Source organism: Amia ocellicauda, chromosome 15 (genome assembly GCF_036373705.1).
Source record: "Amia ocellicauda isolate fAmiCal2 chromosome 15, fAmiCal2.hap1, whole genome shotgun sequence".
Classification (NCBI taxonomy): domain Eukaryota; kingdom Metazoa; phylum Chordata; class Actinopteri; order Amiiformes; family Amiidae; genus Amia; species Amia ocellicauda.
In genome coordinates this window covers 23,401,155-23,604,703 of record NC_089864.1, presented here as the reverse complement: position 1 = coordinate 23,604,703, position 203,549 = coordinate 23,401,155, and the positions used below count along the sequence as shown (strand labels likewise).

The following is a 203,549-nucleotide window of genomic DNA, read 5'->3' as shown; positions in this document are numbered from 1 at the left end:
CTACTATCTGTTAAAATTCCACTTTCCATCTCATGCAAAAAGTTACAGTTCCTCCGGCTGGCTTTTATTAAGTGTAGTTTAATTTCCTGTTGGGAAATAGTGCTATTGTAGTGAGATGATCAAACCAGTGATCACATTGCAGAGGAATTGTACAGGGGTATTAAATAGAGAAGTATGAAAATCTTTATATTTTCCTCCAGTCAAATTCTCAGTCCAGTTACAGCTAAACTCCAGATTATAAAATGAAGAACAGACATTACAGGCATGATCTGGCGTGGATGTGAAATAATAAAACAAAAAAATATTTAGCCTTGATTTTCTAGCTGTAGATAACTTTCTAGCTAATTATAACTTAATTGGTTAAATGAAAACTGCGTATTGGAAAGTTACATTGTTTTACCTGTGACTACTAGTTTTCACAGTACATTTCACCGAAAGCTAAATACATTTACAAACAACACCCTGGGAGAAATGTAAATGAATTACATAGAAAGAATCAATGATGTGCAAATGCATTAAACAGGAAAATGATCACCTTGGGCAACTGCTCTTCAACTCAGATAATTCAATAGGTTTTCACTTAAAGAAATGAGAAAGTATAGTTTGTGTAAAACAACTGAAAAAAACCCTGATGCATACTACATTCAAAATTGGTCAGTGAAGTTTTTTTTCTTATGTAATGTCATTTCAAATTGGGTCCCATAAATTGCACTTTAAAAATGTCCCTATGTCAATATACATTTGTTTTATACTACATTTTATAATATACTTTATTTTACATTATACATTATTTTAGTATGAGTTCTAAGAGTTCCTATAGCTTAGGTAGAGAATGGAAAACAGGCCTCTGCACCCAAATGCTTTGATGATTCAAGTTAGGTCGCTTTTATGTGGATTCTCTGACATGAACTACAGAGGTGAAGGGAAATGATGTGCATCAACGTTTTTATTTGGTCTAGTCTATAGTATGAGTGTAGTTAAATTACATTATTTTACTATATATATATATATATATATATATATATATATCCTGTTTCTCAGGGAGTATGTCACTTCTAACTTTTTATTGCGGTTTTATTGTCAAAATAGTCCTTGGTTAAGGTTTATTATGTCAACAAATATAAGAGCGTTAGACCATATGTATTGACCCTGAGGTCTTTTTCAGATTCATGTCAGCTGTTCACAGCTTTGTTCTGCTTTATTGGCAGTCTTTATGAGGAAAACACTTTTTATACAAAACTATTTGTGGGTACAGCTTCACTTGCTACCATTATGTTCTTGACTAATACTGACAGGTCTGTAGTTTCTGAATCAGTTGATTTCTTATTGTGAAACATGGTTGAACTTCAATGTTTTTCCATGGGAATCCAGTTGACAACTGTTCTTGTGTCACTGGCCTCAACTGCAGAAGCCATGAGACTAATCCCGCTGAAAGTTCCTGTGTTTACAATGGAGTACGATAAAACTCGAAAATAAACTGAATTGCGAGCATCAGACAACAAAACAAGACCAAAATGGAAAACGTTCTAACACCCATTTACTGATGAAAGCAGACAACTGTGGGATTGGTTACGAGTCATACATTTAACCTTTGAGCACTTGGCAGTGTTTCACAATTTTCCATTTGCTTGCATCAAAGGCCTCAGTGTTGGATTTCAGTCGATGTATAGATATATAAACAGTTGCACTTGACTATAATGTTTGGGAATCAAAAACTCACCCATTTTGTGTGTCTGTAAAACAAAAAAAGGCCACAATCCAAAGGTATAGACTTGGCATGGAATGATATTCATATTCTATGTTCATAAGAAAATAGAAACCCCATATTTGGAATGAGAACCTATTTATTCTGGAGCCATATGTAGAAGCAACATTTGAGATGCCTGAGGTTTCTTTCATTACTAGGTGGAAATGTGCTTACATATTGTGTGGATTAGAGCAGCAAAGCTGATCTCTGAAATGGCATCCATTACTGGCCCATTCCTTGCACAGTTGTGAAACCTTGGATGTGATAAGCATTACTAGTGAGAATCTTCATTCTTTTAGGATTATTTCAGCTTCTGGGCTGAAGTACAGAATTGAAATGAAAAGTATATGCTATAGAAAAATAAGTTGGAATTAACCATTATTTTGTAGCCAGACAATTTTGAATCAGCCATTGTTAAATAGTTCAGATAAGCCCCTGTGGCCCCTCACAGGAGAATTAAGGAGAATCGCCTGAAATCTGCACTGTCAAGCATCTGTTCACCTTTGCTGTCCTTAATGCAAACAGCAGAACTACAGCATTACAGAGAGGACCAGTGCAGCTCTCACTAGTAACACTGCAGGTTCTAGCCTGCTTTTGAGCCCTCCTTGTCCCTTTAGCACTCGCTTAATTGCATGCCAATTGATTCTGCTCACAGCTGGCTTGTTCGGGTCCCTTTCAAGTCAGTGACCGGGTTTTATTTACTGTATTGAATACATACTTTGAAAAACTGACTACAACTGCCGTGTTTTACGTACCGCGGGCACAGGAACAGGGGAATGCAGTTGCAGTGCTGGTGGCATGGTCAAGACAGGCAGGGGTCGGATATCGGCAGGACAGAGGGCTATCAGTGGAAAGGCAAGGACGTGGTCACGGGCAAGTGTCATGCAATCAGGCAAACAGGCAATCAGGGGAAGAGCAAGGTCATGGTCGGGATGTCAATCAGTAGGTCAAGGAAAAAAGGCTATAACAAGGCACGGGGAGACTGCTCGGAGATGTAGCTAACACTGACAAAACATCACGACTTGTGACAGACAGTAAGGGGTTTATATGGGGACCAGAGGGAAGCAAGGAACCAGGTTTGGGAGTTACATGGCAAATGGGTGATTGAACAAGTGCACATGGTGTTCAGGAATGTTGATTGATAGATTGATTGATTGAATTGATTGAATGGAGCTGGGATGAAGTGACTGGTAAGGAAGGTTGATGGTGACATCTAGTGGGGAAAAGTGGAAGTGCTTGGATTGGGAGAAGAGTGCTGGTCTGTGGCCGTGACATTACCTCTCCCTCCACGATTGGCCATAGCAGATACAGCGGGGATGGCCACGGGGCCAAGGAGCAGGTACAGAGGGATGGGCAGAATGGAAGTCCATGATGAGAGAAGGGTTGAGCACATTGGAGGCCGGAACCCAGGATTGGGGAAAAGTGGAAGTGCTTGGACTGGGAGAAGAACAACAATATCATTGTCACTGGTGAGGAAAAGCTTGTGATGAAATGTGCGGGATCCCACCACAATATACATATATATATTTTATCACCATTACCATCACCTTCAGCCTATATCGATCCACTACTGGATGAAGACCTCCCCAAAATATTTCCATTTGGTTCAATCTACAGCTTCTCTCTCTCTCTCTCTCTCTCTCTCTCTCTCTCTCTATATATATATATATATATATATATATATATATATATATATATATATATATATATATATATATATATATATATATATATAATTTCACATATTTCATGTTTGGCACAGATTCTTCATATACTGTACCTTTGTTTTTACCAGTTAAGAATTCTAAGTCTGATGATTACCTCAAAGTTAAACTTGCATGTAGTGTTAATGTATAAAAATCTGTACCATCATTCCAATGTTGTTGCTAGTCTGTTAATACTGAGATTGGTGCCTCTCTATTCCTGACTATCTGCTGATTTATTAAACCCACCTCTTCTTCCTTTGGCATATCTTCTGCTCAGCCTGTTAGTGCTGTAAGAAACCTCCCAAGATTTTTTTCAAATGTATTTATTTACAATATTTTTTCTGTAAACAAACTTCAGCTTTGCTGACCCTCCAGACTTTACAATCCATACCAAATGCCCCATGAATGAAAATCCGATATGTAGACTATGGGTTTAATATTTTGTAACGGAAGAGCAGACGACTCCAGTTTGACAAGTGTCAAAACCTCTTGGACACTTTTAGTGTTGGAGCTGTCTAGCGGAGTGTGCAAAATACCTGATAAATGCTTGCTCCTTTGGTCAACCTCCAAAGTTGTTGCACTTCAAAGTAAGTCTAGGGTTCTATCTTTCTTTTCAGATATACGTATTGTTCAAAAGGTGCAGTATGTATATGCTGTACCCTTTTGCTTACAGACTGAGAAACTTGAAGGAGAGGGGATCTGAAAGAACCAGTTCCTTGTGACCTTATGTATGTTATGTAATGCTGTGGTTCCATTCCCTGAGGTGATTTATGTTGGGTGCTGCAGAATTAATTTGGACTGTGTCTGCTGGCTGCCTGTTATCATTGTTCTACCTGCTCAGTATTTTCTCAGAGCATCATTAAAGCCAAAAGACCTCTAAATTAATATTTTTTTACATGGGATACTTTTCCACATTCCTCCCCTTTTAGTCTATAATGCCTTCCCAGAAAATGAAACATGCATTTCCTTGTGAACTGCTGTTAGCTGGTATGCAATGAATCTTCTGAGTGCCAGTTACTGACGCCCATCATGATACAGCTCAGAAGCCAGCCAAGACCCGCAGCAATTCAGCTCTGAAGTTTTCATCAGGGAGTGATTAAAACTTAATGCTGCAAAGGTCAGTCCAGTAAACTGTTTAGATTTTTTTATGCAGGATTTTCCTTCACTTGCTTCCTCTTAAAACATTATTGGCCTTTGACATGCTAAAGTACATCCATACAAAACGAATTAATGTGGAATGAATAAGGCCTTCTTCTGTACATCTTTTTAAATGCCTTTTTGATGGTCTAGTAAGATTCTGTTTTTTGTGTTCGTCAGAGCTTTGTGGCTTTATTTAGTCTGGTGAGTAGTTGCAGTTTTGGGCAGTAAAATAAAAATATACCTGCTAACATGTATCCCCACTGAACCTTATTCATTATTTAAGACATAAGAACACAAACTGATCTGTTAACTGTTTTCAGTAGCAGTTAATTTAATGCATTTTCTATTTCTAAATATAGATAAATGAGATTTTAGTGTTACAATACACAGAACCTATGGGGAAATTAACTGATGCTTGGCTTAGACATATGTAAAAAATGTATTGTTTCCTTGATACTTTGCCACTTTTCAAGATTAGTAATATAAGCAATGTTAAAATTGAATATAAAAATGCAGTATTATTCAAAACTAAGCATATGCCTTTAATCATTCAAAATATTTAACTGTTATCCATTACAAAGTAAATACTGGCTTTTGGAGGACTTTGACTCCTACAGCACATGAGTTTTTTAACTTCTAGTTGCAAAGTAAATGATTTCCTGCTTGAGGTTTTATATTTTTAGCTTAATCAATATTTACATTATGTAAAAATAGCTTTTCATTTCCTCAGAGTACCCAGTAAGCATTTGTCAACTACAGTAAAACAAGGGGAACTACCAGTGTAGTGTTCCTCCCAGTTTTGTTGAGTTCACATCAGAACATTTATAAAAGCGTACATGAATAGTTATGTTCACAATTCATTTACAATGATAACAAGTTGTTAGAGTTAATGCTATATTGAAATTTGATTCACGCAAATTTTGTGGGATTCATATTAAAGAATGCATAACCCAAAAGCAAGTTTATGTCCAAAACAAATATTTTCCCACATAATTCCTAGACTTGTGGGTTATTATAAGTATTTTACATCAGGACAAAAGTTGAGTTGACAAGCTACAGTTTGCCTTTACAATATTCCAATTCCAACAATATCCATGTGTTACTGAAAGCAAGGACATGAAAAAAGCTTCAACTTATGGAAAGGCACTGATTTCAATTGATATGCTCAGCTCTCTAGTGTAAGGTTTGTACTTTAGATACTTAAATAAAATAAAATTATGGTTTTATCCTTCTTTACATGTTGTTATAGTGTATATGTAAGAGGAGCATATATGTAAGTGTAGTGTAGATCCCACACAGCTCCACCCAGTAGAGCGATAAACCCCCCATGCCAAAAGACCAGGTCCCTTGATAATGGAGATTTAACACTGTACTGATTTTACAAAAGGGTTACGTCACCTGAAATAAGCTCATGTTCACTATGAGCTCCGTTACATAAGATGTGGGAAAAAAACAGTAATCTGCAGTGATCACTTGATTCAACAAATCAACAAAAACATACTGATTCATGTCTTTGGTTGAGATTCACTGAAGTCACAGTTATTTTTGTCAGAGAAAGCTCCAGTTTCCTGTTAATTATTTATATATTTTCATCAGTTGAAAAAGCAGGTAATTTGTTTGTCTTAGCTTCTGTAAAGAATGAACATCAGTGTTCCCAGTTTATAAGAAGTCCAATAATGGGATCTGCTTTCATTTTAAAAGTATGTCAGTATTCCTGCGTGGCCACATGAAACATCAACCTGTTTCTATTTGCAAAGGAACTGTATCCCTCTCTATCACTGTAAAGAACAGCGCATTATACTTCTGGAACTCCATGGATATATTATCCGGAGATACTTTACTCAGTCTCTCATACCATGGTTTTTTCCTACCTTAAGAGGATTCTAACTTTTACAATTTGTCATTACTTATTTTCTTAACATATAACATTTTTAACCATTGTGATTGTGTAAAAAAGGATACAGCCTTTTCAGGTGACAGTTCTCTTTGAAAAGCACTTAAAGCCATTTCTGAAGTCATGGTTTGATATGTCTCAATGTGTTGTTACAGTGTTTAAGTAAGATACCAACCACTCTTCCAGATTGAGTGTGCATATATGTAACTTTTAAACATGTACAATTTACAACTTACAAATAATGGCGGATGTCAAACTTACACATGTATGCTTATGCTCTCTGTTCGTATGTGTTATGTCATAACTTCCTGGGTAATGGAAAAACCATGGAATCAACAGATTTGTCTTCCTCACTGTAACTATTATCAAGTCAACCATGGTTTAACATTACAGTCTTACTCAAGGGAACTTACTTGATAGTAATTATAGTTTCCATTAACAACATGAAGTGTCACTGTGCCCACGGCTGTGGGAAAAACAGTGAAGATATGTTATTTATTTCTACTTTGCAACAACATAGGAGATGAATCCACAGGGGAGATTGTTTGTATAGTGAAAAAAAGGGGGGGAAGGAACAGCAAGCTGCAGCAATCACTTTGATCAGTGATATATACCGATCAGCCATAACATTATGAGCACTGACAGGTGAAGTGAATAACACTAATCATCTCGTTATCATGGCACCTGTCAGTGGGTGGGATATATTAGGCAGCAAGTGAACATTTTGTCCTCATAGTTGATGTGTTAGAAGCAGGAAAAAAGTGAAAGGATCTGAGCGACTTTGACAAGGGCCAAATTGTGATGGCTAGACGACTGGGTCAGAGCATCTCCAAAACTGCAGCTCTTGTGGGGTGTTCCCGGTCTGCAGTGGTCAGTACCTATCAAAAGTGGTCCAAGGAAGGAAAAGTGGTGAACCGGCGACAGGGTCATGGGCGGCCAAGGCTCATTGATGCACGTGGGGAGCGAAGGCTGGCCCGTGTGGTCCGATCCAACAGACGAGCTACTGCAGCTCAAATTGCTGAAAAAGTGAATGCTGGTTCTGATAGAAAGGTGTCAGAACACGTGAGCATCAGAACTGGACCACGGAGCAATGGAAGAAGGTGGCCTGGTCTGATGAATCACAAATTCAAGGCCTCCAAATTCCCCAGATCTCAATCCAATCGAGCATCTGTGGGATGTGCTGGACAAACAAGTCCGATCTATGGAGGCCCCACCTCGCTACTTAAAGGACTAAAAGGATCTGCTGGTAACGTCTTGGTGCCAGATACCACAGCACACCTTCAGAGGTCTAGTGGAGTCCATGCCAAAACGGGTCAGAGCTGTTTTGTCGGCAAAAGGGGAACCTACACAATATTAGGCAGCTGGTCATAATGTTATGGCTGATCGGTGTACATATATATATATAAAATACATTTATATTTACAAAACCAGCTGCACTTTTAAAATGTGTTAAAATTGGCCACATCTGGTTTATGCTGTAATATAGTAGGAATAAACAGGTGATTTGTTTTCAAAATAATTTTACACTGTTGCAAAGTCTATTATTTTGAAAATGTCTGTAGAAGGATCATATATTTTTCTAATCAAACAGTTATGCATCTTTCCTTAAATGTTTCTGTGTCTTTTTCTCTGTAATTCTGAGCACTGGCAGTTCTGCTTTTCCAAAAATTCAGCTAATGAAAGGGTTTTTGCAAATGCATGGGTCTCCTTCATCCTTGTCCAGAGATAATGAAAAACTGTCGACTGCCCTATTTCTGAAGGACGTGCTCCAACATATACTCTCTGTGGTTTGTCTCTAATTTTAGCACATTTGCAGGTTTGCCTTTTTTCCAAAAGTGGGAAGTTTCACAATCCATCACCAGTGAACTTAAGGGTGGTCCATGAGATTTCGGTGACCAGAACATATGACTCCTGCCTAGCTTCAATTGTGGACTTTTGCGTGTCAAAGAAAATACAGTGAGGGGAAAAAAGTATTTGATCCCCTGCTGATTTTGTACGTTTGCCCACTGACAAAGAAATTATCAGTCTATAATTTTAATCAATCAGCAAGATTTCTGGCTCCCAGGTGTCTTTTATACAGGTAACGAGCTGAGATTAGGAGCACTCTCTTAAAGGGAGTTAGGTGTTAGCTTGTTACCTGTCCACAGAAGCAATCAATCAATCAGATTCCAAACTCTCCACCATGGCCAAGACCAAAGAGCTGTCCAAGGATATCAGGGACAAGATTGTAGACCTACACAAGGCTGGAATGGGCTACAAGACCATCGCCAAGCAGCTTGGTGAGAAGGTGACAACAGTTGGTGCGATTATTCGCAAATGGAAGAAACACAAAATAACTGTCAGTCTCCCTCGGTCTGGGGCTCCATGCAAGATCTCACCTCGTGAAGTTTCAATGATCATGAGAACGGTGAGGAATCAGCCCAGAACTACACGGGAGGATCTTGTTAATGATCTCAAGGCAGCTGGGACCATAGTCACCAAGAAAACAATTGGTAACACACTATGCCGTGAAGGACTGAAATCCTGCAGCGCCCGCAAGGCCCCCCTGCTCAAGAAAGCACATGTACAGGCCCATCTGAAGTTTGCCAATGAACATCTGAATGATTCAGAGGAGAACTGGGTGAAAGTGTTGTGGTCAGATGGGACCAAAATCGAGCTCTTTGGCATCAACTCAACTCGCCATGTTTGGAGGAGGAGGAATGACCCCAAGAACACCATCCCCACCGTCAAACATGGAGGTGGAAACATTATGCTTTGGGGGTGTTTTTCTGCTAAGGGGACAGGACAACTGCACCACATCAAAGGGACGATGGACAGGGCCATGTACCGTCAAATCTTGGGTGAGAACCTCCTTCCCTCAGCCAAGGCATTGAAAATGGGTCGTGGATGGGTATTCCAGCATGACAATGACCCAAAACACACAGCCAAGGCAACAAAGGAGTGGCTCAAGAAGAAGCACATTAAGGTCCTGGAGTGGCCTAGCCAGTCTCCAGACCTTAATCCCATAGAAAATGTGTGGAGGGAGCTGAAGGTTCGAGTTGCCAAACGTCAGCCTCGAAACCTTAATGACTTGGAGAGGATCTGCAAAGAGGAGTGGGACAATATCCCTCCTGAGATGTGTGCAAACCTGGTGGCCAACTCCAAGAAACGTCTGACCTCTGTGATTGCCAACAAGGGTTTTGCCACCAAGTACTAAGTCGAAGGGGTCAAATACTCATTTCCCTCATTAACATGCAAATCAATTTTTAACTTTTTTGAAATGCTGTATTTTCTTTGACACGCAAAAGTCCACAAGGTAGGAGTCATATGTTCTGATCACCGAAATCTCATGGACCACCCTTAAGTTCACTGATACTTTTTCCCTCACTGTATATGAAAATAATAAATTAAGTGATGTTGACTTTTGTCTTCAAAAATTTGCTGATATTAGGAAGGGTAAAGGCGTAAAGAAGAATCACCAAAATGGTACTTGCAGTCTGTGCATATTCCTGTAAATAGTCCTAGACTCACAATGGAAGCAGCTGTAAACAAGAGGAATGGAACATTTTTAAAACAGGACACATTTGAAACATGTGAGAACACTGTTTCCCATTTATTAACTTAGCTGTGGCGGAACACACAGTTTCAGAATGAAGACAAATATTGTTGTCCACGATTTTTCATATTATTGCCCCCCACCCATTCAACATACATTTAATGCAAAATAATGCGATGTGACCATTTTTGCAATTGCAAAATGTTCTGAGCTTTATTTTAAAATACTTATCTAACACAACAACTTTGTTAAATAGCTAAACATTAGGCTATGTACAAATATCTTTCATACAAATATTGTACGGAAATAGCATAATAACAGCAACAATAAGCAGACCTGTCAACTCTCATGCATCTTGTTTCAGACTCTTATTGTTATTGTTTGCAGATATTGTCACAACTTTTTTTTTGTCGTCACAATTTCAAATGATCTAATAAGATTGTGACTATTTTTGATAAAGGTATATTTTGCAATTACAGCTGTAACTGACTGACCACATTTTATTTTTTCAATTTTTTTTTCAATTTTCATTCAATAATAGTTTAGCAATGTGAGCTGCAACTAAAATACCTTAACATTAGCATCCTTGTGGCAACATTTTCCAGTCATAACAGCAAAATACAAAATTAATTAGATCTGTCTAGTTAATGTATACAATCTAGTGAACAATTTACTTTTCCACGTTTCCAAACCACCTGCAACATACAGACTACCAGTCTGCATTTGGAAACATAGCTGTGTGTTTGAGATCCAGTGAATACCAAAATAAATAGCAATAGCTGTCTGTGTGTGTAGCTTAATAATATTACTTTGTTTGTTGCTCCTCTTTACTTTTATGTCATTGCTAGTGTCGCAGAAGGGTGTTTGTCACAGATCTAACCTCTTTTCATATCAAAATACACCAGATTGATGCATTTACAGTAACTGTTACAATTTACAACATTTTCTCACAGGGGAGCATACCACCAGACCCCCCTAGAGAGTGCACGGTCCCCCCACCACAGTTTCCCAAAATCCTGTGGGAAACTCTGGAGAGGGGGTGAGGAAGAGAATGAATTTTATAGAACCTAAAATTTGCAGAAAAACAATTCAGTAGTTTAACAACACCGATTTGTGATTTTGCATGAGGGGTGAGGCGTACTCTCTTAGCTATGGGAATGACTGGATGGTGTCGGGTCCATACTGTCAAGCACCGTCTATGAATAACGGGTCCATGGGTGTGGCTACTTAGGAGTAACAGAGTTGCAGGAAGGTGGTGAGAGGTTCGTTGGGGCTGATGATGGAGTTTAGTTTGAAGTAGTAAATAAATGGATCGTTTTCCTGATTGGTCCGTTTTGCTTAGTTTGAGGTGGAATATTAAGGAGTCTGTGGAGTGAGGAAAATGGACTGGATGGATCATGAATTGAGAGGTGGAGGTGGATGGCTTGGAGTGTTTGGTCTATAGCAGGTGAGTGGTATCAGTTTCTAAGTGTTTTGATATAGTACATGAGTGTGTCGGTCGTGATGGGTAGGCAAGAGTGGGGTTGTTTGTATTTCTTTAAAGAGGAAGTTTATTTGGGAGTGAAAGAATAGATTTTCAGCTAAAATGGAACATTGGTGCTAATAATAATAGTAAGAACAGCTACACACTCTGGCTGAGCAGTGGCAGTCTTTAGGCAGAATTCAGCCTTCTGAAACTACTGTCTAAATACTATTTTTTGTATGTTTCTGTAAAAACAGGAAAAGGGTGACAGCCTGAAATGAAGCCTGTTTTAAATATCCAGCTTCACAAAAGAAATAAATATATTTTTCCCAAATGACAATAAATCTAGTCACACCGTTTAGCAGCAGGCTGCACCTAAGCCCTCTAATTAATGTAATTGTTATAGCATTCCCTTATTGCTACACTAAATCAGTGCTCATCTACTAAAACAAGTCTACTTGTTTTAAATAAGCTAAATAAGCATTATTGTTGAAGAATCAGGCTGGGAGATATGGGACTTATTGGTGATTAAAGAGTCTGGTTTGTGACTGGTGACAACAGATTAGGACATTCTGTATTTATAACAACATTATGAAGCTGTTGAGACTATAAGCCTATACTGTGCCAAAGAAAACATAGGCTTTTTTTATGTGCAATGTATTTGTCCTCAACATTTTATAGTATAATGAGATCTAAAACAATGACATCTGACTTTCTGTTGTAGTTGGAGGTACATTTGTTGTTATGGATCTAGTGAGGTTAAGTTAAAATAAATTGACTCATAATCGCATTCAACTTGCAGATATGGCATTATTACACAGAAAGAAGTGAGAATGAAATGCGGTCTGATCTGCTTATTGTAATTTGGCCTAAGCCGCTGTCACACTTATCATTGCTCTCGTACGAAGGAGCCATAACGTAGGCTGACCCCCCCATCACCTAGCACCCACACAACCCTTTTCCTAACAAACCTTACTCGTGGAAACAGATCACACCACAGAACTTCACAGCCATAACCAAACCAGGGCTCACACGCCTCAATCAAGCTAAATAGACATAGATAAAATGAAGGAATTGAGTTGACAAAATTACATTTCATTGTGAAGTCCACGCATGACGTCTGCCCAACATTTTAAATATGTGTAACACAGGGCTTCACAGAGAATAAAGAACAAATATTTTTGCTAATAAAGTGTATGTGTTTTATGTTTTTCTAAATCTTCACCTTTTAATAAACAGTTCTGGAGTGCAATTCCAATTCAAACAGAGGGGGTTTATGGAAAATCGGTAAGGCTTTTCATTGGGATTGAGAAAATTGCAAATGTATCCCTCAGTAAGTGGCTGTTTGTTTTTCAATAAACCTTTCAAAGCACCACATTAAAAAAGTTAAAATAAAATCAAAATCTTCAGTTTTAGTATTTTTGCACTTGATGAATAAACAGCTATGCAATTCAGGAAGAATATTAATTTTACCATTTAAAAAATGCATAAGTAGGGGGGAAAAAACATTTTTAAAACAAAATATTGTGATCATTTAAATTAGACCCTTGAGCACTCTGTGTTCAAAGACAGATATTGGAGTAAATACATTGAGCTGCTTAGGCTCACATTGTACTATAGTTCAAATTGACTCACTTTTCAGATAACTTCCATCTATTAGAGTTGTCTTCCGAGGTCACTAAGCAGAATGTGTCGTCTCATCCAAATTCAATTCCTTGAATAGGACTATTAAGGACTCTATACTGGGGATGATTAATCAAAATCTCCGCCTCGCTCTAGTGTAGATTTGTCTGCAAGTGGCACAACACCAACAAAATCAGCACTGCCAGAATTCAATCTGTCTCAGTTAGGAAGGAGACGTACTTCACCCTGCACTTAATTGGCATAAACACCAAAGAAGCTCACTCCAGCTAAATCTGTTTGGGTGTCACGCATAATGAAGGTGTTGCTCTGAATCCTCACCAGCACTTCAGTACAGAGCAGCCAGCCTGCTTAGTGTGGATGTAGATTCATGCTTTGGGCAGCTTTTCATCCCACCTTCACACCGGCAGAACAGAACACTTAAGCCCATGTTGAACTGTTGAAATAGTACATTGGTGCCATTGGCCGTATATTGAAGGAAATGATCCAAAGGAATTGTTTGGTTACAAGTTGAAATGCTGTCCGCAAAATCTGATGAGACATTCCCAAAATAGCATGCATACAGAGTGATTAATGTTAAGCATTTATTTTAAAGAGGGTTCATCTCTTGATTAAATGGTCTGCACTTCTAAAAGTCCTCTGACAGGGTAGTGGATGTACTTGACGTTGCAACTCTAATGAAAAGAGATGTCCATCTTGTGGACAAGTAGTAAATCTGTTCACGGCACAATTAACATTATTTTCTGTGTACTGCTTCATCAGGAAGGTCAATGTTGGCCGAACTCTGGGGGCAGCACTGAGATACAGTCATGTTCATCTTATCTTCAAAAGAGCCATTCAGCTGTTAACGTGGAAAGAGTATGGTATGACCCACAATTTGTCTGTTAAACAAAAGTCTGCCCTCTCTTTCTTTTACCCTCCCACCAGATTTGTTCTCTAATTCCTCATCACCTGTGTCTGCCTTTTACATTATTTTTGTTACTTTTTATTTATTTTTCCAAATCTCTTAGAGCACAACTGTTTGATTCATGTCTAAAATGATTAGAAGCTGGCTGTCCTCAACCATCTTTGACTTTCACATCAGAAGATCAGAATAGCTATTGGGGCTGCCACAGAGACCTTTGCCCACATGGTGTCATTTGTTTGGCTCTGTGCGATAGAATAGGCCTCCAGTGTCTGAAGCGAATGTGTACATTTCATTGTTGCTTCCCTTGATGTCACATTCATTCAGAAATTCAAGACATGACAGGCATAATATATGCACATTATTTTTTATTTATTTCCATTCAAGGCTCTTATTTTATATCCATCAATCCCACAGAATGTTTGAATCCAGTCACATTTATTTGAATTGAACAGTTAATTGTCAGTGGGTGTATATTATACAGTCAATGTATATTAAATATGTTTTGTTTTATATATTTTGTACAAAAATTCATTCACAGTGGCCAAAAATATTCTTCATTCTTAACTGCAGTACATTTTGATTGTTTTGCAACTTCTTTAAAACTGAAGGAAAATTCTTAGGTCATCAGGAATAGCTGTTAACTTAGGATTTAGGAGTTTGGACAACACCAAATATATATAACAAATATTCTGCTACAAGCAGATGTAGCAGAAGGCAATTAGTTTATTTTGGCCAAATTTTGACTAAAGGAGCGATGACCTGGACAAGAGGATAAGGCCTTTAGTTGAGAATTATACATTTCTAAAGTCTGAGCATAGAGGAACAATGCACAATGTGTTGACATCATTCCAATGATCATTAAGCAAATGTATTTCAATACCTGCTTAATTTCACTCTAACACTTTATTCATACAGTATGTTACTAAGGCATATGCATTACATTTGTTGCTGGTATTCAATTGGTGTTTAAATTGTCTACCATCACCAATGCACAACAGTGTTTGTTTGGATATTCACTCTGTATCACGTTCTTTGGTTCTACTCAAAGTATCCAGTAGGTGTTGTCTGCAAGAAATATATAGTGCTGGAGATTCCAAGACTGAAAATAACAATGATAAGTGTAATCAAGTTTAGTTTTTTTATGATAGAGAATATACTGCATGTGGTATAAAAGGCAAAATCATCCTTATAAATGAATGAATATGTAATATTAGGTCATTGTCCCTAACAATGATCAGGTACTTCAAATTTGTTAAATTGGTTAATTTGGATTGTTTTAACAAATGGGTATTAGGTTAAAGTTTTATCAAACTGGTGATACACAAAATAGTCAAGCAGGTATTACTTTAAAGCTTCTTTTGCTGTTAATAAAACACTTGTAGATTACATAGGTAATACAGATATCTTATTGATGGCAAATTACAGCTTCAAAGAAAAGTAGACAAGCAAATTGTATAGAGATGATGTGGAACATAAATAAATTGTGTTATACAGATTTGCTTTATAAAGGAAAAGTATATTCTGTGAATTTAACCCCAGTTATCTGAAAAAGAGAGTACTACCCAAAGGGGGATGGGACACTGTACATTACCATGGGGAACTCATTAACAATTTTTCTTACAAAGGTGTCTATAAACCGTTGTGTGCTGTCACTCAGACACACACTTACAGGCACTGACTGTGTGCACACCTCTGACAGTCTGCAGAGCAGAAGACAGCCAGTTGCCAGCACTAATCACCAGAGCACTATATAACGGCCCCTGCTCGAACATCAGATTGCAGAATACCTGGGGGGAAGTGAGAAGGGTGTTCGGAAAGCATTGAGCTAGGAGAGCAAGTGAAAGAGAAAAAGAGTGCAAACCATCAACGGATCACCTGCATACCGAACACTGACTACATATGTCAGAATTCTTACTTCACACATCAAAGCACTGCCTGAGATTAAGCTAAATTCCAAGCAATGTTTTCCATCTTTTCATTTTGTTTCTCTCTGTTTCCATTTATCCAGTTCTTGTCAAATTCCTACTGATTGGCACATTTATTTTCTTGACAAATACGTCTGAGTTCAACACTTGCCAATGTAATGATTTGTATTTTAGGAAAGTGGGCAAACAAATCTCTCTGAATACATGTTTTAACATGAAATGATTCTTAAAAAACTGCCAGATACATTTGTGTCAGTGTGTAATGTTTACCAAAGAGGAAGCACTTTTACATGCTTGTTAAATGTAAGATTAAATGTTTGAGCATGTCTTGGAGTTAAAATTAGTCACTGGTATAGTTCTACGGTGGTTACGCAACTTTCAGAATGGGATCTCCAGCTGTGAAATTAAATTTGTTGGTTTTGTGGATTTCTGAATAATATAAATCTCTTGTGAATGTCACACGGATGTTGTTTAACTGGGCTGAACCATTTACTTCTGAAATACTTGTTTTTTAATCTGTTGATTTACAGGTCTTGTTTGATCCTCTTAAACTGACTGAACATTGAGTGACATGCTTGCATTCTTTTATTGGGGAGATCTTTTGTGATCCTTTCTTTGTAAGGTGCAACATTATGCTCTGTTTGAAGGAGACAAACACTTCTAGTTCAAACTGTGTTGCTGATATGCCCTGGACTCCATCCTTAATTCTTCTCAGTGTCACCTTGTGATCAATCAAACGGGTTCTGGAGCCAGAGACTCCAATCAGTGCCTTTTTCATGTGTGGCTGTGCTAATCAGCTTAGCACACATTGCTCATTAATGACAAAGAGAAAAGTATCTTTCAGTGAATAGCACTATACATCTGTGTAGCTGCTGGGACCCTAGATAGTGCCAACCTCTCCATGGGCTTTTCTCTAACTGGCGGTGAGATTAGTCAGAAAACTGCCTTGAGGACAACCCCATGCAGAACAACTGCAGCCCCAAGTAAACTGACATTTTAAAGAAGAGTTTAAATGTATTAGTTTAGAAACCAAAACAGGGCAGGATGTGAACAATTATATTTACAATTAGGCACATTACTAGCAACGTGATGATGTTGGGGTATAATTGCATTCATGTGCTCCTTCTGCCCGCCAAATTTGTGTGAAGCAGATCCTCCTGTTCTCAGCCCTGAATATAGCTGTATCTGCTTATAACGGGACATTGGTTTGCACTCTATAATATGCTCATTTGGAGTATTTTCCCTGAGGTATGCTTCAAAAACATTCCTGCATGCGAATTAGTACTGAGCAAAGGCACATTTCATCTGTGCTTTATTACAATCAGACATTTTGTACTCAAGTAGAAAGCAAGTACCACACAGCACTCATAACAATATTACACACTGTAAAGCCGGCTACTAAAAATATAAATAAAATAAGAGTGCATGCAGTGTGTAGATGGAGACAGGTAAACATAACCTTAATTATGCATCATCACTGCTCAGTGTATATTTACTCAGTGAGATAAAAACAGCAATGCTGCAGTCATTTAGGAAACTATCCTTAAAGGAAAATTACTATTGTTGCTAAAATTGTTACTGAATTGAATTATTCCCTAAGCAGCCATAGGACAGGCAAACTGATTTCTGTATTATTCATGAAAACAAGACACTGGACACTCTAACATTCTACATTTTCCCAATTAAAAACATGAATTCAATTGCTTGTTTTCTCCACAACATCCTTTTAATGTTTAGAACTTTTTAATTGTTTTGTTTTTTTACTTCACTGTCAAATGCAATTACTTTTTTTTTATGTGTAAATGAAAATATAACTGAAGATGCCAAATTTCTTCCCAAAGCTGATTTTCGAGAAAGCACGTTTGAATTAATACCAGATGGACATGTATTCCATTTAATCTGCCATCATTCTGAGAACTATTAATATTCCCTCAGTGCTGCTCAATTTGGTAATTCACAGTCCTCTTCCAGTCATAAATAACATTGAAAATTGTTATATGTGGTCCATCTGAAGCACACGTGAAATAGCGTGTGTGCTATCAACATTCTAGGTGGCCTTCACAATTCTATGATTGCTCCCAGTACCATTCGAATGTATAGGTTTACAATTATACATGTATTTTGTTTTATAAAGCAAAGTTGATGATTTAATTCCTTTTCATTTGCACGCCATGCCTGTTCGTCCATTTTAACCATAAATGGAGAGTGTAAATACATTACGATATCTGACTGCAGGGCAAGGTCATTCTCTGTTGGCGTAATTACTTTTTATTTACAGTTTTAAAATTGAGGTAGTGATACAAAAAAAGACGGTTCTATGCAAGATGGCATGTGTGTCCAATAAAGACTAAGTAAGTAAAGCTGGAAAATGTTAGTGCGTTTATTGCTGGAGATCTGAATATGATCTCTTTGAATCATAAACACCAGGTAAGCCAGCTATCTCATTTCCAGCAGTGAAGACCTGGCTTAATGATAGGGGTTATAATTATAGCTTTGCAAGCTTGTGCAATTGTTCCAAAGCACTAAGAGAAAACAGATTAGATTTGAAGTAATTAATGTTTCTTGTGAGGATGAAACCTAAACTGATGTCCAGATGAAATTTAAACTTAAACTCGCCTGCCAACAACAATGTCAAATGTGACACTTGATGCCTGCACTTGATTGTGTCTGTGTATCTGTCAGAGACAACTTGTGTCTATCCATTTGCCCTTTTTTTGGATTTGGCAGGTGAGTGTTTTTAATTTAAACCTGGTATCATTGACTATTTGGAAATTGTCTTGAATGGAACTTTCAAAATAACCTTCACCTTTGCTGATCCACTGGTGGAGGTTACCACTTTCTCATGGTGACCTCCTCCAACCAGCAAATACAAACATATTGATGTCTTGCTGCCATTCTCCTAGGGGTCATCCTCTTAGATGCTTTTTCATATGTCTTTGGATCAGGCCTGTATTGCTTTGGACCCATCAGTTATTTACTATTCTGGCTATATGTCCTGCCAATGGGAATTGATGTCCCTTTACTGTTGTGGTGACATTACATTACTCATGTCTGCTCTCTAACTCTTTCTCTTTCCTCCCTTTGTAAATGGGGGCTTACATCCTTCCATGCATCGTGTGTGTGTATTTGTGTGTGTGTGTGTTGCTGGCGCTACAACAGTTTTAATAAACTAAATGAGGGGTTCCTTGTCCCAGGGGGTTTATAGGAAACAGATTATCCTCTAATGGAAAACCATTCAATGAAAAGATGGACAGCAGCTCCTGTCTATAAACAGTACACATTCACCAAGCATCTAATCTGAGGAAGATGATTAGCCGAAGCGTGTAAGGATCACGCTGTTCGCGTTTTCTCTAATAAATTAAGAATGTTTTTGTGACATCGGTCAATGTGGACTGTTTTTAAAAGGAGAGCTGCTGTCCATCTTTTCCTTTAATGTTTTTCCATTAGAGGATCATCTGTTCCACATATATACAGACAGATGACAAATGAAAAACCTGAATAAATTAGTGGAGGAACATATCGAATGCAGATGCCTCCAATCAGTTGTACTGCATGATACAATTAAGCAATTAACATCCTGTCATCCTGTCATGCTCTGTGACCTCGATTTTGGATGGCAAGAGGAAAGGATCTAAGTGACTTTGAAAGAGGGGTCATTATTGGGGCACGAATGGCAGGAGCTTCAGTCACACAAACTGGCTAGTGTTTCAATAGGAACTAAAGTTACATCTGCTTTTAGATCTATGGGAAAGACATCAGTAATTAGGGTTGGAAATTGTGGTCAAAAGCACACATTCGATGACCGTATAATGCTCGTGTATTACCACGACAAACGGAGGAGCAACTCTTTCCCAGGTGCCTGAGAATGTCAATGTAGGACTTGATCAGACTGTCAGCAGGAACAGTCTGTCGAGAACGACACAGAGAGGGATATTAAAGTAGAGCTGCAGTGCATAAACCCCTCATTACAAAGACAAATGCACATCTGAGAGTTCAGTGGTGCAAAAATCATAGGCACTGGTCTACAGAGTGATCTGGTCAGATGAGTCGTCCTTCACCATATTCTCGACTAGTGGGCGAGTGCCTGTGTGGCGACACCAAGAGAACTGTACAGGCCTGACTGCTTGTCCCCTACAGTGAGGGGGTCTGGAGCCTCTGTTATGCTGTGGGGGGTATTTTCCTGGCATGGTTTGGGTCCACTTGTCCCCTTAGAGGGAAGGGTCACTGCAAATCATGACAAAGTTATTCTGAGTGATCACCTTTATCCTATAGTGACACATTTCTATCCTGATGGGAGTGGTCTCTTCCAGGATGACTTTGCCCCATCCACAGGGCACGAGGGTCACTGAATGGTGTGATGAGTATGAAAATTATGTAAATCATATGCTATGGCCTTCGCAGTCACCAGATCGCAACCCAATAGAACACCTATGGGAGATTTTGGACCGACGTGTTAGACAACGCTCTCCACCACCATCATCAAAACCCCAAATGAGGGAATATCTTTTGGAAGAATGGTGTTCATCCCTTGAGTAGAGTCCAGAGACTCGTAGAATCTGTGCCAAGAGCATTGAAGCTGTTCTGGCGGCTCGTGGTGCCCAACACCTTACTGAGACACTTTGTTGTTGGTTTTTCCTTTTAATTTGTCACCTGTCTGTAATATATATATATATATATATATATATATATATATATATATATATATATATATATATGACACTTCAAAGTAAGAATATATACGTAAATAGATAAAGAAAAGTCATGATTGCTTAAGTATTCAACCCCTTTTCTGGGACAAAATTAAGGTGCACTAAATTACCTTAACGAGCCACACAATTAGTTGAATGGCCTCTGTCTTTGTGCTATAATAGTGGTTCTGATGAATTCACAATAAAAACACCTCTCCCTTAGTGGTTCTTAGTGGTAGTGAATTTCGAGCAAAAAGACATAACCATGAAGACCAAGGAGCTTTCAAAGCAAGTCAGGGATAAAGTCATTGAAAAGCACCGGCCAGGAGAAGGGAACAAAAAATATATTAATGTCTCTGAATATCCCTCTTTAGAAGGTGAGGTCCAGCTATAGCGGGTGATGGAGAGAGGGAAATGTTGAAAGAGTGAAGGAAGGGTTGAAATAAAGCAGAGTGGGAGGGAAGCACAACATGCTTCTCATGGGGAGAGCTACAACATGCAGCCAAGGATAGCAATAAATGGAGACAGTACATTGCAGCCTTATGTCCCATCGGGGATGAAGAAGAGTAGAGTAGTAGTAGTAGAGTGGGAGGGGGTTGAAGTCTCCCAGAATGATGGTAGGGGAGGAGAGTAAGTGGAGGGAGGAGAGAAGAAAGCCCAGTTCATCCAGAAAGGTAGTGAATGGACCAGGGGGAGGGTAGAGAACAGAGGAAGAGAATGGGACAGGATTTTACTTTAATTTGAATGCCATCACAAAAGGTAAAGCATTTATCACTAAACACATTTTATATTTATTTGATTTATTTAAAAAATGTGTTCATGACATGTTCCGAAATACAGATTTATGATCACTTCATCATGTTTATGCTTTGGGAATCTATGAAAAGGGCAAAAAATTATAATTGTGGATATGACCCTCTTCTTCTGGGGTCTTTCTGAAGATCATTGTTATAATAACACATTCAACATTCACATTTCATAGGATCTGACTTGGATGAGTGTACAATGCAATAACAATAAAATGCTGTAATAATAATAATAATGATATAAAACATATTGATTAATAAAAGTTGAGCACATCATATAAGCAATAAGTCAAAGTATAATTATGAATAGGAACAGTAATGAGTACAGCAAGATACACAATACTCTGTTTTTTAGTTATTTTATAATGAACACAATTGTTTCTCAAAATCTGTTTCAGGGTAGCTTGGGCAGCAAATAACAGCAACCTTATGTTTCAAGTTATTTTTTATTATAATGATTCAACAACTTTTACTTTTTTAATCCTTTACATCAGGGGTTCTCAATATTTGGTGATGGAGGGCCGATTTCCAGAGGTTGCATAGGATGACGAATATGTCCCAATTCATACCTTTTTATTTCCTATACATCTCAGTTAGGGAACATTTATGAACTTCAATTGTTTTATTATGTGCAATTTGTAACATAACATTTTCAGAAAGTGTAAAAATATAGTAACGGTTCAGAAAAGGGATGGTTGAAGGTTATCTTTGGGGGGCCGCACTTTGGGAACCCCTGCTTTACATTATATTAATAAACACTGAGCTGAAACACAGGGAGACATTTGTAATCTATTCACAAATTACAAGAGACAGGAAGTGATATCTGTATTCTTTGAAATTAGGTTTGCACATAACTTTTATATTTAATGTCAGCATCTCTGCCTCTGCTGTAGCCATAAACATATTGTGCTAGACTGATGATGCTCATTTTTGAAAAACATTGAGAAATAAGTGACTCTAAGGGCAGACAGAGTGACTAGAGGCAAGCAGAAGAGAAAGCCTTTTTAAAGGTTAATTCAATCTGAATCCAAACCACACACACACACGAGAGAATCCAGCAGAAAGCATGGACAGTCATGTAACAATTGCAAAATAAATCAAATATAAAAAACAAATGTTCAGATTATGTCAACTGTTAAACTATTGCTGGAAAGTAATCAAACCAAACAAATATCGTGTTAATGATGCATTGTTAACCTATAAACTAGAGCGTAACACCTGAGGAAGAGCTATCTGTCAGTCTGGTCCCATCAAAGCACCTTTACTGTCAAGTCATGAATCTCAAGGAGCTGAATCATTTAGCTGTTAGATTGGAGTCGTGACTGGACCTTAGAGTGGAGTAATTGATTTCCATTTACTGCCATAAAGAGTCCTTCACATGCTTTTAATCTTAAGGATTGGGATTTTTGGAGTGCAATTCAGTGGCATGTCACATTTATACAGCATACTGCACCACAACCAAGAATCTCAAAATGCTTCCCAATGCCCCAGTTTAGCCAATTATATGAACTTAAAGAGTAGCAACACTGGGAGGGAATAGTGTTTTTTTGCCAGCACACCATACAACAACTAGACCCTTGTGTCTCTATCCTGGTGCTAAGAAACCTCTGTCATGATTTGTTTTTTACTAATTAGGCTTCCTGAACTTTTCAATCCAGCTATTTGCTTGATAAAACCTCTTGTTTCCAGCCGTTTTTCCAACTCTATAAAATGAAGTCGGGAGATTCAGCAGCTAGGTCAACACAGACGTAGGAGGGCTATGAAGGTATATGATACAATATTGTAGTGACGTCTGCGCAGAGCCCAGTGCAAGAGGCTACAACCCACTGTCAGTGTAGCGCAGGGGATTGTGGGTGTGGCCTTGTGCACTTTAAGTGGACAGCACAGACAGGGCAGTGGCAATTGAAACTACTTGTATTGGGGACTTTGATGTACAGACTTGCTGTCCAAAATGCAGGAACCTAACTATTGCATGTAATTGGCAGAGCACTCTTAAGATTGGCTGAGGTTGGAGTCAAAGAGAGTTTCCTTGGTTTGCTGCACAACCGCATTCCCTGTGGTATACTGGGAACCATTAACCATGAAAACTGCATGTTTATGATTGTTTGGCACAGCAATGGGGGCAGGATAGCCTAGGTGAGGGCTTAAATGGGGTTCACCAGCCCGTGAAAGGGAAGTTCTGGAGTAGATTGTTGTTAGCTGATTAAAGCTCTCTCTCTAAAGAAACAGGGCATTCAAGAACTGCAAGAGTGGCACAGTCTCATCATATCAAACACTACAACATACTAGTTGATGAACTGCATTTTTTTCCCTGTGTGAATGTGTAAACAAGGTCACTGTCTCACGGCCTTGTTGTGCTACGGTACTGTGCCATAGTGTTACCCTGATACCCAGAGGAACAGAGTCTGATAAGAACCAGTTTTCTCCAGCAGTTTGGGCTTGGTATATTCAATAAGCCCCCCTTATATTAAACATTACATATGCCTTACATTTCCCCCGGTTTAACCATATATGGGTTTTCCTAACGAGTTGTCAGGCAGAAACCGAACTTGCACTCATCACGGGACAGACATGTGGGTCCTGTATCTTTCTCTCCTGTCTGATCTGCATAAAAGTGCCTATAGTTTGTAACTTCTCTAAGACTGTTCTTGAGATTGCCTCCTGAACCTCTTCCTTGCAGCTGGTTGTAATAAAAACCTTTGATTGGAAATATCTCTCTCTCTCTGGATTTCTGCGACTCTTCACTAGTCTCTTGCTCCAATTTGTTTATTTTCAAGAGCACTCTGGAATCATTGGCCTGTGCCTTTACCTCTCCTTCTAGACCAGTTCTGGTTCTCGGGGGGCATACGTTGTTCTGGCATTTGGGTTGACAATTAATGAAACAAACCATTGATTTGATAAATTGAACCACTTAAGCATTATTGACATGTAAGCAGATGGAGGTCTAATGTGAGATAAAATACTGCAGGACTGTGGCCCTCAAGTTCCAGGCAACAACCTAACAGGCTGGAGTTACTCTCCCCATTGGGATCCCTAGAGAACAGGCCCCAGGGAGGACAAATTGAAACCACCAAGGATGAGAGCTCTGTTTTATGGCTCAATAGCGTGGAAAATTCAAGTTAGATGCACAGTATGGATCTAAACAGATGAGAAGACAAGAGTTTCCCCCCATTTGCAAGCTTCAGCTCCAGTTAGATATCAGGAACACAGTATAGGAAAATAGACTACTCTATTTTTTGTTTGACTTTGGTGTTTAGTTTTAGTTTTACCTGCATTCATTACCTCATTACCTGCAATGTTTGGGTTTGTAATAAGAAATTGTATTGAACATTTTTCATGCAAGCTCACGTCTTCCTTGATCCAGCTGATGATGAAGTGATTACACATGACAGATTGATTGCTTGTATGGATTGAGCTAGCCAGAAACCTCAGAGGTTTGAGAAATTCACCATGGAGGATCAGTTCCTTGAATCTCCATCACACATCACATGTGTGTGAATTGTGAATTTGCATATATTATGATATGCTAAACGAATGTGTTATGGTATCAAGTAGGTCAGAGCTCCTAGCTGTGCACTTGTGTATCAATTAGCTGGCTAGTCAATAGGTAGAGGCAAGGTGAACTTGCAGACCAGTTTATTGAAGAAGACTGTGTTCTAATTCCAAGTTTGATGATTTTCTCAATAATCCTCGTGTGGCACTATTAATAGCCATCAGGGTCACGCTTCCTTCCTTGGCACTTCTCATTACCCAGATAGAAGGTATACAGCCTTTCAATTGACCTGTCTAGAGAAGCTACCAGCAGCTTTGTGATAGAAGAAGTCTGTCATTTCCAAAATGTGCCCACATGATGAGCATGATCTTACTGTTGCCTATTCCTTTAATTAAAAATTTACTCACCTGCTTATATAGGAACTTTGCTTGGTGATCCTTGAGGGCAACACATTTTTCAATTGTTCACTTCTTGGGTCACATTTCTGTATCTGTCCTCCACTTTGTGTCGGACCCCCCAGTTTCATCCCGCATTACATTGGCACCATCACAGCTTTGAGCTATCGCCTTTTCCTTGTGTGATTGCTCTGGAAACACTGCTGGTGTTAAATCAATATTTGAGCAAAATCTGCAGATGAGTCATGGAGCCGACTGAAACCATAAAACTTTTCTACAACTTTACCTCTTCCATCAATGTATCAGTAAACCAGCACTGACTGACACTTTGGTGACAGATCAGTGGTGTTATCAGCCTGTATCACAATAAATTCAATGTTTCTAAGCTGATGTACAATGAACATCCTGGTCAAGTCAAGCAAACTGTCCAGTAGTTAGTTTTGCAGTGCTTCGGTTTCATCATGTCCATGTAGAGCCAGTTCAAAATCATCACAAAAACCCGCACAATCAATCGGTCACTCACTCCTTTCTTGCAAATGCTACAGGGGCAGTAGTGGATTAGTTATTAGTTATTAGTTTGAAAACAAATTCTGTGTTCGACATTACTTTACAATGTAAGATTTGTTGTTTTAGAGAATAGAGGGGAGACATTATAATACATTTATGGGTCAAGTACTGTTGAATAAAGTGTCTGGGTTTAACTGACATCTAATGGAAGTAAGACTGCACAAGAGTGATAAGTCATTTTCTGTATTTTAAGTGAATTCCCACTATTCATATATTCAAAATCTGAAAATAATTAATCATGAAATAAGGATTCATGGCTTCGTTGTTTCCAATGGCTATTTGAATTGGTTGAGTGTCATCTGGACAAGGTGTTCCCAACAAGCTGTGCAGATATTTTCTAATCTGATTAGATAACTGGCTTTTCTTTTATACATTCTTGTCATTTAAAAATTGAATTCATTCTGCACTTCACAACGTACTTGTGGCATTGCTGAATTGTATCCATTTTTTAGTCTTGGAACAGTTAAAACCAGTCGTAACTATATTATGGGTTTATAGTAGAGCAACAAGAGCTACAGGAAAATGGCAAAAAGAATAAAGATAATCGATAGTGTTACGAAACCGCCATCCATCATCTGAAATGGTCAAATTTATAAGGGGTCTAATTTCCCTTGTGGCAGAGAATTAGAGAATGAGAATTAAACATCTGTATTTTCAAGGCACAGGAAATATAGATCCCTGAATATATTTTGTGTCTACGGAAATTATACCACAGATAACAAAACCAATGATTGCTTTTAACGATTGCTGGTTCTGCGACCTTTTTGAAGTTGCACAAAATGTCTTAAGATGCACTTCCTTCTTCCTGTCAGTAATCCCATCCAATCCCATCGGTCACAATTTGTCAATGATTCAATTTGTCAGTTGCCAAATATGGTACCTATAGAAAGTCTACAGCCCCGTGAACTTTTTTCACATTTTGTTGCGTCAGTGCATCAGAGTTCCATGCATTTAAATGAGGATTTAAAGAAGAAAAAAGGAAGAAACATTATAGATACATCATATATACATCACTTATTCAAAGCCCCTCTACCACACACAACACTTTATTAACACACCGCATGAGCTCAAACCCGTCCAAATCCTGCATTCCTCTGTAGAATTGAAAGTCTATTCTGATTTTGGTCGGCACTAGCATTCTAAAAATACGCACAGGATTCTATTTTACAAAACCATTGATCTTGTTCTTTCTGCTTTTTAAAAAGGCAAAATTGGCCTGTCCAAAAATAAGATTGCTCCGCTGAATAATACTTCACTTCATTTGTCTGTATTTAAAAACAAAAATAAAACTGGCTTCAGTAAATGGCAAACTCAGAACCTCAATCAGAGTCTTCATCACCACAAACAGTGGCCTCAGTCTTGCACAGTACAGGAAGCAATGAAAAACCATCTCAGGGAACAGAAAGGACAGTTGTCTGTCACCCCAGGCTTAATAATGGACACAAAAGAGTTAATGGCAATGATGGAATCTGTAGCTCTGCAGCCAAAACATATAGATAGAGATAGGTAGATATTCTATTATAGTATTTCTTCTGTTGAATGAGTTGGCTTACCCTTGTAAATCTCAATGGGTAAATAGCCTTGTTTGATATAATAACAGATAATAATTTAATCTGTAATAAGGCATAATGAATAACTCAACAAATCACTATGAAAATGTATTGTTTTTCAAACTCTTTCCCTTTCCTAAAACCTTTGCAGAATTTACCTGACTCATTTATCAATCAGAAAAGTGTTATCAATACTAATCTTAAGTGTGATTAATGGATAAATGTAAAGTTATTTGGCTGATGTATAACACTCTGGAGTGTCAATGCTAACCTTAACTAGTAGTTGTTTTCTGATTTCATAAGCAGGCAGGGGTTGTTTTATTAAATCCTTTTCAGATGTTCAAAGCCATATTCATCATCCAAAAGAATCACAGTGTTGCCTTTCAGACATGGCCTGTGTCCAGCTTGGAAGGAGGAAAATTATTAGTTAATCATTATGCACATTTTAAATCAAGTACAGAGAATGATACTTTATTGGAAGTACTTCTCTGTCACTTAAAATTGAGTCTGTTATATAGATATACATTTTTATATTATTATTATTGCCCTGACGATTCATATTGTATTAATTGGAATCACCTAATGGAAAATGGGACGAAGAACAGCTAATTCCATTGCGTATTTCAACGATCTGTCTCGGTTGTAAGCAAAATAAACAATGCTTCAATTGTAAATGGAAGGTCATCTTTTTAAGTTTTTTTTTATTATTAGATTTTAAAAAGGAAAACCGTGTGTTGTTTTTTAATATAGGCTATATCTGAAAACTGCCACCCAGGAGAAATTATATTTTATGTCTCAAGAACAAGTAATACATGACAAAAAGGAAAAGCTCTTCAAATCCTATACAATAACTTACAGACGAAATCATAAAGTCACTTGATTATGGTACATTTCCAAACTGATTACCATACACATTGAAAGAGAAAATTATTCATAGATTACAAGAACAACAACAAAACTGTTTGTAGTAATTGTAGTAACTGTCAGTGTATTGGCCATAGTCTACAATATATTCCTGACAGGTGTAAATATCTTGTTTATGTTTTTATAGATGTCTTTATTGTAACATTAAAATAATCAATGTTGTGGCAGTTCATGTTGCCAAAGCCACACAAACAAAAGCAGCCTTGGCTCATAGACAAAAGTAATAGTAATATTTGCCTTGCTGTTTATTTTTTAATTCCCATCTCTTGCAGATGTGGCTTTTGTCTGAACTCCTCAGAAAGATTGAATTACACGACTGCTTTACATATTATTGACAGGTTAAGTGATTTATGGTTAATTAGAAATAAAACAGTACATGCTTTAGCAAAGGTTAACCTGTAGCGGCTGGTAATTAAACTTTACTACTGGTATATACACTGATCAGCCATAACATTATGACCACCTGCCTAATATTGTGTAGGTCCCCCTTTTGCCACCAAAACAGCCCTGACCTGTCGAGGCATGGACTCCACTAGACCTCTGAAGGTGTGCTGTGGTATCTGGCACCAAGACGTTAGCAGCAGATCCTTTAAGTCCTGTAAGTTGCGAGGTGGGGCCTCCATGGATCGGACTTGTTTGTCCAGCACATCCCACAGATGCTCGATTGGATTGAGATCTGGGGAATTTGGAGGCCAAGTCAACTCCTTGGACTCATGATTCATCAGACCAGGCCACCTTCTTCCATTGCTCCGTGGTCCAGTTCTGATGCTCACATGCCCATTGTATGCGCTTTCGGCAGTGGACAGGGGTCAGCATGGGCACCCTGACTGGTCTGCGGCTACGCAGCCCCATACGAACAAACTGCGATGCACTGTGTGTTCTGACACCTTTCTATCAGAACCAGCATTCACTTTTTCAGCAATTTGAGCTACAGTAGCTCGTCTGTTGGATCGGACCACACGGGCCAGCCTTCGCTCCCCACGTGCATCACTGAGCCTTGGCCGCCCATGACCCTGTTGCTGGTTCACCGCTTTTCCTTCCTTGGACCACTTTTGATAGGTACTGACCACTGCAGAGTGGGAACACCCCACAAGAGCTGCAGTTTTGGAGATGCTCTGACCCAGTTGTCTAGTCATCACAATTTGGCCCTTGTCAAAGTCGCTCAGATCCTTACGCTTGCCCATTTTTCCTGCTTCTAACACATCAACTATGAGGACAAAATGTTAACTTGCTGCCTAATATATCCCACCCACTGACAGGTGCCATGATAATGAGATTATCAGTGTTATTTACTTCACCTGTCAGTGGTCATAATGTTATGGCTGATCGGTGTATATATATGTGTCACGGGAGGTGACAAACCATAATTTAATTTATTGTGTTGTGTATTTTAGTTTTTTTTCATCGTGCAAATGCGCCTTATATTGTTTTCCACATTATTTTCTTTGACATGTTTAATTGATTGATTGGTTTGTTTTGAGCACATGCACCTGTACCAGTCGTCTGGCAACCACGATTGGTTAGTGGGGCTCTTTGGGCTTTAATCCCGCACCCCGAGAAGAGGCCCCAGGGTTAAAAGCGGGATAAGAACAGATTGCAGGGAGAGAGCACAGAGCACAGAGTACAGGTAGAGGTGAACAATGAGAGAATCAGGGGGGAAGCAGAGAAGAGGAGGAGGAGGAGGAGAAGCAGCAGCAGCAGCAGTGGCGGCGCTTCCAGATGAGTGAGGACCAGAGAAGAGAGGAGGCAGGGGGTAAGAGGCGGAGGGAAGGGGTGAGACCCAGCTCCCCGCCCTGGGCAGAGCGTGCTGAAGATGAGTGAGCAGCAGGAAGTTGCTGGCCCTGACCACTCCTGGTAGCGGCTGTGAGTGGGAGATGGACATGACCTCGGCTCGAGTGCCTGTGACTGCCGCTCTGGGGCCCGGGATTGGGCAGGGAGGGGCCGGTGTACCCGGTGCCGCCGTACCACTGCCCCTGTTGCCTGGGGTCCGTCACGCTGGGTAGTGGCGCTCCTTGTATGGGCTTCCTCCCCTCCTGGCCAGCATTGGAGAGCACAGCGTAAGAGGGTCGGGGTCAGTTGGTTTTGGGCAGCAGATGAGAAGAGGACATTGAGATGGAAACGAGACACAGGATGGGAATCCTGGTGTGCAGAGGGGAGACAGCCAGAGTGGACGGGGATAAGTGGACGATGGCGCAATCATCGGCGCTTGTTGCGTGGAGGTGTGGCGGAGACATGCATTGAGATAAGTACTGATGTATTGGTCAAATTGAAAGGGGGCTGTATAGGTGACTGTTAAATGACATGATATTGCCAATCCGGAGTCTCGGCCCTGTTGTCAGAGCTAGGAAGCGTCGGGGATGGCTGGAATGTAAAGCCCCGCTCCGGATGCAGGGAGGCGAACTCCTGTCCCCGTGGGGAAGTTGATACTGTGCCTTATGGATCTGTGCAATAGAAGCAAGAGGATTGTGTGGGGACTTGTGGACTTTGTATGCTGCTAGATAACTGTCCTAGGTTTTTATAGATATTGTAGGGACTTGGTTTAATTTGTTTTCTAGTGATTTAGGATAAAGCAGTGTATGTGTGCCTTGATACTGGCTGTTGTCCATGGTGGCCTTCTGGGATGCCTTAGGGGTAGAACCTGCATGGGGGAAAGAATAAGGGGTGACATGAGGCTCTCCCCTCCTAAATAAAAAAAGGGAGTGGCGTAGTCTCAGGAGTTCTATGGAGGTTGCTTTGTGCAGGACTAAATTGGGGGTCCCGCTTGTCCCCTGGGGACCCCCGTCACACATGTATTTGACAATGATATGACATCCACTTAAAGCATGATATGGACTAAAGATGTGTCACAACTGGCTAGAGTGAGCTGGGCTTGAATCCTACTTGTGTCAATAGCTGGGAGTTCACAGAGGGCGGCACACAATTGGCCAAGTCCTGCCAAGGGAGGTGGGTGAGAGCCAGGCATACCACCTCAGTTCTCTGTAGTAAATTGATCTTTGTGGCTTCCCAGGCACCTACAGTTTTGAGGTGTTGGCTGTTCCATCTTCACCACATCCTCCAATTGGTTTGATAGATGTGCCAGTAGGGATTCTCAGCTTCCCATGCGAAGGCCGGTTTTTAAGCTGTGCGGGTTGGAGCTTTGTCTCATCTCTCCTGAGGCAGCACACTGCAGCGAGCTGAGTTCAGTTAGTGGTGATTTCAAGTAGGAGAGAAAAAGAGGGTACACATATTTTGAGATTCTGAAAGAATACCCAGGGGAACAGGGGATACCTCAAAGATAGTCAAGTGAACGCATTATTCAAAGAAGCTTGTGAAGCTCTTTCGCCAGGCATATTTATCAGTTTTCAAAAGCAGTTTAACGTTTGGCAACTTTTTATGCAGAGTTCAGTCCATAACTTACTTGGTTTTCAAAAAGTGACCTTAAAGGTTAAAAACCTCAAAGATAGTCATTATGGTGAATTGGCGAGTTCTTATAGGCATCACATTCACTAAAAGCCACAGGGTTGTTGCATTATCTGTCCAGATTTAATTGACATCAGCAAAATACTTTATGTAAGTGCTACTTGATTGCAGTAAATGCTGAAATTGACTATCTCTGTGCACCATTGTGTTCCAGCACAGTAAATGTTCAGCAGGAGAATTATGCAGATAGTATAATTAGGTAATTGGCAAGATTTTAATTTCAATTACAAGAACGAATTTCAAAGAGGTTTGAATTTCAAATACTTGAATAAAGTGTTTAGATTTCCAAGAATAAGAAAAAATGAAGGTTAAAAGCCAAACCTAATAAATAAAAGATCAGATAAATAAATGAACAGTAGTTTTGCAAGATAATAAATCAGCAGTGAATTGGGGAACAATTATCATAATGGATACCATTAATATAACCTTAACCTTGCTTTATCAGATTTTCTATTTAAAATCATAGAACCCAATAAAATGCTGCTGAGGTCTATGCCTGCTATTTCCTTCAGTTGTTTTGTGTTTGGTTGTTATACTGGAAAGGCTAGAATTTTTTTTTTCTGATTAAGCTGTGGAACAGAGCTCCAACAGTAACCTCCATCAGTTTGAAAGCCTGAAAGGTTTTTGTTTTGGAGGAGCCATCTTCATATTACCTGTGGTTTTTGCTTGTTTCCTTGTTTTGTACTTTCATCAGGAAAGAAAAACCTCTCCCCATACTCCAACAATTTTAGTTTCCATAAATTATTTTGTTGTGAACTCCTAACAACAGTCTCCTTGGTGTCTGAGCTCACAATACAGTGAACTTGTTCACTATATATGAAGAGGTTTTTTTTTGTCTTGCACATTTGAAAACATGAAATATTTTAGGCTATTCTTCTGAGACCAAAAGCATTTACTCTTTCACCTTGTCTTGAGTTTTAAAGGCTCTACATATTTCAAATGTGAAGATCAAATTGCTCTTTTATTGTTTTCTCCTGCTACTTTACCTGGATTGTTGTTGTGCTATAGTTCCTATAGTATTTAGAATCAAATATCTTAGTTTAATAGTTTTTTTCATGTCAGTTTGTAATTGTGACAGTTTGAGCCTCATTTCTTGTTTATAACAGAGCAATTACTGAAGCAGATCAGTCATTTTTCTTCTTGTTTCAGTGAAATCACAGAAACCTGCATGTTCAATTAGAGTAGTAGAACAAAATAAATGTAACATTATGCATTTCTGCTTACAAGGGTACATTGTCCAGAGAAGCTTGTGAAGCTCTTTATCCAGGAATATGAATCATCATTCAAAAGCAGTTTAACGTTTAGTTGTCTAAACTGCAACTTTTTATGCAAAGTTCAGTTCAGAAGTTACTTGGGTTTCATTTCCATCTGTGTTTGTGGTCCCAGTGTGTGAAAGCAAGTGTGAATGGACCCACAGTTCCTGGAGAATGTTATACATTTACTTTACTGGAAGTGATTTCATATTCATTCTTCAGTCGCTACTCAACTAAATTGCAGTAATCAGTTTGATGTAATGGCAATCCCTTTTTGTTTGGTATGGGTTTTTTTTATGACCAACCTTAATTAAATGAAGACCAAACCAGGAGTACAGCCTTTTTGTGGCTATTTACTTAAATAAAGGTATAAGGGAAAACTAAAGCACATGGCTCTGAGATTGGATGGGTCAATAGCTTTGAATCTCTGACTTAATGTTGTACAATCCTTCAAAATTTGATGCTGATCATTATTGAAGAAAAAAATAAATAAAAAAAGTTGGCGTGATTCCTCATTAATTAATATATGAATACCACATGATTACAACATCAATACTTCATCACCAGAATTCTGAAGCGCATCCTAATCCTAAACCTATACATGTGATTAACAGCATAACTCAGATTAACACCACTTTATTTTAATGTGTGACCAGAAAGAGTACTATATATGATTTTTAGTTTTTTAACTTAATTGTTTTTATTTATTTATTTGAACAGACAGTTTCCAGCTAAGACAGTGTTTCTAAAAGATTTTGCAAAGAGAAAATTGAACTTGGCTGGTAGTGACTTTCAAACAACTATTTTGTTTTCATTAGACACATCAGCAGATTATTTTTTTATTATTATTTATTTATTTATTTTTTTACCATGTTTACTTTGGCAATTACTTCAGATAAAGCTCTGGAGCTACACATTCGTGGTTTGAAATTTTAATTTCAATACTGTGAGTAAATGGAAATAAGGTCCACACAAAGTCAAACATTTTCCTACAGTGAATAGGATTCACGCTACCAAAAAAAGGACAATTGAGGTTAGTTATTACAACAAAACATTCTGGGTCCAATGAAACAGCTATAGTCTAACTCTTCTGTCTAGGGTGCAAATAAGGTTCAGTGGTTTTAAATGTCTCTATCAATTAAGACATCATAAGACTCCAGCGATAAAACTACAAAATGTTTAGAAATAAAGGTTCAGAATAGGAACCAGCTCAGAAAATAAACACAAGAACCATACATATTTTATACATTTATTACAATAGTGTAGCGTTTTCGCAAGAAGGCAGAGGCTTTTAACCGCATTCGAACAATCGGTTTATAATGTCTCCACACATGCTACTGTTGGCCGTAGCCTACGCCCCAAAATTAAGAAAGATAACAAACAAAATAGCACAACAAAGTACTACAACTAACGTAGCACAACTAAACCAAGTCCAAGATTACTCTGGCCCTCTCCCGCCAGACAGGGCAACCACCAAGCGTGCACAGCAAGACAACAAATTATGCATGCCCACGATTGCCAGACCCCAGGAGACAGACATGAACTCCCATCACCCCTGTGGTCGGGTCGCTACGATATTATAAAACGACTGTAAAATATATATTGAAATATATTTTGGAATTATAAATCCATTTTAAAATGTAATAATTGTTGAATTTTTTGATTATTTAAATATTTTTCAAACATAAGAAAAAAATTATTTGTGATTTGTTTACTGAAATAAATTCAAATGAGCTTCTGAAACTGAACTCTCAAATAGATTAAATATGATTGTAATACATAAAAAAATCATATTGAATGTTTTTGTGTAAAGTCTGAGGAGCAAGCCATACAGACCCAAATACCCTATAATACGATCATGAGTAGGACGCTGTTGGCAGACAAAGGTGTCAACCCTAGCCTTGACTGAGGACATGTGAAAATAAGTCTCACACCCACATTGAGTAAAGAGTGAGAAACTGACAGTGATTAGAGCAATCAGACCTATTGATTGAATGAATATGAAATCCACTCAAATAATGTAATCTGTAAAGGATTACAAACAGTATAAAACAGTTCTTCATAACGTGAATGAACCCAGTGCAGACTGTGCCACTGGTTCTGCTGTTGGTGTCTTTTTCTAACCCTTCAGACTATTATCTGGTGAAGATTAGATTGAACCTTTTTTTTTTTTTTACAATAGGTTTAAAAAATCTTCTTTTTAAATTCAAAAAGTCAATAAAAGCTGATATATTTTAAATGCTGTAAAAGACATTCAGATATTTTATTCATTTAATGGAATAAAAAAAAACTAAACATTTTTTAGACTGTTCCTAAAATGTAGCATTCAAAGATTAATGGAAAATGTCAGGTATTAAATTGATTATATGTCTATGTTTTGTATATTATTTCTGAATTAGTTGGACATGCTTAACTAAAATGTCTTCTATGTATTTGATTTGTTGGACTTATTAATAACTATTGTTTAGAAAGCATATTTATTCTGCCAGAAACCCAGCCAACTAATACAAAAACACAGATAAACACATTTGTCATTCCTTGTATATGTAAGTGGATGTTTTTAGATAAAATCCTCTTATCCTTGTTTGCCAATTTCACCACCAATGCAGAACTTTGGGTGATTTTGAATGGTGCCAGCAGGAAAGTACCTCAAGTTTTTAAATGAGAACTATAAACTTCTCAAACCAATATTAAACTGAAAAAGAATCCAAAAATTAGTCTGTTTACACCCCCATGGGTTTTAAAAGCTTTCCTGCATCACAATGGGAATTGCACATTTTTGACTGAACAGGAAAACAGATAGCTGCTGGTTCTTCTTGCAGTCTTGTTGTGGTGCAAAAGCCAGTTTTTAAACCCTTGGGAACCTAAGCATTTTGAATAACTTATCATAGTGGCATGTGAAACAGAGTTACTGCAGCTGAACTGGTCTAAATCTTGACACATTTTTGTTCTTCTTAGCTAGGACTATATATTGTATTTCACATACATCTGTACAATATACATTACATCAGGGGTCCACAGCCTTGATCCTCCTGGAGGTTCTCCAGTTCACTTAAAATCAATCGCACTCGTTGTTTGTTTTTGTTTTTTATGTGACAAAACTGGTAAAGGTGAAGTCATTTCTCCTTGCAGTGATTTATCTCTCTTTAAATGCCCAGTGGTTTTGAAGTTTGTTATCTGATCTAAGCTATCATAATTCTTGCAAATGGAGAGAGAGTTGTTCTTAAGCTGCTCTTGTGCATTACAACATTCAGAAGATGCACACGTGTTTTATTGTAAAAACAGGGGTCTACTTTCTATTCGGATGTTTGGATGTTTGGCTGTCCTTAGTGCAGGACTGGTTGAAACCACGACATTAATCTTTTCACACTTGTGGAAAATGCAACAGCTGTGTCATAAGAAATGGATCATGAAAGCACAAGGGGGAATAACCCTGTAAATTCAAATATAATAAGTGCTAGGGATTTTCACCTCCTTAAAAGCCCGTTTGTGTCTGAAAAGCACGAAAAAGTTTGGCTACATTACTGAAGTGGCTGGAAGTCAGAAGTGTGAAATGAAGGGTAATATCCAAAGCCAGACACTGTGATCCTGGTTCAGTCAGGGACAGTCGTGATTTGTAAAGATAATTGAAGTGGAGATTACCAAGATGTAAAGGTCAATATAAAAGGTTTACCTTTCAGTCTGAGGCTTTATTTGAATTGTATCAGTACTGAGCAGCCTGGAACAGGGCACCACTATTTTTCCTCTAATGATGGCCCGCACATTGTTCTCCTAATGCTCTGAAGGGCACATGCTTTAAAGCTGTTTTAAAGCTTTTTATATTGCTATGCAACTACACATTCTCTTGTTTGCAGCTCCATTAGGCTCAACTGAAATGTCAAAAACAGGACCAGTGAGTTCAGTAAGTGGACATTCCTATAAAATGTCTTATCTGGGCCATAGACCATTATTGTTTTCTTTCTTCTTTCTGCCCACATTTTCATTCATCGATCATTGGAGTAGCTTGGTTGACAGCCTGCAGTTCAACCTGCCACGCCAGTCAGTTTATCTCAATTCACCCATGTAATTATGGCATATTATAGTACATTTTTCCATGTTTGAGTTTTCCAGGTTATCAGCTTGTTCAACAAATCAAAATAGCAGAAGCAATGGACCCTTGGTGCCACAGTATCTATTTAAACACATATTACATATACAGCTGGTTTCACAGACCCAACTAAGCTCTACCAAAAATAACATTTGGGTAGTGCTAACCTGTGAAACCAGCACTTAATGCATTTGATTATACTTATTTTTAAATACTGCATATTTATACAAATTTAAAATAATGATGTTGTATTTATATACTGGTCTTAATTTTGCTAGTGTGGCCCTGTGGGAATATTATCCACAGCGCCGTGGCTCAATAAGATTGGATCTAGGAAACACGTGTACATAAACTGTGTGAAAGGAGAGTGAAATGTACAGTGCTCATGCACAAATAAACAGACATACACACTACACAAAACCCACACTCCTCTTTATGCCTGACTTAATGCGCAACACTTCCCTCTCTAAACATGCGACTAGGAAACACAACACAGTAACAGCCAGTCCAAATCCATAACCCGTATTCAAATCAAAGTCCATAAACAAAGTCTGTAACTTTTGGCCAAGGTCATAGGTTTGGTCTGAACATTGGTGGTTACAATTTGTTAGGGGGCAGAGTCGTGGTCTCTTGGGTGGTCCGGGGGCATGCCCCTCCAAGAATACATTTTTGTGGGGACAGCTGTTAAACGGTCACTTCTGGTGGCTTGAAATGAAAACTGGACATGAAAAGGACAATTTGATTGACGTGTTGGCTGTTATACACTAGGGCTGGGCGACATACTGAGTTTTTGCAATAAAGTCAATATTATTTTGAAATATTCTAAAATGCAAAATTCTTGTATCGCTAGTATAGAGGTTTTGTAATTTTTATTATTGTTTTTGTTATAACGTTGGCAAATGAGTGACGTATTTTGGGATTTGAAGTTTTTTTTCTGCTGATTGCACCCCAAAACCAAAGGTCCTCGGTGCAACCAAACACCTACAAATCCAACTCAAAGGGTGAAATTGGGAGTAACGTGTTATTAGAAAGTTCACTGTGCCACCAAACAAACTATCAATTTTGTCACTAGATCTAGCGACTTACGTTTCCCTAGTTACAAAAAAAGTAAAAGCAACAAATTTAGCGACAAATCTAACAACCTTCATAGTTATAGTTCCTACAACCAGACACACAGTCTGTCATCTTATATATTGCTCAGTTAAATGTATATCTACTAATCTTGTATAAAGTTCCCTAAAACAAACGAACAAAAAAAACGTACGTAAACTACTGCAAAAGCATTAAAATAAGTAAACGGAACCGTGCAAACTGCACCTGATACAGATAGGAATGTGTTTATCTTTTTTTTTAATTACAATGTTTCTTGTCCTGTGTTCTCCTGTTGTTAATGTCTTATGGGTATAATCTTGGCACTTTCACTATGTCAGACAAATGAAAAAAAAGAAACAGTAAATATATTAGCAGCGTCATGTTTGTTGAAATTTGTGACTTTCTGCTTTGTGGAGTTCGCAGCACTGGGTGGGAAGAGCAACGAGGGGGTCTTGAGAGAGTTCACTTTTGAGAGAGTTTGTTGAGTGGATAAAATGACTTGACAAAAGATGTTTCAGATTTATCTAAATTACTGGTAGGGACAATTCAACAGTCTCTTGACATTGGTAGGGACATTTTAAGCCCTGGTTTGATTTCCCTTCAGCGCAGCTCAGGTGTGGATGGAATCACAGACACCTTAGCCTCACGACAATCAGCACCTGAGCGCATTCTCACCATGGGGGGGAGGGGAAGACTCAAACAAGTACAATAAGCAATTAAGCAAAAATCCCTACCCACACAGAAACCAATACACCCACATCCCCCCAAAAAGAGCTGCAAGAAAACATGAATACATACATTAAATAAAAATAAAAATAAACAGCTAGTTATTTCTTCATTCGCTGCGACACATACATTGCTCATACATATCTGTTTGTCTAATTTTTGATTTCTAAAATTGATGAGTTTGGCCTTCCTAGTACAATCTTCTAGGAGACCGACTGTGCTTCTTCTAGGCATTGCAGTAATAAGCAGCAAAAGAGGAAAAGACATGTATCATACTACTAGAGATGTGGCAAATAGGACATCAGTCCTTATGTGATTGATTATATGAATGCAATGGTATACAGCACCTTTCAAACATATATGTGCCAAAGGATACACATTTCTATTAGAGAGACAGACAACATAACACTAATAATTATTAGTACAGATAAATCCATTCATATTCAGAAACCATATCATTGAGTACCGGGTCATGGTGAGAGGTTGTAAACCCCTGTGGATCTTGAAGGCAGTGGGAATCCTTGCTTTGAAAAGATTTTCCCGCCAGAGGCTGTGAGTGGGCAGCTAAGAATAGGTTTTGTGCTCATTTATATAATAAAGTGAAATAATCCTCCTCCTCTGTGTTCAGACCGATAGTGATCCGATTATTATTGGGGGTTCATAAAGTTCAACGGCAATGTCCTTGACACTGAAGAAAGTCTACATGCAAGCCAGAATGTTGTGATTCTTTTTTTGTTTTTCCCTCCACACAAGAAAATAATGAATTTTAAAGGAATACCGTGGGAGACAGCATTGAATGCAAGAAAAGTCTGGCAAAGCTCTTTGTGTTCTATCTAAAGAGCTACAAAGAATCCTTAGCGCTGAGTGGGAGTGGGGAACAGAGGGAGATGAAACTAAAGGGTGTTCAAGAGTAAATTTGAACAGACATGGGAAATACATGGGATTTACAGCTGTGTGTTTGTGGGAAACTGAGGATGGTTACACTTATGTGTTCCCCAGTTTTATTGATTCTGAACCCATTATGAATTTGGCATTCTGTTTAACTTCACTCCGGAGAATTCAAATTGTTTGTCTTTCCCAATATAATGTCATCATCTATTTATATAAAGGTTGCGGTTGATAATTAGGCCTTTTGTTCTTGGCTGGAAACATTCAGAATGATAACAGACTCTGCAAACCAGGCCTTTTTTCAATGTAAATATACTGAAGTCCGCATTGGCACGGTAAACACACAAAGGGTTTTTATCACCTGAGTATAAATGCTGATTAAGATTCCATTTTTACAGCTACACCACCAGATGTGTCTTTCGTCTTCACATGATATGGGTTAGCACTTTGATCAGTAAACACATATTAAGTAAACAGAACTATTTTTAAAGACAAATCTAAATGAGGGGGGACAATTAAAAAGTTTATATTATCATAAAGACATATTTTACAGATTATGCACCTGTGTTACACAGTTCTCTTCCACTATAAAGTAGATTTAATATATATGAATCCCCTGCTTTTTCCAGCCCGTGTTGGATGTAATGAGGTCTCAATCTTAATTAGCTGTGAAGGCGAACAGATTACATTATCAAGAAAGAAAAGTGTTGCATAAGCAGTCTATCATTTCCTGTGATTGATTGCTTCAGAATACCAAAGCAGAAACAATGTGTCAGAATGAAACAGTACTCAGCAGTGAAATACAGACCAAGATGTTCAAAGATCTGTGCTCATTAAATTCGCTATCATCTAAATCTCTCTGCTGAGGCACTTCTTCTGTAAACTGTTATTTTAATGAATTGCGTTCCCTCTCCCAGTGTACATGTTTTCTCTGTCAGTTACAAATCAGTTTCAGCCACTGCATTGCTTTTTGAGCTTTATGACTAAGCACTACCATAAGCTTACTTATGATCATAAGTATTAGAAATGCATCCCTTTTTATCCCAATGCTAGTCTTTGATTAATTGTGCAGTGTCTTGTCAAGGTTGAAAGATATGTGTTGTGGAGGTGGAATGAAAAATTACTGCAACTCAAAAGCAAGAAAATAACAACCCAAACAATTACCATAAATTGCCCATGCAATGTAAGGAATATACATTTCTACTGCTCTGAGGTTTTGCTGGGTGAGAATAAGAATGGTACTTATGAAGAGCAGCTCCTCAACCCTGTAGAAATTGAATTTGAAATAGCCAAAACCTCTTGCTGAATATGTATGATCTCTGGAAGATGCTATTATGGAAAGTAATGTGATACAAAGAAATCCCACAGAGAAAAGGACCAAAGACCAGCCTAGAACATTGAATTACTGAGAAACAGTTCTATTAATCTAAAATCTATATTCTAGAACTTTGTAATATTGAAAAGTAGCTAAATACACATATATCCACATAATTGTATGTACAGATACAGATAGCTTTTATAATTATCAAGTGCAAGTTTCAGTTGTGAGTGACACAGGTTTCCTAAGGTAACCCCATTTTGGGATCCTTGCACATGTTAGGGATTTTAAGTAATTTCATTTGATCACAATGGACAGACACTGAAGCTAGTCAGAAGAAGGCTACATTAAAATTCCAAAACCTGTTCAGCATGAAAATAAATAGCAATTACATAAAATAAATAAACCAAATCTGCACCTTCAGTTTTCTAGTGCCACATTCCTCTTTTTTGGTTCCAATATCTGATTTCTTAATTTCTCATTCTCAAAAATCATGCTTGTGCTCTGCAAAATGGGCTCCTAATTCTGAGCTTGACAGGTGTAACTTATTTGAATTAACATCGATTCATGACCAACAAGATTTCCTAATTATGTAGAGATAAAATAATTCAATTATTTATGAAGTAGACTATGAAAATCTAATGACAGGTCAGCTTATCATATTGGAAATACAGGATGTTCTGTGATATAGACAATCAGCTAATAGTTGCCTATGAAGTGACACCATCAATTCTTATTTTATTTTTCTTGTACTATTGATTTTTCCCCAAAGAAACATACAATTATAATTGTAATTAACAATGGCAAGCTATAAAGACATTGTTGTTAACCCTTTCAACTGCATAGTGGGGGAAAAAAACATTTTAAGACATCATGATTTGATATAAAAATACATCATAATTAATGTAAGATATCCATATATTATCCTGAGGTTTCACTAATCATAGTTTTATTTGGAAATGGAAAAAGTGGAGCAAATTTTCTTTGGATGCTTAATGACTTCAAAAGCTGTCCTTTGGTTGTTTTTTTCATCTTAATAAATCTTTAGGGCATATTTTTCCAAGTTCAGAAAATTCCTTCCTTTAAGCCAGACAGTTGCACTGCCTTTTTGGGAGAAGGAGGGGGTAACTGACAGACAGTAATACATACATTATTAATAGTTTTCAACAGCAATTAGTTGTGAAAACCATTTGTCATAATTGTAAGCAGTCTGATAGAATGAAAATGCCAGTATTTATCATCTGTGTTTGCATTGCAACACAAAATGCTGCATCTGGGAAGGAGTTGCATCATAAAATGTCTGAAATGGATAATGACCTTGGTGTCAAGAGCAAGAAAGGGTATACTGTAAATTGCATGATGGGAGCTGGCATATAATATGATACATGTATTTTATTGCAGCCTTCTTCAAAGAGAAACTGATGCTTCTGATTCAATTTTTTGTTGAATATTTCACAGATCTTACTATATATTTAAAATCAGCCTAATAAAATAATTTAACAAGCACAACTGTTTCAAAATATATTGCGTTCACTGGTAAAAAAAGCATGATTAGATGGACCCCTTGGTTCAAACTGACATTTTTACACATCAGTTGGGAGGTCTTACTTTGCAGGAGCCAATGGAAGAATGTAACACTGGCACTATAAACTAAAAACCAATCTATAATTTATGATCTTCTGAAAAAATATTTTCCATCCCTTCATTTCTGTGGTACATCTCCAACACCGGGATATATAGGTTGTGTGGAATTTATTCCTTTATAAAACATAATTTTCTCATAATTTCTTAATTCTTCTTGCACTGTGGATTATACATTTTTGCTCACTTGTTTTATAGGGTTTGACATTAAGATCCTTGTCCTGGGATACTTATAAATGTACTTACATTTAAGTTTGTAATCTCTCCATGGGGAACTGTATTTACGAGATTTAAAGTTGACTCCTCACCACAGAAAAACATCACATGCTGTGACAAGTGTGCCGTGACATCAGCACAAATGCTGCAGAAGAAAACCTTCCTATTTTCAAGAATAATTTTGGAAAAAGGTAATCTCATCCCAAAGCTACTTGTTCTACTGTTCTAAAAACATTTACCTTTGTGTGCCTTAGACACTAAAGTAAAGTTTGTTGTGTTTGTATTTGGGGCTTAGTGTCCAATTATTCTTTCAAGGGACTCACACCTTGTATCTGTAAATTACATAACATTCGTCACTTTCTCCTCTCAGCTTCATGTAACTTTTTCTTCACCTTTCAAGACATTACACTGCTGACACATCTTTTGATGTGGGATGACGTATCCCAATCCACTGTAGCAGAAAGCAATTTCTAACCATAGAGAGAAAGTGAAGGAGGAATAAAGGTTAGTAATCAGGTATTGATTTATTCTGCAGCTTTTCTCAAACCCCTGTGTCGAGACTCAGAGCCAAGTCTCCAATGCCGGTAATCAAAACCTTACAGGGTCTATTTTATAGAGAGCAGTTGTTGCTGATCCAGTTTTTCCCTTCAATAAGATCATGAAAGTCTCTTCACATTAAAGAAAAAGAACATAAAAAGACAACATAAATACAAAAATAAATATAAATACATAAATCTACAAAACTAGAGTTCCCAGTATTACAAGATATGAACAGATGTATTAAATAAAGACATGAAAAAGCTTATTCATGTATCTGTATGAACAGAAAAAAACCAAAATGACAAGTAAAAGTGATTAGCAGTTATGTCTGGGTCCTGAGAGAATTATTTAACATTTTACATTTTTCCCCCTATTTATACAAGGGGGGGTCGGGGCTTGATTGATTTTAATGCGGCTCTTTTTTAATTTTAAAACAAGGCAAATATAGTTGATCTTTTCATTATATCAGCTAATCTTTTTTATGGATCTTTGGTATCTGTAGTTTTAATTCGTGTTTTTTATAAGCCACGGTACTACTGAAGGGATGAGATTTAAAAAAAAAAGGCTTTTGTTTTGAAGGATTGGTCAACCAATACATTGCTCCCTGAAAATGTAAATGATGCTGTTGATAACACTTGGATTCAACGGTAAATCCTGGTAAATGCAGACTCCCAGCCTGTCTGCTAGAGCAAACTGAGTCACCAGTGATGGGAAGACCCACAAGCACTTCAAGGGGGGAGGGTAAACATTATAGAGTCAGTGTTACGAGTTAAAATTATTAAATTAATAACTGCACATTACGGTTATCCATTATTAACAAGCATAATCTGATTACAGTAACTGTCAGTAATTTAGAGATTATTTAAACCATTACTGCGGAAATGACATGCACACAAAAATAAGTATCTACAGCATCTGCTCATAATTGACACTTAAAGATTGTGTGGCTTGCCTTTTACCTCTCCTAGTAGATCCATCAAATCACCTGACTGTACTCTATACAGATACGCTTACATCTCTAGATGGATAATCAAAAAAGTCAGGATGTCTTAGTGGTCTTATGATCTGAGAGGAATGTATCTAATGGAAATATTGGCCCCATTTGCCAACATGTTAAATATAACAGTTAAAAAGACCTATTCCTGTGTGGTTACGAGACTGAGTTTCTTACTTTGGGTTAGCTTAGCTACAGGACAACTGGTAGCAGTATTTCCTGGTGCTATATTTTCCTACTGGTCACTTTAAAACCATTGCTTTCAAAATGTGTCTTGTGAAAACTGTAAGTCACCCTATAATAATAATAATAATAATAATAATAATAATAATAAAACATTACTACTAATAATACTAATAATACAGTCTAAATCTTTCAGCAAATACTTTTAGTAAGAGATTGTGCATTTTAATTCTTTAAATAATCAATGTAAAATGGAAACTGAGAGACAAACCAAAACTTTGAAATAATCTGGGTGCAGTGAGCTAAATATATTTAGTGCATGAAAACCTCGGGAAGCTGGCTTTGCAGAGAGAGAGAAAGAAGAAAAATAAAAACAGCTGATAATCTTCACAGCAAAACATAAAGGGACCAAACAAAATCATGCAATTTGTAGCACTTTAAAACGCAGAGCCTCAAGCAATGCAAGCCATTGCTAAATTTAACTCTACTTATACATTACCAAGGTTGTAAAAATAGTCTTCAACAACACTGCCTAAATATGCACAATATCCACTGCTATCTGGATTTATACTGTACTGTGATGTGCAGGTAGTTATTTTAATGTTTTATATATAAAAGTATAAATGTTAAAAAATATATATATATATATATGTTCATCAAAAGAAAATATGAAATGACAGCAGTAATAAAAACAAGTAACCCAAGCAATCTAAATACATTACTGATTTTCTTTTTTTATTTATACATCCATTTTTATTTAGTATAGCATGCTTCACATTGTACCCACAGAGCACAGATTGAAGCCAAAGAAACAAAATTAAAAAACAAAAAAACAAAAAAAACATTGGGCCCAGAGGAGAGAAGAACTAAATCTCCTATAGATTGTTACATATTCAAATAATTCAAATTCAAAGTAATCTGTTAACGTACATAGACCTTAAAACCCTAATCCATCTTTTTGTGTGTGTGTTCCTTCTCAAATGTGTGCTGCATACAGAATGTCTTTACACAGCTGAAGCAACTGGCTTTATTTTCCTCATATTGCCTGTGCATTCATAACCTAATTAGTTTGACTTCAGCCCTTGTGTATTAAAGGAATTCTTGTGGTTGTTTTTTCTACCTAAAAAGTGTTTAAAAATGATTGATGGTTTTCTGTTTCCTTCCAGGCTGGTCAGTTAAGCAAATATCGCCAGTATAAAGAATGTTTACACATTTTCCTCCCATTCCTCAAAACAGGCTGCTGGTAGTAATGACCTCAGATTCCCTTTTCAAGCCAATTTAATGATATTGTTTCTTCTAACTTTGAGACTAATGTGTTTCAGACACGACTTTGTTGTCAACACATTTATTTGTTCAGTATGTTCTCCATTAATGTCCATTCCCTCACAGAATGCATAAATGGTTTAGAGAAACTTTTTTCCTTGTGCATTTTACATTCATCTTGTTTTATTCTTCTTCCAGCTATTATTTAGACTGTCCAAGGTGTTAGGAGTTATTTCACCCCAAAGAGGTATCCTTACAGCATTGGCCATTCAAATAATTGTCCAGGGGAAGTAAACAGTGGCACTCAACCCTATTCCCAGGGAAAGTCTGTGTAAGGGCCTGGGGTGTGAGGAAGTACTGCTCTGCTCTATAAATTAGTAATTTGCATCCCTATTCCAACTCCCAGAGGACCTGCTTGTACTAGATTGTTATTCCACAAAAACTTCAGTAAATTCAACCTTCTGAAACATTCCAGGGGGCATAAAGACGAACGCCTCCGAATCAAACAGATATTCTTCTCACAGCTTGATGTGATGGTAGGATTTTTAATAGTGCTACCTCAAAGCCTGCCTTCTCAGGGAGCTCTGTATAACTATACCATGCATATGTGTGATGATCCCGAATTTTTTTTTCAAGAGGCAAGAAAAAAAGCACGAGGATGATGGGAAGGCCAATTCAATTTTTATTATCAGTTTTTATTATGTACAGTTGTAGTGAAACTCTGTGGTCACATGTGCTCCTTGACTCTTTGGTAAGCAGAATAGCCTTAAATAATCTGGGTACATTTCAATACATTATTTGCATTGCCTGGGGGGATTCCCATTCATTTCTCTCCTTGAACTTGACTCCCTCGGTACATGTCTATATATTCATTTGCGCTCTCTAGAGCTTTGCAAACCCAAAGCTGTAATGACAATTAAAAATAATTTATAGTAGTGGAATTTAACTAGTCCCACAGGGTCACAGTGCAGGAGGTTTAATACGCTGCATTACCAAAACTGATGGGACAAGCCTTCCTTTCCGTGTTTGGGTAATGCATTTTAACAGCGATCTGTCATTTAGGCCCTCACGCGTTTTTGGAATCGCCAAATGTTGGTCTTCTCAGCCCACTGCTAAATTTCTGACACGGGACAGACAAAGACGAGGCAAATGTTTCCTCTGAAATGTCAAGGCATGCATGCATCCATTCTCACAATATGAGTCTACTGCATAAACAGTAGAGTTATATGCCTGAATATAAGACAAATTAAACCTTCACTGATAACATTGCAGTTTACTAGTTAATCATTATAGTGCTGTGGGGATACAGACCATTTTTATTGATCATCGGCCACCTGTGAACATCTTTGCTCGTGCAACATATGTCTACCTTTTCACTCATGCTTTTTACGCTTTCCTGCACAATTTCCCAAACTCAGTCTTCAGGACACACAGTGGATTTTGGTTAATCTGATCTCTAAACTACAGGTAGTTAAACATAAACTAATAATCTCAAAAATAATCTGCAAAACTTTATACGTTACTTGACATCCACATTAATTAGGAACAGATGTATATATTGCGAGGTTGTGGACCACCCTGAACGGCTAACTACTGGGTAATTTTTAGTGGGAATCTAAAACAATGTCCAAAATCACAAAAATGTCAGTGGAAATCAGTGCTTTAAGGAGAATGGCATTGAAAACATGTAGTTGCCTGCACAGAGTCCTAACCTCAGTCTTCAATCAATGTTTGGTAATACAGTGTACATGTCTTTAAATTTACTGCTCACTTTGTACTAGATTTATGGAAAAAATACACTCACCTAAAGGATTATTAGGAACACCTGTTCAATTTCTCATTAATGCAATTATCTAACCAACCAATCACATGGCAGTTGCTTCAATGCATTTAGGGGTGTGGTCCTGGTCAAGACAATCTCCTGAACTCCAAACTGAATGTCTGAATGGGAAAGAAAGGTGATTTAAGCAATTTTGAGCGTGGCATGGTTGTTGGTGCCAGACGGGCTGGTCTGAGTATTTCACAATCTGCTCAGTTACTGGGATTTTCACGCACAACCATTTCTAGGGTTTACAAAGAATGGTGTGACAAGGGAAAAACATCCAGTATGCGGCAGTCCTGTGGGCGAAAATGCCTTGTTGATGCTAGAGGTCAGAGGATGGGCCGACTGATTCAAGCTGATAGAAGAGCAACTTTGACTGAAATAACCACTCGTTACAACCGAGGTATGCAGCAAAGCATTTGTGAAGCCACAACACGTACAACCTTGAGGCGGATGGGCTACAACAGCAGAAGACCCCACGGGGTACCACTCATCTCCACTACAAATAGGAAAAAGAGGCTACAATTTGCACAAGCTCACCAAAATTGGACAGTTGAAGACTGGAAAAATGTTGCCTGCTCTGATGAGTCTCGATTTCTGTTGAGACATTCAGATGGTAGAGTCAGAATTTGGCGTAAACAGAATGAGAACATGGATCCATCATGCCTTGTTACCACTGTGCAGGCTGGTGGTGGTGGTGTAATGGTGTGGGGGATGTTTTCTTGGCACACTTTAGGCCCCTTATTGCCAATTGGGCATCATTTAAATGCCACGGCCTACCTGAGCATTGTTTCTGACCATGTCCATCCCTTTATGACCACCATGTACCCATCGTCTGACGGCTACTTCCAGCAGGATAATGCACCATGTCACAAAGGTCAAATCATTTTAAATTGGTTTCTTGAACATGACAATGAGTTCACTGTACTAAACTGGCCCCCACAGTCACCAGATCTCAACCCAATAGAGCATCTTTGGGATGTGGTGGAGCTTCGTGCCCTGGAAGTGCATCCCACAAATCTCCATCAACTGCAAGATCCTATCCTATCAATATGGGCCAACATTTCTAAAGAATGCTTTCAGCACCTTGTTGAATCAATGCCACGTAGAATTAAGGCAGTTCTGAAGGCGAAAGGGGGTCAAACACAGTATTAGTATGGTGTTCCTAATAATCCTTTAGGTGAGTGTATAGGCCTGTTCATCTTTGTCCTGTTTTAATTCTCTCAGAAGCTGTTTGTCTTACCTGACATTAGGGGCTACATTCCCATTTTATCTTTAAAACATCCCTCATACAGGGATATCCTTTAAATGTATATATAAAGTTTAAGTCAATTTAAGAAGGTAAAGGTTGGAGATCAGTGATACTGACCTATTTTGTTGCAGGGAAGAACAGGTTAGATCAGATTCCCGCGGCCATAGTCCTGGAGAGATGTAGTGTCTTTCTTCTGTTTTTTTGTTTTCTGACTCATGATACACAGTATCATGTTTTCTGGATACCTCCTTATTGATAACTTGAAGTAACCTAAAAAGCCTGCAGCTCATTGATTCTCAGAGGCCAGGTTTGTAAACCCTTTTCCTAAATACATGTACTTATAGATATAGCAATATCTAAAGACGTATGTATATATGTAGAGACATTTACATCAACATAAATCAGTTTTATTATTATTATTATTATTATTATTATTATTATTATTATTATTATCTCCTAGTCACTATCATAGCTGTGACTACAAGCTTTACTTCTCATATTTTCAGTAAAACTGTCAAATTATGTGCACTTGCAGGACCCTGATGCCACCTCCTGGCTGAAGAATCTGTCCAATTACAAATCAGTTGTAATTTTATGGTAACAACCTTCGGAAAAAAAAATGTCATGAAACAAGAATGGCAATCAGATCCCTTTTTCACATATACAATTATGTCCTAGTTTTTTGCCCAGCTAAAACAATATAATCTGAATATACAGACTGGTGACAAATTAAAGGAAAAACCTGAATAAATCAGTGGAGGAACATAAGGAATGCAGATGCCTCCAAACAGGTGTACTGCATGATATAATTAAGCAATTAACATCCTATCATGCTCTGTGGCATGTATAAAAATGCTGAGCAGGCCCAGTTGACATCGATTTTGGATCAAGATGGCAAGAGGAAAGGATCTAAGTGACTTTGAAAGAGGGGTCATTATTGAGGCACAAATGGCAGGAGCTTCAGTCACACAGATGCTCAACTGGCTCGTGTTCTGGACAAGTGGACGAGTGCCTGTGTGGGACATCAAGAGAGCGGTACAGGCCTGACTGCTGGACCCCTACAGTGAGGGGGTCCGAAGGCTCTGTTATGCTGTGGGGGGCACTTTCCTGGCATGGTTTGGGTCCACTTGTCCCCTTAGAGGGAAGGGTCACTGCAAATCATGACAAAGTTATTCTGAATGATCACCTTTATCCTATGGTTTCACATTTCTATCCTGATGGCAGTGGTCTCTTCCAGGATGACAATGCCCCATCCACAGGGCATGAGGGTCACTGAATGGTGTGATGAGTATGAAAATGATGTGAATCATATGCTATGGCCTTCACAGTCACCAGATCTCAACCCAATTGAACACCTATGCGAGATTTTGGACTGACGTGTTAGACAGCGCTCTCTACCACCATCATCAAAACCCTAAATGAGGGAATATCTTTTGGAAGAATGGTGTTCATCCCTCCAGTAGAGTCCAGAGACTCTAGAATCTGTGCCAAGAGCATTGAAGCTGTTCTGGTCGCTCATGGTGCCCAACAAAAGGCAAAAAGGTATTTTTCACAGGAAAGAAAGGGACCATTTTTTACTTTTTTCTGCCTTTGTAATTAAAAAAAACATCTGATTTGAGATCAATCTAGATCACATGATGATTCATATTAGGTTTAGATCATTTTTGCCTTGACCCTATTATATACCATTCTAGGAATCATCTTCTCAAGTTACTTTATATTTTATTAGCTTTTTCATAAAGGCAAATATATTAACAGTAGACACTAGTCTTGTAATTGTCACTTAAGATATTGTCTTCAAATGCCAATAACATATTAAGGATATTTATCCTTGGCCATTGTTTCACATTTCAGTGGATGGAATCATATACATTTTTAGCACATAAGCATAAACCTTAAGTTAATGTATTTAATGTCATATGTTCATTGCAAAATGTATTCGTTTGATAAAGATCAATATTTAACATAATTCTCAATATTTATTGTTGTCTTGTTTCTAGTGAATAAGTGGTTAAAACTAATATGAGCATGAAGAAAAAGTCTATTTGTCTAAACATCTGTACACAAACCAAAAGCACCTGGCCGTATCTAAGTTTGTACACAATGTTCAAACCTATACCTTCTACCAACACAGTTGCAACAACAAATATTTCTTCTCCGCTTGTAGCCTACATTTTAGCAGGCAGGCAGGCAGGCAGGCAGTGTGCAAGACAGCCGCGGGGTCCTTCCGCCTCGGCGCACATCACGCACGTCACCTGCGCGGCTGTTCACAACTACATTGAAAACCGAGACTGGAGGATGACAGTGAAAAAGAATGAAATTCAGTCGCAGAAAACTCTGCTCTTTTATCATTTTATTTTATTTTATATTTTCTCTTTATGCGGCATATCACGTCTTTTTCAAGGACAATGTGATCTCCCGAGTCCACAGGGTTACGAAAAAGGTCCCCGGTAAGATACCGCTATGATGAGTGCGCTGACTGATTACCTGCAGCGCCTGTGTGTTCAGCAGCCGCGTCTGACGGCATGTTTTCAAAGCAGGCAATTTGACGTGGCTAACACGTCTCTTACAAACGGCCTGTGCAATGCAGTGTTAAAGCCCCCATCCCCAAAAGATCAACCCAGTCTCGCAAGATCTACATAGAGCAACACTTAGTCATTTCTTCTACTTTTAACGTTTCACAGTAAAAGAAAAGCAGTATCAAATATTCGTATTTACCGTACATGTGTGCTATGCAAAATCAAGATTAAGGAGAGAGTATTTTTATTTTTCCCAAATGAAAGTCATTCAGATTGACTGGGGTCAGACATCCAAGCTTGATCTTTGTGCGTGATTGTTTTCTGCTCTTCTACCGATGGAGGAGCATGTTGTTATAGTCGGGCAGTTTAAACCCATCGGTATATCATCAGATTCATTTGCTAACTAACTCTTTAAGTGCTACTCGTATTGCTTCCCTACATTTGCCAATTGTATTTCTGTCTGTTCTCTTTAACTGTCTAAGGGGAGAAACCTTAGAACTCCCTGTTTTGTAAACAGCTTTTTCCAGTGAATGCTGAAAGTATTCACATTTTAATATATGCAATTGGATTTGTTTTTTAAACAGTGCAAAGCCTCTTATTTAGTATTACTAACTTCAAATCCAACTTTCAAGCCTTGTTTCTGAAAATAATATGGTTGAGGCAGAATTGTACATAAAACAATAGTAAATTAATCAGTATATTTAAATAAACTTTAGTGTTTTTATAATGTGGGAGCAGATGTGGGAGGTATCATGTATGGAATCTTTATTTAATGTTTTGTAATGAAGTTTACAAAGAATTAAAAAATAGTGCATTCATTTCCCTAGCTACAAGGTCATCTACCTTTATAAAATATGTATTATTATTATTATTATTATTATATTTATGTATGTATTAGTAGACACCCTTATCCAGGGTGACTTACAAAATATTAGCGCAATACAAAGTGCAAAAATACAGTGCAGTTCAAGGCATAAAACATTAGAAATTCCAATTTACAAATTAGAGTGCAATTCAAACCATAATACATTATACAAATTTCAGTTTACACAAGTGCATACAATATATGAGGTCTTACATCCTGAAATGAGAGCTAGGGCTTTATAGTTTATTCTAAAGTGTGAACTGGCATTGCAAGTACAAAACACAGTGTAGCCAGTGTTTGTCTATAGGAAATGTTTTATAAAGCATTGAATTTTCTCATTTGCCAATTAGAATCATTTGTTACATTTATTACTAAAAAAAAAACCTATTGTTTTATCAACATAGCTTGTCTATGTAAAAAGTTGTTTTGGTCTGGGAAGCAATTTCATTAATTCCTTTTTATTATTATTAATACATTTATTACAAAACCTGATCTTCATAGGAAGCTACGTTTCCCATAGTTGCACTCAGCTATTGAGAAAGAAGCAAGACACCAGGCACCAGGCATCTTTTTCCTTTAATTTAGTTTTGCAAGAATGAATCTGAGGGCACACCCTGATGTAAAAATGAACCATAAGAACTGCCATCTTGACAATATATTTGCAGTGGACTTAATGTTTAACTCTTAAATGTTAAGAGATATTAAAAGATTAAGAATGAACATCATGCATTAACTGTTTTAGCTACATATTTCAACATATAAAGCTGTATTCTTTATTTAGACCTACACATGTCCTTTAAAGCTTGTTTTTGAAATTTTACTGTAATTATTTCATGAATATGAAGCTGAGAGATTTTTATTTTTCTTCTCTGATCTGTTTTTATTTCTTAAGCCAACAGCTTTGATCTTTATATGAAATCTGTGTAAATAAGCACATAAATAAATGTACTTAAACAAGTTATTTTGTTGCTCTTTATTAAATCCTATATTATTCAGAGCAGATTTCTCACATGCATCCTGACAGTGTATTTTTTATATATTGTATAGATTTTATACATATGTAATTGAAAGATTAATATAATTTCATGTTAAATTCTGACATTCCAGAAATCTGAAATAACCACATTTGTTTGGTTTCACATTTACAAGTTGCCACCAAATCCATAAACTATTTGCATGTGGGAACTTTCATGTTTCAAGTTATAGGCTATATTTTTTCTTCTTTATAAGTCACACACTGTTCGGAAAACATTGAACTGCAGTCTTGTGGTTTCTTTTCATTGGAAACAAAAAATAAACAGTACATTGTGTCCTTTTCCCATGAACTTACAGGTTTCATTGTTTTTCTCACAGCATGAACACAGATTATCATATAAATCTTATTAAAACAAAATAATAATGTAGTAAGATACACCGGTTATCTTTATTTTTATGTTTTGAATTGTTTCAGTAGATAAGCTGCCCCCGAGAGCTGAATATGGGAATCATCGTGCTCCATCTGAAGAGGGAGAGGAGTGGAATCCTTGGGAAGAAGATGAGAAAGTAGAATCCATTTCTGCACAACGGCAGCACAAAGCCAACTTCCAAATACTCCAAGAACGGCTATCCAAAAATAGGCCTCCGCAGTACAAAGTGCAGATCTGGGGCAAAGCAGCGATTGGTAAGTACATGTCAAATCTCACTGTGCTGTGCAGAGGCCATTGTTGGGGTGAAATGATAGATATGTGGTTTCTGCCATCAAAAGGTCTACATTTAGTATATGAGTGAATATAACTTCCTTCTTTTGCTCTGCAATACCTGATATCTGACTCATTTTAAATTATACTTTGCTAAATAAATAACTGCTAAAGATATTAAGGACACCATTATTGAAGAGCTTTTTGTTGTTTCCATGCCAACAAAGTTTTGGGTTACATTGTGTGCTCAATTATCTGCATACTTCTCATATTTTTACAGTTATTCTTGTTCTTAAGTGTTCAGTAGTGTGGTTACCTCATAAGGTTTGGCTGTGAACCACTGATAAAATGCAAAAATAGGTTTTAGCAGATTCTCAGAAATACCCTAATTGAAGATCTGTTAAAAGCCAGAGAGGATCCATGCCGAGTTCCACATGTAATGATTATTGAGCAACAACCACCAGCGTGGGTCGAGCCCACAAGTCTAGCAAGAAATTCCAAATAGAATATGTATTTATTGAAATCTAAAAAAATGTATAGTTCCTTTTCATGTAAAGATGAGGGACTGTTATCTAATGTTTAATGTCATCCTCTTGGTTTTGTTGTTGCTGTTTAAGACAAAAAAAATGATTTTACATTGGTTACAAGGTTTCTCCATTGATCCTTATTTAGAAGTTAACCTGGCAGCCTCCTTGGGTGATTTTCAATTGTTTGCATTAATTGATTTAACAATACATTTTCTTACCAGATTATATCTTGTGTTGCATAGCTTAACTTCCAATCTTGGCTGTGTATGCATGTTTTAAACTGAAATCTGCTCGCTCTTTCCATTAAGGGCTTGTGCCATGTCCTAAGTACTGCAATTATAATGTAGCTAATGAATCATGAGATTTGTTAACTATTCAGACCTGTGTTATTTGGAAGCTGAGTTCTACAGGGATGTATTGTTAATAAGTATTTGACCTGGGCTGGCTGCAAATCGTAGAGATTGGCCTAACTGTTATACATCGAATTTAAATGAAATGCTCTGCCAGGGTAATCTAATCTAATTAGATATGTAATTGTATCTCACACTGTAGTTAAATAAAACTAAAATAAAACAATGTATAGAGTGCATGGAGAGAAAAGAGCTCATGTTTGAAAATGATAAATTGCGAATGCAACCCTGGTGATCTGAGATACTACCCAAAGGTTGTGAGGTCATGTGTAAGCCTGTTGGCTCTGGCAAAAAAAGGCGTCCGTCTATGCGCTGTACTAGTTAAAGCAGGTTATTGGCAGCTTTGTTTGAACAATTGTTAATGAGTTGCCCATGATAACATGCAATGTACTATTCTCAACTTGAAAGATAACTAAATATTATCATGATACAGTGAGGGAAAAAAGTATTTGATCCCCTGCTGATTTTGTACGTTTGCCCACTGACAAAGAAATGATCAGTCTATAATTTTAATGGTAGGTGTATTTTAACAGTGAGAGACAGAATAACAACAAAAAAAATCCAGAAAAACGCATTTCAAAAAAGTTATAAATTGATTTGCATGTTAATGAGGGAGATAAGTATTTGACCCCTTTGACCCTTGTTGGCAATCACAGAGGTCAGACATATCTTGTAGTTGGCCACCAGGTTTGCACACATCTCGGGAGGGATTTTGTCCCACTCCTCTTTGCAGATCCTCTCCAAGTCATTAAGGTTTCGAGGCTGACGTTTGGCAACTTGAACCTTCAGCTCCCTCCACAGATTTTCTATGGGATTAAGGTCTGGAGACTGGCTAGGCCACTCCAGGACCTTAATGTGCTTCTTCTTGAGCCACTCCTTTGTTGCCTTGGCTGTGTGTTTTGGGTCAGTGTCATGCTGGAATAAACATCCACGACCCATTTTCAATGCCCTGGCTGATGGAAGGAGGTTCTCACCCAAGATTTGATGGTACATGGCCCCGTCCATCGTCCCTTTGATGCGGTGCAGTTGTCCTGTCCCCTTAGCAGAAAAACACCCCCAAAGCATAATGTTTCCACCTCCATGTTTGACGGTGGGGATGGTGTTCTTGGGGTCATTCCTCCTCCTCCAAACACGGCGAGTTGAGTTGATGCCAAAGAGCTCGATTTTGGTCTCATCTGACCACAACACTTTCACCCAGTTCTCCTCTGAATCATTCAGATGTTGGCAAACTTCAGACGGGCCTGTACATGTGCTTTCTTGAGCAGGGGGGCCTTGCGGGCGCTGCAGGATTTCAGTCCTTCACGGCGTAGTGTGTTACCTATTGTTTTCTTGGTGACTATGGTCCCAGCTGCCTTGAGATCATTAACAAGATCCTCCCGTGCAGTTCTGGGCTGATTCCTCACCGTTCTCATGATCATTGAAACTCCACGAGGTGAGATCTTGCATGAAGCCCCAGACCGAGGGAGACTGACAGTTATTTTGTGTTTCTTCCATTTGTGAATAATCGCACCAACTGTTGTCACCTTCTCACCAAGCTGCTTGGCGATGGTCTTGTAGCCCATTCCAGCCTTGTGTAGGTCTACAATCTTGTCCCTGACATCCTTGGACAGCTCTTTGGTCTTGGCCATGGTGGAGAGTTTGGAATCTGATTGATTGATTGCTTCTGTGGACAGGTGTCTTTTATACAGGTAATGAGTTGAGATTAGGAGCACTCCCTTTAAGAGAGTGCTCCTAATCTCAGCTCGTTACCTGTATAAAAGACACCTGGGAGCCAGAAATCTTGCCGATAGGGGATCAAATACTTATTTCCCTCATTAACATGCAAATCAATTTATAACTTTTTTGAAATGCGTTTTTCTGGATTTTGTTGTTGTTATTCTGTCTCTCACTGTTAAAATACACCTACCATTAAAATTATAGACTGATCATTTCTTTGTCAGTGGGCAAACGTACAAAATCAGCAGGGGATCAAATACTTTTTTCCCCTCACTGTACAAGTGTAATACATAATCATACAATTCTGATTACATATGCAATAGAAAGCTAAGTAAACAATAGACCTAACTTGTTTTGGAGTTGTGTGACAATCTTTTTTTATTATGTATTTTGAGGTTGCATGAGTTTCAACACGGAGAGGAAAACATTTCTGTCTATGTGAAATTTGATCTCTCTAAATTGCAATGCTTGTCTTTATTGGAGTGAGTCGTGGCCTATGTGCAGAAGTAGGGACACCAATGTTGATGTTCCAGGGCATTTTTACTTGCATTTGTGAGTAAAAATAATGTTGTACGAGTGTGAAATGCAATTTGGGCGCACAGTGTGAATACAGTTTTTGAACTCTATTAGGAAATACTACATTGAAATGATTATGATGATAACCATATTTTATACAACAAATTATTACGGTAGTAAATGTGGGAAATGTAGTTTGGTTGTGGATTGTCCCAGTTAACCGAGAAGGCAACGAAAACTACAAGTCCCGTGAATTATGTTTATGACCCAGAGTTGCAGCAGTTAATTTCGCATGATATCCAATCACCTACTACAGCTGGCGTTAGCCATCTTGTCATTAAAATAAATGTTTAGATACAATCGGGGAATAAAATTAACACCCGCCACCTGCCAAATGCGGGTAGATTTAGCCAGTGGCGGATAAATCTGTCCATTTTACCAGCCACTTTGTGTAAGGGAACTCAACTTTGAGTTTCTGATAGAGTATTTGTCAGTATGTTTCAAAATACAAATTAATTTGTTGATGTTGTAGTGTTGGTATGCTAGTTGATTTGGCAAACTGCAATATCATGTATTGTGAAGATATATGGCATCTGGACAGTCTTCAGTCCAGCAATGAAGCAGAAATTAGGTGGTTAAGGATGTGGAAAAATAATGACTTTTAATTACTTTTCATGGTCATAATTGACTGACTTTTTAATTACCTGGATCAAAAGTGTTTCAGAATTATAATATGACAGAAAAGGAAAGAGGAGCAACAAACACATAAATACATACACTGTAACTCGAACGCACAGTTATGTTTCTGAACGCAGAGCAGCAGTCTGAGTGTGGTTTGGACAGGAAAAGTAAATCGTTTAGTCAAGTAGATTGTATAAATTAGCTAGATAGGTCTTATACATTTTGTATTTCGCTGTTGTGACTGGAAAACATTGCCACAAGGACGCTAATGTTAAGGCATTTTCACTGCAGCTCACATTGCTAAACTGGCAATTGAATGAAAATGTATAAAAATTTAAAAGAAAAACATACTGGTTGGTCAGTTACAGCTGTTTGCAAAATATTCCTTTATGAAACAAAATAGTAACAACATTTATAGTTAATTTGAAATAAAAAAGTTGTGATAATGTCGGGAAACAATACAAGAATCTGACACGACATGCGTGAGAGTCGACAGGTCTGCTGTTATGCCATTTCTATACGGCTTATTATTTAAGCAAGTTGTGTTAGATAAGTATTCATCAATTGCATCAATTACAATGTATTAATTTATGGGGAAACGATTTGTGATAGAGACAGGCATGTTTTGCTGCGTAGCGGAGATTCTGCTGAAGAGAAGTGTGCGGTTTGTTTTTGCTGGCGTGCGGTATTGACCAATGAAAAGACGTCACTGTCTGTTATCATCCCTAGAGATTATATATTTTTTACCCAACCACAGACCGTGACTCTATGAATATCTGGCCAATCCAACGAAATCCTTTTAATGATGTGCAGAAATCCACAGAAGGGAGTAGCACTGAAGAGGAAGTGGAGTATGAAGAGCAATAATGTTTCACCATATAACACCCCTGTTAGTGTGTTTATACAGATCCCCATTAGCTGCCATGTTATTGCATATGTGATTGACTGATTTGAAAAAGATGCTCCCGCAATGTCTCTACTAGCAAGTTTTATAATTCAATAGAATGCAGTGTTTTGGTCAAAGACCTTATAACACTTGCAAGTAGAAACTATGTGGGAGCATGTTTTTTCTGTCCAGATCCTTTTCCCTCATACACACCTGTCTAGTCTATACAGGTGTGCAATTAGCTTTTGTTATGGTGATTGATTAATTACCTGAATAAATGCCACGTTTTAACATGTTCAAGACACATTTACGCATCCTCATGCATTCCTGGTGATGTTTGCCTTTGGCTGGTAAAAATACCAAGTGGCTGCTAAGTTTTTTCCTTCTACCAGACCAGTGGCTAGTGGCCAAAAAAGTACATTTTATCCCCCAGATACAATAGTAATAGCGACAGCAGGGCTGCAACAACTAGGCTAATCGATAACGTCTGATATGTCGATTATTAAAATCTACTAAAATCTTAAAATGTAATTCATCATTGATTTGTTGGGTCTACCTGGGACACAGCTACAAAATACAATTAAAAAAAAAACTTGAAAGATGGCGGAGGCTGCAGCTACACCCATGGAAAGTATAGGAGCAGTTTACATTGAATTACATTGAAGACAGTTTGCTGCAACATTTGCAAAGCTGAACTCACATGGAACAAGCATGACACTGATGCATGAGCACCTTAAGAGAGAATACACTGGAGCCATAATGACAGAGAATGAAGACGCTCCTTTGTAGTCCGTCATCCGAAAAGTTGTTTGTGAAGGACGGCACATTGGATCCGTTAAAACCTTTAAAGTACTCAGCCTTTCCCGTTTCTTAAACTGGTGTGTGTCTCCCAAGCTACGCCTGTTTATTTACCTCCTCAACTACATTGTTATTATACATTTTATTTATAACGTGCTCTTATTCTACCCACGTGCTACACTCAAGCAAGAGTCAAAACAGACACGGTAAAGACAGGCGATCCAGCAGTACAGTGCAGTACATACAGACAAAACAAAGTAAGCAAGAAAACAAGCAGCTAGGTTAGCCAATAAAGGGAAGCAAGCAATAAAAAGGCTGAAAAGATTATTTTAAAACTTAAAATGCGAAGAGAGATCCTTAAAAAGTTTTTTCAAAAAGGTGATTTTTAAGACAGTTCTTTAAACTATCCTGTGTAGTGAGGCTTCTCAGAGCCAAATAGTTCCATAAATATTGAATTCTAAATATAAATATATATCATAAATTAAAAAAACAAATGGAAAACGTTTGAGTTTTGTTTTTGAGTTTGCGACGGCTCTGCTGTTGTGCATATATTTACACAGGGATGTGCAGGGAGTGGGTGCGGGGGGTTGGAGTGGCGCGAGCCACTGCACCTTTTCTTTCCCCTGCCCGATTTTTTCCCCCCGAAGTGCCCTATATGCCCTGCCTGCCCTGCCTGCCCCCCCAGACCTCACTTCGCCGGCACTCCCACAACTTTTTTTTGAGTGTGCCCCTAAATTTTGGAATGTGCTCCTAAAGACAAAAGTAAGCACAGAGCCCTGTGTTCCTTATGGCATTGTTGAACTCCTGCACTTTTTTGACTCAGAGGGTTAATTTCCTATTTGTGTAGTTTTCCCAAATGATACAGACCTGGGGGAAACCACGAAAAACACTTACTTTACTTCTACGATGACGATGACACTCAATTTTCTTTGTTTCACACTCCAATTGCCAGCCTTTTTTGTGAACTTCTATACATGACAAGCCTAGGCTAAGGAAGTTCTCTCTTTCTGAATACTAGTATTTGTTTTAATTCAGCATTCAAAATGTAAAGCCACAACATTATGTGTAATGTGCTATCATCTCTTACCTGCTACAGACTTGTCCTCTAATTTTGCTGCCAACCAGCTACCCACCAAGTTCTAATTTTATCTTCAACTTCTTAAGGAGCAATTAATTGAGTTTCCTAACAACTTTGTCCTGCAGGCCTGTATCTCTGGGAGCACATTTTAGAAGGAGCACTCCATCCAGTGGACAGAACGGCACCATGGCGGGAGGGAGAGGTGCAATCTGGGAACATACGCTTCAGGTACTGTTTGACAGTCTTGCTCTGGCCTTTACTTCTGCATAGTGAGCCAGGCTAACCAAATAAGAATGTTCCCCACACTTCCTGCATGGAGTGAATCATCTCCCTGTACAAAACAGACAAAAGCCACTTCTTATGTATAACTTAGAAGGGCATCCAGTGTGGTTTCTAAGAATATTGTTCTTTCTTTTTCTTCCCAAAAATGGTGCATCCTAAAGCCATGATAAATCTTGCTCCATACGCATTTTATTTTGAACATTGCTTTAGGGAAACCTAGAGCTGTGATATTTGCTTGTAGATTCATCCATTGACAAAGGTACACTGTCTGTTATTTATTTCACTTGCTCAACCATGCAGCAACATCTCTTCAGCCTCTTTACATTAGGTTTCCAGGCTGCATTCTGTGGTTTTGTGTTGATTTTGAATTATTGTCTGTTCATCATCCCAGTACAAGCCAGCAGAGCTATAACTGGAAGAGAGGGAGCTTCAGTAATGTTTGTTGTTGTTAAGATTGAGGGATGTGTCGGGCAGTAATGCAGAATTTGCAAGGTGGAAGATTCCCCATTGTGCCTGTGTTTTCTCTGAGAAGACTTACACAAGAAGACAAGTTACTTGAGCCGAGGTCGCGGGTGCGTAGTAACTGCTAGCTGTGATCTTTGTATCATCCCTGTTATGTTAATTCCATTTTGAATATTTGTTATCTAATTCATGCAATCATTTCCAGAGTGCTTCTTCATGATGGCACCATCTCAGATTCACTCCAGTCACACTTAAATATTAGGGGTTAAATATGGGGGGACTGTCACGTTTATAAGACGGCTGTTGGAATGAGAAATGTTGTTGTACAGAGGAACACTTAAGGGAGATGGCCGCTTCCCAACTTGGAGACATTCTGCAGATCCGTGATGTAGGAAAGAAACAAAACAATGTAAAAACATTTGTAAGGGATTAATATCGTATGCAGAGAGCCCATTAATCAGGTGCTACCTGTCCCTAGAAGGAATTAACTGTCCTGGGTCTCATTAGCAAGCAGTGTTACAAAACGAAGGTCCAGACAAGATTGAGCAGAGTTCTAGGATTATAACCTCACTGAATTCCTAGTCAAGGCCAAGATCCCGTACGTGAGAACTACCTTTTCTTAGGGTGTGTAAATTATACGACCTTATTTTGGCAGATATATACAGAAATTCGTATACTTTCCTAAATGAGAAATGTAGGTGAAGGACGTAAGGAGACAGCTTTTGAAGTTCTATGTTTTACGACAGGCCTGTGCTCACCAAAGTACGACAGATAATGCATCCATGCTGGAAGCCCCCCCCAACTGACATATGGGCTGCCATGCCCGTCTCCACAGAGACCAGCACCACATTCCAGTTGAAGATTTCTTTTATGAAACTCAGACATTCAAGGCACTTTATATATTCCATAGACCAGAGCAGCAAACCCAAATACAAACTACATGCTGGAAACAGAAGTGTTACCCTCCTTCTTCCTCAGTTTGATAACAAACAATGAAAGGTGAGTTAAAACTAACTTAATGACACTAAAGTAATTCTTCCTCAGAAACAAAACATGAATAAGTCATGTTTAGTCTTAAAAGAAACAGCATTATCTAAAACAACCATTGGACCATTTATATTTCACATACAATGCAACATTAACATTTGGTAAGAGAATTATTCACACATCCTAATTGATCCTCCACTGACATGGGCATCAGACCAGCCTCCCCTGGAATTCCCAGAAATCTCTGAGTTAACGTTACCGAGAAAGAACACCTGGCTTGTTTGGTATCAACTTTAAGGTCATGCTTTGTGGGAATTGAACATGTAATAGATAGAATGATAGAACTAAAACATGACAATATAGAGAGTTAGACACTATAAGTAACATTTGAACCATTTTCACATTCCTCAAAGCCATCACACCTTCAATACACATTCTGTAACAGTCAAGGGCGAGGAATGGCAAAGACTGCTTCAATTCGAATTTCAGTTTTATTACCCTAAACCTGACCAATCAGATGTATGAAAGGAAAGAGATTAGAATCTCTTTATATAAAATGTATAAAAACAGAAAGCTAAAACTACCAATTTGTAGTGGAGTTGGAACAACCTGGGAGAAGAAACCAAGGAGACGAAATCCAGAAAGACTGAACGGAACCAGAACCAGTACTTCTCCACCAAAAACCTGAAAGCTTTGCAACCTTTCGAAGCAGTCTGCCTGCCTCCCTGTTATCGAACATTCGCATAACTGAATCTCAGTAAACCACACAGGTATATTTCGTGTACTAGTCAAGAATTACATATTATTTTGTCCTTGTTTTATTTTTGGTTTCTGTATTTTTGTTTGTTTTCTCCTTCCACGGAGTGAACCTGTTGGCGCCCCTCAGTAAAACTCCACCTGTGTTGCACTATATCTTGGTATTGGTCTGACTCCTTATACAGCAAATAATAAAAACATATTTTAATTCTATTCATATGTGTAAGGCACCAAATACAAGCTAAAGAAAATACACACATACACGTTGTAAACGTGACAACATAACCAGGAACAGAACTGTAAGTGTGTGTCGACTCTTCAATAACCTGGACACCTCTAAAGTGTAATGAGGGGATTTTTTTTTTTTTTTTTTTTTGGAAGTCATTTCATTTCACTTTCTGAACGCTAATGTACACAGCTACTACATTCATCCTGAAAAGGCTTCAATGTGATGGTTTTAAATGAAGACAGTCATAGGGCAGATTAAAAGAAGGCCTCTGGTCTGTGTTGATCACCTATAAGAATGCGTTTACTGAATTATGAACGGCCCCTGGTAATGCCACTAGAGGACCATTCTGCTTGGAGAGGGATCTCGGACGCGGATGAATAATTGTGTTGAATGTCTCAGTACTGCGCACTATCATGTGTTCATTGATCTGAAGTGTATTGTGCTAGGTGTGTCTCAGCACTGTGCTGTAATCCCTGGAGTGTCCAGACAGTCCTGGAGAGTTGATCAGCCTGTTATTGATGAGGCAATAAAAACAATCACAAGACAGGGTGAGGTGTAAAACTTTTTATTATGTGGTTTCCACCAGCTCTGGGTTTGCCTTTTCTGCAACGTTTCACTGATGCAGGAAGATCTCATTCAGTGTCATCTCCCACAAGGAGCCAAAGAAATATTGGAAGGCCACCTCCAGCTCATCCTCCTCGTCAGATTCTTGCTGGTCCTCGTCATCCTCCTCCATTATAGTAGGGAGGAAAGGCTCGCACTGCTTCCGCCAAGCCTGGCTGTAGGCAGCAGGGGGATACTGGAGACCCTGGCAGTAACGGGTACAGAGGTTGAGCAGGGGAGCAACAATGAGACAGTCACTACCTTTTAAATGATGACAATCTATTTCATCTTTAAATGATAGCTGGTTACATTGTACAGGAGAACCATATGACATTGTCCTTATAATAATCCTAAGCAATGTAATGCGCTCAGTGACTCACAGTGCTGCTGTCGTCCCCATGCTTCTCCAGGGCCCTGCAGCTCATGCTGTCCGCCCAGGTCTCACGGGACGGGCGACATTTCTTAAGCTGGACAGGCTCCTGAATACTGTCCTCAACACTGCTGCTACTGCATCCTGGAATCACAGAGCATTTTCATTTACAAATCATCGTTATTGTTAGTGTCGTACATTACAATAAACAATACAATCTGATTGTGAAATGACAGGTTATTATACCTCTTAAGAATTGTAATATATGTATGGACACATTCATAACTAGAGAAACTTGCTTACCGGTGAAGGAAGGAGAATTTCTCTTACCTGGATTTCTGCCAGTGCAGCCAGAGAAGAGGTTAATGAAGGCCAGTAGGCCTGCTGCCCTGCGCTTCCTCTCCTTCTCTCCTATCATGACCGCATCTTCGCCAAAACCCAGCTGGGTGTTCTTTGCTGGCGGCGGCTTCTCATCCAGAGCTTTCTGGGTGTTTGATTTAAAGTGGGCACTGGTTTTCTGACCCATTGCAGATGTCGATGAACAGAAATTGTTCAATAAAAGTTTGGAAAATAATCAATTCAGTCAATAAATAATTAGTAAGTAATAATTAGTCAGTTTAATCCGTAAATAATTAGGAAGTAAATAATTCAGTACACAGTAAATTCAGTAAATAGTTAAGAACTAAATGATTCAATAAGTAGTAAATTCTATCAGTTAATAATTAGGAATTAAATGATTGAATAAGTAGTAAATAATTAGGAAGTAAATGATTCAATAAATAGTAAATTCTATCAGTAAATTATTAGGAAGTAAATGATTCAATAAATAGTAAATTCTATCAGTTAATAATTAGGAAGTAAATGATTCAATTAGTAGTAAATAATTAGGAAGTAAATGATTCAACAAGTAGTAAATTATATCAGTAAATAATTAGGAAGTAAATGATTCAATAACTAGTAAATTCTATCAGTAAATAATTAGGAAGTAAATTATTCAATAAGTAGTAAATAATTAGGAAGTAAATGATTCTATGAGTAGTAAATAATTAGGAAGTAAATACTTATGTAAATAGTAAATAATTAGTAAGTAAATAATTCAGTAAGTAGTAAATTGCTGTAGTAGTAGTAAGTGCGTAAGTCGATAGCTGATGCCAGTGCAACTGTGGGCTTCTTACAGGCTGCACACAGTGACATCATAACACCTCAGAATTCTATTCTGACATCACAGCACATCATGTAATGTACATACACACATACATTTGAGTTGACTTCTCATATGAAATTTAGTCAATATTATTATGTTTAATTGACCTTTCTCTGTAGGAATAGCAACAATTTATGTGTAACACAGCAGCAATATCTGACATGAACATTTAAACAGCCAAACAATGAAACTAACCAATTATTTTCGAAGCGATCAGGGGGGGAAATAAAATGCATTTTTAAATTGCACACATGCTTTTTTTCCTGTTTCTCTGCCTGCTCTAGAGAACGGTAGTGAAAATTGCAGATTTGCGTTTTGCAAAAATAATGTGCTTGTGCAGGTTATAGCATCAAATCTCGATTTTGCAATTCAGGCATTTTGCACATCGTGCAAGAACATACATTTGAATTAATCGAATCAATTAAATTAATTGCCCAGCCCTAGCACAAACCAACGAGTATTTTGATAATCAATGAATAGGATAAAAAGTTTTATATACAAAATCTAAAGTTTTGCATTTTTCCTCATTTTGTATAATGCTCTCTTTAAAACAACTTGAGATGGCAGTTACTAAACCATTAGAGAATATATGTGCAAAAACTGAAGGGGTTTTATTGTATATCATGCATATAGCAGCAGGTGTTTTTACATTGTTCTCAAACCACAAAGCTTTTTTACTCTTCAGTTTGAAAAGTGCTACATTGTTTTGATAAATTAAAAAAATAAAACATTACATTCAGTTTTTCTAGGCATTTCTACATCAAATAGCTTCAATGGCTATGGAGGTAGATTATTTTTGCAACAACAAATAGTTTGATTTTAATATTACTGCAGCACACACAGGTCTCAGACTGAACACACACACACACACACAGACTCGTTTTTCCTTCACCTTTTATCCCCTCTCCCTACCCTCCTCCCCACCGTGGCACGCTACAGTTCAAACATCAGTTTCTATCAACAAGAGAACAAATCCGATGTTATTTGCCACATGACAAACCTTCGAAGATGGCCCTACATAATTGTCTACAATACTAATCAATGTGCCCAAATAAAAAGTTTACAATTCAAAAAAGAATTGCTTGATTAAGTTTTATTGGTCTCCGAAGCAGTAACATGTTCAAATCATCCCACTTTTGACTTCCTTACAAGGGCATCATTCAGTCAGCACAGTGCACTGCCATCTTCCCTAAGAGAGAGTTTGTTTTAGCCAATCAAATCAATGTTTGTTGTAAAAGCTTTTTGATTGGTTAATCAGCACAAACCTCTAAGGTTATGGTTAAGAATTGTAGAATTGTAGAAAATGTTGTATAGTGCATACAATAGGCATATATACTAAACAAAATATAAATAATAGATAGAACTGCAGAGAGATGTTAAAGGGATACTTGGGTATTTTGGCATCTTAGCCAGATGTGTTACTCACCCAGAGTCATAAGTGCGTTTTAATTCTGTGCATCCAGTTTAGGGCTGTGCTCAAAAAATTGATATGGCAAAATATCGTGACGTACTCCTTGCTGATGCACGCATTGATGCAGATGCTACTGTATCGATACGGCAACAAATGTTTTCCACCAGGCGGCACTGAAAATGTTGGTTGCACCCCTCCTTTAAGGGAAAAGACCCACTACTGGATGTAGAGATGCACCGAATGTTCGGCAACCAAAATTATTCCGCCGAAAATAGCAAGAAAAGCACTTTCGGTGTTCGGCTGAATAAGTGAAAAGACCGAATACATTTTACCGAACAATGATGTTTTTGATGATGCGATCAAATAGCAACCAGCTATTGCTGTAATAGCTGTACCGAATGCACAGTTGTGTTTCTGAACGCAGAGCGGCAGTCTGTGTGGTTTGGACAGGAAAAGTCAATCGTTTAGTCAGGTAGATTTTATAAACTGGCTAGCTAGATAGGTCTTAAGCATTTAGTATTTCGCTGTTGTGACCAGAAAACATTGGCAATTGGCAAACTGGCAATTGAATGAAAATGTATAAAAAATTCAAAAGAAAAACATATTGTTCGGTCAATTACAGCTGTAATTACAAAATATTCCTTTATAAAACAAATATCACAACCTTTATAGTTAATTAGAAATTGTGACAATAAAAAGTCATGATAATGTCGGAACAATAATACAAGACTCTGTTATTATGCCATTTCCATACGTCTTCTAATAATGTATTTTTACATTGATATTTAGTTAACAAAATGGTTGTGTGATAAGTATTCATCAAATTGCATCAATTACAACGTATTAATTTGTGTTGAAATGATCTGCAATAGAGACATGCATTTTTTGCTGCATGGCGGAGATTCTGCTGAAGGGAGACGTGCGGTTTGTTTTGCATTGCGTCTTTCCTGGCGTGCGGTATTGACCAATGGAAAGGACGTCACTGTCTTTAATCATCCCTAGAGATGATATATCTGTTACCCAACCACAGACTCTATGAATATCTGGCCAAGCCTATTAAATCCTTTTAATGATGTGCAGAAACCCATAGAAAGGAGTAGCACTGAAGAGGAAGAGCAGTATGAAGAGAAATAATGTGTCACCATATAACACCCCTTCTCGTGTGTTAGTGTGTTTATACAGATCCCCATTAGCTGCCATGTTATTGTATATGTGATTGATTAATTTGAAAACGATGCTCCCGCGTCTACTAGCAAGTGTTATTATTCAATAGAATGCAGTGTTTTGGTCAAAGACCTTATAACACTTGCAAGTAGAAACTGTGTGGGAGCATGTTTTTTCTGTCCAGATCCTTTTCCCTCATACACACCTGTCTAGTCTATACGGGTGTACAATTAGCTTTTGTTATAGTGATTTGATTAATTACCTGAATAATTGCCACATTTTAACATGTTCACCACACATTTATGCACCCTCATGCATTTTTGGTGATGTTTGCCTGTGGCTGGTAAGTTTTTTCCTTCTACCAGACACAGTGGCTTGTGGCCGAAAAAGTTAATTTTATCCTAATTCCGATCCTAGGTACTTGTCTTACAACTTTTCATAACGAAGAACCGGCCACTTTTCCTGAAGAAGTATTCTAAGTAAGCTTATGTCTAGGACGATTATTCATTTGTTGTGGGTTCATCCACTTTTTGCACTCTTTTCAATGCACTTTTTAATGCACTTTTTAATGCACTTTTTTGTTGCAGGCGTACAGAGTACGTTACATTCTTTCAGCTGTCAGTTATAGGCCTAATATAGGCTATTCAAGAAGGGGGGCTCAAAGATGGCCAAATAAAAATATTTTTACTTTACTAATGTATTTATTTTAAGTTATATTGTGCTTTGTTGGTATAATATCTGCTGGAATGTTCTTTGAAAAGCAAGACAAAATAGTAAAAAGCACATTCAGACAATTTATGCAATGGTGAAAAAATTCACAATTACATAAATCCTAGTTGTGTATGGGATCTAAATTGTAGAAACAGTGTAATCACAATACTTGTTTGTTATTTTACATGTTTTATGCCTCGAATACTCGAGTATTGGATAGATCTCCTCTCACTCTCACTTTTAATATTATCCACCCTGCTTGTCTCTGTCCTATCTTTTCAAATACATGTTGTCTATTTACATTTTTAATACACCTATATCTTGTATAAAACGAAACTGCCTCAAGGTTAATTCATGCAGTTCATGTGGTATCAACCCGGTCTTGTTTTCAGAGGACTTGACCGCTGTAGGTTGTATGTGTGGGGGTCACTAGATAATAGGACTTTTTTCGGCAATTATTATTTCTTCTGATATTTGATACGAGATAAAAACGAAAACTCCAGTTTAAGGTCCTAGGCCAATCGAAAGTACTTACTAATAAAACAATAGCATCCTTTCATTTCATTAAACTATTTACAGGTGCTTTAATGAAGTCTCTAATGGGAGTCCCAGGGAGAAATCCAAGGCCGGGTACTGAGGACTGTGGCGGACATGCCTACCAATTCAGCTGCAGTAACCTCAACCAAAACAACTTTGCTGATTTGGATTATTTTGGAAAATGCATCGGAACACTGAGTGCTACAATTTACAACAGTAAAACCTTTTAACAGTTGTAAAACCACAACACATTAGAAAGCAATTATTACAATAATTCATAAGTTTCAAGTAGTTTTCTTATTGGTGTTCATCTTAAGATACAAATGACTGGGAGGCAGTGCAGGAAATCCAGCACAGCAGGACAGACCCTTTCACCATTTCTCCAAAGTTTTGATCAGTTGATTTGGCAGCACATCAGACAAATCGAAGAAATGCCTGACATTTAACTTCTCTTTCTCCCCATAAAACAAATAAAAGTTCCGTCTCTGCTAGACCTGTTCTTTATAACTTGCACAGAGCACAGTGATATTAGTTGTCATTTGAAAAATAAAGCAAAATTCGGTTAATTTACATAAAGTAGCTGAAATGGTGATGCAGAGTCATAATTCAGACATGACCATTAAACACCGTCAGTTAGCCTTGACTCAAAATAAATCTCAATTTAAATTCAGGACATGGCAACTAAAATCAAGATACAGTTGTAATCGAAAGGATTCACACCTTTCATTAAAAAGTCAGTGATTTTCTTTTATTTTCATAAATATTGTTAATTAAACTATACTTCATGGGTTTGTCAGACCGTTAGTTGGAACTGGATTAAGACTGGGTGTATAAATCATTGACCACCACCATACATTGATTTGTATGGAGTGGCAGTCTGAGGTTTACACAGTTTGTACTCTGTTATATAACATAATTATGTAACCACTTCGATGATGACCCAATAGTGACCAGCTTTTCTTGTGTTTTCATAGAATAAACCCATTTAATGTGCATTTGGAGATGTACGAGGAGCTGACGTTAATATGTCCCAACAAAAGGCTGTTATTAATTTGTTCATCTGAAAGCAAAATGCGCCAGTAATTGGACCCAGAGAAGACAGAAAATACCAGAAATTACGGTTTCTCACTCCTACCGCGGGTTTCATAAAATATGTTGCCTGTTGTTTGTTCTGTATAGAATTTCTATGGAAAAGATCCTATTCAAGTCAGCGACAATACATCATAAGAGATTTATTTGTGGTTGTCTAATTTTAAATACTTTTATTTCACCTGCTCTCTTTGCGCCCGTGCAGACAATTTAAAGAAATACTGTTTATAATGTTAATACAGGGAGAATATTTTTTAAACAATAACACAACAACCTACAAACAAAACAAGCAGTCATGGCCTCATCGACAATTCAGAACACTGAGCGATGCTTTTTCTGCTTCCTCTTCCCTGGCACAGATCTCTCCAGAAGTGTATTTGATTTGTTTGTTTTTTCAAAATAATGAGGCCCAATTACCAGGCCACAAGATCTACAGATTGTTCATAAATCATTTCCATCATGTTTTGGTTTTCCAAACTACTAATGGCACAAAATTCAAAAGAACTGAGCTCTTTCCCTAATCACCCTGGATGATTTAAGTGGCCTGTCAAAGTTTATGTGGAGTTGATGGTACCAGTGTCAGAAACTATAAATACTTAAAACCTTGATTTCAGCCTTCTTTTCTTTGGTGAATATAGGCTGACAGATATATAGGATGGCCAGTATTTGCCTTTTATTCAAAAAACAGTAGGGCTGTTATTCAGACAATATTTGTTGTCATAAATGGCTGCAAATTACTTTTTATTTATATTTCACACAGAAGAAATCAGAGCTTTCATTGTTTACTTCAGTGTACTTTATTGACTGTTTGATTTATCCTCTAAGCAAACAGATTCACTACCTGCCTTTGCTCTTATCAGAGGTGTCTTAAATTCACATCTTATGGCTATAACTACTGAATAAATTATGTTCCCTAATACTAACATTTCTTATTTCTTCCAGAAAGTCATTATGTTAATAATAAAAACAAACTATTAACCTAAATGTACTTGAAAAATAAGCCAAAATATTCAAAATCCTTGTACAGTAGTAAATAAGCTCTTGGGGCACATGCTATTTTAAATTATTTGTGTATTAAGCAAAATTTAAGCCACAGACCTTAAAAGGAATTTGGCCTGTTTGTGTATTCTGTATCAAAAGTATTTATATAATGTTACTGCTGTAAGTATTTTACACAACTCTGCAGAACTGCTGCTCTTTCGCTTAATTTTAGATTCTTCCTCAGAATTTATGCTTCCAAGACACATTGGGCCCAATATAATGATTGTTTGTTCCTTTTAAACATTTGTTTTATGTTTTTCTTTTCTGTCACTTTATTCAAGGGGATGGGGGATTAGTCTGACTGTAATTAAGGAGCATGTGATTCGTTTTATTATTGACTGACTGGATTTGAATAGTTTAGTTTTTCAATTACTGAATAGTGAGCCAATGCTAATTTTTTTTTTATTTTTACAGCTATGCCACATACCTGTGCAAGGCGAGTGCTGCGTTTCGGATTCGCTAACGTTTGGTATTTTAATGATTTTTAAAATGTATTAATTAAATAAATTCATGCAGATAAAGAATCTGTGCCAAGCAGGGTATACTTGTATGCTTATATTTTCCGAAAGGTTTTGTTGTTGTTACATAGGTGTTTGCAGAAATAGAACAACCTGTTCCTTCTCAATAGGAAGACAGCCAGATAAAATGCTGTGACATGCTTCTGAGTCCAGGAGGAATGAACAGATCTCTTCATTGACATTTCAAGCACTAAGGCCAGGGCAGTCGTGCGTGTTAGAGTAGAGGGTTACCTGGTTGCATTAATAAGTTCTTCCTGCCCCACTGCTGTTAAAAGAAAAGAAAAAGAGGCATGGTGGCCTTCCACAAGATGCTCCCGATTAACCCAGGGTTGGAGTTTTCTAGGAACATGACTTGATTACAAACACTTTGATTGTGAGAAGATGGAAATAACTGGGAGGATATTGAAAGACTCAATGGTTTTGGTCACAGGTTTGTTTTATTGTAACGCGTGACCAAGTTACACATGGCCCATGGCAGTTTTTGTATTTATGACACCTGTAGGTGAAATGACATGTTTTGCAGTGAAATGTATTAGTGGGAAAGAAATGGTTAAACATGCCAGCCTGTGCCTCACGAACATTGATCAGAGCTGTGTAGTCAGTATATCTTTATTCTCGTTGTGAGAAAAAAAAAAAACACAATTTAAGGATGTAAAATATTATAGTAATTTATGTTCTGAACTGTTTTAGTGCAGAAAGGAACACATAGTATAGATTATTGTTCCCATACAAAATAACACCTACATAATCAAATCTCCTGGCTATTAAGTAGGAATAGTTGTGTATGTGTTTGAATTTGAAATTAACGAGCTAACCACAGTCTTGTTCCTTTTCCATTTACCTCTCAACCATAAAAGACATTTTGAGCTGAGAAAGTAAAAGCACACAAATGGGAAAGGACTTTGTAAATTGCCCTAATATTGTAACCCTTATTAAATGTCCTGTTCTTTTGATGAAGCAACAATATAATAGGACTGCAGTAATAGAATCCAGGCGGGAGCAATTTCTTCTTACCAGCCTTCGTATTAGATTAGACATCAACTAGATAAGAAAATCTGTTTTTTTTTTTAAGTACATGAATACAACCACAAAATCAGTAGCTGTTTTAATCCCCAAACTATAGTGACTACAAATATTACAATTCAAATTGTTGTAGATGTATTTCATTTTATTTTTGTATACTTTTTCTTCTGTGTGTGTATATATATATATATATGGAGGATAAGTAACAATCTTACAATTGACCAAGATACTGACCTACCCTTGTATGTATATGTGTGTGTGTATATATATATATATATATATATATATATACACACTCACCTAAAGGATTATTAGGAACACCTGTTCAATTTCTCATTAATGCAATTATCTAACCAACCAATCACATGGCAGTTGCTTCAATGCATTTAGGGGTGTGGTCCTGGTCAAGACAATCTCCTGAACTCCAAACTGAATGTCTGAATGGGAAAGAAAAGTGATTTAAGCAATTTTGAGCGTGGCATGGTTGTTGGTGCCAGACGGGCCGCTCTGAGTATTTCATAATCTGCTCGGTTACTGGGATTTTCACGCACAACCATTTCTAGGGTTTACAAAGAATGGTGTGAAAAGGGAAAAACATCCAGTGTGCGGCAGTCCTGTGGGCGAAAATGCCTTGTTGATGCTAGAGGTCAGAGGAGAATGGGCCGACTGATTCAAGCTGATAGAAGAGCAACTTTGACTGAAATAACCACTCGTTACAACCGAGGTATGCAGCAAAGCATTTGTGAAGCCACAACACGTACAACCTTGAGGCGGATGGGCTACAACAGCAGAAGACCCCACCGGGTACCACTCATCTCCACTACAAATAGGAAAAAGAGGCTACAATTTGCACAAGCTCACCAAAATTGGACAGTTGAAGACTGGAAAAATGTTGCCTGGTCTGATGAGTCTCGATTTCTGTTGAGACATTCAGATGGTAGAGTCAGAATTTGGCGTAAACAGAATGAGAACATGGATCCATCATGCCTTGTTACCACTGTGCAGGCTGGTGGTGGTGGTGTAATGGTGTGGGGGATGTTTTCTTGGCACACTTTAGGCCCCTTAGTGCCAATTGGGCATCGTTTAAATGCCACGGCCTACCTGAGCATTGTTTCTGACCATGTCCATCCCTTTATGACCACCATGTACCCATCCCCTGATGGCTACTTCCAGCAGGATAATGCACCATGTCACAAAGGTCGAATCATTTCAAATTGGTTTCTTGAACATGACAATGAGTTCACTGTACTAAACTGGCCCCCACAGTCACCAGATCTCAAGCCAATAGAGCATCTTTGGGATGTGGTGGAACGGGAGCTTCGTGCCCTGGATGTGCATCCCACAAATCTCCATCAACTGCAAGATGCTATCCTATCAATATGGGCCAACATTTCTAAAGAATGCTTTCAGCACCTTGTTGAATCAATGCCACGTAGAATTAAGGCAGTTCTGAAGGCGAAAGGGGGTCAAACACAGTATTAGTATGGTGTTCCTAATAATCCTTTAGGTGAGTGTATATATATATATATATATATACAGTGAGGGAAAAAAAGTATTTGATCCCCTGCTGATTTTGTATGTTTGCCCCCTGACAAAGAAATGATCAGTCTATGATTTTAATGGTAGATGTATTTTAACAGTGAGAGACAGAATAACAACAAAAACATCCACAAAAACGCATTTCAAAAAAGTTATAAATTGATTTGCATGTTAATGAGGGAAATAAGTATTTGATCCCCTATCAATCAGCAAGATTTCTGGCTCCCAGGTGTCTTTTATACAGGTAACGAGCTGAGATTAGGAGCACTCTCTTAAAGGGAGTGCTCCTAATCTCAGCTCGTTACCTGTATAAAAGACACCTGTCCACAGCAATCAATCAATCAGATTCCAAACTCTCCACCATGGCCAAGACCAAAGAGCTGTCCAAGGATATCAGGGACAAGATTGTAGACCTACACAAGGCTGGAATGGGCTACAAGACCATCGCCAAGCAGCTTGGTGAGAAGGTGACAACAGTTGGTGCGATTATTCGCAAATGGAAGAAACACAAAATAACTGTCAGTCTCCCTCGGTCTGGGGCTCCATGCAAGATCTCACCTCGTGGAGTTTCAAGGAAATGCTAAATACCTAGTCCTGAGACACAGCTCGTTTCACCATGCTGTCCCTTCCTACCTCCTGTCTCCTGTCTCTCCCTATATCTCCTCTTGCTGCCCCCCCCTGTTACTCTTCTACAGTTTGAATAGTTCATGTCTTTCCCCCTGGTGTCCAGCTGCCTGGCTCAGTCTTCCTCTCCTGTAGTCCCACAGTGTCAGAAAGATCTGTGATAAGTACTGCACAGGGTCTCAGCCATTTAAATTACACATTTATACCATTCTAATCTTCTCCTCTACTTTTTTCTTCTTCACTATGTGTAAATTATTTTATTTTCATAGTGATGTTGTGTATGTAGATTGTTAAACCATTTTAGACAACGTGGATAAAGGTTTATGCATTTGAGCAATAATAATGTGTGTGTGTACGTGGGGAATGAAGAAACAATGTGAGATATTAGGGTGTGCACCTAATTTGGGGGCAGGCACAGGAGAGGTCTGACTGTTCTCTCTGTTAAAATAAATCCTGTGTTTTAACTTAAAAGTACATAAATAAAATGCAGCAGAGACCTGAAAATACGATCTTCAGAGATGGACAGGAAGACTTCTCCTCTTTACTCGAGTTTGAATTAAGGATTACAACAGTCGAAACATGAGGAATAACATATGCTCCTGTCTGAACCAAGTCATTGTTTGCTGTTCCTCTGTGTCAGACAATACAAATAGGAATATTATTGTCTGCAGATTTAAAAATAGATGTTGTTAAACCAGCACTGAATAATGCAGAGGTATGAAACTAATTTATCAAGGCATATTGTCATGATCTATATTTTTGAAAGCCATTGAGGAGGATATTTTGTATGTTTTTTTTTTGTTAGTTTTTTCCGCTTTTAATAGTTTCCTACTACACTATTTAACTGCTCTGCAACCGACATAATGTTACAACTAGTACTTTGGAGTGTCTGAAAGAGTTTCTTATCATTTCCTATGAAAGTTGCTATTATATTTATAAGGTGGATGCATGTCATGTGTGAATGCAATGTGAAAATGTGTCAAGGCTCTTCACCAATATCAAGTGAAGCATTTACCAGGAATATTGGATATAGGTTGTATAATATTATTGCCACTACAATGCAGATATCTCACTTGCCATTTTCCTCTCCTTGTTAGTTTCTACACAGGTCCTACAGTCGTGCAGGGACACATCCCTCTTGATACAGACAGTGTGGTGCTGGTGCTGAATGGACGAGAAGATCAGAAGAAGCTCTACGCCACCCAGTGGCTGCAGTATGTGCACGTGCTGGTCCAGGCCCGGAGAGTCAGCCGTGTCGGACTTGTGCTGCTGGGGAGCGAGCAGTGCGATAACGACTGGATCAGCCCCTACCTTCGGAGACTCGGAGGCTTCGTTGACGCGCTGTTCTTGGTCTACGACAGCCCCTGGGTCAACGGGAAGGATGTGTACCAGTGGCCCCTTGGTATAGCAACGTGAGCTCTAGTTTGCCATTTCTTGTATCAGTTTTTATGCAGTTCATACAAGTTATTTTATTTCTGGTCCCTGTGTTACTATTAGCTATCTTCTCTGTAGTATATATGTGAGACAGTGATGAGTAAATATAGCAGCGGAATTGGTCCCATTATTACTAAAAAAAAACTGTATGATGTGTTGCTTGGTAAATTCACCTAAATCCAGGTTACCATGGTAATTGTTTGCTGTTGTATAAGGATTAATTAAAGTGTTGTACTCTGACAAGTGAAGATGCTTGTGAATACAGAGAAAAAGGGATATTTGTGACCATTTGTAATTTGGACTTGTATATTGCACTTCAGTGAGAAGCAACTAGGAAACAAATGGGCATGATTGAGTTCATGAAATAAGTTTCTGATTAAATATTCATATTCTGCAAAGGCTTTATAAGTGTTTGACAGTTGGTATTTTGTATACTAGTGGTCTTCAAGATGTTAGTTTTTCCTCTTTATGTTGGAGGATAATATTGCTTTTCTGATCACATCACACATGGTAATATAAACTGCTCCAGCTTTTTAATTTATGAGTCATGAAATGTTTTTTTGTCTTGGATCTTGCAGCTACAGGCAGTTTCCTGTGATGACCCCCAGCACCCAGATGGTGAACTCAGAAAGACCGTACATGTGTAATTTCTTGGGAACTGTATACAAGAACTCCTCAAGAGAAACCCTAATGGCAACACTGAAACAAGAGGGCTTAGAAAAATATTGCATTACCAACGCACGGGAAAAGTATGTTGCTCTGCTGTGATGCTTATGTTTATAGAACAAACCAAACACCTAATTTATTTTTAAAACTGGTTAACTGTGTCTTGTGTGGCAGTTTCTTCAGTAGTGGACCCAACAAACCTCTCTCCTTTTCTCCAGGTGGCTGCCCCAGGAGACCACAGACAGCTTGAAGAAGTACCAGGATGCCCTCCTGCACAGCGACCTCACGCTGTGTCCAGTCGGAGTCAACACGGAGTGCTACAGGATTTACGAGGCCTGCTCCTGCGGCTCCGTCCCGGTCGTGGAAGACGTCATGACCTCCGGTAACTGTGGCAACTCCTCTGCCACCCACAATGCCCCACTGCAGCTTCTGAAGGCCATGGAGGCTCCATTTATCTTCCTGAAAGACTGGAGAGAGCTGCCCAGCATTCTGGAAAGGGAGACAAAAATGACTCTGCTGGAAAAGAGCAAAAGGAGGAAAAAGCTGCTCGAATGGTATGGGAATTTCCGACAGCAGCTGAAGGAGAAGTTTACAGATGTCCTTGAAGAGACTTTCTTTAAAAACAGTTAAAATGAGTTGCTCTATGGGCAGAAACACTAAACTGTAAAAGAAAATGTAATATTAAGAAAAACAGCTGTACCTGGCAGTTTCATTGGTCATTGGTCCTCAGATCAAGGAAGTTCGGCTGTATTTTGAATGTAAAAATCACAGGTTTCTTCAACTTTGATTACATACGTTTATATTGATGGGGTCAAGTTACAGGTCTGAAGGCCAAGCCTGTTTTTTGTTCTGTCGGTTTGCAGAGGGAACAGATTTCACAATGTTGTACTGATGTTTACTCCCCCAATAAACTGTTTTATGTAAATAAGCCAACTCTTTTAAAGGGGCTTTTCTATCTGAGTGTTATTTAGCAGGAAACTGACAATCTCTGTAAATCAACTGAACAAAGTTACTGGCAGAGTTGGAGTCGATTCTTTTGATTCATTTCACATTCCCTCTCACTTCAATCTGTCCGCTCCAATTACAATTCTGTAACAGCTATTTTTCAAATACAATTTCAGATTTCTGAATTGAATTGGAAATGACACCAGCTGTTCCCTAGGTACCATTAAGTCACAGTTAAAGGTCTGATGATATAATTGCCAGCTGTCTGATCTGTTATTACATTTCCCCCAAAATTGTATTTGCTTCAGTGCTTTGAAGCAACTCAACACAGCTAGTTATTAGATCATTAAAATATCCCTCAGCCACTACAAACTCCTATAGTGTAGGGCTGGATTGGTGATCATTGTCGGGGAAAGCTCTTAACTTCACATTTACAATTTAAAAGGTTAATACGAGCTTAAACATAAAGATGTGCCTGCAACACATTCTTTTATTCTTCACATGAAATGTCCTCTCTTTCCAGCAGAGGGAGATAAAGGCTAACTTTCAGTAATAACATTTATTTATTCATTTAGTTTAATGAAATCCCCTTTGAGGTTTGAGGATAAGTGTTGTTGGGGGAATAGTGTTGTTAAAACAGACTTACTTTCAAAAATAAGTTTATGGCACCAAAGGCATCAGGGATCAATCTGTGAATAGGAATAGCTTGTTATTCAAGCATAGATAACTAATATCAAAGTTCACACTCACAGCCAGCTTCTTATCCATCAATTAATTTTCCGTTTCCATCTTCCTCATCTTTAAAGAACTGTAATTCAAATGGTTTTGGGGTCATTGAAACTGATGCAATTAAAAAACAATAAACTTAAGCATTTAACTTATTTGCAATGGTCTGCCAGGCTTCTTCCCTGGCTTCTGCAGACACAGCAGTATGGCTTTATTCAATATAATGCTCTTTGCCTCCTCAGACCCTTCCATAAGAAGTAAATCCTAGTGTTGTCGCACCAGCGAAAGTCCTCTCGTATCCAAACAGGAAGTCGCACTTATCCTCTGAGCAAAGTCTGATTTCAGATAACGAGCTAATTCAATCCCAGATAAGTGAACCTAAAACCCCGGAAATCAGTGAGTGCGTTTGAACTCAAGCCGAGATCAATGAATGTACCTGACTCCGTTAAACCACATACGAAGAACGGACCCCAGATGCTTTGCTTTATGTGGGGAAAATGTAAAAATAAATGGGAAGGGGTCGTAGGCCTTCTTCAAACCTTACCATGCTGGCCGTTGAAAACTGCGCTTGTTATATGTACGAATTGACTTTTTTTATTCAAATAAAATAGTCCTGTGCATAAATACTCCTTACCTACGCTGAAGCAGAAAAGTGTCTGTGGATGTGGCACAGCGTCGAGCCGCAGCACTGAATCCGCTCCAGATGTGCGAGTTGCCACTGAGCCACATCCACAGACACGATAAGAGCTGCTCTCTACAAGTCATTAAACTAACAATCTGCTTAGATTGTACTTTTGAAATTGTGCAATAGAATAGTTGGTTATTGAATAAGCCCTCTGTACAATTCTATACTTAACTTAAACCCCCTACTATTAAAAAGAATGTAAAGGCTCTGATTTAGGAAATTATTCATTTCAGTAAATAATTAAATATAATGAAGGGTTCAATTAAGTAATTGAGAGCTCAGTTAGAACAAAATTCAACTCAGTTAGGCCAGGATTCATATGTACTATTATCTAGCATTATAGTAATCTGTAGTAGTCTATAATATGTTTAACATTCTATTTTAATCAACAGTATTCTTATTTGTAATCTAGCAAATGTAAAACATGTAAACCGTACTGTTCTGCAGTATCATCAATGAGTCTGGTTTTCTCCATAAATCTGAAGTATTCGTTTTGTTAGAAATTGCTTCTATTTTTTATTTCTCAGATCTATAGTTCAATTTCAAAGATTCGGCTGTGTAAATGTCCCAAGTTCAGTGCCCATGCTCGGCAGGAATTAATTGTTCCTAGTTCTAAATATAGTTTGTTGTCCATGAAACAATACATGTGCTATTTGTCAGGGTCATTTGTCATATACTTGAAACAGTAATGCAGCTCCACTCTTCCTGTGGCAGACGTGACCCCCTGATGTTGCTGTTCGGGATACAGAACATATTCCTGTTTCAGGATTTGTGCCAATATGCTGTGGGGCTTCTCTTCTTTGCTTCATTTGGCCAAATTCAGCGTAGCTTGAATATGGGTGATGTGAAAGCATTCTTCTTAGATACACATATATACACATTATAGACATGACACACACGTGTATATATATATATATATATATATATATATAATTAGAATTGATCACAATGATTGACTTCTCAGGTCCTTTTACAGTATAACATGTATGTAAAATATTTCCCACTAGATGGTGCAATAACACCAGTTCTGCAGTTTTTAATTTGGTCAGGGCATTTTTATAGTACAGTGTTGTCCTGTATATTCAGAGATTGGACATTCACTGAGGTTGTATTTCAAAATGATCTCATCATATGACTCATGTGAGATTTACAGGAAAGCAACTCATTGTATTTTTAAATAATCACTTTGGAGCTTAATAGTTTTGAAATTGTTTTGCCAATATATTTTTAAATTGATTAAACTTATTAAAATCATTTTTTATTTATTTAAAATAATTAAAATGAAATAAACCTACATCATACAAAGTTGTTTGTATATTTCTAACAAGACACAACAGTGGATTTGTAGCTTGTGATCAATCTTCCCTAACATTGAATCAACTCTTCTTGCTTCAATGTTCTGTTCCGTTAAGGTTCATATACATCCTATGAACTATTTCATGGGTTGTAATCTCCAGAATAAATCTCTGCTCTGGCCCCATCAACCATTGTGTTGTACAGCCTTCAGATACGGCACACACAATCATGGGACTGTATTCTTTGTGACACTTCATATCCTTAAAGCCAATGTAATTATGCAAGAAGTTTAATTTCCTTTTCATTTGTATATGAATGAAGCATGTTATTGAGACAGATTACTCATTATCTGGGTGCCGTGAGGCTGGTTAGACATTTCAGACCATGAGTGGATAACCTGTAGTCAGTTTCCACATCCTGTCCTAATATTGAAACTACAGCTGCAGCTATGACTAAAAAGAAAGGCAGACGTGTCCAAAGGGTCAAATAGACCAACAACAAAAAAGACACTTTCAACTTCCTCTGGTGGTCGAATAAATCTTATATTCCACAATATTTGGTCTTCAAAGGCTGTTTTATTGCTGCAAATGCTCAGATCTTTCCTTTTAACCAAAATAAGAATGTGGTTGCCATGTAATTTCTTACAAACTCATCCGGGTCACTTATTTAACTTCTGTCAAAGGTTTTAAATGTATGGTGTATTCACTCTCGGCACTGTTGAGAACATAATTGACAGTTGCATAAACCAAGTGTTAAAACTCATTTTGAGACGAAGTTCTTGTTTTTGGCTCTTTTGACAACGATGCTGTAACTCACAACTGTGAGTTCATTTTGAATTACTGGCTAAAGGGTATCAGGTCAAAAGGACACAAAGCAAAGAACCGTGCCAAATAATATGATACACAAAGCAGACTGGGAGAGTTGTTGGGTTAGGCTGAAAAGACTCACACATTCAATGCCCTTGCCTTGCCTATTTTTTCAAAACGTGTAGCATGCAATTATTGAAATTATTTTTGTATTTGTATTTTGTATTTTGCATTGCTTTTGAGGTTCAATGTTGGGACTGATACTGAAGTGTGCATCAACATGCATCGATGAAGAAAGTGTTATTCATAAGCGTTGTCACAGTTAAATAACTGACATTGTGCAATTATTTTACAGACATTGACAGCCTGTATACACCCTAAGCAAACTAATACTAATGTCTGCAGTAAAAACAACATATCACTGCACTTAGTCCATGATATAAAGTTTAGTATTGATGTATAAAGGAGGCAGATACAACTAACACAGCTTTTGAAAGTGTCCTTGCTTGAAACAGGGTTTAACCCAACTAACACAACTCGGGTAAAAGAGATTGCGATTACAGATTATTAAAAATGTGAGGTTTTACCCCGTGGCCTACGTGGTGCACAATGAGTTCACCGTCTTCAGTGCAGACAGGCAGCTCAGTTGGTTGCTTTGCATTGTTTTACAGCTGCATAGATTGCAAAATACCACTTTGCACATGTCAGAGGGGGCAAATGTGCCACCCTGGGAAGTTTAAAATAGACCCTCTTCTTAAACACGGTGCACATTTTAGTGGGATTATGCTGCACGTAACAGTGAAGCACGCAAAAGGCGAAAGTACACTGGTTAGAAAGTAACACATCAGTAGCATCTCTGGCATTCCACTCGACTCCCAGGACGCCTTGCGCTCAGGGGGGTGACTTCTCCCTTTCCCACCCCCTTTCTCCTCGCTACTTTCCCGGGACACCCCCTCCGTGCACATGGAAAACACACCCTGACAAACGCCTGGGACTCGCACGACTGGAAACTCATCCTCCCTTAAATTAAAAAAAAAACCACCCTGCCCGACTCGACTGGTCGGAGTTGTTGTCAATCGTCTCCATATTTCCGCCGCTCGGATCCCACCCATTTCCAGCGGCGGCGGCGGGCGTGTGGGAAGCGCCGCGACTCGGAGCGCAGTGTGGGGAGGACCGGCGCTTTGTGCATTTCGCTACGGACGGCATGGTTTCTTGCCATTGCATGGGCTGAGCGTGTCCAGCGTGGGTCAGGATTTCTCTCCAGAAGGTCACCCATTCCCGAGCCTGTCCCTGCCCTTGCCGAGGTCTGTCTCCAGCCCATTGGACACCGTGGACAGACCGCGGTCCCCCATTCACATCAGCGGCCGCGGCTGGAGCTTCCACAGACATGGGCTCTGACACGACCGGCTTAGTTCTGTGAGAAACGTGCATAACGGGTGTTGTGGTAGGTGATCATAGCTTTGAGCTGCACACTCACTACAGGGGCTCGGACCTGCGGGATGCAGCGGGCAGTGTAGCGAACCGGACCAGAACACGCTTTTGTTGACCCGAGTCGAGATCCAAGTCGTTATTAACAGGAGAGCCACCATGTCAAACCCAGCGAAGTTCAAAAAGGATAAGGAGATCATTGCCGAGTACGAGACCCAAGTGAAAGGTGAGTTTTGTGTTCTTGTTTTAAAGCTGCTTTCAATGTGCATCAGACTAGTAATGCATCCATGCATTTGCAGCTACACTTTTAATTTAGCCGATGCATTGTTTCCACCAGGACAGACGTGCCAGAAATGGGAGATGCTCTCGTCTGTATGTGTCTGAATGTATGACCGCTCTTGTGCTCAGTCCTGCTTATGTATTCTGGTCTTTTTGACACTGTTGAGTGTTTTGATACCTTTTTGACACATTGTCAGCACTAGAGCTATATGAAGTCTGTATGTTACATTGTGTCCATTCCCTGCTCTACTGTGCGTCTCCCAAGTGCATGCAGCCGCCTGTTCTTCAGCTTTAATCCAGAGAGTTTGGCCAGGTTTGTGTATGTGTATATATATATATATATATATATATATATACTGGATCCAGAAGTTGGATATGATCATGTTCCGTTGCGGGTTGATGTGTGTGAACCGTGGCAATAGAGAAGTGTGCCACCATGCCCAGATTCAAGTATTGGCTTTTGGTTTCTGTTAAAGGTCTGTACTGGATACAAAGAAAACCTGGTTTCTAGATGCTGTCTCACATGCATTAACCTGCTAGAGCAACATCCAGTGTGATCGGCCAATTCTTCGTTGTGTACTGCAGATCATTGTAGTGCTGGCCAGGTAACAATGTAACGTTGCACAAACGTTGTGTTACTGGACCTGTTCATACCTCCAAAGCCCACATCATGATGTTTCATGTGGCCGCGTTGAACCTCTGAATGTCTCCCTGCGATTGCTCTGAAGCACAGTGTATTGTACTGTTTATATATATAATATGCTATTGGAATAAGAGTGCTGCGTCCTTATTTCCTTTTGTATATTCCAGAACTAACTATTACATCCTGCTTAATTTATTCATGGCATGCCTGCTGACTATCTCTGTTAATATAGGTTCTATACAACTTGATACTTTTATTTTGTGCAAGCTTGTTTTTTTCAGAATGGTGCTGTACTTTACTAGAGTATCTTTCCCTGAGGGCTTTAGTCAATTTGAAATATGTACTCCAAATAACTCTTGCATGCAGTATAATTAGTAAATCAATAATCGATATGGGACTGATTGAGAAGGGTTGGGAATCGGATGCATATGGACAGATTCATGCACACTAGCTTGAGTCAACGTACGTCAACTCAAGTTCCCTTTCTAACACTACTAGCGATGATAACGCATAAGAACCTGATGAGGTAGCTCACTTACGAAATGCATCCCTTTTGTGTGAAGTGGATTTCAAATAATTCCTGATTTTAAAAAACAAAGCAGTGTTGGTCCAGGGGGGAATTGTGTGCAAACACAATTCCTTAGTTCTTGCAGTCTAAGGCTTTTCCCTATTGACCACAGGTCTCTGCCATCTTCTCTCAACAGTTGTCCGCTCTCAGTCTTTCTCAGCTCCAAGCAAACGGAACAGATTTTTTAATGAGTTGAGGAAAGAGGCAGTGGATGCACTGTGGTAACCATGGGGACGTGGCTGCTGGCCAGAGAGCTGCGCTGTACAGAGCAGTTAGCCAGCTGAAATATCTGCTATTCATCTCTCTGTGGCAAAGCCAGAGCCCGGGCATAGCATGAGAGAGCAGAGATCTATCCCAGTGCCTGCCATGCTTAAAGCATTACCGGCTGATGCATCGGAGGGCCGCCGCTCTCATTTGATAGGAATGCGTGGACACAGCTCTATGATGACTAAGGTCTTTTTTCCTCATTAATAGCTGTGTGATGCACACTCATGTGATTAATTGGAAACAGTGTTATTGTGGTCTGTCATGCAATCCAGCCAGGGATGATAATACAATAATCATCATCATAATCATAACAATATGCTGATGCTAGTAAAATTGCTTCAAGTAGTTTTTGTTTGTTTACAGTAACTGGGGGATTGCACTTGTCTATGAGTTTGTAGGATTCAATAACTAAATAGAAAGTTTCCATAATTATGTTTTAATCACCTAGGAGTTGGTTTCCCCCTCCTACTGAGTGTTCATTGGAAATAATGGAAAAAGGAAAATTGAATATCTTAATGAAGCCAGTAAACTAGTGATTTTCACATTTCAAGTAGCAACAAACAGGGTCTTTAATTAAACTTCCTATTCAGTGTGACATTAGCCCATACAAATACTTTTTTATCTCTTGACTGATATTATTTAGTAGTTTTACAGCATTTCCTCACTTTTGAAAATAAAGCAGAGTATTCCATGGATTAAAAATAGCAACCACAATGTGTGAAATAAACAAGAGGAGTTACTAGTAACCAGTAGTTAATTGCATCAACCCCCCAGGGCATTTTGTGCTGCAATAATTAATCTAATTTTTCGCTCCGATTAAGAAGCAGAGATGTCAAGTTGTTCTTTGATCAGGCTAAAAAACAAACCTATTTAGAGTGGGTAGTGCATTTTGCACTAATTGTATTTCTGTTAAGCGATTTGTGGTTCTATAATATAATATTTATTTTGCCATATGAGGGCTAAACAAATTATTTTAAAAGATGTAGTCTTTGATTGGTTATGCAGTCACTTCATCCAGTCCTGCTGGGCTTCAGGAAAAGCTTCTGATTTCATCTGTGTTGCCTAATCAAAACCTCAGCACCCCTGTGGTATTTTATATATATATATATATATATATATATATATATATATATATATATATATATATACACAGACATGCTCAGATTTGTTCGTACCCTTACAGCTCATTGGAATAATGCTTAATTCCTCCTGAAAAGTGATGAAATTAAAAGCTATTGCATCATGTATACTTGCATGCCTTTGGTATGTCTTAAAATAAAGCAAAGAAGCTGTGAACTGAGATGAATTATTGCTCATTCTACAAAGATATTCTAAAATGGCCTGGACACATTTGTTGGTACCCCTTAGAAAATATTCATTGGATTATAGTGATATTCCAAACAAATTAGTTTATTTTATTAGTATCATGTCTCCAATCTTGTAATCAGTCATTCACCCTATTTAAATGGAGGAAAATAGTCACTGTGCCATTTGGTATCATTGTGTGCACCACACTGAACATGGACCAGAGAATGCAAAGGAGAGAGTTGTCTGAGGAGCTCAGAAAGAAAATAATAGACAAGCATGGTAAAGGTGAAGGCTACAAGACCATCTCCAAGCAGCTTGATGTTCCTTTGACAACAGTTGCAAATATTAAGAAGTTCAAGGCCCATGGAACTGTAGCTTACCTCCCTGTGCGTGGCCGCAAGAGGAAAATCGACCCCAGATTGAACAGAAGGATAGTGCGAACGGCAGAAAAAGAACCAAGGATAATTGCCAAGGTGAAGGTGCATCAGTTTCTGATTGCACCATCCGTCGCTTTTTGAGAGAAAGTAGCCTCCATGGAAGAAGACCCAGGAGGACTCCACTTTTGAAAGAAAAACATAAAAAAGCCACACTGTAATTTGCTAAAATGCATTATTGACAAGCCACAATCCTTCTGGAAGAATGTCCTTTGGACAGATGAGTCAAAACTGGAGTTTTTGGCAAGTCACATCAGCTCTATGTTTGCAGATGAAAGGATCAAGCTTTCAAAGAAAAGAACACCATACCTACAGTGAAACATGCAGGAGGCTCGGTTATGTTTTGGGGCTGCTTTGCTGTGCCTGGCACAGGGTGCCTTGAATCTGTGCAGGGCACAATGACATCTCAAAAGTATCAAGGCATTCTGGAGCGAAACGTACTGCCCAGTGTCAGAAAGCTCTGTCGCAGTCACAGGTCATGGGTCCTCCAACAGGATAATGACCCGAAATACACAGGTAAAAGCACCCAAGAATGGATAAGAACAAAACATCGGGCTGTTCTGAAGTGGCCTTCTATGAGTTCTGATCTGAATCCTATCGAACATCTACAGAAAGAGCTGAAACTTGCAGTCTGGAGAAGACACCCATCAAACCCGAGACACCTGGAGCAGTTTGCTCAGGAATAGTGGGCCAAACTACCTGTTAACAGGTGCAGACGTCTCACAGAGAGCTACAGAAAATGTGTGATTGCAGTGATTGCCTCTAAAGGTTGTGCAACAAAATATTGGGTTGAGGGTCCCATCATTTTTGTCCATGCCATTTTCCTTTGTTTTATTATTTACAATATTATATTGAAAAACAAAATCTAAAGCAAAGTCTGATTTGTATTAAATATGGAATAAACAATGGTGGATGCCAATTACTTTTGTCAGTTTCAAGTTATATCAGAAGAAAATGTGCATTCTTCGTGTTTGGTGTAGGGGTACCAACACATTTGAGCATGTCTGTATATATCAAACATATTCAAAAGGAGATTATTTTCATACCCCATGATTGTTAATGAATTTGACTTCCACTGCAGCCCTTGTGTCAGTACAGGAGAGATGAAATAAACATGCTCGTACTGCAAGCTTTGGACTTAGACTCACAGCTCAAAAGACCTCATGCTTGCAACAGTGGCCATTTGTGCGACAAATTTAGGAAACTCGGACTGATTTCAGCCGAACTTGCACAGGAGCTTGTTTGCTTACACATAATTTCTTAGGAAGTCCCAAAGACAGTTGACCACGGCCGCCAGTGGTTATCTTTCGAGTTAGAAACACTGCCCAAGGTACAAGGGTTTTCAGCGCGTATTGCTGGAACGTATCGAAGACATTTGTCTATCAAAGCTGCCATTGGCCCTTGTACCCGTCACTCAAACAGGACACTTCCACTTGGGGCATAAATAACTCAGATCAGAACCAGCAAACATTTTTTTTGGAGCAGTGAACCTAATTAATAAATCATTCGTTTTTAATTTGCTGTAGCACCCATCTCAAAATTGCTACAGAAACACTTCACGGATTAAAACAATTCAAGATTTTGAATACAAAATATAAAAGTAATCCAAGGATTATATGGATATAAAGCCAATAACAGATGGCTATTTGATAACTGCACCACACTACATATGCAGCACTTGTGACAATGCCTCACAATGTAGCCAATTTGACCTGTCCCAAGCTTATATATTGAGAGTTGTCAATAGACCGTGTTAAAAATGGAGTGGAAAACTTGTGTAACTGCTGTGTTCGGCAGCAGTTCATGTAGTTGTTTGTTCCTTTTTTCCCCTCGTATCTCCAGTTTCTCATGAGTCATGATGTCCAGTCTGACTAGTCCTGAAAGTTACAGCCCAAACGTATCCATGTATTAGGGCAGTGATTTACACTCACCTAAAGGATTATTAGGAACACCTGTTCAATTTCTCATTAATGCAATTATCTAACCAACCAATCACATGGCAGTTGCTTCAATGCATTTAGGGGTGTGGTCCTGGTCAAGACAATCTCCTGAACTCCAAACTGAATGTCTGAATGGGAAAGAAAGGTGATTTAAGCAATTTTGAGCGTGGCATGGTTGATGGTGCCAGACGGGCCGGTCTGAGTATTTCACAATCTGCTCAGTTACTGGGATTTTCACGCACAACCATTTCTAGGGTTTACAAAGAATGGTGTGAAAAGGGAAAAACATCCAGTATGCGGCAGTCCTGTGGGCGAAAATGCCTTGTTGATGCTAGAGGTCAGAGGAGAATGGGCCGACTGATTCAAGCTGATAGAAGAGCAACTTTGACTGAAATAAGCACTCGTTACAACTGAGGTATGCAGCAAAGCATTTGTGAAGCCACAACACGTACAACCTTGAGGCGGATGGGCTACAACAGCAGAAGACCCCACCGGGTACCACTCATCTCCACTACAAATAGGAAAAAGAGGCTACCATTTGCACAAGCTCACCAAAATTGGACAGTTGAAGACTGGAAAAATGTTGCCTGGTCTGATGAGTCTCGATTTCTGTCGAGACATTCAGATGGTAGAGTCAGAATTTGGCGTAAACAGAATGAGAACATGGATCCATCATGCCTTGTTACCACTGTGCAGGCTGCTGGTGGTGGTGTAATGGTGTGGGGGATGTTTTCTTGGCACACTTTAGGCCCCTTAGTGCCAATTGGGCATCGTTTAAATGCCACGGCCTACCTGAGCATTGTTTCTGACCATGTCCATCCCTTTATGACCACCATGTACCCATCCTCTGATGGCTACTTCCAGCAGGATAATGCACCATGTCACAAAGGTCGAATCATTTCAAATTGGTTTCTTGAACATGACAATGAGTTCACTGTACTAAACTGGCCCCCACAGTCACCAGATCTCAACCCAATAGAGCATCTTTGGGATGTGGTGGAACGGGAGCTTCGTGCCCTGGATGTGCATCCCACAAATCTCCATCAACTGCAAGATGCTATCCTATCAATATGGGCCAACATTTCTAAAGAATGCTTTCAGCACCTTGTTGAATCAATGCCACGTAGAATTAAGGCAGTTCTGAAGGCGAAAGGGGGTCAAACACAGTATTAGTATGGTGTTCCTAATAATCCTTTAGGTGAGTGTATAATGGATGAGACTACAAGAAAGGTAGAGCAAAAGAGATGGTTGCTTTATCACTGAGCAGCCCTGTCTCATCAGCTTTTGCTCCTCAGGGTCACTTTCAGAAGAGGTGTGTTAGGGTCTGCTCATAAAACTTACAATCGCTTTTTTGTAGTTGTTGTTCTCAGATGGCCGCTTCCAAAAGCTCTTAGGATACTAGTTAAGATGTATTGTCTAAATTTCACAAAAGTGATTAGAAAATATACCCTTGCTGTGCTCTCTTGCCCTCTCCTCTCTCTCCCTCTTTCCCTCCCCCAATCTCTCTGCTTATTGTTAATTATTACACTGAGACGGGTAACCTGGTAGATATCTGCCTCAAGTTGACATTGTTTGCTGTCCATGTTAAATATCTTTCAACAGACATGCGTTTAAAACAAACAAACAAACAATAAAATGTAAACCCTTAATCATAATGAAACATTTCTTGACTGCTGTTCGATTAAACAAAAGTCAATATTACCTTGTTTTCTCATACATTGACCTGACTAAAGACGTTTGTTCCAAACCGATGAATCATTATCTGTGGAAGTCTTTTAAATTTGACTGTGCAGATCGATAGCAATATTTATGCAGTATAGTATACTATATTGGTGGGGGTTGTGAAAATATAATTTCTGCCATGAAATTAGTCGCACATTCAGCATCTTCAACACAGCTTTAAAACTCTTAAGAAAAGCATGTCATTTACTATTTTTATGCCAACTTGATGAAAAACTAATAGCAATACAGAAAATATCACTTATTTTCTGCAGACATTACTGTAAATACATTAATTAGCAGTGAGTCACAATTACATGCTGAAAAAATCCTTCTAGAGTGTATTTTGTCAGTGCATTATTGTCATCTCCCACCTGGGCACATTAATTAAGCTCTACATTAAAAAGATAAAAATCTATTATGAATGATATGCTCTTAATCAGACTGTACCAGAATAAGAAAATGTATCTCTGGATACTTGTTCTCTTTTTTTGTTGTTTAGGTTGAGTGAATAATATTCTGTTGACCTGTTCAAGATTAGTTGAGGAAGTGCAGTTTTATGTGCACATCTACTCTATAGACTTTAAATAAATGTATGCAGAGGATCTCCTTGCCAATGCTTAATCTGTGATGACTAATATCCCAGGCTATTCACAATTCCCACCAAAGCTAAGCTGATGTTGACCTGCAAATAATAACTATTTGGTTTCCTATGGGGATGTTCACTCTACAAAGACCTTACTTGTGTTTATCAGCAATCAGTATAGCTTCTAAATAATCAGGTTTTCATAATATACATTCACATTGTAACAAATCCACTGCTCGGAGTCTTGGGTTCCTCGGGACATGAGAAATGACAAATGCGGATATAAATAGTAATTATATTAGTGACATAAGGGGTGTTGTTTTGCATAGTTATCTTTTGTATTGCTTTTGCTTGAGTCAATAATATCTTTAACAGTCATATAATACCTGGGAAATGAAGGTGAAAATACAAAATAGCCTGAAACAGTTTTTACTTCTCTATCAAATTTGTTGTCCTTGTTCTTAGGCATATCAAGGTATGTGTGTAATATTGACGTTTGTCAATTTTATGGTTTTGCAGCCGTGTAGTGGAGACTAGTCCGTGAATTCAGACCATATTGGTTTCCGTGGGGCTGTAAGGGTATATTACAGATGTTGTTAAATGGAGTGTAAAGCCATTCTGTATAATGGGAATATGGAAAGAAACAATGCCACCCCCTGTGATCATTATTTTAGCTTTGAAACAAACTACATCAATTTAAGAACCTAGTGATTTGAAAAAAAAACTGTATGATTAGGTGGATGTGATTGTAAGGGAAGGAGCTATTATACTGAGTCATTCCATTCCAGAGAGCTGCGTGGCTGTTCCAAGTAATAATAAAATAGTCTGTCATTTTAGTTGTGATTGACAGTTTCCACTGTGGCCTTGCCAGTGTCAGTTGTTTTTTTAGTTTGTTTGTGTTTTTGTTGCCCCGCACCCCTCCCACCCCTAAGTGCATCCTTTAAACTGAGCCCAAGTGATTCATATGAGATCAATGTCATGTCAAGAAACTGCCTCCTTTAAATTGAATTGAATGATTCTGTTGACTTATTTGATTTTAATAACTTTCCATGTTTTCATATTTCCATGTTTTGGCTGTGAGATGCAAATTGCAAATATAAACAAACAAAAACTGAAGAAGCTGAAACCTAAAAAATGAAGAGGCATTAAACTTCTTAATAACTTTTTCTAAGTTCAAGGCACAATTTGTCCTTTAATAATTGAAAATCAGTGTAGTACAATATTATTATTATATTATTAACTTGCTCTATGCATTCGCTTTTTATTTACTATTTTGTTTTTCTTCCTTCCTTTCTTCCTTTCCTCTTTCCCGTTTGACGAATCTATTAATCCTGTTGACAATTAACAGGAAAAGGAAGTGACTGCCTCTAAGTTTGCCCTAGTTGTTGTATCCATGGTTCCTTTAGTGGATCATAGGATTGATGTAAAAGTAATTGTATTTTTTTATATTTGTTAATCTATTTGTTTGATTTCTTTACAGTTAACTCTTATTTTATTGCCCTTCCTTGCAATTCTGTTGCATCACACAGAATCATAACTACAGCTTACAATAAACTATTTCCTTTTTTGTTTTTAAATGTAATCATGTAAGCCTTCTGTAGGAGCATCATTACCTGCTGACCAATGGAGGAAACTTTGCAGAACAAAGAAAGGACAACATAAGCAGTATTTCTGCTGTTTGACTTCCCTATTAACTGAGATTAGGGTGTGTCACTTTTACTGCCCTTTAGGTCTCTGATGCCTGCCTCTAAAGAACTGTAAATGATAATCTGCTAAACCACCCCATAGCACTGTAAAGTTGTTCTACCAAAATGCTTAATTTAACTGTGTGGCATACGAATGTGAATGAAGCCAGTCTTGCAGCTCCTGTGCAATAGAGAATCTCATAATGTGAACCAAGCAGCTAACTCAGTTTGGTTTTATTTTGTTTAGGTTCCAGAAGCAGACAATGTGCCAATGTGTTACACCAGGGATTCCATTCCCAGCACTTCAGTAATCTTCACAGACATGTGATTGACAAATTGCATTGCTTGAATTGTTGTGCAAAATGTTCAGTGTGTATTTTTAAAAGAGAAGGCTTTAGCTGTGCACCAACAAAAGCCGTTCTTGATTTTTCGCATTTTTGAATGGGATTTTCAGATAAGTATTTCATGATTGCTTTCCGTCATGGAGGTAATTCTGAAGTACTGAAGCACGATTGTGATTGTGCTGGGCAAGCCCATTAGTGAAATATCGACACACTTCCAGTGTAATGTGGTATGAGAAAACTACTAATATGATAGATTCAAAGCATGACACTGCAAATGCAGTACTTAATTAAATTAAAAAATACATTTAAATGTATGCAGTAGCCACTTACAGTGCCAACGTCTTTTCTACAGTGCCTTCTATAGTTTTTCTTCCTTTTATCATATTGGTCAAAGAAAACATTCCAGCCTTATATCTTTAGCGTTTAATCAAACATTTAAATTCAACTTCATGTGTAAATGGAATGATTAAGTCAAAAAGCAGGATTTAAATGTTTGCCACTGTGCTGTTTTGAATGATTTTTGCATTCAGACGGTAAGGTTTGCTATGGAATGGAAAATACTTTGTTTAATTTATAAAATGCTTTGTAAATATTTACAATGTCCTCTTTGTTTAGTAACACCACCTATTTTATCACTTATTACAGTTATGCACTTTACCATGTCCTACCCTCTGATGTATTCTTGGATTATTTCCTATGACAACGAAGTAATACCAGAAAAATATGTTCTCAAGCAGTGTCAGAAGAGGTGTATTCTGTAGATCCCCTGCAGCCTTCTATATCAGCTTTCAGAAGTCTTACCAAAGCAATATTTATCCCAATAGCTATGTAGCATGACCAGTGGACACCCAATCAGAAATAATTACAGGGAATTCCTTAGAATACATATAATAGTTATGGAAAAATAAAAAAAAAATGTAATATACCAAGGTGTATGAACTTTTTCATTTAATCTAATAAAAACAAGTAGCAACAACAGCCTAGTTGTCAATCAGTTGTGTGCGTTTAATTAATTGGTGACTATCAGTTTTGTCATGCTTGTGTGTCAGCATAATATTTGCAAGGATTATGAGAAAACAGCTGTGTGTTTGAATAAGTCCTGTCTGAGGCACGCATTTGATTTCAGGGCTTTATCTCTGAGGTATCGCAACATGCTCAAAGGTTTATGGGATGCCGCCATTACATAATGATTATTTGATGTGTGCAATTTCATGGGGGTTCGCGTGGGATACAGAGCCTGAAATAATTAGGATGTCTGGAAGCACAAGGCTATCATAAACCAAGCTGTTCTACTGAATTTATTGCAATAGTCTTGTGCCAGTGACTGGTCCTTACTTCCAGTTTTGGCACAATTGAGGTTTACACAGCTTGCTTAACACATCATTTAGTCTTTCCAAAAACTGCTTTTGAATTCCATTAAAAGGTTCAACGGTTTTAATTTTTTTTTATCATCGTATAAAGTGAACAGACTTTGCACCTTAACAAGAAAAGGCTGACAAGTGCTTTGTTAACCGTCCAATTTATGTACAGGTCCTTCCCCATTTTTCATGCAGTCACAGATATTCCACCTTTGTTCTCACAATGTGAAAATGAACACTTACAGAGTTAGGCTGGTGTACATTTTGGTGACAACAATGGCTGATTTTAAATCAATACATTTTTTTTTTTTTTTAAGTTGTGAATTTTCAGGCAGCACATCTTTATAAAAGTCTTAAGACTGAAGCCATAGGCCGCCATTTTCATTTGCTAGGCTTGTGGATAGCTGCACGTTGTCAGATAATGTCTCATCAGTGCTTCAGGAATTCTACTACAAATGTCTGTCCGCAGATATGATGTAATCCTTACACATCTCCTGTCATGTCATGTCGAATGTCTTTGCTTCCGTTTACACACTTACCGTCTGCTTCAGTGGCTCATCTGCTTTTGTACTAAGATTCGCTGTGCTCCGAGTGTGTTGGCACCCTTGGTGGTATATTGATGGGGGCTATTGGCCGGGACCATCTGTGGCTATTCTGCAGTTTCTCAGTTTAATAAACTAAGCTGAGTTCAAGCATGGCACCTTCCCTGCTGTGCTTTTCATTTGTCCAACAAAGCCATTATGGAAAGGGGAGGTGGGGGGGGTGCTTTCTTGCACTGATCCTAAAAGCGCACAATGACATTGCAAACTCAAGCCTCATTGTTTTGAGAGGACAGACAAAAAGAGCAGAAGATGCCTTTTGTCTGAAGGTCTAACTAATTATTATAATTATTATAATTAAATGTAATTCCCCCCCCCTCCTCCATATTTTTTTAATAAGTAACATCATGTTAATTGTTTGGCCCTAATAAACATAAACTACCAAGTATCTCTTAATGAATAGTTGACATGCCTTTCCCACCCATTTTAATGTGGCTTCCATTATAAGCTTGATATGAATAAGCTGCAGCGAGATGAAATAGTCAGATATTAGGTACCTAGAGTTAATAAAATTAGGCCCAACTGCTGAACCAGCAATGTTTTTCCCAGCTGACAGTTATTTGTTATCGTATGCCTGGTTCAAGGATCTAGGCCCCTCGAACCAAGTGAGAGTTGGTCACTTGGGATCATTGCTTCTCAAGGTAAGATGGACAGTGAAGCGTAAATAAGTAAGAAAGGCATGGGAATTAATTCGATGAATGAGTGATTCTGGTTCTTTAAATACTCATTGTCACTATTTCACAGTGAAAGCCCATTTCACAGTGGCTTAGCTGACCTGGGTCTGCTCTACCTGGCTTGTGAAACAGTGTCAAATGGGTCGCCGAAGTGATTTCTCACAACCTGAATAAGTGGGTTGGATCAATGATCACAAAAGCAAAGGCTGTGAGGAACCAGCCATGTTTACCTGACCACACTGAGAGCTTCTTTTACTTACAGGTTTTATATGTTGTAGTTAACTAATGGTTTCTATTTTGTTTTGTGTAAGGCTATTCCAAACATAATTTCCTCAATGTACTATTGTAAATCTGCTTTGCAAAAACAATACTTATTCATTTAACAAAGGTTTCCACTCAAAACACATTTTACATTCATTTACCAAGTGTTCTAACCTTGTGTCCCAAGACTGTTTTCAATTAGAGTTTAAATTGTGCTTTATGGGGACACTACACCTTTTAATAGTGATGATGATGATAATAATAATAAAGTATTCATGCAATGTGACCAGACTATTATTAATAATAATTTCACTATTTTAATGATGTAAAATATTCCTGTTTGTTGTCACATCAATGTATTTTGTTTTTCTATGTCATGTTTTTGTTCCAGGCATACATCTTTCCATGCTTTGTGTTGTTTGCAGTTTCTGTATCATTTGTGCGTTAGGTGACCAGGTTTCAGAGCCATAGCTGGGCACTGATATGCATTGATGATTAAATACTTTTCCCTTCAGACAAATGCGTACATTTCCTTTTATTAGCATTATGTTTCTTCCAGACGTACTCTGTCCATTTTCGCTATTCTTTCGATTTCTTCCTTAAGATCTCCATCTCCATTTGTTGTCCAAGGTAGATGTAATTGTTGAATTCAAGAAGGTTTTCATCTCCTTAAAGTCTTACTTTTCACAAAGCTATTGAATATGAGTTTAGTTTTAATCTAAGTTAATTCTGAGTCCAGTTTTCTTGCATCCAAGAACAATTTGAAGCTGCAGGCCTTCACTTGTCATCAGCAAATCATAGTTTTTTCAAGTAAGCTCCATTTATCCTGATTCCTTTGTCCTTCCAGCCCAAAGTCTAGAACACTTCAAGTGTTGCTGTGGAGAGTTTTGGAGAGATTGTCTCGTCGATGTACTCCTTTGCAGATCTTGATCTTTTCAATGTCTTTGTGTAGTCGGATTGTTGATGTGGAATTGTTGTAGAGATATTTAATAAGATGTCTGTGCATTTCCTCTATTTTGGTTTCTTGGAGCACTAATGACAGAAATCGATTGAATCAAATAACTTCCGCTGTGCTTGAGAAAGCAATATTCTCAACAATTGAAATAATTAAAATGTATAGCAGTCCACATGCCATGGCTTCCAAAGATTTGTGAGTTTTCTCCCTTTTTAATGAACAATGTTTTTTTATAATTAAAGAGTGAGGAATTAAACTGTTGACAGATGTAGTTTGGTGCCAAGTAGCTATATGATAGAGTTCCAATGAAGAAAGAGGCTCAAGTCTAATCCAGTTAAACAGTTTACACAATTTTTATTTGAGCACCCTTGTAATTTAACAATGGGATTCACTCTGCCACCTTGGCTTTTTAAATGCTTGATAATGTGTATTCTGTACTATAAACAATCTGTATAGACTCTGAATTGGCTACAGTTTCTTGGAACAGTTCTTGCCCATAAGTCACACAAGTTAATATGGTATCTAGAGTGAACCGGAATGAGGAGAACATGTCTAGCTATTTAAAGTCACAATTGGACTTTCCATGGTGTATCAAACAAATGAGAGATCGCTTAGGATAGTAAGTGACTTAGTCTTTAGTTAATGGAATTAATCTTTATAAAGACTGGTTCCTGGATTTACTGTGTGGTGACAGGGTTGAGTTAAAATACAAATTGACAAATACTCCCCACCTTCCAATAACATTAGCAGGCCAGAGTGTGTACGGAATTGTATACAGCAAGTTGTTTTGGTGATTTCTAGAAGATTGAACCTCAGTTTATGACACAGATCAGTTAAGCGTAATAGCTTTGATTTACTCCCAAATCCACATTACTTGATAGCTTTCAACAGTGAGTACACATATATCCATGCTTATAATAATCTACGAGCTGGGGTTTACTTAAATTTTATCATAGAACTGAGTATGGCCCTCATGCTTGGCAATGGTGCACTGCTAAGTTTTGTAGTAGGGATTCGAACTGTGTTAGACCTGGAGGTTTTGCTCTTTGTATTCATAAAAGTAATGTTGTGATGGTTTCAGTGAATCTCTTCCAGTTGGGGGAAAGTATGGAAATTACACACTGGTTTTATAAAATGTTTTGCTCGACATGTATTTGCTGAGGTACATTGGCCTGCTAAGTGGAAAGATGTATTCTTACTTATCTAATTTGCCAGACCTTTGATGTTCGTAACAGAAATATCATTGGTAATGCTGCCCTGTCTGTCAGCTTCTTCAGTTTGGATTTTCCATCTGATCTGGTCTTTTACTTTTGGTTTCTCGGTGGTCTGGACATCAGCTCTCTTAATTCTTCCAAATTCTCCTCTCAGCAATATGGGACCGAGATAGTAGCAGTTACATGGGTCTTTGCAGCCAAAGAATCCCTGCCTTACCTTGTCATTGTCTTAGTCCGTTGTTGAGGCTGTTTATCTTCTGGCAGAGTATGTCACCCTCTTCTCTGTTATTAGCCTTTTTCTTCTCCATTCTATTGTGTATACCAAGTCTTTGTGGGGGGAGATTGCCTTTATTACAATGGACAGGAATTGAATGTAGTCAGCCTAATTGTATTAACATCAGATTAATAATAGTTTTTATTTTTTTATTTAAACGTCTCAGTTGTTATTTTGAACAGCATTCAGACAGCAAAGCATTTATAAAACTGAGGAATTGTACATGCATGTTTTGCAGCTGTAGCAGGGAGTTCACAATGCCTAGATTGCTTTAGATATCGTTCTGTGATCGAAGGCTCACTGCTCTTTCAGACATTGTTTTTACTATCCAGTGTAGTTCCAGTTTCTTATCTGTATAGCACGTAAAGGAAATAACACTGATAGAAACAATTTAGAAATGGGAAGCTTCTCAGCATTATTATTAATATTTTTCAATGATATGCTGAATAGACTGTTGTTTTTATTTCTGCTGGAACAAGTTGGTTTTCCAGGTGCAGGAAAATCCACTTCACTGTCTGCTCTGGACAGTTTTCTTTCTAAATATCCGGTTCAAACTTATAGAAGCAGGCAAGCAGCATTCACCTTTAGCTATTGTAACAGTATCAGGCATTTTGTGCCTCACAGTATGAGTTATGTTGGTCCATTTTGCATTTTAATGAGGAGGATCTACTTTCTGCCAATTTGAAGTATCCAGTTTGCACCAGCAGTAGTGTATTGTCAATTGCTTAGTTGTACAGCTCCAGGGTGTAATAATGTTCTTGCCTCATTTGTTTCTGTTTTACATCTTTACAGACCGCCAATAAAAGTGTCCTCGCACTGTGCATTTTTATTCAGGACTCAGGCTTGTGTTATCACAGGTCCGTCTGGCTCCGTTCCCCCATTCCGATTCAATTTAGACCTAAATGAGCCTGTTTTGGAAACGATAATTATTTGGCAGAATGGAAGAGGGACAATTACACTCACCTAAAGGATTATTAGGAACACCATACTAATACTGTGTTTGACCCCCTTTCGCCTTCAGAACTGCCTTAATTCTACGTGGCATTGATTCAACAAGGTGCTGAAAGCATTCTTTAGAAATGTTGGCCCATATTGATAGGATAGCATCTTGCAGTTGATGGAGATTTGTGGGATGCACATCCAGGGCACGAAGCTCCCGTTCCACCACATCCCAAAGATGCTCTATTGGGTTGAGATCTGGTGACTGTGGGGGCCAGTTTAGTACAGTGAACTCATTGTCATGTTCAAGAAACCAATTTGAAATGATTCGACCTTTGTGACATGGTGCATTATCCTGCTGGAAGTAGCCATCAGAGGATGGGTACATGGTGGTCATAAAGGGATGGACATGGTCAGAAACAATGCTCAGGTAGGCCGTGGCATTTAAATGATGCCCAATTGGCACTAAGGGGCCTAAAGTGTGCCAAGAAAACATCCCCCACACCATTACACCACCACCACCAGCCTGCACAGTGGTAACAAGGCATGATGGATGCATGGTCTCATTCTGTTTACACCAAATTCTGACTCTACCATCTGAATGTCTCAACAGAAATCGAGACTCATCAGACCAGGCAACATTTTTCCAGTCTTCAACTGTCCAATTTTGGTGAGCTTGTGCAAATTGTATCCTCTTTTTCCTATTTGTAGTGGAGATGAGTGGTACCCGGTGGGGTCTTCTGCTGTTGTAGCCCATCCGCCTCAAGGTTGTACGTGTTGTGGCTTCACAAATGCTTTGCTGCATACCTCGGTTGTAACGAGTGGTTATTTCAGTCAAAGTTGCTCTTCTATAAGCTTGAATCAGTCGGCCCATTCTCCTCTGACCTCTAGCATCAACAAGGCATTTTCGCCCACAGGACTGCCGCATACTGGATGTTTTTCCCTTTTCACACCATTCTTTGTAAACCCTAGAAATGGTTGTGCATGAAAATCCCAGTAACTGAGCAGATTGTGAAATACTCAGACCGGCCCGTCTGGCACCAACAATCATGCCACGCTCAAAATTGCTTAAATCACCTTTCTTTCCCATTCAGACATTCAGTTTGGAGTTCAGGAGATTGTCTTGACCATGACCACATCCCTAAATGCATTGAAGCAACTGCCATGTGATTGGTTGGTTAGATAATTGCATTAATGAGAAATTGAACAGGTGTTCCTAATAATCCTTTAGGTGAGTGTATATTCCACTAACAAGCCGAATCATTTGAGCCTCCATTGAAAGCTTTGAGTATTTTTAAATCGTTGCAAGTTATGGTGACCATTTGAATGGGAATTGTAGAGCACAGGCAACGATGTGCATTCGCTTTACATTCCTTAGAAAACTCTCAGCTGAGTAAGTGACTGTCCTACACAATTTAATTTCTGTACATGGCATGCAACCTCTTTAAAGCCTGGTTTAAAGAACGTATTCTAAGATGCATCTCTTAAGACTGCCTGTGTCTGTATTGTTTGTATTGAGCAAATTGGCACCTTCGAGAGCATCAGGGACCGATATAGCCTGACTTATACTGGCTGTGGGCTTTAACAAAAACTAACGAGAATGTTCCCTAGACACTAACAGGCTTTGCCTTCTCACATGGTCTATTGGTGCCCTGCTCATATTGTGAACAAAAAGGGCTTTCACAGCTGCTTTTATAGAGTCTTTGGTTATTTTCCCAAACAAACAGTTCAACTTCGGCTGTTAATGTAATGTATGCCAGAGAAAAGGTAAATGTGTAGAATTATTGATAAGTGAGAAACCTATTAATGAATCATAGGGCTTATATGAATATATGGGATTTAGACATGTCTTGTCTTTAGACACCCATATCGGTGTTATCCATTATCCATTTTCTTAGACCCCTGTTGTACCTATAAAAGGGATGTGGATATATCTTACACTGACTTACTTGTCACTTTTAACTGTGTGATGGTCTAAGAGATCTGTGGACACACAAACACATCCTATGGGACTGGTGTGGTCATGTTGCATGGCAGTCCTGAAGCGCTACAGCAAAGTATCGTTTGGTGACAGATACAGCACTCATTGAAACCACAGTCCACCACCCTATCTTGAAGGCACTCAATCAATTGTGTATAGTGTACAAAGGTTCTGGTTTCAAATTCGAATATATTGCAAATAAATAGGCCTATATATCTTATTTGTGTACACATTTCCAAATTAATCTCCAAAATGAAAAAGTGATGAATCGAGTAGACCCAAGACTTGGTTGTAGCTTGCCTTTTGTTCTCTCGGTTGACATTTTGACCTTTGCCAAGGCCTATAGCCTTGCATCACCAAATCGATGACAAAGGCCTCATTTTAGAAGGGGGGTCATTTAAAATGTGCACAGGGCTCCACCAAGATGGAGAGCCAATCCTTAAAAGCCCTGGTCAATGACATGTCAGCTGCTGGGTGTTCTCCTCTTTGTCTCCCTTAAATCTCATTGATTATCTTTGGCAGCCAAGGAGCAGCTTGGTATTTTTGCATATAATCTCACAGTGCGTTTGAATACAGTGGACACAACTCAACTTACAAATGTTTTTTCTTCCTAATATGGTCTGCTTTTGTAAAAAAACAAAACAAAAAAAAACCATATATATATATTTGCAAAAGACTTGCTTATCCATACACAATTAAAGGCTTTTGTAGAGAGAGAGATTTTACCGAGAATCAGGCAGCATGAGGGACAGTGATGTTTTCCTCTGAGGCTGTACACACAATCATTCCCCTGAGGATGACATCTGAGACTGCAGTACAGTTACATTCACTGATGAGTGGCGTGCAAAGAAGAAAACTAATTTGTCAGATAGATCTCTGTGCGCCATATCCTTCCATATTGTGCTCCTCCAGTCACACATGGCTGGGGATGGGGTCTTTAAAGCTCTTCATTTTATCTTCAGAGTAGGGCTTTTGTTGTGGCTGCAGCAGCAATAAGGGATGCCATCCGTGATCCATAACCTTATAGCTTCAATCTGGGAAGTTCATCAAGGGAAGTTAGGCCAACTCCTCTATTCTCACCTGTTTTTCTATGACAGCAGTTATTTAAGAATTAGAGCAAATCCCTGCAGCGTACCACAGTGTTTTTAATAATGAGGAGGTTTGCTGTCCTTCTATCTGTTAACACCCATTCGGTGAAAACTGTTCAATGAAGTGCCAGGAATTATCTTATTCATGTTGGAAAGGGAGGCAAAGGACAGAAAGAAAAATACATATACACTGTCAAAGCTCAGTGTGGTATAATATTTAATCGGACTTCCCTTCACATGTCCACTCGAAAATAACCTGGAGGTGTAAATGGAGACGTGCAGAGTCTCCAGCCCCTTGTGGTTCGGTGCCATGGGTGTAGCCTCTGGGAGGCAGCTGTGAGTGTGGATGTCCTGTGGACACTGTAATGAATTATTTACCACTTCTATAGCCGGTTAGGCCATTTGACTGTTTTCTGTATAAACAGCGCTTCGCTCAATTACAATTTGTTCTTCTGTTGGCTGGGTACTAATTTGGACTAATACAAAAACGACGGACTAAAGCTCCTGTGTTTTTGTATTGATATTGCTGCTGCAGAGCATGGCAATCAGCTCTAAATGATCAGTGCACTTTTTACTGTACAGTATAAGTTTAGACAAATCAGGTCCCTATATTTTTAAATGCATATAAGTAGAATAATTTTATATAGCACACATTGATCTGATATATGTTATGAGCTGTGGGGATGGGCGTGGACCTTGTGTTGACCTTTGTCTGACTTTGTTTTTCATGTGACTCAAGTGAAATTTTATACAGAGCATAACATTCAAAGTCCTTTTTAATTTATGTATTATAAATAAAAAGGTGTATTGGTTGTTTTTTGATGAAAAAATACATTCAATATGTAAACCTTTGGCAGAAAAAAACAAAAAGTAATCTTATACATTTCAGTTTGCCGAGGTATTCGCATTCCACAATGCACCATTTAAAAAATAAAAAATCACCACTTTCCAAATTTGCTTCAGTGCGTGTGTGACAAGACGACCCCTGAGCATCTGATAAACTTAGGAAAATGACTAAGACATGGTGGAAAATGACAACAGCTGCTATAATGTGCCTGGTTCAAGTGGAACATATTTGACACGAAGTATCAGTACAACCCCAAACAGAATGCCTGACCTGTGCTGCAAACCAAATCTAATTCCCTGCAGAGAATGTGCTAACAAGACAGGAATAAAAGCCCTAGTTCATACATGGTGGAGTGGGGACAAAACCATTGCCTTGCCTTGCAGCCAACAAATGCAAGTTACCAACATAACGAAGAACAGGAGAGAGAGTGGTGGGTTGTTTCATAACTCCATATATTTATTTTTCCATGTCTACATTGTAAGAAAGCGAGAAACCTAAGATAGTATAACCTTTCTGAGGTCTCTCGTGCTCCCTGCTTATGCAAAGTCAAAAAAACAATACAGTATCCTCAGTCTGAATGTCATCAGATCCTTATCGGGGCTGAGGGGAACATGTGCACTGTCTGTCAGTCTTTTAACAGCGAGCCTTTCCTTTGTTTGAATTCGACTTTATACCTTCAGAGAGGAGGGAATGTGTTCCCACATAGTGGTGCTTCTCCTGCCCTAAAGCTTGCTGTTGGATGAGTTTATATCTACAGCTGGGGGAGGGGTACATGGATATAGTAATGGCAGTTAACAAGGAGAGTGGAGATTGAGGGATGTTAAAAGACCGTTCTTTGTTACATGACCATATCGTTTTAACATGTATCTTGTATATTTGTTATAAATTCTGTGTAAGAATTGGAAGCCAAATATATTTTATTCCCGTCTCATAAAGTGACAGTTCTCTGTACATGCAGTGGCCTTTGCCTTGTCTGTGTGTAGGAGCTGCGCCACCTCTGTCGACCTCCTGTCACACCTAGAATTTGAATGTCTTCCTTTAAACAATAAAGAAACCAAGCCCAGGGCCCTGAGGCCTGCCTGTGCGTGTGAAAGACCAAAGACCTTTACTGTTTGATTCACTGTCTTTTTCAATATTCCTTTAAGCTGGAGGCAGCTGTTGCTCCTACTCATTTCATCCCCTGTAATTTCCCAGCCACGCAGTTATTGACTCTTATGTCTTTTACTGGTGGGAATCCTAAATAGCCTTTGAAAAGAGTGCCACCAGGAGCTAGAAAAACACAAGAAGAGGAAATCTTGGAGCCTGGCCATTGGAGATAACAGGACTGTATATTCTTCAGCTACTCAGCACTTACCACAGTATTAGCTTCCACTGTAATTACTTGCGATCCTTGGGTTTCTTTAGTGCCTCCTCCTTGTCTTAGAGGCCCTTTGCTCGAAATGGAAGCTGATCATGACAAACCACTGTACCCTGAAGGGACAGCCTGTATAGTACCTCATACTCCCATTATTTGGTTTCATAACAGATGCCTTTTGAGAAATCAATACGAGTTGGCGAAGACAAGGGGGATTGGACTGCAGGCGGAGGGGAGGAGGTTCGTCTGGAATGTGTGAAATCTGAGAATAAAGAACCCCCAAGGATGTCATTTATGGATAGAAATCATACAGCAATAGGCAAGAAGACAGCACACTAAAGGTCAAAAGTTCACGGATACAATGCCGGTCCTACATACCACAACTAATGGAGAGGATATTGTATACTGGCTGATTGTGTTGTGTGTGTGGCTTTTTTGGTTTGTTTGGTAATTGTTATATTTAAAACAAAAAGGTATTTTGCAGTCACCAATTCTCTGAGGTATCAAGAAAACCATTACGTTGTATTTCATGCTTGATTTTAATGGAAACCTCAGACTAAGAAAAAGACCAAAACTCACAGTTTATACATCACGTCCTGCCCTAATGTAAACGTGTAATCATTTTGTTCAGTGCTGTTTTTAAGTGGTGCGCCATAAAGATGTTGTCACCCTTTCTTGAATTCTATTTCATTTGGAATTAAACTAGGAAAAGCTATTTCAAAAGCAATATGTTGAGAGTGGCTTTATTAAGGTGGAATGCAGTAAAGTTTACAGGAGTCAAATCATTGCTGATCATGTGGTTCATTCGAAGTGTGAAAACATTTTAGTGTATGGACTGCAAATTCTGAAACCTGAATCATCGTGCACTTTCCAGAAAATACCTACTGCTCTACATGTATTAGGATTAGGAGTGCATTAATCAAACATAGTAAAGAAATGGAGTTACAAATTTTTTTTAAAAATAGTATAATTAAGTCACGATCGCCTCATCAAAAGCACGATCTAATCTCACAAAATTGATTCATAATGAATATTCATTATAGGCTGTCATTTTACTTTTTGTATCTGATAAGGTAAATAAACACCAAACAATCTAGGCCTTAATTATGAGCCACACAAAACCATTTCTTTAATACATTAACATAATTTGCTTCACCTCTATGTGGATAAAGACTTGTAAAGCAGGGGGTGTGTCAGGTACTTCTGAGAAGCTTATCACTGACACAAAGCCAGCTGGCTATTGAGTGGCTGCTTTAATTGACAGCAATCACAAAATATTTTATGGTCGTCTTTTAACCTTTTTGAACAATGAGACCAAAAAGAAGAGGCTGCTGTCTGTATTGTTAACCATATCAGTGCTGTCTTTTTATTTGTTTTATATTCAAACATGTACAGCTCTCTGATTCACTAATGGCGCCATTCAATGGGACACAAGAGAATGCTTTTCTCAGCAGCACGTTGGCATTGTCACCAGGCGGGCTTGTGGTTGTTATCGGCAACCTTTCAACCTGACGGCGGCCAGACGAGAGACAACGTTGTGTGTCTGTCAGGTGTTCTGCTTCGTCAGATATGCTTCCTACAGGCTCAGAGCTAGAAACTTGGAGGGACTGACTGGATTTCAAGCTGATCATTGTTTTCGATTTTAATTCCAATTCATTCAAAGTAAACTGATGAGCCACACATTCAATTACTGAGGGGGACATTTAAGGTTGGAAAAAATGTGATAAACACTGACTTTTTTTTCGACTGAAATATAGTTTACAGAGTCAGGATTAACATTCGTTTCAAACTGAGTAGAGTGACTAATGAAAGAATTATTGGGAAATGGGTGCATATAACTATAGGCTTAAATGTGACTGACATAAGGTGTCTGGCTATACCATATTATTTATTTAGTAAGGCTGCCAAATGAACATTGCAAAGGGGGTGTAGGGGGAACAGATCAAGAAACCCTACCTCAAATATTTACAGGTGAAGAAAATGTTTGACAACTTGCAAAAAAACAAGGGGGAAACCTTAAGGGGGAAAATGAGCTATAGATAATCTTGTTTTGAACAAACTCATTATTTTTGTAGCATGTTTATCTAGTCTTTCTGCCTCTATACCTTAAACACAAATTGAAACTATGTGCTATGAATTGGTAAACAGCTTTTTGACATAATTCTTTGTTGAAATTAAGCTGAAAGGAAGAAATACTCCTTTTAGGTATATTTGGGGGGTTAACAAATAAATAAATTCATTTATTTACAGCAACAGAAAGAACAAAGAAATGCACACAACAGTCAAAGAATGAAAGCAACAGACTTGCTGTATAAGGGCTATGGATTTAATTTCCACAGTGATAAACCCAGCTCTTGCAATTCTTCCTTTAAAGCTGTGTTTCTGCTTCTACATGGGACTTACCTAGTCTAGTGTAGTTAATGGCCCTTTCTTTACCATAATCAAAGCTGCCACAGTAGATACAGAAGACCTTGTAAACCGGCACTGAGAGAGATCTGTGTTTTGTGAAAGTCCAGCTGTGCTCCGTCTTACATCCTCGGGACAGCTGCTCCTTGGAGATAAGGAAGCAGAAGTCTATTCACTCTGACCTGGTCTTCAAAGCAGCCCTGTCCTGCAAACACTGCAAGTCAGGAAAACCTTCCTGTTGAATACGGCCGTCTGTGGGCCGAGAGAGACTGAAATCACATTGTATAGTATAGCTCTGTGTTTCTGGTTTTGAAGGATATCCTTTGTTTTCCAGTGGGGGGGAAAACAGTCGTCATCTATGTACGGATTTGTACTGTAACAGTTTGAACACAGGCTGGAAAACGCTTGCAGGCCAGTTTAGTTTGGGGAGTATATATAGAGATGTACTTTTAACATGAATTAGCTTAGTGACATTTATATGTATGTATATTTATGAATCTGTTGATGTATATGCGTGTGTATATTTAATGTACAGGTGTTGAGTCGAGGCTCGTTCTGTGTAATCCGAGAGACATCAAATAACTCAAGTGGTTTGTCAACAGATCGTCATTTCATGTTGGTACAAATCTCCTCACTTTGCATTTTCCACAGCTGTGTGGTAATATATATCTACTCCTTAAGCTATATATAAATGCGTGTGTGTGTACATGTAATGTCTATGATATTTTTGTGAAATAGCATGGTAATAAATGGACACCCCACTGAGACCAGCTTAAATACAAATTAAAGCCAATTACAGCCTTTAAATGATGCTTTAATAGTCATTGCATGTTCAGCATGGTTTTTTGTTGTTCTTGTTGTTAATACATTTTTCAATAACACATCCACATAAAAGGAGCATAAATGCAGCTGTACAGTTTGATTTCTTTCATGATTTTTGACCCAGCATTAAAAGTGCCTCTGCTTTTCCCTTTCTTCTTTAGGAATTCATAATAAAAAAAGCTTGTCTTAAGTAATTTGTAAATCTGAATTTCAGATGAGAAAATTGCTAACGGTGAAATTAGTTTAATTTACAGGTTGCTATGTAACAGTGAAATTGTCTTGTAAAATGGCCAGGCATGGAGAATAGAAATTGAATCTGCCAGCAAAACCTACCGCAGCCTGGCGGTTGGCAATAATACAGTTTTGATAGGCTTCGGCTGACACTAAACACAAACATTTATATTAAAGTTATAAACTTAGATTAGACACTCATTAACACATCCCCTTGTTTGCTTGTACCTTATTTAATGTTTGTTACATATCCCTGATAAATGATAAAGGTATTATGTAACCAAAAAACATACACATTGGACCAGCTTAACTTCTGTGTCCTCTGTAATCAGTTTATTTTACATATTTGTATGCCAAATCTTTTCTGATTATCAGTATTATTGTTAGAATTACTTTTTTTTTTTAAATGTTGCATTGCTTTAGAATGTTTCTGTCAGATTTTGATCAGAATACTGAAAGAGAATGAAATGTGCAATGTTTTAATTTAATTTACCACCCTAGTTTTATATATATTCTAGACTTATTTAAATTCACCATATGGGTTTTCTTGTTCTGACTCCAATTAATTCAGTGCTTCTGCATTGTACCTCCTTAAATGTGGGGAGTCCTTCAAAAAACTGTCCCAATTTTTTGCATTCCCCTGTCCCCCATTTTGTGTCAAGTCACAACCATGATGGCAAAAGTGTTGGCAAAGTGATTTTAAAAAACATAGCGGTGAATTGGAAGGAGCAACACGCTCCAGTGGACTCACAATGGATAGTCATCTCAACTGGTCTGCAGGGATTTTGTCCCAGAATGGGCTGAAATTATTTTCTCTGGGTTAATTCATCCAGTTGCCTGTACCGGGTGTCAGATGGTCTGAAACCACAAGCTGGATTATGAATGAATGTACTGTTCAGAAAGTATTGCCTTCCTTTTCTAGGCTGTGAATATCAAAGCAAAACAAACCACATTTCCTGTTGGTTTTCTGGTCTCAGAGATTGTGAGAAATCCATTAGAATGTTTTTTTCTTTTCTTTTTACCATTTACTGGATAAGGTATGAAACAAAGCTTAGTAATTTCCACCATATATATTTTTTAAGTTACAGTTAACGAAGTCTGTAAAATACTTTGAGGTCTTAGGCTACTACATGTGTTTCCCTGCTATATATTACACAGCAGATGTAATGGAGTTATAAAGAGCTCTTCAAAGTATAATGTGTTTTTTGTTTTACACAGGGAACCATAAACTGCCACTATTACTTCAGGCACAAATTCCTCTCTGAAGTCTTGTCTGGTCTTCTGATTTTTCATATTTCAGACTTTCCATCTGTTCACATTGAATATCCATGTACTAATTACATCCATGCCTTTGTGTGCAAAAACATTACAAACATAAGCAATATTGAAAACAGATAGTGAAATGAGGATAATCAAACTTAGAAATTGCCGCTTTTGAACCTTCATGTGTTACTGTATTCTAAACGCAGCATTTTGAAGAAAAAATGTAAAGTAGGTTGGTCAAATTAACCATACATATCTAACCAGCCTTGTTCAGCAATTGCTGTCATCATCGGTCTTGATGAGACTTTGCATATATATGAATGTTCAACGATATCGGAGGTTGTGTGGGGCTTATGAATAATGAATTTCTCGTTTTCCTCTCTTCACGTTTTGACCGGTTTGCTGATGATCTTTGAATGGTTTGTGATTATGTACAACCTTGTAGACCCACAAGTTCTTCACATTTATACATTGAAGAATCTGGTTTCTTTTCATATTTGTTAAACTAAACACAATATCGTATTCTTTTTGTTGTGACTTATATCTTCTCTGATGAATTGATTAAATTACACGCCAGCCCCCAAAATGTCTCGTGTATATGATGTCATGTGCTACAAGATAATCCGGTGTTAGACTTTTGATTAATAAGTGTTTTCCTCTCCATCTTTTTCACCTCAGATCAGACATTCCTACACTATCCTACTAATAGAATTCTTCTGTACATCCTGAACATCGGGATATTACCATAGCTGAGGTCTAGCTGCACACTTCTGTCTGTTGCCATGGTGATCTTTTTGTCCCCAGCTGACAAAAAGGTAGTATTACGAAGGTGTATATTTCTGTGTTTCAGCCATAGGCAAAACATGCCCCCCCACTCCCTACAGATGCACACATCCCTAACTGAATTCCTAGGATCCAAAGCATATGCTCTGTTAAATATCCATGTTCCCTGTATGAAATGGAGGCGTGTGATTTTGTGGATACGGTTAGAATCTCTTTCATTTGTATTGTCTTTTTTTCCATCACCCCCCACTGAAATACATTAAATAAGCCAAGATGTACTTTCTGAAGGTAATCGATAAACTGCGGCCAAGTGTCCCCCTCCCATTTTATTAAACAAGTGTTAGATTATGGTTTAGCAAGTGTCACTTCTGGATATTTTCTTGTAGGCATTAAAAATGAGATGCAGGTGTTGAAGATGTTTTCTTTTCCTTGACATTTTTGACTGCTACAAGCGATTGGGCAGGGTGGAGTATACCCTTCATAAGTACAGCAGGCTTCTCAGTGCCCTTTGTCCTGATATGATAGTCAACTGCAGTTCAATCTATATGCAGTACATGCTTTTGATGGTAGTCATGTGCGTCTGATGCAGGAGATTATGATTTCAAAGACATGACCCGAAGGTAACCGCAGAAAAAGGAACGCTGTCTGGTCTTCTAGACTCCTTGAAACCACGCCTTACATTGCACAGTTCAGGTCTTTGTCTTTTTGTGGAACTGCCTAGATCTGTATTATTCCTAAAAGACAATGTAGACTAATCATTTTACATTTAATGTCCTGGCTGTTTTCATATTTATATATATATATATATATATATATATATATATATATATATATATATATTTTTTTTTTAGAGCTTCAGCAGATAAAATGTTGTACTTAAACAGATTTTGGAGCATGAAGGTGGCTTCTGAATGCACACTGACAGCTTCATTAAACACTGATTTAGTTAATAAAAGCAGGGTTTGGCAGGCTAATAACACTGTTCCCCTATTCTTCAGAGTTTTAACTGACTTTGTGGCAAGCAAAAGCAGGACGTCACGGACACTTCTATAGATTGAATTATCCAGCCCATTAAAAAGCACTTGGCGGTAAAGTTACCATAAAGAGGTGAACCGTGGAGAGTAGAAAAGTGTCCTCTTCAGCTGGGACCAATTCAGCGGAGAGATGTCATGGGAGAAATTGCTCTGGATGTGCTATTGATCTGAGTTGTAACACACCACCTCTTTTAATTATTAATTAAAAAAGAAAAGGGAAGATAAATAACCTTCATTGCCAATGTGCTTCACATTTACCATCCTTCAGTCTCCTGCCAGCAATGTCTTAATGTTGCTAAGACTCGGATTTTCATTAGTAATGGCCTTTTAGTAATATAATACAAGACTGTCCTTTAAGAAGGAGCTTAATTTCTGTAAGTGATTATTGAACCACACCGTACTGATTTTATGCAATAGTGCCTTGACTGTGTAAGGGCAAAAACTTGTACTGAGCTCTAATTATATTGCAGGACAGTCCATCCAGGGAAGTTTAAATAGCCTTTTTTTCACCTGCGTTAAGCTTGCTTTACTCTAGTTTAAAATTGAATACAGCTATGGCACTTTATCTTTATTTCCCTAAGCACACTCATTATTTCCTCCCCTCCTTCATTATTTGCTCTAAATAAAACAGTGTATTAAGCAACAGAGAGCTGAAGATTTTGCTTATCAAATTATAGTAGTACCACAAATGCAGTTGAGGTGTTCTGGTTTTCCAGTCAGAGTCTGTTGCCAATCGGCTGAGACAGCAGGTGCTCAATTTTCTTCTCCAGCACTTTTCAATTACTGTGCAGGATGCAGCTTCTGAATTGGGATGCCCTTTGATAGGGGAGCCCTCCTTTCTGTCTGTGCCCTTTTTTCTACACCTTTATATTGTATTTCTCTCGGGCTAGTTCAAAATCATAGTAGAACTAACCTATTTCTCACATTCACAATCTAGGTAAAGTTTAATTCAGTTAATGTTCTGAATATCATTTGTTGGTTGAAACGTATATTGAAGTGAATACTTGTGGTGTTAATAAATTAATCATTTGTGCAATGACAAATATCGCGTCAAGCTAGGTCTTGGAAATTGCGCTCTACATTATTACATTACCAAGTATTTCTCAAGCATTTATTAAAATCACAATTAACATGTTATTTATTTATTTTGATTGCAGACTACCTGAGTGTGAGGGCTTGTCATTTGCTCTGCTTTGATCTGCGTCTGACTGCTATCTAACGTGCTGGAATATCACTCATTTACACCAGGTTCTCACACTTAAGGCAGACTGTAACTGCTCACATCATGCTTTGGAGATGTGTTGAGGAGGAGAGCAGGCATTGCATTGTGCATCTGCTCACAGATTCTGATGAGCTCTGCTGTCTCGGTACATTACCCAGGTGTTGAGTCGAGAGGCTCGTTCTGTGTGGTCTGGGAGACATCAAATAACTCAAGTGGTTTGTCAACAGATCATCGTTTTTGGACATGTTGGTACACATCTCCTCACTGCATTTTCTACAGCTGTGGATTATATATACACACCGATTAGCCATAACATTATGACCACCTGCCTAATATTGTGTAGGTCCCCCTTCTGCCGAAAAAACAGCCCTGACCCATCAAGGCATGGACTCCATTAGACCTCTGAAGGTGGTTCACCGCTTTTCCTTCCTTGCACCACTTTTGATAGGTCCTGACCACTGCAGACCGGGAACACCCCACAAGAGCTGCAGTTTTGGAGATGCTCTGACCCAGTCGTCTGACCATCACAATTTGGCCCTTGTCAAAGTCGCTCAGATCCTTACGCTTGCCCATTTTTCCTGCTTCTAACACATCAACTTTGAGGACAAAATGTTCACTTGCTGCCTAATATATCCCACCCACTGACAGGTGCCATGATAACGAGATTATCAGTGTTATTCACTTCACCTGTCAGTGGTCATAATGTTATGCCTGATTGGTGTGAGGGAGGGAGCTTCGTGCCCTGGAAGTGCATCCCACAAATCTCCATCAACTGCAAGATGCTATCCTATCAATATGGGCCAACATTTCTAAAGAATGCTTTCAGCACCTTGTTGAATCAATGCCACGTAGAATTAAGGCAGTTCTGAAGGCGAAAGGGGGTCAAACACAGTTATTAGTATGGTGCTGAAAGCATTCTTTAGAAATGTTGGCCCATATTGATAGGATAGCATCTTGCAGTTGATGGAGATTTGTGGGATGCACATCCAGGGCACGAAGCTCCCGTTCCACCACATCCCAAAGATGCTCTATTGGGTTGAGATCTGGTGACTGTGGGGGCCAGTTTAGTACAGTGAACTCATTGTCATGTTCAAGAAACCAATTTGAAATGATTCGACCTTTGTGACATGGTGCATTATCCTGCTGGAAGTAGCCATCAGAGGATGGGTACATGGTGGTCATAAAGGGATGGACATGGTCAGAAACAATGCTCAGGTAGGCCGTGGCATTTAAACGATGCCCAATTGGCACTAAGGGGCCTAAAGTGTGCCAAGAAAACATCCCCCACACCATTACACCACCACCACCAGCCTGCACAGTGGTAACAAGGCATGATGGATCCATGTTCTCATTCTGTTTACGCCAAATTCTGACTCTACCATCTGAATGTCTCAACAGAAATCGAGACTCATCAGACCAGGCAACATTTTTCCAGTCTTCAACTGTCCAATTTTGGTGAGCTTGTGCAAATTGTAGCCTCTTTTTCCTATTTGTAGTGGAGATGAGTGGTACCCGGTGGGGTCTTCTGCTGTTGTAGCCCATCCGCCTCAAGGTTGTACGTGTTGTGGCTTCACAAATGCTTTGCTGCATACCTTGATTGTAACGAGTGGTTATTTCAGTCAAAGTTGCTCTTCTATCAGCTTGAATCAGTCGGCCCATTCTCCTCTGACCTCTAGCATCAACAAGGCATTTTCGCCCACAGGACTGCCGCATACTGGATGTTTTTCCCTTTTCACACCATTCTTTGTAAACCCTAGAAATGGTTGTGCGTGAAAATCCCAGTAACTGAGCAGATTGTGAAATACTCAGACCGGCCCGTCTGGCACCATCAACCATGCCACGCTCAAAATTGCTTAAATCACCTTTCTTTCCCATTCAGACATTCAGTTTGGAGTTCAGGAGATTGTCTTGACCAGGACCACACCCCTAAATGCATTGAAGCAACTGCCATGTGATTGGTTGGTTAGATAATTGCATTAATGAGAAATTGAACAGGTGTTCCTAATAATCCTTTAGGTGAGTGTATATTATATGTATATCATAATGAGCAGTTTGCAGCTGATCTCTTCATTAGGAAGCCTGTTTTTTCCCTTCTCTAAGGAGATTTAAAATGTATTTTCTGCTTATAAAAATGTACATTACGTATTAAGTTTGCAGTTGTAAGAAGGGGTATTTGACGTCACACCGAAGCATTTCAGACAGACCCCTTGTATTAATTCACTGGGCAGAATTTGTGTTTGAGTCTAAAGCAGTAATAAGGTCTTCAAGAACAAGCAGAAAGTGACCAGAAGTAAAGGCCAATGCTGTCTTTTCACAAGGGAGTCATTGCAGTGCCAAAACTGTTCATTCTTCATGGCAATAGCAATTATTTTCCAGTTAGGTGTGTTAAAAGCGGTCATTTGTAGGTTTATGATAAATGCTGGAGTTCAGGGTGTTAAGACAATTATCATTATTATTTGCCTTTGTAAAGTTCATTGTGAGGAAGCAGCAGGGACTTCAAATTATAATAATAGTAATGTATCTTTGTAATTCCATGGCTTTCTAATTTGCTTCCACCAAAATGTATTAAATATAAGGTAAGACTATAAAGCACAACATGCTGTGTCGCATCTTTTTGTATTTACTTTCCCTTTTTCTGGACAAAAATGACAGGGATGAAACTGACAATATCAAATGGGGACATTCAATGGGGCATCTAAAATGGCCTTACAGCATCTGAATTTAACATAGAAACTGAGAGAGACCTAATCTGGCCCATTTGCAAAGGAAGTCAATTTTGGAGAATTTGTAACTGTCTCCTTCAGCACAATCCCTCAAAGCCCTCTCATACTGGTTTGAGGAATTGTATAGTAGTTCCAAGACAACTATGGCATACTATGGCAACATGATATGTTGAATGGCATACATACTACCTCTATCTGAGCTGCTCATTTTAATATGGCCACACTGTATACATTCAAACAGGGCGTGGGATCTTGACTCAGCTCCTGTAGGTGGTTTGCATCTCACTGTTCAACACGGTTCAATGCATTGACTGTGTTTGAATAAGATTCCCTTAATGAAAGGGCTTAATTGCGAAAATTGTTTTGTGTATTGCTGCCTTAGCCCTTTCTTTTGTAGTTTTGTGTTTTATCTGTAGGGATCACAAGGAGTAGGCGTGTTGTCACTGCCCACTGAGTTTGGGTGAAAGTCTGTGAATTTACCTCACTAATGCCATTCCCAGAAAGATCTTTGTGTGGCTGTGTTTGGCTATACCTTTAATACTGCAAACTACTGCATTTAAAATAACTGTTCCACAGATACTTTTCTAAAACAACTTTCACTGTCCTTTTCTCTCTCTAAATGGGATGACGTTTCTATACATGCTGTGTCACTGTGCAAACCAGCTGGACATCCAAAAGACAAGTAGTTTCTTTTTATGCTCCTACACCACAGGCAACGTGCTTTGTGTCTTTCAAACCATTGCATCAAAAGCGGGCTCAGTATTATGGTTTTCTAATTTGTAAAATATTTTTAATAAAGAATTGGTAAAACAATCATAACTTTGCTTTAATCTGCTGTTTTGGCTTCTTACCGGATTGTTGACAATATAGTGATTAGAAAGCTTACAATAAAGGCTTGGAAAGAAATCTGCACAGAGGAAGTCAAAAGTTAAATCTTAACTCAACTGGAATCTTTACAGTTTTCTCTAGGCTGGAGTTGTATCTAACAACCTCTGAAAAGTAACTTTTGATAAATATAGTTTATTAAACAGTATTGAAACTAAATGAATGATGAAAAAAAAAACATGTTTTCAAATTAAGGGTGTGAATACTTACAGTGTATGTGCAGATTATGATTTATTTTATTTTATCCATTTGTGAATCTGAAAATCCCTTAACTATTCCTGCACCACTTGCATTAAGCTATTTGTACTGTTCACTCAGTCGTATCCCTGCGTGTGTGAACTTCTGTCCAAGAGTACAATTAAAGCATGTACCAACAAGCATGATTTACGGTCAATTTAAGGGAAGGCGAGTGATGTTTATCCTCACTGTAACCCGAGCCTCTGTCCCAAGATCTCGTCATCCCATCTGTGGAATTCCAAAATAAAACTACAAAGAGGGGTGATCTGAGATGAAAGCACAACGTGAGGCTGCATTTCAGGATGGGGACAGGTGAATGTAAATGTAATTCAATAAAGCAGTCCATTACGTACTGAATTGGTAGCTTGTCAGTTGCAAAGGAGATTGTTTTTTTTTTTTTTGGTTTGGTTTAGCAGCAGCTGCTGGATCTTGTTTTGTAATCAAACAAAGAAGGTTTAAAGGATGGCTTTGAACAGCACATACATTTAGTATTCTTTAATATATTTGCCACATCATAATGCAAACAGACAGTGTTCAGATTGTTTTCAAACTACATAGCCAACACATTGAGCCTTACTAGGAAATGCTCTCCTTGGTTTAGCTCAAAACTCCTGCTAGCTCCTGCAGTTTGTTTTCAGTTTGTTTAGATTTAATGTGCGTTTTAATGGGGTTTTACTTCGTATGAGTGCATTGATTCTTCAAATATAGAGCGACTTCACTTCTTGGAATTAATTTGAACACCTTGTTTTGTGAACACACTTAGCCACCAGCAGCAGTCTTGCCATAGATGGATATTGTCAGCTTTGCAAGCATCCCATAAATGGGCTTTATGCCACCAATAAAGCTTTTATATATAATATAATGTGATGTGTTATGTTTAGAACATAAATCTATTTGGATAGTCAATGGCTGAGTCATGTTCTGAGCATTCCCCGAAAGCAAGAGTATCAAAGAACATTTAGCTGTATTGAAGGATATTTGAGGATACAAAGTGTTTGAAATGCTACCTAACATTCCTGGCAAACTCTAGTATTGCAGTCTGTTTAGGAACTGCACTGAAGAGCAACTCTGAAGATATTCATGGTCTTGCGTACAGTTCTCATGTTTGATATTATACCTACAATATTTACTGTTTCCAAGGCAGTTTAAAGCTTTTAATACAGTCAAATGAAATGTGACAAACATGGCATTTTATTGTAGGTTGCAGGGAGAATTCATTAAGGAATTCAACAAGTCTAAATATTGCTACCCTGGATGGACATGCATCTTGTCTCTATTGTAAAGACAAGTGATTTTTCCTACCTTGTTAATGAGTAATTTGTATTTTTGATGACTCAACATAAAGGAACATGCATTAGGAGCAAACAAACAGTAGTGTATCTGACGAGATGATAAAAGCGCAATGCGGCAAACCTTTCCAGCTGTTTTGGATCCTGTTCCCCGATGTTGATATGGCTAATCCAGTTCAGGCCCTTTAAACAATGGAGTAAAGGTCCATGGGGAAACCTGCCTCTGACTCCATTGTTTTTCCTCGATCATATCCATCCTGTGCACTTTCCTTCACTCATGCCTCTCTGCTGCTGGGTCAGGGCCTGAGTCTCAGAGCAATATCCAGAGTAAACACTTTAGCATCATTTTTTACACCACAGCTGTATAAATACATGTGCAGGATGGCTATTTTAACCCAATTCTACAGCTGGAATAGCAATTGTGTTGACGCTAGCTCCCATACCACCATAATTAGATGCAATGATTAATATTCCTCAACCAGAACCTTCCCATGCTGCTCGGTGGTTGGGATGACGATTTTCTAGTAATATCCATAATTTATGTCTTTGATATCCTCATTTATTGATAGTATTCCCATGTGCCGTTTGATGCTATGCAGGTATATGTGTGGCTTTGGCTTCCAGAAATTACTTTTCTCAGTCTCTGCTACTGGTTTCATTTCCAGCTACAGCTCTGCATCTATACTTTACTATTTCTATCTATCCAGGTAAAAACAAACGAAAAAATATAAAGTTTTAATCATAAAATAAATAGAATATTGGTTAGTTTTAGTTGTATTCATCCCTTTTAGTTATACATTAACAAACTGCTAGCACATTCATTCTGGGTCTTTGTGTTTGTCAGGGTGGGTTGCTTTAAAAAAAAAAAAAAAAAAAAAAAAAAAAAATTATGTTAAAGGTTTTCCAAAAGTACACTTTCAGAAAGGAGAATGGCATACGGGAAGGAAGCTTAGCACTCTAATGCGTCAACCCAGGATTGTATTCGAAGGCCCTTTTGCTTGACATGAACAACATAAGTGTGCAGCTGGAATGGGGTTTCCTGTTTGAGAAGCAGGGGCTCTGTGGAAGAGGGAAAGGGCCAACGTATGTTTTACTGTCCGTTGTTAATCATCTCCAGCTACTTGCTGTTACTGTAGTAACTGAGCACTGCTGATAAATCTTTTTGGAAGCAAAAGATCACTTGGTTATGTCTCACAATGAGGGAATTGAGAAGACCTTTGACATAATTGTGTTGCTTTGTTCCCAAAGCTTGAAAAGCATTCCTGAAGGATTTAAAGCATGAAAGGACTGCGCAACACTAAGAAGTCTTATTTGTTTTCTTATTAAACACACATGCTGTTGAACATACATAATTATATTACCTAAGAAGAGCATTTATTTGATCTTTGAACATTCAATATGGAAGGTATATCTGACTAAGGTTGTTTTTATGTTGAGTCCTTTTTTGGTCAGTGCTTTATTCAGTTTAGAATCAATTCCTTTAGCGAAATGCTTACAAGGTAAAACACAAGCATTCGACCAGTAGAGCTATGCATAAGTTTCACAGGTCATTGAGTTCACAGTATTTATAGCGCTGTGTTTGTTATGGTGAACCTGGGTCGCTGACCAGATACCGGACAGAGCAAGCATTTGAGATTTGGTTGTAGGCTCATCAGTTTCCTTTGCGTCTTCACAGGAGGTGGACAGCTCAGAGTTACTGTGGCTCGAAAAAGCTGCCAAACCTAACGGAAGAATCCTGTTCTGTTTTCACAACACTTCACAACGCTTCTCCAGATTTAAGATGGCCAGTAATGTGTTCAGTCAGGCTGGAAACGATCATTTGTGGTTTCCTTTCCAGAGAGACTTTTAGAGGTTTAACAGCAAAGCAGCTTAATAAGTCAATACGTTTTAGTAGTGGGCTTGGGATTAATGAATGAAAGTTGCATGAGACGGCAGACCTAGACTGCTTTTACCTATTACTTGTTGTTGTTGTCTTATGTTACATTTTTCATGTACATTTATTACAATTAAGTGATTGTTCTTCTCTTAAAGCTGGCACTTCAACTGACATTGGTTGTCTTAGAATTGTGCCACAGAAATTACCAGCAACTGTAATACACATAAAATTGAGTTCTCTACTTTTACTGCTACTATTATAATACTAATAAAGTACCATCTGTCTGCCACTAAGGGTTTGATGCTTATCATGTTATCTCACAGCTGCTTTAGGACATTTCCATATCTGAATGTTGCCACACTGCTATGTTAGAGGAGAGGGTGGACGTTTTTAATTTTGCACTTTTGTATCTCTTTGGCTGTACATTTATTTTCTTTTTTAATTTAGAATATAGCTCAATTTTTGTACCGAGTTTCCCTTTTGAGGGTGTGATGAATTCTGCTCATGGATCTTCCAGGATTAAATGTACAAAGCCATCCAAGTGGAAAGGAGCAGGTAAAATCAATTGTCCAGTTGGGATTTTGAAGTTTCAAATAAGGGAAGCCGAGTGACATTTTTCTGCTGGGAAGAAGCAATAACGGGAGAAAATGTTCAAGGATATTCCTGAACACAGCTCTTGTTGCCTTGGAAACCCCAGTAACACTATGGAGATACTTAAAGAAACCAAACACATTATATAGTATGTGCCTCTGTCTAAGTAAATGATTTGTCTTTCTGTGTGAGTGTATATATGTCTATTATATATATACATAATAGCTGTGCCATTTTCTTAATTCATATCTATAATGTTGGAAAGGTACACTTTGTAGAAGAAAAATGTGCACTTATTTACAGATATTTCCAGTTTCAACTCCTCATCCACTGGCACTTCTCATATTGTCACCATTCTTCATACTGGCTGCTCAGATATTGATCAAACAATTGTCTTGCGCTCACAGTAACTAATTAGTCTTGTTTGTATTTGTAGTATGGGTCTTGGTATTATAAAAGTATTTTGTGAAAGTCTTCAGGCCGAGACAGAGCCTTTTATCCCAGTAGACTTTACAGTTTCCAGACTTTTGCTCAGCTTAGCATCTGAGAAAAAATTAAATCTGAAATAGTTTGAGAGAGTGAATTACAGCTGAGCAATTATTATTTAAAAAAAAGAAATATGGGCCCAGTTCCCTTCATTTTAAAACAAAATGCAAATGTGATAATACTGTCTGTTATCCTTAAATTGTTATGAGCATTATTGATCTTTGCTGCTACTGTTAAAAATAGGTGTTGCCAGGAATGTTACCCTTCATCAGTGGTCTCCAACCATGGTCCTGGAGATGCTTAAGTCCTTTTAGGAATCCAGATTATTTCATGCATGTTATGAACTATCAAGAGTGCACAGCAATACAGCCCTCTGTGTTTGAATTCTTCAACCAGTTGACAACGAAAGTGAATATTTCCTGGAGTTTCACAACGTCCAGTCACCTGTAGATAAGGATATTATTATTATTATTATTATTATTATTATTATTATTATTATTATTATTATTACTATTATTGTTTAAATCATGCTGCATTGCATTGGTTTTGAATTAGGTAAGATCTGTTTAGGATTACCAGGTTTGTATTCTGCATAAATTAAACCAGTTTTCATGGACTGGCAAGGGATTTTGTGTTTTAATTTTGTGATTAATCTTGGATGCTTTTTCTCATGTGGTGTCTCAGCCAAACATATATGGGTCAAGGAAGGTTAAACTGAAAAACCTGTACACAAGGCAGGGGAACCCATTGTTAAGTTTCCTTGAGCGCTATGGGTTTTGGTGCTTATGATCAAGCCATTTAGTTAGTTAACAGCTAACAGCGGCACCGAATCTGTTGAAAACACGTTTATATGGGGGAAGCTGTGAGTTGTCTTTTGAGTATTTCATATGGCTGTGGAAGTTGATGACATGCACTCTTTCACTGATTTGTGATTGTTTTTATTTTGTTTACCAAAGGGCGATGATGCTCAAGCCCCACCCTTTTATTCCAACATGCATTCGCAAAAAATAAAGAATAAAAATAGTAGCACGTAATCAACGTACAATGATAGTGTGACAAGCAGGAGATTTGAGCTTTCCAGTAAATGCCAGTGTCTCAGGTTCAAAGATGTCATGTAATGAGTACAATTTGGTACACAGTACCAAATGCTGGAATCTGAAAAGTCCGTTTTCACTAACATTACGTGGGATAGCATGCCATGAAAAGTTGTCCAGTAGTGATATAGTTATCCTTTTATAGGTTTAATGTCAAGACTAAGTCAAAGACGATGGAAGACAAATAATAGCTGGTTATCAAAGTAATCGCAGAAAAGTGTCTTTACTGCTGTGTTGAAAGCATTTTCTCTTCGTGGTGGATTCCAGGTGGCAAGCTGCTTAATTTTCTGTGTAGCAGCTCTTGACAGAATAAGCACTGAGAGACGCATTGAGGCAGGCTAAATTTAGGGCTTTAAAGATTCTCTGTAGTGAAACCTGTGATTGCGTATACTCTAATCAAGAACAAGAAAGCTTTGGTTAAGTACAACCCATTACATTGATGTCCAGAAAGCCTGAAGAATCCTGGCCTGTTATTAGTTCCCCACTTATTCTCATCATATCTAGGACTCACTGTTTTCAGAACTTATATGCTGATATTTATGTAATGATTTTGGTCTACTGCCATTCAAAGCTGTAATCAACGATCACTAAACCATCTAAATTCCCACTGTAACACAGTGATGTCTACTAGTAGCAAAAGCAGCTGCAGTGTTGTGGGCTATTGTTGCAACAAGAAATGTTTCACTTGCTCAGCACTTGTTTGATGAATGTAAGAAGTTCCAGGGAGATTAGTCTCATCTATGATTAATCACTTCCTATTAACAAAGCAATTGCATCACCTCCAACTCTGTTCAAATTTTAAAAAGTAATCTAAAAAGTCAAATGTAAAGGGCCCTGATCAAATCCCATAGACCTGATCATACAAGAGTATACTTCTCTTCACTAGAGAAAGTCCTGGGCATATGGACATAAATATGGATATGGATTTCAAAACTCCCTAAAATATTGAAAGAAAATCATGTTTTCTTATTTCTTTTGTATGCATATGTAGGAGACTTTAAAGAAAATGCTTGCATTCAAAGTACATAGAAAAATCTGCACACTAAAATGTATTAGTTCACATTTGAGTTCAGCACTTCTTTCAGAATAGTAGTTGGAAAATCAATGGGAATAATGGATTCTGTTTTTTTTTTTTTTTTTTTTCACCTTTATATATTTATATTTATAATATTTAGTGGAAACTGCCCGTCTTCGAAAATGCATGGCTTTTTAATGCAAAGCTGTGTAAATGATCCTCTTCAGCTAAGTTCCTGTATAGTGCTTAAGCTCTAATCTTCATCATGCTATGGAAATACTGTCAAGATTTAAATATGACGGCTGAACCCATTTTGAATGAGAGAAAATGACACACAGCAAGTTTTAGAAAACAAGCGTGATGTTCACAATGACATGAAATTGTCCTGTGACCGGGGTAAATTCCTACAATTGTCATATTTCTTATGCCTGCTTTGGATATGCTTTAAGTGGACAAGTATCATTTGAAGCAGGAATCAATGTGTTTAAAATGGTTGAATTATAAGACCAGATGTTCTTCAGCCTTTTGGATTATTTTCAATCTACAGTAATAAAACTACACAATCCTATGTAGAAGTATACTATAGGAATTTTGAAAACATTTTATTTTATACATTAGATTCTGAAGGGAGTTTAGACTTCATTTCTTACACAACCACTGATTCAAATGCATGCAGTTTCTCATATGCTTTACTGTAAGTAAACTTGCAATAGCATTTTGGTCAGAAAAGGTATACAATGTAATCTTCCTTATAAGGACATTGCTTCATCAGTGTCTTAGCCTATCCTGTTGAGTCAAAAGCTAAACTCCAGCCCTGATTAGCAAAGGCCTTAACTCACGTCAATTAAAGAGAGTTTATCTAATAAAGATTGTAACAGGACATAGTCTCAATGTCAGTGGCTTGGGAAAAAACAAAAAAAACAAAACATGGGTTAAAAATAATGATTAAAATAAACAGTTAAAACCTGCTTGCAGCATCTGTCTGTTTTGATGCATGTTTAAACATATAGTGTGTTTAAGTAGAAAGCTGAAATTATGATTTTGACAGAAGAATTTAAATGAAAAGTTATGTAGGGTATGTGTAGTCACCTTCTTCATGTTAATATTGCTGAATGCACAGAGTTTATAGCACTTTAATATGGTTTATAAACCCTTGTGTAGAGATTAAAATGAGTGATTTCTAGTTGAAACCTTTTGTCATGACCAAAACTATGAGCTGTTAAAATATAAGTTGTGAAGAAGTATTCCAGACAGATACATGGATATAGTACTTTTTTTTTTTATTATTGTTGTTTATTATTATTATTATTATTATTATTATTATTATTATTACATCTTTATTATGACTAATTTGTAGCGGATGTTGCCATCCATGGAGATTTCTAGATGCTAGGAGGTGAACAGTGTATCAGTGTCAGCTGCTGTAGACCTACTTACAACAGGAACCAGGGCTTGAACTTGCAACCACAACAGGAAGATATTTTAAATGTTTTTAAGACTTAATTGTTAAATGTGGAGTACTTGTACTTATGTGCTTTTTAAAAATCTTGATTTCATGAAATGGTGCAGCAAAGAAATGCCAATGGTAATCAAGCAGATAATTGTGTTCAGTAATCCGCCAGCCTCCTTTATGTAAATGTCATGCCTTCAGGATTTTATTTGAACACTCCAATTAATTAATTAATTTCCATCTACATGTACCCAGTCATAATTCACATTTGCAACTTTGTTTCCCTTCACTCATTAGCAAATGTCTTGGTCTTTGATGTGTGCTAAGCTCCTGGTTCCGTAAGACTCAAGACGTTTTAGGTTGTAATTGTTATCAAAATTGCCACCGCTCATTGTGGCTTTGGGACACTAAATATATTAATGTTATACAGTAATTAAGGGGGGAAACCAAACGTTAAGTGCATCTGCATCATCTCCTTATGTTTTTAAGTTAATTTTCCGCTGTAACGTATCTTCCCAGCGAAATAGAACCGCACAGTGGATGATAATATTGTTTTCATTAAGATTCCGGAGACTTTATTGCACTTCTCAAATTAAGGATTGAAAGCTCCGCCGCGTCCGTCAGTAACCTGCTGAGTTGTTCATTTCCTTCTCGGTGTGTCTTAGCTGCTTGTCAGACTCGTCTGCTCTATCAGCAAACCAGAGCATTTTAATCTACGTCTCTCCGTGGAAATGGTTATTTGAGAATGTTTTTCTTTTCTTGTTTTCTGCCAGATTTGAACTGCTGTAATGCAATTTCCCCAATCTATTTATTTTTCTTTTCTTGCTAATTTCAAGTGAGTCTTATGAAATCCAATGCATTAAAATGAGGCTCATTAACATGGGGAATGGAGCAGTGTTCCCATAATACCATTGCAACAGTTAACTAAATATCATCTATTTTTATAATGATATACAAGGACACACCATTAGGTTGGCTTAGTGTTGTCACATGTATTTTTCTCTGTTTTGCAGTCAAGGTTGTATTTGAGTAACACGCCGAAGTTGTGTATATAGCACATATATCAAATGAAATGGGAATGAAATATACTTGCAGTTTCCAGCATTTTCAGTCTGTATCATAACCTCAGTTTCACTATTTATACAGTTGTACTGGACTGCATTCACCTCCTTAATTTGTAATGGTCTTATTCTAGGATTCATTAAGGTAAATTAATATTCTTCATTGATATATTTTCAGTTTGTTGACCATAAACTGCAGTGAGTGCAATGGGGTAGCGTTGACATACCCCGGTTCAACAAAGTCTGAAAAGATGAGTCTAGTTTAATGAACAGTATTTCTCGAGCTAAATAAATGGCTGCAGAAAATTGTTTCAAATAAGGGGTGAGAATACTTTCGGCTACAACTTTGTGCTATAAAGGGAACACAATGGACAGGGTACAGCTTAAGCTGGAGGAGTTACTCCAGTGATTTAAGCCTATTGTCGTGGTGTCATGCTTGTGGACTGGTCTCCATGGCTTGTGGTTAGGTTGCATTTGACAATGTGGCCAAATTCCAAAAGATATGGTCTCCTTTTTGGTGTGGGAGTTATCCTAGGAACTGAGTCTCCACTGTCTACTCCACAGTGCCTCCACACGGCAGACAGAGTTTTTGGTGGATTCACATTTATACTGTAAATAGGGTCTTGATGTATAAATGCATGTTCTATAGAATACAATCTAAATTAAATCTCACTAGAAATAATAATTATAATAAAGTGTAATGTGTTCTAAATCAGCTTTTTGCATTTGCCTTGTTTCCCCTTTAAGCTCTGTTTGAAGTGGTCTTGATCCACCACTGTACAATTAAGCTGCCAGTTCCCTCTGTAGTTGATTGTCTGAATGCTTTCTTGTCAGATTTTGTCTTGTGGTTTCACAGTGCGTGTAAGAAATCCATTGAGCGTGCAAAGTCCCTCAGATTTAAAAAGAACAACAAAAGGAAACGAGCAGCCCATATAAACAAGGAACAGTTGGGAGTAAAGCATTCTTGTCATCTGTGCTCTTCTAAGCCCAGTGGAATCACTTCACCTAGTTGAATTATATTTATTTATTCATTACAGTTTTATTTTGACATTTCTTTTGTGTTTGGTATAGCTTAGGGACAGAAGTCATTATGTAGGAATATTCTTTGCACAATATATAGCTGCTGTCATACATAATATTCTAAGTATTAATTGCAAAAACCAACTACATTTACCTTTTTGTACAATCTGATTCCCCATAAAACCACACAGTTCAGATATAAAATCTCTCCTTCATGTACTTCTACATTAAAGATGCCATAAAGAATTACCGCCAGTAGCATTAGAGGGAGGCAATATTACAACTGCCAGCAATTAGAAATATTCTTACCACCTTATGTTTCTCCTAGTGTTAGTGTCTGGTGTGGGGATAGTGATTTAATGATGCAACACAGCTGTAATGATAATACGATTTTACATTTACTAGGAGACATGTCATGGATTTGTTCATTTATTTCCCCATGTGACTTGGTTTACAAATGTCATAAGCTCGTTCCTCGTTTTAAAAGGTTTCTCGTTTTAATAATTATCCTGAAAAGAAGGTCCCTTTATCTTACCTTGTATGTTAGTGCTCTTTTTTTATCACTGCATTAATCATGGCAACTGAGCAAGGAAGCCCAAATGACTTGAAAATCATTCTACTCTGTCTGGGCTCCCTGGGGAAGTGAAAGGAAATGGTTAAAAAAAACTGAACAATGCTCCTTTATAAGATGTAAAATTAATGAGGTGTATGTGCTGTGACAGGAATCATATTAGATCAGAGGACTGGTCCATAGGGAAATGTACCATGATATATACAGGAAAGGAACATTTGACCAGTGCCTCTAACAGTACTGCTTAATATATAATATTGTCAAATTAGTGACATGGTGCATTCCCCAAAGTGTGATTATAATCATGGCCGATTTATGATTTGTCTTTGGGTCCTGCGGTGTCCACAATTATTGGGGTTTCTTTTTGCTGTGACTATATATGCATGCTTCCTCCTTATTTTACCTTTTTTAAAGTTTAAAGATATTTGAAGCAGATGCATCTTCTAGAAAAAAAAAGTCAATTTTATCTGATGCGAAGATGTGAACAGTGAGCTGCCATTAAGACTGGAGTGAGAAGTCCATCGCTGCGCTATTTGAACAAGTTACTTCACCACTATTCTGCAGGTTATACAAATTTTGAGGATTAACATTCAAAGTAGCTTAAGACAATATTACATTTATTTGCAAGTTTTACATCTTGGTGTGGCAGATTCATATTTCAGAAATAGAGAGAAATCTATATATTTAAAGTTGCTTTTAATAGATGTAGTGTCATGGGACTGAGATTCCAGTGGACAGCTCTCACGCCAGGTGTTCACTAAGGAATTTACAGAACTCTTGGGTTGAAATTGTGATTTATTTATTCTTGCAGTGTTTGAATTACCTGGGGGGGAATAAAAACGGCACCATGGGGATGCACAGACAACTATAGTTTGTTTTTTGGCTGAAAATAGTAAAATTGTTCCTGATTTTATCATCATTGGTACTGTTGTTTTATAGAAAGCTTAATCTGGTTCTCTGGGGTACTGCAGTTTTCAGCATCAGCATTAATTCGCCATTGGCCGTCACATTCACAGATTCTCTAAATGTTATGGCTAGAGTATACTGAGTGTATATAAATATGTTGAAAGGATATGACTGTGCTGCATGTAGATGTATTGTTTGATCCTGAACAATGGAATACATCTTTCATGTTTCATGCTTCAGGGTAGGACTGTTTACTTTTAATTGACTATAAATCCAGAGCGTATGTACAATGCCTAGCAATAGTTGCCAATGTCTATATCGTCCGTCAATCAATGTCACAAAAAATGTTAAAAAAATAAACTTAAAGGTGCAACTGTTTTGTAAAGTTTAACAGGAAAGTCATATTTTATCAAGAATTAGCATTGTTTGATCAAATGCCAACATCTAGAATACAAATACAGTATAATGAAAACTGCACTTTGAAAGCTTCAGGTAATCACATACTGAAGGAATATATGTTTTTGGAATTTAGTAGGTTCAATGGTCTTTAGTTACCGTACCACACCTTGAATGGGCTCACCTAAACCCATGTTAAAAAAAATGTAATGTTGGCTGTTGTCCATTTGAGATGTAGCCTAAGTGAATGTCTGTCCACACATAATCAGCATTAAGGATATTTTGAAATACTGGGACAAAGATCAGAATGCAAGAAGAGGAAAATAGGAAAGATCACTCAGTGGAAGTTACAGACAATGACTTGGACAGCATAGTTTGGGACGGTGACAAAGGAGGTCAGGACAGAGACAGTGACCCGGGCTTTCAGTGTCTGTTTTTGCTGTCAGTGATGAAACTGAGCAAGGTCCTTTGGCTGATTTATAATCTATCCTTCAAAGTTTTAATTTAGAAGCACAAGGAATTTATATCTATATCTATATATCTCTATATATATATATATATATATATATATATATATATATATATATATATATATATATATATATATATATATATATATATATATATCCTATTCTTCTGTGTGATCTAATCCAAGCCTTTATTCAAGGTGGTGTTTTTAAAACGGCTCCAAAGTTCCACGGCTAGGGTTTAAGAGTGTCCCAGCACTCTTCTGACCATAGTCTTCATGTGAAGAAACAGTGTAAATAACTCCCAGGGAGAGCCATCACTTCAGTAAAAAGGCTGCAGACTGCTCCAGGTTTGGGGCCTCTCTCTAAATATATTTGTTATCATCAGTACAGCATAAAATATGGATGTTATTAGATGATCTTTTGACCAAAAGAATGATATTGAAAAACCCAATTCGACTAGCCTTTGCTATATAGACACATTTGTAACTCTTCAGCCAAACCAGTGGCAGGAAACTTATCTGAGTTGATAAATGCATTGTTGACTAAATAAAATTAGTGATACGTTCGTTGTAAGGTACTCTCCAAGTGGCCAAAATTAGTACTATATTTACATATTCTATTTGTGTCGTCTTTTTAATTTTCTTTCGGTCATCTTCTTTGCTGATCGTGTTCATATTCATCTCGGAGTGTATGCACATGTCTGTACACTTCTTGGAATTGATGTATATTCAATTAAAAACACTGCAATTTACAAAACATCTGAATATTTTCCTTTGTCAAATTCCAGACACTTTTCCGGTGATGCTTTACACAGCAGTAATACTTGAAAGTGGTCACATTCGTTCATGATGTTCACTAAAGTTTTCAAATCTGTGCCAAGCCTGTCTTAGAAAGCTGCCAATGTTACCATAACATTGGTTCTGAGTGCGTTTCATTAGGGCATAACTCAAAATAACAGCCGCACTGCATTATTCAGATTGTTTTATGCTGTACTGCAGCTTGTGTGTTTGTGTAAATTTGCATTTTATCTCCACTGAGATTTTGTGCTTTTTATAAATATGTACATGAATATCATTCGGAAGGCGGGAGTCTAAAGCAACCTCACAGCTGTTTTACCTCTTGTCAGGATAATTGTCATTTTTGTTTGGTTTTGATGTTCTAGATGAAAAAAAATGAAGCAGACTTCGAATTGTATTGATTTCTTCATTAAATGCACAAAGTCTGCTCAGGAAAGAGTGAAACCGCAGCCAAGGACTGAAGATGTGGAAAAGTTGTTTCTGCAAAATCTCATTTGTGGTTTAATGACAGCCTATAAGGGAATGTTAGCTCAACTTTAATTAATTTCTGTGCACAATAAAGGGATTGTTTTGCAGTGGTATTTTAGGCTTAACTTGTTGTGGAGACAAACAAGTAAACTTACTTGAGTGACTTTTCAAAGCCTGTAAAGGTATGATGCTCACTTGGGAAACTTGGAATATGTTGTATCTGCTGCCCTAAAAAAATAAGATTGTTTTCATGTGTATGTTCTTATATTCTGAAGCTCGGTTTTCGGTGATTTTATAAATTATTCGCTTCAGTACAAGCTGGATGACACTAGTGACCCAGGATTTCACCTACATTTCCCACTACTGATGTGATACCTCCTCCTTCTATAATAATATTCAGGCATTCAGATGTAATGATGATGATTATTATACCTGAATAAGCTGTATATAAAACAAACATGGCTTCCAATGCAGGCATATGCATTCTTCAAAGGGAACAGCTAGTGTAAACTCCACATTCAACTTCATGAACTGTGGTAAGAGCTGCTGACAACATATTTAGTTATATCTGTAATTACACAGGCAACCCACTCAAGCACAAACCTCATCCAAAATACTAAACATTTGTATCATCACTGAAAGGGATGATGGGGCTTCCTGTCAGAAATTCCAGTCTCCTGCAAAGGCTGGGGTGGGACTGGCAGGAGTCAGTGATGTCATCTGTTTTGTGCTGGAAGCATGTTTTGAAGAGCTCCAGAGGAGATGCACACTTTTGCATATTTTCAAATAATCTGAAACTGAGCTGCAAAAACACACCGCAATACAAATCTTTGAAGGTAGCTGCTACATTAGGGATCATGTTTTAAGCTTTGTCGAGAAGTACCCTAGCGTGTGAAACCATGTTGCTTTGAACCTTGGTGTTGACCTTGAGCCATTGATAATTGAGCTAACCAGGGTCCCTATCTTTGCAGAGATCCGTGCCCAGCTTGTGGAGCAGCAGAAATGCCTGGAACAGCAGACAGAAATGAGGGTTCAGCTCCTCCAGGACCTACAGGACTTCTTCCGCAAGAAGTCCGAAATCGAGATGGAGTACTCGCGCAACCTGGAGAAGCTGGCTGAGCGCTTTATGGCCAAGACCAGGAGCACCAAGGACCATCAGCAGTACAAGTAAGAACATGCCGGGGGTTGAATCATCTTGTAGCCATTGTGTTGAGCCTAGCCTGCTTAAAATGATCTCCTGCTCTGCTAAGAAACATCCAAAGTGTGGGCCATGCTGCTCCTGGAGGGCCTCGGGTCCCCGGTGTTTGTAGGTCTTTTTACATCACATACTTTATTGGTTCAGTCGAATAAATAATTGGTTCACTTTAGTAATTGGGAGATCTTGTGGAATAACACATGACCCAGAAGCTTGCCAGTACTGGTATTAAGCATCACCAGAAAAATAAACCCCAGAAACAAACAATGATTGTGGTGTTTGTGGAAGATTGTCTCAATTTAAAGACAATAACCTAGTTTTTCAAACCCATCTTTGGAGGACCAGCTTTTTTCTTTAGTCTCTTTAGATCCACATTTGCATCAAACCCAGTAAACTGATTCCATTCAGTGACTAATTAGTTCAATTAAGAGATCAGGTGAAATGAAAATCACCAGTGCTCTGTCCCGGATTTGAAAAACACAGCTCTAAATCGCAACGGTTCTGTGCTTGCTCTGTGAAAGCAATGGAAGCTCCTTAATTAAAGGTATCTTTGTATCTGGAACTAAGGTTTGACTGTAGTTGAGCTTAGGCAATTTAAAACCAGTCCAACTAAGAAAATGGTCTTCCTCTGGGGATGTTTAATACTTATGCCTTTCTGGAGTACTCATCTCATTGGCCTAGCTTTGTTTAACGTATGGTTCCTCCACCTCAGTAAATCCATTAATACAACCGTTTCAGTTTGTGTAGATTTTTGCTGAATAATGTATAAATAGTTTGTTTCCATCTTGTTGTTTTGATAATTTTAGAATACATTACTTGTGTATGGTTGTCTTCTGTATTAATCCAACACCCCTGTAAAAAGAAAAAGAGGACCGGATATACAGTTCCATAAATATTTGGACAGTGACACAATTTTCATCTTTGTGGCTCTGTATGCCACCACAATTAATTTGAAAGGAAGTGTAGACTTTAAGTGTAGACTTTCATCTTTAATTTGAGTGTAGTTACATCCAAATTGGGTGAACAGTATTGGAATTACATGCATTTTTATATGTGGTCCCCCCAATTTTAGGGGCTCAAAAGTAATTGGACAAACTAACATAATCATGAATTAAATTGTGAGTTTCAATACTTGGTAGCAAATCCTTTGCAGTCAATGACTGCCTGAAGTCTGGAACCCATAGACCAGATGCTGGGTTTCTTCCCTGGTGATGCTCTGCCAGGCCTGCACTGCAGCTGTCTTTAGTTCCTGCTTGTTCTTGGGGCGTTTTGCCAAAACAAACCAATCAGAGAGATAGCAAAAACATTAGGAAGACCACAGAAAACAACTGTGGCGGCTGACAGAAGAATACTTTCCCTGCTGAAGAAAAACCCCTTCACATCAGTTGGCCAGATCAAGAACACCCTCCAGGAGGTAGGCGAATCTGTGTCAAAGTCAACAATCAAGAGAAGACTTCACCAGAGTAAATACAGAGGGATTACCACAAGATGTAAACAGGAAACGGGAAGACCAGATTAGAGTTTGCCAAAAAACATCTAAAGAACCCTGTACAGTTCTGGAACAACATCCTATGGACAGATGAGACAAAGACAACTTGTACCAGAATTATGGGAAGAGAAGAGTATGGAGAAGGGAAGGAACTACTCATGATCTGAAGCATCCCACCTCATCTGTGAAGCATGTGATAGCATGGCCATGTATGACTGCTAAGGGAACTGGTTCCCTTATATTTGTTAATGATGTGACTGATGACAAAAGCAGCAGGATGAATTGTGAGGTGTTTAGGGCTATATTATCTGCTCAGATTCAGCCAAATGCTCCAAACTCATTGGACGGTGCTTCACAGTGCAGATGGACAATGATCTGAAGCATACTGTGAAAGCAACCCAAGACTTTTTAAGGTGAAGAAGTGTAATGTTCTACAATGGCCAAATCAATCACCTGACCTGAATCCAATTGAGCAGCATTTCACTTGCTGAGGGCAAAACACACCAAGAACAAGCAGGAACTAAAGACAGCTGCAGTGCAGGCCTGGCAGAGCATCACCAGGGAAGAAACCCAGCATCTGGTCTATGGGTTCCAGACTTCAGGCAGCCATTGACTGCAAAGGATTTGCAACCAAGTATTGAAACTCACAATTGATTTCATGATTATGTTAGTTTGTCCAATTACTTTTGAGCCCCTAAAACGGGGGGAACCACATATAAAAATGGATGTAATTCCTACACCGTTCACCCAATTTGGATGTAACTACCCTCAAATTAAAGATGAAAGTCCACACTTAAAGAACATCTTAATTATTTCATTTCAAAACAATTGTGGTGGCATACAGAGCTACAAAGATTAAAATTATGTCACTGTCCAAGTGTTTATGGACCTAACTGTATATGCACGCCATTCATTTTAAATCCTGTGTGATAAATATATAATTTGTTGAGAATAGAGGTTCTTTCTCGTCACCAGTGCTAAAATGTATTTTGAGGACTGTTCCAAAACTCTTATTAGGATTCCACCCTCTGGTGGTCTTGTTGTCAAACCACCACCATAGCATTTTTTCACTGGTTAAATTGTCCATACTTTTGGAAATGCAGTCATCTTAAGGCCATATTTTTTATTAGGTTTAAATAAATACAATATTTAGAATTTTATATGTAACCTATGTGAGGGAAGGAAAGACATTCTTTTTATACATGTCTGTATTACTGTTTAATTCACTTTAAACAACCAAAATAATGCTGCTTGGTGCACTTTTTTTTAATTGCTTGAGCATTCACATTTAGGATTATTTTTCTTAACACAGACATTAAAATCGAATTTTTACAGTTCTAGAGGGGGAGCGTTCAATCACAAAGCATAACCTTGGGAGCAGTAATACTAAGTTTAAGAAATTATGTAATTTGTCACAGTACTACTAAAAGAGTCTAGTCTGGTTTAGTGGAAAATGAACTCGTACCCTAGCAGAGTCGCGTGCACACTTCTTAATACAGGAATGCATGTACACATTTATACCTGGTACTCTTTAGTTTTTATATACAAGAAGTGAGATACATTAATAATTATTCTAAAATAATATATACTAGTTCAAAACACAGGGCTCCTGTTCAGATTAGCCACAATGTAAAAATGTACTGTTGATACCTTTGTTTTTACATGTGGGTCTTAGAAGTTATATACTTTTTATGTCGAGCATAAAATATGATTGAATAATGCATGTAATATGATTTTTAACCACTGGGTATCACGTGATTTGAATTCAGTAACATGTTTGAAAACCTGGCAGGGTTTTACGTTATGTTCTAAAAAGGAGGCATTAAGAAAAGCATTTAAAAACCTGAGTTACTCCACTATGTATAATAAGCTGCATAAACATTAAAATGAGCACTTAAATTGTTCCTTAATTAGCTGACATCTCTGTACTTGGGAGATGGGCAGGCAGTAAAGGCAATTGGAAAACATCACTAAGCTTTCTATTTCAGAAATATTATGAACAGTTTTTCTGCTCAGGACATTTGGGGGTTTAATTTAGAAAGACTATCTGGGAATTCGGTGGCAATAAATGTCCCATTTGGTTTTCAGCAGTAAAGTATACCTGAATCCAGCCCCCTTGTTTCTGCAGTTCGTACTAATTTTTAAAGGCATGTCCTCCAGCCGCCCAGTGCTGTACAAACTCTTGTAAATATTACACTGTCTGAGACCTTGGGAGCTGCTTAAGCTGTTTTCTTTCTTGATTTGTTACTCCCTGACTGGGACTGACTCGCCTTAAGTTTTGACAATTTGCCAAAAAAAAACCAAGAAGAAACCTGTTTTGACCGCTTACGGGGGGATAATTGGTACATTCCATTAGAGTCCTTGGATCAATCTTCCTAACACACTCAGTAGAAGCAGAAAATAAGAAATTAATCTGGACTGAAGCCACAATAGTGGAAATAGTGCCTGATAACACCTTCCACTGTATACCTCTATACTACTAAGCCTATGAGTCAAGTAACCATGAAGAAAAACAAGAAACTATGGGGAAACGACCAAAAAAAAGAAAAAGCAGATTTTGTTGAATTGTGAATGTCAACTTTTAATGCTGATGACTTGTTGGTATGTCAAGGTAAAATAATACAAAGATACTCTGACAAAAACTGCAATAAAACAATTGTATTGATTTGATGGTTTATTACTGTGAAATTGACTGACTTAAATTCTCAGTACAGCATGCGTCATCTCGTTTTTAAATTTGACTAATTTGAAACAGAATAAGTATTGAACCATTTCCTGTGGGTGTTTTGCTGTCCATATCCTGTGAGAATTTTCCGGTTTCTTGAGGCTGAGAAAGACCCCCACAATTTGCCGGCTACAGCTGGATCGGGAACCTCCTCTCTTGGGATCACTTCACTTCCGAGACCATGCGGGCCAGACAGGAAGTGAGGCTAAAGAGTTGCACTGACGTTTCCCCCTTAGTAACAACATCGCATGCAGTGTGTTTCTTGAGAGAAACAGGTTGCAACATTCGAAAACTCTGCTCTAGTTTTGGACAGACACACTTATGAAGGATATTAAAACAATAGGGAAACTGTGGCATAAGTCATGCTGTTTAATATTTTGAGTTTTAATACTGAAAGTGCATTGTATATTATAGAACATTGTACACTCATAGGTATCTGTAAAATATAAAGTAACAAGTAAAGTGTAAGATTATATGATGCAGAATAGCCCTACACAGTAATGCAAGAAACAGCACAGCAGATAAGGTGAAGGATTACAATAACTCAGCCTTGAACAGCAACATTACAATATTGCTATATTATAGGCTTGAACAGCAACATTACAATATTATAGCCTTGCAGCGACGAGACCTCACCCGTATGCAGAATGTGAGCCGGGTTTGGGAGTTACGAGCAACAGATCGCATGATGTAACTTAGTGGTGACCGTGTTTTTTTTTTGGTGGTGTTTTTTTAAGGCCCATTGCTTGAATATTACATTGTTGCCTATTTTTATTGTATTGCCTATTGCTCTGAACATTTGGGCCATATGATGCAGATGGGTGAGCAGAAAGATTTTCCTCAGTTGATGTTTTCCACATACCAATCCATGTACTGCGTCACCTATACAAACTATCATTAAATGAATAAAACAAAAATGAACACTTAGTTTGTACCCATGACAAATTAACTCTTTGATTGATTTTTGTATTATTATTATTTACTATTTTGTATCATGAGTGTACTTTTGTTTATTGCAATCTAATCAAAGAAAGTCATCAATGTTTGTTCATTTTTAGGCAGGTAGATGCATATCAAAAGTGGATGATTTTCTGGGATTGATTTTTAGATCAATCTTGAATTTGTAGATAATGTATGCCTGGAAAGTTTTTATGGGATTATGAAAAAGCTTCTCAATGTCGAAGCAGCTGCCTTGGAACCACTGTTACTAATTTACACACTGTGAAGGTTTTCTGATTATATTTTAAAGTGGGCTATCTATCACTGGTTGTTTTTTATTATAAGATGAATAGCCTTTAAGTTGGGGGTGCTGTCACGTATAACTCCTGTATTCTTTCCATAATCATCCTTGAGAATTAATTTGAAACTGTTCATGATCTGTTGTTGAAATTAGTTCTATAAGATCAAAATGCATCCTGAGTATTCATATTATGTTGTAAATCATCTTGATATAAATCATATGGTAATTCATTCAGCACTTTTGAAAATCACTACAAGAGCGTTGAAGACTCACAAACGTACTATTTTTGGTATACTTTGAAGAAATAAAATACAGAATTTGTTTCAGGCACTCTTAGCATCACTGCAGTAAAAGCATTATGTATATTATTCTGGATTAAATTTAGACTCCTCTTAATGGTGTGAAACGATTGTTTTTTGTTTAACTCTGCAATATGCTTTGAGTACAATTCAAAAGCTGTATTAATATCGGCTATATTCAAAAGTAATTTCCAATGTAACTAGAGAGCTCATGACCTTGGCTCATCTAAAACTGCCTATTTAATTGCACATTCAGTGCTGTGAATTAACACTATAACACTATTTCATGTCATTACAGGGGCATAAGGTGGAAGTAATATCCATGGCATTCAATGAAAAGTCGTGTAGGACGCGGGCTTTCTTTGCAGCCTGACAGGGAAATTCCTGTTGAGTCATAAAAGTCTCGGCACAACCTCCCAAGATTTACTGTTACCATTACTAATGTCTCAGTTTCCTTGTTTGTTTTATCCTGTCCCATGCAACTTTTTACGAATTCATTTGGAATTATTTAAATGTTTCAGCCATTACAGATCGAACACCAGCACTATTGACCGCAGTCAGTTGTTCTGTTAGTGTCACGGCCACAGAGATGTGTGTTTAGACAATGCGTGCTGTAGCAGAAGTGATGTTACAGTCTAAATCTCCTCGTAGTGACTCTACTTCATTAGTATTTGTCAAGACATTTGTCATTTTTATAAATCATTTGAAATTGAAACTGATTATTTTCTGGAAGTGTCCCAGGCAGAGTAATATAGATCAGAGTATTGGTGTTCAAAGAGAATAGTTAGTGGGCATGCTGATTATATAGGAGGTAACAGTTTTCCCATCGCTCCAATGATCCCAAGATGCTCCGAGTTACAGATGAGAGCCAAGGAGCTTTGAGCCTTCTGAGATTTAAAGCTTGCCAGGGCGGGACGTGTAAGGGGTTTGCAAGGGCTCAGGATCAGAATAGCCACAGCTTATTATTAAGATCATGACCTTTGTCTTATGAATCTTCTAAACACAGAGACATTGAGATTAATAACCTTGGAGGAGGAGGTTAAAAAAAAGAACATGGTCCTTTTCTTTAAATGAGACAATGTAAACCCATTTCATTTCCAAGGGATCCAACTCTCCCTGAATGTGATACCATTCATTCTCTGGGGTCTGCCTGGCCTAATTAATGTTCTTGCAGGGTATTGAATGTTTTTTGGTATTAAGTAGGGCATTAAACTTCCAGAAGTTACATTTTTAGCACCGTTTTGCGTCATTGCCTTGTGGTGCCAGCACAACTGGGGCAGCAGGTAACCTCATTAGATGGCCGTGGCTCAATACAGATGTCATGCGTTTGTTTGACAGATTCTTTCCCCTGGATTTCGTCCGTTCTTTGGCGTTAGAAGAGCTCTGCTGCATGGGAGGGTTAATTGCTACGATTTAATGTAGCATCAGCAGCCACACACAAAGGCTCAATTTCTATAATTGTGTTAACGCATCGTTATGCTGGCTAACTATTGTCCCGATCATTGTGGGTTTCTTTTTTTTTTTTGTATAAATATCTCAGCCAACAGTGACTGATCCGGTAAATTGGGACTGACCGTTCACAAGCCTGGCCGAGTCTCCTGTGTACTGAAGCAGTTTAGTACGATCAGTGCACTGGTGAAAACCCCGGGGAAGCAATGCAGCGGATGTTAGAGCAGGTTGTTATCCAGCCATCAGTCGTGATTGAAGTTGCTTATTTGAACCCTTACACACCAGTCTGCTGTCTGCATATATAATGTGGTTTGCAGGGACTCAAGGAAAAAGCAGAACGAAGACTCGTCTGTTATAATTGAGCTCCTTATCCTTTTAGCTGTGCCCATAATAGATCTGCATTCACAGCAGGCTTATTAAGGCTGTATTTAATGTTAGTCAGATGCTTGTTTCAAAGCTGCCACCTCTGTCATATTCCTTGCTTCTCGTAATTTCTCATTATGGGCTGTAGATATTCTACAGCTGTGCCACATAGCTTTTACTTCAATTAGATTAGTAGTCTAATTTATTAATTGAACACAACATGGTGGTGAGAAAAGCCTTCTTTATAGATGAAAAACAGATTTTCATTTCAGTGTTAGTGTTGTTGACCCTTTGAACTTTTGGGCCATCATTAATGTTGAGTTTTACTCGAGGGACATTTTTCACTGAGTAATTGACGTCATATTGAACATATGGTTCAGAAAAGTCCCAAAATGTCATTACTTTTGTCACCACAAATGTAGTAAAAATTGATCAGTTTATATGTTGGTAATAACTCACATTTCCCCCTTCTAAAAGAAAAACATATATTTTGTACAGTGGATGACCATTCCTAAACAATTACTCGCCTTTAAAAAATATTGTTTGCTGGATGCTTCCTTGTCTGAGGAAGGATTTGACAGGAGAAGCAGAAGGTGCAGAACTTTTTTGTCATTTTACAAATGGGCTCCTTGTCCTCCTTAGGAAAGACCAGAATCTGCTGTCCCCGGTAAACTGCTGGTATTTGCTGCTGAACCAGGTGAGGAGGGAGAGCAAAGACCACGCCACCCTGAGTGACATCTACCTGAACAACGTCATCATGCGCTTCATGCAGATCAGCGAGGACTCCACACGGCTCTTCAAAAAGGTGAGGATCACCCCTCAGACGGTTTGATTAATAATCTCCCAATTCTTTTAATCATCTCAGTTAGTCATTTTATTGAGGCACATTGACATGTCGATTAAGCGGCAGCAGCTACAGACATTTATTGAAAAAGACATGCATTTCTTTATTACAAATATGTGTAATTCAGTATTATTTGTTAGAATGTAAAAATACATAATTTAAATGTTCAAATGTAGTAGTCGGAACACATAATTTTTTAACAAAAGTGTAAAATTGAAATACAATAAAACCAGCACTGATACAATTTTCTCCCACATACATTACATGTTTGTTCAGAAATGCACATAGTTTTATATTTTATTAGGGGAATATTATCAAATGCCTCTGTCTAAATGAAAATAACATTTTGTTGTGGTTCATAACTTTCTTTCTCTGATGTTTTTACTGGAGGAAGTCACAGCTGGGAATCTCAGCCTTTCATTTTCTGTGTTTTTGTTCTAGTGATAAATGTCAGTCTGTTGTTGACTTTCGAGTGTGGTCTAAAGATAGCTTACAAATTGTGCAAAATAAATTATATCCAGCGGTTTAGAGAATACCAGGTGGATATCGTTGTGTACCTTAGCTCAGTGAAATGCTTTTTGATTGCAATGTTTTTGTCACAGTGTTTAGGTCTATTGATGTCTCCTTTACAGCATCACTTCATCACCATTTATACTAATCTTAATTTGTTTCTAATAAGTCAAATCTAATTACTATAAATTGGGAGACTTGAGGACATAGGAGTTGAATTACAATTGTAATAAGCATGTCACATAAAATGCAGGGCTTCCCTATTCATAACTCGAGCACAAAGAAGACCAGGCTGGCATATCTTCTTTATTGTCCTGTCCTTTAACATTCAAGTTTGTTCCATTTCCTATTGTGACTTTTTGTATTACCTCTTTTTATAAATTTTCTGTATTTGTTCAAAATTGCTTTGCAAAAGTAAGGAAATGGACACGATGTGTGATAATAGAGACACACAAAAGTTTTACACTCCATTTTCTCCTGTAAGTGGTGTTTCTAATTCCACCTTATTCATCAAGTAGTGATGTGTGAAACAGACAATGACAGGCTACACATAGTATAATTGAAATTTATTTTCAATCTGCAAGGTTAATTTCATTAGGTTTCATGCTACATATATATGTATATATTTACTCAAAAAGCTGAAGGACATCTTTTGTGATTTGACAAAATAAGGTACAATGTATAATTCAGACCATTTTCTCTATGATCTACACCAACCAGTACAAATACCTTTTAAATTTTTTCAATATAACACAATATTATGAACTTTATGAAGAATGGATCACTGAGAATTATAACAGTTTTTTCCTCTGCAGTCCTGATCCATGGTGAGATACGGTTGTTGTGCCGTTCTCAGCTGGTTGTTGTGTGAATCATAGAGATGATTTTCTGAAATTATATATACATTATCTAGCAAAAAATAAACGGAATTGACTCCAAGATGCTGGTCTCTTTGATGTTCAGCATCCATTATGGTGTCTGTGCAAAACACAAAGTAAATAGAGAATAAAGGTTGTGTAGACTCAGTGTGGGCAATAAGCAGCTACAACAGTGATTCTCCCCTGTACTGTTATAAGCAAGCAATCAAACATCAGTTAAAGTTAAATAGACATTTTTAACTTCAGGAATAAATTAATAAAAAGTGCTGTGCTGTGCTCTGTGGTAGAATGATTTCTGGAGTCATGCCAAAAGTAAGTCCCAACCACGGTATTAATCTAATGTAATAATCTGCATTAAAACTCTGTGTCCATGGCTGTGTGGTAGACATTCAATCTGCTGTCAATTACAGCATTCCACACATGATCCAAAATGGATTATGCACTTGCAATGCACTGAATGAGCATGTGGCAGCCACACTGCCACAGATACTAAATAAAGAACTGTAATATGTTGGGCGGTTTTGGGGCTGTTTGAAGCTTTCTTAATGCAATGAAACAGCACTGCAGTTATTGCCCCTAAACGTGGCTGCAAGATGGAGTTTGCAAACGGGGGATTTATGTGTTGAGAATGCAGGAGAATTGTGGGATGTCTGTGGTCTCATCTGGAACAGACAAGGACAATTGCCTCCTCATGGGGCCAGAGGAAGAGGAAATTGAGGTATACAGTAATTCTCCTCTGATGATAACACTCAAGTCAATAAACTAAACCAGGCAGTGGTAATGAGAGACAGCGGAAAAGGGGGTGGGGGTGGGGAGGAACTTTGCAGATGTTGCCTATTACCCAGATACATGCTGCCGATATTACTGAGCCCTTTGATGAGACTGCACTTTCCAGCTGCAAATCTGCACAAGCTCTGGTTGAACTTGTTGAAGAAGGATGTAATGAAAAGACACAATCTAAGGAGCTAGAATAATCAGTCCATTAGGAGAATTTCAGGATCCACTGTACTGACTGACAAAAGGTTACTGATTTTATAGGAAATGTAGTGAGGAAAAAAATCCTTTGAGCTCTAACTGCAGCAATGCCTGAAAGTTGACAGCAGGAACAGCCAACTGGAACAAATCCTCCCACATGCTAGCTGTGACCCAGAACTTGCACGAGATAACACAGTTCCTCTGAACTCCAGCAGGAAGGCGTGTTGGGAATCTGTCAGCGCTGCGAGCTATGGACCATCCACAGACAAGTAGTTGACATGAATCCAGTCAATAAACAAATACTGGGATTGTTGCCTAACTTTTCTTTCTTTTTCTTCCCTACTCCACTAAAAGCAAGCAAGCAAGCAAACGTCCCCTGGGAATCGTTAGCAAGTTTAATTTCATACTCAGCCTTGTTAAAGCCATATAAAAATACACAGAACTCTTTTGTCAAATGGTATGTATAACCACTGTAGGAATGTTGTGGTTAAAATATATCATTTTGTATCTATCTTTGGTTCAAACCTTTTTGGCTTAGGAAGAAAATGCAATGCTTGTGGCAGAACAGAAGCCCAGGGAGAGGTTACACATGGTTCAGCTTTAATGGCTGGAATTAAGGGAGCTGAGGGCTTCTAATGTGACAAAAGGGAGCCAGGATATGCATACATAACAGAATGATATTTTAGTTCCTGAATATGTAGATTCATCTCTGTGTTTTACATATAGGAGGAGCTGACTAAAAGCAGAAGGAACAGAGCTGTTATAGGCCAATTAGCAACCTTGAGAGGCTTCCGGCTGACATGAGAGACTGAATTTGAAAACTACTGTGTCTGACCCAGTGTTTTGTGCCTTCATCCAAACTACTCCATTAACCCCAGATGAGAAAGGCATAGACAATGGAATGGTTTAAATGGATGTGAAGGTTCGAGACTGGGCCTGGCTAGACATCCACTCCTTTCAGATTTAATTGACATTGCTGTCTCCATTGTTGTGTTTTTCTTTATGGTCATAATAAACAGAACATTTGATTCAACATCGCTTTAGTCCTGCTGGAAGATGACATGGGCCTAGAGTTTGCCCTACTCATGAATTGCTAATTACCCAGCCAGAGTTGAATTTCTTGTCTGGATCCACTTTCTACTACTTATAAAATAAAATGCCATAGAATGTTAGTACTTTGTGATTGGCTGGTAGGTCAAAGTATGAGATGGTCTCTAGTTGTAAAAACATCTTAACCTTCTTTATACTATAAAGCTTCAATCCTGACTGATGAAGGAGAAGCAGTAGAAATAAAGCACTCTACAGTTGATCTGCAAGAGGCTTATCCCCCCCATTCCTCACTAGTAATCTGTTCCAGTAGGACCATCAGAAGGACTAGTTCACGAATGTGTTCCTTATGGAAAACCTGGTGCTTTTGACTTTTGACCCTTTATCAGAATGGACAATCTTTCACAAATAGTCTTTCATAAAGGTAAATAAACAGAAGTGCCCTGTCATTATGCTTTTGCAACTTCTTTGATTAAGATGTCTGTCTTTTAACTTTTAAGATTTGGAAGATCATACCGTGTTATTTGCATCAAAGGCCTGGCATCTATTTTCCAAACTGCATTGCACCTGTAATGCACAAGATAATCCCCCTCTGCCTTTGGTTTCGTTTTGGAAGAACTGAAGAGAAAAGAAGATTATTTTCCTGTATTTCGTGTGGCTTCATCAAATAAACTGGCCAGGTTTTAACAGAACTAGACAGGAAATCAGGAGATCAAGACCTTTGCTTTCAGCTCCTTTTGATTTGGGAGTGGAGAGCATTTGCAGTTAACAGCAAAGAGGTAGGGGATAGTCCTTGGATACGTGCTGTGCACTCCAATCATGCTGATATACTGCACTCCAGCATGAAGGACATTGGGAAGCGTTTCAGGTTTCAGTCAGCGCAATTTTTTGGTTGAGGTAAAAGCGGTTGAGAGCACTGGAGGTCACCTGTAAATGTCGACTTTGACCACATTAATTAGTGCCATACATACAATGACAAATATATACCACATTTTGAAGCATGTTACTACTCTTGCCCAACATGTAGTTATTTACTTTTTGGTGATTTGGCTCATTGTTAGTTTTTCTCATTGTTAAACTTCACGAACAAAAAAACTGCACCCTGACATTACGGTACATGGGGCTGTTACACGCTTGGACAGACTTGTAGTTGAGGGTATCCTTAAATTATCTGCCCAGCGCATTCTTTGTTTTACACTGTTTTATTTATGTGAGCTACGTTTCTGTGGAATTGCAAGCTGAGTTTTCAATATCCAGCCTCCGGTCTAAAAGCCTTTTCAGTGTCCCAGCTCTGCTTGAAAGCCCATTGTGTGCATTAAAATCAGTTTTCTGCTGTTGTCATTTTAAGAGTACAACTTCCTTTTACTTACGCTTTTTCATTTGAAATAGTTTTGTTTTTTGTTGCCATTTCATGCCACCATTTAACCATTTAGCCATCCATTAAAACATAGAACAGGGTAAGCTGGTAACTACTGTAACTGGTAGACACTTGATGGTTTTGATTTACAGTGCCTCTTGAAGCCTTTATGTAATGCCATATGTTAAATGCCAGAAATAAAACTTGGTACTGAATGTACATATTTTTGTATTATTATTGTTGTGACACACAGAATTACCACTGAATCTCTGTGCATCTTCAGTTTTTGGACATCATAATTATTAAATTTGATTTAGCAGATGACCATAGTAATTTTCTTAATCAAACATTAGAATATAGGGTGGGGGATGGACAGAGAGAATGATCCCTTTATATATAGTATCAGCATGCGGCTCACTGTTATTCTTAGCATGATTTATCCTGCTGTTTATTTTTATGATCTAGGCCTGGATTAAATTAAATGTAGTACTCGTCGTCCAATTGCTAAATTTAAAACCCAGTACTTTCTGGCTGGTGTCCATTTTTTAGAAGCAATAAACCACAAGTGAAGAAGAGCCACATTAATGTACTGTTTGTCCTCAACTAACTTAACTGGTTAGTTCAAGGTTCTGATGGACTTAAAGGTCCACCCCTTACTTCAAAATACCGACCAACCCTTATAATGTAGAAATAAAACCTCTTATACTGCTGTATTTAATTATATCAATGAGAAATTAATATTCTCACAATCAGTAGATATATTTAAAGCCAGTCCTAATCCACTACAAAAACAATTAAGTCATCCAAAGCATAATTCAAATATAAAGTCTGTTAACACTTCCAGTGAGTAGTTCGTAGATTCTCTAGCATGTATGGCTTTTTTCAACTCTTGCATATTACATTTGCAGTGTTACACGATCTCTGTGCTGTTCTTCTTCTACTTCGCTTACTATTCCAGCAGAAGTAGCATCAAAAAATACATACTAATGCTGAGTATTAATATTAGTCACTGTAGTATCCTTCTTGGTAGCTCACACTGTCACAAAGAAATTAAAAACTATAGTTAGCATAATTCATGGTACCCACAAAGCTATTGAAACCCTGAACTCTATAAATAAACCTTTAATGGGATGCAACAAAGTAACTGCACTGTCGATGAACTGCTAGAGCAGGTCTGTCACCTGTCTTGTCTTCTAACTAACTTTGAAAATGAAAATAAGTGCCTCATTTGGAAACGTAGTATTTCATGGACTGAACCACACTACAACAGTATACAGCTGTGCCAAGATAATAAAGTAAATGTCAGTTTTAATAGCATGAGATTGCATTTTCATTAAGCACCTAATTATATGCTTCGTTATATTTGTATGTTTTATCGATGTTCTAAAATAAATAAATATGCCTCTGTGACTGGCTCTATTATATGCACATCCTAAAAATAAATGGAAAGCCTTCACATACATATTTTAGTTTCTCAGCAGAGCCATTTTGAAAAGACCAATTGTCTGACCTTGCATTGTGACACGCAGCGATTGCTCATAAAAACGAGAGGACTATATTAAAACTACTAGGAATAGGCAGTTGTAAATATTAAGTAGGGCACCGCGTCAGCACCTGCACTTTTTTTTCTCAGCTGATGGGGGATTTGAAAGGGAACTTGATGAGCCACAACACAGCTGCAGCAAGAATGCCATTAATAACAGGCTGGCAGAACCAGGCCATTGTCACTCCACACTCATTCGGATCTCCCCGCACGAGCCCAGCGGCCCTATTCAGTTCTTCTCCTCCACACCAAGGAGCTCCTTGATGTGGAGGAGAAGAACTGGACTGGTCAAGTGACTTCCTTCTGTACAGCTTGACATTAATGTTCTCAAATTAGTTAAGTAAACGGAAAACCCAATGAGAGTGATTGAGTTGTTGGGGTCAAGCCCTAGGTTAGACCCACAATTTGGAGTCATGTTTTATATATAGGTAATAGTAGCACTATTAGTAATAGTAGTACAAAGCCAAGCAATATGACTTTCACGAGATCTTTTGACACAGAGGTGATGCTGGGATTATTTTACCAATTCAGATTTACTAATAACTGCTAGTGCGTCTGATAGCTACATCTTTTATTGCAGGGAAAGGGAACAAACTACATCCCAGTGATCCAAACCCCAACCGATAAACATTGCTGCTCCCCAGATGGCCTCTTAAATTAGCGTCCTGAAATATTGATGTGACATTTTCCATTTTTTTCCCCCCTTCGCATACAAAAACAGGTGTAAACATAGCGTACTGCTACATTTTTTATGACTGTGGCCCAGAATGTTTCAGCTGTCTGCTAACCAAAGCATGAGGGGCAGTGGGTGTTCTCCAGGGTTATGGCAGAAGATGTGTGCTCTTGTAAACGGTTTACACTACATTAGTTTATGTGGATTTTCACATGTCCACTCTGTAGTAGCTAAAGTCCTGTAGCTGGGGTGCAAGTTATAGGTGATACTCACTCCAGGGGCAGTTCTGCTGACTGTCAGTGGGCCTCTTTGCTGTTGCTTGTGGGTTGCCAGTTGAAGAGGCCTGGTTCAAAAGCAACCGGTTGTTTTTCTCCACTCTTACCCCCACCCCCACCCAGCTTATGAGAACCAGATTCAATCTTGGTCTCCCTGACTCAACTCTGACTGGAGTAAAGACGGCTCACCAACCTCAGTGCCAGGCCATACCCTCTGTTCACCCACTGAGCACATAATACCTGAGCTCCTACCAGACGCACTCAGCATGGGGCAGTGAGCCGGGCTGGGCGAGGCTAATGTTGCCCCTCGCATTCCCTCACCTCTGAGTAGTAATGCCAGCTTTCTGTGTTATACAGACGGAGTTGGTTTGTATTTTGGAATTATACTTTATTATTAACTCCAGAAATCTTCTTTTACACAAGATTACTTATGGGACTAGATACCTTTCTTGTTATTTTGTCATGTCCTCAAGATCTGATGTGTTAAAAGTATCATCTGATGTGTTACATTCTCTGTGTACTACACAGCCTAGATTGGAGGCTAACATTGATTTTCAAGGCTTGTCTAACTCCATATATTGTAGGGAAATGCTTTGAGAATTGGATTAGTGTTCAAATAATTGGGTTAGCAAAAGACTTTGAGTGCAGTTTAAGACTAGACAATCAGCCAGGTAATCCATTATAATTGGCATAGGTTTCAGAAGGCCTCTTATTCTAGATGCATAAAATACAGTCTGTTGAAGGGCTGTGTGAAGTTGACTTTGAACAGAAATAAATAAATGTACACCTCGCAGTAACTGTGATAATTACAGTCTGAATATGTGCTTTGTCCAGGTGCTGCATTAAGTTCAACTTTGAATGGTACTATAAATGCTATTGAATCCCACTGCCTGTTACCAATAACCTTGTGAATTATGTTGTGCTGTATAATTAATTCAAGCACATCCTCTTATTAAGTGCTACACACACTACTAACTTGTGAAGAATAAAATGAACTGCAATTAATTACTGTGACCAGTAGACTGTGATACTTTTCACTTCAGTTTACACAGACTTTGTATTGCTAGCTAAACATTCGTTTCAGTAAGCCTGTTTTGAATTAATTTTAGTTTGGTCAAGTGAGGTAATATTTTGTGTATGAATGTCACTTTTCTTTTTCTTAATCAGTTACTCTCCAAAAATGGTCGTATTTGTTTTTAATGCAAGTTTGTTTTTATTTTTCAGAGCAAAGAAATAACGTTTCAGCTCCAGGAAGATTTGATGAAGGTCCTTAATGAGCTTTATACAGTAAGTATTTTTATTAATGGATTTTTCATGTATTTCAGCTAAATCTTTTGAATGAACAGTGCATTTAGTTTCCGACTGAAATTAATTCACAACCATGGAGATGTCAGTGTAATGAGGACAGTGCGCAATATGCTTTCAAACCATTAAACTGTAATTTTGATCACATTTGTTGTTTCATTGGTTGGCATCTGTGCTGCCACATGGTTGCAGAAGATTCGAACTCTTTCTATTAAAAATGTGATGTTGTAGCACACCTCATACGCACTGAAGACTGATTGTGTAGTAAATCTCGCAGGCAGATATGGACACGTTTCCAAATCTATGACCTTGGTAGTGTAAGGCAGCTAAACTACCAATCAATACTTAATTCTCTTTGCTTTAATTGCAGCTGTCAAGGTCTGTGTGACACTAGAAGAATCATGTTTCACATGGCTCATGTCAGACTCTAATTAAATGCAAATATATGCACAGGTAGTGGACAGTTTAATTTCATGCTGTATTTTGGTCACCTTCCTCCTTTCATGTTATGAGATGTTTAATTAATGCAGTGGCAAACTGAATGATTCAGCTCATACACTGCAAAATGTAGGCTTTATCAAATAATTAACAGGGTTTTTATTGGGTCAGCAATTAGTAAGTGCTACTCCTTTGAATTTTATGCATTAAAAGACATGATGGTCATTCATCACTGCTTTTTTTTTTTTTTTAATAACTTTTAGCTGAATTACTTGGAACTTGGCTTTCTCCTCATCATTGTAAATGTTTGAATAAGAGTTTTCCCTGAGCTGGCTGCCAGCTTTTAGAGTAAATTATAAAGTTCAATCAGAAACAACATAGAAGTCAAGATCGCAAGATACTTACTTTTTAAATTTGCTATCATGAAAATGTTTGGGGTTTGTTTGTTAGACCTATACTTCTCAGTGATTTCTAAGTATTCCTGGCGCATTTAATTTATGCATGACCTGCATCGAACTCTTGTACCATTGCCCGAGACCTGTAATTCTTTATTTTTCTGTACGCTGTTCTCTCTCCAATAAAATGTGCTGTGTCACATAAATATTTTTCCCACCCATAAATTATATTACAATTCCACAAGGACTGATCTAATTCTAATTTATGATCATAACCAGAGATATCGTGAGATACTTTTTGCAAATGCAAATTTGAGTCTTGACATGCTCCAGTAAAGTTAAATCTGCTCAAATCAAACCTGCTCCTGATTCAGACTTGTCTCTAGTTTGATTGCACATTAATAGACGACACCGATTGACTGTGGAAGTTTAATTGTGCTGCTATAAACCAATCAGTTCAACTGCGGGGCTCAACCATGCCTATAATCCCGCCCCTGTATGTTAATCTGACCCAGTCCCCGCCCCTACATTGTATTTAATTTTGGCACTCTTCACGTAGAGCCATCGGGTAAAACAAAACATTGACACGCTGCAATACAATGGCATTTAATTCAGTCACTACCATCACGATGCTTTAAGCAATGTAAAACATTCATATTACATTTCATTGTGGAATTAAAATACTACGATGCTATAAAGCAATCCAGCAGGGATAAGACACAAAAATAAGCTTGTATTGTTTAGCAACGTGTGTATTGTATTTAATTATGGCATGACAATTTCGCAACATCCTGTAAAGCAATACACCAATAATTTTTCTATTTCAACATATGTATTGTTTTGTGTTTTCGCACTAGAAAGCTTCCATATAGATTGGCCTACATTTATCGTTAAAATTTGGGTGCAAAATCATTCTTCTAAATATATAAATATACCACCCTCATCTGTTCGTATTTCTGTATTTCATTTTGTAAGGTGGTGAGATTATGGTTTCATATGCAGGGTTTAAAAAAGCTACATATTCTAAGCAGAAGGGTAAAGGATAATATAGCACTGGAGCTTTCTTTATCACATCTTAATTAGTTCTATATCTCCGAATCAAAAAGAGGCTAATGAAATCCATGCATTCTTGTTACTTTTTCAAATGAGTAGCTAATAACTCCCTAGAGAAATTAATACCAATTGCTATTTGAATAAGGTGGCAATATTGGGTGTCCCTAATGGCAATTACAAGACCTTTGTACACATATATATAGAGTACCAAAGATTATGAAGGCTGATAGCATTGTTCAATGGTTCATGCTTCTCTAAGAGAGATGTTTTATTTGGTGTAGGACAGCATTTGTCTATAGCATGTTTTGGTAGCACTTTACTGCAAGTGAGGAACAATGCTGCAATCACTGGGTACATTACCAAAACCAGTCAATCAATTGAAAGGGATGAGTGGTGAGTATTGTTTATTTTTATTTTTTCATATTCTGAAGTTGTGGATGATTCATACATATCCAGATCTGTCCATCCCTATTGGAAAGCTTCCAGCATGCTAGCAGCACAAGACAGATTACACCACTGACACTGATCCCCAGCATCAGCCATCAGTGATTCTGATATTAAGCCCCCTCTACTTGCAATAATGATAGACCTCTGGAACTATAATGATAATCCTATGCCTGCATAAGCTGGTTAAGGACATGAAGACCATGGTTTTCAATAAAGACAAATATTCCCAATAAGGTAAACTGCTAGCACTAACTTCACATAACTCCATCAATGGTAATAGAGTTCTTTCTTACTCTTAAGCTGAACAGAATCAAGTGCTAGCGCTACACTAAGTATCCCTGAAAAAGACTTGTATTCACAATGTACAGTACAGTGTAAAAGTTTTTGGCAGTTGTGAAAAAATGATGTAAAGTAAGAATGCTTTCAAAAATAGACATGTTAATAGGTTATATTTGTCAATTAACTAAATGCAAAGTGAGTGAACAAAAAAAATCTACATCAAATCCATATTTGGTGTGACCACCCTTTGCCTTCAAAACAGCATTAATTCTTTTAGGTACACTTGCACAAAGTCTGGGATTTTGTATGCATATAGTCAGGTGTATGATTAAACAATTATACCAAACAGGTGCTAATGATCATCAATTCAATATGTAGGTTGAAACAATCATTAACTGAAACAGAAACAGCTGTGTAAGAGGAATAAAACTGGGTGAGGAACAGCCAAACTCAGCTAACAAGGTGAGGCTGCTGAAGACAGTTTACTGTCAAAAGTCATACACCATGGCAAGACTGAGCACAGCAACAAGACATGGTTGAGGACCGTAGACGCAGTGGTCGGCCAAGGAAACTTACTGCAGCAGATGAAAGACACATCATGCTCACATCTCTTCGCAATCGGAAGATGTCCAGCAGTGCCATCAGCTCAGAATTGGCAGAAAACAGTGGGACCCTGGTACACCCATCTACTGTCCGGAGAAGTGTGGTCAGAAGTGGCCTTCATGGAAGACTTGCGGCCAAAAAGCCATACCTCCATCATGGCAACAAGACCAAGCGACACAACTATGCACGAAAACACAGGAACTGGGCTGCAGAAAAATGGCAGCAGATGCTCTGGACTGATGAGTCAAAATTTGAAATATTTGGCTGTAGCAGAAGGCAGTTTGTTTGCCGAAGGGCTGGATAACGGTACACGAATGAGTGTCTGCAGGCAACAGTGAAGCATGGTGGAGGTTCCTTACAAGTTTGGGGCTGCATTTCTGCAAATGGAGTTGGGATTTGGTCCGAATGAATGGTCTCCTCAATGCGGAGAAGTACAGGCAGATACTTATCCATCATGCAATACCATCAGGGAGGCATCTGATTGGCCCTAAATTTATTCTGCAGCATGACAACAACCCCAAACATACAGCGAAAGCCATTAAGAACTATCTTCAACATAAAGAAGAACAAGGAGTCCTGGAAGTGATAGTATGGCCCCCACGGAGCCCTGATCTCAACATCATCGAGTCTGTCTGGGATTACATGAAGAGAGAGAAGCAACTGAGGCTGCCTAAATCCACAGAAGAACTGTGGTTAGTTCTCCAAGATGTTTGGGCCAACCTACCTGCCGAGTAGAAGAATTGATGCTGTTTTGAAGGCAACGGGTGGTCACACCAAATATGGATTTGATGTAGATTTTTCTTCTGTTCACTCACTTTGCATTTAGTTAATTGATAAATATAATCTGTTAACATGTCTATTATTCTTACTTTACTGCATGTTTTCACACCTGCCAAAAACTTTTGCACAGTACTGTATTTGGTGAACCCATCCTTGACCTTAATGATTTCTGCGATTGTATAATGGCCACAAGAGAGTTGGCCAGAGGAGTTGGCCACAAGTTACTGTAGCAGGTTGCAAGTTGCCTTTATTTAACTTTGGTCCACCACACTCACCTAACTTTAAACATGATGCTGCAGCACAGTACGTTCAAATATAAAGAATAATTACACAGACAGCCCTTGGTAAAGCAGAACTCAAACACTAATCTTTTAACTTTATAAATAGAAATGTGGATTTGTGTCAAGACCTGCCAATAACCTGCAGATGTGAGAGAGCTGGGATTCACAGTCAGTGATGTTAAAGCCTGTACTGCAAACATGTTTTTAAAGCATGTTGAGACACAGGTCTATAAATCATCCAAAACTGAGCTTCAGAATGTGCAAAGGTGCACAGGAATATATCATCTTAAATCAAAGCTTGCTGACATGTCTGTGATGATATTAAAAGTGTGTGGCACTGTGGGGGGGATCTAAACTGTGCTGGGGCTCTTAAATAGGCATGCTTTAGGAAAAGGCACGCCGACCACCAGGGGTTTGGTGTAAGAAAATGGAGGTTTATTTCACCTCACCCAGGATCCAGGGAATGGCACCACCTCCTGAGACAGTCTCCACGGGTATCGCCCCGCCATGGCATCACCAAGTGTCATGAAAGCAAGTCTATACTATCTGTAATGGGAGTCGACCCCATGAAGAATATGTCTCATTGTAGTGGAAGTTCACCTTCGCTTTCCATTTACTAATGAGCTCAATTGAGTCAATGTGGCAAAGGTCTACATCTTAATCTCAACTAATGCCTACTGGGGCCAAGGCCCATGCCAAGTTTTGTATCAGGAGAAGCTTTATAATGTGTCCACTCCACTTCCTAAAACCAGAGTCTTTAGCAAATCAATACAGTAATTAAGGTTTTCCACACAGGCAGGTCCTGAAAGAGCTTGGAAAGATCTCTCCCCTTGTGTATTTATCTTTATTTTTTTAATTTATTTAATCAGAATACATGCAAAAGCCTTCCTGCATATCAATTAAAATCAGTCCGTTATGTCAATACTACACAATGATTGAATTTGAGTTCTGCACTTCTGTCAGCTGTCTGTCTAATTATAGTTACACCACATTACCTAAGGAGGAATTAAGAAATCTGTATCATGTGCAATGTGCATTTATCTGTCTTCCTAATTGAGAATATAATTTGCCTGCATTGATCTCTTTCTCATTCTCGAATTTTCCATGTCTCTTCCTGCACCCTAGCATTCACAGTGACACAAACTCAGTTACTTTTTGTACATCTTACATTGTGGGGGAGTAGATAGAGGGAGGGGTTATTGCATGCTGTCAGCTAATGATTTCAGTTCTGTTCTGCTTAGTAAGTAATTGGTGTGTTGAAGTGTCAGCAAGGTGAGTGTATTCATTGTTGATGTACGTGCATCCCTCCCTGCCCCTTATCTGAACTATTGCTTATAAATCATGCAGTACTGAGCTTCACAGAGCTTTCAAAGACGAGATCTTAACAAAATCTTAAATGTTCTAAAGCAGCTGATATATTAGTGATCAGATTTAGAGTTATGGTAAGACCTTTAACAAGTGGTAAGGAAGTCAATCAAATTAGCACTTTGGAAAAACAACCCACAACTGACCAATGTTTTAAGTTTAAAGAGTTGCAAACGAGCTATAAACAGTGAGCATGCAATAAATACTAGTACAACTATTATTGGAGTCTGTGATAATTCAGTCTCGGTTGGGAAAAATAAACTATTTTTAACGAGTTTTGCAAAGAATATTTTCCCCTGCCTTCTGTGGCACATGCATTAAAAAAAGCCTCTGCATTTGTAGAGTTGTAAATTATAGGACAAACTTAGAACTAGGTTATTACTATACATAAAAGACATAATGATAGGCTGCCTAAGATGATTTCCTTCCACAAGCATATGGCACTCATCCTCAGTCACTACTATTATTATTGGGTTGGTAACCTTTGCATGGTTTCAAGAAAAAAATAACATATAAAAGAAATGAAATAATGATAAGTTCAGAAAACAGTTCTATTACTATACTCTAGTACTATAAATATTTCCTCTTTGAAATAGATTTTTTTTAAGTGCTCTGTATGCTTTTCTGCACCCTCCTGTCGCTGAAGAAATGAATAAAATGTTTCAGTAACTCAGTTCATGCCATCCTTGCTGAGGGAATGTGTGTACTCAATGGCCCTGAATAGACGGGTTCAACTAAACACTCAGACAGCCTCACACTTGTTTGTCTCACACTTGAATCACGTTCTTTTCCTATTTTGTCACTACTATATGTACTTCAAATTATTTCTGGCAAAGTAATAAAATGCCTGCAATAACTACGGCTCGCTCTTACCAGTATACTTACAGTGTAATAAGTTAAACATGTATGTTTGGAATCCATATGAAATTAAGAGGAAACCATATGTAATACTTAAATGATCAACAAATGTATCCCTTAAGCTATTTGCTATTTCCTTTGCCCACAGTTGTAGAAATGGTGTGATTGAGATTATTTTTCCTTTCCCCAATGACATTGTTGGTTTGTGGTTTTGACTTGGAAACCACAGGCTGTAGCTTTAAGAAGACTTCAGCAGACTGTGGTACTTTAGCAGACTGGGACCAGAGAATGTCACTTTTTTATGAGTGTCAGCATCTGCCCTGCAGTCCACGTCTACTTTGTCCCTGTGTTTAATTGAAAACGTGGACGGCTGAAGGCTTGTCCCTTAGTCATTGGCACCATAATTATGCAGCATTTCCTAAAAGTAAGCCGTTAAGATGCATTTATTTTCTTCAGATGTGTTCCAATATGTATTCTTTTGTCTTTTGTGAATGTTCTGTTGGCTAATAATAGGTTATTTCAATAGAGATTAAACATGTTGCATTGCATTGTAAGGTGGATTATGCAGATCTTGCACCTTACATAGAAAATATATAAATTCAATTACGTGGGGTGGGAACTTTCTGCTACAATGTGACTAATCCAATAAAGGCCTCGTCTGGCGTGTAGAATGTGTCACTGAATTGTGTGCATTCTAGGTTAGCAATATTACAAATACTAGATGGCTTTGACAATACACTTTTTGGAGGACATCCATTTGTCTCATCCATGCCAAAGATGCACAAAGACATAGCTGTGCGTTGAGTTCATTGACAAATTGACGATTCCAAATGGGGGTGGGGGGAAACGGTTGGACAATAAATGCAGATTCCCAATAGTTTGAAAACGTTCATTCTCCGCTGTGGCTTCTACTTTACCAGCACGATGCTTTGTGCGACGTGTGACTGTTCTTTGCTGTGCGCAGGTCATGAAGACGTACCACATGTACCACACCGAGAGCATGAGTGCAGAGTGCAAGCTGAAGGAGGCGGAGAAGCAGGAGGAGAAGCAGATCAGCCGCTCCGGCGACCCGGTCTTCAGCATCCGCATGGAGGACAAGCACCAGAGACGGAGCTCTGTCAAAAAAATCGAGAAGATGAAGGAGAAGGTAAGAGGTTTCGGCCGCAGGTTTGGAGACAGATAACTGGCAACTTTAAACTTCTCCTGGACCGGTCCCCTGTCCGTTTCTTAAATTGTATGAAAATGGATGAAATGGTCTTCTTTACACCAACTCTCAGGGGAGAAAGAGCATAGCAGTAAAAGCCAGTCTTGGCCATTGTGTGTTCTACAAGCATTCTGCACTCTGACTCATACAACACTTGATACGTCTGGCATGAAGGAAGTCGCTGACGGATGTATAGCTTTATAATAACCTTCAAGAAGTGTGGGGCCGAGACCCTTCCTGGGAGGAGTGAGTGACTTCTCCAGATGAGTTGTTTTTACCAGAACCCCCTTTATTCTGTGTCTGGATCACTGGCATATCATGGAGAGCCATAAAAGGGGAAGACGCTGCGAGAGTTATTGGGAGGCTTTATTTGAGGTGACTAATTGACAATGGCCCAAGAAACATGGTCCAGTCTGTTAAAGCGTGTAACCCTGTTCCTGCTCATCTTAACAACCAAGATGCCCCTGCTTTTTTAAGTCATCAAAAAGAATATAATTGGGGAAATATTTATTTTATGTATTTTTTCCTTCTGTATTTTATCCTTCTGAGCCAGTCTGAAAAAATATTAGTTTTCCTGAGGTAGCTGACCAGGTAGTTTGAAATTCTGCCTGATGTACAGGGCCAGTAATGCTAAACTCTGCACTTTACCTTTCAGCATGTAATGTCCATTTTCATCAGGACAGTGAACAGGAATATGCTTGGTATATATTCAAGATTCATTTAAGAAATGTTATGTTTGTATGTTGTTCTAAATAAAACCAGTATAAATAAATATTAAGTAAATAAAGTGTAGCAAACTTGTAACATTGTGCATGGCTCAGTTAGTCTCTTCCAGCCTTCTCTTTCATTAAGAAAATATATATATTGACATAAACCATCCCTTTGGCAACAGTAAAGCTCTTGCTGAATACAAGGAGCAACTTTTTATATTAATAATTCCATACACTATATTTTTGTTTTACTGAATTATGAAGAAAATGTGTTTGCCAATCATCCAGTTACAAACAATAAGCGGCTTACTGTTGAAAGGGATACAAAATACACACCGGTGTCGTTGGACCAATTTTGCTCATTAAGTTTCAATTTCTCTTCCTTTCATCAGCGACAAGCCAAGTACTCGGAGAACAAGCTGAAGTCTATCAAAGCCCGGAATGAGTATCTGCTGACTTTGGAAGCGACGAACTCCTCTGTGTTCAAGTATTACATTCATGACCTGTCTGACTTAATTGATGTAAGTACTTGAAACACAATGACTGCTTTATTTTTAGCAAGAGGTGCCTGAAGCCCAAGAATAGCTCATTAATTGCACCAAAATGGGATTTTAAATTGTCTTCTAATTTCTGCATTTAAGAAAAAAAACAACCTGGCAGTTTCTTCCCTGATGAAAGACCCCATTGCCTCCTCTCAGTATGAGCGCCTGCCTATAGCTTAATTATCTTACTCATCTTTGCATACCATCAGAATTTATAAATAATAAATCGGGCATGATTATACACAGGCTGCTGCTGGAATGATAACTTGCCATTTCAACATTGCTACAGTGACACTTTCCCATTTTAGAGAGAACATTTCTTAACAAACAGACACTAGTTGACAGTGTTAAGAAATGAAGTTTCCTTCTTTTTAAGTTTTTTACTATTTTACCATACAGCCAGCTCCCTAGTTCCTCCTAATAGGACTATATTCTAAAGCAGGCACAGTATAGTATTTATTTAAGTTCAGCATTTTCTTACCTGCATTTTTCATTGAATGAGGACACGAAGTGAAGTGCCTAATTTTCCTATTACTGTGTGTCCCCATCTCAGCATGTCTTTTTTTTGTTTTGTTCTTTGTCATAGTAGCACTCAGCTCCGATTTATACCAGCAGTGCCATAACTGCCAAAACCTGTACACTTGACCAAAGTGTGACCCAGGAATAGAGTGCGTTACAGAATGATGCGATTCACATTGTGTTGGTGATGTAAGGGATTAGTACATTGATCTGTTCTCTGCATTTCAATATGCCTTTGTAATTAATTTGCATTTATAGGCAAATAGATATTGCATTGTTTTTCTGTGTCTGGGGACTTCCTGTGTGGGTCATTGCTCTGCTGAAACCTTTGCATCTCAGAAGACCTTCTGTCAATCTCATTTCAAGTAGGCTTGCTATTACTACCATTGTTTATTTTAATGCAATGTTCATTAGCTGCTGAAGGTGACATTTGAAAGTTATCTTAAAGTATCTCTCAGATCACCAAGCTTCAGTTTCATTAATTACTTATTGTACTTTGGAAAGCTGAAGTCAACAAAAGGCACACAAGAAAAGAATATTGCAGTTCAGAATTCAGAACCTGAACTGGCAGTCCTATGAAAAGCCTAAATGAAAATGTATATCTGGATTTCAGAACACGAGCTTAATCATACTAACCACATTTTTGGCTAGGAGACACAATGGCAGCTCTTTGCCAGAAAGGCTTGTACAGAGCTGATGTGCCCCACCCTCTGATTACGAGCCGACGGCCTGGCTTTTTCCTGCACAGTCTGCTTATCTCCCACCACACTGATTTCATTAATGCGCCTTAAGGCCAGCATGCCATTAGCAGTAACCTCAGGCGCCCCCCATAGACTGAACGCAGCCTCATTGCACAACCCGGCGAGTGGCAGCATGTGATTAGAGCAGGACAGTCCTGACCCCGGCTGTGGACATCGCAGCGCTGTCTCCTGCACGACCCGGTCACAGGTGGGCAGAGAAACATGACTAATATTAAAGCAGATCAGAAACATCACATGATCTAATAATATATGAATGCTTGAATAATACATAGTAAACAACAGGAATAACTCAACTATATTAAAATCCAGAGGCTACAAGCGTTTGTTAACCACATTACACTTACATTGTATATTAACTCAGAAAATATCCTTCCCTCCCCACTTAACATGTGCACAATCCTGGTTGTGGAACATCTGTTTAGCTGTCTATCCAATTTTATGCTAGTGTTGTGTAGAAAAGAGGATTTTCTGTTACAGAAAGTTTGGCTGCCCACATGTTCTCAGTACAGAAATCACACAATGATTATTTTAAAGTTCAATGGATTTAACTCATGAGCAGTCATACACCTTGTTAGATCATTAACATACTAAAGACATGTACATGCAACTGGATCTGATTCCTGAGTTGCTGGGCCTTTGATATACACTGAGCCCAGACAGGATTGATGTGTGATGCAATGGCAGAATATTTCCCATGTATGCTTCTTCAGGTTCACCTTGGGAGGCCATGCATTGTTCACATTTCCTTCTTGCCTTAATCCAACACCTACTGGAGATGCTTTCTACAAAACCTTTTAGCATCTCTAATGTTTCTTGGTCTTTATTTCCTCCTAGCCTCTTAATGTTCTCTGCCTGATTTGCATGTGCTTTGGCTCAGCCTGGACAGAACACAGTGTGCTCCTTCAAACTGAACCGAGCAGCTCCACTGTGTGCGTCGAGTCCTCCAGATCGAGCCCTGAAAGGCATTTATTTACAAACAGAGCTGCCTGATAGATTACTGTTGTGTAGGAAAATGTGCCATTTCCCAGTGTTACTAGTGAAACCTAAGAAAAGTACAGTGCAATTGCCATTCCTTTGAAAGCTTTACCAAAAGTTGATATCTGTGAAGGAGAATCACTTTTGACCTAACTTCAGTGGCATGCTGTGAAATTATCTTACTACTTTGTCTTTTACTATACTCTCCAGAGAGGGACACTACCTGTTCAAGAAAGCAGGGGATTTTAGGTTTTTCCAAGAAGTTATTGAAATAAAACTTTGACCGACTGGCAACTTAATTAGAAATCATAACTGATTTTGGGTTGCACCCTTGTTTGCCCTTATCCTATTACTCACAATATAGCACACACTCCAATTTCTCTCATTTTGAAAGCTGTAAACCAGAAAGGCAGATGATTCTGGTAAATATTGTGTAATGCAACAGAGATTGTTTCTCCAGGCACATGCATTTTGCCTTTGCTTGGCTGTTCAGAAACCACAAGCAGGTCATAGACTTCTGTGCTTAAAGCTGTGCTCAACATGCATCCACTGCCTTGCTGTCTACCAGTGGTACTACATTGTCTTCTCTCCATTCGGTGGATGTAATTACCAACTCTTAAAACTAGGTTTACACTGTGAACTTTCACTTCTATTTAAAGAATGCTGTTGAACATTCAGTGCACGTTATAAACCATATCCATTGTAAACTTGTGGAAGGATTTGAATACCTAAGCCGTAATTTTTTCTTACGAGTTTGAAGCTTAAAAAAGGAAAATTATACCCTCTAAAATGCAAGTTAAAACCCTTGGTAAAATATTTTTGAACATTGCACCTACTGTATACTATATCACATAGGTATAACTGTTACCCTATAAATACCTGTTTGAGAGTGAAATGCAAAACTATAAATAGGATCAGTGATTTTCAGAAACACAGTTCATTCTTTGAGTATTGACACCTACGTTCATTTGTAAGTGCAGTGTTGTATTTTTACTATAGATCTACATCCCCCGTTCTCACTTTTCCCCCTCTTTAGCTGCTTCTTCTAAGGGTCTTGTAGGTTTAATTCAAAAACATTTTGACTACTTTAAATTGTCCTTGGCATTCCTCTTCTCAATGAGGCACAGGTTACTATGCAGCGTTTCTGAGCCAAAAGTATAAACCCCTTTTTTTCATTTTTTTTTTCTTTTCATTTAGTAGTTTCAGTGTAGAGTCAAGCAGCTGTTTTGCCAATATTTCTCCTAAAAGTTTAACTGCTCTTCACCACTGGTAGTCTTTATCAAGAAAAAGGTTTCCTACATGCAGCAGGGTCCTCCTAAATTTTCAGGTCTAATCTAAACTCTTAAATCTCAGTGTTTGATAAAACTCCTCTCCCTGCATTCCCATCCAGTGTTGCGATCTGGGGTACCATGCCAGTCTGAACCGGGCCCTGCGGACCTATCTCTCTGCTGAATACAACCTGGAGACCTCACGCCACGAGGGCCTGGATATTATTGAAAACGCAGTGGACAGCCTGGACCCTCGCAGTGACCGGCAGCGCTTCATGGAAATGTACCCGACTGCCTTCTGCCCACCCGTGAAGTTTGAGTTCCAGTCTCACATGGGAGATGAGGTTTGTCACAGATCTCATGTAGTGCGAGGATCTCTGGTGATGTTTTATTACAAGTGATGGTTAATTAATGTTAAATAAGGGAGATAATGCACCAAATTGGGGACTGCTTGAGGTCATGAAAATTATAATGAATGTATATGAAAAACAAACTCAATAAGAAATCACATCGTCCTTCATGTCTCACTGCATTAGAATTATGAACACTCATTGGGTGTTACTGGAACTCCATTCTTTAGTTATTAGTACAGAGGATAAGTGCACACATAGACATAATGCAGCCTTTGAAAGCATGACAGCAGTCTTTGAATGTATTTCTTCTGCCCTGTTCCCTCTGTCTTGGGGTCATTCTGGAGGTTTCTGCCAGTAGTCAGCAATTAAGTGTTTGCAACATCCCATTTTTGAAGTGTTATGCTCTCAGTGAGGTTGGCATCTGAGTCACTCTGACTCAGGCGGAGTGTGATATGGAAGGAAAATTGAATGGCTCAGAGCATTCATTCTGACTGATACAATGACTGCATCTGTTGTGAGTAATCCAAGTCTTCTTAGAAACTAAAGAATGGAAAAAGTAGGGGAGTGAATATCCAAATCCAGAGTTAAATCCGTCATGTTGCTGAAGTAAGCACTACAAAATGTAGTTTGGTACATTTCCAGAGCTTTTTGTATGTTTTATAGTCTTGGCTGCCACATAATGAGAATCCCAGCCAGTAGGTCCTCTCTGTCTTGATTCACATCTTACCCTCACTGGTCTCATCTTGATACCATTTTGTTTTAATTCCACAATTAGACAATGAAACTCCCAGCTACTGTACAGGAAACCATCCGAATCATAGGCAGAGACCCCCCACCCCTCCCCCATGTAGCTAGACCTTTTCATCCTGAAGTTTGGAAGTCTTGTTCTGTTGCTGCTTCTCAATGCACAGCCAAAGCTATAATAATTGAACTCTACATTTACCTGACATTGTGGTTTTGGGCTCGTTAAATTCGACAAAAGAAAAAAAAAACTGTTTGGAAAGTACACATCTTAATGACAGGCTATCTTGTGTATTCTCCATTGTAATTACATCTTTAAAGGTTCATATTAGTTTTGGTTATGTTAAATATTTGCATTTATTTTGCTATGCAATGCCTACGCATAGAGGAGTGTGATTAAGCTTATGTGAATCACTAGTAAATAAGAGCAGAATAACCATTGCCTAGTATTACCTAAGGGATTACAAAAGGTCTTTTTAATGCTTTTGAAGTCTGTGGATCTTCTTGTATCGAACTTGTCTGCCTGTGATAAGCATGAAAGGCGTACTCCAAGACGGGGGCCTGGGAGTAACCAAGTCCCCGCCATCTTCTCCCCAGGTCTGTCAGGTCACAGCCCAGCCGCCGGTGCAGGCTGAACTCATGCTGAGATTCCAGCAGCTGCAGTCCCGTCTGACCACGCTGAAGATCGAGAACGAAGAGGTAAGCCTCACAGATGGCCTGCTCCGGCTCCCTACGACTCCCAGGGGGGCTTCTTTTTCCGGGAGATTTTGTGATGCAAAGAATTGATACCCAAAAGCCAAAATATTGTCAAGAAAATCCGACACACTGTTTCAAACTCATTAGAAAGTGAGCTGTCCAACTCGAGATGGTTTATAGGAGGGGTGAGAGTTGGGCTACAGCTGTACATGTCAGTGCAGGTTTGTATTTCAATAAGAGATGGACATTTTCTGTACGCTACCAGACCATTTAATCTGTAGTTGTTATTATGGTAGGAGATCAGTGTGGGCTACCTGGCACAATCACATTATTGTCAGTCAGCGTCTGATGGCATTCGTGTGCATGCTGTTGAAAACAATGTGAAAATGGCTAACAAACCCAATGACTATCAACCTTACCCTATGATGGCAACTGTCAGTTTGACTTAAAATTATCTTTATTGTGATATTTCACTCTGTCTTCATACAGAGCTATCTCTAATGGCAAACTGTTTTACCTTTCTGTAAACCTGTGATGTTGAATTGTGGACGTAGAGGGCTGTCAAATGGGTGTCTATTACTGTGAATAGATTGAATACTGGAGCTGTCCCTCGTATATTGTGAAATAGTACATAATGTGCTAAGCTGTATATTAGTTTGATTAAATGTGTAAGGCACCTTGGACACAGGCATCTGCTAAAGAACTATAATCATAATAATAACACTGTTTTTCTGCATTAATCTGTCATTTTACATGAGGAAATATGCGTTATATCTTATCTGTAGTTTGTATAGGAGAGATGAAATCCTGGTGATTAATCTTTCAGGGCACAGCTGTTGATCAGTCCCATAAGCACTCTGGGATCTTTAACATCCTCATGGCCATGGAAAAAAGCTTGATTTCATTTTACTGAAAACTGACACAGTACTGCCCTTCTAGCTGTGTCCCGAGAGTTTTTTACTTTCTTATTTCCTTGCAATCTTGTAATTTGAGGCTCATCTCCTGCTCTTACATTTTAATCTGACATTGCCTAACATGCCTTTAAAGCAGCTCTACAGAAGACCATGGGAGTGTTGGAGAGGAGAAAAATCAACATTTTTGTCTCCTGTAGTTGAGCAGGATTAATTTGGGTTTCATTATTATTTATTTCTTAGCAGACGCCCTTATCCAGGGCGACTTACAAAATATAAGCGCAATACAAAGTGCAAAAATACAGTGCAGTTCATCTTGGCCGTTGGTCCGAGGTTGGTTTGAAAAGCTGTCTTGCATCTTGCTTTACTGTCAGTGCCTCCATTTCCTCTCTTTCCACAAGACTTTCTATTTGATATCTGCTCTAAAAAGGAAAAACAGCAGGCAAACCAACAGCCTGCTGCTACTCTTGCAAAATGGCTTTTAATAGGGACTGATATTGTGAGCTAAAATTTACATTCATTTCTCCATTTAAAGCAAGTATTCAGATATATTTCCAAGGTCTGTGTATAATCTGTTAATGTTTACCATAAATGTCTACTTCATCAGTAAAGCCAGTATAAATATGAATATCAATGATCTAGTTTTTATTGTTAAAGATTAGTAAGCATTACTAGCATTTTGTACACTTTGGTATGTTAATATATAGTGCCATGTTCAGGAAATTGTTAATGTTTCCAACAAATAACTCTGCCCTTTGGAAGTACAACACTTTGATTTAACCAGTTGAATTACATACTATTATTTTAGAGACAGATCAATATCCTCCGGCAGGCACTACCCAGCAGTTTCGTGAGCCAGGCAGGAGGTCATACAGCACATCTCTCATGCTATTTAAATCACTTCCCATTTTATTTTATTTTCTATATCTGTGTCATTTCAGTGCTTTCCTCGTTCAGCACAAACAACTGTGCACATATGTGCGGGCAGGATGTGATGTCAAAAAGGGCTTTGGTTTCAGCAGATTCACTGCACCGTTGTTTTTGTTTTTTTGTTTAGTTTTTTGTCCTGATGAGAATATATTTTTGAGAAACTTTCTCAGGTCTGCATTTTCAGAAGGCATGCTATGCCCCAGAGATGGGTCTGTGTGGCTGTTCACTGTAAACTGTGGAGGAACAGTAATGTATTTTCCATCCAGGAACACAATAATCTTTATTGTCTTCATGAATCAAAGTACAGATGTTTCCTGAATCCTTTACAATACAATAACTACACTACAATCTTAGGGAATTGTTTATTAACAGCAGTTGGAAACCCACTTCTTCCCAATTTAAATGGGCTGTACCAGTTTGGCCTTGATTTGCAGCTTCTGGGTTGAAGGATTGATTTTATGACACTGCATTGATTTAGTACTTCCTTAGGAAAAAAATAAGTGTCAGTCTTATTTTGCTGTAGTCCTTCATTTTTCTATATATCACATTTTCCCATCTTTAATGAAGTGCCTCTGAAATTAAATGCTCTTGAGTTCAACATTCATGTTAGCATGTCATTTTGTCACAGTATAGTAAATCAAAACAAGTCTATTATAGAATTAGGTTTTCCCACAATGTAACTTTTATCTATAGTATTCATCTGTTTCTACTGCATGAATTGTTATCACTTTAGATATACACCAGAGTTCATGCAGTGGTTCGGCCACATTCATGAGCAGTGCTATGCAAAATATAGGCCCCTGCCTCCTCTTAATCATGGATTATCTGGTTGCTGGTTGTAAAATATTTAAGGGGGATAAAATATATCAGACATGTGGACACTGAACTGAGAAACCAAGTTTTTCCTCAGTATGTCATGTGCAGTACAATCTGAACCTGTGGCCTAGTGGCCTGAAGGCACATATACTGCCTGCTGAGCTTAGAAAAAACTAAAAGCCCACAAGTGTAATAGTATCCAGAGGTTGACGATAGTAACTAGCAGTGTCCTGAATTATATATGATATTATAACAGCTATTTTGCCCCAAGCATTTTTGCCAGTGCAGAACATGGCCGAGTGACAGCCATGCTCTTTTCCTCTACAAATTGGCGTGCTTCGCAATACAGATGCCATGGAGCATGGTGCCACAGGGCATTAATCACTGGCTTATTTTCTCCACAAAGTTTACAAGAGGGGGGGTTTCACTCACCTGCACAGAAACATTATGGTTTCCCTAAGCAGTAGAAGCTAATTGTTCCCATGGTTGAAAGCTGCCAATTATAACTAGGCACCACTACCATCACAATCACCTATATGGCCCCTTGGGATGTCCTTCAAGGGTAAAAGGCCAGATGAAAACAAAACAAGGGGGGGAAACAACACATCCAGTCGATTTCATACCCTCACACCAAAGTATTAAACCATCACAAGCATCTGACATGTGGGACGAAGAAGAATGGAAGCATCATATAAGTCACATTCCTGGGTGATATTTTTTAAAGATTAATTGATCCAAAACAAATTGTTTCCATAAATCCAGAGAATACATTGGTCATGGGTTATTGAAAGACAAAGAACATTTATTTTAACCTGCAAGATGTGGGGTTAAATAAAGAGAGACAGTCTGTATGTCCTCGGTGTTTAATTTGTGATTCTGTAATTTAATCTTTAGGTTTTCTGACCTGTTAAATGGAAATAAGACTGATAAACATTGTCCTGCAGTATTACCTGACTTTTGAATACTGTGGCTCGATAAAAGAAAAAAGGCTACTTCCAAGTCATTTCACAACGTGATAAAGGAACAGTGCAACACACTGTTATCTACTAGGAAAAGAAAGGACAAATTACTTTTCATTGTGCATTCAGTAATACCCCCATTAAACTCCCTGAACCATTTTAAATGTAGTTATATACAAAACAATTGGCAGTATGTCGGCCTAAACACAGTAATATTATTTTTGCTTGCTTTGCGGTCTTCAGTTTTTCATTCCAGCTGAGCTCTCAATTATGTAATTGGACCAATTATTGGCATAATTAATTAAGATTTGATCTGGCCTTTAGCCAAAGATTGAAACGACCTATAAAACCTGATGGATTGGTGCTCTCCAACCCTAGGGTTCAAGGTTACAGATATTGAAAAGCTAATCCTCTCTTGAGCCAAGGGCTGTTGCTTAATCCCGGTTTCTGTGGCACAAGCGGATGGATACAACGTGTGTGTATAGCAGGGTAGCCCTTCAGCTACCAGAGCTGGGTTCTCATTCATAGTTGAGTTGATTGGGGTAATGGGGGTAATGGGTTATCCCAATGATAAACAGCGTCCGGCTACTACGTCGCCATTTTCAGCAGCAACCTGATTTTCCTTTGCTGGTCTCCCATCCATAACCTGACCAGGCTCAGCCCTTTTTAGCTTCTGTGATCGGATGTGATCAGACTTCAAGGTGACATAGCAGCTGGTTTACTGTTTCTGAATGTCAATAAGGTAGTTCTGTTAAAATTGACCACTAAATCATCCTTCCCCAAAGAGAAACATCTGGTTTAAGTACCGATGTGTTCATTACATCTAACAGGGCTCATTGTGTTCAGGAGCCTATTATGGCGATGTTTTCCCCTAGACTTTGAAGACAGTAGGTACCCACTGAGTGGGTTGCCTGTGACTGCAGATTGAATCTGAGGTCTGACTGCACACCCTTCAGATGTGACTAGAGCTCTTCCCAAAATAATGAGGAATACTGGGTTGAGAGAGAACCTGACTCTTTTTCTTCCATTGATTTTCTTTGCTTCTTTGGGAATTAGTGTTTATCCTTCCAAATATACTAATAGTGGTTACAGTACAACCTGCCAAACCCATATTTGTGAACAGCATAGATGTAAAACATGGTAAGATTTACAATGTGTGGTAAAGTTGTTTTACTGCTAGATCTTCAATCCAGTAGGTTTATGTTTACCTTTTAATTTTTGTGTTTGGCGAAGACTTTGTACAACCCAAATGTTCAAATACATTTTTCAACTGTTTTCATGACCATATCCCAAACAGGCCTAGACTAAATCAAAACATTTGTCCTAACCACGAATTGCAAATTATAAACTTGTACCCAATCAATTTTAATATTTTGTCAGATGCCTCTTTCTACTACTTATAAATAAAAACTCAAGAGGGTACAAGTTTGTAATTAGTGTTTAACGGGTGGATCAAAGTTTTCATTTGGCCTAGGCCACACACCCAAGAATAACTTAACTTATTGCTGTTAAGAAAAGCCATCGTAGTTATGTACTTAATTTACATTGCAAACTCTAAACCTAAAGCAGCCTGTGTTGCGTTTACATTGCCAACGGGCCCAAGTTATCTTGGTTCGAACCTGCTCGCATACCTCCAAATTATACATGCTGGGTCATGTCATTTTCACCCCCATGAGCAACAGGTTTTTTCCTCTACAAGTATACCAAAACAATAACAACAACCTTGTTGGTTTACAGTTGTTTTGTAGAGTTTAATCTGGGTACATTCATTACAAATACTTTTAATCAAACGGAAATAAAGATACACACTAATAGCCAATATTGAGTTATTGTAAACCAAAGCAGGTGTTCACTGTGGCATAAACTTTGCTTTCAAAATGTCATGTTTAAGGAAAAAAAAAAAATCTTGTGCGCATGAAAACTTCTAGAGTAATCCATACATGACGAGAATGAAACGTGTAGACACAAATTCAGACACAAACCCCTACTTAAAGTGTTTGAAACCAAAACATCCAAATAATTGATTTAAATTATTGTTTTTAAGTAGTTGCACTCTAGTAGAGGATTGCAGGCCCTTAAAACAAATATGTAAAATTAATTTATAATTTAATAACTTTACATTTTCACATATAGTAATGAATGTATTAGTCGAATTAACTCTAATGCATCGTAAGCTTTACTTTTAAAATATTTTTAGAGATAGGTGGCAATTTAAAAAATGTATTCACAGAGGATGCATAATATCCCTGTTTGTTCCCATGTGACTTTTTGTCATTTACACCAATTATATGTAGAAAAATAAAGAATACAAACCGTTAATGATCTCTGAAATAAGTAGTCTTCTCAAAAATTATATAATTTGTCGTTTTGTTTTCTTCTGCTTGGAGGAGTTGTCTAAAGTCACGCTGAAGTCATGGGGTGTTGGCTAGAGACCTTCATGTTGTGCTTTAACTGTCCTACGGCTGTCTGTGTTTACATTGCAGCAAGCCGTCGCTTGGCCATCTCTTGAGCAGGCTGTTTTTTAGGTTGTTTGGTCCACTGCCCTAGGTCGGCACAGTGGTCCTTAAAGCAGCCAGTGTAAAAGCAGCACTAGAGTTTGTAAAGTGGGATCTTATTGTTTTTAAAAGACGGCAATCTACAAACCAGTTTCTAAGAGCCTTGCATGTTTGAGGTTTAGCCAAAGCTTCCCTTGCAATTTAGTTAATTATTGTATTTTAAAGTGCAAAGCTCTCTAAGTAGATTTGACTCTGTGTCCAAGGCAATTGTAATTAAATTTGTAAGCATTTATGCAGTTAAGCACACCATTTCCAATTCCAGTGTTATTACTTGTTGTTAAAGACTGCTGATGTCTAGCTCCTTTGCATGTTATCCTGCCTTGCCCTGACCTGCTTCACTACATCTTGTAAGCTCCTCCCTCAATGATTTCTACCTGCTCAGTTCATATAGACAAATACATATGATGTTGACTGAGCAGCCCACTGAACCAAGGAGAAAGCCTGTAATGTGGTATGAAGATTAAAAGTCCATGTTAATAAAGAGGTTTGGTTATTTGTAGACTTTCACAAGTGGAAATCTCAGCTATGGGCTGGCAGCAGTAAACAAGACTACATGCTACCTGGAATAGACTAGATATGCATCCTATTTCTCTTACAAATTCTTTTCCTGTGTCTTAGAGCTGTGGTTTGTGTGTAAATTCTGGTAACTCACAGTGACATCTAGTGTCTTTGAACTGTTGTACTGTCCCAGTGCAGACAAACTGGATGTGATATGTTCCGTCTCGGCTCTGTGTTAATGTGCTACTGGTTTGCTCAGAGCTGCATGTTTGACATTTTGTTTGTTTATTTTTCATCTGAGAAAGTCATACATCTCTGTATCTTTACACTGAAATGGAGAGATCTCATTGTTGTCTGTCTGAGGGGAAAATTATACATTTCTGAAGTCTATTTTCTTGTCATTCTGCAATAATAGCCCCTGTAACTTGCCCCCGGATGTTTATCATAAAGGTCTCTCTGTTGTTGAATTTTGACTTGCATTTAGCATAATTTCACCGCAGACAGAATGTCATTATTTTTACATACCTTCAGTTCAAACGGTCCAAACTATCCAACAGTTACTGTGTGTAGTTTGTGTTGTGCTACTTCCTCCCTAATGTATCTGGGAATGGAGCGGCTTTTCCATTTCAGTTAGTACTTCTTGTACCATCAGATTCAGATTACAAAGCCCTGTCACTACCTGGTTTACGGATGGAATTTTATTTCTCTTGGTAGCGGGTAAGCACAGTGGTAGAAGTATTGCTGGAGATCAGAACATAGATTTGTTTTTTTTGTACTTGGAAATACCAGCGGTACATTTGTACTTGGGATTCTGTATTATGGCTGGTAGGACTCCACTTAATTAGAGAAATGGATGACTGAACATTACTTTCCGATTTAAAATGGTGGAGCTGTCAATCACAGCTTGGAAATACAGGTTCTAAGAAGTCCCAACTTTCAGCTCTGAAGAATAGGCCTGTGTTACAATACACATCAGCCATTTGTAATTTACTCTCATTATTTTCTCTGTGGACTGGAGGTCTAATTCAGATTTCTCTTTAGTTTAGTCCCAATTACTTGTGCCAAATGTATTTTCCATGTATCATAGTGTATCAGCACTATTTCACTCTTGGGCAATTCAAATCTATCCCATTGTTAATCCAATCAGAACTTCATTCACATAAACAACCCTGCTGCTTAAAATCAGTTAATTAATTGAGTGCTTGAGAATTAAGACTTAAACTAGAATGGACTGGACTTGCCAAGGGTGCTTGCCCCCTCTGCTATGTAAAATGTATGTGTCGATGTTTTTTTGGTCAGATGTACTTATATAAGGGTTAAGCCTTTCATGGTGTGTTGTGGACCTCCATTTATGGCCACAGTTTTGTGATCGCAATCTGTGTTTTCCCACGCTCTGTTGTAGATCAAGAAGACCACAGAAGCCACACTCCAGACAATTCAAGACATGGTGACCATAGAGGACTATGACGTGTCTGAATGCTTCCACCACAGCCGCTCCACGGAATCGGTCAAGTCGACAGTCTCGGAGACGTACCTCAGCAAGCCGAGCATCGCCAAGCGGAGAGCCAACCAACAGGAGACAGAGCAGTTCTATTTCATGGTAAATTGGCCCTTGTGGCCCCTGTCCTTCACCCATGTCCGTCTCTCTTAACAAAAGAACCATGGCGTTCTATTTTAATCATGAAATATAATTACTGCAATTCTCCACAGAAATTCAGAGAGTTCCTAGAGGGAAGTAATCTCATCACAAAGCTGCAAGCGAAGCATGACTTACTGAAGAGGACACTGGGAGAAGGTAATCAGTTTTCTACTAGAGATACTCTGCCCTACATTACTATTTTTTTTTAAATATATTTCTTCACTCCTTTGCTGGTTTAAACCATGGGATGAATCTTTTCATGAATTTTGCATAGAGCCTTTAGAAGATGTAAGTGTCTTCAGCACAGAAAGTGTTGGCCCCTCTATTGAAAGTAGGTTTAAAGAAGTTCTTGACCACTCCAATCTCTGAAAGTTATCAATTTATTGTTGGGTAGATGTTTTTGTATTAAGTATGACTGCATAACCTATATCACACTACAAGAGTTCGCATTTCTGGAGACCTTTTCCCCAAGAACAGTATTATAATAATAATCATTATTACAGAAAAGCCATATTCTCCCATTTATGGGCTATCTGATGTCTGATGTTCCCTGTTCATTTTAGTCAATTCATACAAATGCTTTCTGTAAATTATGTCAATGCACACTGGAGCCATTCATTGCAAGGGGGTTATAAATACACCCATTGTGAAAGAGAAGGTTTTATGATGTATACCCCACTACCCCACCAAAAAAAAAAAGATTCTCTTGTAGTGATTGTAACAATAGCGAGCTACTTGCGGGTGGTCTGGAGGTATTTTGTTTTTGTATTAAGCCTTTCAAAGCTTGCAGAGATGGTTTGAAATGCAAACCCTTCCGATTCCCAACCCTTCCTTGTTTTATAAATGCAATATACAAACAACATTGGCTTATTTATACCTTCAACACTATTCCTTTCTTTGTAAGCCTGACAAGTGGTATCATGTTGCTGTTCCAAGCAGATGGCAGGAGCCACCCTTGTGGTTTGTGACATTTTTCGAAGGTGATCCGTAACATTCCTCCTAAAAGGCACCATTTAGCTGCAGTATTCTCCACACTGTTACTGTAGCGCGGGCAGATGGCAGGCAGCAGGCTTTGCTCAAAGTAGACCTGTGCCTCAGACTCATGTTCCTCTCCCGTGCACTCACACTTCTCCCATTTCTTTCCTCAGGTCACAGAGCCGAGTACATGACAACCAGGTAGGCAGGATCTCGGTTTAATTTCTGATTCCGTCAAGGCCCGGCAGAGCAATGTATTTATAATAGACCTGTGAACGATTACCGGCAGCTCCAGTTTCTAATATCCTGTTGCCTGAGGACTGAGTGTGATTGAGGTCTGGTGCAGGTGCTGAGAAGGCCATTCGCTGGAGCTCATGAAATGGGCTTGGATAGGCAGTTAAAAGGGGAACTTGAGATCCAGTGAGCTCTCAAGACACCAGCTTTTGTGAGAGAGTATTAATATACAAAATGGAGAACTTGACAGCGTTCACCAAGAACGGCTTGATCTCCGTTCGAAATGATGGGTTAATGAAGTCAAAAGTAACTGTGGAGCATTCCTGTTTAAGGGTGAAACTTTAACAAGCCTTAATTTAAAGTGATTGCATTTTATGAATAATGTGTGCATTGTAATGTGTCCCTAATTAGAAAAGCCCCCACTGTAATCTTGTTTTGTCACTTGTCTACATGAGCTGACATTTCATGTCCTCCACCCTATTTTCTAGATAATTTCATTGGCTGGACACCTGGATTAAAGACACTTTTGTATGTAGACTTCGATACAATCCCTATCCTATTTTGTATATTAATACTTTGAATATATTAAACTGCATTCGTTAACAATAGGAATATTCACTGTGATTAATCAAATATATTGAGGGCTGATGCAGGAGATAATAGACGGGCTTTGAGAAGCTCTGAGGATTAGGTCAGGATTTATACTTGATAGCTTTTAAAAAAAAATCCATTTATTTTACTTATCAGTATATCATAAGATGGATTCCAGTTCTGATTAAAGAAGAAGAAAAAACATATGATTTCTAAGGCTTCTATTATCTGTCATATATCCTAATGTAATAATTGCACCCCCAAAACAGCTCAGCAAGTGCTGGCTGAATGTTCCCCAGGCTGAAGTGTTTTGAGTCTGAATGTCAGTTGTTATCTTATCGTTTACTCCCAGCCGATCAGACCACTGCTGTCTTACCTGGAGACACTGTCTTCCATCCAATAGGTGTACTGCTCTCCTTTCATGGCTTACTGTGACCTGTCGGGGCAGCAGACATTGTCAGCAGGCGTATTTCCTAGCAGGGATTATATTTTTTGTAACCTTTGATGGGCATAAAATGTATAAAAAGACATCAAACGACTAAGGAACACTGATATGTGCAGCTGCCCCAGTACAGCATAGTAAATGACCAGAGTGAAATGTGATTAAATGATGTCATCCAGTTGAAATTAATCAACGGTGAAAATTCACATCCCCAACACGCTGACTGAACGAATCCAGCATCTTAACAGCCCGTCACTGGGGTGAACAAGGCTATGGTTGTGTGTGTGTGTGTGTGTGTGTGTGTGTGGGGGGGGGGGGGGGGGTTAGAAGTCTGTTTTTCATAAGTTCTGATACTGCACATATTGATTTATCCAGGTGGAAGCCCCTGAGGACAAAGTAAAATGGATGTGTTTTGATAAACAAGAACGGATTCATGTCATGTTGTAGTATGTAGTATATGTCACACAGCAGCAACAAAAACTGCAAAAAAGGAGGTATGAGGAAATATTGCTTTAGTAACACCTGTTCCATTTCATAGGCCGCCAAACTTGCCCCCAAAACCCCAGAAAACAAGGAAGCCTAGACCCCGCTCCTTGTTTAATGCTAAGTTGTTTAATGGGAATTTGGAGTCATTTATCAAGGTACTGACAAAAAGCCATCTTAATGGCTGACACGCTATCCATCATAATGATACCAACTCCCCCTTCTTCTGTGGGGTAGATCATTATGTTCTGTATGTCATCGAGCTGCTCTTAACTGGGAATATAACGCTGAGTCTTCAAACACAGGGGAAACGCAAGCAGCGCACCCTGCCTTTGTACTTCAGGTTCACAAGACCGAGGCGGAGGAGAGCGAGCGAGCGGGTTTGTCTCAGAAGGGGTCTGTGTCTTTTAAACCTTTACCAAGTGCAACTGTCAAGAATTCACACAAAAAAAAAAAAAAATGTAATGAATGCATTAACATTCCAGGTCGTTCCTCTGCGCCTGGTGGCTCTATTACAGCTCAAAGCCCATAACAGCACATCGTATTCAAATTCAAAGAGAGTAAAAAAGATACAAGAAGATGAACGAGGGCCTGCCTCACTTGAGCTCCCCTATTTCCCTGTGCTTGAAGAGCACATTATATCAGAATGGGTCACATCTAGCTGTGTGGGCTCCTGCCTGTGGCTCTTGGGTTGGAGTGTGTGCTGTCTTTTTCACCTCTTTGTTTTCCCTCTCTGCTTTATCAACGCTCCTAGCCGGGGACGAAGGAACTCGCACACCAGACACCAGGTACAGTGCTCCTGGGGAAAGGAGCTGCCTGTAAAGTCTCTTCTTTCCTGCAAGCATGCCTTTAACTCTTAACACCACTGCTGCTGCTGCTACTACTACTACTATTATTACTATTACTACTACTACTACTACTGATTTGTAAAACTGGGAATTGTGAATAAGGAATGTTTACACTACAGATCCAGATTTAATTAACCAAAGTCTTGTCTGTTTTGGATAACAATGATATTCGCACATCAACACATCAACCTTGTAAAAACCTATGTAGGACTTCAGCATGTCCGCCCATGCAGTACCGTAGGGGGTCTGGATGTTTGATGTATGTATATAAAACCACTCTGCCCATTTCCCCCCCCAAGAGGACATCTAGGGTAAAGCAGATACATAAGCACATTTAATAAGAGCCCACTGTACTTGAGAGAGAAGACAGTTACTAAATTTACAGAGCTTACCAGCGTGAGCTCAGATAATATGCCTTTATGCCGCGGGATAAGTGTTTTACTTTGACATATTGGAAGGCTTTGTGCCTCAGTTTGCACTTTCCGTAAACTCGTCATTATTTATGTACAATGAGAGCTGCTGGGAGTGTGTTAAACCTAAGAACAAATACAGAAACTGAAGGCCTCTTCTTAAATGCCTTGGTAAATCCTTTGGACAGTAACTGGCTGTTTTAATCAGCTCGGGGGAATGGCTGCAAACAAGAAATAGATTTAGAACACCATATGCATTAATAGGTCATCCGATGTTCTTCTATTTTTCTTTTTTTGTCCCACCCTGAAAATAATTTTCATTTGAAAGTTCATCACGTAAAAGAGAACACAAGTCTCAATTATATAACCACAGGTTCCTGCTCGGTTACTTAAATCTGGGGGTGTGGTAAACATTATTTTTAACACTAAGCCAAATGGCCATAATGGAACCATAATGGAATGATCACCTGTCTTGTAATGTATGTACCAGAAATATATATATATGTATGTGTGTGCGCGTGTGTGTGTGCATGTATGTTTGTATGTAGAAATGAGAATGAAAACGAAACGGCTGTTGAGAATCCCTGCTCTTCTCTCCAAAGGACTCTGGGCAGGTCATTCCGCGTGTGGTCGAAAGCTGTATTCGCTTTATCAATCTCTACGGTAAGTGAGAATAGAATTAATTTGACGCTCACATCTTAATTATAATAAGTACAATTTGAGGACTAGTGGGGGTGAACATATACTCAAGTAGTCCAATGATTTTTGTTAGTTGTTTTTGTTTGTAATTTATCATACATATGTAACCAGTCTGAGTGTGAATGTATTGCATTACAGCAAACTGCTACCTTCAGATTGTAAATTGTCTGAGAGCCAGATAACACTATTAGTTCATTGGCAGCACATTCCTGCGTATGAAGAGTGTCCAAGGTTTCCATAGCATTTGTAGAAAACCAGCTCCGGAAAATGCATCTCGGGTTACAAGTCAGAGAGAGTGAAGGAAATCTGTGACCAGATGCATAGGAACCTTCGGCAAAACACCACCTGTTTTCTCTCAAAGAGTGCTGTCTGTTATGAATCTTCAAGTCCAGTTATTATTGCGGTGGTGTTGTGCTGTCAGACTGGAGAGACACTGTCTCCCTTTCCTGTTCAGGAGGTGATAAATCAGATTTTAGAATCCTTAAAAACAAATGTAGTAATCTTATGCTTCACAGATTACTTTTTAAATTGGATAGTTAGGAAATCAAACGTTGTTATGATGTAAAGCACATGGTTGAAACAGATTCGATGTGCCAAAGTAACTTTTTTTGTCTTTACAGGCCTTCAGCATCAGGGGATTTTCAGAGTGTCTGGGTCGCAGGTTGAAGTCAATGATATAAAGAATTCTTTTGAGAGAGGCAAGTTTTTATATTCACTCTCCGACAGCCGAACAAGAAGGGAATTATATAATCTTATTTGAAACTGATAATGCTTTATAAGCTTCAAGCCTATTAAGATAATGAAGAAATGAATTATCCAGCACAGGAGTATTCAAATTTAATTACTTTTTATAATCACCCATAACTATATCTGTCCGTGAATTACATAATGACCTCTTTATACATGCATCTTTTTTCCTCCTTCTTTCCGGTAAATATTTAGTTGCATTTAGTCACTGTACACTGTAACAATGTCCAACATAGTATGTTAGTATTGTGATTATATTAAAACAGTTACACATATGTCGTCTTTTGTGTCAATTAGGCAATGACCCCCTGACAGATGAGGACAACCACGATATTAACTCAGTCGCTGGTGTTCTTAAACTGTACTTCAGAGGGCTGGAAAACCCACTCTTTCCCAAGGAAAGATTTAATGATCTCATTTCCTGTATCAGTAAGTACTGCTCAAGTTTTCTGCTGCTGCATGTTGCAGGTCTTAGTCTTGACACACTTTCGTTTTTCCAGGAACGGGGAAAAAAAAAAAGAAAAAGGGGTGACTCATCTGCTTCATACTTCATGGTCTAAACTTTTTTGTTCCTTGCCAGTTAAAGAGTGTCATCATCATGTAAGGCTTATGACATATGAGCAAAACAATTCCCTTCTTAAAATACAACATTACATAAGGTGTAAAAAGTTGGCGTCTGATTTACGAATTTGGATCATTGTCTTACCTCAGTAATGGTAAATAACTTACTCCCTCCTAGCTTATCCATTCTCTATTGACACGTTCTCGATGCAGCTGTTGGGTGGTGCACTGGTGTATATTGGCTCCCATGTTCCACTGGTAAGATGGTTGAACTCACTGGTGTTTTTGATTCAGAAAGGATAATCACTGTAAACCCCTTTTAAGGAAAAGGCATTCCATAAATATGAATTTTGACTTCTCCTTCAATCTTTTCTTTACTTATGTAAATCAATTCAGACAAATACTTCTATTTAGTTTTGAAGGATACAACTGAACTCAGATGATGTTTAAAGTACAGCAGAAATATTTATGATGGCAATGTGTAGAAACATGTCACACATTCTCCAATAAATGTGATTTATTTTTCAGTAATCCCTGCATGGGTTTTTACATTGTTTAATCTTGGATTTGGGGGGAATAATAAAGCCTCAGTGTGCTTTTTTGTGTGTCAGATGCAATTCACAATAGTAAGAAATAATACTATTGCTCATGAAAAAGTGATCATTATTTTTATATCCCATTGATTTTCTCTAGTTGTTTTGGGACAAAAGCAGGTCAGTGTGCAATGAGGCGGCCCTCAGCCCGTGTGCTGGAAGTGCGTAGGTGTTCTGTTTACAGGCAGTCTGTTCAATCCCGGGGATTCCCTGGTGTTTCGACTTCACTCGGCTTACTCACTCACCAGCCCTGTCATCCTAGGCCTCTCTTACAAGAAAAGCTGAGATGCGTTACACGATTGGAAGGAAGAGTGCAATCTGCTCATTTATTTATTTTGGAAGAGAAGTAACGATACAGGGATCGAGACATCAACGTGTTTAACTAATGGAAGAGAAGTAACATCATTATAATGATTAAGAAGAGACCAACTGCATTAACGACTGTACGTAATCAATGCACTTTTTGGCACGTAGTGTAGTGGTGACCTTTTTGTTTGAAAGCACATTTATCTTGTCCAGTGTATAATTATAATGCTGTTAAATATAATATTAAACACTTCAGCACTGCAGTGCATTAGTCTTATATTTGATAACCCTCTTTTATATCGTGATAACAGATAACTAATAGTTGAATTTCAATGTTAGCATTTCCATTTCACTGGCTTCAGAAGACCATTTCAGTGTTCTTCAGCACAGCCTCTCTCAGACTTTACATTTTAATGCAGAACTCAAGATAAGGAACAGGAAGGATTTGGTTTCTTCTGTAAATAGATTTAAGGAGCATCTGAAGAGCACATAAATAGAGTGTGAGTAGTCCCTGCGTGGTGTGACATTTAGACAAGAATGAGAGGTTTGACCCGTAGCCCTCTCGGCACCTGCGTTCTGTTATTATTCAGGCTGTAATTGTACCGTCTGATCTTGCGCTTCTTGAACAGCTCTCGAGATTTCAACATTCTTCGTCAGTCCCTCCTGTAACTAAGACATGCGTCAAAGCAAATCCTGGCAAATGTTGGGGTTTGGGGTTTGATTAAATAAGGAAAAAGTGATAATCACTCCAGCTCTTGGCTGCTCACACACTGGCTGTAGCTGTTGGCATGAGAGAATACTTCTTAAATTGCTTGTGCACTGCACTGCACAGCACAGATCTTCTTCCCTCCATCTATCACTGGCAATACCAGTGTGCAAGACAGCTGATCTAATGCATCCTCTGATTTATTGTGGAGATGGTCCTTGTGCCAATGCTGATGAAGAAATGAGTCACCCAGTGATTTTGATGCCACATGCTAATGATCAGAGCTGACCTCCTCTTCCTCTGTCTGTAATGAGGTGCAGCTGAAAGAAGGGGGTGTGGGGGGAGGGGGGGGCACACACTGTGTAGCTCGTTAAAATCAATGCTAACTTATTGGGTTTGTGTCATCACTTCTTTCACCTCATATTGGCTGCTGAGATTTCATTCAGAAGATTTTTTGTTCTGTTGTGGAATAGTTCACATTAAAATACCCAGTGTTATGAATGTCACTGAATGTAAGTTATGGGTTAGGCGATTATGCAGCACATCCAGACATAACCCCCAAACATTGCTTTGAAACAGAAGTAATAAACCTGTATTTCCATTTGTGTTTTGATTTATTGTTGGCTTTGTGATAAGAGGAGCGTAAGAAGGGTGAATTATTCAACCCTGTCTGCTGCAAATGGGAGGTGAAGACCAGTAAATGTGATTTTTCAGTTTCTTACAAGGATTTTCGACTTTGAAGTTTCTGAATTCTGAATAACATTGGCAGATTAAATCAAAAACGTTGTCCCGCCCATCGACCGCAAATTCCAGGCATGTCTCTTGGTGTCGGCTTTCTATGTGTCTGTGGCATCTTATGTCTATCCAATGGAAAGACACCACCACGTATTGGTTTTGGAATTTGAGATCAGTCAAAGTTTTGATCTAATCCCGGCCATTGTCTCGGTATGAATTTTTAATTTGCAGTGTATCAGTTTGTCTCTGCATGGATGAAGCGGCCCTGCAGTTTGCATTTTACAGGTTTTGTGCAGTAGGTTTAAAAGGACCATTTACAGCAATAAATAATTTGAATTATTATTTGAATTAGGAGGGTTTTTTTTTTTTTTTTTTTTTTTTTTTTTTTTTTTTACTGGATTTTTAGTGTTGCTGTTTTATCCCCTCGGTATGTCAAATTGGTTATGTTTGTACATTAAGGAGCTTTCTCCTTTTTTGTTCAGTTAGAAGCACCAATGATAAAAACTCATGTAGTAGGCTGAGGCATTTACAGGGGTTGCTGTCTATTTACATGTAAATACTTAATGACTCCCCTGCACCTTCGGCAGAATGCAGCTTTATGAAAGGTCTGAAAATTACATAAAATTTGCTCAAATGTGCAATTAAAAATCATTTTACTTGTGTCAGCAAGACCTGCGAGAGTTTGAAAGACTGATTATCCTTCATTACCGCTCAGCTCTGCTCGGACATAATGGAATTGATGTCTCTTCTGAAGATGCTGCTCAGAGTTTGTTTAGGCTGTCTGTGGCAGCTTTACGACACTGTCACTCAGGGAAACGGCCATTAAATGTATTCATCTCATCAGGCATTTTTTCCTGCTAACATGTTTTTTAAAGTACTTTCACATACACACATGGGACTCGTGCAGTTTTTGATATTGTATTTGTGCTTTATAAATGAAATTGTATGTAATTCCCACCCCCACCCCTACCTCCTTCATATTAATGAGGAAAAGACCCTAAAGTTATCCCCGACAATTTGTCTGACTTGGCACTTTGTATTATCTTTCACGTTATCTACATATGAATAGTGTCCTAATTCTCAGCTTTACATTTGGCGTCACCTATACTGTATACAGAGACTTGCCACGTTATCAAGAGCAGCTTTCTTTGACGAGGATAAAATAGATCTGCAAACAACACCAGGTATGAACTGAGCAGATTCACAAATAGCAGTTGGTATCTTGGCACTGAACAACATGCAAGACCTGATAAAGACACTCATGCAGAAGTGAAGTGGGAAAATTGGACTGTTTAGGTCTAGACCAAATCAAAATATTGACCCATTGGTAAAACCCCAGATGTTCCCTTCTATCTTATACATACCTTGCATCAAGTACCGTACTGTGTTGAGATTAGGATTGACTGGGTCAAGGTTTTGCTGGACTTAAAATAGTGTTAGTGTGTCTGAAGGGGTATGTTACTGTAGAATTCTGTATGGTACTGAAATACTTTTTATTCATCACATTTGTTCATTTATTCTGTTGTTTATTTTTAAAACACCACAGACGCATAAATACCTTGTGTTAATCTGAGAATGAGGGAGATTATGCATTGATATAACTGAGGCTAATACCTGGAATCCACCTCCCCATTTCACCTCTTTCTGTAATAAGCAGTAATTTGTGTCACCATCTGGTCATGTCCAATGATGTGAAGAGGAAGGAGGGGGAGGGCAGCAGGGGCAGAGTTTGCAACCGGCTGCATCGGCATGTTTTATGACATCGGGGTCACTTCTTATGTTGCTCCCAAAAACTGTTAATTTCTCCAACATAAATCAAGCTCCTCCACTTTCAGAGGTAGTCCTGGTTTTTATGGCTGTCTGACTTAATATCATGTTCTATTTATAAACACTGGCTGTGCCTCTCTGGGTATCAATGAACCGACTGATTCAGATAGATAACTGTCATCAAATATTCAGCATGGCAGGGAGAAGTGTGAGCCAGAATTTATTGGAACAAATTCTTATGATGAACATGTCTTGAAGGTCACATGTTTAATAAAGGTATAACATAATTTGTTTCCACCGCTGGGAATTCTGATCCAGTGACATTCGCTAAATAAAAATGTGTGTTAATGGTCTGTCACACTAGCATTCATTCACTGCATTTTCACTTGATATAATCAAACCTATGAATTCAACACTACCCGTCAAACTGGAGTTGAATCACCGCAAGACAATTATAGAAAATGTGGTTTGATTCTGAGTCACTACCCAGGTAAACCCATTGGGTGGTCTTGGAAAAACAATTGACCACTGTACAATGTTCATATATCCTAGGTTATCATATCAGTCACAGATCCATCTCTGTGCAGCTGGCCATTGTCACACATTTACATTACAGATGGGATTTAGCCTCAATCGTCTTTCCAGACAATGTGGGCTGATCGGTTTCAGCCACGCCACATTTGCATTTTCAATGGCCAGAATGACAACCCTGTAGACCTTGGACTGTGGACTGATAGTATCAACTATTCTACTAAATGTAGCTACAAAATATACAGCTGCTGGAGGCAATAGTAATTATTCTCCTCAGTAGTCAGACCGCAAGATCCGTTCCAATGGTAGCACCTTTAGGATATTACATCAAATATATAGATATGTATCAAAAATCTATGTATACAATTATAAATATTAAAATACCACAGCTACCGGATAAAACAGGATTTGTTTCATAGTTGTCTGATATTTAATTAATTTGCTCTGTTGCTCATCCTGAAGTACAATTTATTGCACTGCCAAAATCAGATATTCCTCCATCTTTCATGTGACATATGGCTTATAGGCATTAAGAAGGGGACTCCATACATACTTGAGATTGACATTAGTTTGATTACAAAAATAGCAGAGAGCACCTGAACTATTGGTAGAAATTGGTGTAAATGTAGAAAGTGTGTGGATGTTTTGTATGAGATTTGATTGTAACTGTAATGAAAGGTATACTGTATAAGCCCCCTAGCTATGTTATTCATAATGTAAGATGTATGTTTAATATTCAGATAATCAGGCGGGACTCCTTTTGAAATGAAGAGAAGGGCTGGTATTCTGATTGTGCTTTGTTTCCATGTTAATTTACTACAGATCTAGATTGTGTCTGTATATATTCCTGTGTTCAGGGACTCTGCCCTTTGCAATGTGTCCGTGTCCTGACAGCAGTCCTGTGCTCCTGTTCCAGGAATAGAAAATCTCTATGAGAGAGCTCTGTACATCCGCAAGATTCTCCTCACAGTGCCGAGGTCGGTCCTCATCGTGATGAGATACCTCTTTGCCTTCCTCAATCAGTAAGTATCACACTGCATACTAAATACTCCCTGTCACATATCCATTTTCAACACTCGTGCATAATACATCAAAAAAGAAAAGTGAATGATATTAGTATAGTTGGAACAACTGTTTCACGAGCCAAGAGGCATTGTGGTAAACCAGGACTGTTTTGTGTGCTGTAAATTAATATTCTTTTGTCTGTGGCTCACACTGCATGCAGACAGAGAGCACGAGAACCCCCAGAGGAAAGGAGTGAGATTTTTTTTTTCTGTCAGAACTCACACAATCGGAGGCACTGTGTGATAATATCTTAGACATCAAAATGACTCTTTAGCTCTTTCAATGTGCAAATGGTTATGTTCTGCTTAGATACATGGATTACCTATTGTATAAACATGATAATATTTGCCTTATATCCCTTAGATTTCTACAATTTATCTTTTTAACAAAACCTTCACAAATTGAATCGGGGCAGAACCTTTACTCTTATAAAATAAAACCCATTCCAAAGATAGAGGCAGAGGGATGCTGCGGCAGCAAGATTGTATGCAGTTGCTTAGAAACAATCCCTGACAGATCAAGTCCAGGGTGATCTTTTACTGATTTTCTGTGTTATCCAGTTAATTCTGTTTGGTTTTAAACAATAATACTGCTACTTGGCATTTGGCAAGAAAAGAAAACTGTAAAGTACTGAAAAATATATAAATTGCCAGTGATTTTTGTTGCATTGAATCAGTTTCACTGATGTCTAAATCTTGGAACGCATGTTAGTTATTGATCAGTTAAGCAAATTCACATATTCAGTTCAGGCAATGCTGGTCTGGGCTGGAATGTATTCAAGTGTTTGTTTTCAATTATTTCAAAATCACTGAAATTACCAAAGTCTTTATAATCAACCTATAAATTGTTGGCTTGGGTCTCTCTAGGACCAGACTTGGAAGTAAGGGGCTGGGGGGATGTGGTCATCTGCTGTAGTTGCAGTTTTACATGACACAAACAAAAGCAGTTTAATGTTTCTTTATGGACTTCTCTGTGTTAACACAGCTTGTCACAGTACAGTGATGAAAACATGATGGACCCCTACAACTTGGCCATCTGCTTTGGTCCTACTTTGATGCCAGTGCCAGACATTCAAGAGCAGGTCTCCTGCCAGGCACATGTGAATGAGATCATCAAAACCATCATCATCCACCATGAGACCATCTTCCCTGATGCCAAGGAGCTGGATGGTCCAGTGTATGAGAAGTGCATGGCTGGAGATGACTACTGGTAAGGAGTGGGGTGGGGAAAATACGTTTTCAGAAAACCAAAGTTGTGTTATTGAACAATTGATTGATGGACTATTGGATGCATGTTCCCTTTTCCTGGTGGTATATATTTTTTTTTTTCTTCTCTCACATTACTGTCTTGTGGCCCTTTATGCAAACCCATTGTTTGACATTGGATGACTCTCTGTGAGGTTCGCTGTGGGACTTTGTCACACCTCTGAGTGTTGCCAGGTGGATCCTCAGCGATTCTTTTAATAACCACTGAGTCAGGAACATTTGTAGGTGACTTTAATCATTTCCACCAATATAATGAAGAAATCTCACTGGGTGACGGCAGTGTATTCAGTCCTGAGAAAAATAAAACTGTAATGCATCTCTAATGGCAGCCTCCCTTTCGTCTGCTTTTCATGAAACACTTGGCTCCGTCTACATTGCAACCCAGGGATTTAACCAGGCCATGGCTAATCAACTGTCACACTTGACTTCAATCCCAAGGCATCATGCATCAAACACATGTAGCATTTGTCATCATATATTCCTCCTTAAGGAAAAGCCGATGGTTGCAAAAGCCCAAATAACTCTCTGTAGTAATCATTGGCATTAGTGCCATTCTGAATAATGTGCTTCCAAACAGGACTGAATTACTTCACAGTCTATTTGAAATGACAGTAACATTGTGTCAAGACATGAAATGAGTTTGAAACTTGACGGAAAATGTCATAGTATTGTAAACTGCACTTGATATGTATTTTGTTTATTTCAGAAGTTTGGGTCTATGGCAGAGTTTGATGACCCTGATACACTTGAGGAACTTTTTGTTGACATATGTCAGTGTCCTTGTGTTTGAAAACCATTGTGATGCAAGATATGGGAACTTGATTATGAGAAGCATCGGGATCAAGTGATGCCAGGCTAGCCTAGTATTACTATTTAATTAAATCAAGGAATACCAGTCTAAAAGAAGGGTCAGAATTAGAACATTGACGAGTATTTGGGCTTTGGCACCAAGGAAATGAGGGGAATAAAATCAGAATTACAGAGACTAATTTGACCTACAAATTCAGTGAAAGTTTTTTCAGACAAGCCCATTTCTCTGTCAGAGAGTGTTGATGGGTTGACATACACTGAAGCATTGTCTTGGAAAGTGATTTCTTTGTCATTCTGGAAGTTAATGGGAGCCCCCATTCTCTTGTCTGAGTGAGTCGAGTGTGTCTCTGGCTATAATTGTTGTCAGTTATCCAGGCAACAATAATGCCATGACTCTAAATTTAGTTTTTTTGCAGAGTTTCAAGTTCTTAAAAAATGTGTATGTAATATCTATATATATATATATATAAAAAATATGATTTTTTTTTTCTGTTTTATTATTTTACAGTATAAGAAGGTGAGTTTGACTGTTATGAAATGATCTTCATTTGGCACAGTTTAGGGAGTAGCATAAATATGTGCTAATGAAAGTGGACAACTTTCTCACAACGTATTTGTACAAAGGGGAAAAATAATAACACTAATCTGGGCAGAGTTGTTATGATCAGTGTGAGAATCCTAGAGCTTTCCAAGAACTCATTCTGCCTGGTGAAAAGAGTTAATGAGGATCATTTTGTTGACCCAAGCCTGTCTGAGCTTCTCCTGAAATGAGGGGGAAACCCTGTACTTGCTGTCACCTCCCTGACAGATGACAGCTGCTAGTTCAGCATTCTCAGGTCTATGGCTCGCTGTGAAAAGATATCGTAGTACAATGGGGATGTCTCAAACTCTATTTTTGTCCTTGACAGTGACAGTCCCTACAGCGAACACGGCACACTGGAGGAGGTGGAGCAAGATGGCGGGACCGAGCCTCATACCAGCGAGGATGGTAGGTCACCATCAGCCCGCTCTGTCTGTACCGTCACACCTCAAGGGGGTATTAAATTGATACGGTATTAAAGTGAAAGCAACAGCAGAACCAACTACCTGCAAAAGTGAACGGAGCTGTCTGCTTCCATCATAGCTAGAACCTTCTTTCTTTCATGCCGTGATGTCACAGGTCTGCCATGAGAAATCTAGCAAGAACACGTTACTTGCATACTTGCAAACATGCATATTGGCTTTATCCTTTGCCCATTTTACCAATATAGAGGGTCAGTCCTACCCTAATCGTACTATTCCTTCGTCTACTTTAAGAGCTGGTGGAGATCTGGCACCAGGGGAACAGAAGCTTCTTACTGAGTTTCTCGCCACAGGTATCCCAGCAACTGGCTCTCTCTGGAGGCCTTCCATCTTCACAATGACCGTCCTTAGCCCTGCTCAACCTCCCACAAAATCCCTGTTTGAAACACCCTAGATAGCACAATGCCCTGTTAAGCCTTAAAGCATTCAGTGCCGAATGCTCCAACCGTGGTGCTCTCCTATTTTAATCCGGCCTAACGGCGGGGCCACAAAGACGGTTCCTGCTCTGTTTTTATCTCAAACACAAGTGCCTGTTATTTATGCTAGACCTCCCTGGGCTGGTAGAGTTTGTGAAAGGTTAAAGCCTGGCTAGCACACATTTTAAAACTGTTTTCTTGGATAATCCTGCTTTTCAGTCAGCTAAATAGAATGACCTTGAATGAGTATAAACTAGGTCTAGGGATATTGGTCTTATTCAAATTCAGCTGTGTCTCCTGGATTTCCTGAAGATCACAGTGCTTTACAGTAACAGATGAAGGCATGGGCTCAATGCTGTAGTGATTAGAGTTAGGGTCTGTCCTTTACCCCAATGGTCCTGAAACTGGGGTCTGGGCAGAGACAACCCAGAGACTGTTCTAAAGACAGTGCCAACGTCAACCCATTTAAACAAAGGGCAATAACCAATTTCCATGGCAATAATAGGTATACAAAATATGGTTCATCTTGTAGATTGTTTATTGAGTGACTGATTCTCTGGTCAAGTTATTTGTATACCTATATTATTATTGTAAGCTTTTTAATTATATTAGCATTGGAATTATGTCAGTGCTGTATGTAAACTTCCACCAGAAAACTCTGACACACACATGACATACAACTGCTTCAGCGATGCTTCAAATTGAAAAAAATGACGAGGAACAAATGCATCTTGTTATTTCTTTAGACACACACTATATAGATGGATTGAATTTGAAATGTGTTAAATCTTCCCACAAGCTGATGATGGAACCCAAGTGAGCGGATTATAGATTTTGGAGTAAATTGAGTTTAAACATCTGTGAAGCATTTGATTCTATGTAGAGAACACTTTGGTGAGAATCAAAGCGAGATGAAGGCTTGTCCACCCCCCCCCCCAGAACGAGAAGTTATTTGAATTGTGTGTAGTTGGGTCTGGCTGTTGCCCCTTGCTGGGGGATCTCATTCCAAGTCAAACACAGTGAGTCATTCCTTCAGTGGGCTATGTAAAGGTCAGACGCAAATGCATTCAAGAAAATCTCAATTCCATTCTTCCTCGGAAATAATGGGTGTTGCTGAAATGTCAGAGTTCAGCCATCAGAGCTCTGAAAGGGCAGCTCCCTGACAGGCCGAACAATGGCGCTCCCTCTCTGGATGCTGTGGTGGGCTGTTCCTTTCAGCGCGAGATGGAGTGCTGTTTCCATGGCAATAACAGCCAAAGCAACTCCATGTCCCCCGAGAATGTGCTCTGCTCCAAGAAAATCCAGTTGTTTACACTCATACATGCATCGTTCCTGTCTGAATCGGGAGCGTATCTGTACAAACGCCGAGCTGTTTCATGGGTTTAAATGCATTTCATTTTTTTTTTTTTTTTTCGTCAAAGCATCGGGAAAGTCCTTCAAGAATGGTAGATGTAATCCTGCCTGCCGTTCTTTTGCTGCACATTTTCCAGTTCCTGTTATCAAACCGAACATCCCCACATTTAAACAATTATCAGATGTAGTTCAACGCAGTAGCTTTCTTCTTCAACTTCCTGATTCATTTCCACACACGAATGTGAAGGTTTTCATTATTTGTATTTTCTAATGTAGATTTTTTTTTTGCCTTACACTGTTGTGGTTTTGCACTAAACAGTCATTCCTGGCCGGGTGGTAAATGATGATTCTTATTACCCATACAGGATTGATTTTTTTTTTTTCCGCCATTGTTTGTAGTCTGTTCAAAAGGCTGTTGCCTGAATCTAACAAGGAAAACGTCAATCCAGACCTCACTGAGTTCAAATTATTTGTATTACTCAGATTTTGCTGAGCTACAGTGTACTGTACTTTTTTGCCACGTGGCTGGTCCTCTCAGAGTAAATGGGACACTTCAGCCACTTTTCCACAGACCAGCTTCTACTTGTGAAAGTTAAGTTAAACCTCAGATTTCAGAGAACTTTCTATGGCTTTTCCTTTCAAGTTGAACAGAACCATCATTTCTGTTATGTTACACTGGATGGGTCTGTTTTTTGTTGTTTTAGTCTGTGTGTGCTGAAGTGGAGATTAAATTATTCAACATATTGCTAGAAACTAGAAAAGTCTTGTAGGAAGAGGGCTTATCTTTTTAATCTTTTCCAAATTAGTTTTATGGGATAGTTTTTCAAACCATGACAACTCTTATTGATTATCCCGTGGAGCAGCAAAACCAGTGTTGTTCTTTTAGAGCTAATATCTCGGCCGTAGTCTTGGAAGGTTCATGACAGAGCATGTTGCCTTCACAGGAAATGTAGTGTAGTTTAGTTGCTTCAGGTAGAACACATTTCAACCCAACCCAATAACATAGCTCAAATTGTTCATTTTTAACCATCTTTTATATGTTGTAAATTCTACAAAAACACTATCCTGCCATTTAGGGTGTCCACAAGTAATTCAAACCTTTAATTTACAGACAAGAAGCAAGTTTGCATTCATAAGGCACATTCGAAAACAAAGGTCTCAACATAAGTGGTTACTAAATATGCACAGTATTTTCAAATACTCTCTCTAATATCCTAATCTGTTTTGAGGTGGGGAGGCCACAAAGCAAGGCTAATGCAAAGAGCACAGAGAAACGTAGGATTGGCAAAGAGCTATCATATTTCGTGAAGTGGGCCTCTTATTTCTCCATCACCGTCATCAAAACACTTAGAATTGCAGAGTAAAACTTACCCCACAGTAAAGCCTATACACAGGCAAGTGAACCTCTCCAATGTAAACTAGGAGACGTAATAAATAAAAATGGATCCATAAGAATATGTTCAACTAAAGAAAATGGGAATGGATGAAAGTCATGTTGACAGGATGAGAGTGATACTTTTTAACACTGTACACCTTGCTGGGCAGACCTCTTAAAGCACCATTAGTTTCCCCCAAACGGGTGTCTTTAGTAATAATGTGTATGGTATCCCTGCACAGTGTGACTGCCATGAAAGACTTTTTCCCTGGACAGTCAATATATTGATCTTCTTTATTGTGGTCATATACAAAGAAGACAAAGGTAGAGTAAGAAGTTGTGTAGATTTAGCTGGGAAGTGTTGCAGCAATTTCATACGGCCCCCTGGTAACCAGCAGATGAAATGGCCATGGCTAGGACAGAATATGTGGTCTCCACACATTGAAGGGCTACTTCCTAATAAAATCCAATTAGTATTCAAAAAGTATAAGGGAAACAAGGCTTTTTTTTCCCTCATAGCTGTCCTATCTCTCTCTCTCAGCTTAATTTATCAGTTCTTTAGTGCACAGGTCTGTCTGCCATCTCTTGTAAGCTCTGGAGAAAGTCATCTTCATACACTTTTTGGAGAAAATTGCTTCACTATCAACCCTTTAAAACCGGGAAAAATCACCCAGTTTCTGAATTCTCACGTCAGTGTCTGGTGTAAACCGGCCTCTTGAGAAATACTTTTTCTTCTGTCAGTAGTTATGGTGGTTCCATTAAATCAAGGGCCTTAATTCCTACAGGCCAGCAGTGACATTTAGCTTTTGCTCCATCCAAGTTCCCATTTACTTAATGTGTCTGATCTACTTAATTAACTTAAAAGTTATTGGAGCTCAATGCTGAAAGTTATTTTATATATAGTTCACCTTGAATAAAAATAATCCTTTAAGCCACCAACTAGAAACTCTGAAACAATTAGATTGATTAAGTAATTGAGAGTTTCAGTTGAGACCAAATCCAGAAGAGACTGCCGGCCCCAGGGATTTGAGTTTTAGACCCCTACGCTACATATCGGGGAGGAATGTCAGTCCTGACCAATACAAGGAGAGCAGCACAGTGCAATAAAATGATACTCTTGTATTCATCATTTTAATGGCTTTTAGACATGATTGCCTAGTCACCCTTTTCCTTTAAATAAGTTGCAATACAACTGACTACTCTGATTTAAGATTATTCCCTCTGTCCATTTATGGTGCATATATTTGTTTTGTATCTATGTATTTATCCCATCACTTTTATCACTGTTATGTGATTATATGTGCAGCGTTATGTGAAAATACTGTTGCAAGGGGTGCTTATTAAATTGTTTGTCTGATTGATTTGATGTCTCCCCTCAGGAATTCCTACTCCTCTTTTTTTTTTCTCTCCATTATATATGAATGTAAGAAATGTGTCCTTGTCCTATTGTATTGAATAATTCAAATTAAACCCAAATACAGTGCATCTAATGGGCCCACAGTTTTTAATTAATTTTGCCCCCTGAAGGTATCTGAAACTACTTAATAAAATTCATCCATTACAAAATGACCAGAGCTGAGATGCACGTTTGCCACAGATTGTGTAAACAGTACTTCATTCTCACAAAATAGAAAAACACATTTAATGGGCTTCCTCCTTGATGCAGATATACAAATTTCAATAAAAGCAAAAAAATAACATGGCCTTTAAAAGTAAAGGCTGCTTTATTGATTTTGTTTCTGTTGTGTCTGTGTTTATCAGAAAACGCTGCTCAGATCGTGTCAAGAAATACGGAGGGATATCGACCACCTTTATTTTGATATATTTTTGTATGCCTTCTCCCTGTATGTCTGACGGACAAGAGGAGCTGCCAAGTTAAAGCTTCTGTTTTATACTTCCTTTTTCTGGAGACTTCAAATCTGGAGAACAGTCCAGGGAATCCCTGTCTCCTTTAATGGGTCCGGGGGAGGTGGAAGATCAAAGAATCGCTGCTATTTTTAGCCTTTTTATTCTCATTAATTTATAGCGTAGTGGAATGCAGCTCAGACACCTGGCTTGGACTGCCTTCGGGTCTTTGATCTTGGGTTTGTCAATGTTTGAAGGTCCAATACAAAAGTTGAAGGCGGCGAGGTACTGACTTGCTAGCTGACAATCCTGTATTATTAAAAATGCTGAGCTTAAAAGACATCTGAGAAGTTACTGATTTCCTTTGAATCTTATGTAGCATCTTTTTTTTTTTTTTTACATAATACTAGGTACTAATAATACATCAAATATGAAGGGACCGAGCTACCTTTCATACTACCAACCCTAATCTCTCACATAATGCAGTTCTTAACCAGAGAAAAATCTAACTTTTACAGTAAACGCTCAGGCTGTTCACCATTAAGACCAGGCTGATTTGGTTGTGAACAGAAGACCCTATAATTGACACACTGTTGTTCTTAATTCAGTTTAAGATTATTTATAGTGTCATTCAATATTGCAGGTGCTCTGCAGAATTTGTATGTAAATAATTTGCAGTAATCATCACAATTAGCTTTAAGTTTTCTTATTCATGTTTGTCTTTAATTGGCAGTAAATAATGACAAACCTTCAATCCATTCATAGAGATGCCTGTGTTTAAATCTCATCTGGTTTCTCTTCAGTATTTTCCTGCACCCTTTTCTTACCCCCCCCCCCCCCTCTTTTTGTCTTTCAGAATGTGAGCCCATCGAAGCAATAGCCAAATTTGATTACATTGGCAGGTCTGCCCGAGAGCTTTCCTTCAAGAAGGGGGCATCCCTGCTTCTCTACCAGCGGGCATCAGACGACTGGTGGGAGGGCCGACACAACGGCATCGATGGCCTGGTGCCACACCAGTACATAGTGGTTCAAGACATGTGAGTCTTCCCCTTTGTTTCGCACGGGGTTTATCCTGACTCATACATATCATCTGTTGCTTGGCATTCGTCATTTATTTGAACTGAAAAATAACAACTTGGATAAAGGTGTATAGTCAGCAAGGACTACTTAACAGCAAGGTAACTATTAAAGGGAAATTATATTGTACATTGGATTGCTGTAGGTTAATTGCTGACTTAAGCAAAGCAATAAATTGAGTATAAATTGTTATATTAATTAATAAGTCATTTTATAATCTGTGAATGGTGGTTTTGCTCATGTGGTTGTTATTTTTTAACAGCTCCACTAAGGGCATTCAATTCAAACTTTTGTGTACTCTAAATCGTTATATTAGTCATTATATTATGTATTACAGCCACAACAGCAGTGAATAAATACATAGACACTGTAATATTAAAGTTGTGTATTATTTTTCCCCACTTATTTATACAACAGCATACACAGGATAAAGTAAACATTTTCATTCTCTTCTACTTGTTCTTTTTTTTGGTTTGTTTGCTTAGAATGCAGAATGTTTTTTTAAAGACTAGAGAGATTTGGACAAAACTAGCACACTGCTCTGCACTTTAGATCGGACTGTCTGAAAGAGCAGTATGGATTAGGTGCCGACTCATTGGTTCGTGTCTCGAAGATTAAGACGCATCTTTTTACCTGTCAGTAAAAGCAGGGTTCATTTTCTTCTGGGTAGCTCGCTATAGTAACCGCAGACTAAAACTAAAATCCGGTGCCGAGATCATTGACTTCTGCAGTAGTGCAGAATACCAGAATATGTTGCCCTCTGTGTTTTGACTGAGCATAATTTGACACTTTATTCTGGATAAGAAAATCCGGCTCAGGGAAAAAGAAGAGAGAGAGAAGTAAATGTGGTAGTGTGAATGGACAGCCTCGATGCAGGTCAACATGATCCCCAAAGGAAATTCACTACTGTGCAAGTGCAGGCATGGTGAAAATGTACTGCAAACTGCTTGCTTATATAGAACAAACGTTTTATTACACTAAGTTGGCAATCATATTTTTAAAAAAATGTTAAGAAATGCAGGTTTCAGGTTAGATATAATAATGCCATTGAAAGCTGTATTTTATTTTGGTTGGAGAGCTAAGTGAGGTAAATGTAACAGCAGTGTTCAAATATTAGGGATGTATTAATACATTACACATGATTTCTCTTATTTGACAAGTGTTTGGCTTCTGCAAATCCACTGGATATTTTGGTAGGATCCTATTTGTGCCCGTAGTATCTGTAACTGATCTTTAGCTGCAGAGGAAAATCGAAAGTCCTTAAATCGGGTTAATTTGGCCTTTGTCTCTTTCCGAGTGTTTTCCCACTAAGTGATGCTTCATCTCTGAATTCTTGGCAGGGTACAGCTGGGCCCTCAGTTACATCACCGCTCTACCCTACTCATGTGGGCTGTTCTCTGGGATTTTTTAAAAGCCCCACTGCAGGAGTGGTAGACTCGGAGGTCTTGGCTCACTTGTTGCGGCCAGTTTTGCAGCTTAATTAAGGATATGAACATTCATTCCAAACAAGGCATCTATACGAGCGATGTATGTGTGGATAGCTTTCCATTGTCTGTGGAGCCATCACTTCGACATGTCAATGTCTTATTTGAGGGTGGGTTTGTTGGGTGATGCATAGGCACAGTAAGATCTTTATCATTTATTACGTCTTTATTGGCATGTAGCACAGTGTCTCCCTTCAAGGGGTTGTGTCCCTTCACAGCTCAAAAGATGGTTTAAACTGAAACTAATGTGAATGTTAAAGGGCATTATGGGGATGGTTGGCAGGGGAGCTGAATTAGCACACAGTCGCACATGTTCCAGGGCGGTTTTGTCTGCTTTTAAATTAAACTAAACTTTAATTGACACTTTTTAGATATTCCCATTAGAACAAATAAATACATCAAATAAAATGAGATTCCTAGTGGGAGATGAATATCTTTGGGACGCAAAAGGATTCAATGACAGTAAGCATGTCTGTGCACACAATGCAACTGTCTCATTTATTCCGTTTATTTTTTTTCATCATCAACAAGGGAGTTAGCCTCGGAAATCAACGACAAGAAACACTGCGGGTGATATCTGAGAAGCAATGGAGGCCGAGGGAAAGTCTGGCAGAATCTAGCTGTTGCCCTGGGCACCCTTTTGAGCACCCCTCATCTTACATATAGCACCTTTACTTTGAGGCTAAAAGGAAACCAGTTCATAATCATGATTAATCATTTAGCAGATGCCTTTATGCACAGTGACATTTACAGACTGGGGGGCAGACCATGTATCAACAGCTGTTGCGGAGTCACAGTGCCGCATGTCATCTGGAGAATGTAGCACAGGGAGGGTATCCTAGCGTAGAACAATACCATGACCGGTTAACAGCAGAGCCGGGTTTGAGTCAGATGCCTCCTCATGACCAAATTCGCTCTTCTGTCTTTTCAGGAACTTAAATGGTTGCTGCCAACTTGCACATGGCACAAATTCCTGTTTTTCAAATACAATAAATAATAATCAAATTCACTTGTATAATTTCCACTCAAACACATCTGAATGCTATGTACTTTTAATCTCATGAGAAGGTATTTTGGGGATTGTCTTCTTACTCCTTGGGCAGTAGTGTGGAGTAGTGGTTAGGGCTCTGGACTATGGAGCACAGGGTCGTGGGCTCAATCCCAGGTGGGGGGCACTGCTGTTGTACCCTTAAGTAAAATGCCCAGCTGTATAAATGTAAAAAATAATGTGATATCTTATAACAATTGTAATAAGCTGGATAAGGGTGTCTGCTAAGAAATCAAGTAATAATAATTACTGTCTTTGATAGGAACCTCCTTTTTGCAGTTGCCTTCCTTGCCAACCAGTGCTGTTTACCACACACTGACATTGGCCTGACAGTGAAGCAAGTGCGCAGAGCCGCCACACACACCAGCGCATTATTGCCGATAAAGGGCAAACCTGTCACTTAATTATAATATCAGACTTTCTAAGACGGTCGTGCTGTAAAGCTATCCACGGGGGGGTAGGAATTAGTTAGTTGATGGTTATTGTAAAGAACAGCAGTAAAAAATCAGGACATTTGGTTTTGTTATTCACAAGTATTGTCTTGTGTTTCATTTCAGGGACGATACGTTTTCAGACACGCTGAGCCAGAAAGCGGACAGCGAAGCCAGCAGCGGACCGGTGGCAGAAGACAAATGTTCATCCAAGGATATCAGCTCTCCCACTGAGAGGCACCCAGAGGCCTACATCAGCAGGTGACCGTGGCTCCTGTAGTGCACAGCAAGGGCACTAGAATAGATCTCACTGAGGGGCTTTGAATGATGATGATGATGATAACAATAATATAATATCTGTGGGGAATAATATTTTATTTCAATGTTCTCCTCGACTAATTGCATTATCTGCTCAACTGTTCTGTTGAGAGATGCAGGCTCTCTTACAGCTGAGGAGAAACAAAAGCCGATCACAGGCTGGAAACAGAAACTCTGTTTGCAAGACTCATTTCACAGCAATTAATGGGTAGAATTCTCCCACTGTAAAGGAAATGAAATGAACTTCTCTCCGTTATGAGGAGCCCCGTCATTGTGTGTGAGTCTGTTTCTCTGCTCATATCCCAGAAATGAGAACCTGACAGGCTTAAAGGTTCTTCTCTGACCTCCACACACCTTTCCAGAAAGCATCTTTTCAAGCTTTTGGTAATCAGAAAATCACACATATGGCTGTCTGCCTGAGCAGCTTTTGTTCCTAACCAGACAGCATCTCAAATGTTAATCTCATTTGCAACATATTAAAGAATACAGTACACTTTATTTTAAGTGTGTGTGTGGGGGGGGATTCATGTTCAATTGCTGCAGTAATCGTGCAGGTAATTGGGGGACTGCCAATAGGATCTAGGCTTACTGTGGTGTGGGGGGGTAAGTGAAGTTCAGTTGACATAAGAACTTGTGTTTATTTTAAAATAAGTCAGAATAATGAAGAACAGCTAACTGAAATGGAGTAACTACTGCATCTGAATTAAAAAATGAATGAATGTATAAATAAAACTACAGCCACAGAATATTCCCCGAGGCACAACTCAAAATAAACACAAAATACCTTTTACTTGGCAGAGATGCTGGTTTTCCTGTTTATCCTGTTTATCCTGTTTACCCCCCTTTACATTTGTTTAACTAGCATCCGATTCCCCTATAGATTAGCTGGCCTTTAACTAACAAGGTTGTGTATGAAGGGGACCCGATGTTACTCAGAATACCACCCACACTAACACACTCACATGAATTTCTTGCTGTGTTTGTCCATTTAATTGGGATCTGCTGCCAGTATCCAGTATCCAGTATCAGTATGCATCGTGGACGTCCCTTTGCTTAGGCTGCTGTGCTTCATAAACCTCTACAAAAAAAAAAATGTGGCAAAGAAGCTGAGGGAAGATAACCTTGGACAGGGGAATGTTTTAGCTCTCTTGACCCTCTTCTGGAGAGACTCTTGGCAGCTGTCTTAATAATTATGAGTTGAGGAGCACCCATCCTTGGTGCACCCCCCCTCCACACACACACACACACACCTCCTGCTATGGAGGCAAGGTTACAAAGGTCTAGTGTACCTCCTGACAATGACATCACACGGACTGTTCCACATAGTGAGATATAGGAAATAACTGAGATAGTCATAGTGACATCAATTTAAGAGAATGTTTCGTCAAACCGGTGACTCTCGCATGTTATTGTGTGTTGAAAGAGCCACCATGGCATGACTAGTTCATCTCTAGTCCCTGCTCCCTCAGTGCTGTGGGTCAGCTGTATGTTCCCTTCCTGAGCTGCCCTCTGTTTTTAGGGCAGGAAACTACCAAGGCAGGACACTGATAATGCTGCTCCTTCATGCAAGCAAAGTGTTTCATACTGTCTTTGAATCTTTCATAGGACATTGTTGTATTCCCCAGGACAGTTTAGAATAACAGCACTCACAGCGAAGATACAGATAAGTTGATTAATTCTAAGTGCGTGGTGTAATCTTCACGGGGGTGATTATTATTTCTCTTGGATTATTTCCAGTCACAATATTACAATGTTTTCAAACAAGTAACGCCAATGCCTCCAGTTTCATCTGGTCAATTCCAATTATATATATTTTTTCTTGTTTTCTTTAATATACTTGTAGGAAAGGCTAACCTTCCTATATAAATGCCAGTTTTTGTTTTCCCCCACATTGTGTAAAAAGCAGGACAAGAGGTGGAAGATGGTATTCTGATTAGCAAAATGGGTTTCATGAGTAAGCATTTTCACATGCAGTTTGATTGGCTCATGTGTCTGAGGTGTTCAAGCAGATCCTCATGATGAATATGAAAAGTATTCATGAGTCTGTTAATGTAAGTGAACTGTAGACGTTAACCTGAGCCATTTTGAAAAGCACTACCCACCGCAATGCATCCGATTTTCCCTGGATGACATTTTCTCCCCCTGCTGTTCATGTAAGGGATTGTAACTTGTTTACCAAGATGAGCTTCTTCATTGACAGAAATGCTGTTGTCAGATTTAAGAACTGACAGCAATACAATGTTATACAGTTTATATTACATAAAAGACGCACTGAATTGCTGAGGAATTGGATACATTATTGTTTGATTCCTTCTTTGTATGTAGATTATGATTATTTTGTTATAATTATATTAGTAACTAGTTTATTTCTAGATACTGTTCCCCACACATATGTGCATTAGTCACACCAAAACAGAACAACTCTATTAACCTTACATAGCAGATTTCAACTCAGCATGTCTCTGTGAACAGAATTATTTTTCATTGCAGGAATAAAAAATACAGCCTGCCCACCCCAATATCCTTCATTTGACTTCCCTTCCCAGTAGCTGTCCAATCTGAATGTTTTTGACAAACTCGAACTCAGCCTGCAAATTCGAGTTGCTGACACTGTGCTAAACTAGCTTGCTGTGACAGTTTTCAGGAGCTTTATTGTTGCACAGCCTTAAACAGCTTCCTTATGTTGCAGTAATTTAAGAGTTTAAGACCGTGCTGAAGCTGATAACATATGAGACTGTAGTATCAATTTCTAAAAGTCCGGTTTGTGTCAGAGCCACTGGCTTCACAACACAATTTCCCCTTGCTTTCTTCAGCAGAAAAAGAGAAGTAAAATCATGGTCCTTTCTTAGCTTTTGATTCTCATTCATTTCTCTTGGGAAAGCTACAAACCAATTGTATCATTCGAAAACCCCTAAGAGGTAAGCTGTCACGATAAGGTTTCATAAAGCAGCAGAGTTCAGCCAAGTATTTCCTGCAATATTGTGATTCATAAATATGCATAACACGCCTTATTAAAAACTGAGGCGCTGGAGACAGCCACAGCCCTCCTTTGTTTCATTAAAAGAGAAGGAAACGGCTTCAGGGGCGCAGACGTTCCTTTGAGGTTCATGTATAAACAGAATGCTAAAAAAACAGAAATGGATTATATATATATATATATATGTTTGTACAAGGGTGCTAGTGTAGCACAGCAGTTCTGGTCTGTTGTGTATTTGGAGTTTTATCTCCTCTGGAAGGGAGGGATTTCATGTCAAGGTTGTTTTCCAAACCTGTTCATAAACTCCTTTAAAACAAAGTCTACTGAGCAGAAGTTCTTAAAAGAAAACCTACATTAAGTGCTGAGACTATGCTGGTCTGGTAACCTTGTAACCTTCTCCCCACCCCCACATCTGACAGGCTTGTTCCTCGTCTCCTCTCGTCCGCAGACACAGGAAGAGAACCGAGGCTCTGCCCTCGCGCAGGCCCCCGGGCCGCGCTGGCGATGGCCACTGCACTGTGCACCCCTCCCAAGGCCACGGCCACAGCAACCCGTCCCACGAGATGAGCTCCCCCAACATGGGCAGCCACTACAGCCCGCGCTCCCTGCTGCACAACCGCAACCTGCCGCTGGACAGTCCCGAGCACCGGCGCCGCACCGGCCACGGCAGCCTGACCAACATCAGCCGCCACGACTCCCTCAAGAAGATGGAGAGCCCTCCCATTCGCCGGTCCACCTCCTCCGGCCAGTACACTAGCTTTACCGAGCCACACAAGCCCCTGGACCCCGAGACCATTGCCCAGGTGAGGGGAGATGTCTAGCAGTGGTTCTTTTGTTTCTTTGTGAAACCATGTGTCATGCATAATGCAACATATACCCTAACTCTGTGCTTGTTTGTTTTAAGCCAATGATGTCTTTGCGTTGCTGTCTCAGCTTAGGCCTAATTCAATCTCAAGGAGGGTGAAAAAAAGCCATTAAGAAACATAATCAGGTCTAGAGTGTAATGCTGTTTAATGGAGTCAGATGCTTTGTGTTTCGACAGGCCACAATTAACTTCTCAGAGTTGATAACAATACAAAATCCCTAAGCAGAGAATGCATCGTTACAGAAAACAAACAGCTCTTCTTGTAATGCGCTAATCCCTTGTATTTGTTTAGTGACTGTAAACGGCTCCCATAGTCAGATCTGCAAACAGATCTGCGCCCTGACACTAAATTAAAGCATGTCTGTTTATATCTGTCAGAGTTTGACCCATAACATTATCCTTGCACTTTTTCCCCATTGGAAAAGCCTAAATCTTCCCTGGATGGCACATCAATCCTATTGGCCATATGATAAATGTGTTTGTATAAAAGCTAAAGCTCTGGTTGAAAGTAAGGTAACATGGATGAAATGCATTGCCGAATAGCATTGTTTTAACCAAAGCGTGTGAATACTCTAAATCACAAGAGTAAGACTTATTTAATTAAAAAAAAATACATAAACAATTAATCAAGATGACATTAAAAGTTCTTGTATATTTGTTTCCTTTAAATATTAAAAGCAATGTCTGCAAGTAAATGACCCATTATGTTGAAATTCATTCAAGGATACCGAATGATATGAATGTTTTCTAAGGCCCAGTGTGTCTGCTGCTTGGATGTGCACCTCTCTAACCACCCCCTGTACGTGTGTCTCCATGTGTGTTTGTCGGCAGGACATTGAGGAGACCATGAACACGGCCCTCAATGAGCTACGGGAGCTGGAAAGGCAGAGCTCAGCCAAGCATGCCCCCGACGTGGTGCTGGACACGCTGGAGCAGATGAAGAACGTGCCGACCCCTGCCAGCTCCACCGAGTCGCTCAGCCCCCTGCACGGCATCGTGGTGCGGGCCGTGGAGCCGCCCATGCGCCGCAGCACCAGCTCCTCCAGCGACACCATGAGCACCTTTAAGCCCGTGGTGGCACCGCGCATGGGCGTCGGGCTCAAACCGCCAGCCCTGCGCCCCAAACCCATGGTCCTACCCAAGGCCAGCCCCAGCCAACCCCCGCCACCCCCTGCCCAGGGCTCTGCAGACAAGTCGTGCACGATGTGAAGGCCTCGCCGCTCCTCGAGTTGTAAGGAGGAAAGAAACAAAATGGCTTTGCTTAATATTAATAAAACTTAGGAAACCACAGCTCTGACCAGATTTAAAGGGAAGTTAATAATGATAGTTACCGTGTTCGTAAGATGGGTGTGTGTTCTTTCAGTGTTTAGGAAGTTAATGTCTCCAGTTATAGTTGCATTTATTAACAAAGAAATATAAGGGCATTTTTACATTTCTTGGTAAAAACTGGACTATAGTAAAATTAAATGTCTATTTGAGGTTAAAAAAACAATAGAATTACTTGAACAAAACAAAATAAGTCAACGTATGCTGCACCACTAGATTGTAAAGGAAACTTTTTTTTAAATATATATATGTATATATATGAAAAAAGCAACACAAATCACAAAGGCTTCCTGTGTGGTAATAAATATTTCACATCATGGGTTTACAAAAACAGATGACTGTGAAAAAACGTAGAAGACAAATAAAAAACGTTGCTTTTCAGTGTTAGTGCGCAACTTAGCCAGAGATATCTGGAAAACCAAGTCTGTCAACATAAGCTGAACAAGGCTGGGATCTACCCTCGGTTCGTCCTCATGCGTCTTAATGTAACACTGCTTTGGCCTTACTGCCATATAGAAATGATAGCTCCTCCCTTGCTAAGTGACTTGATAACCACTCCTTAAAGGTGTTGTATTCTCAAAAAGGATGTTTACAAAGGCTGATAAATGAGACAGCTGGGACTGTGAAGCACTGATCACATATAAGGGGTCTTCGCACCACAAAATCTCTTTGACAAAAAGAAATGGAAGCTGTTGTTTCCTGTCCAGCTGTTCACAAAGACAGTACTGTGTCAGGGTGGCAAGGGGCTGTGAACGGGAGAACAAATCAAAATTTAGAAAGATTGCTATCTTTGTTCATAGCAATCCTGCATATAGTCAAAACAGGTTAGAACAAGAGAACTCAGATGTGAGTAAAACTAATACCTTGGATCTGCAATAAGAAAAATAAATCTACTTCATGCATATCACAGACTTAGTACATTTTAAAGTCATTAAATATATATGATATATATTAATGATCCAGATACATACTTATGATCTGGATACCAGGCTGTTTAAGTGGGAGACAGGAGTGGCTTTTCTGTTAATGAATGTTACACCTTTCCATTTTGTGCATTTAAAAGCTCATGGGAGAGGAAATATCTCCATTCCACCTGAGTTGGGCAAAAATATATTCTGCTTGTCTTTCTCCCTCAGCAAAACTCTGTTTCAGTATCTATAGGAAGACTGAAACAAACAGTGAACTGTAGTCTGCATTTGTACCAGGACAGCTAGTCTGGTGGTACATGAATAGTCTTGTGTGTGGCATCTGGTGTGAATTCCTGTTGGGCTTCACGTCCTTTCAACACTGAGCTTCACTGAGACGCACTTGTCCGGATCTCACTGCCAGTTCTGCCCTGTCAGCCCAGAGCACTTCTAGATTGTATTTCCTGTACACAACAAGGCTCTATCATTTGCTAATGCGTCATTCAGGTTGCCTGTCCAATATCTGCGCTTGCTACATTATTCTAAGGCATACGCCCTTTGCTTTTCCTCGAAAGATACACCCGGCACCACTCACTCACAGTTCCCTCTCTCACACAAATGTTTACATACTGCTGGGAGTCAAGAGACCTGTGTAAAGCTGAAACCATCACCAGAAAAGTTCAACAGCCACTTTAAGAAACTTAATAGCTGACAAAGTTGACTTAACTGCTGATTTCTGTTCAGTGCCCCATCACGCATTAGGCCACAAGAGAGTGTGCTACCTTGATGTTAAATCATTCTTTCGGTTTCCCTCTGAAGTACTTTGTCTCTACTGCCACAGCTAACCAGCCTTGACTGTAGCCAGAAAACTGGCCTTGTTTGTGGAAACCAATTCAGTCTGGGAATGGAAGAGAAGCTTAACTCAATAAACACACACATCCCAGTGATTGCTTAAGTGATAAAACCCTCTTAAATAATGTATATGTGCCAGTTTCCATGAAGTTGAAAAAGAAAAGTAGGCGCATGCATGAGAGGCCAGGCTCACGTTGTCTGGGAGGCTGATGTAATAACTCTGTGGTCTCACGAGAGCTGGGCTCATCTTTACCAACAACACTGCTGAGTTCTGAGTGATGAACAGCAGAGACATGGTTTTAGCCAAAGCCTGTTTCCAGAGTCTCTGAGTACAAACGCATTGTAAAGAATGGCCGGGAGGCATTTTTCTGTAATTAAAAGTGTGTAACCGTGTGATATTTCTATGTACAATATATTTCAAAAGTAAAAGTGGAAAACCGTGGGTTTCTAGGATGGGATAATGCAACTGCAGCTGTAGAAGGGCTTTGTTTGTGAAGAACTTGCCTCAACCTTGCAATAACCTTCCCCTTTTTTTAGTACTCATGAAAAACATGAACAAGTTATGATAAAAAAAAAAGGCCCACTGTGTTATTAATAGCCAATCACGTACTGTAGAATAAGATTTTCTACTGGCTTTCTAACTTGTCTGTCTGTTTGTGTATTTCTTTGAGGATCTGACACTGGGTACACTGCAAATGGGGGGCAAAACATTTCACAAACAGAGTCCGCCAAGTAGAAACTCCCACGCACACCTCATAAAATCAGTGTTGTCCTTTGGCAATCATTGCAGCTCTGGTAGTTTCCTGCTTGTTGACTGTTACTTTATTGTGTCGATGTACATCCGTAGTATGTACATGTGAAAGTGCCTTTAAAATTTTAGAGGAACTTCAAACTTGTTCTGTACTGTTGCATTATCATTTCAATCCCTACATGATGAGCTAGTAGGCAACTAAATAATAATAATAATAATAAAAATACAGTTCTGGAAAAGACAAATATTGCTAATCCATTGTGACATTGCACTTTTATGTATAGGACTGTATATTTTGGCATGTAGCATTATAACAAGTTGCAGTACACTTGCAGGGTTGTTCCTCTTAGTGTATCTTTCTAATAAAGGAAATAGTTCGGTCAGTGTGAGTTTTTTGAGTTCTTGTGAGTGATTTTTTTATTTTTTTTTCTTCTAATAGCACTCAAACAATATCCATTGTTTAGGTGCATATCTATATTGGTATGACAAACTATACAGATACTTTAATACAAAAGTACAATACCAAGTGAGATATTGTTTTCTATATAGAATGTCTGTACAGAGCCATTTGACACGACCAGCCATTTTACTTAAAAAAAACAACTAATAATAAATAATGTATAATAAATGTTGTAGAAAGTTCTACTGTGGAATACTGCAATAAAACATTGAAAATGTACTTCAATTTCTAGAAATGGCTCCTTTCAATAAATTAAAAATAGCACTGTGTTCTTACTGGTACTGCTCTGGCACCTCCATGTTTAACCAAGACAATCCCATCAATACACCTAAAAGGAAAAAAAAGAAAGAAAACAGCATTCCTTTGCAATCTGATCTCATTTTTAAAAGCACATCCAGACCTCAGATTCACATATTGCAGAGGATATGAATATAGCTTGCCTACCCCGTTATCTCTTACTATTGATATTTTTAGACACTTTTAAATCCTTCTGCTGGGCTACTTTCACAATTGCCAACTTTGATTAAAAAATATATATATATATATATATATATATATATATATATATACACTCACCTAAAGGATTATTAGGAACACCATACTAATACTGTGTTTGACCCCCTTTCGCCTTCAGAACTGCCTTAATTCTACGTGGCATTGATTCAACAAGGTGCTGAAAGCATTCTTTAGAAATGTTGGCCCATATTGATAGGATAGCATCTTGCAGTTGATGGAGATTTGTGGGATGCACATCCAGG

The 203,549-nt window shown here is 38.5% G+C and overlaps 2 protein-coding genes across 4 annotated transcripts; both read left to right on the top strand.

Moving 5' to 3' along the window:
- The first annotated feature begins 51,370 nt into the window (after window positions 1-51,370).
- rxylt1 (ribitol xylosyltransferase 1) lies at window positions 51,371-78,382 on the top strand. Of its 2 annotated transcripts, none has more exons than XM_066724240.1 (6): window positions 51,371-51,564; window positions 53,952-54,158; window positions 60,912-61,014; window positions 76,434-76,748; window positions 77,349-77,519; window positions 77,655-78,382. In XM_066724240.1, exons 1-6 carry the CDS (start codon window positions 51,429-51,431, stop codon window positions 78,064-78,066), a joined length of 1,344 nt encoding a protein of 447 aa, XP_066580337.1. In that variant the 5' UTR covers window positions 51,371-51,428; the 3' UTR covers window positions 78,067-78,382. The 2 variants fall into 2 exon arrangements, with proteins under 2 accessions (XP_066580337.1, XP_066580336.1); XM_066724239.1 differs by having other exon boundaries at window positions 53,949-54,158.
- A 4,459-nt stretch (window positions 78,383-82,841) lies between these two features.
- On the top strand, window positions 82,842-202,720 carry srgap1a (SLIT-ROBO Rho GTPase activating protein 1a). Of its 2 annotated transcripts, none has more exons than XM_066724234.1 (22): window positions 82,842-83,548; window positions 130,707-130,902; window positions 139,138-139,300; window positions 147,822-147,884; window positions 155,366-155,548; window positions 156,708-156,836; window positions 160,503-160,724; window positions 162,072-162,173; window positions 170,242-170,439; window positions 170,550-170,634; window positions 171,627-171,654; window positions 173,259-173,361; window positions 175,064-175,124; window positions 175,781-175,858; window positions 176,205-176,336; window positions 182,023-182,128; window positions 183,156-183,380; window positions 185,155-185,234; window positions 191,154-191,334; window positions 194,464-194,598; window positions 198,081-198,435; window positions 199,329-202,720. In XM_066724234.1, the coding sequence occupies exons 1-22, from the start codon at window positions 83,482-83,484 to the stop codon at window positions 199,704-199,706; spliced, it is 3,270 nt and encodes a 1,089-aa protein (XP_066580331.1). In that variant the 5' UTR covers window positions 82,842-83,481; the 3' UTR covers window positions 199,707-202,720. The 2 variants fall into 2 exon arrangements, with proteins under 2 accessions (XP_066580331.1, XP_066580332.1); XM_066724235.1 differs by lacking the exon at window positions 173,259-173,361 and adding an exon at window positions 173,958-173,991 and having other exon boundaries at window positions 82,843-83,548.
- The last annotated feature ends 829 nt before the right edge of the window (window positions 202,721-203,549 follow it).

Excerpts from the sequence above, each read along its gene's own strand:
- rxylt1 (XM_066724239.1), top strand. The coding sequence starts at position 51,429 with ATGAAATTCAGTCGCAGAAAACTCTGCTCTTTTATCATTTTATTTTAT. Across the intron at positions 51,565-53,948 it reads GGTTACGAAAAAGGTCCCCG|TAGATAAGCTGCCCCCGAGA; the intron begins GTAAGATACCGC and ends GAATTGTTTCAG. Across the intron at positions 54,159-60,911 it reads CTGGGGCAAAGCAGCGATTG|GCCTGTATCTCTGGGAGCAC; the intron begins GTAAGTACATGT and ends TTTGTCCTGCAG.
- srgap1a (XM_066724234.1), top strand. The coding sequence starts at position 83,482 with ATGTCAAACCCAGCGAAGTTCAAAAAGGATAAGGAGATCATTGCCGAG. Across the intron at positions 176,337-182,022 it reads TGATCTCATTTCCTGTATCA|GAATAGAAAATCTCTATGAG; the intron begins GTAAGTACTGCT and ends CTCCTGTTCCAG. Across the intron at positions 182,129-183,155 it reads CTCTTTGCCTTCCTCAATCA|CTTGTCACAGTACAGTGATG; the intron begins GTAAGTATCACA and ends GTGTTAACACAG.